Genomic DNA, 280,911 nt, shown 5'->3' on the forward strand with positions numbered 1-280,911 from the left:
TCTCCTCAACCACTAAGGCTGATGTAAGCATGGTCACTACCTGTTTGCCCACCCAGCGTGCGCCAAATGCCCAATGCAGTAACGACAATAAGATGTGGCAGGGGGTGGGGTGCTCAAAGGCTAAGGCTATTTGCTGGGGTCAAATGGCCAAGGCTGACATGATACTCATGCTTCCAGAGCGCAACAAATCATTGAAGCGCTTGCGACACTGTATTCCTGTGTGCCGCACATCGTCATGGGAGCTTACAGCCACTGCCACCTCCTTCCATGCCTCCCTGGTGATGTGGGGGGGCTCTTCTCCTCCCATCCTCTGGATACAAAATATCCCGACGGTTGGATACCTCTTGGAGAAGGACAGAAGACAGGCATCCGAGAACTGAGGGGCACAGTGACCTCCCGCTCACCTATTCTGCAGCCTGGACCCCTCCTCCTCCTCCTGAGCCCTGAAATCAGCATGTCCTTCTCTGTGAGTGGCCATGGTGCACTGCCTCAAGGAGGCTGCCTGGCTACTCTTCATACAGACTGCTGGTTCCCCATTAGAACGGGCAGTCTGAACATGCCTGCTGTCGAATCGATTTTCCCGTTGTACACGGGAGTCGCTAACCCGCTGGGCGGGCCTTAATTGGCCCGCCTGCACAAAATGGGGGTGCGGCCCACTTCGGTGGCAGCAATCGGCTGCCCGCCCACCACCGAGTCGGTCGGGCCCACCTGTCAAGGGAAAAATTCAGCCCCTTATTTTTAAAATGTGCCCCCTAGTTCTAGGTTTCCCCAGTGTGCTCTACAGTTGTTCAAGACTGTCCAACTTTTATAGTCTGCTCCCTTGCAATAAAGGCCAATGTTTCATTTGCCTTCCTAAGTACTTGCGGATAGAAACAAGAGGAATTTCATTACTGCCAGTGTCTTGACGTATCTTGATCACCCTTGTAAGGTTACTGAACTTCTTCCTGCAGAGACTGTTAGCCTTGAGATGAATGAGGTTACATTGACTGCCTTTGCCACCACACTCCACAAAGCTTGCACATCGTCTTATGTGACTTCGTGCTCTCAATTAGGGAAACCATTCTTCAATTGCTGCAATGAAGCAAGCCATGGGGACCATGCGAATCGCCTGTGTTAATGGTATCAATTGAGGTTAAGTACATAGAGGTTGAGGGCATTGATTGGATGGTTACTTAAGCACATATAAAGAAACCCCAGCCGTGTATTCACTATACCCCCTGACCTTCCCCTCTCCGATGCTGAACGTTCAGTGCTCAGCAAAGGACTTAGTTTCATACCCAACCCCAGCCGTGTATTCACTATACCCCCTGACCTTCCCCTCTCCGATGCTGAACGTTCAGTGCTCAGCAAAGGACTTAGTTTCATACCCTTACGCCCTCACCTCAATGAATTTCGGGCTCGGCATGATACTGAACTCTTCTTCCGCCGTCTTCGTCTCCGGGCTCACTTCTTTGGGCAGGAGTCCTCTCCCAGTTCAACGGATCCTTTTACCCATCTTCAATATTCTCCCTCCACCTGGACCCCTCCCTCTGGATTCTTACCTTCTCTCGATCTTTTCATTGAGAACTGTCGGCGCGACATTAGTCGTCTCAATTTCTCTGCTCCTCTCACCCATTCTAACCTGTCTCTCTCTGAACTTACTGCACTCCATTCTCTCAGGTCCAACCCTGACATTGTCATCAAACCCGCTGACAAGGGTGGTGCTGTTGTTGTCTGGCGCACTGACCTCTACCACGCGGAGGCTGAGCGTCAACTCGCAGACACTTCCTCCTACCTCTCCCTGGACCATGACCCCACCACTGAACATCAAGCCATTGTTTCCAGGACTGTCACTGACCTCATCTCCTCTGGGGATCTCCCTCCCACAGCTTCCAACCTGATAGTTGCCCAACCTCGGACGGCCCGCTTCTATCTCCTACCCAAAATCCACAAACAGAACTGCCCCGGTAGACCGATCGTCTCAGCTTGCTCCTGCCCCACAGAACTCATTTCTCGTTATCTTGACTCCCTTCTCTCTCCCCTTGTCCAGTCCCTTCCCACCTACATCCGTGATTCCTCTGACACCTTACGTCACATCAACAATTTCCAGTTCCCTGGCCCCTACCGCTTCCTCTTCACCATGGACGTCCAATCCCTCTACACCTCCATCCCCCACCAGGATGGTCTGAGGGCCCTTAGCTTCTTCCTCGAACAGAGGCCCGAACAATCCCCATCCACCACTACTCTCCTCCGTCTGGCTGAACTTGTTCTCACGCTGAACAATTTCTCCTTCAACTCCTCTCACTTCCTCCAAATAAAAGGTGTGGCTATGGGTACCCGCATGGGCCCCAGCTATGCCTGTCTCTTTATGGGGTATGTGGAACATTCCTTGTTGCAGTCCTACTCCGGCCCCCTTCCACAACTCTTTCTCCGGTACATCGATGATTATTTCGGTGCTGCTTCATGCTCTCGTCAGGACTTGGAAAAATTTATTAATTTTGCTTCCAATCTCCACCCCTCCATCATTTTCACGTGGTCCATCTCTGACACTTCCCTTCCCTTCCTTGACCTCTCTGTCTCAATCTCTGGTGATAGACTGTCCACCAATATCCATTACAAACCCACCGACACCCACAGCTATCTCGACTACAGCTCCTCACACCCCACTTCCTGTAAGGACTCCATCCCATTCTCTCAGTTCCTTCGCCTCCGTCGCATCTGTTCCGATGATGCTACATTCAAAAACAGTTCCTCTGACATGTCCTCCTTCTTCCTTAACCGAGGTTTTCCACCCACGGTCGTTGACAGGGCCCTCAACCGTGTCCGGCCCATCTCCCGCGCATCCGCCCTCACTCCTTCTCCTCCCTCCCAGAAACATGATAGGGTCCCCCTTGTCCTCACTTATCACCCCACCAGCCTCCGCATTCAAAGGATCATCCTCCGCCATTTCCGCCAACTCCAGCATGATGCCACTACCAAACACATCTTCCCTTCACCCCCCTTATCGGCATTCCGTAGGGATCGCTCCCTCCGGGACACCCTGGTCCACTCCTCCATCACCCCCTACTCCTCAACCCCCTCCTATGGCACAACCCCTTGCCCACGCAAAAGATGCAACACCTGCCCCTTCACTTCCTCTCTCCTCACCGTCCAAGGACCCAAACACTCCTTTCAAGTGAAGCAGCATTTCACTTGCATTTCCCCCAACTTAGTCTACTGCATTCGTTGCTCCCAATGTGGTCTCCTCTACATTGGAGAGACCAAACGTAAACTGGGCGACCGCTTTGCAGAACACCTGCGGTCTGTCCGCAAGAATGACCCAAACCTCCCTGTCGCTTGCCATTTTAACACTCCACCCTGCTCTCTTGCCCACATGTCTGTCCTTGGCTTGCTGCATTGTTCCAGTGAAGCCCAACGCAAACTGGAGGAACAACACCTCATCTTCCAACTAGGGACTTTACAGCCTTCCGGACTGAATATTGAATTCAACAACTTTAGGTCGTGAGTCCCCTCCCCCATCCCCACCCCCTTTCTGTTTCCCCCTTCCCTTTTTTTTTTCCCAATAAATTATAAAGATTTTCCTTTTCCCACCTATTTCCATTATATAAAAAAAAACCCACTAGAGCTATACCTTGAGTGCCCTACCATCCATTCTTAATTAGCACATTCGTTTAGATAATATCACCAACTTTAACTTTAACACCTATGTGTTCTATTGTACTATTGTTGTTGACATCTTTTGATGATCTGCTTCTATCACTGCTTGTTTGTCGCTACAACCACACCAACCCCCTCCACCTCTCTGTCTCTCTATCTCTCCGCCCCCCACACACACACCTTAAACCAGCTTATATTTCAGCTCTTTCCTGGACTCGAACTCAAGTTCTGTCGAAGGGTCATGAGGACTCGAAACGTCAACTCTTTTCTTCTCCGCCGATGCTGCCAGACCTGCTGAGTTTTTCCAGGTAATTCTGTTTTTGTAAAGAAACACTTACTGACACAAGAGTGGAGTGGAGACAATAGATATCTACCTGCTATGTTTCATTCTGTGAGTAAATGTATTCCAAGTAAAGAGCAGCTCTAGTTTCTTCCTTCACCAACTGGTAATCAGAAGTATAACAGCTACCCCAGTGATAAATCTAAGTCTGCGTAGCACCACCTTGTGAATAAATTTCTCTCCCCTTTCAGTTAGGCATTTTACATCCTTCTAGGCTCGACATTAAGTTCAATGTTTTCAGATCATAACCACTATTCCCAGGTTTTCAGATAGTGGCTGTAAGGGATGATATTGCTGCTGGCATTTAAGTCTTCTTCAGAACTGTTTTGTGTTTTTTTGGCTGTCCCATTAACACCCCTTTTGCTTTCCACCATCTTCCCTTTTGTCATTTAATCACTCTTGCCTTCTACCCTATCATGGACCTTCTTTTTCATTCTTTGCTTCTCTCTACCATCCCACCTTCTCCCCCTCTGTATTTGTTACATCTGTAACATTTTCCATTTCAGCCAGAAACATTGATTCCAATTTTAACACTGTGCAAGTTACTATGATCCTTGTGGAGATTGGTAACTTTTAAAAAGAAATTCAAACATCGAGTGAATGACTGAGAGGACACACAACAAAATTTCAAGTTTTAAGACTTATGCTGTGACAAACTAAAAGCAAAATTGACTAAAACCATTTCATTGGTCACTTATACTATAAACTACAATACAGAAAAGATCCCCCATTTAACGTTTAAAATGACCAGAAATCTCCCTCCACAGTTATACTTCACTCTGACTCTTAAGTTGACACTTCATTCTCTAGGAACCGGCCCAAAATGATTTCATTTCCAGACAGAGAACTTTTAATCCCCAAACTGACTTTCATGTTGTGTGTTAGCCTAGAGGTCCCTCCCTCTAGCCAAAGCTGGGTGAATCTTCCAGCTTCGTTGAAACCCTCAAGACCTTGGTCTCTTTGAACTGAGCATAAGTTCCCACCAGCACTTTGCACTGTGAATAATAGACTTGCTGACTTGCTGTCTTTATCTCTTTGTGTTCTCCCTTTCACTCATTCTCTCACTCTCTCTCTCTCTCTCAGATTCTTGCAGGCTGACCTTGTCTGTGAGGTTGAGAGATATTTTGAGGAAAACCTGCAACCCAATCTATCAATGGCTTCATTAGGACTCTCCTCCTCTCAAAAGACCCATCTTCATGGCAATATGTATTACATGGGCCTTGTATCCAGGTAGAAATGTGCATTAGTTATCCTCCAGACCCCCAACTTCATTATATCTTAGAATTAAATGGATTAATGTATAACCATTCACAGAACCTGACATTTGGAACATCTCCCAGGGACTTGGAGACTAAATGTCTATCCACCATCAATGCAGCTGCCCAGGCCATTGCGTACAGGTGTGAATATCTTGCACCTTCTTTCTAGCAAAACAACCTGCTTCACCCAACCCCCTCCCTCCCTCCCACCTTTAATCTTTAGCAAACAAGGCACCCAAGGTCATTGTCGGGCAGAATTCAGAACAAAAATAGAAACAGAAAATGCTGGAAAATCTCAGCACATCTGGCAGCTTCTGTGGAGAGAGAATCATAGTTAATGTTTCGAGTCTTCTGAAGAAGAGTCATATTGGGCTCGAAATGTTAACCCTGTTTCTTTCTCCACAGATGCTGCCAGATCTGCTGAACTTTTGCAACATTTTCTGTTTTTATTTCAGATTTCCAGCATCCAGAGTATTTTGCTTTTATTTTAGAATTCAGAATGAGTCACTCGTCATTATTTAAATTCAACAGGCAGTTCCAAACATGGCAATCTTACAAGCTTCATATTTGTAGCAAAGTGAATGGGTTTGAGCTAGTTACAATCTTGCTCCTTAACTCCTGTTTTTTTTCCTCTACACAGATGCTGCCAGATCTGCTGAGCACTTTCAACATTTTCTGCTTTCAGTACCTCCAACTTCTGTTTGAGGTCTAATTTTATTCAATTCCTACAATGTGACATGTAGGTAGGCAGATTCCTTGGGTTAGATTTTACAGGCCACCCACAGGTGAGTGTACCTGTAAAATAGGGCATTGTGCCATTGGCAACGTGCCTGCTGATGGACCTCCCATCCCCACCACAATTTTATGAGTGGCAGAGGAGGCGCAGATGAACTGCCTACCTGTGGCCCAATTGAGGCCCCTAAGTGGACAATCATTACCCACTTACGAGGCTCATCCTGCCACCAGTCATATTTAAAAGGCGGCAGGAGAGCTCTGCGCCCAATATGCATCCCAACAGGTTTGACCCTGCAGGCTGCTGGCTAGTGAAGGTGAGGGGGGTATAGGTGAATGGGGAGGTTGGGAGGGTATGGTGGCTTGCTTCATTTCCAAGTCCCTGGTATCAATCGGAGGCCCATCCCCATAGTTTTATCTCCCTGCAGCCACCCTACCCCCTTGCCCTGATCAGCAGGGCCCCCTGCCTGCTCCCCACCCCAGCCCCAGCCAACCCCCTTGCCGTAGTCTACCAGCTTGGTCCTGCTGAGATTCTGGACTTATCTGGAAGTCTGGTCCATTGCTGAACACCTCCTTGATGTCCTCGGTGCAGTATTGGCAGTGGCCACCTTTCCCGGTGGTGCCCCGGTACTGCAGAGCTGCTGGTGTTTGATTGGCCAACAGCTCTAAGAGACCTTGAATGGAGTGAAAGCCTCACCTCGTAATAATTAAAGATCCATCGGCTGAAAAATCAAAGCGCAGCAGGCTGGCTGAGCAGAGGCAGGCTCGCCCTGGCATTTATGCTGGGGTGTGCAGAGCACGCTGTCAGAGTATAATCCAGCCCCTGATCACATTTCAAAGGTAGTGACTTTGGTTGCCAGTTGTTTCAATGCCTGTTGGTAAGAGAGCATGTCCCCTGGTGGGCTCGAGATTTCTGTAATTGACAGTTTGGTATGCAGAGACTTTATTTCACAGGTTTACAGTAATAGTTCACAGTCTGAAGGAGTCAGTAAGTGTGAAAACTTTGCAGCTAGCAGCCAAGCAGTCTGTCTGTGTTTTAAAAACTTCAATCCTTAGCTATGAATAGTTGAGCTAAAGATGTAGACTTCCAGGATCCATCTATGATAAGAAAAATGCTCCAGGCATACCAGTGATTATTTGATACATTAGAAGGCCAGTCAAAGACTTCGGATACCATGTCTGGAAATATGGAGGAACCCTCTTCCAGCATGGGAACACTACCACCTGGAGGTTCCCCTCCAAGCCACTCACCATCCTAACTTGGAACTATATTGCCATTCCAAAATCCTGGACCTTCCTTCCTAAGAGCACGGTGAGTGTACCTACACTGCATGGACTGCAGTGGTTCAAGAAGGCAGCTCACCACCACCTTCTCAAGGGCAATTAGGAATAGCCAAGAAATGCTGACTTAGCCAACAATGCCCACATCCCATGAATGAATTTTAAAAAATGTACAAAGTTTTGTTGCATGGCAGTTGCACTCTGTAATGTACAGTAGAGCATGTGATGATCTCCAGGGACATTATAGTTAGGCCATCATAGCTGGAGTCTATTTCACCAGCCTTTGTAGCTTTGATAGAAGCTCAGTTAGCTTCCATCCAGATTCTGTTTTGCAACACCTGCACCACCTTGAATAGACTTGTGGGCCACATGGACAGGGGCTTTCAAAAGTGTCACTGAGCTCTTGCATTCTGCTCTCCCTCAGACGGGTGGGAATAATTAACCATATTCACGTGGGACTGATGATGATGCTGGAATGGGCAAGTGTTGTCCTCTCAGGGTGGCAGTCCATCTGCTACCTCACCATCTTCTTAACTAATACTCATTATGGTATCTAAAAACCAGCTGCAACTGTGCTCTTATGAACCTGAGCCCCAGAGGTCAACAACCATGAGCAATAGAATCCCAACATAATCCAGAGAAGCCAGCTCTGCTGAAGTCTCTGGGGGAAAATCTTAGAGAAGTAGCGAGTAAGTAAATCTTCTTTTAAAAAGGATACCATTGTTGACACTTAGGTGGTTAATAATTTGATGCAAGTGTATGTGGTTGTGTGCAAATTGCAATCTTTATCACTTTTGGTACTTTGGCCTGCTATTGACAGGGTGGCTTATGAGTCTGCCTTGTCAGATTATCATGTACAGTATGTAAAAGTTGGCGAAAGGTTATACACTATAAGATTAAGGGAGAGGTGACTGAGATTATCTGGACTATGAATGCAAAGTGGATTGTTTTCAATGCTTATGGCATGGGACTGAGCTGTACTCCTGAACCACTGAATAATTAATACTTCCCTCCATTCTGAACCACAAGATATTGTCACCTGTTTTTCCCTCGCTGTCACCCACCTGTTCCCTTCAGTAGACACTTCCTGCCAATCCACCTCCTTATGTCATGAGGTGTTTTGTGTGTTGCTGGCAAGGCCAGCATTTGTTGCCCTGGACTAGTAATCCAGAGGCCCAGGATAATGTTCTGGGGACCAGGGTTCAAATCCCACCACGACAGATGGTGACATTTGAATTCAATAAAAAATCTGGAATTAAAAGTCTAATGATGACCATGAAACCATTGTCAATTGTTGTAAAAACCCATCTGGTTCACGAGTGTCCTTTAGGGAAGGAAATCTGCCGTCCTTGCCTGGTCTGACCTACATGTGACTCCAGACCCACAGCAATCTAATTGACTCTTAAATGCCGTCTGAAATGGCCTAGCAAGCCACTCAGTTGTATCAAACCACTAAAAAGCTTCAAAGGAATGAAACCAGATTGGCAACCTAACATCAACGTAGGCACCGGAAATGACAATGGCAAACTCAACCCTATCAACCCTGCGAAGTCCTCCTTACAGCCATCTGGAGACGTGCCAAAATTGGGAGAGCTGTCTCACAGACTAGTCAAGCAACAGCCTGACACAGTCATACTCATGGAATCATACTTACAGATCCTGTCCCAGACACCACCATCACCATCCCTGGGTATGTCCTGTCCCATTGACAGGACAGACCTAGCAGAGGTGGCAACACAGTGGCATACAGTCAGGAAGGAGTTGCCCTAGAAGTCCTCAACATCGACTCCAGAAATCATGAAGTATCATGGCACCAGGTCAAACATGGGAAAGGAAACTTACTGCTGATTACTATTTACCACCCACCCACAGCTGATGCATCAGTACTCCTTCATGTTGAACACCACTTGGAGGAAGCACTGAGGGTGGCAAGGGTGCAGAATGTAGGGTGACTTCAATGTCCATCACCAAGAGTGGCTTGGAGGCACCACTACTGACCGAGCTAGTCAGGTGCTAAAGGACATAGCTGCTAGACTGGGTCTGTGGCAGTTGGTGAGGGAACCAACAAGAGAGAAAAACACACTTGACCTCATCCTCTCCAACCTGCTTGCCGCAGGTGTCCATGACCGTATCGGTATGAGTGACCATCACACAGTCATTGTGGAGATAAAGTCCTGCATTCACATTGAGGATACCCTCCATCGTGTTGGGTGGCACTACTGCCATGCTAAATGGGATAGATTTTGAACAGATCTAACAACTCAAGACTGATAAACCATGAGGCGCAATGGGCCATCAGCAGAAGCAGATATGTACTCAACCACAATCTGTAACCGCATGGCCCAGTATATCTTCCACTCTACTATTACCATCAAGCCAGGGGATCAACCCTAGTTCAATGAGGAGTGCAGGAAAGCATGCCAGGAGCAGCACCAGGCATACCTAAAAATGAGGTGTCAACCTGGTGAAGCCACAGTACAGGACTACTTGCATGCCAAACAGCATAAGCAACAAGTGATGGACAGAGCTAAGCGATTCCACCACCAATGGATCAGATCTAAGCTCTGCAGTCCTGCCACATCCAGTCGTGAATGATGGTGGACAATTAAACAACTCACTGGGGGAGGAGTTTCCACAAATATCCCCATGCTCCATGATGGGGGAGCCCAGCATATCAATGCAAAAGATAAGGCTGAAGCATTTGCTACAACCTTCAGCCAGAAATGCCAAGTAATGATCCATCTCAACCTCCTCCAGAGTTCCCCAGCATCGCAGATGCCAGTCTTCAGCCATTTCAACTCACTCCACGTGATATCAAGAAACGGCTGAAGGCACTGGATGTTGCATAGGTTATGGGCCCTGACAAAATTCTGGCAATAGTACTGAAGACTTGTGCTCCAGAAATTGCTACGCCCCTAGCCAAGCTGTTCCAGTACAGCAAAACACTGGCATCTACCTGGCAATGTGGAAAATTGCCCAGGTATGTCCTTTACCCAAAAAGTAGGACAAATCCAACCCAACCAATTACCGCCCTATCTGTCTACTCTCAATCATCAGTAAAGTGATGGGAGAGGTCATCAACAATGCTATCAAGCAGCACTTGCTTAGCAGCAACCTGCTTGCTGATGCTCAGTTTGGATTCCACCAGTGCCACTCAGCTCGTGACCTCTTTACAGCCTTGGTTCAAACATGGACAAAAGAGCTGAACTCCAGAGGTGAAGTGAGAGTGACTGTCCTTGACATCAAGGCAGCATTTGACCAAGTGTGGCATCATGGAAGCCTAGCAAAACTGAAGTCAATGGGAATCAGGGGAAAAACTCTCTGCTGGTTGGAGTCATGCCTAGCAGAAAGGAAGATGGTTGTGCGGTTCCTCAGGGTAGTATCTTAAGCCCAACCATCTTCAGCTGTTTCATCAATAACCTTCCTACCATAATGAGACCAGAAGTGTGCATGTTCGCTGATGATTGCACAATGTTCAGCACCATTTGTGACTCTTCAGGTACTGAAGCAGTGCATGTCCAAATGCAGCAAGACTTGGATAACATCCAGGCTTGGGTTGACAAATGGCAAGTAACATTCACACCACAAAAGTACCAGGCAATGACCATCTCCAACGGGAGAGAATTCAACCATCACCCCTTGATGTTCAATGACATTACCATCACTGAATCCCCCACTATCATCATCCTGGGGTTACCATTGACCAGAAACTGAACTAGACTAGCTCTATAAATACTGTGGCTACAATAGCAGGTCAGAAGCTAGGAATCCTGTGACAAGTAACTCACCTCCTGACTCCCCAAAGCCTGTCTGCAATCTAGAAGGCACAAGTCAGGAGCGTGATGGAAAACTCTCCCCTTGCCTGATGAGTGCAGCTCAAACAACACTCAAGAAGCTTGACACCATGCAAGACTATGCAGCCCACTTGGGTGACACCCATTCTACAAACATTCACTCCCTCCACCACCGATGCACAGTGGCAGCAGTGTGTACCATCTACAAGATGCACTGCAGGAACACTCCAAGGCTTCTTAGACAACACCTTCCAAACCCACAATCAATGCCAACTAGAAGGACAAGGGCAACAGATACATGGGAACACCACACCTGGAAGTTCCCCTCCAAACCACTGACCATCCTGACTTGGAAATATATCGCCGTTCTTTCACTGTTGCTGGGTCAAAATCCTGGAACACCCTCTCAAACAGCACTGTTTTTTTATAATCTTTAGAAAGATTGACCTAAACCGAGTTGGTGTATTTGGTAACCACTTTGGTACCTCTGGATACGGCGGATTTGGCTCGTTCCCCTGGCAGCAGGAGGCAGACGGTGCTCCCTGGCCGAGATGGTGTGGTGCATGTTGTAGCAAATAAGGTGTGAAGCCTCGGAGGTGATGCGCTTGAAAATGTTGACAATGAAGGAATTCATAACACTCATGGTCTTAGACGAGATCCTGGTGGAAGGGTGGACCTGAGTCAGCGCCCTGTACACGTAAGTGGAATAGCTCTGCTTGCGAGATTTTCTCCACTTCTTAGGCGGCTTCTTGGTGACTTTAGTCAGCGACTGTTTCGATGCCTTGTGGGACGCACTGCCCTTCGTTGCAGCCGCCACCACAGGCATTCCACTTGACTTGAACCAATACACAACATGGACTGCAGTAGTTCAAGAAGGCAGCTCGCCACCACCTTCTCAAGGGCAATTAGAGATGGGCAATAAATGTAAGTCTAGACAGTGAAGTCCACATCCCTTGAATGAATAAAACAAAAATCACTAAATGCCCTTGAGAAGATGGTGGTGAACTGCCTTCTTGGACCACTGGAGTCCGCCTGGTGAAGACACAACCACCGTGCTTTTATAAGGAAGTCCAGGATTTTCACCCAGTGACAGAGAAGAAATTATGATATAATTCCAAGCTAAGATGTTGTGTGCCTTCGAGGGGGACTTGAAGGTGGTGGAGTTTCCATGCATCTGATGTCCTTGTCTTTTTAGGTGGCAGAGGTCGCAGGTTTGGAAGATGCTATCGAAGAAACCTTGGTGAGTTGCTTCAATGCATTTTGCATATGGTAGACATTGCTGCCACTGTGTGCCAGTGGTGGAGAGAGAGAATGTTTAAGATGGTGGATGGGGTGGGGATCAAGCAGGTTGCTTTTTTCTGGATTGTGTCAAGCTGCTGAGTGGTGTTGGAGCTGCACTCATTTGGGTAAGTGGAGACCATTCCTTCACACTCCTGGCTTGTGCCTTCACAGGCTTTGGGGAGTCAGGAGGTGAGTTAGTCATTGCAGAATTCCCAGCCTCTGACCTGTTCTTGGAGCCACAATATTTATATGGCAAGTCCAGTTAAGTTTATAGTCAATGGTAAGTCCCAAAATGTTGATGTTGGGATGTCCAATGATGATAATGCCATTGAATGTCAAGGGGAGATGATTAGATTCTCTCTTGTTGGAGATGGTCATTGCCTCGGCACTAGTGCAATGTGAATGTCACTTGTCACTTAACAACCCAAGCCTGGATATTGTCCAAGTCTTGCTGCATTTGGACATGCATTGCTTCAGTATCCAAGGGGTTATGAATGGTACTTAACACTGCAATCATCAGTGAACATCCTCACTTCTGAACTTATGATGGAGGGAGGATCTTTGATGAAGCAGTTTAAGATGGTTTTGCTGAGAACACTACCCTGAGAGACTCCTGCTGTGCTATCGTGGAACTGAGATGATTAGCCTCCAACACCCACAACTATCTTCTTTTGTGTTAGATATGACTCCAACCAGTGTACCATTTCCCCCCTGATTCCCGTTAACTTCAATTTTGCTCAGGCTCCTTGATGCCACTCAGTCAAATGATGCTTTGATGTCAAGGCCAGTTACTCTCATCCCACCTCTTGAATTCAGCTATCTAGTCCATATTTGGACCAAGGCTGTAATGCGGTTTGGAGTCGAGTGGCCCTGGCAGAGCCCAAAATGAACATCGGTGAGCAGTTTATTACTGTGTAAATGCCATTTGGCAACACTGTTGATGACCCCTTCCATCACTTTGCTGATGATCGAGAGTAGACTGATGAAGCAGTAATTGGCTGGCTTGAATTTGTCCTGCTTTTGGTGGACAAGACATACCTATGCAATGTTTCACATTTTCGGGTAGATGCCAGTGTTGTAGTTGGCATTCAATGATCCTCCCTCTACTTCCATTGCACTCTTTATACCTGCTCTGATTTGGTGTGCTGGGTTTGTGAAAGGGCATAATGAGGCAAGGTGGAAAGATGGAGCCAACCATCCAATATTCCCAGTAGGTTGGAAAAGTAAAGGATGTTTGACAGTGACAAGGTGAAAGCATCATGGTAGCTACCTGGGAACTGAGCACAGACTTATCTGATATGGTTGTTATGATTACATGCAAGCTGCAGATTGCTGTTAACAAAGCCTTCTGGCTGCTCCTAAGGTGGTTTAAGGTAACATGAGTATGGGAATAGCAGTCAATCCTGCACTCAAGAGAAGCCAACCAAATGGAATATTGGTCATCTTGATGTTGTTATGATGTGGCAGGTGATGGGTGTCAGGTGACCAAATCCACAAGGGAAACTTGGCCACACTATCACAACAGTTTTGCAATTTGTATTTATTATGAGAAGATTTATGCACTGAATTCAGAAGTTATGAGCCCACTAAACATTTAGTGATTTTAAAAATTAAATTAAAACATTTGTTATCAAAAGAAAAGATTTCAAGCACATACATAAGATTACAGTTGCCTAATACTATAACAAATCACAAAATTCCTAATTAACTGACTCCCAACTACATACCCTCTTTAAGGCAACAGTCCAAAATAAATCTTATAGGCATTCCAGCAAGGTTACTATATGCACCCATTCGACAATGGAATTCCAAAGGCATTTTAACACAACCTTAGTTACTGGACACAGCAGACTTCTGCACAAGTGGCTAGAGGCTTCCTCCAAGTCTGTCACACAGTGTACCTTTCAGGATTTTATAAGGCCACACCCCTACATAGTCTTCCATCCCTCCTTATATATGTTTTCTCTTTCTGTAAATCTGTAAATTCCATTATTCTATACGTCTTTGGAAATTTACTTTTCCCATGATATAAAAATCTTTCATGTTACTAATATGGCCAGTACCTTTGGGAAAAATAAACACATTGTTTGGTCTTGCTTATCTTGTTAGTTGTAAACATCCTATCATCCCTTTGAAACCTAAACAACCCCTCCACTTATCTAAAAATGTAAATTTCCATCACACTCTAAATACAAAGCCTTCATCCATGTTTACTCATTAGCATTTCAAATGCCTTTTACACTTAACTTCTTTTGATAATTTCAACCTTGCAGTCTATCTGACTCCAATTCAATTAAATCGCACAGACAGAACCAGATGCACTCATACTCATAAACCTACTCTACAACAAACCACAATAATATTATGAAAAATATGATAGTTTCATGACAATGTTTTTATTGACTGCTGACTGCAAGATGTGTGAGATGTCTCCAGTAGCACCCCGGAACAATCTTGATGCAGAAAAGTTCAGAGCATTTGTCATTTTAACAACTAACTGAAAAGGCATGGCATGGTTCCCTGCAAGACAAGCAGAAGATCTTCATGCAGAAGGCTGCAAAGGTCAGAAATAACCTACTTCAAGAAACCATGCCTCCTCAGATATTTCAAATGAAGCCTGCATGCTGTGGTGGGTGGGTAAAGCCTCCTGCGAGCAGACGCCTGACCTGCTTTTTTGAAAATCCAACTACAGCTCCTCCTACATGGTGAGGACTCTGCTGCTGCTGTTGTTGCAGCAAATCTTCTTCCTCCTCCTTCACCACCCAATGCTGAGCAACACCTGTCACTGCTGTTGAGGACAACTAACCAGAGGCAGGTATCACAGGTAATCAATCTCCAAAGTCCCAACTCCTTTTGACTCCTACAAAATCAATAACACATTGATGCCAAAGATCTGAGTGGTTGTGGCTGCTGAGCCTTTAAATCAAACAGCACGCTGATACTGAATCACTTCACCTAGTGGTGCAGGTGGGTGGGTAAGACTTCCATTTTTCTGGGATCTTCCCTGCAATATGGGACCCTGATTTGCATTTGATTTATGAGGCTCTCTCCTGTGTATAGCAGGAATGCCTGGCCTCCTAAAAAGTATATTTGTCACTGGGTGGAAATCGAGTGGCATTGTGGTAGTAAGTACATCAACCTGATTTTAACCCCTCACATGCTCAATGTTGGTTGGAATGAGTTAAAATTCCCACTCCTCCCCGCATCAGCTGAACCCATAGGTTAAAAAAGGAGGAAATTAGACATGTCCAATAAAATCTCATCAAGTGTAATTTACTGGCACTGAGTATAAGGGAGTTAGGGACTGAGAGAAAGTAAAGATTGGGGACAAGGAAAGTGAGAAGAACAAAGACAGTGGAAGAAAGAATTAAAAAATTAACATCAGAGAGAATTGGGAGACAACTCTAAGAGCCAGAGTAAGAGCAGGTAGGTAGGAAAGGAAACACAAAAACAAACATACAGAAGTGAAAGTCAAGGGAAATGAAAGTTGAATGGTTTCTATAAAGTGTAGTTGATCCACAACATCAGTGTGCGTTTGTCTTCACATCTCTACAAGACAACAGAGAGGATAAACGCAAACAGCATACTGGAAAATACAGAGAAAAAAAGCTATGATCAGCAGGAAAAGCCTGCATAGATATAGGGAGATATATTAAGGTATAGGAAGAGTGTTCTGATTACTTTTTAAATTCTCATTGTTTAGCTGGAAGATCACACTAAAACATACACCACTTCCCACAAACAATTGAACTAATTGCCTCATCCAAACATATAAATGTAATATCATATAATTACAAGCCTTGATTGAAATTATGTCATGCATATATCACAGTAATCTCACAAGAGAGAACAAGGTTTCAATGATATACCAGAGATTAGAGAAGCCTTGAAATATTTTGGCCTTGAAATTTGATCACACTCAAAAATGGGCAGGCACTACATGCATCCTTAATATTGTCCCAGGCGGTAAGTAATATTGCTGTAGCTGGCTAATCATGATAGCTCAAGCATGCAGCTAGCAATACCTACTCTATTCATTGGCTGCCGGCTGTTTGGAAGGCAGATATCAATCATCTCAGACCCCACTTAAACACAGTGAACACCTTTTAAAAAGAAGGTGCATTCTGGCTACAAGCAACAGGGCAACACTTGGCTGCAGTTAGGGAACAAAAGTTCTTTAATGTTTCCTTGGAACTCCTTTTGCAGGCACTGGATAGGAGGTAGGAGACCCTCTTCCCCCCCAGAGAACAGAAAACCCTCCTGACATCAACTTCACAGAGGAGATCAATGTCAATTGCTTATTTCCAGGGATATGGCTGCAATGCTACAAGAAGTTCAATTGACCTCAGTGGAGTTGTCACACCCCCACCACCAACAGACTCACTATTCACAATACTCCACTCTCCTGCTTCCCTTCATTTACTTACATTCACCATACTATGTTTCACTTAACCTTCTTCTCATCACACTCACAACCTTTCATCCTCCGCTTCTTCACATCTCACATCTGACAAACTGGGCAACTTCATCCCAGAATTGCACTAAGTGTGGTAGCCGGTGGATAAAATGACGTTTTACCCACCAGCCGCAATTACGGCTTTTCATGCAGTATCATCCCAAACCCACCATATTAATTATGCATTCCCAGGAAACAAGCCATTTTCATGGCAAGCAAGCTCTCATTCGCCTGCCACACCATCAACTCGCCGCTTCATCATGCCAAGTGCCATATTTAAAGTCCAACCATGCTCACACCTCTCAGTGCTCCCAGCCAATGACTACTGCAGATAAGACATGGCCCATAAAGGCAAAAAGACTGCAGCCCCCAGGTTCAATGATGTGTCCCTTGAGTGCCTTTTAGACATAGTGGAGGCTTGCCGTGATGTCCTCTACCCCCACTCTGGCTGCAGGATGGGCAGCAACATCACCAATCTGGCTTGGGAGGTGGTGGCAGTGGTGGTCAGTGCCATTGCCCTGCAAAAGAGGACAGCCACCCAGGGCCACTACAGGATGAATGATCTCATCCGTTCCACCCAGCTAATTCACTCTTCTCATCACTCCCAACTCACACACTCACAAACCCATCACATATCCACAGGATCCACACTCACTGCCAGTTCAAGGGACATCACCATTCACTCTCTCAAACACTCCTTGTCCTCATCTCGTCCATGGGACCATTCACCACTCGCACATGACAGGCATACTTATCATCTGAATTACCTGGAAAAACTCAGCAGGTCTGGCAGCATCGGCGGAGAAGAAAAGAGTTGACGTTTCGAGTCCTCATGACCCTTCGACAGAGTTCTGTCGAAGGGTCATGAGGACTCGAAACGTCAACTCTTTTCTTCTCCGCCGATGCTGCCAGACCTGCTGAGTTTTTCCAGGTAATTCTGTTTTTGTTTTTGTTTTGGATTTCCAGCATCCGCAGTTTTTTTGTTTTTATACTTATCATCTGGCCTGGCAGGCATCTTGCTTACACTCTCACCATCTCTATTTATGCAGGACAAGCTGACACATAACAAGGAAGAAAGATCAAGTACCATTGGAGGAATGCCTGAAATCAAGGTCTTCATGGACTTTGAAAACAGAGCCATCCAGCTGGCCGGTGAGATTCTAAACCATTCCTGTGCTGATGGTGAGGTCAGTTGTGCTCTATCAAATGAGGATCCAGCAGTGCAACATCCACCAGACAACCATGCCATGAATGATGTGTCCTGTTTCATTGGCCACTGCCATGCACTAATTATCTTACCTTGCTTTCGCAGGCACATCTGCCAAACAGCCGACAGAGTCCACGACCCAGGACCTCCAACCAAACCCCAAAGAAACATCTGAAGAGGAATCTGAAGACACCTCCTTGAAGTCCCGTCACAGCGCTCACCCACACCCTACCCCAGCGCAGAAATACACACCTTGGTGGGACCTAGCTTTAGAGTAGCCTCGGGATCAAAATCTGGTGAGCACATCACACTTTTTCATCCACAGCAGGCAGTGGCAGAGACTTCCCAGGGGTCTGGCACTTGGAGGACTGTTGGAGGCCAGAAATTTGCTGCATCAGAGTCAGATGACGAGCCTCTGGACTTAGTCATGTCACAGTTGCTGGACCTGCAAAGGCAAACTTGGGAACAGCAGGAAGGGATGTCCATTGCTATCCTCCGATTGCAAGGCACAAGGAGGAGTCATAAGAACATAAGAAATAGGAGAAGGAGTAGGCCATTTGGCCCCTCAAGCCTGCCTGTCATTAAATAAGATCATGGCTGATATGCTCCAGGCCTCAACTCCTCTTTCATGCCAGCTCCTCATAGCCCTCATTTCCCCGATATTTCAAAAATCTATCTACCTCCTCTTTAAATACTTTCATTGATCTAGCATCCACAACTTTCTGGGGTAGAGAATTCCAGACATTTACTCCTTCTGAGAGATGAAATTCTTTTGCATATCAGTTTTAAATCCCCTTATTCTGTAACTATATCCCCTAGATCAAGATGCCTCCACTAGTGGAAACATCTTCTCAACATCTCCCTTGTCAAAAACAAAAACAGAATTACCTGGAAAAACTCAGCAGGTCTGGCAGCATCAGCGGAGAAGAAAGGAGTTGACGTTTCGAGTCCTCATGACCCTTCGACAGAACTTGAGTTCGAGTCCAGGAAAGAGCTGAAATATAAGCTGGTTTAAGGTGTGTGTGTGGGGGGCGGAGAGATAGAGAGACAGAGAGGTGGAGGGGGTTGGTGTGGTTGTAGGGACAAACAAGCAGTGATAGAAGCAGATCATCAAAAGATGTCAGTGACAATAGTACAATAGAACACATAGGTGTTAAAGTTAAAGTTGGTGATATTATCTAAACGAATGTGCTAATTAAGAATGGATGGTAAGGCACTCAAGGTATAGCTCTAGTGGGTTTTTTTTTCATAATGGAAATAGGTGGGAAAAGGAAAATCTTTATAATTTATTGGAAAAAAAAAGAAGGGGGAAACAGAAAGGGGGTGGGGATGGGGGAGGGAGCTCACGACCTAAAGTTGTTGAATTCAATATTCAGTCCGGAAGGCTGTAAAGTCCCTAGTCGGAAGATGAGGTGTTGTTCCTCCAGTTTGCGTTGGGCTTCACTGGAACAATGCAGCAAGCCAAGGACAGACATGTGGGCAAGAGAGCAGGGTGGAGTGTTAAAATGGCAAGCGACAGGGAGGTTTGGGTCATTCTTGCGGACAGACCGCAGGTGTTCTGCAAAGCGGTCGCCCAGCTTACGTTTGGTCTCTCCAATGTAGAGCAGACCACATTGGGAGCAACGAATGCAGTAGACTAAGTTGGGGGAAATGCAAGTGAAATGCTGCTTCACTTGAAAGGAGTGTTTGGGTCCTTGGACGGTGAGGAGAGAGGAAGTGAAGGGGCAGGTGTTGCATCTTGTGCGTGGGCATGGGGTTGTGCCATAGGAGGGGGTTGAGGAGTAGGGGGTGATGGAGGAGTGGACCAGGGTGTCCCGGAGGGAGCGATCCCTATGGAATGCCGATAAGTGGGGTGAAGGGAAGATGTGTTTGGTGGTGGCATCATGCTGGAGTTGGCGGAAATGGCGGAGGATGATCCTTTGAATGCGGAGGCTGGTGGGGTGATAAGTGAGGACAAGGGGGACCCTATCATGTTTCTGGGAGGGAGGAGAAGGAGTGAGGGCGGATGCGTGGGAGATGGGCCGGACACGGTTGAGGGCCCTGTCAACGACCGTGGGTGGAAAACCTCGGTTAAGGAAGAAGGAGGACATGTCAGAGGAACTGTTTTTGAATGTAGCATCATCGGAACAGATGCGACGGAGGCGAAGGAACTGAGAGAATGGGATGGAGTCCTTACAGGAAGTGGGGTGTGAGGAGCTGTAGTCGAGATAGCTGTGGGAGTCGGTGGGTTTGTAATGGATATTGGTGGACAGTCTATCACCAGAGATTGAGACAGAGAGGTCAAGGAAGGGAAGGGAAGTGTCAGAGATGGACCACGTGAAAATGATGGAGGGGTGGAGATTGGAAGCAAAATTAATAAATTTTTCCAAGTCCTGACGAGAGCATGAAGCGGCACCGAAATAATCATCGATGTACCGGAGAAAGAGTTGTGGAAGGGGGCCGGAGTAGGACTGCAACAAGGAATGTTCCACATACCCCAGAAAGAGACAGGCAGAACTGGGGCCCATGCGGGTACCCATAGCCACACCTTTTATTTGGAGGAAGTGAGAGGAGTTGAAGGAGAAATTGTTCAGCATGAGAACAAGTTCAGCCAGACGGAGGAGAGTAGTGGTGGATGGGGATTGTTCGGGCCTCTGTTCGAGGAAGAAGCTAAGGGCCCTCAGGCCATCCTGGTGGGGGATGGAGGTGTAGAGGGATTGGACGTCCATGGTGAAGAGGAAGCGGTAGGGGCCAGGGAACTGGAAATTGTTGATGTGACGTAAGGTGTCAGAGGAATCACGGATGTAGGTGGGAAGGGACTGGACAAGGGGAGAGAGAAGGGAGTCAAGATAACAAGAAATGAGTTCTGTGGGGCAGGAGCAAGCTGAGACGATCGGTCTACCGGGGCAGTTCTGTTTGTGGATTTTGGGTAGGAGATAGAAGCGGGCCGTCCGAGGTTGGGCGACTATCAGGTTGGAAGCTGTGGGAGGGAGATCCCCAGAGGAGATGAGGTCAGTGACAGTCCTGGAAACAGTGGCTTGATGTTCAGTGGTGGGGTCATGGTCCAGGGAGAGGTAGGAGGAAGTGTCTGCGAGTTGACGCTCAGCCCCACCACTGAACATCAAGCCATTGTTTCCAGGACTGTCACTGACCTCATCTCCTCTGGGGATCTCCCTCCCACAGCTTCCAACCTGATAGTCGCCCAACCCTGGACGGCCCGCTTCTATCTCCTACCCAAAATCCACAAACAGAACTGCCCCGGTAGACCGATCGTCTCAGCTTGCTCCTGCCCCACAGAACTCATTTCTTGTTATCTTGACTCCCTTCTCTCTCCCCTTGTCCAGTCCCTTCCCACCTACATCCGTGATTCCTCTGACACCTTACGTCACATCAACAATTTCCAGTTCCCTGGCTTCCTCTTCACCATGGACGTCCAATCCCTCTACACCTCCATCCCCCACCAGGATGGTCTGAGGGCCCTTAGCTTCTTCCTCGAACAGAGGCCCGAACAATCCCCATCCACCACTACTCTCCTCCGTCTGGCTGAACTTGTTCTCATGCTGAACAATTTCTCCTTCAACTCCTCTCACTTCCTCCAAATAAAAGGTGTGGCTATGGGTACCCGCATGGGCCCCAGTTATGCCTGTCTCTTTATGGGGTATGTGGAACATTCCTTGTTGCAGTCCTACTCCGGCCCCCTTCCGCAACTCTTTCTCCGGTACATCGATGATTATTTCGGTGCCGCTTCATGCTCTCGTCAGGACTTGGAAAAATTTATTAATTTTGCTTCCAATCTCCACCCCTCCATCATTTTCACGTGGTCCATCTCTGACACTTCCCTTCCCTTCCTTGACCTCTCTGTCTCAATCTCTGGTGATAGAATGTCCACCAATATCCATTACAAACCCACCGACTCCCACAGCTATCTCGACTACAGCTCCTCACATCCCACTTCCTGTAAGGACTCCATCCCATTCTCTCAGTTCCTTCGCCTCCGTCGCATCTGTTCCGATGATGCTACATTCAAAAACAGTTCCTCTGACATGTCCTCCTTCTTCCTTAACCGAGGTTTTCCACCCACGGTCATTGACAGGGCCCTCAACCGTGTCCGGCCCATCTCCCGCGCATCCGCCCTCACTCCTTCTCCTCCCTCCCAGAAACATGATAGGGTCCCCCTTGTCCTCACTTATCACCCCACCAGCCTCCGCATTCAAAGGATCATCCTCCGCCATTTCCGCCAACTCCAGCATGATGCCACCACCAAACACATCTTCCCTTCACCCCCCTTATCGGCATTCCATAGGGATCGCTCCCTCCGGGACACCCTGGTCCACTCCTCCATCACCCCCTACTCCTCAACCCCCTCCTATGGCACAACCCCATGCCCACGCAAAAGATGCAACACCTGCCCCTTCACTTCCTCTCTCCTCACCGTCCAAGGACCCAAACACTCCTTTCAAGTGAAGCAGCATTTCACTTGCATTTCCCCCAACTTAGTCTACTGCATTCGTTGCTCCCAATGTGGTCTGCTCTACATTGGAGAGACCAAACGTAAGCTGGGCGACCGCTTTGCAGAACACCTGTGGTCTGTCTGCAAGAATGACCCAAACCTCCCTGTCGCTTGCCATTTTAACACTCCACCCTGCTCTCTTGCCCAAATGTCTGTCCTTGGCTTGCTGCATTGTTCCAGTGAAGCCCAACGCAAACTGGAGGAACAACACCTCATCTTCCGACTAGGGACTTTACAGCCTTCCGGACTGAATATTGAATTCAACAACTTTAGGTCGTGAGCTCCCTCCCCCATCCCCACCCCCTTTCTGTTTCCCCCTTCTTTTTTTTTCCAATAAATTATAAAGATTTTCCTTTTCCCACCTATTTCCATTATTAAAAAAAAACCCACTAGAGCTATACCTTGAGTGCCTTACCATCCATTCTTAATTAGCACATTCGTTTAGATAATATCACCAACTTTAACTTTAACACCTATGTGTTCTATTGTACTATTGTCGTTGACATCTTTTGATGATCTGCTTCTATCACTGCTTGTTTGTCCCTACAACCACACCAACCCCCTCCACCTCTCTGTCTATCTCTCCGCCCCCCACACACACACCTTAAACCAGCTTATATTTCAGCTCTTTCCTGGACTCGAACTCAAGTTCTGTCGAAGGGTCATGAGGACTCGAAACGTCAACTCCTTTCTTCTCCGCCGATGCTGCCAGACCTGCTGAGTTTTTCCAGGTAATTCTGTTTTTGTTTTGGATTTCCAGCATCCGCAGTTTTTTTGTTTTTATCTCCCTTGTCAAGCCTGCTCAGAATCTTGTAGATTTCAATAAGATCGCCCCTCATTCTTCTCATTCATAAAAGCCTAACCTGGTTAGCCGTTCTTGATAAGTCAACCCCTTCATCCCAGGAATCAACTCTGTGAATCTCTTTTGAACTGCTTCCAATGCCATCCAGCTGGCCGGTGAGATTCTAAACCATTCCTGTGCTGATGGTGAGGTCGGTGGTGTTCTATCAAGTGAGGGTCCAGCAGTGCAACATCCATCAGACAACCATGCTGTGAGTGATGTGTCCTGTTTCACAGGCCACTGCCATACACTAATTGTCTCCCCTTGCTTTCGCAGACACATCTGCCAAACAGCTGACAGAGTCCATGACCCAGGACCTCCAACCAAACCTTTCTTAAGTACAGGAAACAAAACTGTACTCATTATTCCAGGTGCGGCCTCACCAACACCCTATACAGTTGTAACAAGACTTCCCTATTTTTGAACTCCAACCCCCCAGCAATAAGGCCAAAATTCCATTTGCCTTCCTAATTACTTGCTGCACCTGCATGCAAACTTTTTGTGTTTCATGCACAAGAACACCCAGATTGCTTTGTGCTGAGCTTTTTTGGAGTCTCTCTCCATTTAACTAGTAATCTGCCTTTTGATTCTTCCTGCAAAAGTGCATGACCTCACACTTTCTTACATTAAACTCCATCTGCCCAAGTTTTTGCCCACTCACTCAACCTATCTAAATCCCCTTGCAGGTTTCTTTTGTCCTCATCACAACATGCCCTCCTGTCTATTTTTGTATTGTCAGCGAATTTGGTTACATTAAACTCTGCCCCCTCTTCCAAGTCATTAATATAGGTAGTAAACAATTGAGGCCCTAGGACTGATCCTTCTGGCACCCTACTAGTTACATCTTTCCAACCTGAAAAAGACCCATTAATACTGACCCGCTGTCTTCTGTGTGTTAACCAATTCTCAATCCATGCTAATACATTGCCCCCAATATCATGAGCTCCTATCTTGTGCAATAACCTTTTATGTGGCACCTTGTCAAATGCCTTCTGGAAATCCAAATACACTACAGCTACCGGTTCCCCTTTATCATCGCTGCTAGTTATATCCTCAAAGAACTCTAGCAAATTTGTCAAATATGATTTCCCTTTCACAAAACCATGTTGACTCTATTTAATTGCTTTAAGCTTTTATAAGTGTCCTGCTATTTCTTCCTTAATAATGGACTTTAGCATTTTCCTAATGACAGATGTTAGGCTGACTGGCCTATGGTTTCCTGCTTTACTTCTTGAACAGGGGCATCACATTAACGGTTTTCCAATCCGCTCGGACCCTCCCAGAATCCAGTGAGTTCTGGAATATTTCGACCACTATCCACTATCTCTGCAGCTACTTCCTTTAAAACCCTTGGATGCAGCCCATTAAATCCTGGCGACTTGTTTGCATATAGTTTGTCAAATACTTTGTCCCTCGTGATAGAGACTGTTACAAGATCTTTCCTCCCATTAGCTCTTTGCTTCTCTGATATCTTTGGAATGTTTATAGTGTCCTCCACCGTGAAGACCGATGCAAAATATTGGTTTAAATTATCTACCATTTTCCTGTTCCCCATTATCAATTCTCCAGTCGCATCCTCCAAGGGTCCCACACTCACTTCAGCCACTCTCTTTTTACATATCCATTGAAGCTCTTGCTGTTTGTTTTTATATTTCTTGTCAATATACTTTCATCATCCATTTTCTCACTCTTTATTAGCTTTTTAGTCACCTGCTGCTGGTTCCTAAAAAATTCCCAATCCTCTGGCCTACCACTAGTTTTTGCCACTTTTTATGCCTTAGTTTTTGACTGGATACTTTCCATGACCACCTTTGTGAACCACGGGTGGTTCATGCTTCTCAATGAGTCCTTCTTTTTGATTGGGATAAATTTTTGCCCAGAGTTATGAAATATCTGCTTAAGTGTCTGCATTGCTCATCCACTGACCTTCCCCTTAGTCTATTTTCCCATTCCATTTTAGACTACTCTTTCTTCGTACCTTTGTAATTGCCCTTATTTAAGTTGAGGACACTGGTTTGAGACCAGAGTTGCTCGTCTTCAAACTGAATTTGAAATTCTACTATATTGTGATTGCTACCCCCTAGAGAATCCTTAACTACGATATCTCTTATTAATCCCACCTCATTACACATTACTAGATGTAAAATAGCCTGTTCCTAGGTATTGCTCTAAGAGACAATCCCTGATGCACTCTACAAATTCATCTTCCATGTTACCTCTGCCAATCTGATTGGTCCAGTCAATATTTAGATTAAAATCACCCATGACAATTGTAGCTCCCTTCTTACATGCCTCAATTATTTCCCAATTTATACCTTGTCCTACAGTGAGACAACTCTTTGGGGGCCTACAGACAACTCCCATCCGTGACTTCTTCTCCTTGCTATTCCTTATTTCCACCCAAACTGATTCCACATCACGATCTATTGTGCCTATATCACTACTCACTGCACCGATATCTTCCTTTATTAACAAAACTACCCCACCTCCTTTTCCTTTTTGCCTATTTTTTCTGGAATGTCAAATACCCTTGAACATTGAGTTCCCAGGCTTCATCATCTTGCAACCACATCTGTGTAATAGCTATCAAGCCATATTCATTTATTTCTATTTGTGCCGTCAACTCATGTATCTTGCTACAAGTGCTAAGTGCATTCAGATAAAGAGCCTTAAGTTTTGACTTTTTACCATTATTACTCATTTTGGTTCTAATTTCTGCTGCACTCTTCTGCTTATATTTTCTGCCCCTTCCTGTCACACTTTGATTATCATTTGCCCTGCATCTCTGCTCTCTCATTTATTTTTGATTTTTTAAACTTCCCTTTAATTGAACCCTCCCCTCACTAATTAATTTGAAGTCATATTTACAACCCTAGTTATATGATTCGCCAGGACACTGGTCCCAGCATGTTTCAAATGAAGCCCGTCCCAGTGGGACAGCTCTCTCCTTCCCCTGCACTGGTGCCAGTACCCCACGAATCAGAACCCATTTCTCCCACACCAATCTTTGAGCCACGCATTTACCTCTCTAATCTTATTTACCCTATGCCAATTTGTATGTGGCTAAGGTAGTAATCCAGAGATTATTACCTTTGTGGTTCTGCTTTTTAATTCAGCCCTGAGCTGCTCATAGTCCCTCAGCAGAACCTCTTTCCTTGTCCTGCTTATGTCATTGGTACCTACATGGACCACCACAAATGGATCCTTCCCCTCCCACTCCAAGTTCCTCTCCAGCCCAGAAGAGACGTCCTTAACCTTGGCATCAGGTAGGCAACACAGCCTTTGGGACTCCTTGTCTTTGCTACAGACAACAGTAGCTATTCCCCTAACTATGCTCTCCCCTATTACTACTACATTTCGCTTTTCTCCCCCACCTTGAATGGCATTCTGTACCATGGTGCTGTGGTCAGTTCGCTCATCCTCCATGCAGTCTGTGCCCTCGTCCACATCGGGAGCAAGAACCTCGTACCTATTGGACAAGGACACTGGCTGAGGCTTCTCCAAAGCTACATTCTGGATCCCCATACCTGCCTCACTTACAGTCACACCCTCCTGTCCCTGACCATGGTCCATATTTGATGGAATTAATCTAAGGGGTGTGACTGTCTCCTGAAACAGTGTGCAGGTAATTCTCCCCCTCTCTGATATGTTGCAGTGTCCGCAACTTGGAATCCAGCTCAGCAACTCTGAGCCAAAGTTCCTGAAGCAGCCAACACTTGCTGCAGATATGGTCACCATGAATCACACCAGCATCCACAGATCCCATATACTACACCTGCAACAGATCGCCTGCCCAGCCATCTCTATTATATTTAATTAATTAATTTGGATGTTAAATATGTTAAAAGTGAATTTCTTAACTGTACTCTTCAGCTGTAATAACGTCTCCTGATATAAACTACTTGGCCAATCAAAAGAGACACGGAAGAGATACCCCGGCTCTCCTCGCTGTTTTAATCTGATCTCCCACTCTCTCCTCGCTGTATTAACCTGATCTCCCGGCTCTCCTCGCTGTTTTAAACTGATCTCCCAGCTCTCCTCACTGTTTTAAACTGATCTCCCACTCTCTCCTCACTGTTTTAAACTGATCTCCCGCTCTCTCCTCACTGTTTTAAACTGAACTCCCGGCTCCCCTCACTGTTTTAAACTGATCTCCTGTTCTCTCCTCGCTGTTTTAAACTGAACCCCCGGCTCTCCTCGCTGCTTTAAACTGAACCCCCGGCTCTCCTCATTGTTTTAAACTGAACTCTTGCTCTCTCCTCACTGTTTTAAACTGAACTTCTGGCTCTCCTCACTGTTTGCAACTGAACCCCTGGCTCTCCTCACTGTTTTAAACTGAACGCCCGGCTCTCCTCACTGTTTTAAACTGAACCCCTGGCTCTCCTCACTGTTTTAAACTGAACCCCCGGCTCTCCTCACTGCTTTAAACTGAACTCCCGGCTCTCCTCTCTGTTTTAAACTAAAACCCCGGCTCTACTCACTGTTTTAAACTGAACCCCGGCTCTCCTCACTGTTTTAAACTGAGCCCCCGGCTCTCCTCACTTTTAAACTGATCTCCTGGCTCTCCTCACTGTTTTAAACTGAACCCCCAACTCTCCTCACTGTTTTAAACTGAACTCCCAGCTCTCCTCACTGTTTTAAACTGAACTCCCGGCTCTCCTCATTGTTTTAAACTGAACTCCCGGCTCTCCTCACTGTTTTAAACTGAACCCCCGGCTCTCCTCACTGTTTTAAACTGAACTCCCCGGCTCTCCTCGCTGTTTTAAACTGAACCCCCAGCTCTCCTCACTGTTTTAAACTGAACTCCCGGCTCTCCTCGCTGTTTTAAACTGAACTCCCGGCTCTCCTCGCCGTTTTAAACTGAACCCCCGGCTCTCCTTGCTGTTTTAAACTGAAACCCCAGCTCTACTCGCTGTTTTAAACTGAACCCCCAGCTCTCCTCACTGTTTTAAACTGAACTCCCAGCTCTCCTCGCTGTTTTAAACTGAACCCCCGGCTCTCCTCACTGCTTTAAACTGAACTCCCGGCTCTCCTCGCTGTTTTAAACTAAAACCCTGGCTCTACTCACTGTTTTAAACTGAACCCCTGGCTCTCCTCACTGTTTTAAACTGATCTCCTGCTCTCTCCTCACTGTTTTAAACTCAACTTCCGGCTCTCCTCACTGTTTTAAACTGAACTCCTGGCTCTCCTTGCTGTTTTAAACTGAAACCCTGGCTCTACTCGCTGTTTTAAACTGAACCCCCAGCTCTCCTCACTGTTTTAAACTGAACTCCCGGCTCTCCTCGCTGTTTTAAACTGAACCCCCGGCTCTCCTCACTGTTTTAAACTGAACCCCCAGCTCTCTTCACTTTTAAACTGATCTCCCGACTCTCCTTGTTGTTTTAAACTGAACCCCCGGCTCTCCTCACTGTTTTAAACTGATCTCCCAGCTCTCCTCATTGTTTTAAGCTCCGTCCGCCTTCAGTCTGAGGTGATAACACCAGCATGCCAATGCACTGAGGTCAACACTGTTAGGATGGCAGCCAGTATAGAGACCTCAGTCCGGGATATCATTCCTGCACTGCTGTGTGGGCTGAACTCCATCACTCACGCCATAGTTGGCCTCCAATAGTGTATATGCAAGAGGGTGCTGGGCAGCTCGATCTCATCCCTTCTTCTCAAGGAGTCAGCCAGGAGCCATTGGGCACCCACAGGGAGAAGGATCAACATGTGCACACCCTGGGGCCATCCACCCAGGTGACTCCAGGAATGTCCAGCCCATTCGAATCCTCTCTTCCTGCAACCCCAGCAGCTCCAGTTCCACAGCTCCAGGAGGGTGTCAAAGCCACACAGCAGGTCTCTGAAAGCAGGCCGGGGCCTTCCGGGTCTTGGACCTCCACACGATGACCGTCAAGGTTATCACAGACAGGGGGTAGCAGTCAGCAGGCTGCCTCCGCCGCTGCTGGGGATGTGCAGAGAACACCAAGATGTAGCAGCAGGATTAGGAAGGTTAAGAAGATGTAGTTGCACAGCCTAGGCATGGGTGTTAATCATTTGTACATAACGTTCACTATTGTCAATAACCTCCTGAGAACGTCTCCCTGCCTATGGCTCCTTGGTTCTGATGAGCAGTCATCATGTCACCCAGGTGTGTAACCTTTCTGTACAAGATAATGGCAGGTGTCTCATTCCAGGACCTCTTCCCTGTGCTTTGTTCAGCCCTCAGTCCAAAGTGATGGTCTGGCCTCACACTCTCTGGGTACATTACTCATGCCTGCACCTCAACGGTGCTTATCATCGCTGCCAGAATGTCGTGGGCAGGCAAAACTGAGTCCCATCATTCTCTCTGTGTGCTCTCAGCACCTTTAAGGTGGGGTTGGCTCCCATCTCGTCAATATCTGTGACCAGTGATGCTGTGCTCCTAAAGGGCTCAGGTACTGAAGGTGGACAAAGGATCTGATGCTTTTAAAGTTTCATGGCTGCGTCTCTATAATATGACCCTGATCACAGAGTGCAAGTGAGTTGCCCTTGGCCTGACAGGAGTCAGACATTCTTAGAGGCTATATGAAGATCTATGGAGTGTCCTCGCTGCATGTCATCATCATCCTCCTGCAATTGAGTGGGTATTAGGGCCGCCACTGCATTTCCATGACAGAAGCATTATCACAGAGGGTATATGCGCTGCCATATGCCAGACTGGAGTCAAACATTCATAGATGCGATGTGAGGATCTATGGTGTCTCCTCACTGAATGTTGCCATCATCCTCCACAAATCTAGCAGTAATGACTCGTCTGGCCAGTGCAAGTGCCTCATTACCATCATCTGTGCCTTCAAGGACCTCCTCACACTCATCTCTGTTGATGTCCTCCTCATTGGAGGAAACCTCCAGCTCCTCCTCAGCTAGCTCCTCTCCCTGTTGCAGCACCAGGTTGTAAAGGGTGGAGCAGGCAACGATGATGTGGACTATATTGCAGGGCTCTGTGGACTATATTGCAGGGCTCCACCAGACCGGTCTAGGCACCAGAGCCTCATTTTCAGCATCCTGATGGTTTGCTTCACAAAGTTGCAAGTTGCAGCATAAGCCTCATTATACCTTCGCTCTGCTTCGGTATGAGGCCGCCGCACGGGTGTCATCAGCCATGTCCTCTGCGGGTAGCCCTTGTCCCTGAGAAGCCAACCCTGCAGCTTTTGTGGACCCTGGAAGATGTCAGGGATTTGTAACCAACTGAGAATGTAGGAGTCGTGCAGACCGTCTGGAAACCATGCATGGACCTGCAGGATGCATTTCTGGTAGTCGCACACCAGCTGCAGATTCAGTGAATGGGAGCCCTTGCAGTTGACATGGTTGACTGCTCGTTGCTACGGAGATCTGAGCGCAATGTGAGTGCAGTCGATGGCACCCTGCACCTGTGGAAAACCTGAGATCTGGGCGAATCCAATTGCTCTTGCATCCTGGATCTCCTGGTCCTGGGCAAAATGCACAGCTGTGGGCCCTCTCAAAGATGGCATCTGTGACCTTATCAATGCATTTATGGGTGGAAGCTTGTGATATTCCACAGAGGTCACCTATGGAGCTCTAAAAGGAGCCACTGGCATAGAAATTAAGTGCTGCTGTCACTTTCACGGCTGCTGGCAGTGGATGCCCTCCATGCCCATGTGGCGCCAGATCCTGCAGTAGCTGGCAGATATGACCGACCAGTTCCTTGGACATGTGCAATCTTCGGTGACACTGGTTCTCGTCCATCTGCAGGAATGAAAGGTGGTATCTATAGACTTTGGGTCTAGCTGGGCACCGACCATTGACGGCTCCCTTTGGCTATTCAGTGGTGTGTGCGAGAGCCACAGCTGCCCCTTCTTCCAGAGGATGCTGCTCCTTCCTCTGCGCAACCAGGCACCTCAGTCACTCTCTTCCCCAATATCTTCACACTCTGTACGCCACGAGGCATACAGCTAGTTCACAAGGCTCCATGATCCTGATGTACTCCTCTTGCAGGATGAAAGAGAGAGACGCGTGGGTTAGTATGGGCGTACCAAGAACCTCTCTTGGTTAAGTCGGAAGGCCCCTTAATGCATTCCAGACAGTGCTGGACACCACTTGGATGCCCAGAGATTAGTGCGCTGCATGGATGCCCAAAGCCCCCCTCTCTCCGCCCCACCCCACCTGACCGATTGGCAGCAGCTTTGCCCATTGGACTGCATATTGTGTTCTCAGCTCAGGTACAGGCATTCTCCTAAACCGGACTGCAAAGCTGCGCTGTTAGCTTGAACCATGGGGGAGACTGGTCCAGACTGGGATGATGACGTTGCAAGGGGCTGTGAGCGTCTCCACCACTGACTGCTCCATGGCCAGCTTTAGCAAGGAGATTGTACAACGTGCCCAGTTGTCCAGCTGTTCTGTAGTCCACTAAAATGCTCATTAGCTTCCAGTCTCTGCTTGAGGGGTGAAAAGATTGGAGCACTTTGTGACACTTTGATGAATCTGCATTGCTTGAATGGACAGAGAAAATAGATGCCGCACTCCAAGAAGATCAATGTGACTGCGCCTGAACTGCCTCAGCTGCAGAGGAATGGTCACTTTATATAAGGTGTCCCTAATATGTCGCCACTTCAACTCTTGTGCTACCTTCAACTGCAGGGCAGCCTTTGCACCCCTCCCCCGCCAAAAGTTGCCTCAATTGCAGAGCAGCCTTTGCCACCCCCAGAGCAGCCTCAACTGCAAGGTAGCCTTTGCCTGCCCCCTTTCAACGCACCTCAACCTTGAAGTCCAACAGGCGTCCCTTGCAAGTGCTCCACAACATTACTGTGTACTCACCTCCGAGTTCCTCTCAAAGTGCAGCCCGCCATGTACACACTTTATATGTGCTGTTGTGGAACGTGTCAATGTGCAATTGGGGTGGATGATCCAGCTGGACGCGATGAATCCAGCGGGCTGGCTTGATAATGATATGATGATATATTACAATGAGGTTCCTGATGTCCGATGGTGGGGGATGTGACCTGCCGTTGGCGGGCTGAGCGGATGATCGCAAACTGGTTTCACAACGTTGTGAAACTGATTTTTGGCCCTCTCACCATACTGTCCACTCATGCCATCAAACATGCCCGATGTCAGTGGGCACAGGAAATCCCAGCCACTGAATACCATCTATTCCACCATGATAGGCACCATGATTGTCTAATAATCTCTCAAGCCTGTCATTAACACACTCCTTTCCTGCAAGAGAAGGTTATGCACAACTTGAGAGGCAAAGCTGCTATTGGAGGAGATCAAACCTGCCTTTATGTCTTCTCTGCCCTCAAATGAAACATGCTGGCATTACAGGACGGAATGTGGTGACTAACAATGCTGTAGAAGATGTTGTTCAGCGTTTTTTTTCCCCTTCTTACCTCTATCTCTCCCTACATACTGCATGGCAAACTGAAGATGCTTTCACTAGCCATCTTTCTTTCTTTGATATTCCTTTAAAGATAACATTTGTCTCTCTCATTTATTTCCTATGCTGAAAATGTGGTTGCCCCTCTGCCAGTAGGGAAAAAAAGAGTCAGCATTCCTGAAGATGAAGCATCGTTCAACCTCAGCCTCGCAAGCATAAGCTCAAATACTGACACTATGCGCACCTTAAATCCAAGACTAGAGGAGGGATCTACATGTGGTGAATCACCAGCCACAAAGGATGCAAAAGTTAAGGTAGGAGGATAGGATGCCACAGATGTCAGATAGCTAGAGAGCGAGATTGTACACTAATTCTGCTGCAGAAGACTCATATGCTGACTTTGAGGACCCAATTGACTAAAGAAGGCTGAAGGGAATATACCAAGAAATGCTAGGTGCACTGGGGACCCTGCAAGCCAGCTTGCACACAATGTTGCAGATAACTGAGGAGTCCAGTACAATTTATGTTAAGGCTTTGTGCCAACATAGATCAAGACATCAGCTCCAACACAGTTCAATGAGCTGCTCTGATAGCTCCAGCAGCTAGGGGTCGATGTCTTCCCTGCTCTTCATCCTCTTCGTACTCTTCCTGCTTCTCTTCCTGTTGCATTTCCCGTTGCCCACTTAGTGGTAACGGCTGATCCCTCATGAAGGTAACGTTACGAAACTAGTTCATGAATCTGGATACTCACTCAGGCCATAATGTAAAGTTTCCCCTGGACAGGTCAAGCAGTGAAAGCATTTATTGGGCATGCCAATTGTTTATTCAATTTTATTTCTTGTGGTAACATCGCTTTTGTTGTAGGCCAGATCTGCAGCTGTGATGACCTTCCTGTCAGGAGTTATGAGCCACGTTCAGAGCGTATATCCCTGGTGACAAGTGGTCAGCCTGTAATTTGATGTCCTAGTTGGAATAAAGGAAGCATGGAGCACTGGAAGAGCACCATGGAAGAGCTGAGACTGCTGCTAGCAAACCAGACACAGACCTGCATAATTTGCTGCATGTGGCTGTAAACCAGCTGTTATGTTGAAGCAGCGAAATTTCTTTTGATTGATAAAGATGCCAGGTTGATAATGTCAAGCATTCCAAGCAATGTGGGTACAATCCATGGCACCTTGTGCCTTGGGGAATGCTGCCATGCAGATAAAGCCTAGTACACTCTCATTTTGCTTTGCTTCATTGGGAAAGGGATGTAGGTATTTCTTCTGATGTACAGACTCTTGGTGCCCTCCCTAATGTGGCAGTGGGCTGCAGGCTGTGATATAGTGTTGATGTCACCTGGGAGGGGGGTGATGGCATCGAGATTAAGGACCATGATGGCTTTAACAGCCATAGGCAGTGCTGTCCATGCCCAGAGTGAGGCTCAAATGGCAGGTGACATAGATTGATGGTAGCCTCCTTTGTTAACTGAACACACTTCAGACTTTGCTCCTTAATGAAGTTGTGATAAGAGAAGAGTCTCTCAGATACTGACTATGGGCTGTTAGAATCATATCGCTCAAGACTGAATTTTTCTTTTACAAAATGGTAGGACATGGCATGATCTGGACATTTGGAAGTTAACGTGGGATTTTTTTTAAAGGTCATAAGTTCACCTTGGAACTGTCAGCAAGCAGGCCTCTTCCAAGAAATCACCTGATCTTTATAGTACTTGAAGAAGATCTGGTTGTTTGTTTTGAACAGCAATCACTTTAATTGATGGAGAAGAAAAAATGAAAAGGTTGGTAACTTGCTGGAAATTGCATGGGTGAAAGGAAAAAAACTTAAATTGTGAACCTTCTTGTTTTGAAGGCGGTCTTGTTGGGGAACAAGCTGAGTAAGGAAGGCTACCCTAGCTGGCTCCCTTTCTCTACCTTGCCTAAAGATTGTGTGGCTATCAACCTGTAGCCAGAGAACACTCATCTAAGTGCAACGAGTCTGCATTTGGACCTGCAAAGCTGAGGGCAGTTGGTGAGAACATCCAGACATCCACTGGGACCAGTTTTCACATGAGGTAACTCCAGGTTGATAGCGTCAAGACCCTGTGGACTTTATCCTTTATTTTATAATGCCCATCCTCTAGAACCCATCTCCTCAGAGAAACTCTATCTGTTTGTTCTTTATTTGTCTGTGTGAGTGTCTGTGTGTTTGCTGGGGGAATTCTTTAGGAAGAGATAGATTGTTATACTTATTACAATTGTGTGTTAACTAGCACTTGCAACTTGTTAAAATAAGCTTTGTTTTAAAATAATCAGTCTGAGATTTTTGAAAGAAGCCTGGTTGAAGACTCATTTATCTTGAGCACCAGTAGGGGAAATAGATGGTTGGCCATTTTGGTGAGAAAATTTAAATTTAAATTAATGGTATAGCCTGTGGAGTAGTTGGGCTTGATAATTTGCACGCTCCTCTCATCCCAGTTGTAACAGAATATAGCCTCCAATACAACAGGGTCCTCTTCTTCCCTTTTGTAGCAATTGTTCCTGCTCCAGAGGGCTGTGGAAGCTCAATTATTCAGCATGTTCAAGACAGAAATCAATAGATTTCTAGCCACTAATGGCATCAGGGGATATGAGGATAGTGCAGGAAAGTGGTGTTGAGGTAGAAGATCTAATTGAATGGTAGAGCAGGCCCGACAAGCAGAATGGCCTACTCCTATGTTCCTATATGTTCCTGATCTCTGTTGGCTTCCTTACTTCTCCCCTATCCTCCAATGTCGAAGAAAGCCTTATTGGTCTATGACTGCAGTAAAATTGACCAAAGGGCAAGTAACAATGGTGCAAGACCAGAAATATCTTCTTAGCAGACAAACACGCTTTCTGGAGTCAGAAAGTACACAAAAAAGATGCCAAGAGGTTAACCAGCAACCTAAAATAACTAACCAGCAAGTACTGTATAATCTGTTTGATGAGGTAGCAGAGAGAGTTCATGAGGGTAATGTGATTGAGGTGCTGTACATGGACTTTCAAAAAGCATTTGGAAAGTGCCACATAACAACTTGTCAGCAAAGTATAGCCCATGGAATAAAAGGGACAGTGGCAGCATGAATATGAATTTGGCTGAGTGGCAGGAGACAGAGAGTAGAGGTGAATGGTTGTTTTCCAGACTGGAGGAAGGTATAAAGTGGAGTTTGCCAGGGATCAGTATTAGAATCCCTGCTTTCTTGATATTTCAAATTACTTAGACTTGGGTGTACAGAGCACAACTTCAAAATTTTAGATGTCACAAAATTTGGAATTATTATAAACTGTGAGGAGAATAGTGTTACACATCAAGAGGAATAGATACGCTGGTGGAATAGGCAGACAAATGACAGAAGAAATTCAATGCAGAGAAGTGTGAAGTGGAGGAGATATAAAATAAAAGGTACAATTCCAAAGGGGGTGAAAGAGCAGAGGGACCTGGGTATGTGCACAAATCATTGAAGGTGACAGAGCAGGTTGAGAAAATGGTTCGTGGAACCCTGAGTTTTATAAATAGTGACATAGAGTACAAAAGCAAGGAAGTTATGGTAAGACTGTAGAAAACACTAGTTTTGCCTCAACTGGAGTACTGTGCCAAATCCTGGACACTGCACTTCAGGAAGGATGTGAAGGCATTCGAGAGGGTGCAGGAAAAAAATCATAAGAATGGTTCCAAGGATGAGGAACTTCAGTTACCTGTAAAGGTTGGAGATGCTAGGGCTATTCTTCTAGGAGAAAGTAGATTAAGAGGGGATTTGACAGTGGTATTCAAAATCATGAGGGGACTGTATAGAGTAGATAGGGAGAAACTGTTCCTGTTGATGGAAGGACTGAGAAACAGATGATACCAAATGAAGGTGACTGGCAGAAGAAGTAATGGCAACATGAGGAAAAGTTTATTTATGTAGTGAGTGGTTAGGATCAGGAATGCACGGCCTGAGAGTGTGGTGGAGTAAGATTTAATTGGGGCTTTCAAGAGAATTGGATAATTATGTGAAGAGAAAAAAATTGCAGGGGTACAGGGAAAAGGCAGTAGAGTGGGACTAGCTGAATTGTTTTTGCAGAGATCGGGCACTATTCTATGATTCTATTACTTAAATAGCACTGGCAAAAGATCCTTCCTTACCATTAGCCCAAGTTGCTGGCTCATGTGGTGAGTCAGGCACTGGGCATACCAAAATTGGAAAAGTGCCCTCCAGAACCCCAATGTGAATATGCTATTCATTATACTTCCAGAAGAGGTTCATAGTGCGGAAGAGAACCAAGTTGAACGCAGAAAGTACAAAGGAGAATTACAAAAAGGGGATAAGAGAGGCAGAGAGAGAAGGTGAATAGATTAGTGTATAATATAAAAGGGATCCCAAAAATCTTTTACAAATACAGCAAAAGTACAATGGTAGGCAAAGGAAGAATAGGGTTGATTAGGGGCCAAAAAGGAGATCTGGTTATGAGGGCAAAGAGCATGGCTGAGGTATTAAATGAGTACTTTGCATCTGTCTTCATCAGAGAAGGGGAAGCTGCCAGTGTAGCAGTATAGGAGGAGGCAGTAGCAATATTGGATAGGATAGCAACAGATTAGCAAGAGACACTTAAAGGCTGGCAGTCCAAAATGGAAAAGTCACTTGGTCCAGACAGAATGCATCCTAGATTACAGAGGAAAGTTAGAGTGGAAATCACAGAGGCTCTGGCCACAATTTTCCAATCCTCTTTGGATGTGAGTGCGGTGCCAGAGGACTGGAGGGTTGCAAATATTACACCCCTGTTGAAAAAAGGGGAGAGAGATTAAACAGCGCAGCTAGGGCCAGTCAGTCTAACATGGGTAGTGGGCAAACTTTTAGACAATAATCTTGTACAAAATTAATTGGTGTCAGGAAAAGTATGCATTAATAAATGAAAGTCATAATGGAAATGTGAAAGGCAAATTACATTTGATTAACTTGATTTTTTTAAATGAAGTAACAGAGAGGATTGATGTGAGTAGTGTGATTGATGCTGTGTATATTGGCTTTCAAAAGCTGTTTGATTAAGTGCCACATAATAGACTTGTTAACAAAATTAAACCCCATGGGATTAAAAGGCACAGCATAGATATAACATTGACTAAGAGACAGAAAGCAGACAGTAGTAATGTACAGTAGTTTTTCAGACTGCAGGGAAGTATACAGTGATATTCCCCAGGGCCTGACATTAGAACCACTGCTGTTTTTGATATATATTAATGACTCAGATTTGGGTATACAGGGTATCATTTCCAGGTTCATATATGATACAAAACTCATGTTACGATCCCTGTGGGGGGATCCAGAAACCAAAACAACCAAATTTATTAAAGGACCGCCAAAGAAGAAATGACGAACAAGATTTCACTTTTTGTAACTTTTACTTTAACATGAATCAGAATCAACATAAATTAAATATGAATTAACAAGCGAATGATACTTCAAATAGGCAGGTAAATTTCACTTTAAATAGTTGATACAATTAAGATATGTCTTACACAATCATAAGAACTCGCATCATCCCCTGTACAAATGTGACAGTATATGGCTACCCAGTTCCACAATATGCTGTTCTTTATTCACACAGGGTAGATCAGGAATCTTAATCAACAACAGCTTTCATTTTCGAGTTTCAAGGGTACGATTATCATCAATGAGGCACACTTCTATGAACCCTCTCTCCCCTGGGTCATGGCTGCCATGATAATCTTTTAAATGAAAACCAAATCAACAAAATTGGGATAAATCAGGCACAGCCCCTAATTCAGGTCAGCTGTAAAACCAAGAACAAAGTTTAAAGGAAACTTACAAACTTTAAATCAAAATGTGATTAAAGGGGTCAACAAAACACCCCAGTCCCCGCGGTGTCCAACGAGCACGGAAGGCCTCGAGAGTGCCAGCAGACACCGCGTGCTCCTTCTCCAGGGACATCCGGCAGCGAACGTAGCCACGGAAGAGGGACAAACAATCGGGCGGGACTCCCCCGTCGATCGCCCGCTGCCTGGACCTGTTAATGGCCAACTTGGCCAGGCCCAGGAGCAGGTTCACGAGGAGGTCCTCCTCCTTCCCGACCCCCTTCCGCACCGGGTGCCCATAGATCAGGAGCGTGGGGCTGAAGTGCAAACAAAACATCAATAAAAGGTTTTTCAAATAACTAAAAAGGGAGTGCAGCCTACAACACCCTATGTATACATGGTCCACGGACTCCACAAGACCGCAAAAAGGGCACGTGTCCTGAGAGTCCGTGAACCTATGCATCCTCTTATTATAAGGGACTGCTGCATGCAACACCCTCCAACCCAGGTCCCCGATAGAAAGGGGGAGGACACCTCCGTAGAGGGCCTCCCATCGGGGGCCTCCGCCGCCGGACGGCAACAAGGCACGCCAGGGCGTGTCCGGTCGATGGACAAGGGCGAGAAAATGGAAGGTGTGCAGCAGCAGTCCGTACAAAAAGCCCCTCTTTGCCGTGCCAAAAGGCACAGAGGGCATGTCCCCGAGGCGGCTCATATTGCGGGGCACCAGCACCCGAGGGAGGGTTCGGGGCTTGGGGCCAATGTGGAATTCCGTCCGAACAGGGGAACGCTCAGACGGAAGACCACCGCGCACCTGGGCCACCTCAAGACCCAAAATAACGTCGGGTCCGAGCACGACCGTTCTCAGGTCTTGGATGGCATCGGCTGCGACCTGGACACTCACAGACGCGCGTCGCGCCAACTCCTGCGGGAGCATCCAGCCCAGTCCTCTGCCACCCAGCACGTCCCCGATCCTGGTCACCCCTGCGGCCACAGCCCTCCTCTCCGCCAACCACTGAAAAGGACGGAGGGGCGGATTCCTGAGCAGCGGCTCTCTGACGATAGCCGCTACTCCTGACGGGGGAGAGCTGCGTCGCGAGGCGACCACTTTCCAGACTTTGATCAGGTCCTGGTAAAAGACGGGCAACGCCTGCAAGGAGCCATGGCTGCCATGATGGTGTAGCTTTCCAGAGTACCTTATCAACCGGTCAACCAATAACACCTCAGTTCATGGTTTGGTCACTTCTGGGAAAACACCCAGCTCTTAACCGTCTCCAAGCTATTCACAAAGCTTTCCAGGTTTTGGATGTTTTTAGCCAGTTCGCATGTGACTCCAAGGAATCCTTTCTCCTTTTCAGCCAAACAGAAAAACTGACCTCTTCCAGAGAGAGATTCTTCTCCTCACAAGAACTTGGTGTGTTCCTCTTCCTGTCTTTGTTTGATTTCTCTTTGTGTCTGCATCTATGTACTGATCACCTTCACCTTCCAGCTCTCCTGTTTGTCACTCTCCTTTGTGTCTGCCAGCCATATGGCTTCGGGTGCTAAGTTCTTTCTTGTTGTTACTGCTTCCAGATCAAGGGTTGCCATGTCACATGGATCAGCAGTTCTTATTATCTAAAAAAGGTATGATTGATCACTTTACAATTGATGCAAACTCTTAAAAGTCCTTTTCAAACACTCTTAAAAGCAATTACAGATTCCACAGATTTTAAAGAAGTTACCTTTCTTTGTTACTGCACTGCTTCCGAGTAAAAAGTCGTTACACTTGGAAATGAAGTGAATAATAAGGAAAGAAACAAATTCCAAGAGGACAAAAACAGGCTGGTAAAATGAGCAAACAGATGGCAGATGATACTAAACACAGAGAAGGAATAGATTTTGGTAGGAAAAATTAGGAGAGGCAGTATGAATTAAATCTTAATGATGCAATTTTAAAAGGGGTGCAGGTACAGAGAGTCTTGGGGGTGTATGTACACAAATCTTTGAAAGTAGCAGGACAAGTAGAGAAGGCTGTTCAAAAGCATTTGTTAATAGAACAACAGAGTACAAAAGCAAAGATGTTATGCTAAATATTTATGAAAAAGTGACTGCCTCGGCTAGAATATTCTGCTCAATTCTGGGCACCATATTTTAGGAAGGATGTTCATGTCTTGGAGAGGGTGTTGAGAGTACAGTAGTACTGTAATTACATTACTGGACTAGTAATCCAAAACCTGGACTAATGATCTAGAGAAGTGTTTTTAAATTCTACCACAGCACCTGGGAAATTTAAATATAGTTAATTACATAAATCTGGAACAAAAAGTCAGTATTGATAATGGTGACCAATAAACTGCTGGATTGTTGTAAAAACTCATCTGGTTCACTAATGTCTTTTAGAGAGGGAAATCTACCTTATCCAGTCTGGCCTATATGAGAGCCTAGACCCACAGCCATGTGGTTAACTCATAATTCCCCTATGAAATGGCCTAATAAGTGACTCAGTTATTAAAGACGGTCAACAAAGGCTGGTCTTGCCAATGGTGCCCGTGTCCTGTGTGTGAATAAAGAAAAAGAGATCTACTAGAATGGCTCCATGGATGATGCCCTTCAGTTGTGCGAAGGGACTGGAAAAGTTGGGGTTGTTCTCCTTAGAACAGAGGATGTTAAGAGGAGTTTGATAGATGTGTTCAAAACTATGTATAGTTTTAATAAAATAAATGAGGGGACACTATAGTAAACGGGTCAGTAACAAGGTAGAACTTCAAAATTTGCCAATGACACAAAACCTGAAGGTGTGGCAGACAATGTAGATGATACCAATTGACTGCAACAGGACATAGATAGGCTAGTAGAATGGGCAGACAAATGGCAGGTGGAATTTAATATGGAGGAGTGTGAAGTTTTGGCAGAAGGAATAGAGAGGGGCAATAAAAATTAAATGTCACAATTCCAAAGAGTGTACAGGGACAGAAGAACCTGGGAGTTCATGCCCGTATGTTTTTGAAGATGGTAGGACATGTTGAGAAAGCAGTTAGAAAAGAATATGGAATCTTGGACTTCATAAATAGAGGTATTAAGTACACAAGCATGGAAGTTATGCTGAACCTTTATAAATTCTGGTTGGGCTACGACTAGAATATTGTGTACAGTTCTGCCCACCACACTTTAGGAAGGATGCGCAGGTTCTTGAGAGGGTATGGAGGAGATGTATCAGAATGGTTCCAGGATGGGTGATTTTAGTTACAAGGTTAGGTTGGAGAAACTGGGGGTTAGTCTCCTTGGAGCAAAGGAGATTTGATTGATGTATACAAGATTATGAGAAGTTTAGATAAGGTAGGCAAAGAAAAGCTGTTCCTATTTGATGGTACAAGGAAGACACAGATTTAAAGTTTTGGGCAAGAGGTACAGGGGGAATGTAAGCAAGAACTTTGCTAAGCAGCAAGTGGTAATGACCTGGAACTCACTGCCCATGAGGGTGGTGAAAGTGGAGATGATGGACGATTTCAAAAGAAAATTGGATGGGCACTTGAGGGAAATAAACTTGCAGGGCTATATGGACAGAACTGGGAAATGGGACTAATTTGATTGCTCAACAGGGAGCTGGCATGGGACAAATGGTCTCCTCCGGTGCTTTAATGTCTCTGTGTCTCTGTGAGTCACAAAGATTTCAGATTTTTTTATTCGTTCATGGGATGTGGGCATCACTGGCTGGGTCAGCATTTATTGCCCATCCCTAATTGCCCTTGTTCAGAGGGCATTTAAGAGTCAACCACATTGCTGGGTCTGGAGTCACATGTAGGCCAGACCAGGTAAGGACAGCAGATTTCCTTCTCTAAAGGACATTAGTGAACCAGATGGGTTTTTCTGACAATCAGTAATGGTTTTGCAGTCATCATCAGACTTTTAATTCTAGATTTTTATTGGCAAAAGAACCAAAGCAATGTGGGAAAGCATTATTTTGGCACAGGAAGTTGTTGTGATTTGGAATGCACTGTGTGAAATGGTAGTGAAAGTAGATTCAATACTAAAACTCAAAAGTAAATTAGATAGCTACTTGAAGAGGAAAATTTACATTTTCTCTGGGAAAAGAGCAGAGGTCATTAAATGGAAGGTTCTTCAAAAGAGTGGGTACAGACACAATGGTACAAAAGGCATTCTTCTGTGCTTTGTTATACTTTGCTTGTATGCTTCCCACCTACCATATTGGGAGGCTTCAGCGCCCATGCAGCACCTGATTAAGGCATTGCACATTCAAATTTTCAGGTCATTATATGGTTTGTTGCTGATTCAGAGATTGGCATCACTTCACTTTTAACTGATTGTGAAGTTATAGTTTTGTTACTGGAAGTGATTTGAAACCTGCTTTTTATGTGCGACAGTTGCTAATTTAGCAAAGTTGGAAGATGCAATAAATATGCCTGAACAAAGCATAAAAGGGTGAATAAATGCAAATAAACTTATAAAATCAACTATTTGAAGCTGAAGTTGGGAGTAGAAAAAAATTGAATTATAAAGTTAGTTCTACCTGATATCCATACTTTATTTGGGTTATTGTTACTTTTGTGAGTTGTTCCATTTAATTTGACTCTCATCTGTATTGCAACCTATGCTTTCCATAGCTCAAAACATTGAATACAAACAGTAACATTTTGAAGTTAATTGCAACTTTGTCTTAGCAACTTTTCCCATTCAATGTGGCCATGAATAACAGGTATGATTTAAGGGGTTATTATTTGGAGCAATTGACATAATATGATTCATATAATTGGAAAATACTTCCCTGAAATAAAATTATGAATTTAAAATAATATTGGTGACATGGAAATAAAAATGTTAAACGATTCTCTAACACCCAAAGATCTGGCGCAACAGTACAGGAAGACAGGAACAGGAGTAGGCTATACAGCCCATTGAGCCGAGTCCGCCATTCAATACCCCATCATGGCTGATTATGCACATCAATGCCTTTCCCCCATACCATTCCCATATCCCTTTATGTCTTGGTATTGAGAAAACTATCAATCTCTACGTTAAACATACTCAATGACTGAGCTTCCACAGACCTCTGGGATAGAGAATTCCAAAGATTCACAAGACTGAGTAAAAAAAAAATTCTCTTCATCTGGTTCCTAAGTGGCTTCCCCCTTATTCTGAAATTGTGTTCCCTGGTTCTGGACTCCCCAACCAGGGAAAACATCTTACCTGCATCTAACATGTCCATCCCTTTAAGTATTTTGTATGTTTCAATGACTGCAATGATCTGACTCAAGCGTTGATGTTTGCTATTCAGACAGTAACTGTCGCATTTAATTTGGCCTTTTCCAGGATAAGCAATATGGTTGTAATATTGCCACAGATTTTGTTATATATTAAACAAGTCTATTTAGTAACTGCGTACGCTGCACATCTATCGCTCTCTGGAGCCTCGAGAGTGAAAAAGACACTTCTCTTCACCCTGGGCAAGAAGCGCAGATGAAATAACACGACCTCGCTATTACCGATATAAGCTGGCACTGTTTAACGAAAACTAAAATGTACTAATGGACATCGTCTCGCACCCAAAATAAATTAAAGCCGCTTTTTAAGTAGTTTGCCATATTTGAAGCACAGAAAATCTGGAATGTAAAGATACTAGTTTGGAACATTCTTCATGGCGATTTCTTTTTTCGCGAGTCATTGTATTCATCAGCAAGAACGAATAGAACCTTCAGAGAAAGGCAAGTGAGTGCATATGCATGTGTGTGGTCCGGGGGGCGAGGGGGGGGGGGGGTCAGACCGGTTAAAAATATCTGCGGAGTAACTTCGTAACACATTATATAGATCCAGCAAATAGTCACTATCATATTTAGCTTCACGAATAGTTATTCGCTACAGGGTTTAACTACTAGCGTTTGGATATCAATGAACGTTTCATAGGAATACCAACGCTAGTTAACTGTTTAACTGCCAGCACAAAGTGAATCTTAATCATTCTTGGTTTTCAAGTTTTGCAGTCACGGATTAAGGATTAATTTAGATTCGAAATAGCTCAGTCCCTTGATGTTTGGGAAATCTCGGAAACACAGTTCGTAAGCACTGTTGATTTTGTTGCTTGACAAAATGATTGTGCTCAATTAATTGAGATGCAAATATTTGCATTACAATTCGGAGAAAAGATGGATAATTTCAGCCATTAAACAATGTCATGAAAAATTCCCTTCCCCAACCTCAAATACAATTAAATGCTGTGGGGCAGAGGGAAAAAAATACTTTGTTTATGTTTACATCTTTTTAAAACTTTCAGAAACTCTGTACTTTTATGAGTTAACGTGTATTAAGATTATTTGTTTCTAAAATGTCTTTAACACATTTTTATTATAAGTTTACATAAAATAGTATAAACTATATATTTATTTCTGCAACCACGTTTTAACTGTTCAGTGATCTCTTGTGCCGAGCCGGTGAGCCAAATAAGGGGTTAGGAAAAGGGAGACAGATAAAGCCGTGACCTGATCAAGATGTCATCGACCTTCTACCGGACAACCAACCACATATAATTTCCAAGAGCAAAATACTGTGGATGCTGGAAATCTGAAATAAAGACAGAAAGTGCTGGAAATACTCAACAAGTCCGGCAGCATCGGTGGAGAGAAAGAGTTAACATTTCAGGTCGATGACCTTCCATCAGGACAAATACTTTTAAGTCGTTTCACTATGTTGTGAAAATAACACATTTCTACTTTTCATTTTCGCTTATTCCTATAGTTTCTATAGTTATCTATAGTTTCAAATTATTCCTCAAAAATGGGAAAATTAATTTTTAAATACCTTATCTTTTTTTTTCAACACTTGAAGGGGGCAGGATTTAAGGGAGAAAATCTAGCGCATCCTTTTTCATTTTCGTTTGGCATCCTTTGCGTGGAGCGTGTTGAAATGCTATAATTTACCTTTGCGTGTTGTGCGGCTGATTCATTGCTTCGATGTTCTTTTCCTATCATGGGTGGTGGGGTCCGGACTTTGCTGCTTTGTAATGTTTAACAATGTGCAGTTTAACATTCGCCATACCTTGTGTGACCCGTTTTAAATTCACAGCCGCTCACTGTGGTGCGGAATACCGCCAGAATAAATAGCAGAACCTCCCAGTGCAGCAAACTCTCTCCCCCCACCCAGGACAAACTTTCAGGACGGCCACAGCGGGATGGAAGCGATTCCGATCACAAATGACAGCAGAGGCGGCTGGATGGGGGAGGGGGAGAGAACAGCGACTGAAGCCGATCCAGAATGAACAATATTAACGGCGCCGGGGGCGTTTCGAGGTCGAGAAGGGGGGAGGAAGCAAATAAAAGTTTAAAAACCAACCCCCTCTCTCTCTCCCACCCCCCCCCCCCCCCTCCCAAAATGTGAATGGGCTCCACCCAGGGGACGTCAGTGGTCACGTGAGCAAGCAAAGTTTGAGCTCGAGCACTAAGTTGTGAACTGGCTGCAAACTTTTGGTTGTGTTGTGATTTTTTTTAAAGTAAGAGATTTTTTCCTCGCTATAAAATTATTGCAGTTGGAGTTTGGCGGCGGGACCCATGTCGAGTTGAAAACTTGTTGCCAATCGCTTGATTTAGCGGAGACTTTTTTCCAAACAAGTATTTTTATTAGTTTTTGTGTGTGAGGGGGAATTGGAGAAGTTTGCAGATGGATTCGAATCAGCAGCCACCAGCTCAGCCTCAGTCAGCGCTGCCTCGGGCTGGTCACCAGATCGTGCATGTTCGGGGGGACTCGGAGACCGACCTGGAGGCTCTCTTCAATGCCGTCATGAACCCCAAGAACTCGAACGTGCCGCAGTCTGTCCCCATGCGGCTCCGCAAACTGCCCGACTCGTTCTTCAAGCAGCCTGAGCCCAAGAGCCACTCCCGCCAGGCCAGCACGGACGGGGGGAATGCACAGCCGTCTCCGCCGCTGCAAGCTCAGCATGTGCGGGCTCACTCTTCGCCGGCCTCCCTGCTCAGCGCCGCCGCTGCCGCCGCCGCCGCGGCCGCTTCTTCCTCGTCCGCCCCCTCGACAGGCTCGGCCGGAGCCGGGGTTACTCAGGGAAGCGGCACGGGTCTGGGCGCAGCCCCCGGTCCCGGCTCCTCTCCTCACCTTCGGCAGTCCTCATACGAGTTTCCTGACGACGTACCTTTACCACCCGGCTGGGAAATGGCCAAAACCCCATCGGGCCAGAGATACTACTTAAAGTAAGTGATTTTAGAGGAGAGTTTAGACGGTGATTGTGTGGTTTTTAGCTCCTTATGTTCCCCTAATTTGGAAACCAGCGTGAACTCATCACAGGGATATCGTTAGAAGCCTTTTTTCCTTGCAATTTAATTTTACGAACGCTGCACTAGGTCGAGTTACAAGACTCCTAGTTTTTAATAAACTCGTTAAAGTTCTGTGTAGCATTTCTGCGGCATTTCCCTTGAATTCAGCCCCGAACAATTTATATGGGTGAGTGTATGTAAATATTTTATGTAAACTCACCGCCCTTCATATAAAGAGAAAATCTATATGACGACTGCTAAAGGGGGTGATGTGTAGTACTGATTGGATTTGATTTAAATCGGAGCTCGTGAATCTGACGTGAGCCTGAGATCTTTGTAACAACCTCTTTTAAACTGAAGCATCACTGACCCTCGAATCCGAATGTAAAGAATGTGCTAGTTCTGTTGTACTTGGGTTTTAAGAATCCTCTTTTCAGGGTGAAAACAAGCGACATCGGTTGAAAATTTAAAGGTGGACGTGAGAAACTCCAGGAAACTTTTGCAGAGTTTGCAAAGTTCACGCAGGCGTTCTGCAGCTTTGTATTTCATTGCAAACGTGGGCAGTCCTTAAAACAACGGAAGCGATCTCAAAATAGCTCAAACACTGGACATTAGCCTTCAGGATATTAATTTAATTAGACAAATTCACACTCGAGCTGTCAGTCCATTTGGCTGTTGAGGTGTTTGATCTAAATATTTGGTGTTCTCCCGTTCCAGAAAATTGTAGAGATTGCATATCCAGGTTGTTCGATACATCAATAACTATCAATTTTTATTTGGAGAAACTCCTTTCGCCAACTGACCGCAGACAAAACAGCTACAAACTTTCCGTATTTTGATCTCTTGAATTTGTATCTCACTAGCTCATCCCCAGACTTTAGTCCAACAAATCCTGTAAATGTTTTCAAATGAGCATTTTAGAAGTAGCCGAAGGAGGCTCATCTTTTTTCACCTAGATACTGTTCTTTCCATACGACTTGTGCCGTTATGGTTTTTGAGCTAGTGTATTTAATAAAGGCAGGGCAATCTGAATTTCGATAGTTAGAGCCCCCTCTGTCTTACGCAGTTTCATAAATGGTTTCAGTTTGATGCGAACCTGAGATCTACAGAAAGTTTTCTCTCTTTCTCTCTCTCTCCCCCCCGCCCCCCCCCCCCCCCCCCCCCCCCCCGTGGCCAGTCAGCGAGCCATATCTATTTCAGAGTGTCCGATTACACCGGGAACAATAGCACTCTGTAGGAGCCTGAGACTGCAAAAGTCCACATGTCTGGCAGAAGTCATCTGCATGGGTCCAGCGTTTGTTCCCTTGCAGACAGCAGAGTCAGTTATTGAAACAACGGCGGTGCTGACCAGGATGTTTCTTTAAGCAAACGTGTAACATGGGAAGTGCGGACAAAACCTACTTACAAAGTTATGGCACTTTTTACCCTTCTCTTCCCGCCTCACCCAGAGGGGAGGGGGTCGATACCAGCAGAAGCTGGGCCACAGTTGCTGGGCAGGCTATTCAGTTTTTCCACTTTTAAGCAGTGAAGAATATTTGCATTTCCGGTGGACATCCCAAATGACATTTTCAATTGTTGCTGTAATTTATTCGCTGATCTGGTATTTTAAATTGATTCATCCTTTCGTCCTAAAGAAGTAACCATTTGTGAAGTCTATACGTTTGCGGACATCCTTAGCAGCATGTATACATGTTTTTGAAAGTCTTTTTACTTTGAACTGTTAAACTGTGTTTTGTTCATCCTGATAGCAATTGCATTGACTGCAACTCTCCTTAATCACATCTATCAATTGATTCAGATGCAATAACATCTTAAAATAACCTTCTCAGCCTCTTTAAACTGCCCATTCAAGTCCACGAATCCATTTATTTGAATCATCTGCAGTCTTGGTGATTTTCATAACTTCTGTAAATAGCCTTTCGTTGAATAGATGGAACTGTTTTCGGTTATATTAATGTATTAATTAATATAAGGTGGTAGTCATTTTCCCCAGTTTTTTTTATTTGCAGTGATTGTCTTTTACATAGACATGATGAGTTCGCAGGTTGGCCGTTCAGTTTGTCTTTTAGCTGTAGATTCAGATAGCTGCTATAAATGATCTTGCTTGGGTGTCCTGTGCACTCTCCATTGCGCTGCACTGCTACTTTGAATTTAAAACAAATAAGATCCACCTCACAGAAATGGATCGACTCCTTAAAGTGAAATATAAGGACTCTTTTCAGGTGTCTGACAGCTCTTAGCTTTTTTTTTTGCTAACATGCATGGTGATTCAACCCTCTGAAGATGGCTCTGCCCTAAGAAAGATGCATGATCTCTTTTCAAGGTCTTGGCCCTCTCCTGTTCATTCAGTAATGGAGCTGGAACTTCATTTACACTTCTTCATGGAACAATCTCCTTCTGGCTTGGTAGTCATGTGCCAACCTGCAACATGGGCTTTCCAGCAACCTGTCTGATCTTTTTCAAGTCTATGAACTCTGACCAGAGTGGCGTGCTGTGTTTGTTTGTGAAAATGATAGTTCATTTTTTTGAGTTGGGTTCCTTTCCATCATTTTGTTGGCTGCAGAGGCCCCCCCACCCCCAGGGTGTTTCTCTTAAATTGTCAATAGCATCCTCTTTTGTAGTTCAGTTCCATGATTTCTTGGATTTGTGACAGGCTGGTGACACCCAATGATTGCATTGGGCGCTAGTTTCCTACAGTTGTTCATTTCCCACTGTCCTTCAGATTTCGTGTGAAAGAGCAGCCAAAATATGGAGTCCGAGCCCCGGAAGTCAGGTTGGGTGGCAACAATTGCCTCTTGGATGCTGCCATCTGGAATATCAGCAATCTCATCTCTTCAATGCAAATGCGTTTCAAATCTGCAATTGTGAACCTCAGCTAGATCAGCAGGAAATTTTGAACAGGAACTAACTTGGAATCACAGCCCAAGTCATTCAAAAGTTTTTTTCCATTCAACCACGGAATGTGGGCTTCGCTGGCTGTGCCAGCATTTATTGCTCATCCCTAGTTGCCCGTCAGAAGGTGATGGTGAGCTGCCTTCTTGAAACGCTGCAGACCATGTGGTGTAGGTACACCCATAGTGCTGTTAGGGGGTTCCAGGATTTTGGTTCAGCGACACTGAAGGAATGGCGATATGGATCCAAGTCAGGATGGTGAGTGACTTGGAGGGGAACTTCCAGGTGGTGGTGTTCCCATCTGTATCTGCTGCCTTTGTCCTTCTAGGTGGTATTGGTCATAGGTTTGGAAGGTGCTGTCTAAGGAGCTTTGGTGAATTCCTGCAGTGCACCTTGTAGATGGTACACATTGCTGCTACAGTGTGTCGGTGGTGGAGGGAGTGAATGTTTGTGGATGTGGTGCAAATCAAGTGGACTGCTTTGTCCTGCATGGTGTCAAGCTTCTTGAGTGTTGTGGGAGCTGCACTCATCCAGGCAAGTGGGGAATATTCCATCACACTCCTGACTTGTGCCCTGTAGATGGTGGACAGGCTTTGGGGAGTCAGAAGGTAAGTTACTCGTTGCAGGATTCCTAGCTTTTGTAGCCACAGTATTTATGTGGCTAGTCCAGTTCAGTTTCTGGTCAATGGTAACCCCCAGGATGTTGATAGTGGAGGATTTGGTGATGGTAATGCCATTGAGCATCAAGCGATGATGGTTGGATTCTCTCTTGGAGATGGTCATTGCCTGACACTTGTTACTTGCCAGTTGTCAGCCCAAGCCTGGATATTGTCCAGGTTTTGTTGCATTTGGACCTGGGCTCCTTCAGTATCTGAGTCGTCATGAATGGTGCTGAACATTGTACAATCATCAGCGAACATCCCCACTTAGTAAGCTGTTTTTTTTTTGTCCGTCAGTATTCCCTAAACATCCAAATATGGCAGTGATCAGCTTCTTGATTTAAAAAAATCTAGTTATTGCTGTATGTTAGAAATTTAAACTTCACTTTATAACCCAACCCAATAGATTTTTATTTAGTCTACCAAGGGATTGCATATTCTATTGACCTAAATGATGAGGTGGGTTGTGATGCTGTCTGCAGGAACTACATGCTAGTTTGCAAATAATAAATTAGTGCGTACTGGTTACACCTTGTATGTGCTGCTGTACATACAGAAACCTTGCTGCTGCAAGTACATGATTGTGCCCATATTGAAACCTCAGTTGTTGATTTACCAATACTAACAGATTCTTGACTTATTTAAGATGCCAGTTTTATTAAAGCATTGCTCAATGCATAGTAATCATATGTTTGTACTGTAATATTTTCTATCTGGGCTATTTATGACCTTTGTCCTCAAAGTGAGCTAAATATTTGGAAACAAGACAAAGTAGTGTTACGATGCAGAATGAGTTGCAAGAGCCTGTCATAGGGATAATTAAGAGAAAAAATAGCTATTTCTGAGTACATCTTTCTGAAGCCAATATTAATTTATCATTGTTAGTAATCTTGCAATTGTCCCAAATTGGACCATTGCAGCACAAAATAAGTAGTTCAGCAATTTACAAGTCAAGTAAAGTAAGTTTGTAAGTAAATGGCTTTAATGATGAATTTAGAATGTTGATTGATGGTCATAACATGTCTCAAAAGTTGAGAATTGGGGTGGGGAAGAGGGGAAGCAGTTGTTTATTCCACTAAACGAGTGGAATGTTTGCAACACTAAACCAGATCCTCCAACGTTCCCTATTTAGTGCATGTTGAAAAAATGTAAAGTGTGTTTACATTAAAACCTTTAGTCACTGCAGAGTAGATTTCACTTCACACTGGTCAATTTGCAGTACAAACCTGGTAGCCAGAAATGGCCCAAGTTTGGAAGTATGCTGGAGGATGTAATCCAGCATCAAATGTAGCTACATCGAACAAGATTTTAAAAAGTGTTCAATAGATCCATAGGATTTCCTGAATCTCTTTAGCTACCCTGGATTTTGCATATTTAGATTGGTGCCTACATTTTCCAGAGCACTTTGGACGTGAGAATTGGATTTCCTGCTTGACTAGAACCAGCATAAGTGTCATACAAATTGCACAACAGTAGAATTTGAAACTAAGTTCATAAGATGTCAACTTAAAGAAACATTGTAACAGTCTTCTCTTTAGTAAAGCAATTTATCAGCAGATATGAATCATTAAGTGGCTAAGCGCCGCATGCGCAGTACTATAATGAATAAAAGGAAAGTTGTAGTTAACTACGCTACGGCTTGGTATGAGGATATATAAATATGAATTTTTTTTGTTAGAGCAATACTGCTTATGGGATTATACATTGATTATAAAAAGATGGTACAAGGCACAGGCTGCTTTCAGTAGTTCGGGAGGACAAGAATGGGGGACTATAGATCAAAAAGAAAAGTAACTTGCATTTATATAGTACCTTTTCATGAATGCAGGAAGTCCCAAAGTCTATACAGCTAATAAAATACCTTTTGTAGTGAAGTTGCTGTTGTGCCATAGCAAATACAGCAGTCAGTTTGAACAGAGCAAGTTCTCTCAAACAAGGAATGATAATGATCAGATAGTCTGTTTTTAATATGTTGGTTGAGAAATATTGACCAGGGCACTGGCAAGAATTTCCTGTGCTCCAAAGTTGTGCCATGAGAAAGTTTTTAGGCAGACAGGACTTAGGTTTAACAGTGCATCCGTAGTGCACTAGAGTGGAGTGTCAGCCTAGATTTTCTACTCCGGTCTCTGAGATGGGACTTCGGTCCACAACTTTCTGACTTGTAAGCAAGAATATTACCACTGAGCTATGGCTGACCAGGTTAAATCGAAATTTGAAATAGGAGAAACTTCAGAGTTGTGAGGATGTGGATTTCACCCCCAGAGTTAATGCATGAGGCAGAATCTGTCAACCTTCATTATAAGATTGAATAGCCAGAAGAGAAAAGAGTTGGAATATGGAAACAGGGTGGATAAATGTGATTAGAACAACTGCTCCATCGAGGGTAAAAGCAGACATGAACTGGCTAGACCAAATGGCCTGTTTGTGTTGTAACATTGCCTATTTTAAATAAGAACTTAAAAATACAACATCATTAGAGCTGGAAAAGACAGCAAAACAAACAAAGCTTTACCTGAAATTATTGGATAATGTTATTTTGTTTTTCAGTTACTTCAGTGCTGAACTCTAATTCTCCATATGAAAACACTCTTTTAACTCCACTATCCATCTGAGCAGAAAACATGATTGTTCACTGTAGCTTCAGTAGCAGCTTTTAAAAGAAATAGATTGCCCTTATCAGCCTTGCCAGCAATTCTCTCTCATTTATTGCTCATCCCTAGTTTTAAGTGTGGTTGACTTTTTTCAACTGCTTTGTGAACTTGCTTTCTTCGCATCACAGGTAAGGACTGTTTGTCACTGTGGATAAGATTGCATGTTCATCAAAACCTCACATTCATGAAATTTAAATATGTTTCCAGTTTGAGTGTCTTTGTGCTACCATAGGCAGGCAGTATGAAGCTATTGATGGCTTTTTCTCTGGACTTAACCTGATCCTCGGCAATCGTTATTTTTTTTTATTATTCATTCATGGAATGTGGGCTTCACTGACTGGACCAGCATTTATTGTCCATCCCTAATTTCCCTTGAGAAGGTGGTGGTGAGCTGCCTTCTTGAGCTACAGCAGTTCATATAGTGTAGGTACACCCACAGTGCTGTTAGGAAGTTCCAAGATTTTGACTCTGACAGTGAAGGGATGGCGATATATTTCCATGTCAGGATGGTGAGTGACTTGGAGGGGAACCTCCAGGTGGTGGTGTTCCCATCTATCTGCTGCCGTTGTCCTTCTAGGTGGTTGTGGATTTGGAAGGTGTCGCCGAAGAGAAGCCTTGGTGAATTCCTGCGTGCATCTTGTAGATGGTACACATTGCTGCTACTGTGCATTGGTGATGGAGGGAGGGAATGTTTGTGGATATGGTGCAAATCAAGTGGACTTCTTTATCCTGGATAGTGTCCAGCTTCAGTATTGTACGAGCTACATTCATCCAGGCAAGTGGGGAGTATTCCATCACACTCCTGACTTGAGCCTTGTAGATGGTGGACAGGCTTTGGGGAGTCGGGAGGTGAGTTACTCGTCACAGGATTCCTAGTCTCTGACCTGCTCTTGTAGCCACAGTATTTATACGGCTAGTCCAGTTCAGTTTCTGGTCAATGGTAACCCCCAGGATGTTTGATAGTGGGGGATTCAGTGATGGTAATGCCACTGAATATCATGGGGCGATGGTTGGATTCTCTCTTGTTGGAGATGGTCATTGCCTGACATTTGTGTGGCGCGAATGTTACTTGCCACTTGTCAGCTCAAGCCTGGATATTGCCCAGGTCTTGTTGCATTTGGACGTGGACTGCTTCAGTATCTGAGGAGTCATGAATGGTGCTGAACATTGTACAATCATCAGCGAACATCCCCACTTTTGAATTTATGATGGAAGGACGGTCATTGATGAAGCAGCTGAAGATGGTTGGGCCTAGGATACTACCCTGAGGAACTCCTGCAGTGATGTCCTAGAGCTGAGATGACTGACCTCCAAAAACCAAAACCATCTTCCTTTGAGCTAGGTATGACTCCAACCAGCAGAGACTTTCCCCCCCTGACTCCCATTGACTCCAGTTTTGCTAGGGCTCCTTGATGCCACACTCTGTCAAATGCTGCCTTGATGTCAAGGGCTGTCACCCTCGCCTCACTTCAGGAGCTCAGCTCTTTTGTCCGTATTTAGACCAAGACTATAATGAGGTCAGGAGATGAGTGGCCCTGGCGGAACCCAAACCGGGCATCAGGTGAGCAGGTTATTGCTAAGCAAGTGCCACTTGCTAGCAATGTTGATGACCCCTTCCATGACTTTACTGATGATGGAGAGTAATCTGATGGGGCGGTAATTGGCTGGGTTGGATTTGTCCTGTTTTTATGTACAGGACATACCTGGGCAATTTTCCACATAGCTATGTAGATGCCAGTGTAGCTGTACTGCAATTTCTGGCGCACAAGTCTTAAGTACTAATGCTGGAATATTGTCAGGGCCCATAGCCTTTGCAGCATCCAGTGCCTTCAGCCATGTCTTGATATCACGTGGAGAGAATCGAATTGGCTGAAGACTGACATCTATGATGCTGGGGACCTCCGGAGGAAGCCAAAATGGATCGTCCACTCAGTGCTTCTGGCTGAAGATTATTGCGAATGCTTTAGCCTTATCTTTTGCACTGCTGTGCTGTGCTCCTCCATCATTGAGGATGGGGATATTTGTGGAGCTGCCTCCTTCAATGAGTTGTTTAATTTGTCCACTACCATTCACAACCGGATGTGGCAGGGCTGCAGAGCTTAGACCTGATGCATTGTTTGTGGGATTGCTTAGTTTTGTTTATTACTTGCTGCTTATGCTGTTTGGCATGCAAGCAGTCCTGTGTTATAGCTTCACCAGGTTGACACCTCATTTTTAGATATACCTGTTGCTGCTCCTGGCATGCTCTCCTGCACTCCTCATTGAACCAGTGTTGATCCCCTGGCTTGATGGTGATGGTAGAGTGGGGGATATGCCGGATCAAGAGGTTACAGATTGTGGTTGAATACAATGCTGCAGCTGATGGCCCACAGCGCGTCATGGATGCCCAGTCTTTAGTCACTAGATCTGTTGAAATCTATCCCATTTTGCACAGTGGTAGTGCCATGCAACACGATGGAGGGTATCCTCAGTGTGCAGGCGGGACTTTGTCTCCACAGTGTGTGGTGATCAATCCTACTGATACTGTCATGGAACACTGATTTATGTTATTACCATTAACGTGGGTTTCAGAGCCGCTGCAAAATTTAAAATTCATTTTCCATAATTAAAATCAATTTTCAGACTTTTCATTAGCTTCCCTAATATTTTCACTGGTGACTGAAGAAGGCCATGTTAGCCAGCACTGAACTAAGTGTTAATTTACCTAGTTGTAAAATTATAGGGTAAATGAATTACTTTGGCCTACTTAGGGTGAATTTAGTGAACACTTTTTTAAAAAGTTGATTTAGTGCATTGTTTGTGAAGGATGCATTACAATGCAGCTGTGACATAATGGGTGGCATGCCCGCTTTTGAGTAAGAAGATTGCTAGTTCAAGTTCCATTGCAGAGATTTGAGTGCAAAATCCAGGTTGACTCTCCAGTGCACTGCCAAGGGAATGCTACACTGTTGGGGGTGCCTTCTTTCAAATGAGCGGTTGAATTGAATTGAAGCCTTGTCTACCCTCTGATCAGTTTAATGGATTCCACGTCCACAATTCAGTGTGTTAGGAGAGACATAATAGTAGAAAGACTGACCATGTGGACAAATATGAGCTGTTTTAAAGAACAGCATGGACTTAAGTCATCCCTAATGAATTTAACTCAATTTTTGAGAAGGTAACAAACATGATAGATGAGGAATGTTCCATGTAAATAAATATCATCGACGTTCAGAGGGCCATCATCTTCTGATGGCTGTTCACATAATTGAGGCTCGTGGAATAGGACGGCCAAAGGAGAACCTTGGATGAAAAAAATTAACTTAAGACAGAAAATAGTGAGCCATGGTAAATGGTGGCTTTTCAGATTGGAGGATGTTGGCAGTGGTATTCAGTGCTAGGATTGCTGCTTTTTTGATTATAGATGAAAGTTGTTTATTTATGCGGCAACACTATGGGATGCACTTCCAGCACATGCTCAGTTGTAGTGTCAGTGTTAGAGAATTTGGCCGGCAACATTAAAGCAAACAAGTTGGCTTGATGCAGACTAACAGAGTTCAAGTTAACCATTTTAGGTCTGAGCAGTCCTTAACCATTTGCAAGGCTTTGTATCCGCCTTTCATTTAGTAACAGTAAAACATGCTTCTGACGGTTCAGTAATTGAAGATACATAATCAGGAGATTTTGGAAAGTGAGATTCTGCACTTCCAGTGTGGAGAATTGATTGTAATATTTAGTTTTAAGGACAACTTTTTGGCAAAATAAATAAAATTTAAAAATTCATTACCCATTGTGGGATTTAATGATGACCCTTGGATTAAGTGTCCCATTATTTATCAATTGAGCTACCTGGGCTGCGTAGAAGCTCCAGGCACAAAGGTATAATACATTGGATTTAGCCTATGGAGGGCTTTAACCTCCATTTTGATATCTATCTAGGTCAATCAGTAAGGTTTTAAAGACCCACAGTAAGGTTTTAAAATTAGTGATGCACAAAGTAGATGTGTAGATTGTCTGTCTGTTGTGGCATTACTCTGAATATTTTAAACAAGATCCAAACTCCTGCTGCCAACTAGAAAGGTGTCAACAGTAGATGCACATGCGCTGATGGTCGCAATGTGGGTTGAGTGCGCATATGCAACTATCCTTGCCACATTTCCAGTAATAGCAGGAATTAGTGAAAGATAAATGACTTGAATATTAGACACCAAGTGAAATTCCAAAATTTACTGATATTGAACTTGGAAGTGTGGCAGACAGTGAAGATAATGCCAATTGACTGCAACAGGGCATAGGCTAGCAAAATAGGCAAACAAGTGCCAGGTGGAATTCAATACAGGCAAATGTGAGGTGATGCTTTTTGGCAGAAAAGATAAGAAGACTACATGGCACAGTTGTAAAGAATGTGCAGGAACAGTGTGTATAGATGGATCTTTTGAAGATGGTAGGGCATATTGAGAGAGCAGTTAGCATAGCAAATGGGACCTTGGACTTCATAATAGAAACATTGAGTACAAAAACAGGGAAGTTATGCTGAATCTTCATAAAGCTTTGGTTGTGCTAGAGTATTGTATTCAGTCCTGGTCACTACACTGTCGGAAGGATGTGAGAGTTCTAGGTGAGATTTGCCAAAAGGGTTCCAGGAATGAGGACCTTAACTAGAAGGTTAGGTTGGAGAAGCTGGCACTCTTCTCCTTGGAGCAAATGAGATTGAGGGGAGATTTAATAGAGATGTATAAGATTATGACAGGTGTGGAAAAGGTAGAAAAATTCCTATGGTGCAAAAACTAGGGAGATAGAATTAAGATTTTGGGCAGAGGGAATGTGACAAGAATTTTTTTTACACAGTGAGTGGTAATGGAACTTGCTGCCTTTGAGAGTGGTGGAATCAGAGATGAATGATTTTGAAAGGAAATTGGATAGGTGCTTGAGGGAAATAAGCTTGCAGCACTATGGGGGGGGTGGAGCAGGTTTCTCTTTTGAGAACCTTCAGCATTCTCAGATACATCCACCAGGTCCTGGTGACTTTCCAACAAAATTAAATACAGTTTGCTGTCTCTATCTTTATCCAAGTCAGTTGGGGATGCCAGCAAGCACAGCCTGCCAATTTGAGTGCGTATCCATGATCCCGATCCCTATCTCTATCCATAACCAAGTCAGTTGGTTGCCTCAGAACTTTAACAGTCTATGTGGAATGTTGTTATGGAGATTCATAGTTAAGGTAGTTGGCACAATTGACAGAACAAATGGGAATAGAAACTTGCAAAGTAACATTGAATTCCTTCTATCCATTCAGTAAACAATGTGGGGAAAGTGGAGATCATACACTTTGGACCTTAGAAAATGTTAAGATCTATCTTAAAGATGAAGGAATCCTTAAGGAGCAAGGGAATACAAAAGTGTTTAAGATAATTAAAGGAAAGGATTTGATGGGGTTGAATGAAATACTCTGATGGGAGAGCTGCGAACAGGGGGTCATAACCTTTGTTTAGAGCTAGGCTGCTTTGGGAGGTGATGGTAGCCTTTCACATAGAATAGTGGAAATCTATAATTCTTACCCCACCAAAAAACTGGGGAAAACTCTCCTTTTCCTCTTCAAAAAATAGGATCATTGAAACAGCAGTAGACCATTCAATTGCTCATGGACGTTCTGTATCTTAACTCCGTTTACCTACATTGGTTCTATTATGCTGAACGTTCTTGCCTAACAAAAATCAATCTGTTCTGAAATTTTCAAATTGAGTAGCCTTGAGCTTTTTGGTGGGGAAAGAGTTACAGATTTCCACTATTCTATGTGAAAGGCTAACATCACCCCTAGACAGCCTAGCTCTAAATTAAAGGTTATGCTCCTTGTACTTGGCTTTCCCAGAGTATTTCATTCCACCACATCAAATCCTGTCCTTTTAATCATCTTAAACACGTTTATTAATCTTCTGTATTCGAGGGAATACAAGCCTGGTCTATATAGCCTTCCTCAATTTAACCCTTTCAGCCCAGTACTGTTCTAGCGAATCATCTGTACTGCACTCCCTTTATGTTAATATATGCTTGCTGAGGTGCAGATCCCAGAACTGAATAGTAATAGTGGTAGATTCCTTATTGTTTATGTCCACACTGTAAGCGATTTCAAAGGTCACATTTTTCACAGCTAAACCTACATTAAGGAATTTGATTATTGTGGAATATAGGCATTGCTGGTTAGGCTGGCATTTATTACCCAATGCTAATTGCCCTCAAGAAGGTGGTGGTGAACTGCCTTCTTGAACCGTGGCAGTCCATGTGGTGTAGGTACATCCACAGTGCTGTTAGGGAGTCCAGAATTTTAACTCAGCAACAGTGTAGGAATGGCAATATATTTCCAAGTCAGGATGGTCAGTGGCTTGGTGCTCCCATTCCCATGCATCTGCTGCCCTTGACCTTCTAGATGGTAGTGGTTGTGAGTTTGGAAGGTGCTGCCTAAGGAGCCCGGGTGAGTTCCTGCGGTGTATCTTGTATGTGGTACACACTTCTGCTATTGTTCGTCGGTGATGGAGGGAGTGAATGTTTTTTGAAAGGTGCCAATCAAGCAGGCTGCTTTGTCCTGGATGGTGTCAAGCCTCCTAAGTGTTGGAGCTGCACTCATCCAGGCAAGTGGGGAGTATTCCATTGCACTCTTGACTTGCCTTGTAGATGGTTGACAGACTTTGTGGTGGTGGTGGGGGGGTGGGGGGGTGGGGGGGGGGGTAGTAGTAGTAGTAGTAGTAGTCATCAGGAGGTGAGCTACTCACTACAGGATTCCCAGCATCTAACCGCATGTAGCCAAAGTATTTATATGGCTAGCCCAGTTCTGTTTCTGGTCAATGGTAACTTCCATGATGTTGATAGTGGGGCATTCAGTGATGGTAATGCCATTGAATGTCAAGGGGCGATGGTTAGATTATTTCTTGTTGGAGATGGTCTTGCCTGGCACTTATGTGGCATGAATGTTACTTGCCACTTGTCAGCCCAAGCCTGGACATTGTCCAGGTCTTGCTGCATTTGGACATGGACTGCTTCAATATCTGAGGAGTTGAGTGGTGCTAAACGTTGTGCGAACATCCCCACCTCTGACCTCATGATGGAAGGTTGGTTATTGATGAAACAGCTTTCCTGGTCATTAATGGCATTACTTTATGTGGGACCTTGTTATGTGTAAATTCACTACCATGATTCCCAAATTTCAAAAGGTACTGTTATGACCTGCATGGGAAGAATGTGCATATGATCTAGCCCCACTACTCCGCAGGCCGACCGGTTAATTAAAAGGTTAATTTTCTCACCAAAATAACCAATCGTTTATTTCCCCTACTGGTGCCCAAAATAAAAGTCTTCAACCAGTCATCTTTTAATAAACTCAGAATGATTGTTTATTCTAAAACAAAACTTATTTTGAGCAAGTTGCAAGTACTGGTTAACACACAATTGTAATTGGGAAGTATAACTATCTATTTCTTCCTCAAGAATTCCCACAGACAAACAGCCTCTGCAGAGATGAGCTTTGGAGGCTGGCCGTTATAAAATGAAGAATAAAATTTTCAGGGTCTTGACGCTCTTGACCTGAAGTTCCTTTGTGACCCTGGTGGACATCTGGAAGTTCTCTCAAACTGGTCTCAGCTTTGCAGGTTCAAATGCAGATCAGTTACGTTCACATGAGGGTTCTCTGGTTACAGGTTGATAGCCACATGCACTTTCAGGCAAGGTAGAGAGAGAAACAAAAACAGAATTACCTGGAAAAACTCAGCAGGTCTGGCAGCATCGGCGGAGAAGAAAAGAGTTGACGTTTCGAGTCCTCATGACCCTTCTACAGAACTTGCATTCGAGTCCAAGAAAGAGTTGAAATATAAGCTGGTTTAAACCAGCTTATATTTCAACTCTTTCTTGGACTCGAATGCAAGTTCTGTAGAAGGGTCATGAGGACTCGAAACGTCAACTCTTTTCTTCTCCGCCGATGCTGCCAGACCTGCTGAGTTTTTCCAGGTAATTCTGTTTTTGTTTTGGATTTCCAGCATCCGCAGTTTTTTTGTTTTTATCAAGGTAGAGAGAGAGGTAGCCAACCAGTTAGGGAGCCTTCCTTCCTCAGCTTCTTCCCCAACAAGACTGTCTTCAAAACCAGTAAGATCAAAACTTAGGTTCTCCCCCACCCCCCGTCATGTGATTTCCAGCAAGTTACTAGCCTTTCCTCATCAATTGAAGTGATTGCAGCTCAAAACAAGCAACGAAATCTTCCTCACCTACCATAAAGGTCAGGTGATTTCTTGGAAGAAGCCTGCTTGTTGACAGTTCCGAATGAACTTATGACCTTCTTTAAAAAAAAATCCCAGGTCAGCATCCAACTGTTCAGATAATGCAGAGTCCTTCCATTTTATAAAAGAAAAATTCAGCTTTGAGAAAGATGATTCCAACATTAGCTCATTTGGTTATAAAATGCTTTGGGTCCTCGAGTCTTGAAAGGTGCTTTATAAATGCAAGTCCTTGTTTCCTTAAAGCATGTTCTGGATTTTTAATTTGTGTTAAGGTACTGTATCTGCTACAGGAAAAGATTGTTGTCTTTAATTTAAGAAAAAATGTATTCACTGTCTGTTACTTCCCTGTACTTTGTGCCCTCAAGGTTTGGGATAATCCAGTGCCATGAAGATTGTGTCTTCTCAGGGCAGAGTTAACATACACGTTTAAATGGGGAACAGGAGATGCTTAAATTAAAGAAACGATATTGTGAAACTATAGGAAGCTTAATTAGAGAAATAAGACATGAGACAAATTGTATGTTAACCGCTTGAATAGATCTAGTCAGGTAGATGGAAGGAGAAGAAGCATGCAAGTGCTAGCAAATCAAGCCAGACTCCAATGGTTCAGAGCCATGAGAAAGGGAAAAAAAAGTCACCTTGTATGCAGAACCACAAGGTTCTAACAGTGGTCCCACCCGACAGAGAATAGTTGTGGATGAAGCCATTGCAGCTTTTAATTGACGAGTAAATAAATGTTCTTAGCAGAGGAAGGTATATGACTAATTGTGAGACAGTAGACTTAGTTTAACATCCTGCCTGTGTCAACTTCTTAGCAGAGCAATGAGCCAAATAGTATCTTTGTGGGAGGGAAGGCCCCTTTAATGCCTACACTTGGTCCTGGGAAGGTGGGATGGGCCTTTTTGAACCACTGCAGCCTTTGTGGTGATGGAATTGAATGTTTTGACCTAGTGAAGATGAAGGAGCAGTGATTCATGTCTGAGTCAATGTTGTGTGACTTGGAAGGTGATGTTACCAAAACATTGCTGTTCTTATCCGTCTAGCTGGTAGAAGCCATGGGTCTGGGAGAATGCTCCTATTGTCCTATAAACCTCTATGTAGTTCATTGTGAATGAGTTTCAAAAGGAAATGAAATCGCCCACTATGCTAATGTCACTTGTTATAGTAGCTCAGCAATGGGGAGTGCTACAATTTAAAATGTTTACATGCTAGTCAATGGTTCATTTGTTGCCCCCTTTCTTTTGTTTTCCCTTTTTTCCTGGCCCCAACCAAATGTGCATCTTTCTAAAAGCTGCACATTGTATTTTTAGGGCAATCTTGTATTAACACTCTACTCACAGAATTGTGTTTTTGGGGCATATTCACCCCCCCCCACCCCCCCGCATCTACACTGCCGTTTGTTTTCTTTCAATACTTGATGTTGATTTCAAACAGTTTTCTTATCTTCTGTGATAGGGTGAGCATTTGAGTCTCATTTAAAAAAAAAACGCTGACTGCCTCTTGTGAAGCTGTCATTTTATGACACTATTAGTAAGACAGAAAACACCTGCCTTTATATAGAGCCTTAGCACAGACCTTGGAAACACCCTAACTGAATTCCTTTGTAGTTGTTGTACAAGACCCCAACAGCTATTTTTTATTCATTTATGGGATGTGGGCATCATTAGCTAGGCCAGCATTTATTGCTCATCCCTAATTGTCCTTGAGCAGGTGGTGGCGAGCTGCTGCAGTCCATGTGGTGTAGGTACACCCACAGTGCTGTTAGGAAGGGAGTTTCAGGATTCTGACCGAGCTACAGTGGAGGGACGGCAAAATATTTCCAATTCAGGATGGTGAGTGATTTGAAGGGGAACTTCCAGGTAGTGGTGTTCCTATGTGCCTGCTGCCCTTGTGCTTCTAGATGGTAGTGGCCATGGATTTGGAAGATGCTGTATAAGGAGCCTTGGTGAGTTTCTGCAGTGCATCTTGTAGTTGGTACATACTGCTGCTACTTTGCATCGGTGGTGGAGGGAGTGAATGTTTGTGGAAGGGGTGCCAATCAAGTGGGCTGCTTTGTCCTGGATGATGTCAAGCTTCTTCAGTGTTGTAGGAACTGCACTCATCCAGGCAAGTGGAGAGTATTCCATCACACTCCTGACTTTTGCCTTGCAGATGGTGGACAGACTTTGGGGAGTCAGGAGGCGAATTATTTGCTGCAGGAGTCCTAGCCTCTGACCTGCTCTTGTAACCACAGTAGTTTATATGACTAGACCAGTTCAGTTTCTGGTCAATGGTAACCCCCAGGATCTTGATAGAGGGGCATTCAATGATGGTAATGCCACTGAATGTCAAGGGACAATGGTTAGATTTTTCTCTTGTTGGAGATGGTCATTGCCTGGCACTTATGTAGTGCAAATGTTACTTGACACTTGTCAGCCCAAGCCTGGATATTGTCCAGGTCTTGCTGCATTTGGATATGGACAGCTTCAGTATCTGAAGATTCGCGAATGGTGCTGAATATTGTGCAATCATCAGCGAACATCCCCACTTCTGATCTTATGATGGAAGGAAGGTCATTGATGGGGCAGCTGTTCTACTCTTAACGCTGTCCTACACACAGCAGTGAGATTATTCTTGGTGGTGGCGTTGAGGGAAGAATGTTGGCTAAGACCAGAGCTCCCTGACCGTTGTATAGTTCCATCAGATCTTTATCCACCCAAGCCACTGAAGTAGACTGCTGAGACCTGGATTTGACGTCTCATCTCAAAGACTGCATTCCTGATGATATAGCATTCTCAAAACCCTGTACTGGAGTAGCATCTAGATTATGGTTTGATTTTATTAGGAGTAATGAGTCAATTAATGCTCACCATTGTTATGGAGTAAATCAGATAGCATAACACGTGCAGCTGAACATAGAAATCAGGAAGCTGATGGCTGTTGTAAGGCTTGTGTGGTTGAACATAAACTGTTTGTTAACACAATTATATACATATCTCCCAGTTGTATCCCTGACTAGATACTATCTTCATGCCTACTTCTCCCAGGCTCTCGAAACAAAGTCTACCATCATGTGACTCTCTACATCATAACATGGGCAGTACTGTTCTCCAGTCCCGCATTAACCCTTGCTCTGCTGAACATCCTTATACTACGATATCTAATTTGCACAGCTCCTCCACAGGCTTCGCTACGTTGATTCCTCACTGAGAGACTCTGCTTTCAAACACATGGATGGCAGGAAGATTCTATACTTGTCCACTGAGCATACTAGAAAAGATACGCTTGATCTTTTACAAATGTGGTGTCTCATTCCTTAAGATTTGAATTCCATTGGGTTTTTTAAATTTATTTTACTTTCGTCTTTTAATCCACCATTTTCCTCCTCATCCTTTTTTATGTAGGATTTTACATTGAATTAAATATTGTAATTTGTACTAATTGCATTTGTGCGTGTGTGCCTGACTGCCTAATTTTGCAGTGGTAAGGTGAGAGACTCCTCTTGCAGTTTCATTCACTTCATCAATGTGGGCATTGGTAAGGCTGGTGATTATTGCTCATCCTTAATTGCCTGAAACAACTGAGCTTGCTAGTCTACTTCAGTGGGCAGTTAGCAAGCAAGCAGTTTTTATGACCAGTTAATAGCCACTTTTACCGATATCAGCTCTTTACTTTCAAATTTCTTCAACTGAAACACAATTTTCAAACCTTATGGTGGGATTTGTTTGTTTTTGGATTGCCTGTCTAGTAACTTGACCATTGCCGTGCCTGTTGTAATTTCCACGTATAGCTCTGCTTTCTGTACCAGCTAAGAGAGATACCAAGAGGATATTTTGCTCACATCTCTGCCAGAAGGGAAGAGGGAGGTAAATTAAGGTGGCATAAGTTGATACTGTTTCAAGTGTACCTTCTTTGTTAAAGTAATTTTGGTAAATGCCTCAGTAGGACCAATCTTTTATGGTGACCAGAATAAATCTAATTCTGATTTCAAGTTTTTCTAATTTCTGTTTTTCTAATCATTGAGATTTCCTGTTTATCTGCTTTCATGTTACCTGGGATGTGATTGTTTGTGAAAAGACTTAAGTGGGGAAGAGTTGGGAGAGGCCCAAATAAAACGTAATGCAGCTTACAAATTTTTAATAATGATGTTTAATTACCTAATCAAGTGAAATCTAAACCTCGGAACACTGACAGGCAAATTCACTATAGTGTTCATTTAAAACAATGCCCACATTTAAACTATCACTTTTATATTTTGCAGTCATCTGAATGCTATATAAATCAGTTTAATGGAGGTTTTCATTTCCACCGGCCCTTGACTCCACCTCCAACCCGACCCCACCATCTGCTATTAAAGCTGAAGATGTTCTCCATAATGATTGTTAAAGAATAGAATAAGTGGTGACTTCAAAGTTCTGGAACAAAGTGTATAGCAATCACATCTGAAGACCTACATGCACCATATTTTTCTCAGATGTTAGAAATTCGGAGGAGTTATTTTTAGTGTCCTGCTGGAGGGTACTGTTGGAATCCTGTTTTACAAAGTAGCAAAACAATCTGGATATTGCATGTCAATTTTTATTGATCTTCCTGCCTGCAGGCACTGTGGCATCAGGAGTTGAGACCCACTACTGTTATGTTTTGCCCTTTTATAATTTCCCTTAATTGCTTGTCTTTTGTTTTAGGTGGGGAATGTTAAGCATTTTAGCTGCTACAGTTCAAAGCACAAGAGTTTTGTGTGGAAGCAGTGACACCAGTTGAACAAGTTTGACTGTACTGCAGGTTATACCTCTTGCTTCCTTTCCTTTGAAAAATGAGAAGTTTCTTTGCAAGTTGTTACGAGTCTTTGACAAACCATATGTGGACAAAAATACCATCAAAGTGCAAACATTCACCCAACTCAACATTTGATATTTAATTTATGGAATAGTTGATAGCAATGATCTTTTACCCCTAGTTTGTTTTAAAGCTGGCATTTTTGTGGGTGTCCTGTTCATGACTGTGCCGGATTTCCAACTAGATCATACTTCATCTTGTAGACTCATTTGAAGTAGCTTAGTGGAGACTTGTACATGGGGAAGAGAAGGCAAAGCTGTTTGGGTGGAGTCTTTAATTCTAATGCCCCTCGTGTCAACCATGAAATCCATGAGGCATTTGATGTTCTAGGCCATACTGATTTTCAGAGGATAATGTGGACTTTGAGGGAGAAGAAAAAGAAAAAGGATAAATTGTACAAATAACAATGGAACCTTGTTTCTTTTTGGAGTCTACTTAAAAAATATTGTTCCTCCCTGGATAAGGGTTTTTCAGTTTTTAAATAAAGCCTATTGAAATGTGAATGCAATAACAGTTCACTGCTTTGTTCTACTTAGAATTGTCAACATTTCTAAAATGGCCTGTGATATAGATCTCTGGATATTGTTTGGTTAAACAGTGTAAGGATGTTTTTATTTACGTTTTGGAAGGCTGCTTGCCCTTTCTACTAGTGGGAGGTGAAGAATGTTCCCTGATTCTAGAACAGAGGTTCCCAACTGCTTGATGTGATAGTTTGAGTCATTAATTGTTCAAAAAATTGAATTCTGAAGAATAACATTTTTTTGTGCACTCTGAAATTGGGTGAATAATACTTTTGTTAAACCCCCTCTCCATCTCCCAGACTATTCTTCACCTCCTATTTTTGGCCAGTTTTTTGAATTGTTCTATGGAGCTCATCTCTCACTGCCTGCTTTCATACGCCATGCTATGCAACAAAGATGAAAATAGCAGTCATAAACTCAGCTCCCTTAATTCAACCAGGTTAAACAGACATGATTTGCCTTTAACAAATCTGTGACGACTGTCCCTTTATTAACTCATGTCTCCAAGTACTGATTTCAGTCCCTATGTCTCACTCAATCAGACTGAAACAAACTGTGAGCCCATGGCATTCTGATACTGTCCTGAGTTTTAAAGCACACTTTTCTAATCAACACCACTGATTTTCAGCTATGCAGCATTGCCACCCTCTGCCACTGAAACCCTTATCCATTCTTTGTTACCACTAGACTCAATTATTCTAATGCCCGCCCATCCTTGACAAACTCCCACTTGTCCAAAGCACAGCAACCTGTTGCCTGTTCCATTTTGTCCCATTTGCCCATCCTTAATTTACATGGTCCATTTGTGTCTCGATGTATTAAATTCGAAATACTCATTCTTGTTAAATTCCTTTGTGGCCTTGCTGCACCCTACCTCTTATTGACTACTAAGTCTTTTGATACCTTCAGCATCCTTCAAATGTCCTGAATTTTTAAAAAATGCAACTCATTCCCTTCACCTTGTCAGTGGCTCCTTTGCTGACGTTGGCTCCACTTTCTGTCTAATCTCTTCTTGTATGTTGACCAGTCCCTTTTCCTTTAAAAGTCTTCTTAATTTTGGCCAATTTTTATTCATGCCCTACTAATCTCTCTTCTGTACCTTGCATCTCTTTGCCTGACAACTTCAAGTTGTGAAATTTTTTAATGTGTTTCCTTAAAGGTGCAAAATAAATGCCAGTTTTCTTTGAATTTGTTATTCAGGTTATTTGTTGAGGGGCATCTGTACACATCAATTGGGTTTTTTTCATCAAGTCAATATTTTAAATGTTGGTACCATCATGCACATACATATATAAATATGTAAATGATGCATTTTGTTAATGGAGTGGTAAATAAAGTGTAGATTTTCTGATTCTGAAATAATTGGATCTTTTTTAAGGAAGTATGAAAATTGAGAGTTTATTTTCTTAAATCTGTGAAGTTTCAGCAGAAACCCTGGTCCTACTTTATATACCAGGAGCCCTCAGTTTTCACTCCTCCTGGTACCTTTGGACCAATTGATCCTTCCTTGGAGACACGGGATCTCCCTGAGCTCATGTACTGGAGCAGTTACCCTCTTTCCTCCGCACTGTTCCTCTAAACCCCTCAAGTCTACCTGCAGCCGGAGTACTCCACACACAAGCAACTATGGGTGCTCAACTAGTTGCTTTGTATCTCCAGGTAAAAGGCCATCCTCCTCTCAATGGTGCATTGCTCCAAATGACCTTGCAAGCTTCAAGTGTTTTTGGAGGAAGAGGTGGAGTCCACCCTGGTGACCTCCAACTGCGCTAGGCAACAAAATAGCATGGAGACCTGTCCTCTTGGGGCAAACCCACCAGCCTGTCCCACAATGCATTCCATTTTGTGTTTGCAAGAAAATACCACAGGCAGATCAAATATGCACCAGGAAGCATCCTATTGCCCTTTTTCTTTATACATATGGAATGAAAATTTATATAAATAAAGAAAAAACTGTTAACTTTGTATTAGAAGCTAAACCCATCAATAGACAACTTCTCCCATGTAACCACCACCAACCCCCCCACCTCCAGAGGTGCCTTGTGTATTCCCTAGACTAAGTGTAGCACAGTTTGGAATCCTTTTCTCAAAGAACTGATTTTCACAGAATCTCAGAATTGTTCAGATTGTTTTTGTTACAAACAAATTAAGTACTGGAAAAACTCAGTAGGTCTGGCAGCATTGGTAGAGAGAGAAAGAGTTAACGGCGAGCAGTATGACTTCTTCGGAACTGGAGAGGAGTAATATTGGACTCAATATTAACTCTGTTTCTCTCTCCACAGATGCTGCCAGACCTGTTCAATTTTTTCAGCACTTTGTTTTTATTTCGGATCTCCCAGCATCTGCAGTATTTTGCTTTTAACTTATTTGTAACGTTGTTTCATCCAAGGTGCCCCAAATTCTACATTGGCTTATTCTACTATAATGGAACCTTTTGTGACTGGTAAAACTGCACAGATTATTGGCAGTCTGAGGATTTTATTATATACATAAGTGTAAAGAAACTCTACTGTAATGGAATAAGTTCCCAACTGTATAGAAAGTTGGATCTTGAGGACCCAGTTGGGCCGGTACAGCAGAATGCACCAGCAAAAATAAAACTAGGATTAAAGTTCTGCAGCATACACTAAATTTTGCAGATGATGAGATTGAGGGAAAAAACTGACAGTCCAGATTTGCTCAACTCTTGTCTCCTGCTGTTAGTTGCTTAGTAACATGGGTGGTGATTGTGAATAAATATGCAACACAGACTGTCTCTCCCTGTCAGCAGGATTAATTTATCTATTGTGTTCTAATAGACATCTACTGTGAAGTTGTAGAGAACTGTATTATGTGTAAGATACCTGATGTGGTCTGGAGCGACAGCTAATTTTAAATGTTTCTTTTTCAGTCTGTCTTATAGAAGTTTGATTTTTATCTATTTCACCTATTTCCACTTTCGTAACCATTGCCTGACTTTGCCTCTGCCTTAGCTCATCTGCTAAAACCCTTATTCATGCCTTTGTCACTTTTAGACTTGATTGCCGTATTTCAATGCACTTCTGGTTGGTCTCCCACATTCCACCCTCCGTAAACTTTAGGTCATCCAAAACTGATGCCCATGTCTTGACTTGGAGCAAGTCCCATTCCCCCTATCACCCCTGTGCTCACTGACTTACGTTGGCACCTGGTCAAGTAACGTCTTGATTTTAAAATTCTCATTCTTGTTTTCAAATCGCTCCATAGCCTCGCTGCTCCTAACTATAATCTCCTCCAGCCCCACAACCCTCTGAGATATCTTCGTTCCTCAAATTCTGGCCTCCCCAATTTTAATTTCTCCACTGTTGGTGGCTGTGCCTTCGATTGCTTCTCCCCCAAGCTCTGGAATACTCTCCCTGCACCCTTATCTGTATGGTATCTTGGGTGAGGACAGACTTCGATCTGACTGGTGGTGTTCCACAGTCAGATGATCTGCCAGCGCTTGTTAGCTAATGTAATGCATGAAAGCTAATTGAGTAAAGTAATGCTGACCACTTAGACATGCAGTGTATCCTATTAAGCGGTTGATGTATTCAGGAGAGGAAGATGGATGATAAACTTCCTCATAACATCTGGCTTCATCTGCCTCTTTGCTAGTTGTTGTCATCCTTTCCTCAGATTAGGAGGAAAGGAATGTTTTTTTAAAAAAAAAAAACACTTTTTGTCCTCTTTACCAACAATGTCCCCTCTTCACCTCACCTGAAGTCCTTCCTGGAATACAGTTCCATAGAATTTGGTTGTATCTGACAAACTGTCCATTATTCATTGTGTAATTCCTGCTGGACTTTGCATTAGCTATACAGTTGAGCTTGATCCTGATATCTGATGCCTGTATATGTGTGCTGCAAATTAAGTTTACTGAATGATGTGTAGTGGGAATTATGGGTGTTTATTCTCTACCATCTTGCTCCTCTCCTTCCTACAGGGACTATGAGGTCACTTGTAGTACCAAATTGCTGCCTTGGCTAATTTTAGTTAACTTGGAGACTAAAGTTGAACAGTAGTTTAATTTGGTGATAAATCTTGCTTGAGTTAAAAATGGTCAGAAAATTACTTTAAACAATTTTTGCATCATCTCACTGATTAAAGCAGCTTCTTTGGTACTTAGCTGGCCATTGCTGCTGAAGTACTTTAAGTTGGCTTGGTCTTTCTAAGGTTATATTTTGCATACAATCTGTAAGGGTGATGTAGTTTTCTCTAGAAGTATTCATTTTGAACATTACCTCATGGATGTGCTTGTGTGTACGCAGTGGCACTCCACATTATAGAGAACAATGAGTTAAATCTAGCCCAGTGGACAAATCTTACTGGTATGATTTGAAGTAGTGGCCTTCTGCCAACAGTAGATAGAGTGCTTTCAATGTGTATTACAGCATCAGAATGCATTCAGTTTTTTGGGAAGAATATTGATGTGTTCAATATGACATTACAGTATCAAAAAACTACATAACCTCTATTGCATGCTGAGTTTACAATCAAATCACAACTTGCTGCCTGTGTATTATAATTTGGTACAGTGTCTATGCTGAGCGTTATGTTGGCATCAAAATTGATGTTTAGCGAGGACTATCTGGATTGAATTTCTTCCTATTCAAGTGTTTAAAAAATAATCCCTGTGTAAGGCATGGAAACTTTTTTAATGATTACTGATCTCATTGAGTGTTTAATAATGCCACAAAAGCCCTCAGCATCTCAACCTCCTTTTTTCTTTTCACCTCTGTCCTCTGCCCCCCACCACCACCCAACCCCCAAACCAACCATAAGAGATGTCTGGCATTAACCAGATAACTGATTTTTGAGTGAGAATTCTTTACAGTAAAATAATGCTATTAATTAAACTTGGAATACAAACTCCCTCTTCAGTCAGGCTTAGCAAGTTATTTGATCACAAGAGAGCTTTATCCTCTTTGTTTTATACCACATAGTTGCATAAGCTCTTTCAGTGCTGTAAATACTGTTTGACCCAACAGGCCATACTAGTGTTCATGCTCCATACTTATCCCACCCTATTTCATCTGCCGCCCCGCCCCCCCACCCCCGTTCCATCAACATATCCTTTTTCTTCTCCCCCTCCGTGTGTTTATCTACCATCCCCTTAAATGCATCTATGCTATAGATATGCCTCAAATACTTCTCTTGGCAAGTTCCACATTCTAAGTAGAGAATTTCATTCTGAATTCCCTATTGGATTTATTAATAACTATCTTATACTTGCATTCTCGCTCTCCTCTACACTATCAAAACCTTTCATACTCTTAAGACCCTATGAGATCACCCCTCAGCCTTCCCCTTTCTAAAGAAGAGCTGTAACTATCTTTTCAAGTGGGTATATCATCTCTGTTTTAGTATTATCCAAGAAAATTATTTGCACCTTTGTCTAGGCCCCTCTACCTATTTGAAAGTATGGAAACCTGAACTGCTCACGTTTCTGTGTGACCAAACCAAGATTTTACACAAGTTTCACATAGCTTCATTGCTTTTTCAACTATACCCCCCAGAAATGTAAAAACAGATAGTAAGAGCTTCTTGTATTTTGAAAAGAGAAAGTGTAAGTAAAATGAGTGTTGGTTCTCTAGAGTGTGAAAATGGGGAGTTAATAGATAATAAGGAAATGGCAGGTGAAATGAACAAATTTTGCTTCTGTCTTCACGACAGAGGATACAAAAAACATTCCAGTAATAGCTGAAAATCAAGAGGTGGAAGGGCAAAGGGAACTTGGTGAAATTGCAATCACTAATGAAGCCTTTCTGAGCAAACTGTTGGCTGGAAGAAAACGGAACATGCATAAATGGGTCATTTTCTAATTGGCAGGATGTAACGAGCAGTGTCTTGCAGGGGTCTGTGCTCAGGCTTCAACTTCTTACAATTTATATCAATGACTTATATGAGGGCAATGAAGGGATGGTAGCTAAATTTGCAGATGACACAAAGATGGGTTGTGAAGAGGACACGAGGTTGCAGATGGATATAGATAGGTTGAGCAAGTGTGCAAAAATCTAGCAAATGGAGTATAATGTGTGAAGTTGTTCACTTTGGCAATAAGAATAAAAAAGCAGAGTATTACTTAAATGGAGGATGACTGCAGAATTCCGAGGTGCAGAGGGATCTAGATGTTTCTGTGTATGAGTCACAAAGTTAATGTGCAGGTACAGCAAGTAATTAAAACTAATGGGATGCTATCCTTTATGGGAGGAATTGAACACAAATGTAAGGATGTTATGCTTCAGTTATACAGGGGATTGGTGAGACGACATCTCGAATGCTGTGTGCAGCTTTTGTCTCCTTTGCCTAATGGAGGATGTTAACGCATTAGAGGTGGTTCAGACGAGGTTTACTAGATTGATACCTGGAATGAGTGGTTTGTCTCATGAGGAAAGGTTAGACAGGCTGGACTTATTTCCAAGAGTGAGGGGTGACTTGGTTGAAGTATATAAGATCCTGAATGGTTTTGCCAAGGTGGATGCGGAAATGATGTTTTCCCCTTGTGGGTGAGCCTAAAACTAGGGGCACTGTTTTAAAATTAGGGGGTGCCCTTTTTTAGGACAGATAAGAACATTTTTGAGGTTTGTGTGATTTTGGAACTCTCTCTGCCTTAGAAGGTGGTGAAGGTAAAGTCATTGAATATCTTTAAGACAGAGGTAAATAGATTCTTGTTAGGCAAGGGAATCAAAGGTTATTGGGGATAGATGGGAACGTGGAATTAGTAATACAAACAGATTAGCCATGATTTTATTGAATGGCAGAGCAGGCTCGATGGGCCAAGTGGTCTACTTCTGCTATTTCATATGTTTTTTTAAATGACCTTATTAGCTGGCATGATTTTAACAACCCCACTCACCCTCCCAGAATTTGATGTCATTCACAAATTTTGAAATTGTATTTCGATTCTGGAGTCCAAATTGCTTGTAAGTAGTAAGTAGTGGTCCCAGCATCAATTCTGGTGAAACATCACTTCCCACTTCTTGCCCCTCTTGAGTAAATACCTTTAACCCCAAAACTTTTATGTGCTTTGCAGCCAGCATGCTATTTATTCTACTACTTGTCATCTGATTCCATGTTCTGACTGTAGTCATGAATCTACTATGCAGTATCTTATCTGCAGCTGTTTGAAAATCCAAATGTATCAGGTCTGCTGTTATTCTTGTCAACTTTGTTTTTTCAAAGAATTCAACAAGGTTGGTCAAGCATGATCTTGCCTTTTAAAATCCTTGCTGGTTACCCTTCTTTACATTTTCAGTTGCTAAATGTTTTTCTATTATATCTATCTCCATTTTTCAGTATAGGTTACCTGTCATCTTCTGGCACTATTTCCTTTTCTAATGCATTTGTAGTAGCCCTCTATATCTTTCCTAACCCCTTTATATGCTCAGCTGCAATCCATCTGGACCAGGGGCTTTATCCTCAAGTTTGGTTAAATTATCAATTATCTTCCCTCTATCTGAAATGTCTTTTTTTCAATGCTCTTAGTGTCATTTTCCATGTTAGCCTCCCTGGTCAAGATGCAGGCAAAGTAACTAATATTTCTGCCATTTCACCATAATTTTCTGGGTTTATCATGTGTATCCCTTAGTTGCCCTATCACTATTCTGATTTTTCCATTTGATATTTGTGTTTGTAGAGCAATTTACTATTTCTTTACGTTGCTCCGTAATTTAGTTCTGTGGATTCCTCCTTGCGTTCCTAATCATTTCATTGACTTAATCACCTTTTCATATTCTCTAATGCCATCTCTCCATTGTTATCCATGTACCCACTGATTGCCTTTTTCTTTTTTCTTTTACACATTTGAACTTCTGTTCCATTTATTGTATTCCTATTGTTTAATTTAGATTTTTGATCTCTGGGTGAATCAGGAGAAATGGGGAGTGGATAGGAAAATGGAGTTATGGCAGGTCAGCCATGATCACATTGAATGGCAGAGCAGGCTCGAGGAGGGCCTTATGGTCGTCTGCTGCTTCTATTTCTATGGTTTGTAAAGTGAAGTACTGAATTCACCATTTTAACAATGTAATATACCTCTCTTCGTAAAAGCTAATTTTAGGACTTGTATCACAAAATCTTTTTATAAACAGAGTCATCAACATCTATAGTAAACCTTCTGGATAGATTAATGGAGGCAAACCTATGGAATAATTAAAAAAAACAATTGGATTAAACAGCAAGCAGAAATTGATGCCCATCATGCAGGGATATTTGCCTGGAGACCAGTCCTCAGCAAGATTGTGAAAGGTTGTCATTGTTTTTCATGCAGGAGATGGCCCAAGCTGTAGTCACTTAGCAGTTCAAACACTACAGATTAACCATGCAAAAACACACCCCACAGTACTAATCTTCTTGGGTGTCTTTCTAGACCGAACGCATCACGTTTCTCCAGTCATCATAACTTAGCCCCTTGACACTATAGACAGTTTTTTTTCTGCATTGATTTCTTATTTGAATGGTTTTTTTTATTGATGACTAGGACAAAATACCCAAGGAGCAGGCTGTCCGATTTACTATTTATCATAGTTTGATCATTGCCTCTTCTGACTTGCATCTTCTACTGTTTTGGCTTTGTAGTTCAACATTCTTTTTGACTTCAATTGCTTATCTACATTAGTGGGATTTGTTTTAACGTTGAGTCCACTAAGATTCTTGGGTCTTTTAGGTTTATCTGCCTATTTCAGCACCATTTGTGGAGTACATGTAGTGCCCATTATTTTTTTTCCTTCCCATATGTAGTGCTTTGGATTTTTCTGCATTTAAAGGTTGTTCTATCCATTTGCACATCTTTTCCTATTCATTCTGTAATTTGATTTGTGTCTTTTAATTAAACTTCCCTTCCTAGTTTGGTATCATGTGCAAGTTGACCATTTGACAGAGTTTCTGAATCCAGATCACTTGTGTAGACTGGAAAGGATAATAAGCTTAGGACACCTTAGAGCCTAGGGTGCCTTAAGGTACCCAATTCATGACTTCCTTCAGCCCACCCCACCACCCTTTCCAGCCAAGTCTGGCATAAGTCCTTTTAATGAGTGCTCATTTCACCAGCCAGTTTCTTATCCACTCCTGAGGTTAGTCCTTATTTCCTTTAGCCTTAAGTTGAAATAATATCCTTTCATGTGAAATTTTATCAGAATTTTTTTTTGTGTAACTCAGTTGCATCATGTTATAGGGCTTCCAAACAAGAGTGGATGGCTTGAAAGATTACTTTCTTCCTCCTCTTTACTAGAACATTACTTGCTCCCAAACTAATTACTTCACACTTAAGAACTTAAGAACTAGGAGCGGGAGAGGCAATTCAGCCCTTCGAGCCTGCCCCTCCATTCAATATGATCATGGCTGATCTCATTTCAGCCTCAGCTCCAATTTCCTGCCCTCTCCCCATGACCTTTCAGCCCGTTACTAATTAAAAATCTGTCTATTTCCTCAAATTTAGTCAGCGTCCCGGCATCCACTGCACTCTGAGGTAGTGAATTCCACAGATTCACGACCTTTTGAGAAAAGTAATTCGTCCTCATCTCTGATTTTAAACCTACCACCCCTTAGCCTAAAACTATGGTACCGCATTCTGGAATGCCCCACAAGGGGAAACATCCACTCCAAGTCTATGTTGTCTATCCCCTTTAGCACCTTATATATCTCAATTAGATCTCCTCTCATCCTCCTAAACTCTAGTGAGTATAGACCTAAACTGCTCAATCTCTCCTCATAAGACAAGCCCCGCATCTCCGGAATCAATCTAGGGAACCTCCTCTGAACCATCTCCAATGCACCTACATCCTTCCTCAAGTAGAGGGACCAAAACTGTCCACAGCACTCCAGGTGCAGTCTCACCAATGCCTTGTACAGTTGCAACAACGCTTCCCTATTTTTAAACTTTATTCCTTTAGCAATAAATGCCAAAATTCCATTTATCTTCCTTGTTACCTGCTGTATCTGCATACTAGCTTTCAGCAATTCATGCACGAGGGCACCCAGCTCCCTCTGCACTGAAGCATTCTGAAGTTTCTCTCCATTTAAGTAATAAGTCACCTTTTTATTCTTCCAACCAAAAATGGATAACCACACACTTACCCACGTTCACATCTGCCAGATTTTGGTCCATTCACCTAACCTGTCCATATCCACTTGTAATTTTCTTCTTTCTTCATTGTAACTTACTTTCGCAACTATTTTGGTGTCATCTGCAAATTTAGCTATAGTGCCTTCTATCCCTGAATTCAAGTCATTAATATAAATTGTAAATAGTTGGGGCCCAAGGACCGAACCCTGTGGCACCCCACTAGTTACAGTTTGCCATCCAGAAAAAGACCCATTTATCCCGACGCTCTGCTTTCTGTTGGTTAGCCAATCCTCTATCCAATCTAATATATTACCCCTAACTCCGTGTGATCTTATCTTGTATATGAATCTTTTGTGCGGCATCTTATCAAAGGCTTTCTGGAAGTCCAGATATACTACATCTACAGGATCCCCATTATCCACTTTGCTTGTCACATCTTCAAAGAACTTTAGCAAATTAGTCAAACACAATTTACTCTTCATAAACTACTTATTTGTACTGAATTGCCACTGGTGTCTAATTTGGTCCAGTTACTTAAAAGATCTAAATCCTCTGAATTGGCTTCATTATTTGCATTATCTGTTGCATTCTTTAGTTCCCTTCTCCCCCCCCCCCCCCCCTCCACACCCCCCGCCTCGATTGGAGCAATTTTCTTTCATAATAAATTATCTTTCCATCTTTTATAGATTATTGGGCCCCCAAGCACAGGATTACAACTTTCTTGCTTTAACTTGAGGTTCATTTTCACTTACAAAAGATAGGATTGCAAGGAAGTTGAAGAAATTCAAATAGATTCCTCTCATCCAGTGTATATGTGGAGGTCAGTTATTGACTGGATCAGCCTTTGTTCAGGCACCCTCCATAGTAAAACCCATTGTCTAGACATTCTCTTGAAAGAAGAGCATTTGATCAAGGTACCAAGCACTGTTGGCATCTGAAGAATAAACCCCAACTTCAGACAGCTAGGCCAGGATTTATTGCCCATCTTTCATTGCCCTTGAGAAGGTGGTGCTGAGCCGTTGCCTTGAATCACTAGACTTTGTAGCAGTCTGATGCAACTGAGTAGCTTGCTAGCCCGGTTCAGAGGGCAGTTGAGAGTCAACCACATTACTGTGCGTTTGGAGTCACATGTAGGCCAGACCAGGTAAGGACAGCAGATTTCCTTCCCTTAAAGGGCATTAGTGACCCAGATGGATTTCTATGATAACTGACAATGGCTCCACGATGACCATTAGACCAGTTTTTATTTCCCAGATTTATTAATTGAATTGAAATTGCATCTGCTACCATGGTGGGATTTGACCCAGATCATTAGCCTGGGCTGCTGGATTACTAGCCCAATGACATTACCACTGTGCCACTGCCTCCCCAAATTGTACTTAAGGTTCCTAATTAGTCATGCCAGAAGTGCATGTCCATAATGTGCATGCTGGAATAAATAAGGAAATGACATCTCTGCGCAGACCATGGGCTAACACTTAATCTTAATCTTAACTTAGAAATAATAGTCTCCAAATGGTAGTATTAGAGCATGTATCAGAAGCCAAATGAGCCACTATTTGCTGTTGAACAAGTTTATTTTAAAATGCAAAAAGAGCCCATGTTTAATTTTGTGCATTGATACTCCTCCTCCACCTCCCCCGCATCCCCCATATTATAAAGTTAATTATCTTCTGGGAATTGTTTATTTTCCTTTCATTCCTCTTGGTTTCAAAGGGAAAAATACCCTAAAAATGGCATATCTTTGATTTAAAAAACATTTTCATTAGACTTAAGTTTTCTTGCAGGAGCAAATTTGTTTGGTGGTGGGAGGAAATAGAAAACCCTCCACCAATCATTTTTGAAAGTTCTTAAACTCCAGTATCTTGTCTTTCTCCAGAAACTCACTCAATTAGTCTTTGAATCCATTAGTACTGTCTATTTCAAAAGTCTTGTCTAGTAAATTAATTTACAATTCTGGTGCTCTTTTAGTGAAATCTTTTCGCTTTTCCTTCTTGATGGCACCCTTTTTCCACTGGCCAATTTTAAGTTGTGATAAATATCTTGATATGGAGAACCTCATCAGTAAGTAACTGAGCAAGTCAGACTTATGAATGTTTCGGTTGTAGTCACTTGCGTGTGTTGAGGTAGCTGATCTCAACACATTGCAGATGTAGATGTGCTAACATTCAACTGTGTCCTTTCAAACTGGAATCATGCACTGTAGTGCATTGTTTACTTAGATCAATTTGTCATTTCCTTTCTCAATCTTAAAAGCTTAAACTAGACCACCTTGAAATCGCTTTCCAAAAACAAGCCCCATATTCTTAACCTCTCCTCCCAACTTACATTCCTGCAATGTGCAATCGTTTTTTTATCGGTATCTGTATGTACTTTCTCAAGGGCAATAACAGCTTTGTATGATGAGGCAACCAAAATAACAAGCGCAACATAAAATGGGGTCTGACCAATTCCTTGCACAGCAACAGGAAGATCATGAGAGAGTGCCATTGAGCCTATCGATACTAATGCAACCCTTTAAAAAATTTTTTGTTCTATACTCTACTCATGAAACTGCAGTACCTTTTATTTACCCTACCAGCACCTGAAAGTTTCACATTTATCCAATGAAGCCCCTGCGTTTCTTTTCTGGTCAACATGTTGTACTTTATCTTTTGGTTTCTAGTTTCCATGTTAAGTTTCAGCTGGTATTTATTAGCTCAATTTCTTAAGAGACCTTTTGCAAAATCTCCCATTTTGTTGTTGACAACTTGGGAAGTCTTTAATGTACCTGCTTTCCAACCAGAAAAAAATCCATTTATTTCAGCCTGCTATTTTGTTTTCTGTCTAATGCCATGTTGTGTTCCTTATCCCAGTTATTAACTAGTGATGTGAAACCTTATCAAAGGTTTCCTAAAAGTGTAAATATGTAACATAACCTGCATTTTTCCCATCTACCCCTTTGTAATGTCTCCAAAAACAACTGCAACATGTTGTTAAATGAGACCTTCCTTTCTCTAATCCACCTTTGGAAACTCTGTCCTTCTCTAAGCGTTCATCCATTTAATCCCTCCAAAATTGTTTAAAGATTGTCTTTACAGTTCTATTATGTTAAGAAATAAACCATTACATTAATTTCCCCCAGGATAACTGGCATGTCAATTAGAATATTTTTTTTTTGAAATGTGCTCATATGTTTTGCTGCTGAGTTTTAACTCCCAGTGTCTTTTTTTAAAATTCTGTCCAAGCTGTCCCATGAAATATGGCCACTTCAGTGAGGCATTAAGTTCTAGACCATGGAATTATTGCCCATCATGCGCCACCCTTCCCTTCCCAAGTCAAGGAATGACAATGTCAAAAATTTTAATCGAAGAGGTGTGCTTTAAAGAGCATCTTGCAGAACAAGAAGAGATAGAGAGACAGAGAGAATTCCAGAGCATGAGGAACACTACCACCATTGGTGGAGTAAAATTACGGGGGTGAGTGCACGAGAGTCCGGAGTTGAAGGAGAGAAGGATTATGGGCTCTGAGGTTAGAGAGATGTATAGAAGCAAGTTCATAAATGGATTTAAATGAGGATAAGAGTTATAAATTGGAAGCATTGAACTAGGTAGATCAGCAAGAGCAGGGATGTTGGATGAGAGAGACTTGGTGCATGATAGGCTGTTGATGAGAGAATTTTAATCGAGGTGTGGTGTGGAAGATAGTCAGGGGAGCATTGGTATGGTCTGATGAGGATGACAGAGGAATAAATGAGACTTTAACAGTAAATGGCCTGAAGCCAAAGCACTGCTGCATGATGTTATGGAGGTAGAAGCAGGTGATTTTCCCAATTGATAGGGCATTGGTTGAAAAGATCCTGATGTAAGCAGGCTGATTTAACCTAAGATGGTGGCCAGGAAAGGGTCCTGAATTGGTGGCAGGGGCTGAATTTGAGGTGGTGCCCAAAAGATAATGGATTTGGTTTTCCCAGTGTTTATAGGGATGAAATTGTAGCCCAATTGCTAGGTGTCAGGCAAGCAGACTGAATATTAATACAGTGAAGGGTTTGAGAGAGGTGGTGAGATGGAGGTGGCTGTATTCAGCATGCAAATGGTAGCTGATCTATCTTTGGATGATGTCACCAAAAGCAACACGTGGAAGTGGAGTCAATAGCAAGGAATGATCTTTTGGAGGAATCCAGAGGTAACTGTGCAGGGACAGGAAGTAAGGCTGTTGCTGCAGATGCACTGGGTCCGAATGGCTGTCCAAAAGTTCGAAACAAGTGAGGACTGTTCCACTGAGCTGGACAGTGGAGAAAAATTGTTGGAAATGTAGTCAGCAGTGTGAAAGCTGCAGTGAGGTCAAGCAGGGAAAGGGCACCAGGGTTACAGTAAGAGGATGTTGTTTGTGACTGCTGTTAGGTTTGATTCAGTGCTGTAACAGGACCATAACCTGTTTGGAAAGAGTCAAATGGGGTTGCAGGAAATGTGAACATGGATATGGAGGGTGGGGTTGGGCAGGGGGTGGTGGGGGGGAATGGGGTGCATGTCAATACATTAAGGGATATCAGAAAGGTAAAGGAGAATGGGGATGGGCTAATTGCACAGTCAGGATCTTTAAGGTCTCTATATTTTTACATGAGCCATTTGTGCTGTTTTGTATTTAGGCTACAACAGTACAATATAGTTGATCTAGCATACAAAGCTAGACACACATTGCACAGGCATTTGTTAGTATGTAACTTAAATTCTGTGAAAACTAATTCCTCCATTTACTCTTGAGGAGCAGGAGAGAGTCTTCTCTATTCCATTCCACATCTTGGTTACCATTTTATTGACTACCATTAAGTAGTTTGCATCAGCTCTGTGGAGAGATTAAGTAATGGAAAATAAGTCCTGGTCTTTGAAAGACACAAAGGAAATTCGGTGCCCTTATCACTGAACCATTGTTGTTATTACTTTAAAATGGAATTTGGAAGTGCCAAATATCAAAACTTTTACTTAATAAATCTGAAATGTTGACTTTTAAATCATTATGCAATAAAAAATAGGAATTTCTCTTAATGCTCTTGCAAATTCTGTAACTAAAATGTCAAATTTTACTAATGGTATAGTCTAATGGAAAATATGATCTGTCACAAGCTGCAGAGGAAACGTGATCTCAGAGGGACTTATATTAACCCTCCTTATACCACCAGAATTTTTGTGATTTCCATTGTTGATGGGAATTGTCCAGCCTTTTTCATTTCCTGACTTTGTACAGCAAAGGTCATGGAAACAATAATTAAAACCCTGAACTTAAAATCCATTTGTAATTATGTTGAACAGGGATTTTTCTTTATTTAGATAAATAAAAGTTTGCTATAAACTGGTCAAGTGTAAGGAAAGCTGTGGTTTGATAAATGTCCATAATATAAATTTATTTTATAGCTGTTTTATTGCCAAAGCACAGAAAAAGCTTTATGATAGAGCCTGTACAGTTTAAAATTAATTTTACAAGGCCTTTCCAGCTTTAACTGCAGTAATGCAGTGCTATGTTTTCATAGTTATTGCTGTGTCTTGATTTTAAGCTCTTACGACTTGCTTCTGTGTTTATTTTGGGATAGCATACCTATATTAACATCTAGGGATTTTCTTATGTTGTTGAGGGTCTTCAAAAACAACTCCCTGTACAAATTTGTTCGAAAAACAAAATATCCATGTCTCTCTTAGTTTACTTCAAGTGCTGACTGAAACTATGTAGTCTTTGGTCTCTAAATCTGAATGCTGGTGACTTGATTGTTGAGTGACTGATGCCCTTGAAAATGTTAGAACAGCTTCAGAAGTGAATGGTTTAATTAATAACTTGAGTATAAGGAAATATTTAACTTCTGTTGCAGCCAGAAATCATGCTGAAAGGTTACTTTTTAAAAAAAAATCTTAACCTTGGATACTTTATAAATTAGCAACTGATTTCTCCTCTCTGCATTAAGATGCAGTAACATTTTTAGGCCTTTTGGAAAGGGCAGGAAAGTGGGACAAATGGGTTGGCTCTTTCAAGGAGCCAACATAAGCATGATTGGCTGAATTTCAGTTCAAGTTTCTCGTTTCTAGTGTTTCTGTTCCTCTGTATATACAAAATTCTATTATCCTATTTCAACCAAATGGCATTTTCACCACAGCCCCAGAAATATTTGTGTGCCTCTTGTAAAATAAAACCAAAAGTACAAATAATGCCAAGAAGCATTTACTTCAGATATTTGTTCAATTCTAAATTCCATTTAGGGTGGTTTTTAAAAAAAAATTCTTCAAAGTATCCTTGGTTTTGCTAAACCTTTTATATTCCATAGTTGGCCCTGTTATCCCTACTTGCCACTCATAAAAAGGCCCATATTTAATTACAGTGCAACAAGCTGGCAAGCTCCCGCAAGTATATGGTGATTATAAGTAAAGTAAACAGGAGTTCTGTTTCTACCTTGTGGTATTTTAACACCTATGTAAATATTGGAGTCACCTTTTTGTTGTTTAGCTGAACAAATGTAAAAAATGTCCTGGAAAATGTAGGACATGTAATTGTCAAGTATTAGCCATGGCTCAGCTGCTAACACACTTGTCTCTTGAGTCAGAAGATTGTGGGTTCAAGCCCGTCCCAGAGACTTGAGTGCAAAATTTGGGCTGACACTCCAGTACTGCACTGAAGGAGTGCTGTAGTGTCTGAGGTGCTTTCTTTCAGTGAATTATTAAACTGAAGTCTGTCTAGCCCCTCAGGAAAGTGTAACAGATTCCATGGCTGTTTTTGAAAAAAGGGTCTCCCTGGTGTCCTGGCCAATATTTCAATCAACAAAAACATGTTACCTGAAAACAATCACGTTACTGATTGTGGGAATTTGGTGTGTGCAAATTGGCTGCCTTCTTTCCTACATTAAAGCAGGACTTCATTGGCTGTAAATGTCTTGAGGTAATGAAAGGCACTATATAAATGCTTTATTGTGCTACTGCTAATACTTCAAATATGAATGAACTGTTGGAAACATAGTTAGTTGAGACAAGGTTCAGAAATGTTCTGAAACCAATTTAGTGCAGAAACACTATTATGGAATTTGAATATAAAAAGCCCTTAACCATTTGCCAATAAAGGTATAGGTGAACTTTCAAATTAATTTTAAAAAAAGCATTGGAAACCATATTTCTGGTTTATGGTCTGGTTTGTGTAAGAAATCCATCAATCATCTTGGACCTGAATTGTCTGCTCATGTTCTTTGTTTCCATATATTTGTGTGCTAGAGTTATAATTTATGGATGAAGAGAGTAGTTAATTGGAAGTAGAGAAAAATACTTGTTTAAGGACTGTTGATATTAATCTGTTTAAAATTGCCAATCAGAATAATTTGTTTCATTTATCAAACAAAATAATGGCAAACTTTTGCAGAATTATCAAACCTAATGTGAATATTTTCACCTCCCTGCTTTGATATGCTGACTTTTCTTGTATGCATCTCTGCTCAAGGTCTACAATGTCACACATTTATAATGCAGCAGATATAAATTAAAAATTTGTAGTAGGAATTAGACAAATTTTAGAGTGGATGCAGTTGCAGACTCTTCCTGTCTGGATAGGATTAGGAGTAGGCCATTTGGTCCATCTAGCCTGCTCTGCCATTGAATGAGATCATGAGTGATCTGGTTGTAGCCTTAACTCTACTTCCCTGCCTGCTCCCCATAACCCTTGACTCCGCTGCAGATCAAGAATCTGATTAACCCGGCCTTGAATACATTCAATGACCCAGCCTGCACTGCTGTCTGGGGAAGAGAATTCCAATGACTAAAGACCCTCTGAGAGAAGAAATTGCTTCTCATCTGTCTTAACTGAGAGACCCCTTATTTTATAAAATTGTGCCCCCACAAAAGAAAACATCCTCCCATCATTGATCCTGTTAAGCCCCCTCCAATCTTTTGTTTCAATAAGATCACCTCATTCTTCTAAACTGCAATGAATGTAGGCCAAACCTGTTCAACCTTTCGTCATATGACAACCCCTTCATACCAGGAATTCACCTAGTGAACCTTCTAAACTGCTCCCAGTGCAAATAAGTCCCTCAAGTACAGAGACCAAAACTGTACAAGCTACGCCAGGTGTAGTCGCACCAATGCCCTGTGCAGTTGTAGAAAGGCTTCCCTACTTTTAAACTCCACCCCTCTTGCAATAAAGGCCAGCATTCCATTTGCCTTCCTAATATGCGCTGTACCTGCATGCAACCATTCTGTGCTTCGTGTAGAAGGACAGCCGGATCCTTCTGTAATGCAGCAATCTCTCTCCATTTAAATAATATTCTGCTTTTCTATTCTTCCTACCAAAGTGGACAATCTCACATTTTCCCACAGTATACTCCATCTGCCATTTTTTCCCCTCCTTAACCTATTTGCAACTCTTTGCAGGCTGTGCCTTTCTCACAACTTGGCTTTCCTACCTGTCTTGATATCATCAGTAAATTTAGCTAGGAGACAGTCAGTTCCTTCATCCAAGTCATTTATATAAGATTGTAAATAGTTGAGGCCACAGCACTGAGCCCTGTGGCACTTCGCTCATTACAGTTTGCCAATCTGAAAATGACCCATTTATCCTAACTATTTCCTGTTAATTAGCCAGTCCTCTATCCATGCTAATATATCACTCCTAAAACCATGATCTCTTATCTTGTACATTAACCTTTTTGTGCCACCTTATTAAATGCCTTTTGGAAATCCAAATACATCACATCTACTGGCTTCCCTTTATCCAGCTTGTTTGATACATCCTCAAAGAACTATAATCAGTGAAATATGATTTCCCTTCACAAAACCATGTTGACTCTGTCTCCTTGTGTAATCACAGAATCACATAATAGAGAAGAGGCCCTGCGGCCCATCAAGTCTGCACCGACACGTGAGAAACACCTGACCTACCTACCTAATCCCATTTAACAGCACTTGACCCATTGCCTTGAATATTATGACGTGCTCATCCAGGTACTTTTTAAAGGATGTGAGACACCCTGCCTCCACCCTCCCAGGCAGCGCATTCCAGACCATCACCACCCTCTGGGTAAAAACGTTTTTCCTCATGTCCCTCCTAAACCTCCTGCCCCTCACCTTGAATTTATGCTCCCTTGTGACTGACCCTTCAACTAAGGGGAACAGCTGCTCCCTATCCATCCTGTCCATGCCCCTCATAATCTTGGACACCTCGATCAGGTCGCCCCTCAGTCTTTTCTGCTCCAACGAAAACAGCCCAAGTCTATCCAACCTCTCTTCATAATTTAAATGTTTCATCCCAGGCAACTTCCTGGTGAATCTCCTCTGCACCGCCTCCAGTGCAATCACATCCTTCCTATAATGTGACGACCAGAACTGCACACAGTATTCCAGCTGTGGCCTCACCAAGGACAACTCCAACATGACCTCCCTACTTTTGTAATCTATGCCTCGATTGATAAAGGCAAATGTCCCATATGCCTTTTTCACCACCCCACTAACATGCCCCTCCGCCTTTAGAGATCTATGGACACACACTTCTAGGTCCCTTTGTTCCTCAGAACTTCCTAGTGTCATGCTGGTCATTGAATACTTCCTTGTCAAATTACTCCTTCCAAAGTATATCACCTCTCACTTTTCAGGGTTAAATTCCATCTGCCACTTATCTGCCCATTTCACCATCCCGTCTATATCTTCCTGTAGCCCAAGACACTCAACCTCACTGTTAACCATCCGGCCAATCTTTGTCTCATCTGCAAACTTACTAATCCTACCTCCCACATAGTCATTTATGCCGTTTATATAAATGACGAATAATAGGGGACCCAGCACAGATCCCTGTGATATGCCACTGTACACTGTCTTCGAGTCACTGAAGCAGCCTTCTGTCGCCTACAACTAAGCCAATTTTGAATCCACCTTATCAAATTGCCCTGTATCCCATGTGCATTTGCCTTCTTTATAAGTCTCCCATGTGGGACCTTGTCAAAGGCTTTGCTGAAATCCATGTAAACGACATCAACTGCACTACTCTCATCTACACACCTGGTCACCTCCTCAAAAAATTCAGTCAAATTTGCTAGGCCTCCCTCTGACACAGCCATGCTGACTATCCCTGATTAAACCTTGCCTCTCCAAGTGGAGATATATTCTCTTTCAGAATTTTCTCTAGTAGTTTCCCCACCATTGACTACACGCCTGTAGTTCCCTGGATTATCTCTACAACCCTTCTTAAATAGTGGAACCACATTAGCTGTTCTTCAGTCCTCTGGCACCTCCCCTGTGGCCAGAGAGGAATTAAAAATTTGGTTCAGATCCCCTTCGATCTCCTCCCTTGCCTCCCTCAGCAGTCTGGGACACAAATCATCTGTACCTGGAGATTTGTCCACTTTTTTTTAAGCCTGCCAACGCCTCCAATACCTTGTCACTCCCTATATCAATTTGCTTAAGAACCTCGCAGTGTCCCTCTCTGATTTCGATACCTTCATCCTCATTCTCTTGGGTGAAGATGGCTGTGTAGTATTCATTCAACACTCTAGCGATGTAATCTGGCTCCACCCATAGATTGCCCCCTTGGTCCCTTATGAGCCCTACTCTTACCCTGGTTATCCTCTTCCCATTGATATACTTATACTTATAGAATATCTTGGGATTTCCCCTACTTTTACCAGCCAGAGCTTTCTCATATCCCCTCTTTGCTCTCCTAATTGCTTTTTTAAGCCCCACTTTCTGTTCTCCACTAATGCCTCTGTTGATTTGCTTCCCTTGTACCTGCTAAAAGCCTCTTTTCCTTCTGATCGTAACCTGAATATCTCTGGTCATCCATGGTTCTCTGGGCTTGTTCTTCCAATCACCCTAGAGGGAACATGTTGAGCCTGTACCCTCCCCATTTTCTTTTTGAACCCCCCCAACCCCGCCACTGCTCCTTTGTAGATTTCCCCACAAGTAGCTGTTCCCAGTCTACCTTGGCCAGATCCAGCCTTATTTTACTAAAATCCACTCTCCCCCAATCCAAAACATTCTTTTGCAGCTTGTCTATTTCTTTGTCCATAACAAACTTAACTTGTACCATTTTGTGGTCGCTATCACTAAAATGCCCCCACCACCAGCTCAGCCACCCATCCAGCTTCATCCCCCAGAATTAGGTCCAACACTGCGCCGTCCCTTGTTGGATCCTCTACATATTGACCTAAAATTTCTCCTGTACCGTTTTCACTCCAACCAAGCCCTTAACACTCTGTCTATCCCAATTAATGTTGTAAAAGTTGAAATCACCTAATATAATTAACCTATTGTTATTTTTACACACCTCTACAAATTATGCACTTATTTGCTCCTCAATTCCCGCTGACTATCTCGGGGTCTATAATAAACACCTAACAATGTGGCTGCTCCTTTTTTATTCCTAAGATCGACGCACAAAGCTTTATTTGATGCCCCCTCCAAGATATCATCTCTCCTTACTGCAGTAACTGACCCCTTAACTAATAATGCAATGCCTCCTCCTCTTTTACTGCCTCCCCTGTCTTGCCTGAAGATTCTTTATCCCGGAATGTTGAGCTGCCAATCCTGCCCCTCCCTCAACCACGTCTCAGTGATGGCTACTATATCACAATTCCATGTGTCAATCCTCACCCTTACCTTATCTGTTTTACCTGTAATACTCTTGGCAATAAAGTAGAGGCCATCCAGCCTTGCCTGAGTTGAAACTTAATGCAGCTGTACTCCCTTTGACTTGATTGTTTTACTGTATTATGATGTGCCCCTATTCTGCTAACATTCTGTGTCCCCTCCCCCTGTCAAATTAGTTTAAATTCCTCCCAACAGCACCAGCAAATCTGCCTGCAAGGATGTTAGTCCTGCTTTGGTTCAGATGTAGACCGTCCCGCTTGTACAGGTCTCATCTTCCCCAGAAATAGTCCCAGTGATCCAGGGATCTAAAACTCTCCCTCCTGCACCAACTCTTAAGCCATGTATTCATCTGCACTATTCTCCTATTTCTGAGCTCGCTAGCACATGGCACTGGGAATAATCCAGAGATTACAACCCGAGAGGTCTTGCTTTTTAGTCTACTGCCTAACTCCCTGAATCCTTGATACAAGACCTCATCCCTCTTTCTACCTATGTCATTGGTACCAACATGTACCATGACCTGTGCCTTATCAGCCTCCCCCTTCAGGATGCCCTGCAGCTGTTCAGTGACATCCTGGACCCTGGCACCAGGGAGGCAACACACCACTCTGGAGTCACGTTGATGGCCACAGTTGCGCCTGTCTGTTCCCCTGATTATAGTATCCCCTATCGCTCTTCCTCCTCTCCTGTACAGACAGGCTGCTTGTGGTGCCAGAAGCTTGGCTGTCTGCACTCCCTGGAGGAACCAGCGCCCTCATCAGCCTCCAAAATGGAATACCGATTTGCGAGTGGGACTCGAGGGGCCTCCTGAACTACCTGCCTGTTTCTCTTGGACCGCCTGGTGGTCACCCATTCCCTTCCTCACGTCCCTTCAGCTGCTGTGTGACCACCACTCTAAATGTGCTATCCACGATGCTCTCAGACTCGCGGATGCTCCACAGTGTCCCCAGCCCCCGTCCCAGCTCTGAATCCCGAGCTTCCAGGAGCTGTGGCTGGACGCACTCCCTGCACACATGCTGGTCCCAGGCACTGGAAATGTCCCCGGATTCCCACATGGAGCATGAGGAGCACACCACAGCTTTGAGCGCTTGAGTTATGATTTATTTAAAATGTCCTGTTACCTCCTAAATGGATTCCAGCATTTTCCCAATGATACATATTAGGCTAAATGGCTTTTGGCTTCCTACTTTGTTTCCCTCCTGCCTTGATCTCTAAGCTAGAGAAATTTGGAAGATTATAACCAATGCATCTCTATCTCTGCAACCACTCCTTTTAAATGCTAGGATACAGACCTTCAGGTCCAGGGGACTTGTCAGCCTTTAGTGCCAGTAGTTTTCTCAGTACTTTTTTCTTTTGTGATTGTGATTGTTTTACATTTCTCTGTTTCTCCCTCCCTTCTGCCTCTTGATTTTATATTCTTTGGATGCTTTTTGTGTCTTCTACAGTGAAGACAGGCACAAAATACTTGTTCAAAGTGTCTACCGTTGCTTGTTTCCCATTAATTCCTCCAGCCTTATCCTCTAAGAGTCAACACTCACTTTAGCTATTCTCCCCACCACCACTCAATCCCTCAAAGCTTATGAACAGTAATCGATTGGTTAGCTTATCTCAGTAATTGGAAAACACCTCAAGTGCATTGTTAGAAAGTTTTTGTCAGCCTATGGTAGAAAAAGGGCCACGGTCCTCAAACTGGGTGTCCACAGAGGCTTTGCAGATGGGCAATTGCCCAGCATGCCCTGGTAAAGAATAAGCAAGTGAGCAGCAGCTGGAGGCAGGCTCTAATCTCCTTGCTCTTTTAATGTGCTGTCTGTGCTTCTGCCAAGGGTAGACAACTCTTTAGTGAAAAGCAAGGTGCAAATACACCGCACTCATACCTGTTTTGTAAACAGGTGTTTTCTTAAAAATGCTCTTTATAGCAGCAATTCATATTGTGAATATTAATAATTTAGATTATGTCAGTGATTACTAATCTGTTTGAAAAGGGGTCACAGATGTAGGCATAGGCAGTCAGTCACCTTTTTAAAGAGAAAGTTATGACTGCTTTTGTCAAAGAGATTAGAAATCCTGAAGGGCAATTGGAAGTCATATTTAAGCCAAGTAAAATGACCTATTGATGTAGGAGAATTAGATGTATTTATTTATTCACTGTTGTATAAAGATAAGTCATACTGAATGCAATGAGTCCAATTGTAATTATTTCATAAAAATAAAAAGTGCTGGAAAAAAGATGGCAGCATCTGTGAAGAGAGAAACAATTAGCATTTTGAGTTCAATATGACTTCTTTGGAACTGAAACTTTTATTTTCATGTAATTGTTTCATGTTCAATTTTCTGTGAAATAAAGCAGATTATTCATTTTGTATCAAACCGCTTCGTACAACATGCATATCTCCAACTTGCAATAAAATTCTAGTAATATGGACCAAGCATTCAGCAGTGGCACATTATTACTTAACACCAATTGTCTGCAAAATTGTAATGCTCAGCCCCTTTCAAATGTGAGCATAGGTAGATGGATTGTACTGAGATATTTTGACCAGGAGATGAGGTTCTGCTAGATTTTTTGATTTAACAAAACCATGCTGAGATATTTTTGCCTGCCATCAAGCTCAAAGATAAACCAAATAAACCTTCTAGTTGTAAAATGTTCACTCCTAGAAACTTATGTTGAAATGGCAAATAATTGATGTAAGCTTTGTCATTGTAGATAAAGGCCTGGAAGGTTTACTGAGAAATTAAAGAAGAAGGTAATTTTTATTTTTTTTGTTTGGAGAAAAGGGGTAGAACAATTTGGCTTAAAGATTAGTTGACTAAAACATCACTGCAATTCCTATAATTGCCCCTTTCACACCTGTGGCTGCACAAGCTAATGGACTGCCACATTGCAGCTCTGATTCTAAAGGTATGATATGTACATGCTGAATATTGTGTAAGATATTGTGACCTGTAATTTCCTACATGGTGAGTTTCAAATCTTGGGCTGCCTCAAAGACTTGTTGAATAGGCACAATTTATAATTTAAAGATAATGTAGCTAAGTGCTGAAGGGATGCCATGCTGTCAAACTTATTCTGGATTAACTTGCTGTTTCTAATAGGCTCTTGCAACCCTTTTTGTTCTGTTTGACACAATGTGCCTGTAAATCTAGTCACCTTTTATTGTATATATTTTAAGTTGCGAATATTCATAAATTAGTGCACTGCCTTCAGAATAAGGAGAAATTGGAAGTCGTGAGACAATGCTTTACTTTCGTGCAGGGACGGCGTTGGGGGGAGGAGTCTGAAGTGGAGTAACAAGGCTGTTCTTGCTCAACTGGAAGCTGATAAATCTTCCAAGGCATTGGCCTGAGACCAGGCTGCCAATTTGCCTTGCTAAGTGAGGAAAATTTAAAAGGAGGGACCATATATGACAATAGAAAAGGGACTGCGAGGGATAAAATCAAAGGTCCAGTGCAGTATTGATTTTAAATGAGAAGGTTTGATGACTTTTCGGAAATTTACTTCAGCTTCAATGGAGATAACCCAACAAACAGTACATTGGGCCGGATGTGCTGAAGGAGAACCCTGCTGCTGTCCTGAAAGCTTGTTTCCTTTACTTCAAAAATTGGCTTGGATTCTGATTAGCTAAACCACCACAGAGCCTTATCCTCCCAGTTTATTGGAGAATGCTGGCTGAAAAAGACTGATAATAGTACTGTTTACATCCAGGCTGGAAAATCTGTTTAACTGTTGATTTTCCTGTTTGACTGTAAAGGTTGAAAGTTTTTCCTATGACACATACAGCTGCTGAGTGCATTTTTTAAAAAAAAGCTTGCAGTGCTTTTCGTTTTTGAGTCCATCTGAAGGACTATAATATCGGATTGTCTGAATTATATGTCCTTCAGAGAATGGGAGTTTAATGGAAGTGCCCTTGAGGGCACATTTTCCAGGGTATGTTTTTACATTTTTAAACAAATTATAGATGAGTTAGATTAGCGACTTTTTATAGTTCATAAAGCCATATCGAGCTTATAGCAGTATAACATTGTATGTGTAAATGTCATAGTGAACAAGGACACCTGCTGTAATTTATGCTGGAGTTGATTCTTAGGTATCTAACTAGTGGTATCCACTTGGTATTAAGTAATTTTCTCTGTATTTTCTCTATTCAGTGCCTGAACAAATCTTCGACAAATGGAAACACCACTGTGGCGTAGGTTTTTGTGCTAGTTATGCTCCCTTTCTATCAAGCTATATTGCTAGGCTGATTAAAAATTATAAATAGTACTGGACAAGCATACAGTCAATTGCATGTGAAAGTAATGATTCACAATGTACAATCAAGTAATTAGAAAACTGCTACAACTCAATGTAGCTTTTGTTGGTCTGTCCAGATAAATAGAGCACTCAACTTATTACACACCACCATCTTTGGTTGCCAAAGATTGATGAAAACCATCACTGTGGATATATCTTGGCAGAAGTGTTGTTTGGGGTAAATTGGTATGAATGTTTGTATAATTCTTCTAGATTTGCACTAGTTTGTCCACTGTATACCAGTGTATTAGTTAAGGACAACTGTTCAGTCATCTTAACAAAGTAGGCAGCTTAAACAAGAGGAACTCTGTTCATGCAAATCCATCTAACTTAAGGCACCAAAATGCTGTACATAAAAACATACGTTTCAGTTTTAAGAAAATAAATTTCTGAGCCCAGTTTTTTTTTCTTCTCCTTCCCAATCCCATGCCCTCCCATCAAAACAAATCTTTTATTAGTCTTTCCCCTGAATCCATGCTAATTTGACAATTGGGGATTGAAAGCTCCCACAAACAGCAGTGTGATAATGACCAGATAATCAACATCACTGAACAACAGATTGAGGGATAAATATTGGTCAGACACTGGGGTAACTCCCATCCTTTTCAAAATATTGCCATAGGATCTTTTACGTCCACTTGAGAAGGCAGATAGGGTTTCAGTTTAACTATTTAACTCAGTACTGCACTTGAGTGCCAGCATCAGTTTTTGTGCTCAAGGCTATGGAGTGGGATTTACAGGTACAACCTTCTGTTTTGGGCAATAGTGCTCACCACTGAGCTACCAGGAGCACTCACAAAAGAGAACAATCATGTATGTGCTATTGTGATTAAGTTTTATTGAACAGGATTGCAGATTTATTCCTGTCCTAATTCTACTGGATCTAGTATGCATAATGTAAATTAACATTTCAGAGTAAAGGCAAGTCAAGTGGCTTTGTCCTACCATCTTTCAAGGGTTGCTGATAGTAGGTTGTCATTAAATCATTGTTCCATAATCAGGCCCATTCAGTAAATCAAACAAGTTGAGGAAAGCTGCTGTTCTGAAAACAAAAACAGAGATAGTTAATGAATAAATTTTTTTGATTTATAACGTTGAAAATGGTTAAGTAATCACACATTAATCAGAACTAGGGAATAAGTTACTGGGTCTGATGGTTATTTTGTTGAAATGTTGCAGTTTCTCTTCCACTTTGTTTTATGTACAAGCCCAAACAACTTGTGTTATGGGATAGTTCCCATCTTCACTCCCTTCCCCCTACACATTATGTAGGCACAGGAACATAATTTGCTTCAAGGCACAAATTGAAGAAAGAAATCTTTGGCGTGGGCATGCCTTGGTGAGTCAGCAGTTCGTTCCATAAACCTTATGGAAGATGTGCGAGATTTTAATTATTTAATATAATCCCATTTTGTTAACTTGGGGTGGCTGAAGTTGAGGCCAGCTGAAGGGTTTTAAGTTTTGTCTTGATGCATTCTTCTCAAAGCATGTTTTTAAATGGAGATTTGCTGAAAACATCCAGAGTCCAATTAAATGTTTAATGATGGAGTACCTAGCAGTTACAACACCCTTAACTCCCTGTTTTTAATATCACTGGCAAAACTTCCCTGTATAAAGCTTTTATTCTTTTAGTTTCTATAACCAGCAAACTCCTAGCAGGGCAAGTAAATATGAGGGGATGGGAAGAGAGAAATAGCTGCAGGGAAATAGGCCAATGAAACCACATGAGCAGGCTCTGATTTTGACCTCTGCGACCCTTTCCTGAAGGGGCCCCCATCAAGTTTGAGCTTTTTTTTCCCTGAGACTAATGGTGAAGGGGAAAAGAAAAATTGGCAGCTCTTTGATCAGCAAAGCGAAAACAGTAAGCATGAAAGCAAATGGCCTTTGTTTGTCGGAAATGCTGAGTCAGGGCCTGTCTTCACTGCAAGCTGAGAACAAGACTGGACAGTCACCAAGCGATTACACAAACAAAGCTCTAATGGATTTTTTTTAAAAAGGGAGATTTCTTGTCTTGCGGTTAATATGAACTTGACCACAGTTTCAGTATTTAACTAACAGCGCTTAAGTGTATTTGATAAAGCCATTCTCAGAAAATGAGGCACAGAGGCGTTTTTTGACAAATCCTGCTCTGCTTTTTAAAAAAAACGCTTTTTTGGCTTCATGGATTAATTTATCAGCACAATAGGTGAAGCTCAATTTATGGTCTTGCTGATATGGAATAGAAAATTTCCCTCGTGTCTTGATGCACTTCTGAAAGCCAATAGGATTTTGATTGCTGCCAAACACCTTCAATTGAAACCTTTTTTATAGATGGTATTTATAAGGGCCTGCTTAACATTCCTTTTACAAAATGTGTGTTTGACTCGGTTGGTAGTACTTACCATTTGTTTCACATGCCCACAGCATTAAGCGCATAATCTAGGCTGACTTTCCATTGCTATGCTGAAGGATTGTTGCATTGCTGATGGGCTGCCTTCCATGAACCAATCCGCTGCTGACTTACTGACACATGCTGGTGCATCCTCTTGTGTTTTGTTTTCCTCCTCCTAAACTGTTCACCTGGGTGTAAAAGATCTTGGGGTGATGCTTTCGAGCCAATATTCCTTCCCCAACCAGCACAAAGACCCACTGAACATGTTGGGCGCAAATTGGCTGCTGTACTTCAATTTTGGACACCCTGAACATATGAAAGGTGTGAAAATGCAAGTTATTTCCTGCCTTTAGCAGAATGAATAATAGTCAACATTCCTTTGAAACTAGGCAACAAAAACTCCTCTCCCTACTCTGATTGGGTGGGGATTTACCAGTGCCTGGTGGCCACATATTAATCCAGAATTTGCTGCGGTTACTTTGCATGGTGATGATCCCATTGCAGAGGGAATATGATGGGGTGGGGTTAAGATGCAGAGACATTCAAAACATTTCAAACCTGTCATGATATACACTATTTCCCTCTTGTAGCATATGGGGAGTAAGGAGGAAAGTGAGATTATTCTGTACTTTGGTGGAGGTGGGGGGGGCGGGAAATTTAGTATAGACTTGATGCGCCAACTAGCCTGTTCCTTTGTTAAACCAGGAGTCTGTGGCTCCCTTCGGGTCCCTGAGAGTTTCAAATGGTTTTGCCATTGCCACTATGCTGCGGCTTCTTGGTTGCTGGATCACTCTTTGACTGGTCAGCCATCACACTTGGCGCTACACCAGTCATGTGACCCACTGATCTCTCCTCCATTCTTGTCTGTGCCAGCAACTATTGTACAATAAAAAAACAGAATTACCTGGAAAAACTCAGCAGGTCTGGCAGCATCGGCGGAGAAGAAAAGAGTTGACGTTTCGAGTCCTCACGACCCTTCGACAGAACTTGAGTTCGAGTCCAAGAAAGAGTTGAAATATAAGCTGGTTTAAGGTGTGTGTGTGGGGGGGCGGAGAGATAGAGAGACAGAGAGGTGGAGGGGGGGGTGTGGTTGTAGGGACAAACAAGCAGTGATAGAAGCAGATCATCAAAAGATGTCAACGACAATAGTACAAAGAACACATGGGTGTTAAAGTTAAAGTTGGTGATATTATCTAAACGAATGTGCTAATTAAGAATGGATGGTAGGGCACTCAAGGTATAGCTCTAGTGGGGTTTTTTTTAATTTTTTTATAATGGAAATAGATGGGAAAAGGAAAATCTTTATAATTTATTGGAAAAAAAAAGGGAAGGGGGAAACAGAAAGGGGGTGGGGATGGGGGAGGGAGCTCACGACCTAAAGTTGTTGAATTCAATATTCAGTCCGGATGGCTGTTAAGTGCCTAGTCGGAAGATGAGGTGTTGTTCCTCCAGTTTGCGTTGGGCTTCACTGGAACAATGCAGCAAGCCAAGGACAGACATGTGGGCAAGAGAGCAGGGTGGAGTGTTACAATGGCAAGCGACAGGGAGGTTTGGGTCATTCTTGCGGACAGACCGCAGGTGTTCTGCAAAGCGGTTGCCCAGTTTACGTTTGGTCTCTCCAATGTAGAGGAGACCACATTGGGAGCAACGAATGCAGTAGACTAAGTTGGGGGAAATGCAAGTGAAATGCTGCTTCACTTGAAAGGAGTGTTTGGGTCCTTGGACGGTGAGGAGAGAGGAAGTGAAGGGGCAGGTGTTGCATCTTTTGCGTGGGCATGGGGTGGTGCCATAGGAGGGGGTTGAGGAGTAGGGGGAGATGGAGGAGTGGACCAGGGTGTCCCGGAGGGAGCGATCCCTATGGAATGCCGATAAGGGGGGTGAAGGGAAGATGTGTTTGGTGGTGGCATCATGCTGGAGTTGGTGGAAATGGCGGAGGATGATCCTTTGAATGCGGAGGCTGGTGGGGTGATAAGTGAGGACAAGGGGGACCCTATCATGTTTCTGGGAGGGAGGAGAAGGCGTGAGGGCGGATGCGCGGGAGATGGGCCGGACACGGTTGAGGGCCCTGTCAACGACCGTGGGTGGAAAACCTCGGTTAAGGAAGAAGGAGGACATGTCAGAGGAACTGTTTTTGAATGTAGCATCATCGGAACAGATGCGATGGAGGCGAAGGAACTGAGAGAATGGGATGGAGTCCTTACAGGAAGCGGGGTGTGAGGAGCTGTAGTCGAGATAGCTGTGGGAGTCGGTGGGTTTGTAATGGATATTGGTGGACAGTCTATCACCAGAGATTGAGACAGAGAGGTCAAGGAAGGGAAGGGAAGTGTCAGAGATGGACCACGTGAAAATGATGGAGGGGTGGAGATTGGAAGCAAAATTAATAAATTTTTCCAAGTCCTGACGAGAGCATGAAGCAGCACCGAAGTAATCATCGATGTACCGGAGAAAGAGTTGTGGAAGGGGGCCGGAGTAGGACTGCAACACGGAATGTTCCACATACCCCATAAAGAGACAGGCATAGCTGGGGCCCATGCGGGTACTCATAGCCACACCTTTTATTTGGAGGAAGTGAGAGGAGTTGAAGGAGAAATTGTTCAGCGTGAGAACAAGTTCAGCCAGACGGAGGACAGTAGTGGTGGATGGGGATTGTTCGGGCCTCTGTTCGAGGAAGAAGCTAAGGGCCCTCAGACCATCCTGGTGGGGGATGGAGGTGTAGAGGGATTGGACGTCCATGGTGAAGAGGAAGCGGTTGGGGCCAGGGAACTGGAAATTGTTGATGTGACGTAAGGTGTCAGAGGAATCACGGATGTAGGTGGGAAGGGACTGGACAAGGGGAGAGGGAAGGGAGTCAAGATAACAAGAAATGAGTTCTGTGGGGCAGGAGCAAGCTGAGATGATCGGTCTACTGGGGCAGTTCTGTTTGTGGATTTTGGGTAGGAGATAGAAGCGGGCCGTCCGAGGTTGGGCGACTATCAGGTTGGAAGCTGTGGGAGGAAGATCCCCAGAGGAGATGAGGTCAGTGACAGTCCTGGAAACAATGGCTTGATGTTCAGTGGCGGGGTCATGGTCCAGGGAGGGGTAGGAGGAAGTGTCTGCGAGTTGACGCTCAGCCTCCGCGAGGTAGAGGTCAGTGCGCCAGACAACAACAGCACCACCCTTGTCAGCGGGTTTGATGACAATGTCAGGGTTGGACCTGAGAGAATGGAGTGCAGTAAGTTCAGAGAGAGACAGGTTAGAATGGGTGAGAGGAGCAGAGAAATTGAGACGACTAATGTCGCGCCGACAGTTCACTATTGTACAATGTTCAGTGTTTGCTGCTAGCAATATTTTCAATACATCCAATAATTTATTACGTCCAATAATCTGTTTTATGACTGATGTTTGGTTTATTGGCCATGGAACACAGAATGGGAACATGAATTTACTTGCATAATTTACATTAATAAAGATACCACTGTACCTGAAATTCTTGATCGTACTTATGCGGAGGTTGCACCAAAATTTCCGCTAGATTCTATACTGATCTTGCAGTTAGGAAAGTCTCTTTTAACCACCTTACCCAGCTGCTCTCATCTAGCTCTATGTTAGGCAAATCTTCCAGCCTCTCTTCCCCCATGAACTGTATCTCCAAACTGAGTGCGAGCACCCACCATATTCTGCATTGTAAATAAAGTTAGTGTTTTCTCTGCTCATGTTGCAGCAATGGCTAACATTTATCTCTTTTGCTTCCTAGACTCTGAGCTGCAATTCTCTGTTCCCAAACTGAACTGCTGACTGCCCACATGTCTAATTTTTATCATTAATGGAGTTAACGATCCTCTCTTTGGAATTCTTGGTTCCCCCTGAAGAAATGTCCTTGCTTATAAAGGTGCTTTTAGCATTGTTTTTCTTTATTCGTTCTCTGGCTGTGGCTTCCCTGGTTAGGCCAGCATTTATGGCCCATCCCTAATTGCCCTTGAGATGGTGAGCTGTCTTCATGAACCGCTTCAGGCTATGTGGTGTTGAAACACCCACAGTGCTGTTCAGAAGGGAATCCCAGGATTTTGATCCAGCAACAGTGAAGGAATTATAGTCCCAAGGCAGGATGATGTGTGGCCTGGAGGGAAACTTGTAGGTGGTGGTGTTCCCATGCATCTGCTGCCCTTGTCCATCTATGTGATATAGAGGTTGTGGATTTGGAACATGGTATTGAAGGAGCTTCGGTGAATTGCCACGTGGCATCTTGTAAATGGTACGTACAGCTGCTACTGTGTGTCAGTGGTGGAGGGAGTGAATGCTTAAGGTGGTGGATGGGGTGCTAGTTGAGTGGGCTGCTTTGTCCTGGGTGATCTCGAGCTGCTTGTGCTAATAGAGCTGCACTCATTCGGCAAGTGGAGAGTATTCCTTCTGTACAACTTGTAGATGGTGGACAGGCTTTGGAGATTCAGGAGGTGAGCTACTTGCCACAGAATTCCCAGCATCTGACCTGCTCTTGTAACCACAGTATTTATATGACTAGTCCAGTTCAGTTTCTAGTCAGTGGTAACCCCCAGAATTCAGTGACGGCAATTCCATTAAATGTCAGGGGGAGATGGTTAGATTCTCTCTTGTTGGAGATGGTCACTGCCTGGCATTTAAGTGGCAAGTAAGATTTCATACCACACTTCAGCCCAAACCTGAATGTTGTCCAAATCTTGCAGTATATGGGCATGGACTGTTTCAGTATCTGAAGAGTCGTGAATGGTGCTGATCATTGTGCAATCATCAGCAAACATACCCACTTCTGACCTTTATGATGGAAGTCATTGATGAGGCACTGAAGATGGTTGGGCCTAGACCAGTACCCTGAAGAACTCCTGCAGTGATGACCCAGAACTGAGTTATTAACCTCCAATAACCACAGCCATCTTCCATTGTGCTAGGTATGACTCCAGCCAGCAGAGAGCCCCCCAATTCCCATTGACCCCAGTTTTGCTAGGGCTCCTTGATGGTACACTTGGTCAAATGCTGTCTTGATGTCAAGGGCAGTCACTCTCACCTCACCTCTTGAATTCAGCTCCTTTGTCTCCAGACCAAGGCTGTAATGAGGCCTGAAGCTTGCTGGCCCTGGTGGAACCCAAACGGAGCATGAGTGAGCAGGTTATTGCTGAGTAATTGCCCCTTGATAACACTGTTGACAACCTCTTCCATCACTTTGCTGATGATCGAAGGGAGACTGATGAGGTGGTAATTGGCCAGGTTGGATTTGTCCTGCTTTTTGTGGAACGGATATACATGCGTAATTTTCTACGTTGCTAGGTAGATGCCAGTGTTGTAACTGTACTGGAACAGCTTGGCTTTGGGCACAGCTCGTTCAAGAGCACAGGTCTTCAATACTATTGCTGGAATGCTGTCAGGGCTCGTAGTATTTGCAATATCCAGTGCCTTCAGCCGTTTCTTAATATCACATGGAACTAATGTTATTGGCTGAAGACTGACATCTGTGATGCTGAGGACCTAGGGAGTAGGCAGAGATGAATCATCCACTCAGCACTTCTGGCTGAAGATTATTACAAATGCTTCAGCCTTGCTTTTTTTTTTGATGTGCTTGGCTGTCCCATCATTGAGGATGAGGATATTTGTGGAGTTGCCTCCTCCTGTTAGTTGCGAATGCTGGTGGTCATTTAAACAACAGGATGTGGCAGGACTGCAGAGCCAAGATCTGATCTGTTGGTTGTGGGATTGCTTGGCTCTGTCTATTGCATGCTGCTTCTGCTGTTTAGCATGGAGGTAGTCCTGTATTGTAGCGTTATGCCTGGTGCTGCCCGCTGCATGCTCTCTTGCACCCCTCATTTGAATCTGGGAGATGTATGATTAATCCAAATCCCAAATTCAAAGATGGATCAGCCATTGATTAACTTTTCTCCCTGCTAGCTCTACTCTGATTAAATAAACATCATTGAAACTTTAATTACCCTAGGTCTGTTTGAATGGCACTTATTCAGGGTTATTTATCAGTTTCTCAACCAACAAAGTATTTAAAGAGGGGGTTGATAGATTTTTGAAATATCAGGGAGTTGAGGGCAGTGAGGAGCTGGCATGAAAGAGGAGCTGAGGACTGGGGCAGATCAACCATGATATTGAATGGCAGGGCAGGCTTGAGGGGCCGAACAGCCTACTCTTATTTCTTATGTCCTTATGTAAGTGTTTTCAATTATCTTTCCTTCAACAATTAGAGGTATAACTTTTTATTTTGGGAATTAAAGCAACACGAGAAAACTCCCAATAGTGACTTTGGATTCTGTTACACCTAAAAGTTTGAGGACAAATTTACACTTGTTCAGAATGAGCATAGATAAGATGTATTTACATAGCACCTCTGACAAAATAAAATGACCCAAGGTGTTTCACGGAAACATTTAAAGATAAAATCAAGCCAGATAAGATACTTGACAAGATGATAAAGATTGGTCAAAGAGATGTTTTAAGGTTCGTCTTAGAGGGAAACGAGGTAGAGAGTTGGAGAGGTTTAGGGAAGGTATTCCAGAGCTTGGGGCCCAGGCAGTTGAAAGAGTTGGAGCATAAAATCAGGGATGCTTAGGAGGCCAGAAGCATAGGAGTGGAGATATGAGGTTTAGGCTGGAAGAGATTAGAGATGGAAAGGGTGAGGCCATGGAATACAGGAATCTCATTTTCAAGTCTTTTGCTTAGGGGTGGGACTTTGTTATTGAGCAAAGTGGGGCCTCAGTGTACAAACTCAGGATCTGTGCATAGTTTTGAGGAAATACACATGTAACAATGTTTTGGCATAACTAATTATTTATGCATGAATTTCTGCAGAAAAAAGCAGTGCGTCTCACTCTTGAGCTGCTGTTATGCTCAAATGTTCCAGGAAGTTCTATGCCTACAAACAATATGTACAGATCATTGTAGTTGCAGAAAAACATGGTTCATGTTTGTGACCTTTAGCACTGCCACCTAGCGTTGTTTGAGTAACTGCACAAAGCTGCCTGTGAGTCACAGTGACTGCTGTGAAGAACTTGCATTTATGTAGTATGTCACATCCTCAAAATCCCAAAGTGATTTATAATCAGTGGATTACCCTCTCCTGATGTTGCTTTTAAGTACTGGGCAGAAATCTGTTTTCTGAATTTACTGCTCTTGATGCTTGGATTTCATTCACACTGCCCCTCGTGCCTCCAGTATGTAGCACTAGCCAAAACAAAAACAAAAATACCTGGAAAAACTCAGCAGGTCTGGCAGCATCTGCAGAGAGGAACACAGTTAACGTTTCGAGTCTGAATGACCCTTCAACAGAACTAAGTAAAAATAGAAGGAAGGTGAAATATAAGTTGGTTTAAGGTGGGGAGGGGAGGGGGGGTGGGACAAGTACAGCTGGATAGAGGGCCAGTGATAGTTGAAGATAACCAAAGATGTCACAGACAAAAGGACAGAGAGGTGGTGATATTATCTAAGGAATGTGCTCATTAAAGGTAGAAAGCAGGACAAGCAAGGTACAGATAGCCCTGGTGGGGTGAAGGAATCAAAAAAAGCTAAAAGGTAGAAATAAAACAATGGATGAAAATACATTTAAAAATAACGGAAGTAGGTGGGAAAAGAAAAATCTATATAAATTATTGAGAAAGAAAGGTGGGGGGGAAATCGGAAAGGGGGTGGGGATGGAGGAGAGAGTTCATGATCTAAAATTTGTTGAACTCAATATTCAGTCTGGAAGGCTGTAAAGTGCCTAGTCAGAAGATGAGGTGCTGTTCCTCCAGTTTGTGTTGAGCTTCACTGGAACAATGCAGCAAGCCAAGGACGGACATGTGGGCATGAGAGCAGGGTGGAGTGTTGAAATGGCAAGCGACAGGGAGGTCTGGGTAATGCTTGCGGACAGACCAAAGGTGTTCTGCAAAGCGGTCACCCAGTCTGTATTTGGTCTCTCCAATGTAGAGGAAACCGCATTGGGAGCAACGAATGCAGTAGACTAAATTGAGGCAGAGGCTGAGCGTCAACTCGCAGACACTTCCTCCTACCTCCCCCGGACCATGACCCCACCACCACCAACATCAAGCTATTGTTTCCAGGACTGTTACTGACCTCATCTCCACTGGAGACCTTCCCTCCACAGCTTCCAACCTGATAGTCTCCCAACCTCAGACGGCCCGCTTCTACCTCCTATCCAAAATCCACAAACAGGACTGTCCTGGCAGACCGATCGTGTCAGCCTGTTCCTGCCCCACGGAACTCATTTCTTGGTATCTTGACTCCATTCTCTCCCACCTTGTCCAGTCCCTTCCCACCTACATCTGTGATTCCTCTGACACCCTACATCATATCAACAATTTCCAGTTCCCTGGCCCCAGCCGCTTCCTCTTCACCATGGACATCCAATTCCTCTATACCTGCATCCCCCACCAGGATGCTCTGATGGCTCTCCGCTTCTTCCTCGAACAGAGGCCCGAACAATCCCCATCCACCACTACTGTCCTCCGTCTGGCTGAACTTGTTCTCACACTAAACAATTTCTCCTTAAACTCCTTTCATTTCCTCCAAATAAAAGTGCGGCTATGGGTACCCGTATGGGCCCCAGCTATGCCCGTCTCTTTATGGGGTATGTGGAACATTCCTTGTTCCAGTCTTACTCCGGCCCCCTCCCACAACTCTTTCTCCGGTACATCGATGATTACTTCAATGCCGCTACATGCTCTCGTTTGGACCAGGAAAAATTTATTAATTTTGCTTCTAATTTCCATCCCTCCATCATTTTCACATGGTCTATCTCTGACACTTCCCTTCCCTTCCTTGACCTCTCTGTCTCAATTTCTGGTGATAGACTGTCCGCCAATATCCACTACAAACCTACCAACTCCCACAGCTACCTCGACTACAGCTCCTCATACCCCGCTTCCTGTAAGGACTCCATCCCATTCTCTCAGTTACTTCGCCTCCATCGCATCTGTTCCGATGATGCTACCTTCAAAAACAGTTCCCCTGACATGTCGTCCTCCTTCCTTAACCGAGGTTTTCTCCCCACAGTGGTTGACAGGGCCCTCAACCATGTCCGGCCCATCTCCTGCGCATCCGCCCTCACATCTTCTCCCTCTCAGAAACATGATAAGGTCCCCTTTGTCCTCACTTATCACCCTATCAGTCTCCACAATCAAAGGATCATCCTCCGCCATTTCCGCCAACTCCAGCATGATGCCACCACCAAACACATCTTCCCTGCTCTCACCCTGGCGGCATTCCGCAGGGATCGTTCCCTCCGGGACACTGTGGTCCACTCTCCACCACCCCCTACACCTCAACCCCCTCCCATGGCACCTTCCCATGCAACCGCAGAAGGCGCAACACCTGCCCCTTTACTTCCCCTCGCCTCACTGTCCAAGGGCCCAAACACTCCTTTCAAGTGAAGCAGCATTTCACTTGCACTTCCCTCAATTTAGTCTCCTGCATTTGTTGCTCCCAATGCGGTTTCCTCTACATTGGAGCGACCAAATGGGTGACTGCTTTGCAGAACACCTTTGGTCTGTCCGCAAGCATTACCTAGACCTCCCTGTCGCTTGCCATTTCAACACTCCACCCTGCTCTCATGCCCACATATCCGTCCTTGGCTTGCTGCATTGTTCCAGTGAAGCCCAACGCAAACTGGAGGAACAGCACCTCATCTTCTGACTAGGCACTTCACAGCCTTCCGGACTGAATATTGAGTTCAACAATTTTAGATCATGACCTCTCTCCTCCATCCCCACCCCCTTTCCAATTCCACCCCCCCCCCCTTTTTTCCCCCAATAACTTATATAGATTTTTCTTTTCCCCACCTACTTCCATTATTTTTAAAATGGCCAAGTGGACGTAGCAGGGATTCAGAGAGATCTGTCCCGGTCGTGAACGGAGGACAAGAGGAGATATGATATATTTCAGAAAAAGTCTCAGGGCCTGTAGTGGGGTTAAGTTGATGCATAGACATATAGAGTCAGCTTGAGGCATCGACAAAATAAGTTTGGAGGTAGTTGTCCATTATTGGCCATTATTTCCATCCATTGTTTCATTTCTACCTTTTAGCCTTTTTTGATTCCTTCACCCACCCCACCCCCACTAGGGCTATCTGTACCTTGCTTGTCCTGCTTTCTAACCTTAATTGACACATTCCTTAGATAATATCATCACTTTCCACACCTCTTTGTCCTTTTGTCTATGACATCTTTTGGCTATCTCCACCTATCACTGGCCCTCTATCCAGCTGTAATTGTCCCACCCCCCCCTTAAACCAGCTTATATTTCACCTTTCTTCTATTTTTACTTAGTTCTGTTGAAGGGTCATTCGGACTCGAAACATTAACTGTGCTCCTCTCTGCAACTGCTGCCAGACCTGCTGAGTTTTTCCAAGTATTTTTGTTTTTGTTTTGGATTTCCAGCATCAGCAGTTTTTTGCTTTTACCTTAGTGTAGCACTAGCCTTCTGAGACCACTGTGCATCTCTGCTGCAGCCCTGGATCAAAGTTGACTTTCCATTCTTCCTAACTCTTGTTTTCAGTAGACAATCTTCATTGTATTCATATATACTCTTCTCCCCTCAAACAACTCCTGAATTGACTTTCCACAACTACCTCCAAACTTATTTTGTCGATGCCTCAAGCTGACTCTATGTGCCTATGCATCAACTTAACCCCACTACAGGCCCTGAGACTTTTTCTGAAATATATCATATCTCCTCTTGTCCTCCGTTCACGACCGGGACAGATCTCTCTGAATCCCTGCTATTTTAAAAAATATATTCATGAGATAAGATGCTGGCTAGGACAGCATTTATTGCCCATCCCGAGTTGCCCTTCAGAAGGTGGTGGTGAGCTGCTGCCTTGAACTGCTGCAGTCCATGTGGTTTAAGTACACCCACAGTGCTGTTAGGAAGGGAGTTCCAGAATTTTGACCCAGTGACAGGAAGTGAGTTCCAGGATTTTGACCCAGCGACAGTGAAGGAACAGCAATATATTTTCAAATCAGGATGGCGGGTGACTTGGAGTGGAACTTCCAGGAGGTGGTGTTCCTATCTATCTGCTGCCCTTGTCCTTCTAGATGGTTGTGACCGTGGGTTTGGAAGGTGCTGTCTAAGGAGCCTTGGTGAATTCTGGCAGCGCGTCTTGTATATGGTACAAACTGCTACTATCGTTTGTTGGTGGTGGAGGGAGTGACTATTTCTGGATGTGGTGCAAATCAAGTGGGCTGATTTGGCCTGGATGGTGTGAAGCTTCATGTGTTGTGGGAGCTGCACTCATCCAGGCAAGTGGAGAGTATTCCATCACACTCCTGATTTATGCCTTGTAGATGGTGGGCAGGCTTTGAGGAGTCAGGATATAAGTTACTTCTGCAGGATTCCTAGCCTCTGACCTGCCTTTGTAGCCACAGTATTTATACGGCTAGTCCAGTTCAGTATCTGGTCAATGGTAACCCCCCCCCCGCCCCCCCAGGGTGTCGATGGGGGATTCAACAATGGTAATGCTATTGAACGTCAAGGAGCGATGGGTGTATTTATCTCTTGTTGGAGATGGTCATTACCTGGCACTTCTGTGGCGCAAATGTTACTTGCCACTTGTCAGCCCAAGCCTGGATATTGTCCAGGTCTTGCTGTATTTTGACATGACTCTTCAGATACTGAAGCAGTCCGTGAATGATGCTGAACATCGTGTGAACATCCCCACCTCTGACCTTATGATGGAAGGAAGGTCGCAGCTGAAGATGGTTGGACTGAGGACACTACCCTGAGGAACTCCTGTAGTGATGTCCTGGAGCTGAGATGACTGACCTCCAACAACTGCAGCCATCTTCGTTTGTGCTAGGCATGAACCCAACCAACAGAGATTTTTACCCCAGATTCCCGTTGACTCCAGTTTTGTTAGGGCTCCTTGATGCCACACTGTCAAATGTGGCCTTGATGTCAAGGGCAGTCACGATCTTTGTATGTGCATTTTGGCTGTCACTTTGGAACTAAGCTCAAGACTTCTCTTTCCCCCTATCACCTCCCTCTTTTTGTTTCCTATTGGCCCCACTATGGCCCTCTTTGTTACCTGCCTCTTACCTTTTCTGTAACCTCATTGTACCACTTTACATCTCTCTGCGTCTTGAATAGCCTAAACCCCCCCTTCCCCAAAACCAAAAATCTGTACCATAGCCTGTCACTACATGCCTGCCTTACTGCTACTGCCATTTTGAATCCATCTCAATTCATCACACAGCTACCTGCTGTGCCCCTCTGCATTCTCTGAAGAGCTCATCAAAACCTTCATCATTGCCTCTTCACAAACAGTAATCACCACTGCCTCATGCTGATCATACCGACTTTCCTCACAAGTGGCATGTTGGATGAATCTCACCGATGTATTTCCTGACTTGCACTTATCATTATTCTGTTAGTCTGTCAGTGGATCACAATAATTGGCCTCCTCCGAATTTCCCACCAGAGCACCCATTCACTCACAAACAAAGTGGCTGCAGGTGACTGCACTGATGTCATGACTTTCACTGATGCTTTTTTCATGACTGGGATCACCTTGCTCCTTTAGTGAAGTCTCCCTGGCTGACTATACTTGTCACCAACTGCCCTCTCAAAATGCTGTGATGGCAGTTTGGTCCTTATCAAATTACACTCTGGTGTCTTGTCCTAAATTTTCAGCACCTTTTGCCTTCTTCATGCACCTTGCCTTGTTCCATCTCTCACCTCTTCTTGAAAACCTTCTTTCAGTTATAAGTTTCTCCATCCTATCCTGAATTTCTTGCCAAGCTGGTCTCCTTTATTTTCTCTTGGCTTCTGCACTGACTCCTTATCAATTTCAGTCTCCATCTTGACTTACCTTGACTCCTCTGCCACCTATGCATATTCATAGCCACATCTGCTATTTCACATAGCTTGTATGTTCCTACGATTACAATCACAGAGAAAGCTATTTCCAACCACTTCCTTATATTCCTCACCACCCACATCCCCTAAGGCCTAGACCCTTCTGACGCCACTTCTTTCTGCATCTATCCTTCTCAAGTCATATATAATTGCACTTCAAAGTTGCCAATTGTTAAGCTTAGTCTTTGATCTTCAATTCACTACTATATTCCTGCAGCTGTTGATCTGGTTGTTTGTTCCCTCATCTCCTGTTTTGATGCCCTTGGTACCAGTAAAGTTCATGGCCAAAACAAAAATAAAAATACCTGGAAAAACTCAGCAGGTCTGGCAGCATCTGCAGAGAGGAACACAGTTAATGTTTTGAGTCCATATGACTCTTCAACAGAACAGTTCATGGCCACTTTGGTTCCTGCCTGACCTGTGTCTTGCCTTCATTTCTTTGGGTTAGATGTGCACAGAGATGAGCATATCTAGTGCACGTATGGTTAATTATCAATCACCAGATTTGGTTGGACCACAGAAAGCGCTTTTGTTTTCTTCCTCCTAAAACTGTTCATTACTCCTAGAGTTGTTATGGAGAGTACCTTCAGCTTTTCTCCATTTCCTGAAACCCTTCTATCTTTTCTCCTGTATTCCTCACCTTCAAGTGCGAGGAGCTCACAGGATTATTTATCACCAAGATTACGACCATCCATTCAGTTGTCTTTATTGTTTATTTTCTCTTTGCCTGCCAAGCCTTTCTCCTTGCACACAGTTCTGAACAAGCACCTCTTTGACCAAGCTTTTGTAGTCTCCTAATACCCTCCTTTGAATTGACATTTTTTTTTCTCTCCTGAAGTGCCATGAAATGGAAATGGTGAATGAGTTGGTTGTCATCTTCCAAAATTCTGTAGATTCGCGAACAGTCCTGGCAGATTGGACAGTGGCAAATGTAATCCCATTATTTTAAAAAAAGGAGGGAGAACGAAAACAGCGAATTACAGGCCTGTTAACATAACAGTAGGGAAAATGCTCAAGTCTATTATAAAAGACATGATAACAGGACACTTAGAAAATATCAACAGGATTAGACAAAGTCAACACGGATTTATGAAAGCGAAATCATGTTTGACAAATGTACTGGAGTTTTTTGAGGACTTAAGTAGCAGAATAAATAATGGAGACCCAGGGGATGTGGTGTTTTTCATTTTTCAGAAAGTTTTTGATAAAGTCCCACAAAAGGTTAGTGTGTAAAAGTAAAGCACATTGGATTTAGGGTAATATATTGGCATGGATTGAGAATTGGTAAGCAGACAATCTCACTTTATTGTGAGATTAGTCAAAAAGAAAAGGGAAGCATTCGTAAGGGCTAGAAGGCTGGGAACAAATGAAGCTTGTGGAGAACATAAAGAAAGTAGGAAGAAGCTTAAGCAAGAAGTCAGGAGGGCTAAAAGGGGTCATGAAATGTCATTGGCAACCAGGATTAAGGAAAATCCCAAGACCTTTTATACATATGTAAAAAGCAAGAGGGTAGCCAGGGAAAGGGTAGGCCCACTCAAGGACAAAGGTGGGAATCTGTGTGTGGAGCCAGAAGAAATGGGAGAGATACAAAATGAGTACTTCTCATCAGTATTCACCAAAGAGAAGGAATTAGCGGTCGATGTGTCTAGGGAAGAGTGTGTAGATATCCAGGATCATGTTGAGATCAAAAAAGAGGAAGTGTTAGGCATCTTGAAGGATATTATGGTGGATAAGTCCCCAGGGCCAAATGGGATCTACCCCAGAGTACTGAGTGAGGCAAGGGAGGAGATTGCTGGGGCCTTGACAGAAATCTTTGTACCCTCGCTGGCTATGGGTGAGGTCTCAGAGGACTGGAGAATGGCCAATGTTGTTCCATTGTTTAAGAAGGGTAGCAGGGATAATCCAGGAAATTACAGGCCGGTGAGCCTTACGTCAGTGGTAGGGAAGTTATTGGAGAAGATTCTTCATGACAGGATTTGCTACCATTTGGAAGCAAATCAGCGTATTAGTGAGGGGCGGCATGGTTTTGTGAAGGGGAGGTCGTGTCTCACTAACTTGATCGAGTTTTTTGAGGAAGTGATAAAGATGATCGACAATGGAAGGGCAGTGGATGTTATCTACATGGATTTCAGTAAGGCCTTTGACAAGGTCCCTCATGGCGGACTGGTACAGAAGGTAAAGTCGCACGGGATCAGAGGTGAGCTGGCAAGATGGATACAGAATTGGCTTGGTCATAGAAGACAGAGGATAGCAGCGGAAGGGTGCTTTTCTGAATGGAGAGCTGTGACTAGTGGAGTTCCGCAGGGATCAGTGCTGGGACCTTTGCTGTTTGTAGTATACGTAAATGATTTGGAGGAAAATGTAACTGGGCTAATTAAGTTTGCAGACGACACTAAGGTTGGAGGAGTTGCACATAGTGAAGAGGATTGTCAAAGGATACAACGGGATATAGATCGGTTGGAGACTTGGGCGGAGAAATGGCAGATGGAGTTTAATCCGGACAAATGTGAGGTAATGCATTTTGGAAGGTCTAATACAGGTAGGAATTATACAATAAATGGCAGAACCCTTAACTGCATCAAGAGGCAGAGGGATCTGGGTGTACAGGTCCACAGGTCACTGAAAGTGGCAATGCAGGTGGTTAAGGTAGTCAGGAAGGCGTATGGCATGCTTGCCTGCATTGGCAGGGGTATTGAGTATAAAAGCTAGGAAGTCATGCTGCAGCTGTGTAGAACCTTGGTTGGGCCACACTTGGAATATTGCGTGCAATTCTGGTCACCACATTACCAGAAGGAATTGGAGGCGTTGGAGAGAGTGCAGAGGAGGTTTATCAGGATGCTGCCTGGTCTGGAGGTTATTAGCTATGAGGAGAGCTTGGAGAAACATGGATTGTTCTCACTAGGGCGACGGAGATTGAGCAGCGACTTGATAGAAGTTTACAAAATTGAGTGGTATGGACAGAGTAGATAAAAGTTTTTTCCCAGGGTGGAAGAGTCAATTATTAGGGGACATAGATTTAAGATGAGAGGAGAAAACTTTAGAGGAGATGTGCAAGGCAAGTTTTTTTATGCAGAGGGTAATGAGTGTCTGGAATTCGCTGCCAGAGAAGGTGGTGGAAGCAGGTACGATAGTGGTGTTTCAGAGGCAGCTTGACAAATACATGAATAGGATGGGAATAGAGGGATATGGACCCCGGAAGTGCAAAATGTTTTAGTTTGACAGGCAATATGATTGGCGCAGGCTTGGAGGGCTGAAGGACCTGTTCCTGTGCTGTACTTTTCTTTGTTCTTTGAAACAGTAGGAACAAATGGATCTTTTTTGGAGTGACAGGCAGTGACTAGTGGCGTACTGCAGGGATCAGTGCTTGGGCCCCAGCTATTCACAATTTATATCAATAATTTGGATGAGGGAACCAAACGTATTATTTCCAAGTTTGCTGACAGCAGGAAACTTGGTGGGAATGTGAGTGGTGAGGAGGATGTTGAGGTTTCAAAGTGATTTACAGGCTGAGTGAGTGGGCAAATACATGGCAGATGCAGTATAATGTGGATTTGTGTGAAGTTATCCACTTCGATAGGAGAAACAGAATGGCAAAGTATTATTTAAATGGTGATAGATTGGGAAATGTTGATGTATAAAGGGACCTGCATGTCCCTGTACACCAGTCACTGAAAGCAAGTATGCAGTGCAGCAGGCAATTAAGAAGACAATGGCATATTGGCCTTCATTGCCAGAGGCCTTGAGTACAGGAGAAAGGATGTCTTACTGCAGCTGTACAGGGCCTTGGTGAGACCATGCCTAGAGTATTGTGTGTAGTTTTGTTCTCCTTACCTAAGAAAGGATATACTTTCCTTAGAGGGAGTGCAGTGAATGTTCACCAGACTGATTCCTGAGATGGCAGGATTGTCATATGAAAAGAGATTGGACTGACTAGGCCTGTTTTCACTGCAGTTTAGAATGTGAAGAGATCTCATTGAAACACACAAAATTCTGACAGGGTGGACATCCTGGATGCAAGGATGATTTCTCTGGCTGGGGGGTCTAGAACAAGGGGTCACAGTCTCAGAATACGGGGTAGGCCATTTAGGACTGATGAGGAGAAACCTCTCCACGCACGAGGGTGTTGAACCTGTGGAATTCCCTACCACAGAAGGCTGTAGAGGCTAAGTCACTGAATATATTTAAGAAGGAAATAGGTTTCTGGACTCTAAAGGGTAATAGAAAGAGAGCGGGAGTATGGCGTTGAGATAGTGGATCAGCCATGATCATGTTGAATGGCAGAGCAGGCTCGAAGGGCCAAATGATCTACCCCTTCTATTTTCTATGTTTCAATGTTTTTCTACATTTAAACAGTCATAAACTTTGGTTACCTCTTTTGCAATGAAGTTACATTGCTAATCATGTCCGCAGAATAACTCTCCTCTCCCTAACAAAGTTGTGAATGTGAGAGACACTAATTGTTCAGTGCCTAGGTAAGTACTGAAGGAAAAATTGCAGTTAAATAATTTGGTGCTCTGTGTTTTGGCCAGTCCAAATTTAGATGGGACAGAGGATTTTTTTTTTGAAAAAGCCAATGCTCATGGTTTAAAAATCTAACATTACATGCTTCACACATGCATATATACAACGCACCATTACACATTAAGCAGCATTTATTTAAAAAGACAATTTTTTTGTCCCATTTCTCAAAATCTGGATAGCTATCATTCTGTCAAGATTTGATTTCATTGGCATACTGTGAGTGAATGGAAGCACTTCTACAGTTTGGATTATGAGAGCAACATCCATGTGCCAGCTCTTTCTGTTTACCTAACTTAACACTGGTTCCCTTATCCCATTGCAGAATCTTATAAACTGATTAGCTCATAATATAACATTGTTGCATTTGCGCGTATGTTTTGTTTTCTTTAAAAGTCGAATCATTGATCTCCAAAGCGAATGTTTTCATTTTGCAGGAGGGTAAATAAAAACTGGTTTCACTGTGAGCTTCTTCCAGACCATCAAAAAGGCTATCTGTCTGTTCTGTAGTGTGTGAAAAAGGTGGCTCTGTTCCAGACGGTTTCAATGGGATTAGATGCAGAATTCTGTTGAACAAAATTCTGCAATAAACCTAATTTGGAATGGTTTGTTTTTGGCTGTGGACCAATTCAACCAATTAAATTCTGTTTAGTTCAAATTCATGACCAGTCCACTACTTTTCACCCAATTATTACATAAATTCTTCTCTGCAGGGTGTCATTGCAAGTAAGCTTCATTTTCCTCCGATATACTAGCAATAAATCCCACCATCGGTTGAACATCTGCTATTATGTCAGTGTATGGGGTGTATCCATTTCATAAATCGCCAAATAAATATGAATGAGACAATTTGGCTCATCTAGGAAAACTCTAATCATAGTATTAAATAGTCTCTTAATTGATTCCAGGATTCTTGCTTGTAATATCCTCTGTCTTAGCTTTTTGAGTGTACAGCTTCCAGTATGAATGTCTTTTGGCACTTTATTCCTTTGTGTCCTTGTAGTGCTCTGGATTTACTTTTTACTTCAGTTACAGTGCAGGCTTGTCTGTTCTGTCTTGTGCTAATGTCCTATATTTTGTTTAGGCTGTACTCAGTGAGACTGACATCTGAACTGATTTTATTATCAAGATGGCAAAGTCGTAGATCCAGTAGTGGCTTTACGAGTCTGCCATCCAGATAGATATTGGTGCTAAATGTAACAGTGTTAATGCTAGGAGCCTGCTGATGGATGCTGGATTGAAGAATTTGCCCTGAAATCACTATCTTAAAATTGGCTATTTCATGATCAGCCAAACTTGTGACCTTGGCTCCCTGTGCAATATTTCCAAGACACAAGGCAGAGTATGGGATCAGTTCCTAATTAAATCTACCAATAAGAAGCTTTCCTTTTGCAAAATTGTACTATTTAAACAGGAAAGGTCTGATCTCTCTTTCCCAGAGCCTGATGCGTGATTTGTGACTCAACAAGGAGCAGGAAAGTGTGCATCTTCACATGACATGATGTGCGAATCTGTGTGCTTTTGTTTTTATTTTCCACTTGATATATTATAGAAAGAAGACTCCTTAATCTGCTTGCTATATTGTGTGTCTCAAATGAGCTCATATGTAATCACTTCATGTATAATGAGTTACTTTTTGGAGTGCAGTCATTGATATATAGTCATGCATAGAAATGAGCAGCACTGGAATGAATGACCAGTTAACATGTCATCAGACATGTCTGACTCTTGACTGTCCAGCCTGAAAGCAGTTCAGATCACTTGTGTTGGAGTAACTATTGGTACTCTAGCCAGCCCAACTATCCAATTCATTAGAATCATTTGATCCTGCCTAACTCCTCACTTTATTTTCATGAACCTCCTAGTAATCACTTCAACCATTTATGATGTTCTTTCACCTTATCCTTCTGGTCCAACTTCAGGCTTCGTTCTCTCACTATATCCCTAGCATGACTCTTTTTCTGCCTGGATTGTTTCTCTTCTGACTGTGCTAAAAATGGCTTCAGCAATGAAAACCCTGTTCTTGGCTGTCTAAGAAACCATTCAGCTGGCATTTGGCCAGTAGTAGCATGAGGTGTTACAATAAATAAAATTAAAAAACCACCAGTTTGTGATTCAATGACATCTGATGTTTCTTCCAAGCATTTTCTTAACAAGAGCATGCTTAACAATTTGTACTGAGCATGCTGCTCAATTTGAAGCAGGATGATATGGGAGAACTGTAATGTGTCTTGCTCCGTTCATTCTGATGAAATTTGAAAACTCTTCTGAACAACACTGAGGTCCTCTGTTGGAAGCCATTTCCTCTGGGAACCCATAAGCAGCAAATGGGCTACGCAAAATATCTAAAGTTTTGCTAGCCGTTCAATTCATCGAGAGCCCCTCAACCCGCTTCGAATAGCTATCTATCACAATGAATAGCTGTTACCCTTCAAATTCTGAAAAATCTATGTGCAGCCTCTGCCACATTCTAGCTAGCCATTTTCATGTTACAAAATATTCATAGCAGCATTTGTTCTACTCCTTGACGTACTCCTAAACTGTTTCACTGCGTCTTCTGTGTCCTTACGCAGCGATGCCCACCAATGATAGTTTCTCACTAGACTCTTTGTCAAGCTTATTCCTAAGTGTTGATTGTGAAGATCATATCACAACTCCGATCTGTACCTCTCAGGAATTATAACTCTGGCTCTTCACATAACACAACACAACCTTTTATCACTGGACAATGTGCTCTTACACACACAAAATGGCCTGATTTCTAAATCCAGTATCTTTGTTGGCAACCCATTTGCAATATAGTCATCTGTGACTGGCAGCTCATCTGTGTGTGAAAAGAAAAATATTTCCTCCCTGTGGAGCTTTACCTCTTATGAGGATGGTAATCTAGACATCACCTCGGCATTACAATGACCTTATTGTCTGTACTTGATTTTGTCTGCTCATCAGTATGATATTAACCCCATCTCTGTATTCAGGCTGCAGCAAAAGTGGGTACTGAAGACTTGGTACTACTACTACCATGGGATTAGTCCAAAAGTCAAAATAGCTGTATTGATCCCACCTGATCTTGATATTGGACAAGCCAGATCCCAGAGTGAAACCTAGGTTGATAGATCCTAATTTTTTTTTTTAGAAATGTGGAGTTAGGTTACTGAACAAATTCACAGGAGTCTGCTGCTGAACTTTAAATATTTTATGCCTTGTATCTATTAAATCAAAATGGAACTATATTATACTAGACAAAAAGATTGGCAAGATCTCAATACAAACACAAGATGATGATTCAAATTCCCACTATTATGTTACAATCCTTGGCCAGACCCTGGGATGTTGGGGGGCGGGGGGTAGATCCAGTTAGGGAGCAGTAACACTTTGTTTGTGGTAAAGGTTGAGGTTCGAGACACCTGCTTTTGGAATAAAGCCACAAAATTCCATCGGTTTTGAACAAACAAAAACATAAAGTTTATAATTTCAGGAAGATAAAACAATTTATAATATCTATCTTGTACTCTTAACATGCAGGATAAGTATGAGGTCCATGTGAATTAACCAACAAAATGTGGCCAAATGTGCCACACTACAGAGTAAATGACCGATGCAACCAGTGGATTTTCAAGAACCCAATCAGATATTTGTATTCAGTGAGTTACACAATCTCTTTAAACTCTGCCTTCTTCACAAGGGGCTCCAATTATGTACTTTCACAGCCTCAGAACTCACTCAAAGCTGCTCCGACTTGGACTACCTCAACTACTGTTTACTTCCCAAGGTTTCAATCTCGTCTTCCAAGTCTATATTTCCCTGGATTCCCAAGTCTGTACTCCAACCTTTAATTACTGGTGTAATTTCAGCTCTCCAGGGCTTCTCCCAATCACCCTCTGCCTGGAGCCTGCCAACTCAACTCCTCAGCTAACAACAGCACTTAAGCTGTGTGGAGCTAGCCAGCTAGCCATTTTTTTTTCAATTGCTCTTGGCTAACTCTGACTAAAATTGACTGACCCTTGAACTGCTCTTCGCTGACCTTTTGAACCGATCTGGATGGCCTATCAACACAGTCCCTAGAGTCCCACTTTTGTTATTAGGCAAGAACCAATGTAACAATATTGGATCATACTATACCTTAAACGGTACAATCTCCACAGGGGGTCTCAGATCAGTGGATTTCATAACAGGTCCCAGAGTGAAACCTGGCTTGATAGTTTTTTAGAAACTTGGAGGTAAGTTACTGAACAAATTCTCAGGAGTCTGCTGATGACCTTTTAATATAGAGCATAAAATATTTATTAAAACAAGAAAAATGAACTATATCACATCAGACAAAAAGGCTGGAAAGATTTCAATACTGTTGGGAAAACCATGTCTTCATAAACTGGATCTTTCTTTCAAAATTTGGAAGGACATTGCATTATTTGGACACTTGGATTGTTTTTACAAAAAAGATCATAAGTTTACCTTTAGGCAGGGAGCATCAATGCCTTTTCTAAGAACCTGATATCATAGTACTTAAGTTGGGGGCGGGGGGGTCGGAAAGCGGTGGAAGAGCTATGTGCTTGTTTGCATTGTACTTTAATTGATGGAAGAAAAAAACTAGTTTAAAGACAGAAAGCTAGTGAGCTACTGGAAATCACATGACAGCTGAGCTTTAAGTTTTGGACTTGTGTTTTTGAGTTCAGTTGGGACTGAACTGAGAAAGTAAAAGTTGCCCAGCTCACCACCTCGCCTTGCCTTGCCTGAAATAAAGTTAGTGGTAGTATCCAGCCAAGAATCCTCAGCTCGGTGGAACTTGTCATTTTTTTTTGGAAACCCAAGAAGCTGAGACAAGAGGGATTGACCCAGCTATATTATCTGCCACACCGAAGCTCCATTGGCGAGAGCCTCCTGAAATCCATTGGGACCAGTGGCCCATCTTCACACAAGGGAACTCCAGATCGACAGAGCCAAGGCCCTGTGAACTTCATCCTTTATTTTATAACACCTATTGTTTAAAGCCCATTCTGCAGAAAGAGTCTACCTGTGTCCCCTGTTGTGGTATTTTTAAAAAGGGATAGAGATAGCAATACTTCCAGTGTTAACCAGTTGTTGCAACTTGTTTTTAAAAAAAAGTCATTTTGTAATAAATCAATCATTAAGTTTATTGAAAGAAGCCTTGTTAAAGTCTCTTTTTTATTCTGGGCATAACAGTGGCAACAATAAATAATCAGCCATTTTGGTGAATGAATTAAACTTTTAAACTAATGCTGTAACCTTTGGAGTAGTGGAGCTGGATAAACTGCACACTCCTCCCATCCTGGTCATAATAATACAAACACAAGATGATTCAAATTCCCACTCTTCCTTTACTCCTGGAATATTTTAACAGACACACAAACCAGTGAAGGGTTACCATTAGCTTGACAAGGCTTCTGGCTTGGGACTGTCACAGTTGCAAATGTTTTTCCTCCTGTGAATCCCTGAGCATCTCACCCAATTCGTATCTCTCTGATCCACCCAAAAACCACCATTTAGCTCACTGTTTCTTCAAATGCAGTATAAACAAATTAGTTCCCTAAACTCGGTCTTCCAGTAGCACCTCTGCTAAACTGACCACTTCACTGAGTCCTATAAGTGATTATTTAGTTAGCTACTGTCCCAATAGTCTTGTAGTTTTACTTCTGAGAGCTTAAGCCCCGTCTTCTCTCTAACTCTCACGCTGACCACCCCCCTCACTCCTGTCTTTTCTGTGTCCCTGGATCATTGTTGCTAGGCAACAGTAAAGCTTTTCTACTTTAGTGACTTAGGAAACTAAACACAAGCTTTTAATCCATCTCTAACTTCAGGTTGTAAAACCTCGTTTTTGCCTTAACCTGTGTACAAAGTCAACTTAAAAATATACATTGTTCATAACACCTCATCGCAGAAATAAAATGAAAAAAGACATCTTTAAGAAGTGTTTAATTTTTTATTAAACAATCCCCTCATCACTATCTCTATCTTCATTATACAGACCTTACTCTAGCAATAACATTGTACTTACATCAAATGTACAAGGATACCTCACTTTTCAATACGAGTTATATTTCTCAAGTCCACTCTGATCTTGAAATCCATGTTCCTCCACATTTAAACTTTTGATAAAGCATCTGATATGATATTGTCTCTTCCTGCTACATGAATAATTTTCTAATTTATATGGTTGTAGCATTAAACTCCAGTGAAATAGCCTCAGATTCTTGGTATGAAAATTTGCTAAAAAGGTTTGAGGAAAATGGTCTCTGCAAAGTTGTAACTTTCAAAACGTTGTAGAGCCAACACCAAACTCAGTTTTTTTTCCCCCCCACCAGTTGAATACTTTTGTTGGCAAGAATTCAACTTCCAAGTAAAATAAATAACTGGTTGTTCGATCCCCATCTCATCTTCCTGTAACAAAACTGCACCAACACCTGTTGATATCAGCCTGTTTAAATGGCTTAGCATAATTTAGTGCTGCTAAAACCAGTGTGGTAGTCAGTACATCTTTCACTCCCTACATATTCACTCCCTACTTCATTGACTAAGCTGTCAGAAGCACTTTTAACACTCCTTTGTCCACTCAAATTTCTTGCTCTTCTTTTAAAGAGCTTATCGGGGGGCCACGACAGTGCTTGAACTTCGGAACAAACTTCTGATAGAATCCACTCATGTATATCTACCGCAAAATCTCTTGTTTTGTCTTGGGCACTGGAAAATCCAAAGTAGCCCTTAGTTTTGCTTCTCTGGATGCTACTTGGCCTTCTCCCACAGTGTGGCCCAAATAAGTTGCTTTAGCAAATTCACTTTTTACCAAGTTTATGACCAAATTGGCTCATTTGAATGAATTGTTAGATTGATTAAGGTATTGTAAATATTCCTCTCATATTTGGCTGAACACAATTAAATCATCAATATATACCACTTGGTGGCATAATCCTTCAATGACTTTGTTGGTTAGAAAATTTGCTGGTACATTTTTCTTTCTGAAATGCATGACTTTGCATTGATAAAGTCCACCCAGGGCTACAAAAGCCGATATTTCTTTCACTGTATTGGTTAATGGAATTTGCCAATATCCCTTCTATAAATCAATTTTTGAAATGAACATTGCCTGTCCAATCTTCTCACTACAGTCTTCTAACCTTGGAATTTGATACAAGTCCACCTTTGTTACCACATCAACTTTGCGATAATCTATACATAATTGCTGTGACCCATCCAGTTTTGGCATCATTGCAATAGGTGAACTTCAGCTACTGTGACTTGGTTCAAGAATATTTTCCATCATGAACTTGATCTGTTCCCTCACTTGGGTTAACTTCTGTGGATTTAGCCTCTAAGGAAGTTGCTTTATGGGTAATGCATCCCCTAAATTGACATCATGTACGGCCAAAGATATTTTCCCTGGCCTATTCACACAAAATGATTCATGAGTTTGTAATAGCTTTCATAAGCCACCTCGACAGTTTTCTGGAAGATAGCTTAATAGTCCATCTAAATTTTTAAGCACCTCTGTATTATCCGATCTGATTACTAGAGGATTGACTTTAGAATTTTTGACTTTTGATTCATTCTCAGTGTTCTGATATTTTTATTTCACTCCCTACTTCATTGACTATTGTAAGTACGCTCCTGTCCTGACTATCTTCCCTGTCATAATATTGCTTTAACATGACACACTCGCTGACTCTTTCTTTCCTGTTTGGAGTGCTCACAATATAATTGACATCATTGAGTTTTCTTTTGGATTTGATAAGATCCAATGAACCTTGCTTTTAAAAGTTCACCAGAGATGGGTAATAATTCTAACACCTTGTCTCCAGCGACAGAAGTTCGGGTTTAGGCATTTTTGTCTGCTCTAACTTTCATAGTTTGAGCGATTTTCATATGCTCTGGCCAATTCACCCGCTTTGGTTAATCTCTCCTGGAAATTTGGCACAGAGGTCAAAATTGTAGCCTGAGCTTTGGTTTATAAACTTTTCCTTAATTTAGGGGGTCCTCTCATCTCATGCCCATATATCAGTTCAAAAGGACTGAACCGTGTCGATTCATTTAGGGGCATCCTGAATGGCAAACAGTAAAAATGGATTTCCTTAAAATTATATATTGTTCATAACAGCTGTAGTGGCTTATGATCTGTTTCAATCATGAAACTATGACCATTCCAAAAATCAAAAAGATGATGCTTCATGTTCTACCTGAGCATAATTCCGCCCATGGTCTCTCCTTGCCATTATCCAACACCTGAGAGATCATAGCACCTACTTCATGTGGAGAGGTAACACATGCTAGCATAATCTTTTTGGGCACATCATAATGTATAAGCATTATACCATCTACCTATTTACTTTACACAATTGGAATGCCTTGTTATACTCCCTTGTCCATTTTCAGGGTTTACCCTTCCTTGTTCATTCAGTGGATACAGTCAGGTTGCCAAATATTGTTTTGAATTTACTGTATTAATTCATTAAACCCAAAAAAGGTATGAGCTCAGATATTCTGAGAGTGTAGCACATTTCTTATGCTTGAGCCTTACTCTTGGTAGGATATAACCCATCTTTGTCTGCCTTGTGACCCAAATACTCTAGAGTTTTGAACCATGGGGATTTGTGTACCTCCATCACAACTCCTTGCTTTTCCAAACATTGGAACACTTTTTCAGTCTGCCATCATGGGTCTGTCTGTTTGGAGCCGAAATAACTATATCATTCAAATAGCACAGTATTCACTGAATTCCTTGCATAATATGGTTCATTATCTCTTGGAAAATTCTGGGGTCGGACGAAACACCAAATGAGAGCCTATGATACAGAAATAGACCCATGTGTGTATTAATGGTCAAATATTTAACTCTGGTTCCAGATATGTGTTTGTCAGATCTGACTTTGAAACACCTGGCCTCCTGACAACATTGTGAACAGATCTTCCATATTAGGTGGATTACATTCCAGTACCTGATTTACAGTTACCTTATAATCCCCATATATTCTTAGACTACCATCTGACTTCGGTACAACCACAATGGGAATAGTCCAAATACTGTCCTGGTTCAGAGACGATGTTCTCAGTCTCATGTCGTTTCAGTTCCTGTTGTGCTTTCTACCTTTAGATCATAGGATACTGGATGAGGCTTGCAATAAGCTGGTCTTGCGCTCCTCTGTACCCATACATTGGCCTTATCCTTGAATCTGTTTGCTGGTTTCACTAAACACCTGAGGATACTTTGCAGTTTCGTTGTCTTGCGTTCTGAATTTTGCATCGGAGTGAAAATGTTCCGATTGAACTTAAGTGCATTGACCAGTTTCAAAGAAGCATGAGAAATAGGAGCCACCCAGCCCCCTGTGCATGCCCCACCACCCCACAAGACCACAGCTAACCTTCTACTTCAATACCATTTTCCTGCACTATACTTGCATCCCTTGATGTTTTTAAAATCAATCTGTCTTGAACATACTCAACGACTGAGCCTCCACAGGCCTCTGAGGCAGAGAACTCTGAATGCTCACCATCCCTTCCCTCATCCTGAGTGAAGAAATTACTCCTTGCCTCAGTACCAATGGCCTGCCCCCACATTCTGAGACTGTGTCCCCCAGGTCCAGACCCTTCAGCCAGGGGAAACGTTCCTCCTGCATCTACTCTGCCAAGCCTCGTAAGAATTCCATATGTTCAAATGAGATCTCTCTTCTCTCCTCCCCGTTCTTCCAATCTCCAGAAATAAAGGCCTAGTTTATCCAATCCTTCCCCACAGGTCAATCCCTCCATTCCAGGAATCAGTTTTTTTAATTCTTTCATGGGATGTAGGCATCACTGGCTACACCAGCATCTTAATTGCCCTTGAGAAGGTGGTGTTGAGCTGTCTTCTGGAACCGCTGCAGTCCATGTGTTGTAGGAACAGCCACAGTGCTGTTAAAGAGGGAGTTTCAGGATTTTGACCCAGTGACAGTGAAGGAACAGGAATATGGTTCCAGGTCAGGATGGTGTGTAGCTTGGAGGGGAACTTGTAGGCGGTGGTGTTCCCACGCATCTGCTGCTGTTGTCCTGCTAGGTGGTAGAGGTTGCAGACTTGCAATGTGTAGTTAAAGGAGCCTTGGTGTGTTGCTGCAGTGCATCTTGTAGATGGTCCATACTGCTGCCACTGTGCGTCGGTGGTGTAAACTTTTAAGCATGTGGATGGGGGCCAATCAAGCGGGCTGCTTTGTCCTGGATGGTGTCGAACTTCTTGTTGTTGTAGCTGCACTCATCCAGGCAAGTATTCCAATATACTCCTGACTTGTCTTTGTAGATGGTGGACAAGCTTTGGAGAGTCAGGACGTGAGTCATTCTCTGCAGGATTCCCAGCCTCTGGCCTGCTGTTGTAGCCACAGTATTTATATGGCTAATCCAGTTCCGTTTCTGGTCAATGGTAACCCCCAGGATGTTGATAGTGGGGGATTCAGTGATGGTAATGGCACTAAATGTCATGGGGGGATGGTTGAATTCTCTCTTGTTGATGGTCATTGCCAACACTTGTGTGGTATGAATGTTACTTGCCACTTATCAGCTCAAGCCTGAATGTTGTCCCAGTCTTGTTGCATATGGACACAGGGTGCTTCAAGACATGGACAACAGTTTGGTGAACCTTTGTTGCACTCTCTCAATGGCAAGTATATCCTTTCCCAGGCAAGGAGACCAAAACTGCACATAACACACATGCGTGGCCTCACCAAGGCTGTACACTATTGAAGCAAGACATTTTCATTCCCATACTCAAATCCCCTTGCAATAAAGGCCCTCCCAAGTGCTCGTAGTACCTGCATGTCAGCCTCCAGTGACCCATGAGACACACAAGTGCCCTTGAACATCAACACTCTCAACCTCTCGCCGTTTAAGAAATACCCTGTACTTCTGTTCCTCCTACCAAAGTGGACAGCCTCAGACTTCTCCATGCTGTAATCCATCTGCCAAATTCTTGTCCACTCACTTAGCTTCCCCAAATCCACATGAAGAGTCTTTGCATCCTGCTCCCAACACTCTTCAACCTAGTTTTGTGTCATGTGCAGACTTGGATTTAACATCGAATTTACACCTAATCCCACATCCATATCATTGTTGTAGGTTGTGAATAGCTGGGGCCCAAGCACTTATTCTTGTGATACCCCACTGATCATCGCCTGCCAACCTGAAAATTACCCATTTATTCTTACTCTTTTTTTGCTGTGTGTCAACCACTTCTCAAACCTTGTCAGTATAATTTCTCCCCACTCCCAATCCCACGTGCTCTAATTTTGTTTACTAACCTCTTGTGTGAGACCTTATCAAAAGCTTTCTAAAAATCTAAATATACCACATCTTCTGGTTTCTTCCTTATCTATTCTGCTAGTTACATCCTCAAATAAAAAACTCCAACAGGTTTGTTAAAATGACTTCCCTTTCATAAATCCATGTTAACTCTGCCCAGTCCTAACGTTATTTAAGTATTCTACTATCACATCCTTTTGATTAAATTCTAGTATTTTCCCTACGACTAATGTTCAGCTAACAGGTCCCTAGTTCCCTGTTTTCTCTATCCCTCCTTTCTTAAATAGTGGGGTTTCATTTACCATCTTCCAATCTGCAGGAACCATCCCAGAGTCTATACAATTTTGAAAGATAACCACCAATGCATCTATCCCTGCAGCCTTTTTCTGGGATGTAGATCATCTGGTCCACTGGATTTATCTACTTTAAGTCCCCTTAATTTCTCAAGTACTGTTTTTTTTACTAATATTAATACCTACAGCTCCTTATTTACACCGGTCCCTTGGTTCTCCATTATTTCTAAGATGTTTTTAGTATTTTGCTCCGTAGAGATAGAGGAAGAGTATTTGTTTAGTTTCTCTGCCATTTCCTTATTCCCCATTACAAATTCTCCTGACTGCTTGTAACAGACCCACATTTGTTTTTGATAAGTTTAGCAATGATGGTTTTTCACCTTTCACCACAATGATTAGCAATTTTGCCCATTGCTCCTTGTATGTAACTGGGACCAATTATGGGAATTTTCTTTCCTCCGTAATGTGGTAATCCCATATGTGATTTCTTTAGTCAATGTTGTCACCACTATTCAAGGAATAGCGATCAGGAATCACATGACTAATGCACCCATATCATCTTCCATGTTTGCTGGAGCTCCAGCCAATGATACTTGGGCTGCGATGTCCTGCGAATTTCCACTAGACATCCTTGTGCTTCAGATCATATGGCTCTCAACCAATCCTTCATCAAACTGGTGCTGTATGCAGTGGTTGCCGTTTCATCCTGCCACCATTTTCTCTATTTACGTTCTTTCAGGATGCCTTGGCAAGATGATCCTTCTTGCAGCTGTAGCACACTGCCTTCACAAATGGACAATTCTTTGTGCCCAGTGTTGGTCTAAGCACCCACAACAGGATCTTCTGGTACCTCTGCTACTACTAACTGTTGTCGTTCGGGCCCTCTGCTTATTCAGCTGCCACTTATTTACTTCAGACAACTGGCAGTTCTTAAGCCTGACTTCTCACGAGTCACATTCTGCCATGTGCATGGACAATGCTGTTTGGCAAGCTATGTTGAAAGTTTACTTTGACAATGTCAGCAATTTCCTGCAAATGCATTCACTTTCTAAATGACACATACATCTGTCCTGCAACATACTCTTGAAATTCTCCAAGATTAAAATTGGTGGACAGCTTTTTCAAAGCTATGATAAAGCCTCCTCATTGGGCAACTGACTCCTTGTTCCAAACTGCTAACTTTCAGCAATTGCCAATGGCTTGATACTGTAGTGCCACTCAAGCTTGCACAAAATGTCCGATAGTGGCATATCTTTTGGCTTTACTAGGACGAGGAAATTTTTGAGCGTTTTGTATACTTCTGGGTCTGGTTCCATTTTTTTTTTAAAAAATCATCCTTTTCCTTTCCCCTGCTGCCTGATCACTGTCAGGGTATCAAGGATATATTAGGAGTGAAATAGATCTCTAGCTGAAGGGCACTCTGCCATGACCATTGTCGCCCGGTTGCCCAATAATACCTGTTGATGCAGTCCTCCCGCATAACCTTTTCACAAAGACTGGATTTTTGCAACACTTTCTCATCAAAAAAAAAATCCGTTCCTCTACATGTTTTGCTGGAAGTTTCTCCAACCAAATTTGTTCAGCTAGGGAATCCAAAATCCCATCTTTGTTGCCAGACTGTGGCATCTTTGCATCACATCTTTACACGGCACATGGAGTAAAAGTTCCCAACTGAAAAACTAGTTTATCCCAACTTGACTATGTATACCTACATACACACACTGCCGTAAGAGGGTGCATTTACAAGTAGTCAAACGACCGAAGAGAGGACATATAAACTCAATCTTACAATTTTAAAGAAGGTGCTGGAACAGAGGCACTTGGAGATTTAACGTACAAAAAATCTTTTTGAAGGTGGCAGGACAAGTTGAAGTGGCTGTTTTGCACTTTAAAAATGTAGCATATGGGATCCTGAGCATTATAAAGGCATAAAAGTGTAACAGCAAGCAAGTTATGTACATTTCAGCTGGAGTCATGTGTCCAATTCTAGACACCACACTTCCAGGCTTTGAATTGGGGAGGATGCAAAAGATATTCCCTTGAATGAGGAATTTCAGCTACGTGGAGAGACCAAAAAAGTTAGCATTATTCTCTTTGAGAGCACAGAAGGTTAAGATTTAATTAACGTGTTCAAGATTATGAAGGACTTTGGTAAGAGCAAAATGAGAAAGTGGTTTCATAGGCAGGAGATTCAACAAGGAGGACGCAGATTTAAAATTGTTGCAAGAACCAAGTGGAGATGAGAATTCTGTGTTTATGCAGCAAATTTGTATAATCTGGATTTCATTACCTGAGGGTGGTGGCACCCTTTAGCAATATCCATTTTCAGAAAAAGAATTGAATATATATTTGAAAAAGAAAATACTTGGAGGGCTATAGGGAAAGAGCAGGCAAGTAGGACTAATTGAATAGCCCTTTCAAAGATGTCATACGTACAATGGGCTGAATGTTGATTCTATGGAGGAAATTGACTAATTCAGCAATTTTTCAGAGAGGCAGACTGAGAATACACATACAACGGAGGAGTCAAGTGACATGTTAGTGGTAGAACTGGGTATTGTTTGTGTACATGTAGAAGCTAACTTCATGTCTAGTAGATTGTCACCTAGAGGCAGCATGCAGATCCTTTGAAAAATCAAGATAATTGTGAGGGAAGAAAAACCATTGGAGATGTTCTGGCGAAGAGTGGAATAAAGTACGGGCAATCCAACTGAGCTAGATAACTGAGAAAAAGCATTGGAGGATTGTATGGTTAACAAAGTCTGTACAGAATACAGAGAGGAGAGATGATGCAATCAATGTCTTTCTTTACTTTCATTAAGGCTTTTCGGAAAAGGGCATCCTAATTGGAGAGTTTCAAACATGGAGTGCCAGGAAAGATGGCCACAAATTTAGGAGGTGACAATATGTTGAAGAAATTGTGAGAAGAGGTTGGAGATAGTTATTCATTTGCAAGCAAAGTGGGCTCAAGGGAGGATACAAGCAGATTTGCAGTGTGACAGATAGATAGTTTGAGGAGACCATTTACAATGTCAGCTAGTGTGTGGCCAGAAAGAAAAGTTGGGTCACCAGAAGTTTACTCGAAATTAAGTCAAAGGCACAGGAGGCTTTGCTCATGTGCAAGATGAGTTTGGGGAAGAGATGGGAGGGAAATTGGTCAGAGAGAAGCTTTTGGGGGGGGGGTGGTTGAAGATGGTTTGCTTTGTGGGCAAGGAGCAGGAAACAGCAAAGATTGCTGAACAGATTTAGAAGTCCATGAACTCCTTATACTTGGAAGCGAGGGTGGAATAGTTGGGCAAGAAGTTTAAGGAGATGGTTGTCCCTGGAGCAAAGAAGCTGTGTTGTTTTTAGTCTTCATGATCCTAAAAGAGCAGTTCTGACAGAGAGTGAAGCCTGAAAGCACTGGATGGCTAGCTGAAGCATGTTAGTACCAGTTATGCTCAGTCTCTGCTACTTGAACATGGAGAAAAATGGTATTAAAAAGAAGTGACACCAAGAGTTTGTGGTTGCTATGCAAATTTAAGTTGTATCCCCAAGCAATTAAGCAGTTGGTCTTGGTAATTGAAGACCATCTGTCACCGCTTTGGTAAGGTGTTTGATACCTTTCTTCATTTCAGAAGGAAAGAAGCACAGATAGAGACACGGGAAGTCAAGGTTTTGAAGCAGTTGTGAAGCAGTCTGACAAAGATACACAAGGGTAGAATATAGTTGGAAGTTATTCTGTTTTAGGTTGATGCAAGATGACCCACTCGTGCTGAAGCATAATGACTGTTTTCTTTCGTGCGAGGGCAATTTGTTTTGATTAAGATAAGAGAATCCGATCATGTTGCTTTATATGTTCACCAATTTTAAAAATAAAGCAGTATAACCATCTGTATTTGGCTTCATCCTTTATTTGTTTGGTCTAATTTCAGAGGAATAGAAGCAGCATGCTTACAAAATACACATTTTGATGATGATTGTGTAATGGATATTGGCATTTAGGCCCTGTCCAAAGCAACAGATGCTTGAATGCTGTACAGGGATGATTAGTGCTGTTGTATTTGAGAGAATACAGATGACGAGTAGGAACTTGTGAAAATGGCATTGAATCGTTAATGTTCACATGAATAACAGGATCTACAGGAGGGATCTTGATTCAACATTTTGCCCAGTGCTGCGTTGTAGTGTTGACCAAGATTTTGTGCTGAAGGCCTTGTCTGGAGTTTGATAATAAAACCTTGGGACTCGGGTGAGAATGATATTGGATGAGCTTTATAAAGAATTGTTTTCCATGCTTTTATGTTTCGAGAACATAACTTTGCATCTTAAACTGCCTTTCTATTTGAGAGCGAGGTACTTGTGCTGGTGTAAGCCTGCTTTAAGCTTCTCCAGAGCTATTGGCCAGTAAGACTTTTAATTGGTTCTCATGTTTTAATGCTTGCCACTGGTCTGATTTTGATTACATATGTGTTGCACTGGCATGATTTTATCTGTTTAGGCACCCACTGCCTTCACACAATCACAATTACACCAACACCCCACCCTGGGTGGGGTGCATTTACCCCAGACAATCGCTATCAGTAAATAGTGAGATTGGAATTACAATATAACGGTAAATTTTAGGAGAACAGCACTCTTGGATCTTTCCCTCAAACTGACTTGCAGCATAAAGTTTCACAAGAGAGCTAAGATGCAGAGCAAATTTCACCAACTGGCAGTGATTGTTTATGCAGACTTGTTCTGAATTTAAACTGCTTTAATTGAGGCCCAGGTCTTGTCTGCATGTTTGATGTAGATTCCCTGTGGTGTTTAAGTAGGTGCATGATCGACTGGAATGAAAGATTGGCAAGAAAAACTGCAGCTGAACAATGGGCTATCTTCAAAAAAGAATTGGTTCAGCAACAGTCAAGGTATATTCCATCGAAAGGGAAAGGTAGGGCAAACGAATCCAGAGATAAAAACAAAAAACTGCGGATGCTGGAAATCCAAAACAAAAACAGAATTACCTGGAAAAACTCAGCAGGTCTGGCAGCATCGGCGCAGAAGAAAAAAGTTGACGTTTCGAGTCCTCATGACCCCTCAACAGAACTGAGTGAATATTAGGAGAGGGGTGAACTGCCGATGCTGCCAGACCTGCTGAGTTTTTCCAGGTAATTCTGTTTTTGCAAACGAATCCAGAGCTCCCTGGGTGAAAAAGGAAATAGAAATTAAGATAAAGAAATAATGCGCTTATGACAGGTGTCGAGTGGAAAATACAATTGAGAACCAAGAGGAATACAGGGAAGGTGAAAAAGCATATTAGAGAAACGAAGAAGGATTGATAAAAGACTGGCTGCCAACATAAAAGGGGAATCCCAAAGTCTCCTAAAGGCATATAAATAGTAAAACTGTAGTAAAAGTAGTAGTAGGGCTGATTAGGCATCTAAAAGGGAATTTTCACATAGCTGAGGTATTAGATTAATACTTTGCATTCGTTGTTATGAAGGAGGTAGGTGCTAGTCAGGCCAAGGTGAGAGACGAGGAAACTATGTCACTAGAGGGGTTCAAAATTGATCAGCAATAAGTGTTGAATACTGATGGTAACTAAAGTTGACAAGGCACCGGGCCTGGACGAGATGCACCCAAGGATATTGAAGAAAGTGAGAGTAAAAATTGCAGGGGCACTGGCCAGAATTTTTCAGTCTTCCTTAGACTCGGGAGGTGTCAGAGAGGAGAATTGCAAACATTAGACCCTTGTTCAAAAAAGGTTGAAAGGATAAGCCCAGCAATTACAGACCAGTGAATTTAACTTTAGAAGTGGGCAAGATTCTAGAAACAATTATTCGGGATAGAATTAGTAGTCACATTGAAATAAATGGGTTAATAAGGACTGAAGTATGTGGGTTAATAAGGAAGAGCCAGCATGGATTTCTAAAGGGGAAATGGTGTTTAACTAACTTGCTGGAGTTTTTTTGAAGAGGTAACAGAAAAGGTTGAGGGTAATGCTTGTTGATGTGGTGTACAGGGACTTTTAAAAAGGCATTTGCTACAGTGCCACACAACAGACTTAAGAAAAGTTATTGCTCAAGGAAAAGGGAAAGTAGCAACATGGATACAAAATTGGCTGACAAATAGGAAGCAAAGAGTAATGGTCAATGGATATCCATCAGGCTGGAGGAAAATTTATAGTGGAGTTCCCTGGGGGTCAATATTGGGACCCTTGCTTTTCCTGATTTTTGTTAATGATCCAGATCTTCGTGTGCAGGGGACAATTTCAAAGTTTGCGGATGATATGAAGCTTGGGAGAGTTGTAAACTGCGAGGAGGACAGTGCAGAACTTCAAAAGGACAAGTTGGTGGAGTGGGCAAATAGGTGGCAGATGAAGTTCAATGTGGAGAAGTGTGAGGTGATGCATTTTGGTAGGAAGAATATGGACAATATAAAATAAGGGGTGAAATTTTGAAGGGGGTGCAGGAGCAGAAAGACTTGGGTGTATGTGTGCATGGATCAGTGAAGGTGGCAGGACAGGTGGAGAGAGCAGTAAATAAAGCGTATAGTATCTTGGGCTTTATGAATAGGGGCATAGAGTACAAGAGCAAGGAGGTTATGCTGAATTTATATAAGACACTTGCTGGACCTCAGCTGGAGTATTGTGTACAGTTCTGGGTACCACATTATAGGAAGGATGTGAACACATTAGAGAGAATGCAAAAGAGTTTTCAAGAATGGTTCCAAGGATGAGAAACTTCAGCTATGAGGATAGGTTGGAGAGGTTGGGACTTCTCCTTGGAGAGAAGAATGCTTAGAGGAAATTTGATCGAGATGCTCAAAATCGTGAGGCGGCTGGACAGAGTAGTTAGGGAGAAGCTGTTCCTGCTCGTAAAAGGATCAAGAATGAGAGGGCACAAATTTAAAGTGATTTGCAAAAGAAGCAAATGTGGCATGAGAAACAAGTTTTTCCACTCGAGTGGTTCGGGTCTGGAATGCACTGCCTGGAAGTGTGGTGAAGGTAGCTTCAATCAAGACATTCAAGAGGGCATTAGATGATTATTGAATAGAAACAATTTGCAAGGGTGCAGGGAAAAGGCTAGGCAATGGCACTAGGTCATGATGCTCATTTAGAGGCTCGTGCAGACATGATGGACCGAATGATAGCCTCCTATGCCGTTAAAATTCTGTGATGTTGTTTGGGTGGTACTCAAATCCAAACTAGCTATTCATTCAATGAAATCTAATGCTGTATTTTACATTCTAGTAAACAATATAAATAGATGGTTTAATGCCCACACTGCCAGAGGCACAGCTCCAGAATTAAGTGGAAACTGCTGGATGAAGATTGATAGCAAGAGAACAGATTCTTTTTGGAAATTATATAGCAATGTAATTGAGGACAATTCCATTGCACCAACAGTTCAGATTTATAGAACTAATTGGATTTTAAATGATCCTGCATCACAAGTGAGGTACAAATTGAATAGCTAGCTGCTGCTTGCTGGCCAGTAGAAAATTGTTAGGACAGTATTATTACAGGGTAGCCTCTGTGGAACCATGTATTAATGCTGCTGTTTCTTCCCCCAGATTGGTTGCAGTTAGTAGGAGAAGTCCTTAAAAGCAATAAGCAATTCGGACACCAAGCATCTTTTTCTTAATTCCATCCAGTTTTTTTTTTTGTGTGAATTCAAACCTATTAACAGTTCTCTCCAACCTGCTTTTCAAAGGGGAGGGGGAGTGTGAGTCTTTTCACAAACCTTCCCCCAGACATATCTGGGAGAGCATGATGTCCATGCGCAAATGTAGTGCAACTGTCCACTATAACAATGGATTGATAGTATTTTGAGAGATGAATATATTTGATTCGATGCCAATACCGTCATGTGTAGGGGAGGGGAAATGACGCAAGGTTTTGTTACACAATTGGCTAAATGAAACATGATGCCTGACGTCTGTCCTCTGGTTATATAACTTAGGGTGAAGGGGTTTGTTTTGGATTACAATATTTTGTATACAATCCATTTTGAATTGTAAACTAAACCTATGGACAGATTAAGAGCATTTATCCCAATTGTTAGGATGGAGTGTGCTCAGTATATTCAAAATATTGGCAATTTTCAATACAGTTGATATTTTTCTTACCAAAGCAGTCCAGAATAGAGTCAAAGGGCAGAAATTTCCCATTCTGCCTGCAGCAGGTTTCATGGCAGGTGGGGGAGGAAAATTTGGAGAGAGGCCAAAAATCAGATTCCCACTAGCAGGACAACGGTTTGGATTTCCCCTCAACTCCTTTCGTGGTGAGTCGGGTATCCTGTTGATCAGTGTCAAGGATGTTATTTGCAAGCATTACCATCTCAAGAATGCTCATTAAATACGTATGCTACTCGCTGGAATCACGTTCCCCCTCCCAATCTTGCATCACCCAGCAGGCATTTAGACTGAATGATCTGAAACACGTTTGAAAATGAGTGGCGTGCATCGGTCAGCCTTCACTTCGCTCATGACTTAAGAGGTGCGTGCAACTTTCAAAGCTTCCTTGCAACAGTGCTGCTCCAGTTTCTTAGTGATGGCAGTGGAACACCACACTGGTGAGGGTGTCGGGTTGGTCTGCTCGTGGTGCGTTCTACCGTACTCTCGGAGGGCACCACTGAGCAGTGGTTCTCGGGCTTGGCTGCACACTCAGAGACCAGCATTGTGACCTGGAGTGGGGGAGGGAGGGTGACTGACACGTAGAGGGTAATGGGTTATAGAGGAGTTGGGTGGGGAAGGGAACAATGGCAGGCAGAGGGGCGACAGTGTGCAGAAGCTGGAGCCTGACATGGAAAAGTAGAATGCAGATACACAAGGTGGTGGTTGGGAATCGAACAGTATGAATGAGGGAGGATGTACCCAGACTCCAGAATAGGAAGGGGGGTATTATGTTCGTGTGGCACAAGATGGATGGGTCACACAGATTCATGGAGGGGAGTGGGGGAGTAGAAGGGAAGCTTTGAGACTCTGATCAGTTATGAGGGAACAGGAGCTCATTGTAAGACCATCATATTCCCTGGCCGGGGGCCAATAGTCAGAGTGAGAGATAGGGCAGTCCTGGGGCTCTCTGGACCTCGGTCAGGGTGAGAGATTAAAGGCAGTCCCTCGGGTTTTATGGGCCATTACAGAGCAATGCATGGTATGCCTGTCATACTCCCGCTGCAGGGAGGGAAAACCTGTGTCCTTAATTGGGATAAGGTACAGCTTGGTGTGCAGGGCGTGTTCACTGTCACAAGCAATGGGTTGTCTGGCTCAGTACTGGGCTGCAGATGGGACAGCCATGGTAAGGGGAGGCGCCTATAAATCGGGGAAACGTAATAAAGGTGTGGTACTTTCTCCTAGGGGAGCTCTCCTCTGTAAGTGACAGCGCACACAGCCTCGAGATGGGGAGGGGTGAGGTTCACATGGGGCATAGGCACGTCAACAGTGATGGGTTCAGGGTGGAGGGCTGGAATGTCCACCACAATAACAGTGGGGATCCAGGCTTACTGGGAGAGGCTGGAGTATAACTGGAGGGAGGTCTACCTGCACATCACAAGGTACCAGGAAAATTGAAGGGACCCAAACACTGGGGGAGAGTCAAAATGGTCTGAAAATAAATATGGAGCACCACCATCTTGAACCCACAAAGTAATAGCGCAGTTTGAAATCAAAGCTGAAAAAGAATCTGCTCAGGAGGGGTCAGAGGCAGTCTGGGAGGAGCGCATGGCTGGGTTAAGGGCCACTTTCAGGGGGCACCTTCAAACTTTTTAGAGTCACAACATTGAAATAGAGGCAGAACTGAGAGAAAAGAGGAGGACTTCCTTGAGTAGGTGCCATTGGAGTCAATGTCTTCTGGTGCGCTTCAATGAGAGACTGCAGGAGTCATTGGCTTCACAATATAGTTGCTTAATTTCCGCATTAGAGAGGAATGTTATAAATGGAGAATGCAGACAACCGCTAAGGAACCACAACAGCTGCATATCTGCCAGATCATCAATGAAAGCCTCTAATGTTTTTTCTCCAATTGGCATGGATAACGGGCCTAAGGGCACCCAGTCATTGATCACTTGCAAATTAACTTTAATCAGTATGCCAGATCAGAGATTGCAGGCATGAGATTGGCAAAGTGGCGCATTTCATGAATGTGTCCAAAACTCTTCCAACCTCTGTGAGATTGAGATTTCAAGAATCAGGGTTTGCATTTTGGTCACCTAAATCTGTGAGTTTGCGCCTCAGCTACAAGACTGTATTAGTGACAAGCTGGTAATGCAGATGCAGCTCTAGGGCTTTGTGTTTGAGTGGGAGCTTTACTATATTGGCCCAGAATTCGTTAATCTGTTGCATCTATCAGTCCACAGAGAGAAGGAGGATTGAATAATGGAGCCTGGCCTCAATTCTGCCACCTTCATGTACTGATCCATGGAGGATGAGAAGGACCCGGCGCTGCCTTGCGCAGCTTCAAAAGGAGGCCCCACCTGAGGTCCATGGTCCAGGGTAGCCTCAGCAAGAACCAGAAGATGAGGAAGTTAGACCCATCCCATGGAGGCAACTTGCACGTCGAAGGGTCTACTGAAGAAGACTTCCCCATCTGTAGATGAGTGAAAAACAATGCTGTACATGTCTGCACTTGTCCAGAGATGTGGTGGGTTATATCCTTCTGCAGAATGTGTCCCATGGACAGGAAGTACATGCCCTGCTAGTGGCCTTGAAGTCTCCGTGCTCAGTGGCTTGTTACAGGGGCCCACAAGGGACCTATGCAGCATTTCTCAGTCCTCCTCACATTAATGCATCAAGGTGAAAGATACCCTCCACAGTAAGGCTCATCATATGTGAAGTTCACACTTGATGAAGCTAGCCGAGCTGCAAAATGTCATGGGTTTGCAGTTACTTCGGGCTTCCCTAGAGTACAGGGTGCAATCGATGGCGCACATGTGGCTTTGAGGGCTCCATGGCAACTGTCCCTTATTAGCAGGAAAGGGTTCACTCCCTCGATGTTCAATTAGTGTGTAATCATCAGAAGCACATCATGCACGTTTGTGTCAGGTACCCTGGAAGTTCCTATGACTCCTACATCCTGAGTCACTCCCAGCTGCTCTCATAATTGAAGACCCTCAGTGATTTCAGGGCTGGCTGCTTGAGGATGAGGATAAGGATACCTGCTCAAATGATGACTCATGACACCCATGTGTCTTGAAGAGTGCCTCAGAGGAGAGTTACAATGCGGTGCATAGCTCCACATGATCCATCATTGAGCAGACAGTTGGCATCCTGATGATGCACTTCTGATGTTTGGACTGCTCGGGTGGGACTCTGCAGTACTTCTCACAGAGGGTGTCCCGCATAATCATGGTCTGTTGCACTCTTCACAACCTGCTAAGGGGAGATCCCTTGCCAGAGTGAGACATGGAGGCTGAGAGCTCCTTGAAAGAAGAGGGAGATGAAGTTCAGTTTCCACATGATGGTGCTATTGAAGAAGGATGAAATGGAAGACATGCCCACGATCGCCGCAAGGTTCCAAGAGGAGTAAGGTTGAGGCAACGGGAGACGACCACATTCCCCCTGTCCCTTAGTGCCATACCAGTGAAAGGCCTTTACAGTCAGTGACATTGAGAACAAGTTCAGCATTCGGACTTGCACCCCACCCTCATGATTCTCCAAGCCCTAATCTTTGGAAAGGTCAGCAGTGAACCCTGTATCCATGTGCTCTGGGAAGTGAAAGTCAGCACAACAGCATAAACGCTGCCTCAAAGGACTTGATATAGTCATCGCCACATTAATGAGAAACTTCAGTGCACACTGAGATACAGCTTACGGCTGCAGGTCTTGTGCTTTGGCACAACTAATGAAGAGATACAACTGCAGCTAACCCTCCAAGGCTATTGAGCATGTCTAACTCCATGTTGTCTTGTAAGGAGTAAAGCTTACTAATATTTTGTGCCTGCTTCAGTAAATGGTTTGAGATATCCCCTTGACGTAACAAAAGGATCCAATAACATCCATGAATGTTAGGTTCTCAAAGGCAGGTGATCACTGAGTGCGAGTATGGCTCACCCTCACAATAAGAGGGCACATAGATGCACACGCACAATTCTTTCAAATGACGAGACCATTCTCATGAACAGCAAATATCTTTACAAATGAGCAAGTTATACAAAGTGAAGCCCCATGACTCAGTCAATGTTAATTTTCCTAACTCTACAATTATGCCTGGGTGCAGCCCTGACATCTGCAGCAGAGGTAGAGGTGAGGCAGCTTGCTGACTGCTAGGTGCTGTTGTCCGAGATAACCTTGGTGGATATCCTCTGGAGGGTCAAGGCCTAGAGGGCCCTGGCCTGATAAGGGTCCCCTGCTCAGGAAAATGCACCCTCCTCGATCTGACCTGCCCTAGTAGATGCGGTCACAGGCAGAGCGGATTTAGAGCGCTGGGCACCCATGACGTGTTCTGTGTGAGGACCCTTGGTATCTGGCTGAAGGTCATCCTGTGGGTGCCTGAGGACCTCTATCTGACTCTGAGGAGCAGAGACACCTGGAGAGAGGTAGAGGTGCCCCATCACCCCCAACACCTAGCAACTGTTGGATCCCACCTATCCCTATAGTGATGGAGTGCAGGTGGAGTGCAGGTCCGAGCGCAAATCCAGCAGCACCTGCTGGACCAAAGTCTCCAAGGTAGATGCTACCCATCCCATGGTGACCTTGAGGCGCTTGCATGTCAGAGCCATGACATCAGTCAGAATGTGGATGGACTCCTCCATCATTCGCTCTAGTCCATCAACTGCCTCTTGCAACTCTGCCTGATGCTCCCTGCTTGTCAATGCATCGCCAGCATTATTTCTGTGGCCACTTGCACAGGCTGGTCATCTGACTGTGACTCAGCAGGTGCCTGATCTCCAGCAGTTCTGAGTGCCAGAGACCTGGGCTGTCACTGCTTCTGACTGCTGTAGGGACATCAATGAGGTGTTCTCCAGAAAGTGACCCTGAGCCACCGAGGTCTGTGTCTCTGCACTGGTGGAGGGTGCAGATGAACGCTGTGATGGATTTTCCTTCAATGGCTGTTCAACATCCTCCTGAGGTGGGCTGAGGCTGGGGGCTTATGTTGGCTCTACTCTTCCATCTGGACATGCTGATGCCTGTAAGAGTGAGAAGATAGATTTAGTTCATGAACAGGCTGATTACATTGCATGTCACGCACTGTGAATGTCAGGATGTGATTAACTCATGGAGGGATCATCCATACTGGGTTGATGGGAGAGGCTGATCTCTCCTCTTCCCCACATCACTGTACTCCTCAGTCAGCTTGGTGGCATCCTCCTTGAAGGGAGTGAACTCCTGGATATTGGCCATTCATCCTCCAGCCTGGGATCCTCCTCTCCCTGTTGTGGGCAAGCTTCGCCTGCATGAAGACAAATGGATGGAATGCGACGAGAAGGGATGGAGGAGAAGTTGGGAAGCATGCATGCCTCCTGGTGACCGCTCCCCAGTGAGGGCGAAGGGTGGAGTTAGTGCAGCATGATGGATGAGATGGCAGTGATGTTAAAGTATCTGTGAAACAATCAGGGGTGATGTGGTCCCCCCACTAGTATTGTGTGAGCAGTGTGACCCTTTGAGTGTGTGATGGCATGATGAGTAAGAGAGATTGGCTTAGTTGAAAGTTGACTTATGCTGACAGGGCGGATGATATGGAAAATTCTGCCCAAGGTAACAGTGCAAATGAAGGAACAATAATTGAGAGGGGATCATTGTGATGTACAGCATGGTTACTGATCAGTATTCAAAATACTCTTTCAGCGTAACTTCCTGCAGCCCTAATATGTTGGATATTGTTGCTTCATTATTTTTATTTGCTTTGTTTTGAATAAGGGTTTGAGTTAATTATTGGTGGTTTTATTTTATGGCTGCCCTCCATTTTTGTGAAATTTGGCACAATTCAACTTTCTGGAGTGAATGGTAGCATTAGCTCAATGGCAAAAAAAATGCATGGATCCAAAAATGTTTTTGCATGTTCTGCCTCAAAATTAAATTCAAAAGCATTTTAGTGTCCTTCCTTTGAAAAGAGAAGCAGGAAGAATTTTCTTATGGTATCCAGAGTTTCATACTGAAAGTGCTTGTGTATATTGAGTAAGAGAGGACTACATGCATCATGGTACCCTGTACCGTTGAGCTTCCTGGAGCATGACAGCTTTGCCATAGCGCTACTGGCACTTGTGGAAATGTACTGTGATTTGTGTGAGTAGCTTTTATAAGACCATAAGACATAGGAGCAGAAATTAGGCCATTCGGCCCATCGAGTCTGCTCCGCCATTCAATCATGGCTGATAAGTTTCTCAACCCCATTCTCCCACTTTCTCCCCGTAACCTTTGAATCCCCTTACCAATCAAGAACCTATCTATCTCGGCCTTAAATACACTCAGTGACCTGGCCTCCACAGCCTTCTGTGACAATGAATTCCATAGATTCACCACTCTCTGGCTAAAGAAGTTTCTCCTCATCTCTGTTCTAAAAGGTCTTCCCTTTACTCTGAGGCTGTGCCCTCAGGTCTAGGTCTCTCCTACTAATGGAACCATTTTCCCCACGTCCACTCTATCCAGGCTTTTCAGTATTCTGTAAGTTTCAATCAGATCCCCCCTCATCCTTCTAAACTCCATTGAGTATAGACCCGGAGTCCTCAAACGTTCCTCATATGTTAAGCCTTTCATTCCTGGGATCGTTCTCGTGAACCTCCTCTGGACCCTATCCAGGGCCAGAACATCCTTCCTGAGATACGGGGCCCAAAATTGCTCGCAATATTCTAAATGTGGTCTGACCAGAGCCTTATAAAGCCTCAGCAGCACATCCCTGCTTTTGTTTGAAGGCAAGAAATTGAGAAAGGAAAGAGCCCTTGTGTATAACAGAAGCTGAGATTTGGGTTTTTAAACTCATGGGGGACAAATTAATAGAGAAAATCAAGGAGATGCACCTAGGCCACCATGTAAAGCTCTCAAAAGTCCAACTTGGCCAGCTTTTTCAGCAAAATTAGTGACCTGGCGTGGACTATTAGTGTATATAATACTCAAAAATAAACAGTGTTAAAGTTTTACAAAGATATTAATGACAGAAGAATTGAACAGGCAGTTCAGAACAGTGAATTGGCCATTTTTTAAAAAATAATTTGACCTTTGAACTTGTAGGAAAGGATTTATTTGTTTCATCAAGATTATCAATACTGGGGGCTGAGACACAGGTGGGTGTGGCTTTACAGCATTTTGCATGTCCGCTACTTGTTTGCATTTCATACATATTTGTACAAAACAAAAATCAAGCTACACAATGCTATGATGGTATGAATCAGGCCTCCAAGGATTGAGCTTATAAAAAGGATATGGAGCACTGGAGAGATTTGAGAGAAGATTTACAAGGATGATACTAGAAATATGTGGGTATACATATCAGGGAAAGCATTGACAGGCTGGGTTCCTTTCCTCTTTTAGAACCATAGAACACTACAGCATAAAAAACAGGCCATTCGGCCCTTCTAGTCTGTGCCGAAATATTATTCCGCTAGTCCCATTGACCTGCACCTAGTCCATAACCCTCCAGACCTCTCCCATCCATGTATCTTTCTAAATTATTCTTAAAACTTAAGAGTGAGCCCGCATTTACCACGTCAGATGGTAGCTCGTTCCACACTCTCACCACTCTCTGAGTGAAGAAGTCCCCCCTAAAGTTCCCCCTAAACCTTTCCCCTTTCACCCTAAAGCCACGTCCTCTCGTGTTTATTTCTCCTAATCTAAGCATTTACTCTGTCTATATCCCTCTTAAAAGGAAGGCTGAGGGGTGACTCAATAGAGGTCTTTAAAATTAAAAATGTTTTGATAGACTGGATACAAAGATAATGTTTCCACTTGTGGGGAAGGGCATAACTCAAAGAAATCCAACATATCCAATAGGGAGTTCAGAAGAAGCTTCTTTTCCTAAAGCGTGGTAAGAACCTGGAACACGCCATCACAGGAGCTGGTTAAAGCAAATAGTCTGGATGCATTTAAGCTGCAGCAAGACGAGCATTTGAGAGAGAGGGGGAATAGGTGGTTATGATAAATTTTAGATGGAGGCTCGAGTAGAGCATAATCACCGGTGAACTGATTGGGCTTAATAGCCTGTTTCACTGCCTCTGTCTTATGCAATCCTATATAAAATAAAATTCTTTTTTGTTCGTGACATTTATTGACTGCCTTTATTGCTCATTCTTAATTGCTTTGTGATGGTGGTGATTCTTTTCTTGAACTGCTGGACTCCTTTTGATGGTGTTTGGTAAGGAATTTGAGGAAATGGACCCTGTTATAATAAAATGACAATATATATTCAAATCAAGATGCTGTGTGACTTGGAGGTGATGACATTCTCATGTCTAACTTCACTGATGGATGTTACAGGGAAGAGAGGAGTTGTTGAAGTAACTTTGAGGATTGTTGCAGTACATCCTATAGATAATACATACTGCAGCCACTGTGTGTTGATTTATGGATTGGGAATAGAATTGGAGACTCCTGGATGGCATCAAGCAAATTGCTCTGTCCTGTATGGTGTCAGGCTTCATTGCAGCTCTTCCCATGGGGTGACTGATAATTACATCACACTCTTGACTGAGTCTTTGAGGTCCATATGTTGATCCACTCATCGTGGACTATAAAGCCTTATGCCCTGTTGTAGCTACAATGGCTGGTCCAGTTCAACCTCTAGTGAGAAGTGACCACTAGAATATTGTGAAACTTTGTAAATGGTGGTGGTGAAGGGCAAACGAGACTAGCAGGATTGCATTAGTGAATGGCACACTTTCCACTGAGTCATTAAGTAAAACCTGTATAAGGATGTCATACTAACATTGCATCGCTGCCATCTGCTTCGTTTGCCTATTTAAGCAAATAATGTGACATCACTTACTGCAGTGGGTGTTAGTATTTACCAGCCAAGTTGGGTGGCTTCAAATGCTTGTTATATCATGTGCAGTTGATTTGATAATTGTTCAGGCCAGAAACAACTTTAAAATGATTAAAATATGTAAATGAATAAGCCATGCCACCACTTGCAGTTTGTAATTAGCTTGTATATACCAAGACTCGTGTGAACTCTTTCTTTCCACCCCTCCACCCAGCAGAATGTTATACCTTTCACAATGCTTTGCACCCAAACTTGTTGAGAACAATATAGTCAATTCCATGGATGAGTTGGCTGGTCATGTGTTTAGGTGCTGAAGGAAAGCAATTACCCCTAGCCAATTTTTTTTTGTTGACTTTTTTAAGCTGGGTTACCTTGGGATATAAGTTACTTCCTATAGGAGAACAGTGCAAAAATATCAGCAATTGCAATTACAATGTTGGTGTTTTCATCTGGAGTGCATTCAGACTACCAAACCACAATAATTGAAAGCTATGTTAGAAGCCTTTCTGCACAGCATATTTATCCACTGATACACAATGTTGAACTGAGGCAGGTAGATTAAAGATCAAGGTTTCGCAACTGCTCCATGCTGAGCTTGTGCCTTCTTTCACTGAAGTCCTGACGCTGATAAATGCCCTGTGAAAGAATGTTATTTGTCCTGGCTTTCCAAATTTTCCTACAACAACCTAGTCCTGAGTTGCAGAGAATCCATGGCTGTACAGACCCAAAATTTTTATGGATCTTGCCATTTTCTGTTCTGGTCTGCTAAATGTGCTGAGCCAGTTCAGTGAGTCAGCATACTTGCATCCTGACATGAATGCACACACACTTCTATCTATGTCATGTTCCAGCCTGCCTGCTCTCATTTCTGAATTTTAAATATGTTCAATGTTAAAAGCATACAATCATTTGTGTCTTGGATCCAGGAATTTTAATTCCTTAATTTCAAAGGTATCACTCAACCGTGCTTTGTGCAGTAAAATGTTCTCCAGCTTATGGGTAGACCTTGATGACAACTGTTACTGCATATCAAGTAAGGTAGGATTGTGCATGGAAGTCAATTTAGCATTGACCTGGAATTCACTTTGTAACATAAAAGGTTGATCTCTGCTTCTAGGCTAGCAACAGGGAAACATTAAAAGTGGGTTTTATTTTGTATCACAATTTGGTGATCTGTAACAGAAGTTTAGGTGGATTGTGCACTGGATGAGGTTGTGGTTGAACTTGATTTTGGCCAATTTGACCAAAGAGCTCAGCAATATTCACTCCTATTATATGGTGGAGATACCTAGGTCTTAACCAGAATAGGATATCATCAACAACAACTTTGTATTTGTAGTTATATAACACCTTTTAATGTAATAAAATGCAGCAAAGCACTCCACAGAAATATTAGCAAACAAAGTTTGAAAGAACCGCATAAGCAGATATTAGGACGTGACTAAAAGCTTGAGGTTTTCAGACTAATGTTACCTTTCTCGTGGAAATGATGTTTGTTTTTTTGTAAGCTGGGTGTGTTGGACAGCAGACTCCAATAATAATGTCAACTTGGAAAAGACTGCATAATTACATGACTACAAGCAGTCAGTTGGTAGCACAGACTTGATTTTTTTTCTCAAAAGAAAGACATGTTGCCAAAGCTTTTAGTCTTCCACTCATCAGGACAAAAGCATGGATGCCAAATTTCAAGCGATTGCAACAATCTATATGGCAGGAGAAAAGGATGCTGATTGGTTGGCAGGTCAACCCTAATTAGCTGATGCGTTGCCATGGAGAAAGCAGCAGGGGACTAAAGGCTCCTCCAGCTCCCTGGTACAGTAAGTCATCACTGAGTTGCCCACCTAACGTTGTTTTGTTTTAGCAGTTTATTGTTTAGAATCAGTTTTTTTGATTTTTGTTGCTATTTTTGTTTTTACATCATCTGTGTGCTTTGTTGGAGTTGCAAGTCTGCCATCACCATTGGGAGGTTTGTCTGCAATCTCAGGAGTTGGCTTGGGAACAGTGAATATTGATATGAATCTGGAAATTTGGGCAAAGAATACTGGAAACCCATCTGAAGTTGATTGAAGGGGTGGGTTTGCCATCTGTGACAGATTAAATGTTTTCTTCAAAGGGTGAAGAATGCTCAGGAAAAAATCATTTTGTGCTTAGTTTCCCCAAGGTGCAGAGATAAAAGGAGATGTGAAAATGAAATGCAGCATTTCATGATTGAAAGGTTACCAAAAGATTTTTTTAATGCATTTAGCTGTATGACTGGAAGAGTTGCAGAAGAAAGCACTTGGGAGCTGAGGCTTCTGAATGTTACAGAGGAAAATATGGCCGAGATTTTGTGGCATTCAGGAAAAGGGTTAGAGAACCAGACTTTGGGGGGGTGTGTGTTGGGCCTGTGGAGGAGACCTCTCCTCAGCTTCTAATCATAGAATAATCAAATTATACCGCACAGAAGCCTATCATGCCTGTGCCAACTCTTTGAAATAGCTATCTAACTACTTGTAGCCGCACTTTCTTGCCCTTTCCCCATAGCCCTGCAGTGCTTTCCTTTCAAGTATGGATGCAATTCCCCTTTGAATGTTACTATTGAATCTTCTTCCATCAACGCCTTCCCAAGTAACAACAACTCGCTGAGTTTCAAAATAGGTTTACTCATTTGGTGGTTCTTCCAATGGGCTTAAATCTGTGTCCTCGGGTTTCTGACCCACTGCCTCTGGAAATGGTTTCTCCTTAGCCCAATAAAAGTATTCATGATTTTGAACACCTGTCAAATCTCCTAACCTTCTCGGCCCTAAGGGGACAACCGGGGGTTCTTCAGTCCCTCCGCATGACAGAAGCCCCCATTCCTGGTACCATTTTAATAATTCTCTTTTGCATTGTTTCTATACCTCGACATCCTTCCTAAAGTATGGTGCCTAGAATTTAACACAATACCCCACGCCAACACGCTCAGCATTGAGGTGCTAAATCACTCAAGCCACTTTCACTGAAATGCTTTATGGATGCCCTCAAAGCACCCCTGAAGAGGTCAAATATCTCCAACCCCTGGTGACTGACCAAGATGGAAGAAGGTTCATTTGGGAAGGCACCAAATGTAGAGAGACTTTGTCGAAGCATGCAGAGACTAAATCAAGGCAGGGAGAGAGTCCAAAAGTCTTCAAGCAGCTCATCAAACTGACCCTCCACGCAACATCTGTCCTTGTGTGGCAGAGAATGGGAATTGCACATGGACTTAGTGGCCATCTTGGAACTCAGTCATCTATTTTGCAAGTTATTTCAGCTAGGAATGCACAATGCTGTACATGTATGGTACAGTATTTCAACTTAGATGTTGGTTTCTCTGAGTGAAAAATATCTGAAAGAACCTAATTCCAGCTTTAACATTGACTCTCATGGGAATCCATGATTCACTTAAAGTTGTTTCACTTAAGGTCATGATTTTCAGGAATGCAGCTGTAATTTTTAAGTAAGGACTTATTGTAATTCAAAAATTGTGCAAGGCTTGAAAGTATTTCTTTTGTTTGCAGAGAACACATCTCTGCATTGATGTACGTTGCTTCTAGGAAGCATAAGTGAGCCACATTACAAGCTCAATTGATTATTTTAAATTGGTTGTTAGTGTAGCTATTACTGCACTTGGGATTGTTCAAGTGCTGCCCAATTGCGGAATCACATCTGACAACCACTTTTTTTGAATTGCAAGTATGGTCTATACTCTGCCTGTTATGAGCATTGAAGATATCTGCTGTTTGAATCAATCAGCCAATTGTTGGGATGTGTGGCCTATGTATATGGTATCACACCAGCACTGAAGTTCACACACTATGCTGCTCAATCATCCAGTCTTGCATCAGTGCAGGAAAGCCTACTGGAGAAGATTAATTCTACACTCGATCAACATGTGAATGCAGAATTGCCTAGCATACATGTGGGACAAAATATTTGAGTCATTCACCCAACAGAGGGAACCTTGTTCTCTGCAAAGGTGTCTAAGATTTACAGTGAACCGAGATCATATAAAGTCACAACACCTATTGGAGTGACATTGGGAAGAACAGATGTCATCTAAGGGAAGTGTCCAACTGTCGTACTCCAATAGCATGGGAACACATTTGCGGGTGAGGTCTGAGTGGAATTGTGGCACACCACTAGAAAGACAACCGGCACAGCACTAATTGTAGGATACCCATAGGTCTACATTGACGAGTCAAGAACACTGTAATGATTATTCTAGATCTTAGAAGAGCTTAACTATTTAGGTCAGAGCATATTAGTAAACTATTAATAAGTTTTAGCAATTCCTAAATGATCGATGGCAGTAACTTTTATGTAACTAGTGTTGATGGCAATTCTGTTATGTTACACGTATTTATTCTTGTGTAACGTCCTTTTTAAGGAAAAAGGGAGATGTAGTGATATTGCTTTAATGGAATATGTAAATAGTGAGTGTGCATTATCACAACAGGGAGTGATGTCATGCAGCATGTGACACAGCAGTAGGAGTTCCCTACTAAGATGTGTATGTAGCATTCTCCTGTAACTTGTATATAGTATTGAGTTTTCAATAAAAATAACCCAGAGTATTTATTATCTTTTCATCAGCATGTGATTGGTAAGTTTGTGTGAAGAACTCAGTAACAACTCTGTTCACCCACCAACCCTGTGCTCACTGACCTATATTGAGTCTTGGTGCAGCAACAACCTGATTTTTAAATTTCTTCCTTGCTCTTTCCATTTTTGTGACCTCTTCTCCACTGTACAAACCTCTCAGACAGTTACACTTCTCCAATTCTGGCCTCTTGCTCATCCCCAATTTTAATTGCTTCACAATTGGTTATCCCTTCAGACGCCTAGCCCTGAGCTATGGAATTACCTCCCAAAACCTCTCCACTTCTCTCCTCCCTTAAGACACTCGAAACCAATATTTTTGACAAAAGGCTTTGGTTGTCTGCCCTACTATATCCTAATATAGATTGGCATCAATTATTTTTTTGTGATAACACACCTTGGAATGTTTCACTACATTTACCACATTATTATAAATGAAATGATATAAATGAAATGTGATATGCTGCAGTTTTGTGCTTTTCAGTGTGTGGGGCTCAGTTGTTAAGATGCATGCCACTGGTGTGGTTCATGTTCTGTGGTATGCAAGTAATGGACAAACATTTTGAGCATATCTATTTAAATTTTGTAACGCAGCCACCTTCACCCTCAGCAGTCCTGTGAACTAGTCAGACTACTCATTGAGCAAATTCTACAATTTTTAACTTCCCCAGTGGATTAAACAACTAATTGCACCTGGAGGATAATGGCATGTAGTTAATTTTCAAGAGTTACAGAATGAATGATCAAGTATTCCGCAATGGAGAGTTTTATATTTTTTTTTAAAAATTCAGTAAAGTGTAAACATTAACCTGGCACAAGGTGAGGGTCCATTTGTTTGTAATTTGATTGTGGTGAGCAGATAAAAAGGATGTGGGTATGTTAGATTATACTACAAAATTCATCATTTGACAAAAGCACATCTCTTTCAGACTATAGAGGAGTTCAAGAGAATGAATCACAGCACAGTGCAAGATTTAGTCATCTTAATCAGAACTCATCAAATGCAGTCCTACTCACCCATTGAAATGCTGTATGTTTATTTGTTTTTGGAATGTGGGCAAGGTCACATTTGTTGCCCTGAGGAAATGATAGCCTGCCACTTTGATATGTTGCAGTTCATGCCTCGCTCTGTCCAGCGACAGCAATTCTATTATAACAATAAAAGATCCATAGGATCTGTTCAATTTGGATTTATGTAACTTAGCCCCAGCTAAATTGTGACTGCATGTTTTGAAGAACTGGGCAAGTATTTGTTTAGGGATGAGTATATACTGAGATAATTGCATATTCCATTAGTGCAGTGGCTCCAGTATTGTAGGCCTGGGAAGGGGTTGACAAAAATGATAGCCTGGAGGCTAGCAGGGAAAGCTAAATGGTGAAGTGGCTTGTTAGGTTCGCTTTATTAAAAATGAAGTTTTATGTAAAACAGACACACAGAAGATTATTATGGACTTTAACCACCCATTTAAAGTAAATTTTGTACATGGAAAGTGTGGGATAATCAGGTTCGAGGACCATTTTTTCCTTTTTGTATTTGCATGTGTTCTTGGGTTTATTTTTTATATGGATGTATTCAATCTACCTAAATAAAAGGGAGAAACCAGACTTGGGAGAATGAGAGAAGCAAAATGGATGCAAATATGACAATCATAAAACACACCAAAATTTTGGATTCTTTTTGAGAACATTTAAAATTTTTATAATCAATATTTAAATCTATAATTTAAAAAATCTGGGCAATTCACTATTTTGATCATCCATTTCACATTTCCATTGCTGTCTGTGATGATTTACATTGCTTAAAAAATTTGAAAGTGGTCTGAGACTGGTTTAAAACACAAGATTCACCTTTCTTCAAATATTGTTCTAATTGATATCGTACCTATGGATATGTTCATCTCTATTTGCTGCTTTCTCACCAAAGTTAATATTTAAATATAATTTACTGTAGGCTTCATATAAATAACCTTCTGATCGTGTTGAAAAAGCTTTCTGAGACAAACTCATTAATTGGACATCCGTAGTGTGTATGGAATTTACTGAAAAATTAATTTTTTGTTTTATTCTTGTAAGTGTTTTGGTAGCTCTGGGGCCCACAGAACACAGCTGATTTGACTTTACCAATGTGCTTTTGACAGAACTGCATACTGAGGAGCTCTGGCAATATTTTAGAGCCAGTATTAATTTTAAGATAGAATAGATAACTGTAAACTTGTGTTAGTTAAGCAGAAAAATCATTCCGTTCTGATTTTGAGGTAGGAAATGTCCACATCGAACATTTTGTCTGATTTTTTTTCTCTTTTATTATAGTCACATTGAACAGACGACAACATGGCAAGATCCAAGGAAACCCATGTCTGTGTTAAATTCAACAACTCCTGCCAGCCCAGTGTCTCTGCAGCAGAACTTAATGAACACAACGTCTTCAGGTAAGCAAAGAGAAGCAATGCTGGAAAGAGTGCGGGAGTGGGTGGATAAGGTAATGAATAAGATGGAGGGAGAAGCAACACTTGTAAAACAAGTTCCCAAACTCTTTCCAAATGTATTATTTTGTCTTACTGCAAAGCAAGAGCAGTTGTAGCAACCACTTGACCATTTCATAAGCTCACATGATGAAGGGCTTTTTTTGCCCATTTGATCTCTTTTCAGAATGCCATCCTTCTAATCTTCCTAATTTCGGGAATTAATGCTTGGGAGTGCTACAATGAGAATTTAGCCTATTCACTCTTTAGTTTAATGGTGGATGTAAATTTTAATGTGTCTGTTTGAACAGTTTTTTTTAAAAACACCTAGCAGAACAGTTGTTATACTCCATGTGCTGAATGACTGACAGAAGTATCTAGAGGAAAGTTTCAATACTATTTTGAAATATGGTCACCAGCTTGGTAGTTATAGGTAGAATTTAATTTGGCAAGTATGGCATAAGAAGTGCATTGATAGCATATTAAAGAAGATTGGCTTAAAGGTGCATATGTTTCCCTATAGAGCATTAATAAATACAGAACATGGATTTAATGACTGTACCGTTTTCACTGAAAAAAAAGGACCTTTGCAAGTGCTTTGCATTAACTAAATTTTGAGTTGTCTAGCTTCCTTCCTTTGGCCACAAAATAACTCAACTTTCAACATTGTACAGGTGTCTGTTCTGGGACCATTGTTCAGTGTTCATCAGTGATTATAGATATAGAGCTAGACAGAGTGGTGCTCAAATTTGCAGCCAAAACTATAATAGGAGGGATAGTAAGTAATTCTGAAAGTTAGGAGAGGTCAAGGTGATATTGACAAGATGATGGAATGGCTAAATAAAGGCAGATGGAATTCAGTGTCAGTAAATGTGAGCAGGTACCTTTTTTTTAAAAAAAAATAGTTTTGGGTAGGGAAGGCTGGGTGATGTGGAAGAACGGAGGCGTTTGAGAGTTTGGGTTCACAAGACGTGAAAAGCAGCCTCGGCAGAGAAGAAAAGAGTTGACGTTTCGAGTCCTCATGACCCTTCAACAGAATTGTTGTTCTCAGTTCTTTTGAAGGGTCATGAGGACTCAAAATGTGAACTCTTTTCTTCTCCGCCGATGCTGCCAGACCTGCTGAGTTTTTCCAGGTAATTCTGTTTTTGTTTTGGATTTCCAGCATCCACAGTTTTTTGTTTTTATCTCTTTGTGAAAAGCAGCATGTCAAGTGGATAAGCCCCACCGCCTCCCCACCCCACAAATAAAACTAACTGTATGATGAGTTTTATGACGTGAGGTACAGAATAAGAAAATCAAAATGTAATCTATTTAAAACCATAGCAAGACTAATAGTTGGAGTGCTGTGTGTAATTTTGGACTCCACACTATAGGGAGATGATGATAGGGGTACAGCACAGATTTACTAGGACATGACCTTGTATGAAGGAATACAAATTCAGAAGGACATGAAATATTGGATCTATTTCTGTTGGAGCAGATGAGATTATGGGATGATATCAAAGATACTTAAATTTACGAAGCAATAAAATATATAGAGCCAGATGGTTTCCAGTGATTGAGGGGTCCAGAAGAAATGGATATTGATACACGATTAAATGAAAGAAATTTGGGACAGGGGGCTGTGAAGCTGTACAATGTACTGCCAGACTTGGTGATCAAAGCAGACTCTTGTGTCAGTATTTAAGAATAGGCTAGATAGATGGTTGAAGGAAAAGAGAATTAAAGGATATGGAGAGAGAGGATGATAACTGCTGTTCATGGCAGATAAGCACCAACATGGACTGGTTGTGAGTGGGCTGAATGGTCTGTTTGGATTGTAATTTCAAAGTATTCCATGCAAGTAATTCAGTTTTCATTCAAAAATGTTCTGAGATCTGACTTTGATTTAAGAGAAAATTTTGATGTCAGTTTTCAAAGCAAGGTTGTAGATTCTGTTTACGTCTGAAGTTTGTTTGTACGTGTGGTGCTCTTATATATTTGTCAATGCGTATTGTTATTGACCTTGAAAGAACTAGCACTAATTAACATTTTAAGCATTGGTTTTCTGAATTGATCATCTATAATGTTTTATCTTTTGCACGTGCTCAGTGTACTGCTCATTTTTTTAAAAATTGTATTTGAAGCAATCGACTTTAGTTGCTTTTCTCACAAATGTAATCAGGCAATTTATATCACTATCACTGGCTCAATTCTTGTATTCACTAAAAAAAAACAATTGGAAAGAAAGTCTTTAAATTCAATCTCTTCATTACAGAAAGGTTCACTTAATTTGCAAACACAGGCAACTAATTGAATCCTTGCAAACATTCAATGTTTAAGTAATCATTTTGCTTCAAATACCCACAAAACTGCATATACCATTAAAAAAAATGTTTGCAACAAACATACAAGATTTTATTTACAAAGAGAAAGACATCACTGAATTACCCATGAACTTGCCCATTCTATCTTAACACCCAACAGCATACTCATGAGTGGTCAGATACACTCATTCGCAAGCACTTTTCTGACTACACGTGGGTCACAGGATTTTTCGAAGTCGGTTCCCCCCACCCCACCCACCCCCCTTGCCACCATCCCTTTCGTGCTTTCTCTCTCTCCTTGTTTTTGAGGGGTGTAAGTGGATGAAAAGGTGTAAAAAGTATAAACCTGTCTAAGAGGACATGTAAGTCTGATTTTTAAATTGTAAGTTTGAAGTTTTAAATGACACAGAGCATCAAGAAATGGCAGATAGTGTTACTAGCCACTCTTGATCATTGTCACCTCATAACTTGGTTTGCAGCAAACTGCAAGATATACATTAAGGCTGTAGTGGTGTTCAGGGTTTTAGAATATGGTCACTTATAGATTAGTTCAAAGTTTTCCTAATAAGTTGATTTTCTTCCCTGCTTTGTTTTGGATCCTGCATGTGTTTTTTAATCAATACCACCAATACTGGGACATGATCGGAAATACAGGCTTGTGTTATGAGAATTGTTAGAGAGTGTGGCAGAAAAGGAAATTGGGACATGTAGATATCTATTATCTTATGCAAAATGTAAGAGAACTCTATCAGTTTATAAGTATGAAGGCCAGTAAAGAATCTCAAAATATGAGATCACAATTTTCAATAGCTGCTGCAGGGAAACAACAGTTTTATCATTGCATCATTGGATGGAGCACCACTCACTCACGGCATCATCTACTGTCATGCAATCATCAGAATTTTAAGAGCACTGTGTCTGCGCATGCGTAAGGAGACTGAAGGTATTTCTTCTCGCTTAATAATTGGCTGTTCCATGCCTAAGCTCCCTTAACCCTCAGTCCACAGATCTGAATTTTCCAGCTCTGAAAAAGGGTCAGAGGGACTTGAGATGTCAACTCTGTTTCTCTCTCTACAGATGTTGTCAGACATGCTGAGTTTTTCCAGGATTTTCTGTGTTTGTTTCTGAATTTTCCTTCCCTGTTTCCTTGCAATCTCCTCCAATTTGAATCTTCAACTTTCTTCTTCTCCACTTCTTCGTATAGATTCCATTATCCTCCAACCCTGCATGACTTAAGTCCAATTGGCAATGTTTTCCCACATGCATTGCCAAGTAAAATTGTCTAGTAAAATGGGCTGTTGGGGATATAGAACTCGGATCACTGTATGTTGGAGAGAAGTCACCAAAGAGGGGAAATATAGTAGTGTGTTGGGGGTTGGTAATTGGTATGTAATTGTAATGGGGGGAATGGAACTGGTTGAGATGCTGCGCAGGATTGTACTGCTGTCAAATGAGAGTATGGATTGGAGGTGATGAGATGACAGCTTGAGTTGGAACAGGAAATGTAGTTCATAAATTCTTGGCTTATTGCTCAGATGGGTAGGGGAAATGACTCCTAACTGATAGGAGAAATCAAGAACTTAAATATTAAATGAGAGATGGAAACTTCCATTTTACCTTGCTCAGATGTAGAGACTTAAGTAAGTGTTTCATGGGCTCTTGTTACTCCCCAGCTATAAATTTAGACCAGGAGTGGGATAGAAAAGGAAGGTGGACATGATACTTCGTTGGAAAGAGTAGAGGGAAGTCTATTGTTTGGAAAGTACACATACATTGAAGCAAACTTCCTTCAAGAACATGGGCTCTTTTCAAATCCAGGGTTCTGAGGAAAGGTTGTCAACCTGAAATGTTAACTGTTTATCTTTCCACAAATGCTTTCTGATGATCTGTGTATTCCAGCATTGCCTTTTTTCATTCTTTGTCAAGAACTTGCTAATTTATTTTTAAAAGTGTTATATTCTATCCCCTGTTGACCCCTCTAGATCTGCATCCCATGATCTGAAAGCTTAAATAATTCATTCTAATATATCCCTTAATTCTTGAGCTAATTGTATGTTCACACCACGTTGATCATCAATCAACAAATAGTAGTAGTCATATATCGATCATCTAGCGATCATCTGAAGAGTTTATCTAATGTTGAAATCCTCTGCTTGATTTCTCTTTTCTCCCCCACCCACACCCCCACCCAACTTTTCAGTCCCAGTTGTTGGTGGGGGGTGGTGGTGGTGTTTAAAGACAATTTTGCACAGGGTTGGTGAGGGCTGCTTTGATAGCACACTCTTGGATCTTTCCAAAACTCTAACATTCTTCCTGTAATGAAATTCCCAAAACAGCATGCAATCCCCCCACTGAACCATACAGACTAAATAACACCTCTAATGCATAATGAATTAGTTAATCTTTGTCAGAGCAACACTCTTCATTGCTGTCCAGTGACCTCTCTATGTATGGATGCTTGATGCTTCCACTGGCAGGTGAAAACAGTCCAAGATAATTGGCATAAAACCCCATGGGTAATAAGACTAGTTTAAGCAGAGAGCTGATGAGACCTGGAATACACTACCTGTGCGGGCTTGGCCTAAATAGCCAAGTGGTTATGGCACTGGGTTTGTAACCCCAAGATCAAGAGTTCAAATCTCACAATGGCAAACTATGGAACAATGTGACTTCATCTGAAACAGATGGAAACAGGTTTGTACTCGAAAGAGTATCAAGAGTTCAAATCTCACAATGGCAAAATATGAAACAATGTAACTTCATCTGAAAAACAGATGGAAATGGGTTTGTACTCGAAAGAGTTACTTCTTAAGGCCTAAATGGCCAAGTGGTTATGGTACTGGGTTTGTAACCCCAAGATCAAGAGTTCAAATCTCACAATGGCAAACTATGAAACAATGTAACTTCATCTGAAACAGATGGAAACAGGTTTACTCAAAAAGAGTATCAAGAGTTCAAATCTCACAATGGCAAACTATGAAACAATGTAACTTCATCTGAATAGGAACAGATGGAAACGTGTTTGTACTCAAAAGAGTTACATCTTCTTAGCCCCTCCGTCCTTTTCAGTGGTTGGCGGAGAGGAGGGCTGTGGCCGCAGGGGTGACCAGGATCGGGGACGTGCTGGGTGGCGGAGGATTGGGCTGGATGCTCCCGCAGGAGTTGGCGCGACGCGCGTCTGTGAGTGTCCAGGTCGCAGCCGATGCCATCCAAGACCTGAGAACGGTTGTGCTCGGACCCGACGCTATTTTGGGTCTTGAGGTGGCCCAGGTGCGCGGTGGTCTTCCGTCTGAACGTTCCTCTGTTCAGACAGAATTCCACATTGGCCCCAAGCCCCGAACCCTCCCTCGGGTGCTGGTGCCCCGCAATATGAACCGCCTCAGGGACATGCCCTCCGTGCCTTTTGGCACGGCAAAGAGGGGCTTTTTGTACGGACTGCTGCTGCACACCTTCCATTTTCTCGCCCTTGTCCGTCACCCGGACACACCCTGGCGTGCCTTGTTGCCGTCCGGTGGCGGAGGCCCCCGATGGGAGGCCCTCTACGGAGGTGTCCTCCCCCTTTCTATCGGGGACCTGGGTTGGAGGGTGTTGCACGCAGCAGTCCCCTATAATAAGAGGATGCATAGGTTCACGGACTCTCAGGACATGTGCCCTTTTTGCGGTCTTGTGGAGTCCGTGGACCATGTATACATAGGGTGTTGTAGGCTGCACTCCCTTTTTAGTTATTTGAAAAACCTTTTATTGATGTTTTGTTTGCACTTCAGCCCCACGCTCCTGATCTATGGGCACCCGGTGCGGAAGGGGGTCGGGAAGGAGGAGGACCTCCTCGTGAACCTGCTCCTGGGCCTGGCCAAGTTGGCCATTAACAGGTCCAGGCAGCGGGCGATCGACGGGGGAGTCCCGCCCGATTGTTTGTCCCTCTTCCGCGGCTACGTTCGCTGCCGGATGTCCCTGGAGAGGGAGCACGCGGTGTCTGCTGACACTCTCGAGGCCTTCTGTGCTCGGTGGCCACCGCGGGGACTGGGGTGTTTTGTTGACCCCTTTAACCACATTTTGATTTAAAGTTTGTAAGGTTCCTTTAAACTTTGTCCTTGGTTTTACAGCTGACCTGAATTAGGGGCTGTGCCTGATTTATCCCAATTTTGTTGATTTGGTTTTCATTTAAAAGATTATCAAGAGTTCAAATCTCACTATGAAACAATGTAACTTCATCTGAGAACAGATGGAATCATGTTTGTACTCGAAAGAGTTACATCTTCTTAAATGGTTATGGTACTGGGTTTGTAACCCCAAGATTAAGAGTTCAAATCTCACAATGGCAAACTATGAAACAATGTAATTTTTGTTTTGTTGACCCCTTTAATCACATTTTGATTTAAAGTTTGTAAGTGTCCTTTAAACTTTGTTCTTGGTTTTACAGCTGTCCTGAATTAGGGGCTGTGCCTGATTTATCCCAATTTTGTTGAATTGGTTTTCATTTAAAAGATTATCAAGAGTTCAAATCTCACAATGGCAAACTATGAAACAATGTAACTTCATCTGAAACAGATGGAAACGGGTTTGTACTCGAAAGAGTTATACTACCTGTGCGGGCTTGACCTAAATAGCCAAGTGGTTATGGTACTGGGCTTGTAACCCCAAGATCAAGAGTTCAAATCTCACAATGGCAAACTATGAAACAATGTAACTTCATCTGAAACAGATGGAAACGGGTTTGTACTTGAAAAAGTTACGCTTGGCCTAAATAGCCAAGTGGTTATGTTACTGGGCTTGTAACCCCAAGATCAAGAGTTCAAATCTCACAATGGCAAACTATGAAACAATGTAACTTCATCTGAATAGGAACAGATGGAAACGTGTTTGTACTCGAAAGAATTACACTACCTGTGGGAACTGATCAATAGTAGTTTTCAAAAGGGATACATACTTGAAAAGGCAAAATTTACAGGGCACTGGGGAAAGAATGGGAAGTGGGCCTAATTGGACGGGTCTGATAGTAAGACCTGACGTAGACATGATGAGCTGATAGAAACGCACAGTACAGAGGGAGGTCAATGTCCATTAAAGCCCAATAGTTTGCTGATTCTTACCATTTAAGCTCATGCAAGGAGAATAACCATTTGCGTAAGGTGTGTGAAGTCTGTCATACTCCAGGATGGTTCACTGCCTTTGAGAGATTGGGAGATAATTGGAAAGGGGGTCAAAGCAATTGTTTATATATTTTTTCAAAGATACAAATGAGCATAACGAAATATGTTGACAATGTATTTCTAATGTGTTCCCATTGTTAGAGAATATCATGTGTTAGTGCCTAATAATTGTCTGTGCTTCAACTTCAATTTGAGGCATCATTTAATTGGAAGTAATCCTTCAGCAATGGAATATTAGATATTAGCTTGAAGAATTGAGAGTTTAAGATTTCTGTACAGGAAAGATAGTCTAGCCAGATTTTAAAAAAAAGGTTTAATGGCACATTTTGAGTTGAGATGCAGCATGGTGGTGTTTATAAAACCTGGCATGAAGTGAACCCATGTTTCTACATAGTTTATCTGGCTGTTGCTTTCTATCCACATCATGCATATGATGGTTTTCTCAGAGCAGCAGGCTATAAGTTTATGCTCATTGTATCCCTTACAGGACCTCAACTCTGCTGATAGGAAGAAATAGGTTAGTTCCTCACTGGTTAGACAAGAAAATTGAGATTGACCATGGGCTGTTGTTTTTACAAATCTTATGGGCCAGATTCAGAATGTTGTGTTTCATGAAGCATCTGAAGAGTGGGTCACTTGGAGGTGAAGTTTTTATATCTGGAAATTAAGAACTTGCAGCTATCCCTGTAGTCCTAATGAGTTTATCCGATGAGCAACTCAGCAGAGGATGAGCTGACTGACAGTATTAGAGTTCAAACTGTCTTCACTCTGCTTGGTTAGGATGGACAAATCTGTATTGCTCCTTATTGCTGTCCAGTGGATTCTGTTGCAAAGTGTACATGTAGGCATAAGGTGAGAATATAACTCGCTTAATTGTGAGCCTTACAGTAACATATACATCCAGTCCTCATTATTTAGGCTGATGGTTTTAAAAAAGTAAGAAGCCTTGTATATGTGTAAATGTATAGATATATATGTATCTATAGGTATGCATCTGTATATATCCATTCCCACTGTTTAAAACAGGCAGTCGTTTATCAACCAAAATGCAATAACTATTAGCAATTTATATTTAATACAAAAACAAAATGCTATGGATGCTGAAAATCTGAAATAAAAACAAAATACTGAAAATGCTCAGTTGATCTGGCAGCATCCGTGGAGAGAGAAAGAGAGTTAATGTTTCAGATCTGTGACCTTTCATCAGAACTGATAGAAGTTAGAAATATAATACCCTATGATTAGGTGAGGGATGGTGGTGAGAAGATTAAAAGGGAAAATCATTGTTTTGGTAGAGGGCAGGATATATTAAATGGCAAACAGATTTAATTATGCAAGGTGAAAGTGGATGTTAATGGGACATGTAAAAATACAAAAAAGATGTGGCTAGAGGAGGTGTGAGTAGCAGGACCCTGAATGGCTACTGCCTGAATGCAAAGCATAGAAAATATGAAAAACGAGAGGGGAAAAAAGCCAAACTATCAAAGCCAAATGAAACAAAATGGGGGTAGAAGTGACTATCTAGAATTGTTGAACTCATGTGAATCTAGAGGCCTGTAAATGCCCAGTCAAAAGATGGGATGCTATTCCTCAAGCTTGCATTGCACTACATGGAACATTGCAGCAGGCCAAAGATAGAGGTCAGAGTGGGAGCAAGATGGAGAATTAAATAACAGGTGATTGTAAACTCTGGGTCAGGCTTGCACACAGGAAAAAGATGTTCCACAAAGTGGTCATCCAGTCTGCATTTGGTCTCCCCTATGTAAAGAAGTGTGAATACACTAGATTAGATTGAAAGTACAGGTAGGATAACTAAGGATAGGGTAGGTCCTGTTAGAGGTATACATGCTAACTTGTGTGTTGAAGCTGAAGATATAGGCAGGGTTCTCAATGAGTACTTCATCTCTGTCTTCACTAAGGAGAGGGATGATGCAGACATTCTAGTTAAAGAGGAAGAGTGTGAAATATTAGATACAATAAGCATAATGAGAGAGGAAATACTGGAGGCACTGGCATCCTTGAAGGTGGATAAATCACCAGGGCCGGATGGATTGTATCCCAGGTTATTAAAGGAAGCCAGGGAGGAAGTAGCAGATGTTCTGAGGATAGTTTTCCAGTCCTCACTAGATACAGGCAAGGTACCAGAAGACTGGAGGTCTGCACATATACCATTATTTAAAAAGGATGCGAGGGTTAGGCCAGAAAATTATAGGTCAGTCAGTCAGACTTCAGTGGTGGGCAAATTATTGGAATCAGTTCTGAGCGATGGGATATACTGTCACTTAGAAAGGTATGGATTGCTGAGGGCTAGTCAGTGTGGTTTTGTTAGGGGAAGATAGTGTTTTACTAATTTAATTTTTTGAAGAAGAAAAAGTAACGAGGAAGATCAATGAGGATAGTGCAGTAGATGTCTACATGGGTTTTAGTAAAGCATTTGACAAGGTCCCACATGGCAGATTGGGCAGAAAAGTGAGATCTCATGGGATATAGGAGAAGGTGGTGAGTTGGATCCAAAATTGGCTCAGTGACAGAAAGCAAAAGGTAATGATTGATGAATGTTTTTGTTTTGAAGTTGCATCCAGTGAAGTTCCACAGGGCTCAGTATTGGGGCCCTTGTTGTTTGTCATATATGTTAATGTACTGAAATGTGGGAGACATGATTAGGAAATTTGCAGGTGACACAAAAACTGGCCTTATAGTTGATAGTGAAGAGGATAACTCGTCTCCGGAATTATAAGAATGGTCTGGTTGAGTGGGCAGAAAAGTGGCAAATGGAATTCGATCCAGAGAAGTGAGGTAATTTACAGAGGGCAAAAAAAGCTACGGAATACTCAATGGGAGGATATCGAGAGGGGTAGAGGAAGTAAGACACCTTGGAGTGCATGTCCAAGGGTCTCTGAAAGTAGCAGGACAGGTGGATAAGGTGGTAAAGAAAGCATATGGAATGCTTTCCTTTATTGGATGAGGTATTGAATACAAAAGCAGGGATGTAATGCTGGAGCTGTATAAAATGTTGCTTAGGCCACAGCTGGAATTTTGTGTATGGTTCTGGTCACCACATTATGGAAGGACAATTATTCTGAAGAGAGTGCAGAGGAGATTTACAAGAATGTTGCCAGGGCTTGAAAATTGTAGCTATGAAGAACAATTGGATAGGCTAGAGTTGTTTTCCTTAGGTCACCCCTCAGCCGCCTCTGTTCTAATTGAGGTGTACAAAATCAAGGGGACTAGATAGGGTAGACAGGAAAGACCTGTTTCCCCTAGCTGAAGGGTAATTTACCTGAAGGCATAGATTAAAGGTGATTGGTAGAAGGATTAGAGGAGACATGAGGAAAAACCTTCTCACCCAGAGGGTGGTGGGCATTTGGAATTCACTGTCTAAACTGGTGGTTGAGTCTGAAATGCTCATTTAAAAGGTACCTGGTTATGCATCTGAAGTGCTGTAACCTACAAGGCTATGGACCAGGGTGCTGGAAAGTGGGATTAAAATGAACAGCTAGCTGCTTTTTTCTCTTTTTATGGCTGGCTCAGACATGATGGGCTGAATGGCCTCTGTCTCTGCTGTAACTTTTCTATGGTTCTGTGGTTCTGAATAAATCGCTGTTTCATCTAGGAGTGTTTTGGGCTTCGAACAGTGAGAGGGCAGTAGTTAAAAGGGTGGGCTTTGCATGGAAAGGTACCATTAGAAAGGGTGGAGTTGTTGAGGGTGACCTGAGGAGTAGATCAGGATGTCACAAAGGGAAACGTCCCTTCACAATGCTGAAAGGGGAGAGGGAAGATATGGCATCACGCTGAGGATGGCAAAAATGGTTGAATATGGAGGCTGGGGGAGTGGAAGGTAAGGACAAGGCAGCGGGGGGAAGCCCTGTTGTAGTTCTGGGAGAGAGAGGAAGGAATGAGAGGTGGTGTGTGAAATAGATTGGACATGGTCGAGGACTCTATCAGCCACAGTGGCTGAGGGTGTGTTGGGGTGGAATCCTCTGGGGCAAAAGGAAGGCATGCCTGAAGTGCTATGGTAATACCAATTTCACTGTTTGTTTCTGGTTCTCTCTTTATTTTTGGCCAGAAACAGTTATATAAAGGTTCACTGACAATTTTAAATTTCTACTTCCCTTTTCTCACGGACTATGGTGGAACTCATTTCAATTAAACTCTGTGTCACTGAGCAACACATGATTCCAATATGATCATGCCAGTGGAACTAGTCACTGGTTGTTCCATGTTTACAGCATTTGAACTGCAATTTGCAGACGATCTGCTCCTTGGTGCCTTGAATGTTAGAATAGTTTTTCTCCAGGAGTAATTTAGACTGAGCTACCGAAGTGACCCACTAGAATCTGTTACACAGAAATTGACTCAGACTGACTTGTGGATGTGTGTGTGTTTGGTATAATTCCGTTCACTTTCTGGGGCTAGTATTCCATGAATGGTAAGAAACCCTAAGCCCGCTAGTGTGCGTGATGTGTGTTTTGTTACTTCCAAATTTAGAGGTATTTACACTTCCCCAATTCTTCCTTGTTCTTTTGACACTAGATGCCCTCATGTTTTGTTACTTATTAATGCATGAGGAAAGCTATAGGTCATGGAATAAAAAGGACAGTAGCAACATGGATACAAAATTCACTGAGAGATAGAAAACAGCGTAATGGTTAATGGGTATTTTTCGGTGTGCAAGGGACAATTTCATATTTGCAGATGACAAAACTTGGAAGAATTGTGAACTGTGAGGAGGATAGTGTAGAACTTCAAAAGGACATTGACATATTAGTAGTGTGGGCAGATAGGTGGCAGATGAAGTTCAATGTGGAGAAGTGTGAGGTGATACACTTTGGTACAAAGAACGTGGAGAGACAGTATAAACTAAAGCGTACTATTTTAAAGAGTCTGCAGGAGCAGAGAGACCTGGGTGTATATGTACCTTAAAGGTGGCAGGGCAGTTAGAGTTGTATCTAAAGCATACAATATTCCAGGCTTCATTAATAGGGGCATAGAGTACAAGAGCAGGGAGGTTATGATAACCTTATATAAGACACTGGTTAGACCTCAGCCAGAGTAATATGTCCGGTTCTGGGTGCCATACTGTAGGAAGGATGTGAACACATTGGAGAGAGTGAAGAAGAGGTTTACAAGAATGGTTCCAGAGATGAGACACTTCAGTTATGAGGAAAGATTGGAGAAGTTGGGACTGTTTTCCTTGGAGAGAAGGCCAAGAGGAGACTTGATAGAAGTTTTCAAAATCATGAGGAGTCTGGACGGAGTAGATAGGGAGAAACTGTTCCTGCTCGTAAATGGATTGAGAACCAGAGGGCACAGTTTTAGTGTTTTGCAAATGAAGCAAATGCGTGGTGAGAAAAAGCTTTTTCACATAGCAAGTAGTTAGGGTTTAGAATGCACTGCCTGGAAATGTGGTGGAGGCAGGTTCAATCGACGCCTTCAAGAGTTCATTGGATGATTGCACATTATTTAAGTAGAAACAGGGTTACGGGGAAAAGGCAAGAGATTGGCATTAAGTTAAAATTTTCAGAGAGCTGGTGCAGACATGATGGGCCAAATAGCCGCCTCCTACACTGTAACAATTCTGTGATTCTGTGAAATTGGCAGGTCCAATGGGATATCCTAACTATGTTGAATTTAACTTTTTTTCTATACATCCATACTTCAAGTAGGAGTCATTGGGTGGACATTCATACTCTCCCTCCCTTACCCAGGGGCACAGATCAATTATAGACCTTTATTGCCACTTTGCAATCATCCAGTTTGGTACAGGCCAGTAATTGAATTCTGGTATCTTACTGATTTTGCATAACTCATCTGGATAAACTAACCAACCTTTTGGTCAGAACAACCCTGTATTCTTGCATGTCATTTTTAGGTGCTTTGGTGGAGGGCTAATTGCAACGTTTTTACTTGTTTGAGTGCTGTTTGCTCAAACAATTGCTTCTCATACATAGTCAAGCTAATAACATATGTGTCACTCGACTATTATGACAGTATTAAGAATGGAAGCATTTTACAGCAAAATTTGCATACCTAGTGACATTAACTGCTCAGCAAAGTACACAAGAGCTTAGCTTAAAAATTCTGAGCTGTGAATTTTCTAGTACCAGTAGCATTATTATGCTTGACAAAAATAAAGTTATAACCAATTTCTGATGAACGTTTTCTAAAAAAGAGAAAAAAACTTCAAACCACCTTCCACCCCACCCCACCACCACCACCCCCTGCCTTGCTCTCTCACCTACTTCAATTGCCCACCCTCTCAATTTATGGGATAGCAGGCACCTAACTGACTAGAACAGTTATGGGTGAACAATTCCTTTGTGGGTTCACTTTTCTCCTTTCTCCCCACCAGCCCTACTTCCCAAGTTACGACAAGTCCACCAGTTGGCACCTTATCAGAGAATTCCCCATGTGGGTGAATCAAGTGGGAGGGGACATCTTTGCTAAGCTAGCAGAATGCACTATTGTATTGTGCTTATTAAAAGGTTAACATTTGACACTAAGGTCTTACAGCCATCAGTTTTCTACCCTGTTTAATAACTACACATTTCCTAATGTAGTTATATTTCTTACCCTCAACCTCCCTTTGCTGAATACATGGGGAATATTTGAATCTTAGTTATGTCCGGTCCATTGGGCTCATTTACTGGCTGCATCTGAATAGAATATTGCAAGTCTCAAAACTATATATGAATTAATTCCAGCAAGATTATGCTCTAGTGATTTTCCCTGTACTGTTGCAGGCAAGATCTTTGCAAAAAAACACAAGTTAAAAGATTTATTTAGCAAGAGTTGGTTTCTTTGTTTTGTTTTTTATGTCAAAACAAATTTACTTTCATTTTTTGGGGGGTTTTTTTATATTGTTTTCTGGTAGCCATGTAATTGTTGAGCTTGCAATATTTCACTTTTAGCAGCCCACCATAAATTCCTTTACTTTTCGTTCAGGCCCACTTCCCGATGGCTGGGAGCAAGGCATTACCCCAGATGGGGAGATTTACTACATAAACCACAAAAACAAGACCACCTCTTGGTTGGACCCAAGGCTTGATCCTCGCTATGGTAAGTGAGCTTTGCTGCAGGTAATGCTTGACTTGTTTTTTAGCTGTCCAGCCAAACTTTGTAGTATTCCTTGTGGAAAATTTTTAACTGAGCAGATTGCTGTATTTTGTTGCGCTAGTCTCTGACTGGCGGGAGCTAAATCAAAACAGTGTGCAGATCACTGAGCAGGTCAGGCTGGGAGGACATAAACTCTTTGAAGCTTAACAAGTGTTGACCTAACGACCACTATGGGCCCCAAACTGCAGAGTAGCTTTAACTCTTCCTTTGCCACAGCACTAAGCCTGTAATAATCCATCAGTGTGTTTTTCATCTTACTAATTTGTCTCGCCTTCCCTAGGTAGGTTTATGAACATTACAAGCGAATGAATAAATGCACCAGGTTTAACACTTGGCCGTTGTTTGGCTGCTTTGATTGCAAAACTGAGTGCTTAGTCACTGTTGCTGTCTGTTCCATTGCATGTCGTCACCTTCAGAGGTAATAGCTATAAGGACTCTGGTAGAATATGGTGGAGGAAGAATATCTTCCTGAGAAACGTTCCACATCTGTCGAAGAGCATCTGTTTGCTTTAGGGAACTGTTTATAGCACCTTGGTGTGCCCATGTAAATTTTTATTCCTGCTTTCCCTGTGTGGGCCCACAGCTTGCAAGTCTGCGCGTAGCACTGCCAAAGTATCCCAGACAGGCTTAAGTGTGTGCCAGGACTTTGTTTGCGGTCGGGCACTTAATCTCTTCCAGGCCTTTTGAGTCAAAGAGCTCAAGTGTAACTTAAGGCAACGCGAAGGGGGGATGCATGTGTGCTGGTGCAGACTAGATCTAAAACAAGCCTAAATAGAGACAAGCTGTTAGTTGTATTGAACTTGAAAGAGTTTCCCTCTTGCATGTGAGGTCAGGGACATTATATTGTGGTTTTCATTTATTTTGTTCTGCAAGCCAAAAACATTTTTTTCAAGTTACTGACCTTCGTTGGCAGCCTGAGCCCACTTTGTACAACTAGTGTGTTTTTCTAATATAGCTGGGTTCTTTTTAACTGGCCCATGGTTACTAGGTATATTTTATAATGGCCAGAATTGGGCGAAACAAGTGCCCTGATTCTGTGGGAACACTGCTTACTTTATCATTTTTAATCAGACTGCATGCAGTGATTTTTTTTTTTAGTTGTCTTGTCCATTGTTGGATTTAACAATATTTCTACTTGGCTGAACTAAAACATTGATATCAACCACATTATAGCTTGGGGCACCATATTGAATATGCCAGCTCAGATGGTGGTGATATTTGGCATAAGTTACTAAATTTAGGGATCATGGTATAGAGTTTCCGCTTTGGGCGCAGCAGCGATTCCCCTGCAAATTGCGCCTGTTTTGAAAAGCTTTCTCCACACTCCCCATCCGTCCCTCCCTGGTTCCCACTTAAATATGTTTGCCTATCGCCAAATGCTAGATCTGCCATGAGCTAGTGCAATTGGATAGCATTTGAAGCCAAAATAATTTTTGTTTTAATTTTTTTTCCATCATATCTTTGAGAATGATAACTTAGTGTGATTAAAAGTGCTGAAAATGTGTTTATCACAAAAAATATTTTAATCACAGTCTACCACCTCAGGGCAATCTGTTTTTAAAGCATTGGAAATAAAAACAAAAAATGCTTCAAATACTCAGGTCTGAGAGCTTCCGTTTAGAGAAACCATTAACATTTCAGGTCATGACTGTTCATCAAAAATGTTTAATTATTGGAATTCACTTTTAAAGAATATATAAGATCATTTTCGTGCAGCCAGTTTCTTAGTAAATTGAAACAAAGATTGAATCAGAACCTTGAAAGTATCCTTTGGTGTACTTGCACTTAAAAATAATGCCAGCTTAATTTTTAAAGCCTCCCTTAAGGCCTGCAGGTGAGTGTAATTAGCAGAAACTCCCTATGGTGATTAATTTAGGCAGGAGGTTGGGAGTGGAGACCTGCTTCCAACACAATATTTTTGTAACTAATGCAAATTGTACTTAAAATTCTATGATAATTTTTGGCAAAAATGCACTAAAACTCCAGGCCCAAATGTGAGAGGTGGGGTGGGGGGAGTATTTTCCTGATCTTTGGTGAAGTAAGAAATAAGAACTGTTCTGCTCTGGTTAAGAATTAGAGTGAAGGAATGTCCTGTTTCATGGTTGTCTATACTGACCTGTATTAGCTTTTATTTTAGGTTCCTGGATTTTAAAGCCATGGAAGTGAAACAAACTGCATACTCATGCCTGCTAATTATGAATCCCAGTGATGAAACTAACATAATAGCTTAGTACTCATGGTTTAGTAACTGGTAGTGCACTGCTGTATTAGCAAAAATGTAATATATAGTCCCAACATCACTGAAGTGTTCAGGGTAGGCAAGTGGAGTATGTCGTGGTATTTAAATGGAATAGCTATAGAAATGCTGCACTCCAATTGTTAGCTATAATTTCTGTATTAATTTTAGGGAAAAGGAAAATACTTTGAACTTCTGGCTGACTACTCTGGCAGGTTTGAAAACTGAGTAATTAGTGTTCCAGTGTTGAGTTGATGAGTGAACCATTTGCTCCACACCATTAATAAAACATTATACATAACATAAAGTATCAGATGATGAAGGTGAATGCTCATTCGCAGTTTCATCCACATCTCCAATGAATATTGGTTAAAGTAACAGGCCTGAGCTGGCAAGCTCCACTTGCACTGAAGTGGAGTCAGTATTAAGGTAACAACGTAATGTTGTTAAGCATGTGGTATCTACCTTCCATGATGGGTTACTTGCTGGTTATGTGAATCTTGACACTTCAACCGTTACCTGCTTTTCTGAATAGTTTTGCTTCGTGGTTTGGTGGAATCTCTCTTAGGAATCTATGAATGATGCTATGACCTCAGAGCACACAGTTTCCTTGGTGCTGCTGCAGATTTAACAATCTAACACGAAGATGTGCTTTGCTTTCAACCTTGTTTTTGTACAGTTCATCAGGAAGGTGGTGCACTTTATGCTGCGAAATTAGCATCTTCCTTACCTCAATCGTTGACTATAAATTAGCTTAAATAATAAAAACAAAGTGTGCATGAATGGAGCTCTGACATGGCAAAGGGTCACAAGAATTGTGCTTTTGAGGCCTGGGGTCATTGCTATTCACTGTGCATATAAATGATTTGGAATTGAGACAAGCACTATTAACAAAGTTTGCAAATATCAAATTAAGTTGAGGGTTGTTGGGGCAGGGTGGTTTGGTGGCGGGGTTCAAATGATAGGGAAATGGTGAACCAAACCAAATATCTTCATAAATTGGGAGGACTTTGAGTAACAAGTGGCAATTAATGTGGGCAAACACAGATCTGAGAGACTAAGGAAGTGAATATAAGGCAATTACCTCCAAAATGCGTATCATGACCTGTGAATATTGGTGAATAAATTGCTGAGAGCAACAAAATTTGTGGCAGCAGTAATGATAAGTAGATTTTGGGATGTGTACACAGGAGGCAAAGTCCTAAGCGGTGATGGTAAATCTATATACTTTCCTGAAATGGCAGCACGTTCTGTACTACAGAAAATATATCCATTAGATTTTGGCTCTCGTCACTACGATATGAGTATCAGTCTTGAGCATTCCATGTTTTCTTTGTATTCGGACCAACTTTGGATCAGATTGATTTCATGTATGTTGGTTCATTCTCTCCAGCACAAAGCTATGATTCCTGTACATAAGGACAGCTCTCTAGAGTCCTGTAATTTAACATTCTGTAACAATCCAAAAATTAGGTTTTCCTTGTAGTCTAGTGGGGAAATGTGCCACATGGTATGATGAGCAGCAGTACAGAGCAGAAAATTCCTGGGTTAAAACTGTGCTTTCGATTTGACTGTTCTATAAATATATGAAAACTGAGTTAGCTAAAGCAGACTGGAAAAATAGGTTAAAAGATAAGATGGTAGATGAGCAGTGGTAAGAATTTAAGGAAACATTTTCTTAATTCTCAACAAAAATATATTCCATTGAGAAAGAAAGAATCTACAAGAAGAAAGAACAATCTGTGGCTAACTAAGGAAGTTAAGGATAGTATCAAGCTGAAAGAAAAGATGTACGATGATGTGAAGATTAGCGGTAGGGTAGAAGATTGGGAACCTTTTAGAAACCAGAAAAGGATGCCTAAAATAATAGAGAGGAATTAAAATAAGAGTAATTAGAATAGGAGAGTAAATTAGCAAGACATAAAAATAGCCAGTAAGAGCTTTGCATTTGTATAAAAGGAAAGAGAGTAGCTAAAGTAGATGTTGGTCCCTTGGAGATTGAAGACTAGGAATTAATAATGGGAAATGAGGAAAAATTTTGAACAGGTATTTAGTATCTGTATTGGATAGAAGACATAAAAGCATCCCACAAATGGTAGAAATTCAAGGGGCAATAGGAAGAGGGGAACATAAAATAATCACTGGCATTAGAGAAAAAAAGTACTAAGGAAACAACTGAAACTAAAGACTGACAAGTCCCTGGCCCTCAAGGCATGCATCTAAGGATTTTTTAAAAAGTGACTGCAGAGATGGTGCATGCATTGTTCGTAATCTTCCAAAATTCCCTAGATTCTGTGAAGGTCCCAGCATACTGAAAAACCGCAAACATAATGCTTTTATTCAAGAAAGGAGACAAAGCAGGAAACTATAGGCTAGTTAGCCTAACTTCTGTCATTGGAAAAAGTCTAGAATCAATTAAGGAAGTAGTAGCAGAACATTGAGAAAATAAGAGTACAGCCAAGCATTGATATTTGTGGACTTTGCTAGTGGTGTTTCTGGTCTCAATTCCAAATCATTTCTATGCACTGTGAATAGCATGGTTTTATGAATGGGAAATCTTGTTTGACGAGTTCTTTGGATGTAGCAAGCAGGATGGGCAATGGGGAATCAGTAGATGTGTATTTAGATTTGCAAAAGGCATTTGATAAGGTACCACATTAAAGGTTATTACACAAGATGAGAGATCATGGTGTTGGAGGTGATATATTAGAATGGATAAAGCACTGGTTAACTAACAGGAAACAGAGTTGGGATAAATGAGCCATTTTCAGGTTGGCAAACTAACGAATGGAGCGCCACAGGGATCGGTGCTGGTGCCTCAGCTGTTTACAATCTATATTAATGACTTGGATGAAGGGATAGAGTGCATTGTAGCCAAATTTGCTGCTGATACAAAAATAGGTGGAAAAGCAAGTTGTGAGGAGGACACAGTCTACAAAACAATATAGATAATTTGAGCGGACAAAAATTTGGCAGATGGATTATAATGTGGGAAAATATGAGGTTATTCACTTTGGTAGGAAGATTAAAAAAGCAGACTATTTTAAATGGAGAGGCACTGTGGAATGCTATATTGCAGAGGGACCTGAGGTCCTTGTTCATAAATCACAAAATGTTAGCATTTAGGTACACCAAGTAATTAGGAAGGCCAAAGAATGGAGGCCTTGCAAAGGGGATGTAGTATAAAAGTAAGGGAAAAAGCAAAACAACTGCGGATGCTGGAAATCCAAAATAAAAATACCTGGAAAAACTCAGCAGGTCTGACAGCATCTGTGGAGAGGAATACTGTTAACTTTTCGAGTCCGTATGACTCTTCAACAGAACTAAGGAAAAATACAAGAGAGGTGAAATATAAGCTGGTTTAAGGGGGGGGGTTGGACAGGTAGAGCTGGATAGAGGGCCAGTGATAGGTGAGATTGCCAAAAGATGTCATAGACAAAAGGACAAAGAGGTGTTAACGGTGATGATATTAGCTAAGAAATGTGCTAATAGTTGACATTAAGGGTAGAAAGCAGGACGAGAAAGGTATAGATAGCCCTAGTGGGGGTTGGGTGGGGGAAAGGGATCGAAATAGGCTATAAGGTGGAGATAAAACAATGGATGGAAATACATTTAAAAATAATGGAAATAGCTGGGAAAAGAAAAATATACATAAATTATTGGAAAAGGGAGAGATGGGAAAGGGGGTGGGGATGGAGGAGAGAGTTCATGATCTAAAGTTGCTGAACTCAATATTCAGTCCAGAAGGCTGTAAAGTGCCTAGTTGGAAGATAAGGTGGTGTTGCACACATTCGGTCTGTCCACAAGCATGACCCAGACCTCCCTGTCGCTTGCCATTTCAACACACCACCCTGCTCTCATGCCCACATGTTTGCCCTTGGCCTGCTGCAACGTTCCAGTGAAGCTCAACGCAAACTGGAGGAGCACCACCTCATCTTCCGACTAGGCACTTTACAGCCTTCCAGACTGAATATTGAGCTCAACAACTTTAGATCATGAACTCTCTCCTCCATTCCCCTTTTTTCCAATAATTTATATATATTTTCCTTTTCCCACCTATTTCCATTATTTTTAAATGTATCCATTGTTTTATCTCTACCTTTTAGCCTATTTCGATCCCTTCCCCCCACCTCACCCTCCACAAGGGCTATCTGTGCCTTGCTCGTCCTGCTTTCTACCCTTAATGTCACCTATTAATACATTTCTTAGCTAATATCACCACTGTCAACACCTCTTTGTCCTTTTGTCTATGACATCTTTTGGCAATCTCCACCTATCACTGGCCCTCTATCCAGCTCTACCTGTCCCACCCCCCCTTAAACCAGCTTATATTTCACCTCTCTTCTATTTTTCCTTAGTTCTGTTGAAGAGTCATACAGACTCGAAACATTAACTGTGTTCCTCTCCGCAGATGCTGTTAGACCTGAGTTTTTCCAGGTATTTTTATTTTTGTTTTTGTTATAAAAGTAAAGAAGTTTTGTTACAACTGTGCAGGGTGTTGGTGAGACCACACCTGGAGCACTCTACAGTTTTGGCCCTATTATTTAAGGATGGATATATTTGCATTAGAGGCAGTTGAAAAAAGGTTTTCTGGGCTCATTCTTAGGCTGGAGGGGTTGTCTTATTAACATAGGTTGACCAGGTTGCGCTTATACTCATTGGAGTTTAGAATAATGAGAGGTGATCTAATTCTGAGTGGGGCTTGTCAGGGTAGATGCTGAGGGGATGTTTGCCCTAGCGGGTTGGGGTAATCTAGGACTAGAGGGACACGGTTTCAGAATAAGGTATATCTCATTTAAGGTGGAGATGAGGAATCTCTCCTGACGGTAGTTGATCTTTGGATTTCTGAGGGATAGAGGTTGGGCCATTGAATATATTTTTGATGTACAAGGGAAATGAGGTTAATTGGGGTGGGGCAGGGGGAAAAGAGGTAGGAAAGTGGAATTAAAGCCACGATCAGATCAGCCATGACCTTATTGAATGGCGACAAGCTCTAGGGTTGAATATTCTACTCCTTCTATTTCTTAAGTGCCACCAAGGGTAGTAGTGAGAATTGCAGTTGGCTTCATTGATTTCAGGATTTTTGAATATTCAATAGTCTAGTAATGCCAACACGAGGAATATACAAGGCAGAGAGACACAATTTTGGTCATCTTTGAAAAGTGACATTGGATTTTGTAAATTCATTCAAGAGGGCAGGTGGAGCCTTAGTTAAATGTCTCATTCAAAGAATGATGCTACTTGCAGCACTAAAGTGTCAGTTTAGATTATGTGCTCCAGTTTCTGATGTGGGACAGAAATGCTATCACTGAACCTTGGCTGAAATTAGAGAGTATAAAAAAGGCTCCTTTGCCTCCTTTATCCTCACCTTATTTAATTTTGAGAGGTTTCCTTAATTGATTTAAATTTTTGAACCATTCTCGTTATCCAAAGCAAGGCCATCCTAAAGTTGCATAATTCTTGCACCCTTAGCTTGCTGGATCTATCCTTAATGCCAAATGAGAGAATTCATATCTGACAGATTAATATATTAGCAAGTTTACTGACAGCCCAGTTTAACTTTTATAACTATTTTCAGCCTATCGTCGTACAATGTCTCAAATCATTTAAAAAATACATATCAGTAAACAGCTACCAGATGTTGGTTGTAATGTGAAATGCAAAGTTAGCTCCACAAGCTACAAAAACTATGAGGGAAAAATCAATATTTAGGAGTGGGTTAAGCTGGTCGATTTAACTACTTCAGTAGAAGTACCAGACGTGCACCTGTGTTTCTACTATAGATGGAAGAGAGGAAATTAATTTGCAGTGTTCATACTGCATTTTAAATTTCAACTGACTCGTCTCTACTGAAGTTGGAACATAGGAACAGGTGTGCCCCATTCAGTCCCTCAAGCCCGTTCTGCCATTCGGTTGGATCAGTGTTGTCCAATAAACTGGCCACTCACCACATGAGGTGAGACAAGATGCTGTTTATCTTCTACACAGTACAGTGTTGCATTAAAGTTGCAGTGGTGAGTATGAGGATGAGAGTCACATTATTTGTCATCTGTTCCTAATTGAGCTGCTGTTAGGAATGACGTATTGATCAGGCTGCAACATTTTATCAGAATATAGCTCAGTTGTGGCCACCTCCTCAATGAAACATGAAAAATAGTTGCATTTAGCTGGGAGTTGAAAGCTTTCACAAAACGGTTGACTGCATTGCTGCCAATCAAGGTTGAAATGGGCAATTTTGGTAAGCTGGGGCAGTGCAGCAACATGCAAATGTGTTCAGGCTTCATCTTAATAGGTCTGTTGAAACAAGCGATTGAAAGGAGTGGAGCATTCTTGGTATAAAAGGAGTGATTGCAGGAGATTGGCCATGAGCCAAAGGTCTATTAAATATCCAGGCACTGTGTTCAGAAATAGCAGGTATTAGAGCCAATATGTAGAGATTTGTCTCCCCGAGTCCCCTAATATATCAATTCTGATAAGATCAAGACAGTTTACTCTTGAAATTTCCTGGTTTTTTTTAATAAACTGGAGCACACTGTCATAAAATCAAAATACTGCGGGTGCTGGAAATCTGAGATAAAAAACAGAAAAGGCTGGAAAAACTCAGCAGGTCTGACAGCATCTGTGGAGAGAGAAACCAAGTTAACATTTTGAGTGCGTATGGCTCTTCAGAGCTTGTCACAGTGTCAGTCAGTTAACAGATTGTCACCATCCTTTTGAAAGTAGACAACATGCTTGCTTTGGTGAACAGTTGGATTGTAAAACCCTTTTGAAGCTGTTCTGGCCACCCCAGCGTGTGCACCGATCTTTATTGCTGGTGGTTAACCTCAGATCTATTTTCAAAAGACTGTATATTTGTTTTATTAATACAGGTACAATGCCTCAAACCTGGCTATCTGTAAACTGGACTTTTAAGCCGCCATGTATGAATTTTAATTATTAGTTATGTAAAATAATGTACCACTTGTTTGGCTGGGTGCCGCAATGGTGTGGCTATTGACTTTATGTGCCTGTCTTTTCCTGTGGTCTGAGCGACCCTTGACCCCCAGGTGTGATCCACCTGAGCTGAAGTGTCTGATCTGAAAACCAGCAAGATCCAAAATCTGGCATGGCCTTGGTCCAGAGGTTGCCAGTTTTGAGACAGTGCCCATATTGCATATATTTTGTAGTATGTGGGGGATATGATGACTTGATCATCATAAGTTTGATAAGCATTGAAATCCTATTGGACAACACTGAAGTAGATCGCCTGAACCTCAACTCCATTTATCTGACTTTGTTCTGTAATGTCTCAATAGCCTCATTTAATAAAAATCAAATGACCCCAGTCTAAAGTTTCAGTTGACCTAGCTGGGTCAATTGAAAGGAACACTTCCTGACTCTACTATCCTTAGAGTCAGACCATGCAGGAGTGAAATCGGGAAGCATTTTTGCACACACAGGTTATGCTCCAAAGTTTAAAAAAATGCTGGTTCCAAAATTAGATTTGATTCAAGTAGAAAATAGCTTGTTTTTCTTTCCATCGCAGAAGTTGCTTATTGGTCTGACTGTCAAAGCTTGTCCCGGTCAAGGCACTGGGTAGTAATTTTTTTCCTAAAAGTTGTCGTGACCTGATCTGAATTTTTGGGGTTTTTTTCTATCTGAACTAGATAATGAGAAAAGAACCTTCCAATTGACTATCCTTCAGTGTGCCACAATTTCACTGGAGTATAATTTTTTTTCTTGGGAAGGAGGTGAATGATCCACCCAATGAAATTACATTATCTTAAGCACTAAGATAAAAGCAAAAAACTGCGGATGCTGGAAATCCAAAACAAAAACAGAAACAGAAATACCTGGAAAAACTCAGCAGGTCTGGCAACATCGGCGAAGGAGAGCACAGTTGACGTTTCAAGTCCTCACGACCCTTCAACAGAACTAAGGAAAAATAGGAAAGAGGTGAAATATAAGCTGGTTTAAAGCAGTGTTGGGGGGGTGGTGGGGGGTGGTTTGGGACAAGCAGCCAGTAATAGGTGGATATTTCTCTCCTGGTGTTTGACAAAGTGTTTACTAAAACCCACTTTCACAGCCATATTTCCTTTCTCAGTGACTGTCTCCGTCTCTGACTTAACCCACGTGGATCTGTACCTTATCTGTCCTGTCTTCTACTCTTAATTAGCATGTTCCTTTAGATAATATCACCACCTTCAACACCTCTTTGTTCTTTTGTCTGTGACAGCTTTTGGTTATCTCCACCTATTACTGGTATTTCTGTTTTTGTTTCAGGTAAGTGTAAGACCTTGAGGTTGTCTTAAGGTATAGGTAAGGATTTCAGTGGGATAAGAGTAGGAAGTAAGACTCCAATCTTTGGGAGATGGGAATTAGCGACCTTGGTGAAGTTTCTGTGGCTCAGTCCGAATGAGCAGCTGTGAATGGAAGTAAGATAGGCCCTTAACATATAAAGACTCAGGTGGAAGACAACTTAGATTGCTTCAATCCAGCTGATACGAAATAGAGATGTTTCCAATTCATTCTGCACACTCACATTGAATAGCAGAATATTAATTCTGAAATGAAGGCGGAGGCAGAGGAATAGTATTAAGTTTCATAAATGCTCTAATGAAATGGAATCCATGTTTGCAGATGGTGTGGCTGAGTAAGAGGTCATCTATTTTGGATCAAAATGGGACAGCAAAATGATGCAGATTCACTTTTTTATTTTTTAAAGATGAAAGCTAAGAACGGTGGCAGTCCAGAGAAATCTAAGGGTTCATTGACATCACTAAAATGTGTCTGGTGCATCACTAAAGTAACCTGGTGCAAAAAAATAATCAAATGGTGAATGGAATGTTAGCCTTCACAACTGGAAGGTTGTAGGGAGGAGAGGAAGTTTTGCTATGGCTATAAAAAAGCCCTGGTTAGACAAGTTGCTACACTTGTTCTGGGCAGCATGCTTTAGAAGTGATACATATTCTATCTTGGGAGGAGTGCAGCACAGAGTGTTTATTTTAATTTATTCCTTCTTGGGATGTGGGTGTCACCAGCTAGGCCAGCATTTATTGCCTATCCCTAATTGCCCTTGGGATGGTGAACTGCCTTCTTGAACCACTAAGTTCCGAGTGTTAAATCAAGGAGAGATGACTTAAAAAGTCAGCTTTTATTTCCTGGAATATAGAAGGTTATGGGATGATTTGATTGAGGCTTTAGAATTTTGAATTGAATTGATAGGGAAGACGGAAAAACTTTCCCTGCTGCCAAGGCAGCCTAGGACTGGGGAATGTAACCTTAAAGTCAGAGCAAGGCCATTCTGGAGAGTATGTGAAGGGTAGCTGAAATTTGTAAGTCTTCTCCCACAAAATGTAGCTCATCTGCTGAAACACACGTTCATGCCTCCAGACAACCTATTCAAACTTAGACTTATTTCAAATCCACGAGTATGCCCTCTGCTGACTGAGTTATTATAAACCTTCTATAATCCTGCAAAAGATATTGGCTAACGTTATATTGTTGAGATTCTGGTTCAAACAAAGTTTACTTTTGCTGCACAGCTTAATAAGTAGTTTTGCATCATCATTGGTTAGTTTTCATGTCAGTAGGCAGAGTGGCCTGAAAGTAAAGAAAAAAAAAATCAATAAGTACACTCCTAGCTCACTTCCCACGTTCTATCTCCCATAAACCTGGCCATCCAAAACTTTACTCCCTGTGTCTAAAAGTCTCTCAACTATTGTTTCCCCCATCACCCCTGTACTCACTGACCTATATTGGGTCTTGGTCAAGCAATGCCTTGAATTTAAGACTTGCATCCTTATTTTCAACTTCCTCCATGGCCTTACCCGTCCCTTTCTTTGTAACCCCCTCCACCCCACAACCTTCCGAGATAGCTGCATTCTGCACTTTCATTCTGGCCTCATGCCTTCGGCCCTAATCTCCCCCTACATCTCTCCACCTCCACTTTGCTTTCCTCCTCTATGACACTCCTCAAAACTATCTCTGAAACTATACTTAATATCTAACTTAAACCTATACCTAACTTAATATCTCCTTATTCACTGTAATTTAAATAGGTTAGCTCCATCATTAATTAGTCATAGCTCCTGATTGTCCCATCCTGAGTTATAATAAACAGGCCATTACCTCTGGCTCTCTAGGCCCATGTTTTGGCATCATATCTTGTTTTATAATGCTTCAATTCAATGCTTGTATGTTTTATTACATTATAGACACTATATATAATTTTTTTGTAGATGCTAGCTCAATTAATTATTTAAAATCTGAGATTGATATGTTTTGCTAGCTAAGTATATTAAGTGATATGGAGCCAAGACAGCTGGATGGAAATGGGATACAGATCCAGTGATCTCATTAAAGGGCTGAATGGCTTATTTCTGCTTATATTAAGACTGCGTTTGCCGCTCATGTGGCGCATGCGTTGTTGTACTGTTTTATTCTGTGACGCCCTTGTGAGCAACAGAGATCAGGATCAAAATCAAAAAGTAGTTAAAACAACTTTCCAAAATGTAATAAAAATGCATGCCGTTTAACAGCAATAAGTTATCAAAAAAAAAAGACGCAATGTTTAATGTGTGTCAGAAACTAGGCATGTGTACCTCTTTCACCTTGATTTCCAACTCTGTTCAGTGCAACAGGTTTGGCATAGCAGTTATATACACAGCCTGCATTATTTGAGGCCTTTTTACTTTTTGCTTACGTAATGGGGAAGGGCAAACAATTTCTCTGTTAATATTCCCCTCAATCACAGAAGTTTTTTAAAGACTGGTTTTGCCAGCACTGTCTCTCCGTCCAATGACATCATTGCCCATCGGCACATGCGCAGAAAACCATCAGCGGGCATCTTGCTGTCATCCAGGAGACAATATTATATAAACTGTTTTCTGTTCTTATTGATTTTTCTTCTATTTTCAAGTCACTGTCTACTAACTGGAAACTAGCTATCATGGTGCAAAACTAGTTATTAAGCTGTACAGCAAAAGTAAACTTTGAACCAGAATCTCACCAATATGTTAGCCAAATACACTTCATAGTGTAAAAGCAAAATACTGCAGATGCTGGAAATCTGAAACAAAAACAAAAATACCTGGAGAAACTTAGCAGGTCAGACAGCATCTGTGGAGAGGAATACAGTTGACGTTTCTAATCCGTATGATGAGGAGTCATATGGACTCAAAACATCAAAAGTATTCCTCTCCGCAGATGCTGTCAGACCTGCTGAGTTTTTCCAGGTATTTTTGTTTATACTTCATAGTGTGTCAGATACGCTTCTGTAAGTTGTGATGTTTTATATCCTTTGCAGGATTATAAATGATTTACAATAACTCAGTCACCAGAAGACATACTCCTGGATTTGAAATGAGTCTGAATCTGGATTCAATCTATTAACTGGGCTTCATAAATCATCTAGTAAAGCACAATTAAGACATTGCACTGTGTAATATATTGTGCAACGAGAAAGTTCTTAGAATGCTGCTGTTTGGTGTATTTTGTGTCTAAGGTAAAACCCTTTTATGAGGTGACCAGAACATAGCCAAAAATCTAAATGGCTCTTTTTGAAGATAGCAATAAAGTGATGCATCTCACGGTGGAGCAGAACATTGACTGTTTTCTAAAATGGGCTTTTTATTTAATTAGGAATTTGTTGATGCTGTTTAAGGACTTGGATTGCCACAGTTGGGTCCTTTGTTCTATAGTCTTTAGCTTTGTAAGTTGTGCTAAAAGGCTTGAAAATGGTTATTTAGCATTACATTGATGAAGCAGTCCAAAATAATCACCCATCACCAGATAAGGGACAACCACAAGATTACAGGGAAACAAAGGATTAATGTCATGGATGAAGCAGTTAATAGTGGGTGGGATCATTGATATGTGCCTAGAGAGCCAGAGGTAGTGGCCTGTTTATTATAACTTCGGATGGAACAATCAGCAGCTGTGACTAATTAATGATGGAGTTAATCTATTTAAATTAGTGAATATAAAGCGTGTCATTTGTGAGAAGATTGGTAGAGCCGAGTCCCCAAAAGGCTCAACTATTTGCAGCACAAATGGTTTGGACTAAATTTTTGATTGGTTTCCTTGGAGGCCAGACAGACCATACATTTTTTTGGAATGTGTAATTTGATCCTGCCTGCTGTAGAATAAATCTATAATATGCAATGTGTAATTTGATCCAGTCGTTAAAAAGCAGGCTGCAAGGATCAGACTAGGCACAATGCAAGCATACTGCTTTCATAGAATTGATGGTGTTCATGCCTACTAGGTTAGGAGCCTGTTGAATTCTGAGGAATGCAGGGATTTCAACACAATGAGAATTTTAAAATCAATGTAGGTCATCAAGCACAAAACGATGCGAATGATTAGTGCAGCAGAGTTTTCAATTAGATCAATTTCACTGAGGGTGGACTTCCTCCACAGGGAACAGTTTCTCCCTTTTTGTCCAGACCCCTCATGATTTTGAATACCACTATCAAATTCCCCTCAACCTTCTCGAAGAACAGCCTCAGCTTCTGCAAGTCCCTCATTCCTGTAACCATTCTTGTAAAACTTTTCTGCATCCCCTCTTACATGTAGTACTCAAAAACAATGTTCCAGTTGAGGCTGAACCAATGTTTATGAAGGTTCACCATACCTTACTTTGTTTTGTACTCTGCCTCTATTTATAAAGCCCATTTTCAACCACTTGCTCAGCCTGGCCTGCCACCTTCAGCAATTTGCACACACACACATCCCCAAGTCCCTCTGTTTCTGCATTGTTTGCAACCTTTATATTACCTCTCCTCATTCTTCCTTCCAAAATGTATAATTTCCCACTTCTCTGCATTAAATTTCATCTGTCACAAGCTTGCCTGTCCCACCAGGATAGCTATGGCCTCATAGTCTATCACTATCCACCTCGCAGATCACAATACTTCAGTTTCATATCTGTAAATTTTGAAATTGTGCTCTGCACACTCAAGCAGAGGTTATTAATGTAGATCGAGAAAAGCGGTTGTCCCAATAGTGACCCCAAGGAACCCCATTATATACCTCTCTCCAGTCTAAAAACAACTCTTCACCCCCACTGTTTCCTGTCGCTCAGTCAACTTTGTATCCATGATGCCATTGTTCCTTCCATGCGTTCTAACTTTGCTGTAAAGCCTATTGTGTAGCACTTTATCATACAGCTTTTGGAAATCCATCTACCCCACATCAACCACATTACACTCATCATCCTTTCTCTGTTACTTCATCAAAAAACTCAAGTTAGTTAAACATTACCCTGACTAAACGCATGCTGGCTTTGTTTAATTCATCTGTGTTTGTCCAGGTGACATAGATTATGATAAGGGTATAATATTTTCAATTCTCAATGTTCTGGTGCCACCCCTGTATCTAAGGTGGATTGGAAGCTTATGGCCAGCGTCACTACAGTTTCCACTTACTTTTCTGTCCGCTGCATCTGGTCCAATCCTGCTGACTTATCAGCTTTTAAGTATAGCCAGCCTTTCAAATATTGATTCTATCAATTTTCAGCCCACCCAGTGTCTCAACTACCTCCTCTTTCACTGTGACTTGGGCAGCTGAATCTTCCTTGATAAAGACAGATGTAAAATACTCTACCTCAGTAATGCCCTCTGCTTTCCTGCATAAATCTTGTTTTTGGCCCCTAATCAGCCTCACTCCTTTTTTTATTCAATAGCCTACAGAAGTCTTTCGGGTTCCCTTTTATGTTAGTTGCTAGTCTTTTCTCATATCCTTTCTTTGCGTCTCATATATTCCCTTTCTCACCTCCCCTCTGAATTTTCTATATTCAGCATGGTTCTCACCTGTATTATCAACCTGATGTCTGTTATATGCACCATTTTTCTGCTTTGTTTTACTTTCTATCTCATCCATCATCCCAAGCTCTGGTTTTGTTTTTCATACCTTATCCCTCATAGAAATGTACTTCGACATCTTCTCTTCCTCTTTATAGGCAGCCCATTGTTCCATTACAGTTTTCCCTGCCAATCTTTGGTTCCAGTTTACCAGGGCCAGATCTGCTCTCACTTCATTGGAATTGGCCCATCCCAATTAATTATTTTAGCTCTGGATTGTTCCTTGCCCTTTTTGTACTTTTCTCCATAGCTAACCTATACCTTATGATACTATGATCACTATCCCTTAAATGGTCCTCTACTTGACACTTGATCGACTTGGCACATCACTCCCAGAGCCGTATCCAGCAATGCCTTCCTTGTTGACCTGGAAATTACTAATCCAGAAAATTCTCAAATTTTCTTAGGAACTCTTCTTCCCCTTTTGCCCTGTAGACTGTTATCAGCCCAGTCTGTGGTGGGATAATTCAAGTCCTTTTGTAAGGCCCCTTTGTATAACTACTGTGTAGTTCTTTCACCTCTGTAATTTCCTTGCAAATTTATTCCTCCATCTTTCCCATTAGTTTGTCACCCATAGCATACACCCAGTAGTACAAGGGTACCTCTATTGTTTCTTAGTTCCAACCAAATAGATTATGTCATTACCTCCTCTGGGACATTCTCTGTCTAGCACTATAATATTCTCCTTAATACTACTACACCATATCCTTTCTTTAAATCCTATCTTTCTTGAATACCTTGTATCTAGGCATATTTATTATCCCATTTTTAGTCTGATCTGTTATCATCATGATGTTGTATTCCCACTTGGCTTGAATTACGGAGAAATAACCTGGGCTGTTGGACTAAATTGGTCAGCTTTCAAAGATCTGGCATGGATGTGACTGCATCTGAAGGCCTTTCTCTGGTGCTGTAAGATTGTGATTTCAGTGCTTTTGTAGTCCTGTGTTGTAGTTTCACCGGGTTGCCACCTCATTTTCAGATGCACCTGACATGCTCTTCTATACTCCATTGAACCAGAATTGGTTGCCTGACTTGGTTGTAATGGTAGGGAGAAATATGCTGGGCCAGGAAGTTGCAGATTGTGGTGGAATACAATTCTGCCATTGCTGATCATCCACTAAGCCTCTTGGATGCCCAGATTTGGCAGCTAGACCTGTTCTGAATCTATTCCATTTAGCACAGGGGTAGTGTGTCTCAACAACATGGTGGGTGTTCTTAGTGCAATTATCCAGGTGGCTGGCCAGAGCAGAGAATAGAATGATTATAACACCACAAAATAGCTTTTGATCCATTGTGACAGCTCTTTGCATGATTGTTAAGATTAGACCAATACCCCTGCTCATCCCCATAGCCCAGCAAATGCTTCCCCTTCAAGGCCTGAAATTTTCCCGCGTTGGGTGGGCTTGGTGGATTGGGGGTTGAGGGGAGGAGAGGCAATCGGTCGGTTGCAGAGCCGACTGTCGCCCTTTGCTCCACACTGCCATTTTACATGGATGAGCCGATTAAGGCCCACCCAGCATAATGGGCGAGTGGTAGCACTGTGCGGGCAGGGGGAGGAGGGAGAGTCGGGTTCAGCACTCTTTCACGTGCATGTGAGCAAAGGAGATTGAAGCGCTCTCTGAGGCACAGAGCTGCCTTAGGAAGATTGAAGCACTTTTGAAAAAAAGATAAATGCAATAAAAGTTTAATGAAACATCCCCTCATGTCCCACATGAGATGGGGCATGCTTTATTTTTCAAAAAAAGTTTTTATTCAATTTGTAAAGGCTTTAGGAAACCTCATCCTGCTCATGGATGAGGTTTTCTAAAAAATATAAAGGCCGCTTGGCCTTTTCGCCTGCCCCCCAACCGTTAGGTTGATTGGGCAGCATAAATTGGAAATTGATTAGTTTTTTAATGACCTTAATAGACCTTTTAATTATCGGCAGGCACACAGCCGACTCCGGCGCGCGTCCGCCGAACAAAACAGTGCGATGACATCGGGATGCGTACCTGATGTCATCGCGCGTCATTTTATGTGCCGGCGTGTCAGGCCCGTCCCAGCACACTGACTGTAAAATCCTGGCCCACGTGTTTTACCCATTTCCCTTTTCAAAATATTTTTTGAATTTGCTTGCACTGCCCTTTCTGGCAGTGCATTCCAGATCATCATAACTTGCTGTGTAACTCTACTACACTAAAACTTGTGTCCTCTCATTACTGACCCTTATCTTTAGTCTATCAAAACCATTCATGATTTTGAACACCTGTTAATTCTTAATTTCCTCTACTCAAAGGAGAATGACCCCAGTTTCTCTAATCTGTGCACCCAAGTGAAGTCTGTTCCTGGTACCATTCTAGTTGATTTCCTCCACCTCTCTCGGGTCCTTGACATCTGTGCCCAGAATTGGCTACAGTACTCCAGCTGGGTCATCACCAATGCTTTATCAGGGTTAAGCGTAACTTCCTTGCTTTTGTACTTTCTGCCTCTATATATTTATAAAGCTAAGAATCCTTTTTTTAAACAGCTTCTCTGTTGCCCTGTCACTGTCAAAGAATTGAGCACGAATACCCCAGGTGTCTCCTGTCTGCATCTTAAATTGTATCATTTAATTTGTGTTGCTTCTCATTCTTCCTGCCAAAGCTTTTGATGTCAGGCATTCTGCGTCAAATTTCACCTGCCATGTCTACCCATTACACCGGTATCTCTGGCCTCCCTGAAGTCAGTTGCTATCTTCCTCTGTTTACTACATTTCAGAGTGTTGTCACTCACTAACTTTAAAATGATGCCTTTTATACTCATATCCAGGCCATTAATATATGTCAGAGAGTAGTGGTCCCAACACCAACCCTTGCGTGACACCACTTGTCTGAAAATTGACTTCACCACCAATCTCTGCTTTATGCCCTTTAGCCAGTTTTGTATTCATGCAACCCTTTAATCACCATGAGCTAGCAAGTCTATTATGTGGTATTTATCAAATGCCCTTTGAAAGTCGATACACACTTCAGCCGCATTACCCTCATCAACCCTCTTTGTTACTTCATCAAAGAACTCTATTAAGTTAATCAGACCCAATTTGCCTTTCCCTCGTGCATGTGCTGGCTTTCAACTACCATGGAGAACCATGTAAAAGTTGAAGTTTTTTGAACCAATTTTTAGGGAAAATTTACGGGGTGATTTTTGCGCAAATATTTTTCAGGGGTTGATATGCATGCATAATTTAGGCACTCTCAGCATAAAGCAAAGACCAAAACAAAACCTTGGGTGAAATCCAAAAAAAATCCCCGCTCCGTCAACTTAAAAAATAGGCAGTCGTAAGCTTTCTTTCTGCTGTTAGCAGTCATTATTTTCCTGGTCTGTTGTATAGTAAGATTCCATCAGCACTTTAATTATTTAATGGAATCAAGTAAAAACCAACAAAGTCCAGTAAAAATGACAAAAAAAAACTCCAGCAATTCAAAAATATTGGCAAGCCATATCTCCACACTCACTCTTCGGTCTCAGTGCTCGGCTTCCAAATTTCAGCTTTGGATTGTGTTGTCTGTGACCCATGTTTTTGAGTTGATTGTCACAAATATGATTCTACCTTCAGGCTAAAAAGATAACCAGCATTCCAAATTCTCAAAGGAGAAGATGTTTCAAAAATAAATTGTTATAAAGACTTTGTTTTTCCTCCCTCTCCTTCATCACACGCTGAGTTGCACCTGGACCATTGCCACGAGGCTTGCTGCCCTTGAAAAATAGCACGATGAATTGATATTAATTATCTTGACATTTATTTACAAAGAAATAGCCCGTCCTTTTCCAAAAGAAATGCTCAGGTCAGGCAGCATTTGTGGAGAAAGATAAACAGAATTTAATGTTTCTGTTTGATGACCTTTTGTGGAAACGGGAAGAAATTAGAGATGTAAGTTTTCAGTGAGTACAGAGACAGGAATGGCAGGGAGGAGAGAAAAGGGAAGTTCTGTGATTGGGTGAAAGGCGAGGGAGATTAAATGACAAAAGGAGATAGTAAATGGACAAGTAAAGAAACAAAAGGTCTGGCAGCATCTGCGGAGAGGAAGCCAGTTAACGTTTCGAGTCCGTATGACTCTTCAACAGAACTAATTAAAAATAGAAGAGAGGTGAAATATAAGCTGGTTTAAGGGGGATGGGACAGGTAGGGCTGGATAGAGGGCCAGTGATAGGTGGAGATAGCCGAAAGATGTAATAGACAAAAGGACAAAGAGGTGTTGAAGGTGGTGATATTATCTAAGGAATGTGCTAATTAAGGGTAGAAAGCAGGACGAGCAAGGTACAGATAGCCCTAGTGGGGTTGGGGTGGGGGGAAGGGATCGAAATAGGCTAAAAGGTAGAGATAAAACAATGGACGGAAATACATTTAAAAATAATGGAAATAGGTGGGGAAAGAAAAATCTATATAAATTATTGGGGTATTTTCCCCCCCAATAATTTATATATATTTGTCTTTTCCCACCTATTTCCATTATTTTTAAATGTATTTCCATCCATTGTTTTTTCTCTACCTTTTAGCCAATTTCGATCCCTTCCCCCCACCCCACCCCCACTAGGGCTATCTCTACCTTGCTCGTCCTGCTTTCTACCCTTAATGTCACTTATTAGCACATTCCTTAGGTAATATCACCACCTTCAACACCTCTTTGTCCTTTTGTCTTTGACATATTTTGGCTATCTCCACCTATCACTGGCCCTCTATCCAGCTCTACCTGTCCCACCCACCCCCGCCCGCCCACCCACCTTAACCAGCTTATATTTCACCTCTTTTCTATTTTTCCTTAGTTCTGTTGAAGAGTCATACGGACTCGAAACGTTAACTGTGTTCCTCTCCGCAGATGCTGCCAGTCCTGAGTTTTTCCAGGTATTTTTATTTTTGTTTTGGATTTCCAGCATCCGCAGTTCTTTGCTTTTAAAGAAACACAAGATTGGCTTGGTGGAGGTGTAAATAGGAAAAGCAGGATCATTGACGGCAGTTGCCCATATTTTTAAAAAAATGGGAAGAGTGGTTATGACCTGATGTTTTTGAACTAGTCTGGAAGGCTGTGAAGTGCCAAATTGAAAGAAAAGGTGGTGATCTTATGCTTACGTTGAGTTTCATTAGAGCAATGTTGGAGACTGAGATCAGGGTGGGTGTGGGGCAGAGAATTAAAATGCCTGGCAGCCAGAAACTTGGTCATGCTTGTAGACTGGATATGTTTTGCAAAGTGGTCACCCAACCTCCGATTGGTTTTCTGTGTAGAGGAGATATTATTATGAGCATTGAATACAGTTTTTTGAATTGAAAGTAGGATGAGTTTCACCTGGAAGAAATGTTTGGGGTCTTGGGCATTGGGAAATGAAGAGGTAAAAGCACAGGTGTTGCATCTCCTGCTCTTGCATGTAAGATGCTGTGGAAATGGGAAGATGTGTTGGAGAGGATTGCGGAGTAGAGCCTGGTGTTATCGAGGAAATGATCCTTTAGGAATGCTGAAAGGAGGGAGGGTTAGTTTTTTGGTGGTGGGAATGGTGGAAGATAACCTGTTGAATATGGAGACTGGTGGTTTGGAAGGTGAGGGCAAGGGAAACCCAAATGGGATTTGAGAGGGGGGAAGGGGTGAGAGTAGAAGTGTGGGAAATGGAATGGATGATATGAAGGGCCTTGTTGATCATGGGGTGTCTGGGTGGTGGGGGACACCCTCGGTTGAGGAAAAAGGAAGATATGGAAGGTGACATTGTCAGAATGGATGTAGCAGAGAAACTGGGACAATGGAGCAGTCTTCACAGGACGTAAGGTGGAAGAAAGAGTAGTCAGGGTAGCGATGTGAGTCAGTGGACTTTGTAATAAATATTGTTGTTAGACTATCCCCACAAGTGAAGACAAAAGAAATCAAGGAAGGGAAGGGGAGTCAGACATGGACCGAGGAAAGGTGGAGAAGGGGTGGTAGTTGGAAGAAAAGATGATGAAATTTTTCAGTTCGGGCAAAAGCAGGGAACAGTACCAATTGAGTCGTTTGTGTACTGGAAAAATAGTAAAGGAGGGGATGCAAGTAGAACGAGAACAAATAATATGCCAGCTTTTTCATGGGATATCTAGGTGGGAACCTATGCAGGGTCTCATAGCAATACCATTTATTTGGAGGAAGAGAGAGGAATTAAAGGAGACATTCACTTGGTAGCATAGAACTTGAATATTGTTGAAAAGAGAGATACGTTGCTGAAGCTTTTCATCTTGCACTCATCAGGACAAACAACAAATCTAAGATCAGTTGAGCTCACAAATGTATCTCATTTGCGCTCACTAGAAACGTATACATTCATATGCAGGGACCCATTCTCTGCAAACAAAAGGAATATGTTCAAGCCAATGCCTTTTGAATTGCCTGCGAGCTTGTGGAGTGCGTAGTTTACGATTGCTTTCTCCATAGCAATGCCTCTGCCAGTCAGTCGACTTGCCAACCAAAGAGCACTCTCCTCCTGTAGTATAAATTGTTGTATTTGGAATTCTTGCATTTGTCCTGACAAGTGCAAGATGAAAAGCTTCAGCAACATGTCTCTGTTTTCTGCAATAATCATCGAATAATTTCTACAACATGAGAACATCTTCAACAGTGGAGTATGATGGTGGATGTGGTCTGATTGGACCTCCATTCTTGGAAGAAAAATTGAACCATGTTGTCCAAGCACAGGATAGAGGTGCTGTTTCCCAACAATAGATGTTAGGCAGACTGGCCTTTCAATTGCCGCTTTTGTCCCTTTCCTTTTTTTTTAGAACAGTGCAAAATTAATTCCACTTGTTCATTCCACTTGCAACTGGGAATCGCAAATATCCCATGTGAAGGTGCAGAAGACCCCTGGATCAGAGTTTGTTCCTCCCCAAGCCAAGTTACTACAGCATAGCCTTGCCAATGGCATGTACCTGCTAATGTAGAGGGTCACCCAGAAAAGCAAGATTAGTATTGCCATGATGTACAAGTTGCCCTGTCAGATTCCTCTGAATCAGTAGTTGAGTAATGCAACATTAAAAGGTTGGAAATGCTCAGCAAGTCGGGCAGCATCTGTAAAGTATAAAGTAAAAAGTTAGCATTTCTGATCAGTGACCTTTCATCAGAATGTGAAATGTTAATTCTGCTTCTCTTTCCATAAATCTTGCCTGATTCGAAGTGTGTTTCCAGCATTTCTTATGATATTTACAGCATCTGTATATTTTTTGCATCAAAAGTGTGTTGGTAGGATCCGATAATAGTGCTATTGGGCAACACACCTGCACGACTGAGCTGTTCGCCAGTGCTAAGTTCAAGTTGACCTGCAGACCCCTCCAAGCAACGTGACTCCTTGAATGGGGTCGATGCAAGACCATACGGATTGCTGCTGTTGTTTCTGTGAGGCTGAATTTGACATGTTCACAGCATTGACTATTTCACATAATTAGAGCTGCAATGTTGGTTTTGAGGTGTATTTCATTCACCTGGAGGTGGGAGTGACATCATTGTTAGTGATATCATTAGCAGAGTCGTAGATCTTGTGTTCACTGAGGATGACATCATCGAGTGGCCTGGCTCATGCACTAGGTGATATCAGGTTAACTGGTGATACCCAGTGTCACTAATCACTAGGGAAACATTCTGGGTAGGAGCTGCAGAGCATTGGGTATTGTGTGTGGATGGTATATTGTTAACTGGTTTATTGGGTAGAAATTGTGAGGGTCAGGGAGGGGGGCAGGGAACATCTTTTTCATTACAAAGTGAATAGTGATGTGTTTTAAGTCTAGCGATGTCACAGCGCACATGGCAGACTTTGAGAAATCAGCTCTCTGCCATTCACAGTCAAGATGGTGATCCAGATGTGGAGAGACAGGGTGGGGGTGAAGGAGACGAAGAACATCCTTCAACTTTAAAGTGGTGATGGGGGAGGAGCAATGTAATCCAGATGATAAAGCGTGTGGGAAAAACATGATCCATCTCCCCATCTTCTTTATTATCTATCTCAAACCACCCTCCACCACCTGCCCTTTAAACTTCAATCATGATCTGTTCTTCTCCCTCTCATTCTCCCTCCGCTCCTCCTGTCCCTCTAGCCTCCCCCTTCCACCCTTCCTGCCCTCTGACCTCCCCCTTCCACCCTTCCCATTGTTCCTAGCCCCCACCTGGCTTTGTGTCTCTGCTCCACTGTTGGTGGTGACTTGTCTTTTTGAATATCTGTGATTGTTTTTAAGGTGCTCTCCATTTTAGAAAATCATGCTGCTCTGGAACTGGTTCTATTTCCCGTCCCAAAAAAAGTCTCCTTACTCCACCTCATGATTCACCTCTTACTGCTGCTCCGTTAAATGTAAAAAGTTTACCAATTGCACATCTATGATGGCTTTCAATTTCACAGCAGCCAATGGGGAAAATCCCCACAGTTTGTTTGCAAGTGTGCTTGTTGATGAGGCAGTATATGAATGCACATTAAAAAAAAACATTCTCTGTGCTGTACCTTCTTTCTTGAAGGTATTGACCGCTTGCTAAGCTACAGGGAGTGAGTCAGCATTATTCATGTATGGGTAATGCCAGCCTATTTGATTACAGTTGAGCCTGATCCTTTTCTTACACACTATCTGTACTCTAAATCAGTGCATAACTTGAACCTTTCTAATCAGCTACTCATTGATGGTTTGTTAAATTTAATCAATCATAATTTGTATGACTGGTACTTTTCTTGTTCAAGGTGGGACAAATTGAGGTATAGGCTCAGTGGTGGCACTTTCACCTGATTCAGAAGGTTGTGGGTTCAAGCCCCACTCCAGGGACTTGGGTACAAAGTCTAGGCTGACATTTCAGTGCAGTGCTGAGGGAGTGTTGCATTGTCGGAGGAAACGTTAGATGAAATGTTAAAATGAAGCCCTGTCTGCCCCCTCAGGTAAATGTACAATATACTATTTCAAAGAGGAACAGGCCTAGCTAGTATTTTATCCCTTAACCAACATCACAGAAACATATTGCCTGGCCATTTATTTCATTGCTATTAGTGGGACCTATCCGTGCGCCGTTTGTTGCGTTTCCTACATTACAGTGACTACTTAATTGGCTGTAAAGCACTTTGGGAAGGTCATAAAAAGAGCTATATAAATGCAAGTTTGTTTGATGTTTGTTATTCTCATCTGGATTATTAGGTGTGGAAACCTTTTGTTCCTAAACCAATATTTTCAATGCATTGTGCATGCTGGATATATTATCATATACATGTATAAAGCATTCAGCTCTTTGCTCTTCACTTGGCTAAGGCTGCTTTGTTTAGTACATTCCCTCAGCAAAAAGAAGTTCTTTAAAGACTATGTGTGGGAATCTGTCCTTAAAAGAGCTGTAAATGAAGAGGCATGAATTGAAGCTGACTTTTAAAAAAAAAAATAGTTAGCTGCAGGGGCTTTTTTCACATTTCATCTTTCTGTAACAATTTGATTTCTGAGATGATGGTGAATAACTGGATAGTACTGCTTATGTTTTCATTAGAAGTGTTGGAGTGCCAAGAAAATAGCATGGAATTTGATTTTAAAATTGCTAAATTTTCTGAGCAAAAGAATTGTTGGTATGGAAATTAGAAATACTTAGTCCTGCAGCATTCTGTGGTTGAAGAGAGAGGCTTGTTCGTGTAGCAAGAGCTTTTAATGTGCATCTGGAAGCAAACCTGGGAGCGCTTGCTAATGCTTGATGCTCAAAAGCAATTGTGATATTACAAAAGGTTAAACTAGGAATGCTACTTTAAGATCCCTGGAGCTCATTTGCACCAGTTTTTACAAAATATTCCAGTCAACTACTTTTGCATATGCACGATTACATAGATGATCACTATTTATCAGTCACAGCAAAAACACACAAAGCAAATAGCTCAGGCTGTAATCTGAATAACAGTCTAAACTCTTCATGTGGTCCCTTGTTAGAGGGAAGCAGAAGGTCAGTGGTAACACTTTGATGCTTGGTTTTTTTTTGACCCGACTATACTGATTTCCAAATTGCAAACAATGCTTCATAAGTTGTCAGGCTACAGGAAAGTAAGAAATAGCAGTCTCGAAGTGTTGGCTCAATTACGTTTTCTAAACCAATCATGAATCAAACGACTATTTCAAAATTACTGCAAAATGCCTTAAATGATCGGTGAATTTGATAAATGTAATTTTTAAATTGCAAATGTATATTTTAGTATTGAGTAGGATCCTAGAAAGGGTCCTAAAGAGTCAATGCAGTCTCTTAGAATGAGAGGCTTTGGCTGCTCACCGCCATGATGTTTTTGCGGATTCTGCTGCTTAATGGTCAATAGATTATTCTTGGGTCTAATTTGGAAGTATGAAGGAGAGTTTTGAATTCTAATAATAGGATTATGATACCTAGCGTAGAAAACAGGAGCTGGATTAAGATTAATTTACCCCTCATTTAATGTGAAAAATGGGATACAAGAGCCTATCTAAAATTGCTGAAAGTTTGTGAAACTACAATGTCAGGGAAAATAAGACATACATACCAGGTTCAGTCCATGTCAGTTATCCAACTTCAGTGCGGTTTAGTTTTTCTTATTTGAAGAAATAGCTGCTCAGGTGATTGATATAGCCAGTCTATCTCTGTTCTGTTGCTATTTAGCTGAATAGAAACTGGCATTTTTCTTGATTATAGACACTAACAGCAGTACCTGACTCCAAAAGCAGTACCTGAAACCTAACTTTCTTTAGATCAGCAAAAATAAGAATATTTTCTTAGGGAGAAAAATACTTGGTGACTTTCTTGCCTATCAATTCAGGAAGTAAGTAGTTAGCTATTTGGTTTACATTTTACCAGGCTGATTTAAAACCAGACACCCAACAGATTTTTTTCTTAAAATCTAAGGCGTGCTAAGGACTAAAGTACAAAAACTGTATAAACTATTGCATTGCACTTTTTTTCCATTGGGTTTTTTTTAAAGATACTGCTAGGTAATATTTAGTAGTACTTAGTCCAGTGTTTCACACGTGCTGGAAAAGCTCTAATTTACTCCTTTTTGTGCTTCCTGTTTTAAGTTTGAAAGCACTTGGTTTGGAATTACTTTCCTATATAGTGCTTCTGTTGTCAGTGTGTCCAAATACATGTCTGAATAATTCATAAATGCAGTATAGTAGAATCTTGACATTTGACAGATGTCCACAGCTCTTAAAAATCAATATTTACACAACATTGAAATGATTTGGTACCAAATTTTAATAAGATGAAGATATAAAAGACTCACTGTGGCATGCTCCCATAATCAACTCACTGACTATATATCCAGTATTATCCGGGCCCAGGACACTCCCAAAGCCTTTAATGGAAGTTGGTTGTTGTGGCAGAGAGTTGATTTGCCCAATCAAGATGGCAATTGGAATTTTGAAAGCCAGATATTCTGGGACATTCAGGGGTGTTTAAATTACTGAGTTGCTCAAGTACAGTCCAAAGTTTTTAATAATTTTTTCTGAATTTCTGGCAAATACTTGCATTTAGTTTAAATTGTGAACTACTGGCATGTAAGATTCTCCAGGTTTGCTAGTAACATATAACTCCCAGATATAACCTAGAATATCAAGTTTTTGTAAGATCTGAATGTTTGGATAATATGGTCTCTTATTTTTGACAACAGCAATGGACCAACAAAGACTGACTCAAAGTGCTCCTGTCAAGCCACCTCCATCCATAGGTCCTCATAGTCCTCATAGTCCACAAGGAGGGGCAATATCAGGCTCCAACACACAACAACAGATGAGGCTCCAGCAACTCCAGTTTGAGAAAGAAAGACTTCGACTGAAACATCAAGAGCTCCTACGACAGGTGAGTGCCTGAATTGACACTGGAGTAAACAAACAATTTTGCTGTAGTCATTGACTTTAAGAAACCAAAATGTTCTTGCACTTACAAAGTAGATTGGCATCACCAACAATCGTTATTACAATGTATTTCCTGCTCAGCACATTGAGTCAGATAGGACCATAGGAACAAGAGCCCCCTCAAGCCCCTTCTACTGTTGAATGAGATCAGTGTGACCTATCTCTATATGCCTGCTTTTGCCCCATATCCCATAATGCCCTTGGTTTACAGAAATTATCAATCTCTGATTTAAAATTAATAATTGACCCAATGATACTGTCATTTGTGGAAGAGCATTCCAAACTTTTACTACCCTTTTACATATGAAATGTTCCTAACTTCACTCCTAAAGGCCCTGGCCTCTTTTTTTAGGCTTTGTCCCTTAATCCTAGATTCCCCAACCAGTAGAAATAGTTTCTCTATCTATCCTATCTGTTTCCCCTTAATATCTTAAATCAGCCTTGATCTTCTAAGTTCCAGGGAATGCAACCATTGTAATTTAGCCCTTGGGACCTAGGCATCATTCCAGTAAGACTATGCTTCATTCCCTCCAAGACTAACATATGCCCTTTAGGATTTAGTGTCCAGAACTGAACAATTGCTCCAATTCTGATGAATGGTAATCATAAAATCATTAATTCTGTTTTTTCTCACTACAGATGTTGCCAGAGCTGCTAAGCATGTGCAGCATTTTCAGTTTTAATTACAGTGCTCAAGGTGTGGTCTAACCAGGGCTTTGAATAGCTGAAGATGATTTCTAGAAATCCTCTTGTGTTTTAGTCCTTTAGATATAAAGACCAACATCCCATTAACCTTTTTGATTATTTTCCATACCTGTCCATGCCCTTTTAATCGATGTAAATGAAACTCAGTCCCTTTGGGTCTCCACTGTTCTAGCTTTTCACTATTAGAAATTACTCTGGTCTAATCCTTTTTAGGCCCAAAGTGAATGACCTCACACATGCTTGCATTCGATAAAACTGTGGCAAATGGACTTAATTAACTTAATCTTAGAATTTAAATGTTGGCAGAATACAGATATTATTGTGTCTTGCAATGCAACTAAAGCAGAAGAGATTGCATTAATCTATAAATCTATTAATATCTTTATAATGTTACGTTTCCATCTCCGCTGCTATCAATGCCATCAGCAAATTTGGATATATGGCTGTCTCTCCATCAATTAAATAATTAAAAATAGTGATTTGTTAAGGCCCTAACGCAAGTCCCTATGGGCTGCCTCTAGTCACATCCTGCCAATTAGAGTACATGTGCATTATCTTTACTCTGACAATCTGTTAACCAATAATTTGCCCTCAATTTACATGAACTGCAATTTTAGCTAACAGTTTCCTAAGTGTAGCTTTATCAAATGTCTTCTGAAGTCCATAGAAATAACATCCCTAGGTATTCCCTTATACATTACTCTAGTCACCTCTTCAGGGGAAAAAAAAATCCAGTTCATCAGTGTATGTCCTGACCTTTACAATTCTGTGATGCTCTCTGTGATCAGCTCACATTTTTTTTGAGGTGATTAGCTAGCCTGTCCTTTGATTATAGACTGTAGTAATTTCCCAACAGCAGATGTTAGGCTAACTGGTCCATGATTCCAGGGTTTCTCTCTCACCTTTCTTAAAAACCAGAGCAGGATGCAATTTTCCAGCCTAAAGAAATGATTGAGAGAACTTTTAAAGATCATAGTCGATGTGTCTGCAATGTTCTCATTTACTTCCTTTAGAATCGTGGGAATGGAAACCATTTAGTCCTCAGGATTTGTCAATCTTTCTAACAATGAAAAAGATAGTGGAACTAATTTGTTAATGTTAGTAGTTCCCATCCTTGATGCAATAGTAGTTTCCTTGGGATACTGGGAATGCCATCCTTTTTACCATAAATAGTGGCACAAAGTAATTGTTCGACAGGTCTGTTGTTTCCTTACTTTCAGTGATAGTATCAGTTTTTAAGGGACTCATAGTAACCGCAGACTTTTTTCCTAATATAATTTTTTAATTCTTTTTGTGGTGATTTTGATATCCCTTGCAAATTTCTTTTTGTACTCCTTTTTATAACTCTTACCATCTGTTTTGTCACCCTTTGCTGTTCTTTGGATCTGTGCTTCCCCCCCCCCCCCCCCATTATTGTATGCTTTTAAAAAATTTCGATGTGATCTCTTGCCTCTTTAGTCATCTATGGCTGCTTTTTTGACAAGTACAGCTCTTGCCCTTTAAGGGTATAAATTAGTTCTGCATCATATTCCTTTTTGAACACGAATCATATGTTGTTTTACCCATTTAACAAATTTGCCCAGTTTACTGTGGACAATCTGTCTCATCCCGTTGAAATAGGCTGACAGATTATCATTGCTGGATTCTAATGATGTAGTAATTTTATTACTGGATTGATTGGAATTTGAACTCTTAACTGCTGGGTTGGTAATCCAGTACCAAACTGCTACGCTGTGAGACCTATTGGAAACTCCATATGTTGAGTGAGGATAGAATTTGACTCCACTCTGATTCATTCATGGTTAAATGGCCTGCCAACAATCACTCCCTGGCTCCTGTGGAGAGCAGCCAGCTGAGTGAGGTACCAAAAGATAGCTTGTGAACCCGAAACTGTGACTTACCAAGATTTCATCAGAGGATTGGGAAATGAAATTTGTTAAACTTTATTATTACTTATTTGGTTCACTGATATCTTAATTGTGATCTGAATTGAGTGGCTCTGAATTAATTATGATCATGCTCAACATGCTGAAGCAAAGAAAATCAATCTTTTTGCTGATGCAGCTGCACTCGTTTCAACACAAACCAGAAGATTTTGGGTTATAGAAGGTACATCCCATTACAAATTTAACAGTGATGCACAAGACTGCATGTTATGTAGTTAATTTTTAGCTGGCTCCCACCCAGACTCCATAACTGTCATGTCATCATCCACATATTTATAATATTTGAGGCTAGAAGAAAGAGCATAATCAATGAGGATTAAGAAAAGAATTGGGCCTAGTCAAGTTCCCTGAGGCACTTTTAGTTAGACAACATAGTATCTGGCACACTTGAGTATGTGAGCAGTGAGGAAGTTGGCAATCCATTGGACAAGAATCTCACATAGGTTTAACTTGATATCAACTACCTAGCATCAACTGTACGATCAACCCTCTCAAATGCCTTTGAAAAATCTGTTGTAATAATGGTTGAGGTTGTTTCCAGTTTATTGACATTTTTATCAGAGAAGTTCACGACATCAGCCAAATAGTGGGTTGTTGATTTTCCAGCCCGGTTACCAAACAGTGAAGTTGGGTATTGATGCTCAATAGTAACCACTTAGTTAGGGCTCTGCAACCCTAAAGCTGGGACGTGGTTTGTCCAGTGTTGCTGGTGATTTGTTGCTTCTCTCGGTGACCTCACATACATCTCGTCTGAACTGGGTGACTTTTCCATTTTGAACTATCTTTCTCAAGTGCAACAAGGTGCAAAGCACTCATTTAATACCTCAGCCATGCATTCTACTTCCACAGTAAGATCTACATTTTGGTCACTAATCAGCATTTCTTTGACTACCATTTTACTGTGTATTTCTAAAGAGACTTTTGGTTTATTTTTGTTAACTGCTGATCTATTATCATACGCCCTCTTTGTCTCTCTTGGTTCTTTTTTTTTAGCTTTCTTCTGCTTTCTGTATTCAACTTGGTTCTCTACCATGTTACAAACTTAATATTTGTCATCACCCTTTTATTTCTGTTTCATTTTAAACTCCATCTTTTTAATCATCCGAGAAGTTTTAACTTTGTATGCCTTACCTTGGCACCCCCCTCTTGGAAAATGTGTACTCTGTACACGATTCATCGCCTCTTTAAAGGCCTCACATTGTTCTATGGCTGTTTGGCAGACCAGTTTCTGATTCCAATCCACCTTGGCCCTTTTCAACTTGAAATTAGCCCTCCTCCAGTTGTGTTTTTTATGCTTGAGTGTGGCTGGCCTTGTTTCTAAACCTGGTGCTATTGTGATCACTGTTTCCCAAATGTTCTTTCACAAAAACCTACAACAGTTGACCCATTTTTTTAATAATAAAAGCAAAATACTGCAGATGCTGGAAATCAGAAACAAAAACAAAAATAGCTGGAAAAGCTCAGACGGTCTGACAGCATCTGTGGAGAGGAATACAGAGTTCACATTTTGAGTCCATATGACTCTTCATCAGAACACTGTTGAAGTGTCATACGAACTCAAAACATTAACTCTGTATTCCTCTCCACAGATGCTGTCAGACCTGCTGAGCTTTTCCAGCTATTTTTGTTTTTGACCTTTTTTTTTCTCTGGTATTAGATCAAGTACTCCTTGTTGGACTGAACCTACTGATCAAGAAATTTCCCTTTCAGGAAATTCTTCTTCGTTTTGCCCTTTAGTATCCCAGTGTGTATTAGGATAATTGAAGGCCCTCATCACTACTCTATAGTCCTTTCATCTTCCTTTGTTTTGCTGAAAAACTTGCTGCTTTTTTTCTTTCCCATTATTTGGTGGTCTATTGGTATATACCCAGTAGCATAAGAGCTCCTTTATTGTTCCTTACTTCTAACCAAATAAATTTTATCCTTTCCCCTCACATTAATCATTCATCTTTAGTGCCAGGCTTGTGCTTGCTGCAGACCAACCTTATTTACCATGCTGTGCATTTATGGCCATGCACATGAAACCCCATCTTATATTGATTCACATTTTCCCTGTCTGGTCCTTTCTGAATTTTTTACAATGCTAGTGCTATTTGTCTCTCCCAGTCCTTTGTGTACTTGTTGCATTCCTGGTAACCATCCCACTGCCAAATTAGTTTAAACCTTTTCCCTTGATACTAGTTAACTTCCTGCAAGGACATTGGTCCCCATTCTGTTAAGATGCAAAGCATCCAACCTGAATAGATCCCAATGCTCCAAGAACCTGAAGTCCGTCCTTCCTGCATCATTTCTCCAGCATTCACATTCCATCTCTTAACTGTTCTTTTCCTGTATTCTCCTGATAGTGTTGTCTCACCTTATTTCAGCTAAGTCTTCTGCCTCTAGTCCAACAGCTTCATTAATCATACTCTCCCTCTCTAGTCTCAAACCCATGCTACCTGCACTCCTCCTGCAGCACTAGTATAAATTTTCCACCACTCCTCTATTTGCTCTCTTGGTTCAGATGAGGCTGTTCCTTCAGTTTAGCTTTCCCTTGTTCCAGTGCCTGAGAATGTGAAAACAATCTATCCAATTTTTCAGTCCATAAGCAGTTCAGTGTGTGGCATAGAAAGCATTCCAGTGATTACTATCCTTGGTCTTATTTTTCCCTATTATTTATCTTCCTGAACATTGCATCTGTATCGTTCATTCCCACAGAACCAGGTTGCTGTTCATCTATATCCAGAAATTTCCACCATTTTCATGATATTCTTCACCCTGGCACCAGGAAAGCAACATATCATTCAGGGTTCCCAATCGCAACTGCAGAAATGATTGTCTAATTATAGAGTTCCCCACTACTGTCACTTTTCTTTATAGCTAACCTTTTTCCCACCCTCTTGAGGAGTCCCTTTAGTCGTGGTGCTGTAATATTGGTCAAGACCAGCTCTGAGTAGCTCTATTGTCCATTTCATAATTATGTCCTGTTTGAATAGTTCACATAATGTAGGTTCTTTGCATCAGTGTCCCGTCTCCTTCGGTTGCCCCCTGCAAATGGTTGATCACTTTTCTCTTCCTACGTTAACCATCTGTCCTGAACTGGCCTATACAACCTCTGAGCAGCCATATCTTGGGGAGTACCATTTAGCCAGAAACCCTTCATTAACTCTACTGCAGAGATTGGTCAATTGCTACTCAAGCTTTGAGATCCTTTCCTGAGACTCCATTTCTAACACCAATGCAGAAGTGCTGCCCTTGCTGGTCTAAGGTCCATGAAAGCTACATATCATTCTCCATATGTGAGGAATTCCTGTATCAAATTTCCTTCTAACTGAAAAAGTGTAGGTAGTGTTAGCTTGAACCCCACACTAGCATCAAACTCTCAAGAATGGACCTCCTCTTATTGATTCTACAGTGTTCATTTTACAAAAGAAAAATCCTATCTGAACAACATTACAAAGCTGAGTTTGCCCCACTTCCTACCCAAGTTGTTCTTTTGCCTTTTACATTCTCCACTGGTTTCTGAGTTTGAGATTGAAATGTTGCTACTCAGCTCATTTTTGCATTGGCTTAACTGACAAAATAGTCAAACTGCTGCTAAAAGATATGACCGTTAAGAAAATCAGTAATCGTCCATTTTTTGTAAACTGTTAACTATTGCACCCTTAAATCAGTTGACATTTATGGCATCAAATGAACAACCTTAAACTGCCCCCAGTATCCAACATTTAAAATACAGTAAATTAAAATAAATTCAAACAAAATATAGGAAGGAAATCACTCCTGGAGCTGTATTCCTCCCTCTTCTGGCCCTTAACTTTCCAGTAGCTGCTAGTAACTCAAGATATGATTTGCGTTCCTGGTGCAATCACTTTTATGACTGTGAAAACCCCATCCTCCTCCTTTATCTTCAGCATAATCAACAGTGGATTCCAGTATCCTACGTTATTTTCTCAATGTAGAATGAATGCTACTATATGCACTTAAGACAGAGTGGGCTATTCGGACATCAATGTGAATACAGTGAAGGTATGAATTCACCTAACGGAATAGCCTGTAAAATTTACTTTTTGCTGGACCTTGATTTTGCTTACTATTAAGCAAGCGTGGATTCCCAGTGGTTCACTGGATGAAGAGTTTATATGGATTAAGTGATGAGCATTAATGACTAGAAGTTGTCTGTGTTGAATTACCTGATATTACTGCATTGGCCACAGCTGAACCCAGCCCAACCTCTTTGACTCTCAGGCTGCTGACCTGAAGGAAACAATATGTGATTGAAGTTTCCACTTGAGTATTGTTAATTAATTAAACTTTCAGCATTCCTGGGTCAGGAAACTAAGTTCCAGACTTTTTTAATTCACTCAGGGGATGTGAGCGTTGCTGGCTAGGACAGCATCCATTGTCCATCCCTAATTGCCCTTGAGTAGATGGTGGTGAGCTGCCTTCTTGAACCGCTGCAGTCCATGTGGAGTAGGTTCACCCACTGTGCTGTTAGGGACAATGAAGTGAAGGAAAAGCGATATATTCCTAACTCCAGGATGGTGAGTGGCTTGGAGGGGAACTCCCAGGTGGTGGTGTTCCCATAGAAACATAGAAAATAGGAGCAGGAGTAGGACATTCGGCCCTCCCAGCCTGTTCTGCTATTCAGTATGATCATGGCTGATCCTCTATCTCAACATCGTACTCCTGTGTTCTCCCCATACCCCTTGATGCCTTTAGATTCCAGAAATCTAATTGCTTCTTAAATATATTCAGTGACTTGGCCTCCACAGCTTTCTGTGGTAGAGAATTTCACAGGTTCAACGCCCTCTGAGTGGAGAGGTTTCTTCTCATCTCAGGATGTGGGGTAGGCCATTTAGGACTGAGACTGTGACCCCTTTTTCTAGATTCCCCAGCCAGAGGAAATATCATCCCTGCATCCAGTCTGTCTAGCCCTGTCAGAATTTTATACATTTCAATGAGATCACCTCCCGTTCTTCTAAACTCCAGTGAATACAGGCTGAGCCAACCCAATCTCTCCTCGTACGACAATCCTGCCATCCCAGAAATCAGTCTGGTGAACCTTAGCTGCAGTCTCTTTATGGAAAGTATATCCTTTCCTTGGGTAAGGAGGCCAACACTGCACGCACTACTCTAGATGTGGTTTCACCAAGGCCCTGTACAGCTGCACAGCTGCAGCAAGACATCCTTGCTCCTGTACTCAAGTTCTCTCGCAATGAAGGCCAACAAACCATTTGCCTTCTGAACTGCTTGCTACACCTGCATGCTTGCTTTCAGTGATTGGTTTACAAGGGCACCATGCCCCTTTGTATATCAACATTTCCGAATCTATCACCATTTACTTAATACTCTACCATTCTTTTTTTCCTACCTAAGTGGATAATTTCATATTTATCCATGTCATACTGCATCTGCCATGTGTTTGTCCACTCACTCAACCTATCTATATCACCTTGAAGCCTCTTAACATCCTCCTCCCTACTCACATTCCCACCAAGTCTCATGTTTTCAGTAAACTTGGAGGTATTATATTTGGTTCCCTCATTCAAATCACCTAATATATATTGTGAATAGCTGGGGCCCTAGCATTGATCCCTGTGGTACCCCACATTTTGCACACTGACCTCTTAGGTGGGATTTTATCAAAAGCTTTCTGAAAATCCAACTATACCACGTCCACTGGTTCTCCTTTATCTATTCTGCTTGTTACAAAAAACTCCAGTAGGTTTGTCGAACATGATTTCCCTTTCAAAAATTCTAAATGTTCTGTTATCACATCCTTTATAATAGACTCTAGCATTTTCCCTACTGATGTTAGGCTAACCAGTCTGTAATTCCCTATTTTCTTCCTCTTGCCTTTTTTTAAATAGTGGGGTTACATTTGCCACCCTCCCATCTGCTGGGACTATTCCAGAATCTACAGAATTTTTGAAGATGACAGCCAACACATTGATTATTTCCATGGCCGCCACCTTTGTCCTGGGATGTAGATTTATCAGACGATGGGGATTTATTGACTTTTAGTCGCATTACTTTCTCCAGCACTTTTTTTAGTAATATTAATTTCCTTCAATTCCTCCTCCTCACTAGACTCTTGGTTCCCTAGCATTCCTTGTTGGGCTGCTTTTCCTATTGTGTTGTTGTGCCAGAGAGAAATGTATAACTGTTGCACTGCATACATTTGTTCCTTAAATGTTAGCTATTGCCTGTCCACTGTCCTGCCTTTTAATGAAGTCCCCCAATCTATCTTGGCCAACTCACGCTTGATACCTTCATAGTTTCCTTTGTTTAGATTTAGGACCCTAGTTTCAGATCAGACTACTTCACTTTCCATCCTAATAATGAATTCTATCATGTTATGGTCACTGTTCCCTAAAGGACTCCACTCAACAAGATTATTAATTAACCCCTTCTCATTGCACAATACCAAATCTAGGGTAGCCTGTTTCCTAGTTGGTTCCTCAACATACTGGTCTAAATAGCCATCTTGTACAAACTCCAAGAATTCATCCGCCACAGCATTCTTGTTAATTTGGTTTGCCCAGTCTATATGTAGATTAAAGTCACCCATGATTACTGTTGCATCCTTATTGCATGCATCTCTAATTTACCATTTAATGCTGTCCCCTACCTTACCACTACTATTTGGAAGCCTTTAGACAACTCCCACTAACGTTTTCCATCCCTTGTTGCTTCTTAGCTCCACCCAGACTGATTCTACATCTAGATTTTCTGAGCCAATATCCTCTCTCACTATTGCACTGATTTCATCCTTAACTAACTGCCATCCAACCCCCTCTTTTGCCTGTCCCCTTAAATATAGAGTACCCTTGGATATTCAGTTCCCAGCCTTGATCACCCTGCAGCCATGTGTCCATAATCGCAATTATATCATACCCGTTTACACCTATTTGCACTGTTAATTTGTATACCTTATTGCAAATGCTCCATGCATTCCAATACAGTGCCTTCAGACTTTTTAACATTTTTGCACATCTTTTATCTACAATGGCCCTATTTGCTGCTGGCCCTGGTCTCCTCTGTCTTCCACTTTTGCTTTCTACTTTTCTGTCTTTCATTCCTATCATTGGCTCCCCTCTCTTGTCTCTCTGCTCAGGTTCCCATCCCCCTGCCATCTAATTTAAATCCTCCCCCACAATACTAGCAAAGGGAGATGGACCCAGGGGACTCCTGCACTACCTGCCTAACGTTTTCACTCTGGCAGCCACCCATTCCCTTTCTGCCTGTGTTCTATTTACCTGCAGTGTGACCATCTCACTGTACATGCTATCCACAAAGATCTCATCCTGTGGATGCTCCACAGTACCTGCAGCTGCAGACACTTCCTGCACGTGTGGTTGCCCTGGACATAGAAGTATCTGACTCCCCACATCACACAGGAAGAGCATTCAACATGGCTGAGCTGCCCTGCCATGACTCACCCATAAATTATTCCCTTTACTTGTACTTCCTCTAGTTTAGAGAATATTAAGGACAGTAGAAATACTTCCAGGTCCTACTTGCCAAGGCTGCTGCTCTTCTTTCTGAGGAAATAAAAAGATAATCTTCCCTCTTCACTGACTCCCTCTCCCACCAAACTCCAACTTAAGCACTCTAATGCAGCCCCAAAGCAGCACTCCAGTGCAGACCATATGTCTGCTGCCCTTGTCTTTCTAGATGGTAGTGCTCGTGGGTTTGGAAGGTGCTATCTAAGGAGGCTTGGTGAATTCCTGCAGTGCACGTCGTAGATGGTACACACAGCTGCCACTGTGCATTGGTGTGGAGGCAGTGACTGACACCCCATCTACAATCAAGTGGGCTGCTTTGTCCTGCATGTTGTCAAGCTTCTAGTGGTGTTGGAGCTACACTCACCCAGGCAAGTGGAGAATATTCCACCTCACTCCTGACTTGTGCCTTGTAGGTGGTGGGGTGGACTTTGGGGAGTCAGGAGGTGAGTTACTCGCCACAGGGTTCCTAGCCTCTGCCCTGCTCTTGTAGCCACAATATTTATATGGCTATTCCAAATTCTAGTCAATGGTATCCCCCAGGATGTTGATAGTGGGGATGCCATTGACTCTCGAGGAGCAGTGGTTAGATTCCTGTAATAGCTGGTCATTGCCTGGCACTTGTGTAGCTGAAGACTGGCATCTGATGCTGAGGGCCTCTGGAGGAGGCCGAGGTGGATCGTACACTCTGCATTTCTGGCTGAAGATTGTTGCAAATGCTTCAGCTTTATCATTTACATTGATGCGCTGGGAGCCCCCATCATTAAGGATGGGATATTTGTGGAGCCGTCTCCTCCAATGAGTTGTTTAATCGTCCACCACAATTCACAACTGAATGTGACAGGACTGCAGAGCTTGGATCTGATCCATTGGTTGTGGGATCGCTTAGCCCTGTCTATCACTTGCTCCTTATGCTGTTAGGCACGTAATTAATCCTGCGTTGTAGCTTTGACACCTTTTTAGATATGTCTGGTGCTACTCTGGCATGCCCTCCTGCACTCTTCATTGAACCAGAGTTGATTCCCAAGCTTGGTGGTAATGGTAGAGTTGGAGATATGCCAGATCATGAGGTTAGATTTGAGTACAATGCTGCTGCTGCTGATGGCCCACAGCCTCTCATGGTTACCCAGATTTGCTAGGTTTGTTTGAAATCTATCCCAGTTAGTGTAGTGGTAGTGCCACATAACACGATGGAGGGTGTCATCAATGTGAAAACAGGACTTTGTCTTCACAAGGACTACTCAGTGGTCACTCCTACCAATACTCTCATGGACAGATGCACCTGTGGCAGGCAGGTTGATAAGGACGGGGTGTCGAGTATGTTTTTCCCTCTTCTGGGTTTACCACCTGCCGCAAGCCCAGTCTAGCAGCTATGTCCTTTAGGACTCCGCCAGCTCAGTCAGTAAGTCAGTAATGCTGCTACCAAGCCACTCTTGGTGATGGACATTGAAGTCCCCCCACCCTCCCCCAGAGTGTATTATGTGCTCTTGCCACCCTCAGTGCTTCCTCCAAGTGGTGTTCAACATGGAGTACTGACTCATCAGCTGAATGGGAGGAGGCGGGGGGTGGTTTGGTGATGGTGGTGGGAGCGCTGTATGTGATAATCTGTATATGATAATCAGCAAGTTTCCTTGCACATGTTTGACCTGATGCCATGAAACCATGAGGTCAAGAGTCAATGTAGAGGACTCCCAGGGCAACTTCCTCCCAACTGTATACCACTGTGCTGCCAGCTCAGCTGGGTTTGTCCTGCCAGTGGGACAGGACATACCCTGAGATGGCAACGGTGGTGCCTGGGACATTGTCTGTAAGGAATGATTTTGAGTCTGAATGTGTCAAGCTGTTGCTTAACTAGTCTGTGAGACAGCTCTCCCAATTTTGGCACTAGCCTCCCCGATGTTAGTAAGGAGGACTTTGCAGGGTCAATAGGGCTGAGTTTGCCATTGTAGTTTCCGGTGCCTAGGTCGATGCCAGGTGGGCTGTCCAGTTTCATTCCGTTTAGAACTCTTGGCGGTTTGATACAACTGAGTGACTTACTAGGACATTTGAGGGCATTTGTGGGCCTGGAGTTGCATGTAGGCCAGACTAGGTAAAGAGGGCAGGTTTCCATGGTTTCATGGGCATTCCAGATTTTTATTGAATTCAAATTTCACCATCTGCCATGGCAGGATTCGAACCAGAGCATTACCCTGGGTCTCTGGAATACTCGTCCAGTGACAGTACTACTATGTCACTGCCTCCCCCATAATATTTTCATTGTTATTCAACCTGTAATGTAATTAACATTCATGTAGGTGTCAGATGAGGACAAAATCAGTTGACTTGCTCATTGAGTTCACTTGGATAAGGTACTGGAAGGCAATTGTACACAAGACTGCCCAATAAGTTGGAGTCTTAAGTGAACCATATTGGAAGAAAATCACAGGAAATCTGCTTCATCAATAGATCTAATTTTTGATCTTTCTCCCCCTTTCCCTGTTTCCCCTTAGTTTGGGTTAACCAATTATGTGACTCCAGCTGCAAGCAAATACATGCTTTTTTGGGCCAAATCAGTAAACAATCTTTCATAATTAAAATACTTGAGATTTATTCAGCAAAGCAACTTTGAAAGGAAAAGCAGATGCTACTTTAAACACAATTAACTTCACACAGAGTGTCGAAAGGAACTAATGTGCATCATTAACTGCATCATCAGTGCCTCTTCTGTAGAACTGTAGTAAGCCTTGTTTACATGATGTAAGCAATGTAAGGTCAGTTGAGATATATTGAATTAAATTGGGGTTTATTGGATTCCGTGCTAAACTATTACCATTTGATCATTGTCCTTTCATTTCAAAAAATATATAAGATAGGGTAATGATATATTTTAGAAACAATATGAATGTATTTATTACTAAAGACTTTCCTGTGGTCTTGGGCTTCACTCTTTACACACTGTTCACAGGAAATGGCCTTGCGCAGTCAATTACCAACAATGGAACAAGATGGCAGCCCTCAGAATCCAGTTTCATCATCTGCAATGTCCCAAGATGTAAGGACAATGACTACCAACAGTTCAGATCCATTCCTTAATAGGTGGGTATCAGTCTAAAATTCCTTGTTGGTGCAAACCCGATATAAATATCTACATTAATAAAGTATCCTTGAGATATCAGGCAATTACATCCTTATAGAATGAGACTTGCTCACAGCCTCTGAATAACAGTGCACACTGACAACTGCAAAGTAAAGTCTACCATTTTGAATCTGATACAGGGCATTGATGTTGCAGGTCTGTGCAGACCTTCCATTGATATCATAAATGCAGCTTGAACTAACTGCATTTGCTTGAGATTTGTTAGAGTGGTATTAAAACCACTTTTGGTGAAATTGCACACATGGTGGAATGGGGTGATCAATCAAGACCAGTGCAATTATGGAGCCTTTCCACTGGAGTATTGAATCCATTTGTGAAGTAAAGCTCATGCAGGAGTTGATTGAAATGTCAAATAGTAAGCAAGGGCAGAGTGAATGCTATAATCCAAGTTAGGAGGCTAATTGCAAGGCCATTGAAATATATGGAGTGTGCTATGCTTTCAAGTGAGATGCTTTTAAAATGTACCATTTCAATACAAACTGAGAGACTTGACCTCTCATTAAAAACTGTGGGTGGTTTTGTGCTCCCCCATAGTATAAACACTCATTCCTTGTTGGTGACTGTACAGCATCCAACCTACTGCACTGTTTCAAAGTTACTGTATTCTTGATTTTAATATGGAATCTGCTCCACTCTGTCAGAAGACTTAAAAAGAGGATTACAAAGTGCAAATTTACAGAGCACAATAGAATATTTAATCAATGCAGACCCTTAATTAAATAAAAGCAAAATACTGTGGATGCTGGAAATCTGAAACAAAAACAGAAAATGCCGGAAAATCTCAGCAGGTCTAGCAGCATCTATGGAGAGAGAAACAGAGTTAACATTTCGAACCCTTATGAAGAAGGGTCATGCAGACTCAGTGTTAACTCTGTTTCTCTCTCCACAGATGCTGCTAGAGCTGCTGAATTGTTTCAGCATTTTCTGTTTTTGTTTCCGGCCTTAATTACTTGTGAGTTGCTATAATCTTCACAGCTTTGGGTCTGGCTGATATTTGAAGATCATTTTGTGCTTTGCCGAAGCAATGTCTTGATAGCATGAAATAACAGCATTCTTCTACTCATCGAATGCCTCTATTTGGAAACCCCAAAACCTTGAAGGTTCATCCTGCATTATTCGGCATGTACCCTTGTATTTGGCAGACTGAAGAATGGTGGGTGCTTGGCTACCTGCCCAGAATAGCAGTATTTTTGAAAAGAACAATTTTTTTTTCCTATTAAGATGAAAATGGTCTTTGTAAAAAGTAGGAATGATTAACTTGGCCTTCCAAGTCTTTGTTAGAATCATAAAATGAAATCTTTAGCAAATACTGGCCAGAATTTTCCCATTGACAATTTGGGGGTGCGGCCCGCTCGCCAACGGAAAAATGACATGGGGTGACGTCGGGAGGAAACCCGAGCGTCATCCCTGTCCTTTTAAATTTTCAGGAAGGTGGGCAGACAGCAGCGAAAGCAGCTGCCCGCCCGCCAACCTGTCAATGGCCAATTGAGGCATTGACAGAGTAATTAAAGTAATTAAGGGATCTGCCCGTCCAACCTTAAGGCTGATGGGCAGGCCAGGAGCCCCAACGGGCTTCTGAAAAAACAGGAAACCTCATCCACTGGCGGGATGAGGTTTCATGTTCCTTTTTAAAAACTTTAATAAATGTAATGTGATATGTATTAACATGTCCCATCTCATGTGATATTGTCACATGAGGGGGACATATTAATATTTTTATTTCTCTTTTTTAATTTTTGTATACTCAGTAATCTTCCTGAGACAACACTTTGTCTCAGGGAGCTGTGCGCTCTTCTGCGCACATTGACAGCTGGGGATTCTCTCCCCCGCCCCCGCACAGGAAGCGCATAGCGCTCCCTGTCGGGCAGGCCACTGGGTGGGCCTTAATTGGCTCGCCCACTCAAAACAGTGGCGGGCCCCGTTTCGTTGGCGGGGGTCGGCTGTCCACTCGCCGCCAAGCCAGTGGAGCCTGCACACCATCCGAGGGCAAAATTCTGCCCACTGATGCAGTTTTTTTACGTAAAAGATACATGCATTGCCAATAGATCAGAGCGCATTTCTCTAGAAGTGATCTAAAAGAACTGCTAAATTAATTGGTGGATTGTAAATAATCAGTAAGAATTGAGAAACCTTGAAAGGAAACTAAATCTAGGAATTTATTTGTGCTCTTTGTGATTGGAAAAAAATTGCTGGCCTGCTGCCAAATATCTTAAAACATGTCCATTTGTCCAAGGAGGTGAAGATCTAGTTCACTAAAGCAACCTCTGACCTTGCTTGAACAGCCCTTTTTAAAATATAGATGATCATGGCTATTCACTCTATGAATCTGAATTTGATGCAACTTGTGAAGATATTGTCTTCCCCTTAAACTGCCCTCATGCCTTTCTGGAAAAGAAACACCCTTTCTCCCGCTGCTCTCATAAGCTACTATCTTGAATGTGGTGTTGCTTCCCAAATCTGTTGCTATCTTTCTAACAACTGTAAATCTCTCCAGTCAGGCTTCTTCCTCTGTTGCAGCACCAAAACAGCTCTAATTAAGACCATAAATGACATCAAGTGTGATTTGTAGTATTTTTCTTCTCATCCTCTGCAGTCTTTGATATGGTCGATGGAACCATCCTCATCCAGTGCCCCTCCTTTATCTTGCTTGGTGGGATTACCTTCACTTGGTTCCATCCATATCTAACCAAAGCATCTGTAAGAAAGAGAGAATTTGTTTTAATGATGTTGGTTGAGGGATATATACTGCCCAGGACTTCAGGGAGAACGCTCCTTCTGCCCTTTGCAGCAATGCAATGAAAGGGCAGCCTGAGCCTTAGTTTAACATCTCTTCCAAAAGGTGATATTCCAATGGTATAGCACACACTCAGTCCTGCACTGGACTGTCGGCCAGCATTTTTGCGCTCAAGTCTCTGGAATGGGACATGAACCCACAGCCTTTTGATTCTGAGGGAAGAGTCCTAATACTGAGCCATAGTGAGCACCTGTAACAATGGTTTCTCTTCACAATCGTCTCATCCTTCCAAGGATCTAACATTGGCCCTTTCCTCTTCATCTACATACTACTTCTTGGCAACAGTATCCATAGGCATTGTCTAACTTTCGCTTGTACAGTGGTTGAGTGGCAGTTTCCTTCAGTTAAATATTTGGAAGACTAAAGCAATTATTTTAAATCCCTTCTCAATTTCCTTATTCTTGCAGGTGATCCCGTCCTCCTCAGCTACTGTTTGACCATTGGTATCTTGTTCAATTCGTAGCTGAACTTCAAACCCAATATCCTCTCTCTTGTAATTACTACCTATTTTTAGCTCCATGTATCTCCCTCCTCTGCCTTACCCCAGCCCATCTGCTGAGGGAACTTTCATCTATTCCTTTCCTGGCTGCAGAGTTGACTATTTGAATGTTCTTTCAGCTGGCTTCTCATTTTCTACCAACTGAAAACTATCACTTATCCCAAACTCTACTGCCTGTATGCTATCTTTCATGAAGTTCTGCTCACCTGCAGCCAATGTCCTTGACACAATAGCAAATAGTGTGGATGCTGGGAATACTTAGCAGATATGGCAGCATTATTGAAGAGAAAAACTGAGTTAACATTTCAGGTCAATGATATTTTATCAGAACACAAGCAGTGAAGGAGTTCTGATGACAGGTCACTGACCTGAAACCTGAACTCAGCTTTTCTCTTCATAGATACTGCCAGAACTGTTAAATATTTCCAACATTTTATGGTTTTAACCCCCTGTCCTGGGCCCTGCCTCAACCTACATTAGCACTCAGTGCCCCAGCCACAGTATGAGTGAATCTCAAAGGGAACTGACAAGTACCACCTGGAGCAGCAGAGCCAACACATGACGCATTGTTTCATTTGCCATGGTCTGCCCAACAGCAGAGTACTGCTGCTCAACCTGGCTTAGGAACTGTTACACAAATGTCATGATATCCACCTCCAGAAAACCATGAGAATTATTTATGGGGCATTGAGACCAACACAGCTCAAGTGGCTTCCTAGGCTGGCACATGTCGAACCTCGGCAGGAAAAACATTCTTCAAGAATGCCACTGGCTGACAGCTAATGAAATGCTCCCATTGACACAGGACCTCAAAAAAAACACCAATGTAATCGTCTGAAATCCCACAGCCCCCACTGGAACACACTCCAAGCCCTACAAACCGATGACAGCCCACCTCTCTGGTATGCCTCCTGGTTGACTGCAAAATCACTACCCGCAGCCTAGTAACTGACCCGAGTGGTTAAGTCCAGGTTTCCACCTTGCACAGATAATCTAAAGAACCCTCAACTGCTTGAGGTCAGGCCAGGCAAGATGTGGTCACTTGCTCCACAAGTGGAACATGAACAACTCAAATTGAAATTCTGGCCATCCAAGTCAGACCATGGCCATTACATTCTAAACTTCTGTCATAAAGAGATCCATTCCTGGTGGCATCACAGCCATTCACACTGCATCATCCGCAGTAATTTAAAGGATTGTTAACCTCATCATCAAATTATAAGTGCCTCCCTAGCCATATGAAAAAAGTCCTCCATAAAATTCTCATCCTAAATTTTCCTTCATCAAATGAGGTCTTTGCTCTGGATTTAGGCTACATTAACACTGCATCAGTGCAAAACAAAATCACTTTGCTACAGCTGTGGTGTAAATGGAATCATATCCAGGAGAGCTACACAATCTTTCCTAACAAAATACAAACTAAGTGCAACTAAATTATATCTGTCTATTCTAAATGGTTATTGCTTCTCAAATGCCCAAACTACGACATGTCAAACGTTACCCAAGTTTTTGAGGAATCTTGTTTAGTTGAACTGTATTACTTGATGGTTTTGAAAATCTGCTTACCTATGTTAGTCATTAAATTTCTTAATAGATGTATTGATGCAAAGATTACGTAAATTGTATTCCAAGATTTCTAATGTGTACTTGTAATAGAATTTCAAATTTGAGTTGAGTATTTTCTTCAAAGACTTATTTGCAACTGAATGTCAAGCTCCAGTTTTCAAGTTTAGAACACTATGCCATATTCCTTATTTGAATCAAAAGTTAGGAATAGCATTTTCTTAATGCAAGTTTTCTAAGATGCACATTAATATTCAGTGCTGCAATATTTATATAAACTAATTGGGACCAGTTTCCACAAAGTTAACTGATATGGATAAGCGCAAATGAAAAATAAATAGAGCATGAGGGCACGTGGTTACAAAAAGCAGACACTAAAGCCTCTTGGTTAAAGCTACACAATGAAGTTATTCATACTCTGCATTACCAGTTTCTGCCTACCTATCTGATTTTCTGCTAATTGGCTTGGATTCATGGGGCTGATCAGAAGCTGAAATCCAGAGGATGTTTGGGTATATTTTTCCTGAGGGGAAAGAAGGAGTGTGCATGTAAAAAGAAATGCTTAGATTCTCAATGCATAGCTTTTTCCCCCCCATCTTTCCTCCCAACTGGTTTATTTTTCTTATAGTGGAACATACCATTCCAGGGAGGAGAGTACAGACAGTGGACTCGGCATGAGCAGCTACAGTGTACCCAGAACACCTGACGACTTTCTTAACAGCGTTGAGGAAATGGACACAGGTCTGTTGGGTTCCTGGAACAGGAAACTCCCTTTTGTTTTCTAGTGATTTGATCACCTAAGTTTCTAATGTCAAAAAATGATGAATGGCATTAGGTTAGCCACAGATTTTGATCTGATGTTATGTTGAATAAATTAGTCAGTACTGCAAAATGTAACATTGTCACTTGTTAATAAACTCATTCAACATTTCAGTTTGTCTTGAGTTAGCTGATCTTGGTGACAATGCCAGCTCCTACTATGGCCTCGGTACACCTAGGCTTGGAAGGAGGTGCAGTGGTTTGATTTCTCGTTGATTAGTGATCTCTGCTGCAAAATATAAATGAACCGACATCACACAAAGGTGTAATTGTCAGCTGTGATTCCTTACCTGGTCAAACAACCAGGCAAAACATTACACTAAAGACCATCAGCACATTGGGGAAAAAAAAGCAGCGAAATTTTGGGGAAATGAGTATATAGCAGATGAACAGTGTTAAAGTTTTCTTTTCAGTATTTGAATTTTATTGTGGAGATAGGATGTCTGTTGAGCAATTGAGCTATCCTCAGTTTCTTTTTGATTTGTTTACCTAGGTGAAAACCTTGGCCCAAATAATATTGCCTCTCAGCAAAACCGTTTTCCAGACTACTTGGAAACTATCCCTGGTACTAATGTGGACCTTGGAACACTGGAGGAAGACAGCATGAATGTAGAAGGAGAGGAGTTAATGCCAAGCCTACAGGAGGCACTGAGCTCTGACATTCTCAATGACATGGAGTCTGTCCTTGCTGCCACAAAGATAGATAAGGAGAGCTTCCTGACATGGCTATAGGGCCCTTGGTTCTATCAGACTGCCTTTGATTCTGTGAAGGAAATGAAAACTTGAGACATTTTTATGACTTGTTTTGGACTTAACCGAATTCTGTCTCTTTGATGCAACATTGGATAAACTCTGAATATTTGAAAAGGATTCTGCCATTTAGTATTTCACACATCTCTGAAGTAGTGATTAGTAAAAACTATACAATTTTGACCTGTTTTAATTTGTTAGAATACTGTCTTGCTGTATCCCGTTTAAGTCTTTTCTGACCCATTTCATACGTTTGGAGCAATACCTGTCATTGAGTGTAATCCTTTACTTGTATGAATTGTGCAGTTTTGCAGCAATGATTACGTTTTTTAACTTTCCCAACATTTTTGAGGTTGAAAAATCTCTGTTTTAAGCTAGTATATTAACTCTGAAGTAGGCTTTCACTGTGTTATCAGATTTACTTAACGGCTGCTGAGATGTCAACAGAGAACCTGGTGCCAATTATAAGTGCCTTTGCCCAGCTCCTTTGAAACTCTGTTACATCTTGTATCCAAATATGCTGCCTATCTGCGTCTTCCATTTTTCAGTATACACAGTATCTAATTTGCTTTTGCCTTTAAGCTATTGAAACATAAATTTCAAACAATTGTCCAATTGAGTATGGGAATTGGGTGACTTCAAAGTGAACTCTCAGCTGTTAGTTTAATTTGATCTTATTTAAATATGAAAGATTTGTCAATGCTTTTTAATTACTTGTACATGTTTTTACAGTATATTGGACATGTACATTTTCCTTTAATGTCTTATCAAAATTAGTTTAGATGAGCTTGAAAGTAGGTTTTTTCTTTTGCAATTGATCAAAAGGTTATTTTTAAACCAAAAGACATAAGACATGACAAATAAAGAGGTGCTGGTTATATACATGCTTAAGGAAAAAGCCTTTGAAGTTGTTTTGTAGGTGGTAGAGTGGTTAAATGGCCTGTTTATGTTATATGTTAGATGGCTAGCAGGACAGATAGTGTCAAGAGTCCTATATACAGTAGTGAATTTTAGGTGGAGGTTAATAGTTATAAGGACATATATATGTGTATCATAAAATATTAGATTTAAGAATTGTGACAAATCAGCAGGAGCTTTGTGATCAAAAAGATCTCCAAAGAGTATTCCTTTTTATGCTGAAATTCATAAGCCTATTTTTGCAACATAATTCATTTTCTAATGAGCTGCTGAATATATTATACCTTCTGAAAACCATGTATTTGGGTTTTTACTTGTAAAAATAATGTGGCGTGTGAATTGAGTATATTTTTTAAATAGGTACTGATGGCAAACCCGGAAAACATTTTAAATTTCACTTACTAAATCCTCTTGTTTTCCAATTTCTTGTTCAATCCTTGGAGAGTGCTGCTTTCAGATTCTGTCCAGGTAAAGAAAAATACATGTATTGTACAGCTGCGTCACTGTGGGTAGGCCACGAGCATGTGGTTGTTTCTTGGGCTACGGTTTTTAAAATTTCTTTTATGTCAAGTCTTAGGCAGTGTATTTAATGAAAGTGCTACATTCTAAATCTTGTAGATTGAGCTTGGGGTCTTCCTCTCCTGCCTGAGCTCCCATTTGTCTTAGAGGATTTTAAAAATTGTACACAGGTCAACAATGATTTTGTATGAATTGTATAAATTTGATGATGCATGTGCTATGCAGCTTGTGCTCCAGAGCTGAGCAACAAGAGTGTATACAATCGGTTTGTGGTTGTGTACTCATCTTTGTAACAGTAGTGCTAATTTTGAGAAGCCATGTAGATTCTAAACTTCTCTTTTTAAAACCAAGTCCTAAACTAAGCAAGTCCCACAATTTTCCACCTTTAAAAGGAAGAGGATTCTGTTAGATCATCCTGATTAAACTTAATTACCTTTTTTGAAGTAAACCGTGAAAGAAACATAATCACTGCTTTGCATGGTCATGTACAGGTAGTTATACTAATGAGAGGAAAGGTTGTGTTTTTAATTTCTATGGGTTGGTGACCTATATGGTCCTTGCCTCCTACCAGTTTAACAAATCAGTGTTGGAACTAAAACAATGCAACAAAGTTTTAAATTTACAAAACATTTCCAAATACTTATCTAAGTGTATAGTTTTTTTGTTTTTGCACATGAATAATGAAATCTTAGTGATCATGACCCTAATATCTTTAAATAGCCAGAACGTATGCTTGGCATACATTGAACACTGACATTTGTCTTGTGACAGTTGTTAAACATGTAAAATTATTTTATATTGAGTTCTGATAAATGCACACATACTTCAATATATAATTCAGTACATTAATGTTGATTTTCAGCTGTACCAGCATGCCAGTATATAAATACATACAGTAAATTCTGTTGCATTTTATTTCTGTATGTAATACTTTCCAATGGTTCATGATGATTCATGTGGTATAAAATATATTCTTTGTGGTAAAGAGTTGCTTTGTTTTCTTACATCTATCTTTGGTTTTAGCACTGTGCAACCCTTTGCCTCCTCCCCGCAACACCTGGGATCCTTATTAGAAGAAAATTTGATGTTTTTCCAGTGAATTAGTAGAAGAGTGATCTACAAATTCACAAATCACTTATGGTGTCCTCATTGGTCAGTATTGTATTACTCAAATATTCATTCTATGACAAGTGATGAATTTATTTTTTTTCCTTTTCCACCTGAAGGACACTGTAGTTAATTGTAGCACCTCAACTCTTAGCCAAGCTGCAAAAAGCTTAACTAAGTAAAGACAAATGATCCAACTGGGTCACTGTTCTATGCATCAGTTTAGTTCAGTTGGTTGTGCACGCATCACTGGTTGAGATTGTGCAGAAGAGCCCAACACGGGTTTACCACATACTGAAGTGTAGACCATTTAGCCCCTTGGGCCTGTTCGGCTCTATTTAATGAGATCATGACTGATTTGTGACCTAATTTCATGTCCTGCCTTTGTCACACATCCCTTATACTTTTATCAAACAAGAATCTATAAATCTTATTTAAAATGAACAAATGATCTAGCACCAGCTACTATTTGTGGAAGGGAATTCCAAGCTTCTATTAGCCTTTTGTATGAAGAAATGTTTACTTGTTTCACTCCTGAAATGTCTGGCTCTAATTTTTAGACTGCCCCCTAGCTCTACACTCCCCTAGCAGAAATAATTTCTCCCAATCTCCTCTGTCCTCAATATCTTAAATGTTGATCAGATCATCTCTTAACCTTCTAAACTTCAAGGAATGCAGCTGAGTTTGTTTAACCTCTCCTTGTAGCTTAACCCTGGAACCCAGGGATCATTCTAGTAAATCTACACTGCACTCCCTCCAAGGCTAATATATCCTTCCTAAGGTATCCAGAACTTCCATAGTACTTGAGGTGTTGTCTAGCCAAAGCCTTATATAGCTGAAACATTATTTCTACCTCCTCATATTCTAGCTATAAAAGCCTTTTTTGGTAATTTTTCTGGAACTGTTAGTGACTTTTTAATCTGTGTACTTGGACCTCCACTAGTCTGGCTTTTTTGTTTGTGATGTGGGTATTGCTAGTAAGGCAAGCATTTATCTCCATTTCCTAACTGTCTTTGAAGATGGTGGTGAGCCATCTTCATGAACTGCAGAAGTGCTTGTGGTGTCGATATACTCCCAGTTGTTGGGCAGCCAGTTACAGGAATTTTACTTGGTGATGAAGAAATAGCAATATATTTCCATGTCAGGATGGTGTGTCTTGGAAGAAACCTTGTAGGTGGTGTTGTTCCCATGTGTCTGCTGCCCTTGTTCTTCTAGGCAGTAGTCGTTCTGGATTTTGGAAGTATTGATGAAGGCTTGGTGAGTTGATGCAATGTATTTTGTACATTGTGTACACTGCTGCAGTGCACCTGTACTGGAGGAAGTGGATGTATAAGGTGGTGAATGAGATGCCAATGAAAGACCCCTTTGACTTTGTGTGAAACTGCTTGAGTTTTGTTGGAATGAGCCCTAACCTCCAATCCTGTGCATATTCCATTATGTAGATGATACTTTTGCGATCTTTGAATCTGCAGCCACGTATAAGGATTCCCTTGTTATGGCACAGCCGATAGTAAATGCTGTGTTGTTCAAATCCCAAGGGAAACGTGAAACAACTGCCACAATTTGTTTTGCAATTTGTATAAATTTCGAGATGTGTGCCTTGAATTCAGTAGTAATAAGACCACCAAGTCTTATAGGTTTTTTACAAAGCTGGTTTAAATATTGATTAACAAGAAAAATAATTTTTAAGCACATATATATGTCTACAGATTACTAGTACAATAACTTCTAAATCCCCTAATTAATCTGACTCCCAGTTATACTTTTGTTAAGGCAACAGTAAGGCAGAGATCTTAAAAGACTCAGGCAAAGAAACATGATACCCTGAAAGTGAGTTTTCTTAACTTCAGCTCTTTGAAGCCAGCAGTTTGAGGCATAGATACTGAAGGCTTTTCACACACTTGTAAGATCTTAAAATGTCTTTCCTTACAAGCAGTCTTCTCTTCTTTATACATATTTTCCCCTTTGAATGCAAGTTCCCATTGTTTCATGATGTCTTTGGACTTCATCATTCTGATAATAAAAATCTCTCATAGCACTAAGTTTTACCAGTAATCTTTGGGAAAAACAAACACACTGTTTCTAAACTTCATCTAGCTAGGTGTAATATTTCACGCCCTCTTTGAAAACAATCTAGACTGGTTTATTTAAAAATGCAAATGTCCTTTTACACCTTACATTCTAAGCTTCCCCCATGTTTACATCAAAGCCTTCAAACCAGCTGACTTTAATCCAGTTAAGTCTCTCACACTCACTCACTCTCTCTCTCTCTCTCTCTCTCTCTCTCTCTCTCTCACTCACACACAACTATTTTACAATAAATTCCAATAACACTATTATATCTTCCTGACACACCTTAAATTCCATCCTGCATTCAAATTCCCCTTTGAGCTGGAGTCATCTAACACGCTCCCTTGACATAAAAACAAAAAACTGCGGATGATGGAAATCCAAAACAAAAACAGAAATACCTGGAAAAACTCAGCAGGTCTGGCAGCATCGGCGGAGAAGAACAAAATTGACATTTCGAGTCCTCATGACCCTTCCACAAAACTAAGTAAAAATAAGAGAGGGGTGAAATATAAGCTGGTTTAAGGTGGGGGGAGAGAAGTGGGGGGGGGAGGTGGGTGGGTGGTTGTAGGGACAAGCAAGCAGTGATAGGAAGCGGGGTGTGAGGACCTGTAAGGACTCCATCCCATTCTCTCAGTTCCTTCGCCTCCGTCGCATCTGTTCCGATGATGCTACCTTCAAAAACAGTTCCTCTGACATGTCCTCCTTCTTCCTTAACCGAGATTTTCCACCCATGGTCGTTGACAGGGCCCTCAACCGTGTCCGGCCCATCTCCCGCGCATCCACCCTCACGCCTTCTCCCTCCCAGAAACATGATAGGGTCCCCCTTGTCCTCACTTATCACCCCAACAGCCTCCGCATTCAAAGGATCATCCTCCACCATTTACGCCACCACCAAACATATCTTCCCTTTACCCCCACCCCCGGCAGCATTCCGTAGGGATCGTTCCCTCTGTGACACCCTGGTCCACTCCTCCATCACCCCCTACTCATCAACCCCCACCTACGGTACCTCCCAATGCATATGCAAAATATGCAACACTTCCTCTCTCCTCACCGTCCACGGGCCCAAACACTCCTTTCAAGTGAAGCAGCGTTACACTTGCATTTCCCTCAACTTAGTCTACTGCATTCGTTGCTCCCAATGTGGTCTCCTCTACATTGGAAAGACCAAACACAGACTGGGCGACCGCTTTGCAGAACATCTTTGGTCTATCTGCAATAGTGACCCAGACCTCCCTGTCACTTGCCATTTTAACACTCCACTTTGCTCTCTTGCCCACATGTCTGTCCTTGGCCTGCTGCATTGTTCCAGTGACGCTCACACAAACTGGAGGAACAGCACCTCATCTTCCGACTAGGCACTTCACAGCCTTCCGGACTGAATATTGAATTCAACAACTTTAGATCTTGAACTCCCTCCTCCATCCCCACCCCCTTTCCGTTTCTTCCCTTTTGTTTTTTCCAATAATTTATATAGATTTTTCTTTTCCCACCTATTTCCATTATTTTTAAATCTAAACCTTTTATGCCCTTTTAGTCTTATTTCACCCCACCCCCATTAGAGCTATCTTTACTTTGTGTGTCCTGCATCCATTCTTAATTAGCACATTCTTTTAGATAATATCACCACCTTCAACACCTATTTGTTCTTTTGTCTGTAACATCTTTTGATTATCTGCTCCTATCACTGCTTGCTTGTCCCTACACACCCCCCCCCCCCCCCCCCCCCCCCCACCTTAAACCAGCTTATATTTCACCCCTCTCCTATTTTCACTTAGTTCTGTTGGGGGGGGCGGTCACGAGGACTCGAAATGTCAACTTTGTTCTTCTCCGCCGATGCTGCCAGACCTGCTGAGTTTTTCCAAGTATTTCGTTTTCGCTCCCTTGACATGCTAGTTGAGAAATTGGCTAATGGGCTGTCCACTACAATCTACCACAAGTCTACTTTCACTGGTTAATATGGTCAATATACATGTTGGGATTCGTATAGTTCCACATTGGCCTTGGAAATCGTGTAAATAGGGCCCTAGCCCTTTGCTCACCTTGCAAGATTGATGCAGAAATAGAATGTATCAAAGCTATACTGCAGCACAAAAGCTATCCTGATCAGACCATTGTTCACTGTGTCTCATGTAAACTTGTAAATGGGCCAAAGGCTGCCACTTTCAGACCTGAAAAGTGCTCAATCTACCTCAAATTACCCTGGAAAGGCAAAATTCAAAGATTTTGAGATACAACAGGTTAAGCAAGCTGTTCACCCTGCAACTCTGCAGTGGCTATGTGAGTGGCGTTTTTCACTAATAGGCTGCTGCTATCAGTCCAAAAAGACATTCTGCCTACCACCAAATTGAACAACTTCATGTATGAATTTCAGTGCAGCTGCAAAGCTAGGTACATAGGGCATGTGTCCCAATAATTGAATCAAACAGAATGTTCCTTCTATTGTCCGTAATAGGCAGGGTAGAGACCGTGCTTGACCAGCCCCCACTTGCAAAACCCATACATAAATTTGTATGCAGTGTCTTAATTTCTGCAAACAAAAGGAATATATTCAAGCCTTGCACCTTTTTTGAATTATCTGGGAGCTGGGGGAGCCTATTGTTTCCTGTTGCTTTCTCCATGGCAACACCTCAGCCAATCAAGAGTCCACTTGCCAACCAATTAGCACACCTTTTCCCTGAAGTGTAAATTGTGATCATTTGAAATTTGCCCTGGTAAGTGTATGATGAAAAGCTTTGGCAAAATGTGCCTCTTTCAGCAAAATTCTTGTGATTAAGGAGCTGTACTCATCCAGGGAAGTAGTGCGTGTTCCATCACACTGCTGACTTGCAGATGGTGAACAGACTTTGGGGAGTCAGGTGGTGAGTTCCTGGCTGCAGAATACTGAGCCTCTGACCTTTTGTAGCCACACTATTTATATGGCTGGTCCAGTTCAGTTTCTGGTCAATGACAATGCCCCAAGGTGTTGATGGGAATTCAGTGATAGTAATGCTATTGAATGTCAAGGGGGAAGGTTGTTAGATTCTCTCTCATTGGACGTGGTCACTGCATGGCATTTGTGTGGCACGAATGTTATTTGACACTAGCCTAAGCCTGAATATTGTCCAGCTCTTGTTGCAGGTGCGTGCAGATTGTTTCAATATCTGAGGAGTTGCAAATTGTACAGAATTCAGTTCCATCATCAGCAAACATCCCCACTTTTGACCTTATAATGAAGCAGCTGTAGATGTTGGAACTTGGGGTACTGTTCTGACCAACTCCTATGTCAATGTCCTGGGACTGATAAGATTAGGCTGCAACAACTATAACCATCTTCCTTTGTGCTAGGTATGACTCCAGCTAATGGAGAGCTTTACTTCCTGATTCCCATTGACTTCAATTTTACAAGAGTTCATTGAAGTCGCACTTGGTTAAATGTTGCCTTGATGTCAAGGGCGGTTATTCTTGCCACAACCTCTGGAATTCAGCTCTTGTTCATGTTTGTACCAAGGCTGTAATGAGGTCAGGAGCCAAGTGGTTACGGGGAGAAGGCAGGAGAGTGGGGTTGAGAAAATTATCAGCCATGATTGAATGGCGGAGCAGACTTGATGGGCTGAATGCCTAATTTCTGCTCCTATGTATTATGGTCTTATGGCTGAACCCAAACTGAGCATTATCAACAGTGCAACTTGATGGCACTGTTGATAATACCTTCATTCGCTTTGCTGATGATTGAGTAGTAATTCTGATTAGATTTGCCTTGCATTTTGTGAACAGAACTTATCTGTAATTTCCACAATGTAAAGCTGAGTTTTGAGTGCTGCATTGCCAGAGTTTTCTTTGCATGAGATGTTGAATTGAATGTCCTATTTATTAGCCAATTTGAAGAGCAGCAAGTTCTCCAGACATTCTGGCCAACTTAGCGCCTTCAACCTATAGCATCAAAAATAATTAATAGCTCATTAATTTTTGTGTGATGTTAATGGTATTGAATGGCTGGTGTGTTTATCTCAAAGTCATTGCATTTTACAAGTGTAGTTTTTAATGTGATGAAGTGCAATATAAATGGTTATTGTGTGGTTTTGTTCATCCTTTCTCTAAAAATGGGCACATATAGCGTCTTTATCATTTTTTTTATTTGTCTTGGGAAACCAGCTATTCAAATTATGCCATTACTGTTTTCCCTGAACTTGCAGCTTGTCTGTCTTATTTCATCTGTCATTCTTGGAGTGACTCTGGCATGACTTCTAGTAAATTTGGTTTTAGATTAATTTATAATCTTCAAACTAATTTTTATTGGCTGTGGGCCATAATTTTTGAAAAAAGGGTTCTGGAGAGATTGGTGCTATGCATCTGACTAACCAACAGCCTTTTAAATGTACTGTCTTCTGAGTTTAACTGAGAATGCTGTGCTTAACTGAGCACTAGGTGTTGCTGCAGAGCTTTTATTGTGTTTTTGTCCCCACTCTTCACAGTGCAAAAATGTCTGTTCCCTGGCAACGTGTTCAACAAAAACAAGGTCAGAAAAGGAACATGCGATTACTTATAAATGCATAAGCTGTCATGGACTGTCCTTTTATGCTCTCCTCAAGTACTTCCTTGCCTAGGATAAGTTTAATTTTCACTAAAAATTAAAAATCTACCAATTGTGGTTTCTGAAAATGGTGATAAATTACAAGAATGCCCCACATGCAAATCAACTTCTGAACCACTTTTTCTTAACCACTATGACACATCTTTGCCATTTCTTTTACTGCACCAGTGTAACATCCCCAATCTCCTGATTTTCTCAAGGGTTACTGAGGCACAGGAGTGAGGTGTGCGCACGAGTAAGCCATCGGCACTTGAAGATGTGCTTTAGGTAGTTAGACTTAAAGGTGCCCCTCAGTACTCAAGTGCTGCATCCTGCACAACATTGCACAGCAGAATATTGAAGCTGACTGAGGTACTCATCACTCATATGATAGACATTGAAATGGAGGAGGCTGAGGAGTAATATAAAGATGGGGCATCCATTTCCAGACTAGCTGCTCACATTGGCAATTGGCACCAGGGATGCTAATGGCTTGCAGATTCAGCTAGTGCCTTGGGAAAAATTGAAATCCTCTAGCCCACTTCTCACTCCCCCATTCCAGTCCTTTTATGCAAACAGTCCTGCAAACATTGCTATGAAGGAGATGCCTGCTGCTTTAAATATGATGACAGATACTTTACCTGTGGTTTCACAAGCTGATCTTCAAGCTGCTCTGCTGTAGCAGTGATTTCCCTGCATATAAGATGAGTACAGTGCTTCTGCTCCTCCTCCGTCACCTCCAAACTCACCTGGGTGCAAACAGCATGTTTCTTCCCCCTGAAGTCAAGGAAAGTACTACTTAATTTGGGTGCTGATCTTGCTTATTGTAATCCATGTTAAAAACCTCTGTCTTCTTCCAAAGCCACTTAGCTCCTCCAAATTCCATTTTTGAATTTGCTCTTTAAATAGTTAATGTGAGTGCACATTATGCCCACTGCACAATTTGGAGAAGAGAAACCTGGAAAGAAAATGAGTTGCTTCATTAGAAAACCTGATCTGACCCACGCAAGTTTTTTTTGTTTTTGCACAAGGTAAAATGCCCTAAGTATCTGTACACCAGCCCAATTGCAGTGCTTAATTATATAAATGGGAGAATCCTTTGGGCTGAATAGATGCCAGTGAAGGAACACTTCCAGATGAAAGTTTGCAACATCATGGTAAAGTTTGAAATTCTATTTAAAAGGAAAGAATTTGTAAATGCCAGCTTATTGCTGTCCGATGAAAGAGACTATTGTAGATTGGAGTTAAGTACTCAACGGTAGCCGAATGAGAATTTGCTAGAAGTTTTGTACAGAATTTTAACTTCCAAGAGGAGGCTAGTTTGGTTGCAGGCAAGTTTTGTGGGTGGTTAAAACCTGCAAAGTTGTGATGGGTTGAAATTGAATATGATGCCCCTGCGCCTTTAGGTTTAAGCTGGGCAGGCTTGCAAGCAGAGGTGTTGTGTGAGTAATTAAATTATTCAGAGGCAGTTGCCTGTGATGTAAACCAGCATTCTGGCTTTGAAAGCGAGATCATGGGTTTCTGAAGCTGGGTTGAATTTGGGTTAAAAAGGCAAAAGTATAGACTGGAGTCATTGAACAATCACTGCTTAACAGTACAACAGTTTCAAACAGTGGAATTACAAAACTTGTGACCAGCCTCTGTGGAAAACTTATTCTGCAGGATTTGTTCTGAGGACCTGAATTCACTACTTTTAGGGTAATTTCATATTTTATGGAAGTACTTTCAACTAGTTTGGAGTTTACTTACTTTGATCTCAGCTTCTCTGCAGTCAGCCTTCACTGCTGGATGGGAGCAATTTATGAAACAGTAGTCCAAGAGCATCAGCAATAACAGCAGCTGCCTTTTTCTGCAGCCACATGCTGATCCACATCATATAGGGGATGGACACAGTTCGAAGGCCAAGGAATGCATGCAGAAGGTGAGATTTCCCAACATGTTGGAGTAACAGTTGCGTAGGTCAGATCAGTTCTCTAATGAAGCAATAGGAGGCTCAGCTTTTCACAGCGCAGCACACTGCTCACGCCGGAAGTCGCCTTGATGAAGACGTCCATCATTGGACCAGTTGGTGCTTCCTGGGATTTGCTGGTGATAGTTGCTGCCCAAAAGTGCATCTCAGAGGCCATTACCTTTTTTTCCAAAGTCGCCACTTTTATATGCACTTTAACAGCAATGAGGCCAATTGAACTTAGATGGCTGTTGGCATTGCTACAATGGCTGGGTTCCCACAGGTCCAGGGAGTCATTGACTGCACATGTGCCAATAAAGGGATCCTCATTCACCTGGAGTTAGCAATCACAAGGGATTCCAATTTCTCAATGTTCAGATAATTTGTGACCATAGGAAGGTGATTGTATATGCTGGCTGTGCTCAATATTTAGGGCTTCACTAACATCTACAGGCTTTCACTTCTCCATACAGCATCTTGGATGATGAGGGCTACCCTCTGAGGACCTGGTTGCTGACTCCTTTAAGGAGCCCCACCAGTGAACCAGAGGAGACAGACAACAGGAACTATATCACCACAAGAGTGGTAATAGAACAAGCCATTTGGTTTTAAGATACACTTCTGATGCCTGGACAAATCAAGAGGTGCCCTGCAGTAGATCTAATCTGCATGTGGTCTTCTGTTCGCAACATTGAGCTGTAGGAAGAGGAAAGTGAAGAAGCCCATGATGGAGTTACCCAATCTGTGCACGAGGGCATTTGACAACGTCCCCCAATCCCAAAACAAAATTCATTCCAATAATCCCAGCTATCATATTTCATACCCTTTCATCCTCAAAACCATTATCATTCAGGTTGAATGGGTGTTGTAACAAAGTTGAGACCAGGAAAATAAGGAGTTCAATAAAGTTTCATTAAAGAAAGAAGTGGAACATAACACCATTAACTTTGCTATGCATGCCATGTGATTTCCCCTTGTGCAACCAGTAAGTCTTTTTCATTCCTAATGTTCCTATATGTTACAACTCTCATAGCTTCAACAGAGGTAAAGGCAGGCCTTTCGTTCCCCTGCTCTGACACATGAGAAGCTTCTGGCAGATATACTGTGGATTTTGCAGCCAATGATGACCCTGCCAACAGCTGCAGCGACTGGCACCCTGTCATTGGGGCAGGAGGCAGCATCTATCTGGGTAATGAGAGGGCAAAGAACCATGGCAAGGCCCACTGTCGGAACAAGCGAGTTCCTGACTTGGTACCAAACTCCTCGCTACACATAGGTCGGTTGTGTTACAATGAGTGGAATTGTATGTGTTTAGGGCCTGTAGCATAAAGGAAAACTGCAGGAGTTGTCTCAAGCTCCATGACAGACTGCAGTGCAAAGACGGCTTCCTACACAAATATACACAGATGTAGCTAGTGGACTCTACATTTCTAGCTGTAAATTTTAGGTTGTTTTGTACAGACTCAAATGACTCCAGCAGATGATCATGCTGAGACAGCAAGTGGGCCCTGCAAAGCTCATTCCTAGGGTGTGCAGCTGCAGAAGATGGTAAGATAGATTTATGACCTGACGAGTTTAATCGTCCAGTCTAGATGTTCCTATGTATACACAGTGATACAGGATGCTGAGAGTTGCTGCTTGTTTGTGATAGCCTGCAACAAACTTGCAAAAAAAAAAAGCATTACAATGCTGGTTGCAAATTTTATCATTATGCAAATAAAAGCTTTTACTAAATTATCTCTGTATATTCACCCTACTATGAAATAATTTAACAGATTGAGCCTCAGCTCAACTTGTATTTGCCTGGTCTGACTTTGGAGCTTGGAGAAATTGAAGAAATGCGTATGTGTGTAAAAACAGGCACAGATCATAGGGTTAGATTGTTACGCCCTTGAGTCCCATTATCATGCAGGGTAGTGTGAATCGACTTCAATAAAAGTAAGATGTTTCTCATGCAGGAGCAGTTGAAGACGCTGAACCCAAGAAGGTATCTGCAGGAGACATAAATTTGTAACAGCCTGTGTGACAGTGACTGTTCTGAAGAAGAGTCATACGGACTTGAAACCTTAACTCCTTTTTTCTCTCCACAGATGCTGTTAGACCTGGTGAGTTTTTCCAGCATTTTCTGTTTATGTGACAGTGACTCATGGTGGGCAGATATACTATTAGAAGGATAATACTAGTCATCAACTTGCAGAAAGCTTCCAACTTTATCCTCACCACACTCCTGCATTCTCAATGCGAGTAATGTCAAATATAGTTTGAATCCTGCAGTTATGGCAGTGGAGCAGGACCAGCTCTGAGAAAATTCCTGGCAACTGGCTTCTGTTAAACTTTCTTGATTTATACTTGATTATTCTGTGGCTTTCAGCAATAAATTCTTAGTGCTCAAAAGAACTGGACAGCTCTCTGGCTACTGAGACTGTCAGTACTTCAGCTGATGCTTGCATTGAGCTAGCCAGAAATGGAGCACCAAGCCAAACCAAAGAGAGAAGAAAAAGATAAGGCCAATATACAAAAGAACAGTGTGTACTGTTCATCAAGACACTCCATCATTCAGCATACAGACAATATGCTAAGTAAAGGCAAGGTTTTGGCTAGAACTAAAACAAAAATACCTGGAAAAACTCAGCAGGTCTGACAGCATCTGCGGAGAGGAAGGGCTAGTCTAGGACTGTTTTTCCAGGAGCAAAAGTTAAATCAATTCTTAACAGAATGGAGGTATAATAACATATGAGTGCTGTGGGATGGTGATTGTTTTGCACTTAGCAATAATATTATGGATAAAACATCTGCAGTTTTAGAAAACTGCCACCATTGGCTGATAAACAAATTAAAGAATCAAGGATCCAAGGTTCGTGGGATAAACTTGTTACTTTCTTTAGCGGGTTGCCAGAGAGGAACAACAGGACCGTTAGACTCGATCAATAGTTGGAAGATTTGTGCCGGAAAGGGAGTTGCGTTTATGTGAAGAACTGGAGAACATCCTTTAGTGGAGAGAAACTTTTCAAAGAGATGGCATTTGCTTCAACTGGTTCAAAGCTCTAATACAAAAGTTAAACACAGTGGATGCTGGAAATCTGAAATAAGAGCAAAAGATGCTGGAAAATTTCAAAAGGTCAGGCAGTATCTGTGGTGAGAAACAGTTAGCATTTCAGGTCCATGACCTTTCATTAGAAATGGAAAAAGATAGAAACGTTAAGTGTTTTTAAACTAATGAAAAGGGGGAGGGGGACAGGAAGAACAAAGGAGAAGGTCTGTGATGGGGTGGAGGACAGTTGAGATTAACGAGAGATTTCATGGTGCAACAGCCAAAGAGAGTGGTAATGGATATAATAATGAAACTTAATTTTGTGTCCAAAATGAAGCATAAATTAAAATGATCTGAATGTAACATGAAGGGATCAAGAAAGAAAGAAACTAACCAGACTGACCAAACAAAACAAAAAAAAAAATCAAACAAGATGGAGGCTGAGGCTATGATGGAAAGTTGCTGAACTTAATGTTGAGTCCAGAAGGCTGTAGAATGCCAAGTTGAAAGATAGGGTGCTGTTCCTTGAGCTTGTGTTCAGCTTTATTGGAACACTCTCGCAGCCATGGATAGAAAGCTCAATATAGAAGCAACTGAAAGCTCCGCGTCATGCAGACTGAACAAAGGTATGTTATAAAGTGGTCACCCAGTCTGCATTTGGTCTCCCCAATGCAAATGAGACCACAGTGTGAGCAGTGAATGCAATATACTAAATTGAAAGAATTACAATTAAATTGCTGTTCACTTGGAAAGACTGTTTGGGTCCTTGGACAGTGAAGCAGGAGCAGGTGAAAGGACAGGCGTTGCCTGACAAGGGTGTTCAGGGTGACTGAGAAATGGTCTAGGGTATCACAGAGAAAACTGTCCCTATGGAATGCTGAAGAAGGATGTCAGGGGAAGATGTGTTTGGTTGCACATTGCTGGGGCTGGTGGAAATGGTGGAGGCTGATACTTCCAGGAGTATTTCTCTAGTTGCTTGATGCAATATTCACCTAAACTCATGTTGCCTCTTCTCTGTCTCCTATTCTCACCTAACTTTATGTATAGATAATCTCCCTCACCCACAGCTACAGTTACTAGCTAAACCTTGTGATTTAAACAAGGCCTCACTATTAAACACTGATAGGCCATTTCAAAACATTAACTCATTCTTTTCAGCTTCCACATTTTCCTCCTTTTACTTCTGCAAAATGTCTCCTCCACCTTCATTTCTGTTTTAATCTCATAGTAGTCTGTAATCTCTCCCCATCTCACCACAATTTACAAGGCTCATCTCCATTAAGGCACACCTCCTTTTCCCTTCAATTCCTGAATTCTGAAATACCTTGGCCCAAAGTACTCCAATATCACAAATATCTCCCTGTATTCTGACACTATTAACCTCCCCTTCAAAATTGCTATAAACACCACTCCCCTCAAAAATGTCACTCTCTATCAAGCCATCCTTTCCATTAAATGCCCCATATTAACCTCCCTTTTCTTTCCAAGATTCTTGGATGTGCCCTTGACTCCCTATTCTATTCTCAGCTTTCTGAAAACCTTGTTTTGAATCCTGTCGGTCTGACTGTGACATCAACGAGCCCTTGCAAAACTGGAGTTAATGGCAATCAGGGGGAAAACTCTCCACAGGTTAGAGTCATACCTAGCACAAAGGAAGATGGTTGTGGTTGTTGGAGGTCAATCGTTTCAGTTCCAGGGCATCACTGCAGGAGTTCCTCAGTGTAGTGTCCTAGGCCCAACCACCTTCAGCTGCTTCATCAATGACCTTCCCTCCATCATAAGGTCAGAAGTGGGAGTGTTTGCGCATGTTTGCACAATGTTCACTATTTTTGTCGTCCCAGATAGGATCATGCCCATATGCAACAAGACCTTGACAACATTCAGGTTTGAGCTTATAAATGGCAAGTAACACACAAATGTCAGGCGATGACCATGTTCAATAAGAGACAATCCAGCCATTGCCCCTTGACATTCAATGGCATTACCATCACTAAATTGCCCCGTTATTAACATCCTAGGAGTTACTATTGACCAGAAACTAAACTGGCCCAGCCATATAAATACTGTGGCTACAAGAGCAAGTCAGAGGTTGGTAATTTGCAGAGAATAACTCATTTCCTGACTCCCCAAAGCCTGCCCACCATCTACAAGACACAAGTCAGGAATGTAATGCCATACTCTCCACTTGCCTGGATGCGAGCAGCTCCAGCAACGCTCAAGAAGCTTGACACCATCCAGGAAAAAGCAGCCTGCTTGATTGGCACCCCATCCAATACCTTCAGCATTCACTGTTTCTATCTCTGCCGCACAGTGGCAACAGTGTGTACCATCTACAAGTTACATTGTAGCCACCCAACAAGGCACCTTCCAAACCTGCAGTCTCTACCACCTAGAAGGACAAGGGCAGCAGATGCACAAGCCACACACCATCCTGGCTTGGAAATATATCGCCATTTCTTCACTATCACTGGGTCAAAATCCTGGAACCCCCCCCCCTAACAGCACAGCAGGTGTACTTACACCACAGGGACTGCAGTGGTTCAAGAAGGCGGTTCATCACCTGAAGGGGAATTAGTGATGGGTAATAAAAATGCTGGCCTAGCCGGCTCTGTCTATGCCCCATGAAAGAAAAAAAATTAAGAACTTCTGTTCAAAGTTATTGCAGTCATTCTTGGTGACTGTGACCATGCAGAACATTTCTCTGTCTGCTTTGACCCCTCTCCCAACCCAGAGTTCAGCATTCATGATGAGTTCATCTTCATGCACCATCTCTTTCTTAGTTCCTGATAACCCTGTAAACCAATGTTGGTTGAACTAACAATCAGTGAGAAGCTTACCAGTTCTCCGTTCTATTTTGGTAAACTACATGGTTTTGGCTGATTAAATTTCATGAGCAACAGCACACATTTGGGGGTTCAAAGCCTTGACTCTTGCCAATTTTGCCTGAGGTAAGTGGGATTGTAGACACTACACACAACACATTGGACAAGCAGAAATGTCACAATTTTTCAGTAGCTTTGTTTGGAGAGTTAAGTGTGGTAACTGATGACATTGTGCCCTGGTGAACAAGAGAGCTGTGCCTGTTTTGGGCATTTAGGATTAGAATTCAGATGAACCAATGTCTTAATGACCTGTGCTCTGCAATGTAAAAAAAAGATTGTTACATACAGGTTTATAACTATTATAATGACTCTTAATGTACTTTACCCCAATCTTACTGAGTAGTTTAATATTTTTTACACTAACTCTTGCCAAAGCAAGATGGCCACCAACAGCACTTGTCAGCATACGTGTGGAATCCAATGACGTAATTTGCAGGAGACACAAGTGCATCCTCATAACTGGTGACAGCTTCTTTGGCAGTCTTCAAACTTTTAATAATAAATCTTATTTCACTGCCCATGTTTCCCCAAAATGATTTATACCAGGAAAAAAACATTACACAACCATGTGGCCCATCCCTCTGAATTAATTAAATGGCTGATTGAAAATTTCAAGCAATTCCCACGCTACCTAAGCCCCACAGCAGGCAGGCATTCAGGGCACAGCATTTTCCTATCTCTTTCTCTTTCTTGCATTTCTTTTGATATTTCATCTTCTATTAAATTTCTTAAAAAACACCAATGTGACATGTCATTTTAATTGGGAGTTGGGGGTGAGGATGGGCAACTGAGTGGATCCTATTTGCCACTTGCTCTTTCCAGTCCTGTCTGTGAGGTTTGGGGTGAGCTGTGGATGGGGAGCATTGTTAAAAGTGTTAACCTGATGCTGCCGGCACTGTAATATTTGCAACTCCAGGGCCAGTGATGACCATGCGTGCACTCTGCTGCAGGTCGCACCCGATAAAGACAGCGGCCCCTCATACAATTACGCACACGTGTTGGCAGCAAACATAGCTTTTTGTTTACTACTTATCCTCTCTGCCACATTATGGTCAGCTTCTGATATCAGTCTTGATATCAGTGGCGTTTGTTGAGATTGCCCACTGTTGTTTTGCATAGGGCTCTTGCAGCTAGGAGAGAGAAGAGACTTTCTTGCCACAGTTTGGACTCCATTCAAGCATAGGTCCCAACAGTGAAAGGTTAGCATTACAAATTTTTGTCATTCAATCCATGACCAATATAATTTAATGATAACAGTGTAGTACAGTGATAATGACTGGATAATCTGTTCTTTTACGTGATCTTGAGCAAGGGGTAAATATTGCTCAGGACATCAGGAACAAGTCCTCGACTCTTCTTCAAATAGTTCGCCTGAGAGGGCAGAGGCACTGGGGCAGGGGGAGAGGATGTCTTGATTTAATGTTGCATTCAAATGACAAAATCTCTAACAATGCAGCATTTCTCACTGACATGTCAATCTAGATGTTGTGCACAAGTCTCCAAAGAGTGCTTCGAACCTAAGACCTTCTGAGTCAAAGGTAAGACTTCTCTGACTGAGCCATAGTCGACATAGCATAGAAACTAGGAGCAGGAATAGGCCATTTTGCCCTTTGAACCTGCTCTGCCATTCATTATGATCATGGCTGATTATCCAACTCTATAGCCTGCTCCCACTTTCTCCCCATACCCTTTGATCCCTTTCACCCCAAGAGCTATATCTAACTCCTTCTTGAAAACACACAATGTTTTGGCCTCAACTACTTTCTGAGGTAATGAATTCCACAGGCTCACCACTCTCTGGGTGAAGAAATTTCTCCTCATCTCATTCCTAAACGGTCTACCCAGTATCCTCAGACTGTGACCCCCTGGTTCTGGACTCCCCCACCATTGGGAACAACCTTCCTGCATCTACCCTGTCTAGTCCTGTTAGAATGTTATAGGTTTCTCTGAGATCCCCCCTCATTCTTCTGAACTCCAGCGAATATAATCCAAACCGATTCAATCTCTCCTCATATGTCAGTCTCACCATCCCAGGAATCAGTCTGGTAAACATTCGCTGCACTCCTTCTATCGCAAGAACATCCTTCCTCAGATAAGGAGACCAAAACTGTGCACAATATTCCAGGTGTGGTCTCACCAAGGCCCTGTATAATTGCAGTAAGACATCCCTGCTCCTGTACTCAAATTCTCTCACCATGAAGACCAACACACCATTTGCCTTCTTTACCACCTGCTGCACTTGCATGCTTACCTTCAGCAACTGTTGTACGAGGACACCCAGGTCTCGTTGCACATTCCCCTCTCTCAATTTATAGTCATTCAGATAATAATCTGCTTTCCTCTTTTTGCTATCAAGGTGGATAACCTCACATTCATCCACATTATACTGCATCTGCCATGCATTTGCCCACTCACTCAGCTTGTCCAAATCACACTAAAGTATCTCTGCATCCTCCTCACAGTTCACCCTCCCACCCAGCTTTGTGTCATCAGCAAATTTGGAGATATTACATTTAGTTCCCTCATCTAAATCATTAATATATATTGTGAATAGGCAGGGTCCCAGCATCGATCCCTGCGGCACCCCACCAGTCACTCATTGCCTGTCGTTCGGAAAAAAATCAGTTTATTTCTGCTCTTTGTTTCCTGTCTGCCAACCAGTTTTCTATCCATCTCAAAGCACTACCCCCAATCCTATGCGCTTTAATTTTACACACTAATCTCTTACATGGGACTTTGTCAAAAGCCTTCTGAAAGTCCAAATAAACCATATCCACTGGCTCCCCCTCATCAACTCTACCAGTTAAATCTTCAAAAAATTCCAGTAGATTTGTCAAGCATGATTTCCCTTTCGTAAAATCATGCTGACCCTGTCCAATTCTGCCACTATTTTCCAAGTGCTCAGCTATTATATCTTTTTTAATGGACTCTAGCATTTTCCCCACTACCGATGTCAGGCTGACTGATCTATAATTCCCTGTTTTCTCTCCACCTCCCTTTTTAAATAGTGGGGTTACATTAGCTACCGTCCAATCTGTAGGAACCGTTCCAGAGTCTATAGAATCTTAGAAGATGACCATAGGGCCACTTCCTCAAGTACTCTGGGATGTAGATTATAAGGCCCTGGGGACTTATTGGCCTTCAGTCCCATCAATTTCCTCAACACCATTTCCTTACTAATACTGATTTCTTTCAGTTCCTCCCGCTCACTAAACCCTGTGTTCCCCAACATTTCTGGTATGTTATTTGTGTCCTCCTTTGTGAAGTCAGAAACAAAGTATGTATTTCGTTGGTCAGTCATTTATTTGTTCCCCATTATAAATTCCCCTATTTCTGACTGTAGGGGACCTACATTTGTCTTCACCAATCTTTTTCTCTTCACATACCTCATGAAACTTTTACAGTCATTTTTTATGTTCCCTGCAAGCTTACTGTTGTATTCTATTTTCCCCTTCTTAATCAATCCCTTAGTCCTACTTTGTTGAATTCTAAGCTGCTCGCAATCCTCAGGTCTGTTGTTTTTTCTGGCCAATTTGTATGCCTCTTCCTTGGATCTAATACTATCTCTAATTTCCCTTGTAAGCCATGGTTTGGCCAACTTTCCTGTTTTACTTTTGCACCAGACAGGAATAAATAATTGTTGCAGTTCACCCATGCGCTCTTTGAATGTTTGCCATTGCCTATCCACCATCATCCCTTTAAGTAACATTTCCCAATCCATCATAGCCAACTCATGTCTCATACCATCGTAGTTCCCTTTATTAAGATTCAGGACCCTAGTCTCAGAATCAACTCCGTCACTCTCCATCTTGATGAAAAATTCTATCATATTATGGTCACTCATCCCCAAGGGGCCTCGCACAACTAGATTGTCAATTATTCCTTTCTCATTACACGATACCCAGTCTAGGCTGGACTGTTCTCTAGTTGGTTCCTCAATGTATTGGTCCAGAAAACCATCCCGTATACACTCCAGGAATTCCTCCTCTAAGGTATTGTTACTAATGTGATTTGCCCAATCTATATGCAGATTAAAGTCTCCTATAATTACAGATGTTGCTTTATTGCATGCGTCTCTAATTTTCTATTTAATGCCATTCCCAACATTACCATTACAGTTTGGGGGTCTATATACAACCCCCACTAACGTTTTTTGCCCCTTAGTGTTTCTCAGCTCTTCCCATACAGATTCCACATCATTGGAGCTAATATCTTTCCTCACTATTGCATTAATTTCCTCTTTAACCAGCAATGTAACTCCACCGCCTATTCCTTTTTGTCTGTCCTTCCTAAATACTGAATATCCCTGGATGTTCAGTTCCCATCCCTGGTCACCATGTCTCCATAATCCCAACTATATCATACCTGTTTACATGTATTTGCACGATTAATTCATCCATTTTATTGCGAATGCTCCTCGTGTTAAGGCACAAAGCCTTAAGGCCTGTCTTTTTAACATTACTTGTCCCGTTCCCACTATTGTTCACTGAGGACCTGTTTGATTCTTCCCCTTGATTTCTCTGCCTATCACTTTTCTTATTCCCCTTTCTGTCTTTTATTCTTGCCCTTGATTCTCCCTCCTCTGACTCCTTGCATAGGTTCCCATCCCCCCGCCATTTCAGTTTAAACCCTCCCCAACCACTCTAGCAAATATTCCCCCTAGGACATCAGTCCCGGTCCTGTCCAGGTGTAACCCGTCCAGTTTGAACTGGTCCCACCTCCCCCAGAACCAGTCCCAATATCCCAGGAATCTGAAACCCACCCCCTCACACCATCTCTTCAGCCACTTATTCATCTGATATGTTCTACTATTTCTACACTGACTAGCGTGTGGCACTGGTAATAATCCTGAGATCACTACCTTTGAGGTCCTACTTTTCAACTGAGTTCCTAACTCCTATATTCTGCTTCTAGGACCTCATCCCTTTATTTTTACCTATGTCATTTGTACCAATGTGTACCATGACCACTGGCTGTTCACCCTCCCCCTTCAGAATATCCTGTAGCCGCTCTGAGACATCCTTGACCCTAGCACCAGGGAGGCAACATGCCACCCTGGAGTCTCGTTGGTAGCCACAGAAATGCCTATCTATTCCCCTTATAATTGAATCCCCTATAACTATTGCATTCCCACATTTTTACTCCTCCCCTGTGCAGCAGAGCCAACTGTGGTGCAATGAATTTGGCTGTTGCTGTTTTCCCCTGAGAGGCCATTTCTCTCAACAGTATCCAAAGTGGTATATCTGTTTTGCAGGGGAATAGCCACAGAAGATTCCTGCACTGCCTGCCTAGTGGTCACCCATTCTCTTCCTGCCTGTGGACTCTTAGCCTGTGGTGTGACCACCTCACTATACGTGCTATCCATGATACTCTCTGCCTTGTGGATGCTCCACAGTGTTCCCAGTCACCGCTCCAGCTCTGAAACCCGGGCATCCAGGAGCTGCAGCTAGAGGCACTTCCTGCACACATGCTGTCCCCGGACACTGGAAATGTTCCCAGCTTCCCACATAGAGCAGGAGGATCACACCATGGCTCTGAGCTCTCTTGCCATGATTTACCCCTTTAAATTAAATTAAACCTTTTGGAAGATACTTAATATCAAATAATATCAATTACTCTAGGGCCCTTCTTCCCTGCTCTTCTTTGTTACAGAATATAGCCCTTACAAATGATGAACCACAAAATAAGACCTTAAAACTATAAGCAATATAAGTAGTAAATATTTACCCAACTATACTCACAGTACTCAAAGGATCACCTTGTTCCCTCCTCACTGAACTCGCTCAGTCACCAAGCTACAACTTAAACAGCACTCCAGTGCAGACAAAGTCAGCACTGTAAGATGGTCTGTTTTTATACTCTCTGAATCTAGCCTCTGAAATCCTGTTTACCCAGTTATCTAATTAACTAGTTGTAGCTGTAAGCAGAGCCTGTATAAACCCTGTTTTAAAGCTGGCCTAAAACTCACCTTCTTCCAACCCAAACAGCAACTTTTAGTTAATTATTAAATTAAAGAAAGACTAGACTTTAGATAGAAATTAACCTTTAAAATCTCTGAGTCACCAAACTCCAACTTAAGCTCTCTACTGCAGCACAAAGCAGGACTCCATTGCAGACAACTATAAGTTTGAAGTAGATCACAAATCCCTTATCTTAGTGAAATATTAATGGAACATAGCTGAGATCTAAATGAGGGAAAGAAAGTAATTACCTCCCCCAATATGCTGTGGAACTTTGGCTGCAAGCCTGTTCTGCTGATACAGGAATTCATGCAAACCATGATTTAAATCTGTTACAGTTGCAATTTGAAAGCTGCAAGTCAAAGTAATTCTTTCTGATTTGTATGAATGTTTTCCAAGTTGACAGATGTGCAGACTGATTTCAAATCTCTAATATCTGACTGGAAATGAGGAAGCATATAAGAAAGTCCTTTGTTTCACAAGCGTGGTGATCACATCAGAACTTATAGTTGTCATGGTTTGACGCAATGGTTTACTCAGTGTGTAACCATGTAGGGATTTTGTAAGTAGGAAATGACTGGTAATTACTAATTATAAGTCTTTGTAAATGTCTAATAACTTCTGGAACAATTCTACCACTGAAGTTTTTAGTATTATTGTAGTTTTTTAGTTTAAGTGGACATTTGTAATCAATTACCCCCAAAAATAGAATGGGCAATTCTCAAAGACAGTAAAATTTACACAAATCTGATATAGACCATATGCACATATTCAAATATTTTTTGGAATGTCTGCACCCAGAAAGTTCAAATACTGAGACAGCTTTTGTACCCTGCTAAAAATTACTGCTAGTGGTGAGAGATGTGTCATCTGTTAGGGATACACCCATCCCTCTTCCCCATACCATAAGAGATCAGAGACACACACAAGCCCATTACCCATCAAACCACCAATCCAGCAAGAGAGAATTGATGTAGGAAAGAAGTCATTGCTGAGAGTAGTTTCCAGGTCCATTAACATTAGCTACACTGTTGACCAGAGTATACATCAAGAAATAATGGGAACTTGTAAAGAAACTGCAATAATTAGGGGAATTTTAATCTTCATAGGGATTTGTTGAATCAAATTGGCAAAGGTAGCATTGAGGATGAGGTGTGCATTTGGGTGTATTTGGAACAGTCTCTTAGAACAATATGTTCTGATACCAAATGGAAAACAGGCAATTTTATTCCTGGCAATGTGTAATGAGGAATGATTAATTAATAATCTCATAGTAAAGGATCCTATAGGCAACAGTGATCATAAGATAATAGAGTTTTATATTCAATTTAAGGGTGAGAAATATGGGTCTGAAACTAGTGTATTAAACTTAAATAAAGGCTATTACGAAGGTATGAAGTCAAAATTGGCAACATTGAACTGGGAAAATAGGTGAAAAAGTAAGACAGTAGAGAAGCAGTGGCAGACATTTAAGGATATATTTCATAGCTTTTAAGATATATTCCATTGAGAAAGAAAGATTCTGCAAGGTGAATGCAGCATCTGTCACTACCTAAGCAAGTTAAGGATGATATCAAATTGAAAGGCAAGGTGCACAATACTGCAAAGATTCATGTTAGGCCAGAAGGTTGAGAAATCTTTAGTAAGCAGCAAAGGATGAATAATAAAAAATGAAGTGTGGAAAATTAGAATTTGTGAGTAAACTAGCAAGAAATATAAAAACAGAAAGTAAGAGATTCTACATGTACATGAAAATGAAGAAAGTAGCTAAAGTAAACATTGGTCTCTTTGTTACGATTCTTGGCCAGACCGAAGGATGTGGGGCAGGTCCGGTTAGGGACCAATAATGTTTTGTTTAAAGTAGATGAAGTTTGAGATTCGAGACACCTGCTTTTGGAATAAAGCCACAAGATTCCATAGGCTTTGAACAAACAAAAACAAACTCTACCACAAGTTTAGATAGATAAAACAATTTACAACATGTATCTTTCTTACCCTGAATGTTAGAGTGTAAGATGTACATGTCAATTAACAGACAAACTGGGTCGAGTAAATGACTGATGCAACCAAGACAGAGTCCATAGACTTCTCAAGAAATCACCCAGAAGATAGTCCCACTGTGGGTCAACCAATCTCACTGAAACATCATCATTCTCATGTGGGTTTCCAATCCCCACCTTTGAAGATCCTGCCTTGGAATTCTTCCAAACATCTCTCCCACTCAGATGGCTTTAACAATGGCCCACCCCTCAGTTTCAATTTCACCTTCTAAGTTTCCTTTTCCTTGGACTCCTGAGTGACTCAACATTAGCTTACAATCAAACTTTCAGATCTATGGCCATGTCAAGCAGAATACCACTGCCCAATAGCGCACAGTACGGAGTCAGTCGGCTAACTGCGGCCCTTTCTCTTTGCTCCCTTCTTTTAATTTACTTAACAGGACATATTCCTGTCCTTGTGTTTGTGATACTTCTTGGCCAGCAAATTACCTCAAACTGGTTCTGTGAAAAGAGTTGTTCACTGTTCTGGGAACCTATCAAAACACTCCCAGAGTGTTTCACCCTTGTTATTAGGCAGGAACCAATGTGACCAGAATTGAAACATCCTGTACCTTTGAATGTTACAATCTCCACCGATTATTGAGTTTCATCCCACCTCAGAGGTTGAAACTGGGGAGCTAATAATGGGATACAAGGAAATGGCAGAGAGTTTGAACAAGTATTTTGTATTGTCTTCATGGCAGTGATGCTAGGCCTGCCACCTGCCTGCCCTATGGGTATTTGATTGATCAGTAGCTCTCGGAGGTGGGACCTCCTCTCTGATGGGGACAGAATGCCTGCCTCAAGCCAATTAAAGGTCCAGCAATCATTAAATAGCTGCAGGGTGAACTGGTCAATTGCAGGCTGGTTTGCCCTTGACTTTTCACTGCAGCAGGGATTCTGCCCCTCACATAAAAGTGTGTGTGTGTAGGGTTAATTAAACAAGGGAGAGGTTACTAAAGACAGTCTGTGAAGGCTAAGAGATGAAAGGTTAAAGGTGTTAGTTTGATGCATTTGTAATGAGAGGCTATGGTAAGGTTGAGTTGCAAGTAAATAGGGTGGATTTAAAATTTGCATTTTGAGATAAGTTGGAAACTTGGTTTTTCAGCTGTTGAATTTCAAAAGGGTTTTCAGAGGTGGAGAGGAATATTTGCTTCTTACAAAGGCTTCATCAATAAACAGGGAAGATATATTAAATTTTATTGACACAAAAGTAGAGACAAATTAGAAAACATGAAAAAATTTTATATGTGGAGAAGTTGAGTTCAAAGAGATGTTTGAAGACAATGGAATCTGAGATGAAACAGGGAAAAAGATATTTAAGGAAGGACGTTGAACTGAGGTGTAATGGCTGTGGGAGAAAAGCCCTGAAGACCAGCTCTTGGTGTGTGAGCCATTGAAAAAGCTGTGAAACTTTTGAATTGGAGGCAGCCATCCAATGTTGAGTCAAGAAAGTCTATTTGAGAAGTCATGAGGTGTACTTTTATTAATATGATAAATATTCCCTGATTTGGGTACCATTACTGGATTTTTATGGTTAAAATCTAGTAGGGATTTGTTACCAAGAAGGTAGTTTACTTGTGTACTTTTGACCAAGCAGGTTTTTTGGAGAGTGTGTTCTGTAAGACTGTTTTAAGTGTGTAACTAATCTTGTGTGCTTAAGATTTTATCTATTTAATAAATCATTTAATTTTTAAAACTCTAGAGGTGCTATTGGAGTTTCTATGCTTTTGATGTCAGTAACTTTTCCTCCTTGTTTTCATAATAAAAAAAACTTTATAACTTTATGATCAGTGAGACAGACTTCACTTTAGGGTATGGCTTGCTCAGCAATAAAGGGAGGCAATGACATAGTGGTATTATCACTGGACTAATAATCCAGAGACCCAGGGTAATGCTCTTCAGACCTGGGTTTGAATCCCGCCACAGCAGATGGTGAAATTTGAATTCAATAAAAATCAGAAATTGAAAGTCAAATGATGACAATGGAACCATTGTTGATTATTGGAAAAACCCATCTGGTTCACTAATGCCTCTTTAGGGAAGGAAATCTGTCATCCTGACCTGACCTGGCCTGGCTTACATGTGACTCCAGACCCACAATAATATGGTCGACTCTTACATGACCGCTGAAATAGCCTAACAAGCCACTCAGTTGTAACAAGTCACAAAAAAGGAATGAAACCGGACGAACAACCTGGCATTGACCTAGGCACAGGAAACGACAAAGGCAAATTCAGCCCTGCTGGCTCTGCAAAGTCCTCCTTACTAACATCGGGGGGCTGGTGCCTGTCTTGCAGACTAGTCAGGCAACAGCCTGACATGGTCATTTTCATGGAATCATACCTGACAGATAATGTCCCAGACACCACCATCACTATCCCCTGGGTATGTCCTGTTCGAACAGCAGAGTGGCTGTACAGTCAGGTGGGAACTGCCCTGGGAGCCCTCAACATCGACTCTGGACCCCATGAAGTCTCATGGCATCAGGTCAAACAAGGGCAAAGAAGCGTCCTGCTGGTTACCACGTACTGCTCTCCCTCAGCTGATGAATCAGTGCTCTTCCATGTTGAATGCCACTTGGAGGAAGCACTAAGAGTGGCAAGGGCCTAGAGTGTACTCTGGTTGGGGGGATTTCAATGTCCATCACCAAGAGTGGCTTGGTAGCACCACTACTGACCGAGCTAGTTGAGTCTCAAAGGACAAAGCTGCTAGACTGGGTCTGTGGAGAGGTGATGGAACCAACAAGAGGGAAAAACATACTTGACTTTATCCTCACCAACCTGCCTGCTGCAGATGCATCTGTCCATGACAGTATCGGTAGGAGTGACCACCGCACAGTCATTGCAGAGACAAAGTCCCGCCTTCACACTGAGGATACCCTCCATGGTGTAGTGCGGCACTACTGCCATGCTGAATGGGATAGATTTAAAGCAGATCTATCAACTCAAGATTGGGCATCCAGGAGGCACTGTGGGCCATCAGCAGCAACAGAATTTTACTCGAACATAATTTGTAACCTCATGGCCCTGCATATACCCCACTCTGCCATCACCATCATACAAGGGGATAAACCCTGGTTCAATGAAGAGTGCAGGAGGGCATGCCAGGAGCAGCACCAGGCATACCTAAAATGAGGTGTCAACCTAATGAAGCTATAACACAGGACTATTTACAAACCAAACAGCATAAGCAGCAAGTGATAGATAGGGCTAAGTGATCCCACAACCAACGGATCAGATCTAAGCTCTGCAGTCCTGCCACATCCAGTTGTGAACGTTGGTGGATAATTAAACAACTCACTGGAGGAGGAGGCCCCAAATATCCCATCCTCAATGATGGAAGAGCCCAGCACAGCAGTGCTGAAGATAAGGCTGAAGCATTTGCTACAATCTTCAGCCAGGAGTGCTGAGTGGTTGATCCATCTTGGCCTCCTCTGGAGGTCCCCAGCATCTTAGATGCCAGCCTTCAGCCAATTCGATTCACTCCATGTGATACCAAGAAACGGCTGAAGGCACTGGATACTGCAAAGGCTATGGGCCCTGACAATATTCCTGCAATAGTGCTGAAGACTTGTGCTCCAGAACTTGCCACACCCCTAGCTAAGCTGTTCCAGTACAATTACAACACTGGCATCTACCCGGCTATGTGGAAAACTGCTCAGGTATGTCCTGTACACTAAAAGCAGGACAAATCCCACCTGGCCAATTACCGCCCCATCAGTCTACTCTCCTTCATCAGTAAAGCAATGGAAGGGGGTCATCAAAAGTACTATCAAGCTGCACTTGCTTAGCAACAATCTGCTCACTGGTGCCCAGTTTAGGTTTCACCAGGGCTATTCATCTCCTGACCTTGTTACAGACTTGGTTCAAACATGCACAAAAGAGCTGAACTCCCGAGGTGAGGTGAGACTGACTGCCCTTGACATCAAGGCCACATTTGACAGAGTGTGGCATCAAGGAGCCCTAGCAAAACTGGAGCCAATGGAAATCAGGATGGAAACTCTCCACTGGTTGGAGTCATGCCTAGCACAAAGGAAGATGGCTGTGGTTATTGGAGATCAGTCATCTCAGCTCCAGGACATCACTGCAGGAGTTTCTCACGATAGTGTCCTCAGCCGAGCCATCTTCAGTTGCTTCATCAATGACCTTCCTTCCATCATAAGGTCAAAGGTGGGGATGTTTGCTGATGATTGCACAATATTCAGCACCATTCGCAACTCCTTAGATACTGAAGCAGTCCATGTCCAAATGCAGCAAGACCTGGGCAATATCCAGGCTTGGGTTGACAAGTGGCAAGTAACATTTGCACCACCTGTGTCAGGCAATGACCATCTCCAACAAGAGAGAATCCAACCATCGCCCCTTGATGTTCAATAGCATTACCATTACTGAATCCCCCACTATCAACATCTTGGGGGTTACCATTGACCAGAAACTGAACAGGACTTGTCATACAAATAATGTGGCTACAAGAGCAGGCCAGAGGCTGCATGCGACAAGTAACTCACCTCTTGACTCCACCATCTACAAAGCACAAGTCAGGAGTGTGATGGAATACTCCCCACTTGCCTGGATGAGTGCAGCTCCCATAACACTCATGAAGTTTGACACCGTCCAGGACAAAGCAGCCCACTTGATTGGCACAACATCCACAAACATTCACTCCCTCCACCATCGATGCACAGTGTCAGCAATGTGTGCCATCTACAAGATACACTGCAGGAATTCACCAAGGCTCCTTCGACAGCAACTTCCAAACCCACGACCTCTACCATCTAGAAGGACAAATGCAACAGATAGATGGGAACACCACCACCTGGAAGTTCCCCACCAATTCACTCACCATCCTGACTTGGAAATATATCGCCATTCCTTCGCTGTTGCTGTGTCAAAATCCCTTCCTAACAACACTGTGGGTGCACCTACACCACATGGACTGCAGCGGTGCAAGAAGACAGATCACCACCACTTTCTCAGGGGCAAGTAGGTGTGGGCAATAAATGCTGGCCCAGCCAGCGAAGCTCAGATCCCATGAATGAATAAAATAAATAAATAACATCTGCTGTGATCATAATACTAAGAGATTGGAGTGCAAAAATTAAGAGGTTTTGCTACAATTGTACATGGCTTCAGTGAGACCACATCTGGAGTACTCTGTACAGTTTTGGTTTCCATATTTAAGGAAGGTTATACATGAATTGGAGGTGGTACAGCAAATATTCACTAGATTGGTCTCTGGGATGGTCTTATGATGGAAGACTGCATAAGTTGGGTGTATGTTCTGTCATGAATCTATTAATGTATATTATAGTTTGGAAAATATTTTTCTTTTAAAATAGAGATTTAGTCTGTGGGTGTGTCTTAATTGGATTAAAGCCAGCTAGTCTGGGTGCTTTGATGGGTACTAGTTTTGATATGTAAGAGAGATAGAGTGTATTTGCAATTTTTGAATAGAGAATTCAAGAAGTAGGGTGAAAACTGATGTCTTTCTACCAGCTATCAAGCAAAATGTTTATATTACTAATAAAGTTGGAACTATGAAAGGGGTTTTATTGTTAGAGATGTTTATTTCATCTCTGTTGACTTAATGAGAATTAACAATGAGGTATAACCTCTGTGGTTTTTGTGTGTGCAGAGCAGAGGCAATGTGAGATCAAAAGGCAGCTGTAAGCCTCCAACTGACTCCACAGGAACCAAATTGAAAGAACCTTATTTTGAATGCTTAAGGTGAAAATGCTTTGTCTGGTATTTGATTAAGTCTATGGGTTGCTGTTGCCTTAATAGAAATTAGTGTGGAAATTTGTTAAAAATTATTATAGTAGTAATTTGTAGCCATGTGGGGCTGATGGTCTGATTCCTGAGTTTAGAGTCACATCTCAAACATAACACTTTAAACAATTGTCATAACCTACATTTTAAGTTTCCCTCTGGGATTTTTAAATAACTCAGCTTTTACCAACTGTATCAGTCATGACAATTCTCTTGTGTTTAGAAGAATAAGAGATGATTTAAACACACATGATTCTGAAGGGGTTTGGCAGGGTAAATACTGAGAGGCTGTTTCCACTTGATGGGGAATGCAGCCTTGCAAAGGCTGTCAAACATAGCCAGCAGAAGGGCTCCCCAGAGCGCTGCTGGTAAGCAGGCCAGGTAGGAAGGTAGGGCAGGAGGCCTCTGTGCCCCTTGTTTCTCAGATCATTGCCTTGCTGCCCTCCTCGAGGAGGCGATAGCACGGCAGGATGTCCTTGTTCCGAGGGACAGGAGGAGGAGGCCCCCCCACGTGACCAAACGTGCCTGGGAGGAGATGGTGGATGTGGTGAGCTCCTGCAATGTGTTGTAATGCACCTGGGTCCAGTGTCGCAAGTGCTTTAATGGCCTTTTGCGCTCTGGAAGGGTAAGTACCATGTAGGCATTGGTCAGTGAACCTAGCTTGTGCCTCCTTGCTCTGCAAGGTTGGACCGTGTGGTGCCAAATGTGATGTAGGCTGCATTTGGCCGGGTGGGGGTGGGGGACAAGCCTGGCATCTTTGTGTGTGTGTATGGCAGCTGCGGGGTGAGGAGGCACTGGAGACCTGCAATGTCCCACTCTGTTTGGGTGGGATGGCAGCGAAGAGATTCCTGGTACAAGTTGCACTAATCAAAGCTCTTTTCTCTTTTTCAGGAGAAGAATGCTCATAATGCTGCCAAATGGGCGAGGACTGGTGGGGGGCCGGTCCGGCTAGCCATCATTACTAGGCTCGAGCAGAAGACCCTTGATCTAGAGAGGCACCATGTGCCCAGGTCCACCGGTGTCGGTGAGGCTGGGGTGCCATGGGCTGGTATGTTTGCCCAGCAGTGAAGTCACCATTGTTCTCCCAGCAGTCATGGCAGTGCTGAATGTTCAGTGATTGAAGTTTGCAACATAGCTTGACCATTGCTTATGGAAGGATGAGAGCATAATGATCCAGGGGACAGGCATGCACATTGACATTGTCTCCACGTTAACTAATCAAATGACCTTGTTCTTCCTTTCAGCATCACCGGAGCAGGGCCAGGAGGAGGAGGCACAGGGCCCCCCACTCATACCTGAGGGTCCTGAAGTTCCTGACTCACCCAGCGTCACACCATCTCTGCCAGGCAGGCACCAGCGCAGACACTAGCACCTTGGCAGGAATTAGATCATTGGCTAGTGTCCCGGGGCACAGTGGTGAGGGCACTTCACAGTCGCTGGAGGAGATGGTGGAGACAGAATGTGCCCATGGCGCTAGCAGTCGGAGGACTGCAAGGGACCAGGAACATGCTCAGTCGGTGGCTGATGATGTGCACCTGGAGTTGTCCATGAAGCAGCAAACACTGGAAGTCCAGCGGGAGGATCTGGCAGAGATACATGAGGCTATGCTTGGCTTGGTCTCTCTGGTGGAGGAGTCCACGCAGAGTATTGCCGATGCAATGAGCCTCATGACAGTGCGCCATGTGCCCTCCATGGAGAGAGTGGCGACTCTCGTGGAGAGGCTCCTCCAGGAGACCAGTCAGAGCAAGCCCTCATATCGACATTGACCTCAGCTGTTCAGTGCCCGTGTGAGAGATGGTCTGGGCACCAAGTTTCCCAGCTCAGTGCCCATCCATCTATAGTGAGTAGGGAGGTCTGAACTGACCTCACATCGGCACAGCAAGTGCCTGTCATCTCTGCGGGTTCCTCTCAGGGCACTCTGGATGAGGGCAGCAACTCCTCCGCCCCTCTGCCATGACCGTGGCATCTGATGAGGCTGTGATGACTGGGGAGATGCCAGCTGTGGAACTGACTGCTCCCTTCCAGGCAGGGCCAGCACAGGCTCCATGGGCCAATGGACATCCGCCAAGGTCATCGAGGCCAACAGGACAGCACAGTGAGCAAGCTGTCTCAGATGCCAGTGCCAGCGAGGGGACAACACTTAGACATAGCACCCAAAAACATAAACATAAGGCACCTTAAGCACACCACGGGTTTCTCACTGGGGCTTTTGTGTTGCCCCGAGATGAGGTTGTGATTAGTTGGTGTGTTCTTCGACACCTTTATCATTTTATTTACTTAAGATCATTTTGTTATATCATTAAATTTAGACATGTGACCATGACTGAAGGTGTTTCTTTTCCTCTGCAGGTGGATGGTTACTCATGATGTTATGAGTGGGTTGTGTCACATTGAGCTTTATTGACTTGGCCCCCAGTTAATGTTCCTATCCAGGCAGATGTAGCACCCAGGTGTTGAGTATGGAGCCTGCAGCACAGGCTTTTGTTGAAGGTCCATCTGTGTCGGGCTAGAGGAAAGTTGTTTGGATTAAAGCCTCCCAGGTGTCCCTTCCTCCCTGGAGTATGCCCGGGTCAGTGTCTACCCCCTCAGCGTTCTTCTGTGTGTGCTCATCCTCCGACTCACTACTGGATTCATCGTGTGCAGCCGCAGCCACTGCGTTTACGTCTTCATCGTCCACTGCTTCGCCCCTTTCCTGCGCCAGATTGTGTAGAGTGCAGCATGCAACCACTATCAGCAACGTGATCTGGGGGGTACTGGAGTGCACCCCCTGAACAGTCCAGGCATCAGAAGTGCATCTTGAGAAGGCCGATGGTTCTCTCAACCACAGCCTTGTGGAGACATAGCTCTTCTTGTACTGCTGTTCAGCTTCTGTTCTTGGATGGTGGAGAGGCGTCATGAGCCACTTTTTGAGGGGATAGCTCTTGTAACCCAGCAGCTAACCACCCAGATGGGCTGGAGCACTGAAGAGCCCCAGCACCTGAGAGTGTCTCAGGATGTATGCATCATGGGAGCTGCCTGGATACCTTGCACAGACTTGTAGAATCAGCATCCTGTGGTCACACACTATCTGCACGTTCATGGAGTGGAAGTCCTTCCTGTTGACGAAGGCACCGGGCTCATCTGCTGGTGCCTTGATGGCCACATGTGTACAGTCTATTGCACCCTGGACGCGGGGGAAGCCAGCAATGGCTGCAAAGCCTCTGGCTCGCTGTATCTGGCTTGCCTGATCCCAACGGTAGTGAATGAATGTCAATGCCCGTCTGAACAGCGCGTCTGTAACCTGCTTGACACCAGTGTGGACATCTTATTGGGAGACACCGCAAAGATCACCCACCAACGCCTGGAAAGAGCCAGAGGCAGAAAAGTTGAGGGCAGATGTGACCTTTAGAGCCACTGGCATGGGATGTCCACCCACACAGTTAGCAGAGAACTCAGGGCCTATCATCTAACGGATAGAGTTGACTGCCTCCCTTGAGAGATGGAGCCTCCTTCAGCACTGTACCTCAGACATACAGCTGCCCGTAAACCCTGGCAGCAGGATAGTGGCTTCTTCTGCGGCCCCTTCCGCCTTGGACTTCCTCTTGGCCTTGCGCCCCTTCTCCCAAAGGTCGCTCCTCCAGAGGCTGAATGTGCTCTTCTGGCCTCCTCCCCCTCTGGCCCACCCTTCCTCCTCAGAGGAGGTGCCTAGCTTAACCCCAAGCTAAGGGAAGGCTTCCTGAAACCTGCTCTCAAAAAGGAGCTGCTCGTAAAGATATAGCAATCTCTGTGGATTTCAGCTTTCCCAACATTAATTTGAATCCAGCGCCAGCCAATTGATGCATAGCAAAATCCCTCAAACAGCAATTCAATAGTGACTGGATAATCTGATTTAATCGTGTTAGTTGATGGATAATTATTAACCTGCATACTAGGAGAATCCCTTGCTCCTCCTCAAGAGAGTGCCATGTGATCTTTTAAACCTATCTCAGAAGGCTTAAAGCTAGAACTGTCAAGAGTACAGTATACCTTCAGTACTGCACTGCAATGTCAGCCTAGATTACATGCTCGAGTCTCTGAAATGGAAAGCAGTCCACAATCTTCTGAATCAGCAGCAAAAGTACTCCCAACTGAGTCACGACTAACACTTAGGAACATGAAACTGACAGTCTACCTTCATTGTGCTGGAGTATTGCTTATATTTTGGCTTACGCTACAAGGTATTCATAAACCATTGTCTGATCTGGTTTAGATCAAAGATGAAAATTGTAAAGCAGATTCATCAAAAACAAATCTGACACAAAATAGAGAAAACACAAGTTAATTTGAAATACAATTGAGAAAGAATTGGAAGTGGAATAGTAAAATACACTGTGGGAAGAACAGATATTTGAGGGGGCAAAAATGATCATCGACAAAAGAGTTTTGAAATCTTGGGAGGGAGGGAGAGAAAGAATTTTGCAGAGTTAAGGAAAGAAGGTTCAGTAAGGCAGCCTGTAAAATGGATTGTACTTTTACCGAAAAGGCAACCTGCAATGAATGGAGAAGGTCATTCTTTAATAATTCATTTGGTATGTTTATAGTGCAGACAATCTAAACCATGAAGGTCCAGGAACTTTGGTTTTTTATGAGTTATTTAATCTCAGTCGGGTGGAGCAATAAAATTGACGAATGTCACTAGAAATTGAGGTAAATCAGTTACAGTTCTAGTGCTGGTTGCGATTCAGAAACCCTGCTAGAAGTTGACATTTGTGCTGCCCTGAGAGAGAATGGCATAAGGATATGATGAGCCTAAATTAAATGCTTCTGTGGTTAAGTAGCCTTGTAACTTTGTAATAGCTTTAGCTATTAGTCTTCATCCATCATTCAGACCTGAAATGTTAACTCTGTATCTCTCCACAGCTGCTGCCTGACCTGTTGCGTATTGCCAGCGTTTTATGTCTTTATTTCATATTTCCAGCATCTGCAGTATTTTGCTTTTCTGTTGCTTGCATGAAGAATGGTCATTTGAAGAGGCACTAACTTGTATCAATTGCTCTGGTGCTGCCAATTTATAATTCCTCCTGCCACAGTACTCTATGGACTTTCCTCTAGAAGTTCCCCAGAACCAGATCCTCGCAAGAAAAAAATGCCTTGAGATCTGGTGCAGGAAATAATAAAAAAAAAACCCAAAAAGTCAGAATTAAAATTGACATCACAGGTATGTCACTTGATGGTAGATTTTCCAATCAAGAGTACCAGATTTTCAGGTGTAAAATAAGTGGTTTTGATTGGAAAATTAGTTGATCAAATAGATCACTGCCCATTTTTCATCCATTCTGATTTTCCAATTGGAATTTAATTGGTGCAGGAAACTATTAGCAATTTGTGGCTAGACCTGCAAATAAGCACAAAATACCTTGACAGACAGCAGTGTGCAGTGTGAATGATATAGTGAAGTCCACTTGTCTGAGAAGTAATGCCTGTAAATGTATTGATTTACCAGACAAACCGTGATGGAGTTTTGTAAAATTTCACACGTCAGGTACTGCCAGTGGCTTTAAAAGTCAAAACTACAAAACAGTTAAATATCATGTTTGTTTCAAATTACTACATAAATTATAAATATAAGCCAATTATCTGTGCAAAGATGTGCGAAACGAGTCTCAGATGTCTTTCAGTTTCATTTTATTCTTCGGCTCATCCGACGCCTCAGCAAGAAACTTTTTCTCTTTCTCTCAAGTGCTAAGGAACGCAAGCTCCAACAACTCATCGACACCAACACCCATCTAGGACCCTCCACCCCTGCCTGTCCCTCCGTCCCCATCCCATCTTCCAATCCCAGCCCCAGCCGTGTATTCACTATACCCCCTGACCTTCCCCTCTCCGATGCTGAACGTTCAGTGCTCTGCAAAGGACTTAGTTTCATACCCATACGCCCTCACCTCAATGAATTTCGGGCTCGGCATGATGCTGAACTCTTCTTCCGCCGTCTTCGTCTCCAGGCTCACTTCTTTGGGCAGGAGTCCTCTCCCCATTCAATGGATCCTTTCACCCACCTCCAATATTCTCCCTCTACCTGGACCCCTCCCTCTGGATTCTTACCTTCTCTTGATCTTTTTATTGAGAACTGTCGGCGCGACATTAGTCGTCTCAATTTCTCTGCTCCTCTCACCCATTCTAACCTGTCTCTCTCTGAACTTACTGCACTCAATTCTCTCAGGTCCAACCCTGACATTGTCATCAAACCCGCTGACAAGGGTGGTGCTGTTGTTGTCTGGCGCACTGACCTCTACCTCGTGGAGGCTGAGCGTCGACTCGCAGACACTTCCTCCTACCTCTTCCTGGACGATGACCCCACCACTGAACATCAAGCCATTGTTTCCAGGACTGTCACTGACCTCATCTCCTCTGGGGATCTTCCTCCCACAGCTTCCAACCTGATAGTCACCCAACCTCGGACGGCCCGCTTCTATCTCCTACCCAAAATCCACAAACAGAACTGCCCCGGTAGACCAATCATCTCAGCTTGCTCCTGCCCCACAGAACTCATTTCTCGTTATCTTGACTCCCTTCTCTCTCCCCTTGTCCAGTCCCTTCCCACCTACATCCGTGATTCCTCTGACACCTTACGTCACATCAACAATTTCCAGTTCCCTGGCCCCAACCGCTTCCTCTTCACCATGGACGTCCAATCCCTCTACACCTCCATCCCCCACCAGGATGGTCTGAGGGCCCTTAGCTTCTTCCTTGAACAGAGGCCCGAACAATCCCCATCCACCACTACTCTCCTCCGTCTGGCTGAACTTGTTCTCACGCTGAACAATTTCTCCTTCAACTCCTCTCACTTCCTCCAAATAAAAGGTGTGGCTATGGGTACCCGCATGGGCCCCAGCTATGCCTGTCTCTTTATGGGGTATGTGGAACATTCCTTGTTCCAGTCCTACTCCGGCCCCCTTCCACAACTCTTTCTCCGGTACATCAATGATTACTTTGGTGCTGCTTCATGCTCTCGTCGGGACTTGGAAAAATTTATTAATTTTGCTTCCAATCTCCACCCCTCCATCATTTTCACGTGGTCCATCTCTGACACTTCCCTTCCCTTCCTTGACCTCTCTGTCTCAATCTCTGGTGATAGACTGTCCACCAATATCCATTACAAACCCACCGACTCCCACAGCTACCTCGACTACAGCTCCTCACACCCCGCTTCCTGTAAGGACTCCATCCCATTCTCTCAGTTCCTTCGCCTCCGTCGCATCTGTTCTGATGATGCTACCTTCAAAAACAGTTCCTCTGACATGTCCTCCTTCTTCCTTAACCGAGGTGTTCCACCCACGGTCGTTGAAAGGGCCCTCAACCGTGTCCGGCCCATCTCCCGCGCATCTGCCCTCATGCCTTCTCCTCCCTCCCAAAAACATGATAGGGTCCCCCTTGTCCTCACTTATCACCCCACCAGCCTCCGCATTCAAAGGATCAACCTCCACCATTTCCGCCAACTCCAGCATGATGCCACCACCAAACACATCTTCCATTCACCCCCCCCTATCGGCATTCCATAGGGATCGCTTCCTCCGGGACACCCTGGTCCACTCCTCCATCACCCCCTACTCCTCAACCCCCTCCTATGTCACCACCTCATGCCCACGCAAAAGATGCAACACCTGCCCCTTCACTTCCTCTCTCCTCACCGTCCAAGGGCCCAAACACTCCTTTCAAGTGAAGCAGCATTTCACTTGCATTTCCCCCAACTTAGTCTACTGCATTCGTTGTTCCCAATGTGGTCTCCTCTACATTGGAGAGACCAAACGTAAACTGGGCGACCGCTTTGCAGAACACCTGCGGTCTGTCCGCAAGAATGACCCAAACCTCCCTGTCGCTTGCCATTTTAACACTCCACCCTGCTCTCTTGCCCACATGTCTGTCCTTGGCTTGCTGCATTGTTCCAGTGAAGCCCAACGCAAACTGGAGGAACAACACCTCATCTTCCGACTAGGCACTTTACAGCCTTCCGGACTGAATATTGAATTCAACAACTTTAGGTCTTGAGCTCCCTCCTCCATCCCCACCCCCTTTCTGTTTCCCCCTTCCTTTTGTTTTTTTTCCAATAAATTATATAGATTTTTCTTTTCCCACCTATTTCCATTATTTTTAAATATTTTAAAATCTTTTATGCTCTCCCCACCCCCACTAGAGCTATACCTTGAGTGCCCTACCATCCATTCTTAATTAGCACATTCGTTTAGATAATATCACCAACTTTAACACCTATGTGTTCTTTTGTTCTATTGTTGGTGACATCTTTTGATGATCTGCTTCTATCACTGCTTGTTTGTCCCTACAACCACACCAACCCCCTCCACTTCTCTCTCTCTCTCTCTGTCTCCACACCCCCCCACCACACACCTTAAACCAGCTTATATTTCAACTCTTTCTTGGACTCGAACTCAAGTTCTGTCGAAGGCTCATGAGGACTTGAAATGTCAACTCTTTTCTTCTCCACCGATGCTGCCAGACCTGCTGAGTTTTTCCAGGTAATTCTGTTTTTGTCTCAGATGTCTTGTTGGTTCTATCAACACAGGTTATTTCCTACACCATGGAAAACCAACAGAATGAGTAGGCTGTGCAAAGTCAAAGGGATAGAGATTGTACTCATATGGCACTAGATTCACCATTATATGATGTTGCTATGTACATGGAGAGAAAAGGATTCTACTCTCTCAATGTGCAACTCAGTTGTGACCATTTGCTGCAAGTAGTTTTTTTTATTCATTCAAGGGATGTGGACATCACTAGCTAGGCCAGCATTTATTGAACATTTATTGCCATCGAGAAGGTGGTGGTGAGCTGCCTCCTTGAACCGCTGCAGTCCATGTGGTGTAGGTACACCCACAGTGCTGTTAGGGAGGGAGTTTCAGGATTTTGACACTGACAGTGAAGGAACAGCAATATATTTTCACGTTACGATGGTGAGTGGCTTGGAGGGCAACTTGCAGGTGGTGGTGTTCCCATGTGCCTGCTGCCCTTGGCCTTTTAGATGGTAGCGGTCGTGGGTTAGAAAGGTGCTGACGAGGGAGCCTTGGTAAATATAAATGAGTGTACACTTCTCAGGAAGGTGACACAGTGGGGGCCATTTTGACTTTGTACTATAGTGTAAAATGTACAATAATGTAAAAATCAGTAAGCCATCCATTTAATATCTCTCCTGATTTTAATCTCCATTGACCTCCATGGAAATGAAAATCACAAGAGATGTGGACAAGCAGCTGATTCAATATTGACAGCTTTCCACTGTCGCTCAATGTCTAAATGAGCCCCAATGCCCTCATTTTAATGCAGTCCATCAAACCACAGCTCTTCTACCCACTGAGGCAAGTCCTGATGGTACATGGATGATCAAGGATACCCATGGTTCATGTCCCGGGATACTGCATAGCGTCACCAATTGAGCATAAGGGCGTACTAGCAAATGCCATATTAATCAACCACACTAAAAGCATGTTGAAGCAGAATTTCAAAGCCTCATTGAACTCACAGAATCCTGTAACACAGTTTCTCAACAAGGATTTTTGCTCAATGTTGCACAATTTCATCTCACAAAACATACCATGATGAAAGCCCTGGAGCTGGAAGAACCCAGACACAGCAACAGAAACTAAAGCAACCATTTCTGATTTACCACCCTAGGATTTAATGATACCTAAATTTGGCTCAATGAAATAACACTAACCAGTTTGACTTATATTAGCATACACTGGAATCTCCCAATAAGGTCCGCACAAGCCACTGAATGAGTTACCTGTTTCTCACCAGTTATCTATGAAGCCAGACAACACGTTGTCAACTAACTATTGTTTATTAATGAAAAAAGAGAGATGCTGTTGAAGCTTTTTATCATGCACTCACCTGGTGAGATGCAAGAATTCCAAATTTCAAAGGGAACAACAATTTATACTGCATGAGAATAGGGTTCTGATTGGTTGTCATATGGACTCTGATTGGTCAAGGCATTGCCAAGGAGAATGCACCAGGAAGCAGTTGCCCCAAGCTTTTGCTTAAGTTCAAAAAAGGCAAGTAGATTCTTGTTATGGACTTGATTTTCCGGACAGATTTCTCATTAGAAACATCAAACTTTATTTATAGGCTGCAGCAATAGTTACCTGCTTCCATCAAGCTCCACAATTAGAAGAAGAATTCTAAGGTTCCTCGCACTTACAGCTGATTTGTTCACACTGTCACACAATACTATACAACACAATAAGTCTTAAAGCTACAGTCACTACATTCCTCCTCATTTAAATTTTTTGTATAGTTTGTATTTACAAGAACATTACAAATATATGACATGACATTACAAATATATACATGAGTCGTGGAATTATAAGTTCAGTCTCTCAGGTGGTTTCCTGATCTGGGTGGAACATTGTAGCTCCACGACTTTTGAACCTCTTCCAGGATCCACATTTTCTGGAAGCACAGCAGCATCAGGTACCTCTTTAGGCACAGGCAGTTCAGTGTTACCTACTCTGACAGAGACATCTGGTATATCTATCCTTGGTTGAACAATTTCAACAGGGACTACAGGTTCTACAATGGTTATGGGTGGAACATCGTTTTGTTGGAGTTTCTCCCTTCTTCTCAAATGATCCACGTGTTTGAGGGTGATCCGGCCCTCCACTTCTACATGGTTTGACAAGGGTCTGGTCACAGAAACTATTGCACCAGGTAGCCACTCGTATCTTGGAAAGTTATACAACTTTTCCTTTCAATGCCTCTTTAGCTTCATTCAGCTGATTCTTCAGCTCTTCACTCAATAGCTCGCTTCTCTAAACTCCTGTCTCCTGGCTGTATCCAGTTATATTCAATTCCCAGGGCTTCCCCTGAGTTCTCTCCAATTACCAGTGCTTCCCTTGAGACCTCTTTGATCACCAGGGCTTTCCTTGAGTCTTCGTTGATCACCAGGGCTTCCTTTGAGCCCCCAGTGAGTTTCTTTTGCTGCGCTTCCATTCTACTGTTTAAGACAATCTTCATTTACTCATGTTGCTGAATGGTTACACATTCCTTGCACATTTGATCTTGAAGGACAATCAACTGTTCTTTCAACTGTTTATTTTCTTTTTGCCCTCCCTCTTGGGCCTCCTGTTGCCCTTCGCAGAGCTGCACTCTCTCTAAGGTCTCTTGTTCCCCTTGGCAGAGCTGCCCTCTCTCTGGGGTCCTTTCTAATTTTCTGTCCATAGCCATTTTCCTTGTATTTACTACTTTAAAGTATTGCTGCTTTAACAGCAGTCACAGTTTTTTTTACTCGGATGTCTCTGTAGCTGTCAGCTTTTCTGTGCTGTATTTTGTGTTTCCCATGTTTTAAGTGTTTTGGTGGGCTCACTGGCAAGTGTGGCTGCTTTTTTTTTAACTTTGTAAAACTTTGTTCCTGTTCGAGAAAAACACAGCAGCGATTTATTCTCCCTTTTCTGGGTGATTCTACCGGTTTTTTGATGTTGGATGTCCTGCACTTCAGGAGACCCAGTGGCCTCGTGGTCCAATCAGGGCCATGTTTTTCTTCTTTAAATTTAAAGCTGCAGCACTGCTTTCTGCTCTGATTGCCCCCCCTTTTTTTGACTTTTACCTCTGCAGGTCCTGTTTTTTTAAAATGTCAACAGCACTCCGGGAGATTTCTCAGCCAATTGGATTGGGGCCTAGTTTTTCCTTCACTTAAAATGACAGCACCTCTGTTTCTTCTGTTTGAACTCTGCAGCATATCTGATGAGAATATTTCCTTTTCCTCTGTTTAAACAAGAATTCACAGTTACTGGGTGAGGGATAATGCCGGACCCGATCTCACCCTTGTCATCAGTTTGTTATGGACTTGATTTTCTAGACTGGTTTCTCATTCAAAACATCGAACTTTATTTATAGTTTACAGCAGCAGTTACATGCTTCATCAAGCTCCACAACCACAAGAAGAACTCCCACTCTAAGATTCCCCATGCTTAATGTCAGGAAGTTATAATAATTTTCATAATGTTATTGGATTTTATTGTAAAGTAGAGTAATAGTGGGGTCTGTGTCTATCTGTGTTGGTGGGCGGTGGGGGGGGGGTGCGGGGGAATTAATTGAATTAAAGCCAGCTGTTGTAAAGGTTTTGTTGTATCAGATGATAAGCTAGGTTTCAAATGTTAAGGAGGTAAATATGAGGGAGGATTTAGAATGTAAGGTGTAAAGGGAACATTTGCATTTTTAAATAAAGCAGACTAGGATTAATTCAAAAAAGGGGGGGTGACATGTTTCACCTTCCCAGGAAAAGTTAAGAAACAGTGTGTTTATTTTTCCCAAGATTATGGTAAAATTGGTACCTTGCTGTATTTTTATTATTAGAGAGGTTAAAGTCCAAAGACATAGTGAAATAATCAGAATTTGCATTCAAAGGAGAAAATATGTATAAAGGAGATAAGGCTGTGTAAGGGCAAACATTCTAAGATTTAACACAAGTGAGAAAAGCCTCCAGCATCTAAGCCTCAAGCCGCTGTCTACAAGAAACTGAAGCTGAGAAAAACTCATTTTGAATTCGACTGCTCAGGGTATTGTGTGTTAGTTTGCCTGGGTCTTTTAAATCTATGTGTCTCACTGTTGCCTTAACGGAGGTGTAACTGTAGTTTAGGTTAATTAGGAGATTTAGAAGTTATCACAGTAGTAATTTGTAGATCTACATATGTGCTTAAAATCATTTCTTCTATTAATAAAGGTTTAATTTAGTTTTGTAAGAAACCTACATGACTTGGTGGCCTTCTTTTTACTGAATTCAAAACCCGCACCTCAAAATATATATAAATTGCAAATAGCTGTGGCAGTTGTTTCACATTTCCCTTTGGGTTTGAGCAGCTCAGCATTTACCACCGTCTGTGCCACAACATTAGAGCTGATTCGTTCACACTGTCACGTGATACTATACAACACAATAAATCCCAAAGAGATGACAAAAAGATAGGTAGGAAAGTAATTTGTGAAGAGGACATAAAGACGCTACAAAATGACAGGTAGGTTAAGTGAATGGGTAAAGATCTGGCAAATGGAGTATAATGTGGGCAAATGCGATATTATTCATTTTGGCAGGAAGAATTAAAAAGAAGCTTATTATCTAAATGGTGAGAGATTGCAGAGTTCTGAGATCCAGAGGGATATGGGTGTCCCAGTGCATAAATCACAAAAGGTTAATATGCACCTACAGCAGGTAATTAAGAAAGCTAATAGAATGTTATCACTTATTGTGAGGGGAATTGATTACAAAAGTAGGGAGCTTACGCTTCAGTTGTACAGGGCATTGATGAGACCATTTCCGGAGTATTATGTACTGTACTGGTCTCCTTATTTAAAGAAAGATGTAAATGTATTAGAAGTAGTTCAGAGAAAGTTTACTAGACTAACACAGGGAATGGGCGAACAAAAATAAGAATATCTGGAAAAACTCAGCAGGTCTGACAGCATCTGCGGAAAGGAACTCATTTAACGTTTCGAGTCTGTATGACTCTTCATCAGAACTAAGGAAAAATAGAAAAGAGGTTAAATATAAGCTGGTTTAAGGGGGCGGTGGGGGGGGGGCGGTGGAGGTGGGACAGGTAGAGCTGGATAGAGGGCCAGTGATAGGTGGAGATAACCAAAAGATGTCATAGACAAAAGAACAAAGAGGTGTTGACGGTGGTGATATTATCTAAGAAACGTGCTAATGGGGGCATTAAGGGTAAAAAGCAGGATGAACAAGGTACAGATAGCCCTAGTGGGGGTGGGGGGAGGGGGGATCAAAATAGGCTAAAAGGTAGAGATGAAACAATGGATGGAAATACATTTAAAAATAATGGAAATAGGTGGGAAAAGAAAAATCTATATAAATTATTGGGAAAAGGGGGGATTGGAAAGGGGGATGGGATGGAGGAGAGAGGTCATGATGGGTGGGTTGTCTTATGAGGAAAGGCTGGATGGGTTAGGTGTGGTGGTTTCCTCTACATTGGAGAGACCAAACGCAGACTGGGTGACTGCTTTGTGGAACACCTTTGGTCTGTCCACAAGCATGACCCAGACCTCCCTGTCACTTGCCATTTCAACACTCCACCCTGCTCTCATGCCCATATGTCCGTCCTTGGCCTGCTGCAATGTTCCAGTGAAGTTCAACGCAAACTGGAGGAACAGCACCTCATCTTCTGACTAGGCACTTTACAGCCTGCCAGACTGAATACTGAGTTCAACAATTTTAGATCATGAACTCTCTCTTCCATCCCCACCCCCTTTCTGATCCCCCTTTTTTCCAATATTTTATATAGATTTTTCTTTTCCCACCTATTTCTATTATTTTTAATGTATTTCCATCCATTGTTTTATCTCTACCTTTTAACCTATTTCGATCCCTTCCCCACCCCACCCCCACTAGGGCTATCTGTACCTTGCTCATCCTGCTTTCTGCCCTTAATGTTACCTGTTAGCACATTCCTTAGGTAATATCACCACCTTCAACACCTCTTTGTCCTTTTGTCTATGACATCTTTTGGCTACCTCCACCTATCACTGGCCCTCTATCCAACTCTACTTGTTCCACACCCCCTTAAACCAGCTTATATTTCACCTCTTTTCTATTTTTCCTTAGTTCTGTTGAAGAGTCATTCGGACTCAAAATGTTAACTGTGTTCCTCTCCACAGATGCTGTCAAACCTGCTGAGTTTTTCCAGGTATTTTCATTTTATTTTTGCTTTTAATTCAATTGAGAAATCTGATTGCCCAATACAATGGCACAAAGGAAATAGTATCAATACAATACACTCAAGGAATTATACACCACAGACAGTAGTACTGGAAGAGGGTCATTCAAACTCTCATTAACTTTGGAGCCAGGTGCTGTTACTGTGCTGTTTCTGTGCCACCTCAATCAGCAGGAGAATTGCTCATACAATGAGAACTGATAATATTCGTCTGGGTGCATTTTCCATGGAAAACCCCTGTATTGCTTCAACCAGCAAGAACTGATGGCATTTGTCTGGACTTTGCATGGAATCAACTAAATGGACATTGGAACAGCAGGAAATATGTTTTGACATGTCTGAGTTAAATTATTATAAAAGAAGAGCAGTATCTGGGCTGCAGTTTGAAGGAGTCTCAGGGCTGGTCACATTAACTCAGGCCTCACTTCTCGGCCTTTTGGCTAAGATCAAGTGTAATCATGAAGCGATGGCTATAACCAGTCGAGCCCCAAACCATGGGGTATGTAATACTGTTAAGGTGGCAGCGAAGGACGAGCACCCATGGATCGTGCCTTCTTCATCAAGCAGATCCTGTTGCAGTCATGTGGATTTGAAGCTGTAGAGATCTACTGTCTGCAAGACTTCCCCAGCGCTGGATATTTCGACGTGACCTTTAGGATTGTGGCTGCTTGCGTCCAGTTCCCGAAGGTGTTCAAGGAGAAGAGAGACCAGCCGGAGATGAAGATCCTGACGGTGGAGTGCCTCTTTGCTCTGCCATTGCAATGGGACCGTGTGGTGACTGTGCATCTCTACAACCCCTACGTCCCTGTCGCCGATGTGCTCACTTTCCTCGCCAAGGTTGGGAGCTGCACCGAGGTTAAAGACACCTTCAGGATTTCGACAAGCATATGCCAGGTCAAGGTCACACTCAAGGCCGATGTTAAGGGAGTCATCCTCCAACCTCCTTCAAGCTTCACTATCGGAGGAAGCCGTTGCTACCTTGTCTACGCTGGGAAGCCCAAACTTTGTCGCTCATGCGGCAAGTCTGGTCGTGTGGCGGCCAACTGCAGCACCGTCCTCTGCAAGAACTGCAAGCAGGAAGGGCACCAGACAAAGGACTGTAAACAGACTAAGTGCTACAACCTGTGTGGCGAGGCAGGCCATCTCTACAAGACCTGCCCCAAACTCTGCCTCACTTATGCACAGGCAGCCAAAGCCAATGAGGGGGAAGCAGATGAAATGCTTCATGTCACTACTGCCAAGGACACTTGCAACCCTCCAACCACCAAGGCCCCCAATGAGAACAATAGGACAAAGGAGGACATGGAGAGAGACAAGGTGGAGGAAAAGATTGAGGCAGCAGACAGCCAATCAACTGCACTGCACCATGAACCTCCCACTCCTCAAGAGAGCGAATCAATGGAGGAGGAAGTAGCAGAAAATCAGCAGGGGGAGTGGCAGCTGTTAAAGAGAGCCAAAAAGAAGAATGGGCTAAGAAGGGACCAAGCCGCTTCCCAGACAAATGGCAAGAGGCGTTTCCTATCCAATACGGATGACAAAGGCAGCTGCTCTTTGGATGAAGAAGGGCAAGGGCCGCACCAACAGAAAAAGCAGCAAAGCTTTAGGGAGTTGGAAGACGAGACACCCGAGCTCCAGAACATTGGAGACAATGAGGAGAGCAGCGCACCCCAACTTTGCCCACAATCCGAAGAGGCCAGCGCACCCCAGCCCCAGGAATCTGGGAGCAGTGAGGTGCTCAGCGCACCCCAGCCCCAGGAATCTGGGAGCAGTGAGGCGCTCAGCGCACCCCAGCTCCGGGAAGCCGGGAGCAACAATGCCCCAGAAGAGGAGAGGATCAGAGAGACTTCTCAAACAGAGAACAATTCAAAACTTGTTCCTGGCATGAACCCCCAGATGCCACCTGAGTGGAACATCTCCAATGGGGAGGTTCAGGACTGTTTCCTCAGCCCATCCAAAGTGAGACAATTTGTGAACACTATGGGTATGCAGGAGCCATAGTGCACTGAGGGGCTGGGAATTGTTCAGAGCCCTCGAGCTGTACAGATCACAATGAATGTATGCATTGAATTCTAGTTGTATTATAATTGTATTGAAGCACTCAGAGTGCAACATGATGTATGCTGATAACTCCAATACCATTGTCTGTCTGTAATGACCATATTGAAATTATTGTAATATTCATTGATTGTATTGAAGCACCTCGTGATCCATGTGTAAAAGTTGAATCTGATTGCACTTTTTGAGATGGCAATTTAGAAAAGTTTTGTAATGTTCTTCCAGATAGTTTATGAATAAAGTATTTTTTAAAAAAAAACTCAGGCCTACATTCTACACCGGACAGACCAGCCATGTTGGGGATTGAAAGTGTTTTCAGCCATATCTTGGTGATGTTGGCCTGAACGTTTTGAGCTGCAGTCGAAAAAAGGGTCGAGTTTTGTCACCTTGACTCAGGCCTACAATCAACACTGGACAGACCAGCTGTGTTGGGAGTTGCAAGTTTCAGCCAAATCGTAGTGACATTGCTCTGAGGGTTTTGTGAAGGTTTGGAGCGAAAACTTGTTTTTTGCTGGCACTTTATAACTTGTTTCAGCCATATCTTGGTGATATTAGCCTGAGGATTTTTCTTAAGCTTTCAAGACAAGGTGTGGTGTTTGCCTGTGTTTTTGTAAGTTTAAACTGAGTTGTGGGGACTTTGTGTGGGGTTAGCGTTTTTGTAAGTCTAAGCCCAAATCGTGGTGACTTTGTGTTGGGTACTGGGAATGGGTTGTTTTAAATTTTGGGGTTTTGTACTATGGGGTTGTGGGTGATTCAATAAAGCAATTGTGAAATAACAGATGAAACTTGTCTTGCTGGTCATTCTGTTCAAGCCATACACTTGTAAATCTGGTGTCACGCACTTGAATGTGGGGAGGTTCTCAGAGGGAAAAGGGAAACCCCTACAAGACAGAGATGAGGAGAATTTTTTCTCAGAGGGTTATGAGTCTTTGAAACTCTCTTCCTCAAATGGCAGTCAAAGCAGAGTCTTTGAATATTTTTAGTCAGAGCTTGATGGGATTCTTGATTAACAAGGGGATAAAAGGTTATCGGCGTAGGCAGAAATGTGGGGTTGAGGTTACATTCAGATCTTCCATGATCTTATTGAATGGCAGAGCAGACTTGAGGGGGTGAGTGGCCTATTCTTGTTCCTAATTCTTATGTTTGTATGTCAGTTGATGTTGAGGACCCCAAGGGCAACTCCCTCCCATCTATATAACACTGTGCGTGCACGTTCTCTTCCTTCCCAAAAATCCCACTCCCATCCACATTCACCTCCCCAACCTCCTTTTTCCAACCTCAGGGTCCGTGTCTGCCTCCAAGTCCCCACCAACCACCCTCATTATTCCTTCTATCGCTACCGTTGAACTCTCACCCTCACACCCTACCACCTCACTCTGCCCTTGGTCATTCTCACCATTCCGTCATACCACGTCCACCCTCAGTTGGCTCCCCAAGAGGCAGTCATGGACCCATCAGACCCCACCCCTTGCACGTTCACCTGGACATCTTCATCATCGGACCCCTTCCCCACCAGAACCCCTTCCCCCCTCCAGACTCCTTTCTCCCCAGAACCGCTTTTCCCCTCTGAATTTCTTTCCTTACACCTACCACTCCACTTTCACCTATCTCCCCAGTTGCCATATTCTCCCCCGTTACCCCCTCCTCCCCCCATACTCCCTTCCCCACCAACACCTTCATTCCCCTCTTCCCAAGCTCACTCCCCGACACTTTAATTTCTCCCCTCCCAATCTCACCACCCCCCCCACACCTCTTCTTCACCCAGTCGATCCTAGCCCTCCTTCTCGACCATCATCCATTGTGAGCATCAATGATGACTCTCCAACTTCCGTGAGCTGCTTTGCAGAAGAACCATGTCCATGAGAATCCACCCAACATGCCATGGACATTCCTCCTGGATCCGGTAGCTGTCAGGCTCCAGCATCCTCTGCTCCTTGGATGTCCATGATGTGAGCAAGGCCCTGGCAGTAAGTCCCAATTTCTGCACAACACACTTCTCAAGACATGTTCTGCACCAGCGTGTTTTCCTGCCAACGTGGGCATTCAATCCAGCAGGGCGAGTATAAATCCAGCAGGCTGGCCTTATAATGATATGCTGATATATTACAATGAGGTTCCCGATGTCCAATGGTAGGGAATGCAGCCCGCCATCGATGGGCTCAGGAGATGATTGCAAACCGGTTTCACGACGTTGTGAAACCGATTTTTTGCCTTCTCCCCATATTGTCTGCTCTCGCCGCCGAACACACCGATGCCAGTGGGCACAGAAAATTCTGCCCATTATCTATAAGGTACGATTCCATGAGTATGACTATGTCAAACTATTGCTTGACTAGTCTGTGGGACAGCTCTCCTAATTTTGGCACAAGCCCCCAAATGTTAGTAAGGAGGGTTGTGCAGGATCAACAGGGCTGCATTTGACATTGTCATTTCCAGTGCCTAAGTCGATGCCGAGTGATCCGTCCAGTTTCATTCCTTCTAGACTTTCTAGCGGTTTGATACAACTGAGTGACTTGCTAGGCCATTTTAGAGGGCATTTTAGAGTCAACCACATCGCTGTGGGTCTGGGGTCAAAGGATGGCAGATCTTCTTCCTGAAAGGACATTAGTGAACCAGATAGATTTTTACGGCAATTGACAATGGTTTCATGGTCATCACTAGATTTTCAAATCCAGATTTTTTTAATGATTGATTGAATTCAAATTCCATCATCTGCTGTGGTGGGATGAGAACCTTGGTCCCCAGAGCAGTACCCCAGGTCTCTAGATTATTAGTCCAGTGACAATGCCACTACGCCCACCACCTCCCACAGTTGGTCAAGGCATTGCCATGGGAAATGCATCAGGGACGAGTTGTTTAATTGATAAAGGGTGCAATGCCTAGACATATTCTTTATGTTTGCAGAATCTTAAGCGATTAATTAATTTGTATATTTTGCTGCCTGCTCAACCATTCAGTTGGCGGGCAAGCGAATAGGCCAGGTGGCCTTTGCATTTTTTACAAAACCTCATCCACAGGCTGGGTGAGGTTTCCAACGGTTACTAAAAAAAACACATTTTTAACATCATTTTTTACATGTCCCTCTTCATGTGGCTGAATCAAATGTGGGAACATGTTCATATCATTTGGAAAATGTTTATTTTTGTATTTAAAATTTTTTAGCTCCCTGAGGGAGCACTGTGCCTTCAGGGAGCTTTCAGTGCGCGGTCCCGGCGCATGCGCAAACTTCAGCACTCGTGCTCCTCCTGCCCCCACCCCTGGCCATTAATTGGCCAGCCAGCATGAAATTGCAGTCGGAGCCCGATCATGGGCGGCGGTCAATCTCGCAGTCATTCCCGGGCCTGCCCGCCGCGCCATCCCAACAAGGAGGAAATCCTGCCCATAGCTACAAATGCTTAAACATTGAGCATGCAAGTAATTAGCAGATTGAGTTTTTGAAATCAATGAAAGTTAGGTGTAGATTAATTTCAAGCTGATTATTGTGATCAATGTCTGAGATTGATACAAATTGATGACATTATTTTAGCATTAAACTCCCTTAGTAACTGACAAGTTAACTGCATCAGAGAGCCAGTCTACTGAATAAATTAAAGTCAAAATGCTCGTAGTTAGCAATATTTTCGAATTTATTACAGAATCTTTTTAAAATTAAGTCAGTAGTTTAACCTAGGACTGGGAAACTATAAAGCACTGTAGTAAATTTATAGCTGAACTAGTTAAACCAATTAATAAACTCTCAATCAGGGTAACTGTAATAGTGGAATTGTTTTTAAGAGCATTAGCACAGAGCAGATATAGATGCATTAATTAAAATCAATAGCCTAAACAAGGTATTAACAAGATTCTAAAAGAGGGCATAGAGGTGTTTTATTAGATAATGGATAGGCAGCTGAGACCGGTTGCTTACAATTCCTGCATCAGGCACGAACTTAATGACCCTGTTAATCACATTTTGGTTTCATGTTTGCAAGTTTCCTTTAAACATTGTAAAAAAAAACTCCAGGACACTGCACTGGAGGGGATGCAAAGGAGATTCACCAGGATGTTGCCTGGGATGAAATATTTAAGTTATGAAGAGAGGTTGGATGGACTTGGGTTGGAGCAGAGAAGACTGAGAGGCAACCTGATCAAGGTGTACAAGATTATGAGGGGCATGGACAGGGTGGGTAGGGAGCAGCTGTTCCCCTTAATTGAGGGGTCACTCATGAGGGGACACAGGTTCAAGGTGAGGGGCAGGAGGTTTGGGGGGATATGAGAAAAAACTTTTTTACCCATAGGGTGGTGATGGTCTGGAATGCACTGCCTGGGAGGGTAGTAGAGGCGGATTGCCTCACATCCTTTAAAAAGTACCTGGATGAGCACTTGGCACGTCATAACGTTCAAGGCTATGGGGCAAGTGCTGGTAAATGGGATTAGGTAGGTAGGTCAGGTGTTTCTCACATGTCGGTGCAGACTCGATGGGCTGAAGGGCCTCTTTTGCACTGTGTGATTCTGTGATTCTGTGGCGCTGCACGTTGTCTTGGGGGACCATGTGTGTAGGAATTGCATCCACTCCTTGAGCTCAAACTCAGGATTTCAGAGTTTAAGTGGAATCACTGCAGAGCATGAAGGAGGATAAGAGTTTCCTGAATTGTGTATTCCAGGAGGTGATCACCCCACAGGTGGTGAGATTTCAGGATAGTATATGGGTGGCCAACCAGAAGATTTAGAAGTGATGAGACATGCAGGAGTATTCTGGATGTGTGTGACTCTCAATCTGGTACTCAGCTTTGGAGGCTGCTGAGAGTGACAACACCTTGAAAGTGTGCGGTCCATTATGGCACCAATGGGCAAGCGATTGTACAGGAAGGAATAGCAAAGAATAGAAATGTAATTGTTTTCAGAGATTTCATAGTTAGAGGGGCAGACAGGCATTTCTATAACCGTTATTATGAGTTCTGCATGGTGTTTTGCATCTTTAGTGCCAAGGTAAAGGACATCACAGAGAGGATGCAGAATATCCTGCAACAGGAAGGGAGTGAGGCAGGAGTTATGGTACATGTCTGTATCAACAACATAGAAGAAGCAGGTATTGAGCTCCAAAGATCAGATTGTCAGGAACTGGGAAGGAAGTTAACAAAGTTGGACCTTGAAGGAGGTAATCTCTGGCTTACTCACAATGCTACCTACTACCAAGAGTAGAAATAGGAAGATATGGATGCATAGACTTGAGACATATTACAGGAGGGAGAGTTTCAGATTCTTAGGACGTTGGGACCAGTTCTGGGACAAGAAGCACCTATTAAAAAGGGACGAGTTGCAACAGGACTGGAACTAGGATCCTCCTGGGGTGGTTCACTAATGTGTTTGGGGAGGGTTTAAACTAAATTGGCAGGCAGTTGGGCATCAACATATGTAAGTAGAAAAGAGGAATAATGCTCAAGAAGTTGTGGGAGTGTTGGATAGCATTAGGGAAGTAAGTAGGACCAAAATAGAGAGAAGCAGACCAAGAAGGACTACAAGGAATACAAAGCATGTCTACAATGCGTGTATGGAAATGTGCAACAAGTGGTGAATAAGGTTGGTGATCTACAAGCACTAACAGACCTGTAGGAATATGATGTAGTGGCAATAACAGAAATGTAGCTTACAAATTGTGAGGACAGGCATTTAATGTTCTAGGATAGAAACTGTTCAGAAAAGATAGGGAAGGAACATGAGGACGTGAGTCAGCAGTACTGATTAGGGAAGACACTGTTTTTAGAAAGGGCGGGAGTCCTTGATGGGGTAAAACAGAATCTATTTAGTTAGAGTTGAGAAGCAAAAAGGGTATAGGCGCACTACTTGAGGGTGTTCTATAGGCCTCCAAATTGTGAGAGAGAAGCAAATCTGCAGGGGAGTCATAGAGATCAGCAAGAACTATAGAATATACTGGGGGACTTTTAAATATTGATTGAGGTCTCCCTTTTAAGACATATATGAGGAGAATCTTTTCTTTCAGAAGGTTGTTATTCTGAAGAATTCTTTCCCAAGAAAGCCGAGGAGGCTGGGTCATTGAAATTATTCAAAGCTGGGTTAGGTAGATTTTTGATAGACAAGGAAGTCAAGGGTTATGGGGGATAGTGAGGAAAGTGGAGTTGAGACCACAATCCCCAGATCTTCCATGATCTTATCGAATGGTGGCGAATCAGGCTTGAAGGGCTGAATGACCTACTCCTGCTCCCAAGTCCTATGTTCCTATTATTGGGATATTGTTAGAGTTAAGGGTAAGCAGGGGAGGAATTTCTGAAATGTTTCCTGACAAGTAAGTTCAAGGTCCAACTAGAAAGGGAGCATTGCTAGATCTGATGTTGAGGATTGAGGTAAGCCAAGTGGACCAAGTGGCCTGTGGAAGAACACTTAGGTAAGAGTGATCATTGTTTCATTAGGTTTAGATTAATAATGAAGAAGAGCAAGGCACAATCTAATATTGAACATCTACTTTGGAAGTGAACTAACTTCAATGGGACGAGAGGGTATCTAACCAGGGTAAAATGGAAGCAAAAATTCCAGGAAAAAATAATGGAACAATGGGTAATTTTTAAGGAGGAGATGTTTCATATACAGCCTAGGTACACCTCAGCAACGATGAGCTGAAAAGGCTGGCTAGGCTTAGAGTGGCCTAGTCCAGATGGCTTGCATCCCAGATTGCTAAAGGAAGTGAAAGTTGTGATAGTGGAAGGGCTTGGCTTTATCTTCCAATCTTCCCTAGGTATGGGGATGGTGCCAGAGATTTGGGGGGGGGGGGGGGTGGAAAATGTGACATTCAAGAAACATCAGGGTAAGGTTTTAGAAAGGATAATCAAGGGATAAATCAGTAGGCATTTGGAGAGGTTTGAGTTAGTTAAGGAGAGCCAGCACAGATTTGCAAAAGACAAATTGTGTTTGACTAATCTAGATTATTTTTTTGAAGGAGTAACAAAGAAGGTTGATGAAGAGAAAGCAATGGATGTTGTCTATATGGATTTTAAGAAAGTGTTGAACAGAATACCACATAAAAGCCTGGTTAACAAAATTGAGATTCGCTGAATTGGAGGGTCAGTTTTAACTTGGTTGAAAAGTTGACTAGGGTCAGAAAGTAGTTAATTGTGGTAAATGCTTGTATTTCAGATTGGATGATAGTAGACAGTGGTGTTCCCCAAGGGTCAATGCCAGGACCCCGCTTTTTTGAATTGCAGGAGATAGCTGCTTCTACTCAGTTGTGCTATGTGCCTCAGTGCACTTGACCGTGGTTCACTCACTACCTCCCTGGGATGGGTGTCTCTAAAAACAGAGTAATGATGCATGCTGTGATGTGCTGGCAATGTCAGATGGGTTGGACGTTGGCTTTTTGTCCCTTTACACATCGAGAGAAAGAGAAGAGGATAATAAATTAAAATAGTGTCTTAATAAGCAGTCTACACATATCTTGCAGTAGAACATGCAGTATAAAGGGTTAACAGATGGGATAAGCTAATATATAACATAGATGATGATGTATCACTAACAGCAGTCAGTCATCTGTTAGACTTGAGAGAGAGAGGTTGTAACACCATGCTCAGGAGCGACATGCCTACTCCGTAACCTGTTTAGGTGTAGTACTAATAAACAAGTACCAAAGTATAACCACAGTCTAGTAATCAAGTACTACACCTAGAGTCCATAGGTAAGAAGGTCTGTCACAGAACATGGTGGCAGCAGTGGAGACATCAGCTTTATCGAAAGAATCACAGAGTGAAGAAACCGTGATAGCAGCTCGTACTTGTCAATTGGAGGAAGGGTGGGAAAACTGGAGAGGGGTAACGATAACCATACTTGGTGAGCTGTCTCTGCAAATACACTGCTTGTTTGACTGTCTCGAGGGCCTGTGGAAAGGCCAGCAGTGGGAGTTATAGAAATGCCATTTCCTTTGATATCGTGCATCATCAGGCCTTCACACTAAAGAGCAGAAGCATCAAGTCAGTTCCTTCCTTTATACAGTAGGTCCCGTAGCAGATGACATTCTCCTGAGGCAGGGAGTGGAGGAATCCATCGTGGAATTTGAGAACATTCTCAAAGCCTTTGACTTTTAGCTTGAAGTGAAACTTAATTATAGAACAAGCACGTTTTAACTAAAGATCGCAACGACCTGGGGAATTGATTGAATTATTTCTCACTGACCTATATTGTGGACACGGGTGCTGAAGAAGGAGTTAATCCATGATCACATAGCCCTGGGCGTCTGAAATGAAAATCTCCCTGACTTTCTGCAGACCAAAGATGACTTTACTTTAGATTAAGCATGTATGCGAGGCAGGCTGAACTTATAGACAATTTAATTGGGCTGTAATTCAGCATGACTCTGAGGGTTCACATGACTCTGCTGAATGGGTAGGCCCACAGGCAGTGGCCCACTTATAAGAATGCCCATCAAACTGGGCAAAAGAGCAGGAAACCACACCAGCAGCCGTTTTGGGATGCTTGCATTGTGGCACGAGGAACCAAGATAGATGCCAGAGCTGCCTGGCAGGGGGTGCGGGATGCTTCCAGTGTGGCAGAACTGGATATTTCAAGCACTTCTACAAATCCAACAACTTCAATCGAGGCAGAAGACAAGAAATATTTTGAAACACACTCCATCTAAGAAATTGGAGATCAAGGTAAAGATGAAATTACAGAGTTCCTAGGGGAAACGAATAGTTTTAGCCCAGACAATTGGAAAGTTACAGTGTAAGTTAAAGGCTTCGATACCACCTTTAAGGTTGATACTGGAGCTGCTGTTATCGTTCTAGCAGATAATTTTGGCTGGTTTCAGCCAACATCCCTTCATCCATCAAACATCAAATTACAAGGTCTAGGCGGTACAGATCTTCCATTTAAAGGCAGGAGTATTGTTCCTCTTCGTTACAAGGGGTGATGGATTGTTGAATCTATGTTGTCCACAATCAACACCCATTCTTATTGAGTGGCAAAGTTGGCATGCTTCTAGGAATCCTTGGAAAACCGGATGATGCCCAGGGTTTGCATGACTCAATGTCGTACAGGGAACAATCTTCAACATTTGATTTAGAATCAGTGGAACATCAGCCTATAGCAGCTGCGGAGGTTTATTCAATCAGCAGCAAGTTCCTCTCTTTTGCAGAGACACCATCCTCTAGACCTCAGACGGAGATTGAAGTTATGAATCTCTCAGTTCTTCATGAAGTTAGGCCAGAGGTGGCAGATAGAGAAGGCACTGCGGCAGATGATGACTATCCACATGAATACCTGCTGGACCTGTATTGGCTTTTTCCAGAAGAAAGTGATGAGGAAGAAGCTGTGGCAGTACTGACTGATCCACCGGGGGATGATATCCTACAGGTTGGTCTGTCTTTCCAATCAATAGATGCACCGTGTTGTCTTTTTTGAGGAGTCAGCTGTGTTTCTAGCAGCTAAGCAGCATTCAGCTCTTTGTTTTGAACATACCACTGTGTTACCTAGTCTATCTCTCATTATGCATGAAGAATCTTCCAGACAGAATGCCTCGCCTGATTCTGTGTCAGAGTGCAGAGTTCATACTGCCAAAGAGCTGGTTGTTTCCAGGGGTAAAAGTCAAGTGAAACCCATACTTCAGTCCCAGCTGAAAATCTACAGGAAATTTGTCTTCATTTTGTTGTTGAAATTCATCCCATTACAGAACATGGTGTGCTTTGTCTCCATATCCTCATCAATTTTTCCCATTGCCCAGAGTGGAGTAGTCTCATGTAGAGAGAAGCATGCCTCTCTCACCACTGCCTATAGAATGTAGACAGTCCTTCTGAAGTAGCATCGTGAAATCATCTCTTCATCTTTTCCTGAAAGACTTACAGGAACTTTGTCATTTCCTTTTCTTTGTCATTTATAATTCATTAAAGTCTCAGATCTTCAATACCTTTTCAATCTTCAATGCAGTAGTGAATGATATGGCTGTGAAAGTCTTCCCTGGAGTTGAAGATCATTCCTCTTCTGGAGTCTTTCCCTGTGTGCTTCGAGGAAGAAACGAGTTCTTCAAAGAGTCCTGAGTTTTTCTTTTCTAGTCCCAGAGAGTCAAAATGTTGATGCTCTTCAGACTTCTCTCTTGGATCAGTCCTTCATTGAAAAGTTTTTGTTATCCTTGCAGTTCAGAGGTTCTGCAACCTATACTCTGCGTTCCAGCAATGCTGCTAAATTGCTGTCCCAATCTGATGATGATGATGATGTCCTCTGAGGCCAAAAAGCAATTCCTCACATCTCCAAGACATCTTCAAGGGCCAATAATACTGTGAGAGACTGAATCTCTCTGGACTGTGACTTGAAGAGGGAGAAATCGGGCAGAAGCGGTAGTTATAAAAAGGGAGTTAAAGAGGTGCAATATAAATAGTTAAAGATATAGTTTCATATTGTTTGAAAATTGAGTAATATAAGTGGGGGAGGTGTAGTATAAAAGTTTAATAAATTGGACATGCTGATGTATGATGTAGATTTTGATGTATCACTGACATCAGTCAGTTATATGTTAGACTCTTGAAAGGGAGGTTGAAACAACATGCTTAGGAGGAACATGCCTAATCTGTAACCTGTTTAGATGTAGTACTAATAAGCAAGTGTTAAGCAAATACCAGTGTATAACTACAGTCTGTCTAGTAATTAAGTACTATTCCCAGAGTCCACAGATAAGGAGGACAGTCTCAGAACAGAACAGGCGACATGACTTATTGCTTCAGTCCATCCCCTTTTCCTCCTACAGTACCTCATCAAGACTACAGAAAAAAATTAAAACCTGCAACAACCTCCTCAGTAAACTGCTGGTACCTCATGGGGATCATATGCCAAGACACTAAAAATCTCTGCTTTTGCTATCACATACTCAACTGCAGAATACTGCCTCCCAGTATGGAACCAATCTGCCCTCATGAAACTTAACTCAACTCAACACAACCCAACTCAACAATGTGCATCATCACAGGTACTCTCTGATCAACTCACCTCCCTGGCTCCCAGTCCTCAGCAAAATTGCCCTCCACATCAGGAGGGAAATTGAAACAGGAAAGCTATTGGAGAAGGTCTACTCCAACCCAAGCCTGGCCTTATTCAATGCCCTCCTCAACCCACCAGCAGCACACCTTTCCTCACCCATATGGCTAAACCCACAAGGCCGAGGAGTAACAACTGAGACCTATGGCAGGAGGATTTGCAGGATAAACATCCACCAGAAACCATTCTTATCTCACTACTCATTCATCACACCTTGATCTTCCACAATGACAGTGGGCCCTTTTAAACAATTTCTGAACTGGCCAAGGCCTCTGGAGCCACCCAACATCAGTGGGGTCACCAAGACCATGCAGCTGTCGTGCAGCCCAAACAATGACTGATATTGCTGAGGAGCGTCTGCTAACTAAATTTCAAGGCTGGCTTAAAATCCATCTAGCCACTGACAAGACTATTGCTTGGCTCTGTGACTGTACACACACTAAATAAAATAAATAAGTCTATCCCTCCTTAACAGCTAGCAAAGAATGGAATAGCATGAGAAAGGACAGCAATAAAATCTATTAATAAATCCTAAATTACTAGGTTTATCTTCCCTACATCTGACACCCTTTGAGACTTGCTTTCCTTTATAAGGTATCAAGCTTTTGGGAGGCTGATAGCTGCCTCTGCTTGCTTTGTTGTTAAGGGGTTTCTTCTCCTCCAACGGGAGTGAAAGAATTGAGAGGTTGCAGTTCTTATGATGGCATGTAGTAATATCCAAATACCAACATGCAACCCAAAGTGGGTGTGATGACATGCATGTGCAACAGTCAGCTATGTTAGATAAGTGGATTCTCCTGGGTTGATTTCAGGTAGGGATATATATAATGGAACCTGTCCCAATAGAGGCATTAATAGTAAAGTTTTAAAGTGCTAAAAGTCAGTGTGATGGAGAGATAATTAATTGTGTCAGACATGTTTACTATACTGCACTATTGAAAGGTTGTAATGGATTCTCATGTCATGATCTGGTGAGATCACTAAGATTCATCTAGCATTTGTTCCATGTGTACGAAGGGTGGAGATGGCCATGACAAATGTGACCATTTACTTCCTTCTTTGCCCTCCTGCACTCATTCAAACATGATATCAAGCTAACTGTTTTTCAATGTCCAAAATTTCATAATAATTGTCCCTTTAATCTGCTTAAGGAATATAAATCCTGTAATATCATGCAATTTCCCCTCCTCCCAGTGGATGATATTCCAATCACAGGTATCTTGTATGACTAGAGCTTTCCTCTAGTTGTATAACTAGACTGATTGCATAGATTTGACAGAGGACACTGCTTGGCATGCCAAGTATTCATGAAATGAACTCTGTCTAACTTTTGGTCGGGCTCATTTCCAGTCAAAAAATCTAGGCTCAAGTTTCAGCTTAAACATGCTATAATTTTAAACTCTAGCAACAGGGGTCATTGAATAAAAGGCATCAAGAGAGAATCCAGGTTAATGTATACCCTCCCTCGTTGAAAAGCTCTGAGACCAATTATAACTGCTCTGGCTGGGAATCAAACAAGGGACATTTTGATTTCTGTGGTCATGCCTTTAACCATCGACTCATCCGTATAAAAACTTCTAATCAAAACATGCAGCACATTCATTGGGAAGGTACTTTCAATCACCTCCTGCTTTAAAAAAAATTATCTAGTCCATGGAAGTTGAGCTTTCAGACTTTATTTAATGTCAGTTAACATTAATAAAGTCAGTTACAATACACCTATAAGTAAGGAAATAATTGCAGTCTATTTTTATTGGGTGACAAATAGAATTTATCGATGGAACATTTCATCAAAGATTCCATCCACTTTAAAGTGCTAAAGGTTAAGCTTTCAGATCTGGCCTCTGCAGCAGATGAGAAATTAAACCTGAGATTACCCTGATTTACAGAAATAGCAATGAAACAAATGAGCATAAGCCTTACTTCTAAGTAAATTAGAGACATATTTGCTAAGAAACCACATATTTTAACTAAAATAAAAGAACATTACAGAACAGCTCTTAATATCTGGAGGTGAAGACTAATGTAGTAAGAGCATGAAATGTGAAGAAGATATAATATTTATTTATTTATTTATTTTTATTCATTCATGGGATGTGAGCTCTGCTGGCTAGGCCAGCATCTATTGTCCATCCTCAGTTGCCCTTGAGAAGAAGGTGGTGAGCTGCCTTCTTGAACTGCTGCAATCCATGTGGTATAGAAACACCTACAGTGCTGTTAGGAAGGGAGTTCCAGGATTTTGACCCATCGACAGTGAAGGAACAACGATATATTTCCAAGTCAGGATGGTGGGTGACTTGGAGGGGAACTTCCAGGTGATGGTGTTCCCATCTATCTGCTTGTTTGTCCTTCTAGATGGTAGTGGTCATGCCATTTGGAAGGTGCTGTCGAAGGAGCCTTGGTGAATCCTTACAGTGCATCTTGTAGATGGTACACACTGCTGCTACTGTGCATCAGTGGTGGAGGGAATGAATGTTTGTGGATGTGGTGCTAATCAAGTGGGCTGCTTTGTACTGGATGGTATCAAGCTTCTTGAGTGTTGTGGGAGCTGCACTCATCCAGACAAGTGGGGAATATTCCATAATACTCCTGACTTGTGCCTTGTAGATGGTGGACTGGCTTTGGGGAGTTAAGGGGTAAGTTACTCGTCACACAATTCCTAGCCTCTGACCTGCTCTTGTAGCCACATTACTTATATGGCAAGTCCAGTTCAGTTTCTGGTCAAAGGTGACGTCAAGGATGTTAATAGTGGGGGATTCAGTGACGGTAATACCATTGAACATCAAGGGGTGATGGTTGGAGTCTCTGTTGTTGGAGATGGTCATTGCGTGACACTTGTGTGGTGTGAATATTACTTGCTACTTGTTAGTCCAAGCCTGGATATTGTCTAGGTCTTGCTGGATTTGGACATGGACTGCTTCAGTGTCTGAGGAGTTGCGAATGGTGCTGAACATTGTGCAATCATCAGTGAACATCCCCACTTCTGATCTTATGATGGAAGGAATATCATTGATGAAGCAGCTGAAGATGGTTGGGCTGAGGACACTACCCCAAGGAACTCCTGCAGTGATGTCCTGGAGCTGAGATAACTGACCTCCAACAACCACAACCATCTTCCTTTGTGCTAGGTATGACTTCAACTGGCGGAGAGTTTTCCCCCTGATTCCCATTGACTACAGTTTTCCTAGGGCCCCTTGATGATACATTCGGTCAAATTCGGCCTTGATGTCAAGGCCAGTTACTCTCACCTCAATTTAGGAGTTCAGCTCTTTTGTCCATGTTTGAACCAAGGCTTTAATAAGGTCAGGAGCTGAGTGGTCCTGGCGGAACCCAAACTGGGTGTCAGTGAACAGGTTATTGCTAAGCCAGTGCTGCTTGATAGCACTGTTGATGACCTCTTCCATTACTTTATTGATGATTGAGAGTAGACTGATGGGGCTGTAACTGACTAGGTTGGATTTGTCCTGCTTTTTGTGTACAGGATATAACTGGGCAATTTTCCACATAGCCGGGTAGATGCCAGTGTTGTAGCTGCACTGGAACAGCTTGGCTAGGGGCGCAGCAAGTTCTGGAGCACAAGTCTTCAGTACTATTGCTGGAATATTGTCAGGGCCCATAGCCTTTGCAGTATCCAGTATTTTCAGCTGTTTCTTGATATCACGTGGAGTGAATCGAATTAGCTGAAGACTGGCATCTATGATGCTGGGGACCTTCGGAGGAGGCTGAGATGGATCATCCACTAGACACTTCTGGCTGAAGATTGTTGTGAATGCTTCAGTCTTATCTTTTGCGCTAATGTGCTGGGCTCCTCCATCATTGAGGATGGAAGTATTTGTGGAGCCTCCTCTTCCAGTGAGTTATTTAATTGTCCACTGCCATTCATGGCTGGGTGTGGCAGGATTGCAGAGCTTAGATCTGATCTGTTGGTTGTGGGATTGCTTAGCTCTGTCTATCACTTGCCGCTTATGCTGTTTAGTACACAAGTAGTCCTGTGTTATAGCTTCACCAGGTTGACACCTCATTTTTAGGTATGCCTGTTGCTGCTCCTGGCATGTCCTCCTGCACTCTTCATTGAACCAGTATTGATCCCCTGGCTTGATAGTAATGGTAGAGCGGGGGATATGCTGGACCAAGAGGTTACAGATTGTGTTCGAGTACAATTCTGCTGCTGCTGATGGCCCACAGTGTCTCATGGATGCCCAGTCTTGAGTTGCTATATCTGTTCAAAATCTATCCCATTTAGCACGGTGGTAGTGCCACACAACATGATGGAGAATATCCTCAATGTGAAAGCGGGACTTCATCTCCACAACGACTGTGCAATGGTCACTCCTACCAATACTATAATGGACAGATGCATCTGTGGAGAGCAGATTGCTGAAGATGAGGTCAAATGTATTTTTCCCTCTTGTTGGTTCCCTCACCACCTGCCGCAGACCCAGTCTAGCAGCTATGTCATTTAGGATTCGGCCAGCTTAGTTGGCAGTGGTGCCCCGAGCCACTCTTGGTGATGGACATTGAAGTCCCTCACCCAGACTGCATTCTTCGCCCTTGCTACCCTCAGTGTTTCCTCCAAATGATGTTCAACAAGGAGGAGAACTGATTCATCGGCTGAGGGAGGGTGGTATGTGGTAATCAGTAGGAGGTTTCCTTGCTCATGTTTGGCCTGACACCATGAGACTTCATTGGGTCTGGAGTCGATGTTGAGGAGTCCCAGGGTAACTCACTCCCGACTGTATACCACTGTGCTGGGTCTGTCCTACCGGTGGGACAGGAATACCCAGGGATGGTGATGGTGGTGTCTGGGACAGAGGGTAGGTGATGGTGTTGTGATATTGTTGCTGAACTAGTAAGCCAGAGACCCAGTGTAATGTTCTGGGGACCTGGGTTTGAATCCTGCCACGAATTTGAATTTGAAATCAATTAAAGTCTGGAATTAAAAATCTAACAAAGACCATGGAATAAAAACCCATCTTGTTCACTAATGTCCTTTAGGGAAGGAAATCTTCTATTCTTACCCGGTCTGGCCTACATGTGACTCCTGACCCACAGCAATGTGGTTGACTCTTTAAATGGCCTAGCAAGCCACTCAATTGTAACAGACTGCTACAAAGTCACGAAAAAGGAATTAAACAGGACAGACCACCGACATTTACCTAGGCACTGGAAACAACAATGGTAATCGCAGCCTTGTTGCCCCTGCAAAGTCCTCTTTACTAACATCTGGGGACTAGTGCCAAAATTGGGAGAGCTGTCTCACAGACTAGTCAAGCAATAGCCTGACATAATTTTCCTCACAGAATCATACCTTATAGATAATGTCCCAGACACCATCATATTATTTTAAATTATTTTAATACTTGCTGTCCAGAGCTGTATACAATATTCCAGCTGAGGTCTAACAAGCATCTTATATAAATTCAGCATAAATTGACTAGTGGGGTCTGTGTCTATGTGTGTGCCTGTGTATGTCATAATAGGGTTAAAGACAGCTAGTCTGGGTGCTTTGATGGATAGTAGTTTTAAGATGTTAATTTGATAAATGTAAGAAGGATAGAAGGTAAAGTGTAAATTTGCATTTGTTTAATGCAATCATTCAAGACTGCAGGTGAAATCTTACACCAAGCTAGAAGACACCAAGCAATATGTTTATTTTTTCAGTTTACATCTAAAATTGGTGGGATGAAAGGATGTTATTATTAGAAGAGGCAAAGTTAAAAGCCGAGTGATACAATGGAATATTTACATTCAAGAAGAAAGGTATGTATGAAGGAGAAAGGAGATTGTGTGTAAGGTAGAGGCATTTTAAGATCCAACAAGTATGAGAAGCCTCCAGCCTGTCAGCCTCAAGCTGCTGTCTGCAAAGACCCAGAGCTGAAAGAAATTCATTTTGAATGTGAATGTTCAGGGTATGCTTTGCCAGGTGTCTCTTTAAATCTATGAGATCTACTGTTGCCATAGCGGGGGTGTAACTGAGAGTCAGATTAATTAGGGGATTCTTGTAGTTATTATAGTAGTAATTTTGTAGACTTATATATGTGCTTACAATATTTCTTGCATTAATAAATGTTTAATTTAGTTTTATAAAACCTATTAAGATTCGGTGGTCTTATTACTACTGAATTCAAAGCCTGCATCTTGAAACATACAAGTTGCAAAAAATGAGTTATGACAGTTGTTTCAAGTTTCCCTCTGGGATTTGAACAACTCAGCCTTTACCATCAGCTGTGTCATAATAGAGAACAGATCAGCACTCAAAAAGGCAATTTATGCTGAATTTACATAAGACACTGGCTAGACCTCAGCTGGAATATTGTGTACAGTTCTGGGCACCATATTATAGGAAGGATGTGAACACATTGGAGAGAGTGTGGAAGAGGTTTATAAGAATGGTTCCAGGAATGAGAAAATTCAGATATGAGGATAGATCGGAGAGGTTGGGACTGTTCAGCTTGGAGAGAAGAAGGCTGAGAGGAGATTTGATAGAGATGTTCAAAATCATTAGGGGGCTGGACAGAGTAGGTAGGGAGAAGCTGTTCCCACTCATAAAAGGATCAAGAACGAGGGGGCACAGATTTAAAAAGACTTACAAAAGAAGCAAGTGTGACATGAGAAAAAACTTTTTCACATGATGAGTGGTTTGGGTCTGGAATGCACTGCCTGGAAGTGTAGTGGAGGCAAATTCAACTGAGACATTCAAGAGGACATTAGATGATTATTTGAATAGAAGCAATGTGCAAGGGTACAGGGAAAAGGCAGGGCAATGGCACCAGGCTATAATGCTCATTTGGAGGGCTGGTGCAGACATGATGTGCCGTTAAGATTCTGTGATTCTGTGATTTCATGGACCTTTGACTTATATAAAAATTGTGCAGCAATTCGCAATTTCCTGATTTCCCATTTCAGCAAATTAGATTCAGAGTGCTTTTTAAGTTAAAATTCTTACACATGACGGTGATTGTACTATACAAGAATTGTCATGAAGAGCAATACATAAAGCTTCTATTTTAATGCCCATCTTGTAAAGCTATCAAGCCAATGTATTCAAATTCATTAGCTCTGTTCTGCTTTTATATTTGCATAATGCAGCTGGGTTTGAGCAAGATACCACCTGTATAATTCACCATTGTTTCATAAACAAATATTTGACATATTACCTTAGAATACAAATTCCCCATTTTACTGATCGTTTCTACTTTAACAAATCAAACAAAGTTGAAGGACAAATTTTCCATTAGCTTCATGATAGGGGTTGCCATATTAGAAAACAATTAGTCTCCACTGAAATGTTCATGGGGAAATTGCACATACTAAAATTCTTAATTTTAGTACTGTGGGTTTTAAATCTTGAAACATGTCATATTGCTCAGGGAGATGCTGGGAAGTAATTAACTAACCCAGAGTATTACTACTAAAAAAATTCACCCAGTTACAGTGAATGCAATGATCTTGAGAAAAAAAATCTTAACTCTTTTAAATAAAAAACCCTGATGGCTCATTTTTCATACACAAAGTATTGTAATGAGTCATGAGGGGGTTTTATTCAAAGAAGATCACAAGTTTGCACTGTGGTGAGTTAGATCAGTCTCAGTCAGGGTATTGGTGTCCATGCTATAATCAATGTATCCTCGATAAGTAATGGAAAAGTAGGCTAAAGTTCTCATTTCCTATTACTGCTCAGTAAAGTGAAATATATACCTGTAATATTCACCTGGCTTTTCCCTTTTTGGATGCTGAATATTCTGAATATTTCAAGCAGGTTCAAGCAAACGATCAACATTTGCAGCTGTTTTCTTCTTTTACCCTTGAAAAATGTTGTTCTTGTGCATCCCTGCAACCCGCCCTGCCCCCACCAAACCCTTAGTTTTCAAACTAAGAATGAGAATTACGGTAATCAGTAAAAATTCACCCTAGATTAATAATAATTCTGCATCAGTGTTAAGATACCTTCTGTATCTACTACTAAGTGTGATCTGGTAAACGCTGTGAGGCTGTCATTTTCCAGTTTTATTGCTTGCAGAATACAGTCCCGGTTTAAATAATAATTTGACTTGAGGAGTTGCATAAAGGGAGCTGCAAAGTATGATTCAATCTTTTTACAGATATGCTGAGGGTTGTTGAATCTCCTAGAAACTGCTTTTCAAAGCTCAGGAGGATGGCATAGGCCCCACATTTCCTGTGGTTGGAAGCAGTAGCCGCAGCAGTAAATGGTGAGCTGCCATCAATAAGAAGGTGACTAAAACTTGGGGACCTTCTCTCTCTAGTAGTGTTCTTGTTGTCTGATGGTTGCTATTTATAGCTCTCCACACATTTCTATGCCATGATATCACAACTGGGCAAGGAGAAGAGCACCCTCAGCTGGTATGGGAACTGAACCCATGCTGTCAGTGTTATTAAGCAGCACACTGTAGTCAACCGAGCTAAGTGGTCCTGAGTAAATAGTGAAAGATTGTTTCTACTAGTGGCCAAATGAGGAACAGGGTCATGGAGGGTGAGGATTCTCAGTATGGATCAGTACACCTTTTACATCACAAGTATCAATTCATGGGGTAGTGCAATGTAGGTTGACAGAGCAGGTTGACTGGTAGCTGCCCACAGTAGTGCTGAAAAGCTGGGAGGAGCGCTCATCATTTTCCACGGTTCACAGGAGAGGATGTGAAAAAACAATTCCTATCATTTCTTCTGTGTGACCTTTAAGCAACACTGAGTAAGTTGCTGTAGAATTGGATAAATTAGCCAGAGCTTGCAAGGCACAGACCCCAACTAGCATTTTGTAAAACGATTCTAAAACAGACACAGAACCCTTTTTTAATTATTTAAATTGAGTTTAATTGAGTTCAGGAAGGTGCCACAGATGCATGAAAATAGTGAGGACAAATATGGTAGCAGCCACACTGACACAGATAAGATGCAGGACCACATGTTCAGAAATTGGTACGTCTTGTGTCCATTTTACCCTCAAAAAATAAGTAGAACACAGACCAATTTCTATCCCAGTATGTCCAAATAACTTTTGCTGAATGTAGCTCGTACCAATATGTCAGATCAGGCTCAACATAGAAACTGAATTTAACACCTGGTGCAATGTTTACATCCCAAAGACCATCATAACCAGTAAATTGCAGTTGAAGTGTAGTCACTGTTGTTACATAGGAAAATGCTCTCCGCTAATTTGATTTTGCAAAGTACCACAGCTGCCAAATTAAGTGACTTATCAGATGTTATTGAATGCAACTGTTTGGTTGAGCCACAGGGAGAACTTCCTTTTATTCTTTGAGAAATACCATGGAATTTATCATTAATTAGTAGAACAAGCACACAGTTTTTAATTTTAACATTTCACCCAGCACTTCTGTTAAGACATGATTCCCCTCTGCACTGTGATAAGTCCCCTTCTTGAACCATTGTCATCCCTGTGGTGAAGGTACTCCTACAGTGCTGTTAGGCAGGGTATTCCAGGATTTTGACCCAGTGACAATGGAGGGATGGCGATTTATGTCTAATTTAGGATGGTGTGTCTTGGTGGGGAGCTTGGAGGTGATGGCATTCCCATGTTCCAGGTGGTAGAAGTTATGGGATTAGGAAGTGCTGTGGACGAAGACTCGGTGAGTTGCTGCAATGCATACTATGAATTCAGTAATGTACTTGGCACATTGAGGCATCTCACCATTTACAATTACAAGTTATATTTATAACTGACATTTAACTTCATGCCAAAGGTTCTCTGGTGCATGCTGCCTCAGGAGTCTTACATGGGTTCAGCCCCCAGTAAAGTGAAAAAAAGAACAAAAGGTTAAAGTTTGTTATAGGGCAAAAAATAGGAGTGATCAGCTTACAGGAATTACTGATGCAGGGAGACAAGTAAAGAAATGTGTCTTGAAGATTGTGTGAATGGTAGAATAATGAACAGCTACCGTGGGAAAGCAAACACCAGGGAGAGGAGGAGTAAAAATGGACCTGCAAAGAAAAAAGGAAACAAATTGAGGACAGATTATTTCAGATTTTTAGCATTTGCAGTATTTTGCTTTTGTTTTGAATTAAGGTATTGTTAATTTTGAAAATCCCACAAATGTGAGATGCACGGTCCCCACAGGTATGACAATACTGAGTTGATGTGTTGAGTGAACAGAGCAAACCTCTATTCCATCTCACGGTTCCAAACATCAGTTTAATATATGTTCCTTGGATAAGGGATGTATCAGATATTAAACTGATGCTTTAATCACAAAGTTTACAAAAGTATCATAACTTAACAGTTATAGGGGGAGGCGGTACCACTGGGGCATTGTCAGTGTACTAATAATCTAGAGACTCAGGGTAATGCTCTGGGCACTCTGGTTCAAATCCCACCATGGCAGATGATGGAATTTGATATGAATTGAACTGAATTGAATTCAATCAATAAAAATCTGGAATTAAAAAGTCAAATGATGACCATGAAATCATTGTCAATTGTTGTAAAAAACCCATCTGGTTCACAAATGCCCTTTAGGGAAGGAAATCTGCTGTCCTTACCTGGTGGCAAACTTAGACTTGTCGAAACTGCAAAACCCTTCTTACTAGCATCTGGGGGCTTGTGCAAAAATGGGGAGACCTGACCAACAGACTAGTTAAGCAACAGCCTGACATAGCCATACTCATAGTATCATACAGTACAGATAATTTCCCACACACCATCATCACCATCTCTGGGTATGTCCTGTTCCACCAGCAGACAGACTCAGCAGAGGTGGCAACATGGTGGTATGCAGTCAGGAGGGAGCTGCCTTGGGAGTCCTCAACATTGACTCTGGACCCCATGAAGTCTCATGGTACCAGATCAAATGTGGGCTAGGAAACCACCTACTGTTTACAATGTACTGCCCGCCCTCAGATGATGAATCGGTACTGCTCCATGTTGAATATCACTGGAGCAAGCACTGAGGTGGCAAGGGTGCAGAATGCACTCTGGGTGGGGACTTCAATGTCCATCACCAAGAGTGGCTTGGTAGCACCACTACTGACTAAACTGGCCGAGTCCTAAAGGACATAGCTGCTAGACTGGGTCTGTGGCAGGTGGTGAGGGAACCAACAAGAGGGAAAAACATACTTGACATCCTCACCATCCTGCCTGTTGTAGATACATCTGTTCTTGACAGTATCAATACGAATGGCTACTGCAGAGACCTTGTGGAGATGAATTCCTGTCTTCACATTGAAAATACCCTCCATTGTGTTGTGTGGCACCACCACCGTGGTAAATGGTATAGATGTCAAACAGATCTAGAAACACAAGACTGGGCATCCATGAGGCAATGTGGGCCATCAGCAGCAGTAGAATTGTTCTCAACCATAATCTGTAATCTCATGGCCTGGCATATGCCCCACTCTACCATTACCACCAAGCCAGGGTTCCAACTTGTGGTTGTTGGAGGTCAATCATCTCAGTTCCAGGACATCACTGCAGGAGTTCCTCAGGGTAGTGTCCTCAGCCCATCCACCTTCAGCTGCTTCATCCTTGACCTTCCTTCCATCATAAGGGCAGAAGTGGGAATGTTCGCTGATGATTGCACAATGTTCAGCACCATTCACGACTTCTCAAAACAGTCTATGTCCAAATCCAGCAAGACCTGGACAATATCCAGGCTTGGGCTGACAAATGGCAAGTAACATTTGCGCCACAAGGCCTGGCAATGACCATCTCCAACAAGAGAGAATCTAACAATCACCTCTTGACATTCAATGCCATTACTGTCACTGCATCCCCCACTATCAACATCTTGGGGGTTAACATTGACCAGAAAGTGAACTAGACTAGCCTTATAAGTACTGTGGCTACAAGAGCAGGTCGGAGGTTAGGAATCCCAAGATGAGTAACTCACCTCCTGACTCCTCAAAGCACATCCACCATCTACAAGGCAGACGAGAGGAGTGTGATGGAATACTCTCCACTTGACGGATGAGTGCACCTCCAATAACACTCAAGAAGCTCAATACCATCCAGAACAAAGCAGCTGGCTTGATTGGTGCTCCATCCACCAACATTCACTCACTGCACCACCATTGCAGAGTGGCAGCAGCGTGTACCATTTACAAGATGCACTGCAAGAGCTCACCAAGGCTCCTTCGATAGCACCTTCCCAGCCCACAACCGCTACCATCTAGAAGGACAAGGGCAACAGATAAAAGGGAGCACCACCACCTAAAAGTGCTGCTCCAAGCCACTCACTATCCTGACTTGGAAATATATTGCAGTTCCTTCAATGTTGCTGGGTCACAATCCTGAAACTCCTTCCCTAACAGCACTGTGGGTGTCCTACACCACAGGAACTGCAGCAGTTCAAAAGGGTGGCTCACCACTACCTTCTCAAGGGCAACTAGGGATGGGCAATAAATGCTGGCCTAGCCAGTGACGCCCACGTCCCATGAATGAATTAAAAAAACTTCAAATATTTAGCATTATATATAGTGCAATTCCAGTTCAATTTCTTTCACAACACTGTGTGGTACACTTAAAT

The 280,911-nt window shown here is 42.5% G+C and overlaps 1 protein-coding gene across 6 annotated transcripts; it reads left to right on the top strand.

The window, feature by feature from the left end:
• Positions 1 to 43,963: 43,963 nt before the first annotated feature.
• On the top strand, positions 43,964 to 212,281 carry yap1 (Yes1 associated transcriptional regulator). 6 transcript variants are annotated; one of them, XM_041199405.1, is made up of 7 exons: positions 43,964 to 44,164; positions 147,518 to 147,636; positions 162,071 to 162,184; positions 189,917 to 190,104; positions 203,243 to 203,373; positions 208,919 to 209,031; positions 209,603 to 212,281. In XM_041199405.1, the coding sequence occupies exons 1-7, from the start codon at positions 44,094 to 44,096 to the stop codon at positions 209,839 to 209,841; spliced, it is 975 nt and encodes a 324-aa protein (XP_041055339.1). In that variant the 5' UTR covers positions 43,964 to 44,093; the 3' UTR covers positions 209,842 to 212,281. The 6 variants fall into 6 exon arrangements, with proteins under 6 accessions (XP_041055339.1, XP_041055338.1, XP_041055337.1 ...); XM_041199403.1 differs by lacking the exon at positions 43,964 to 44,164 and adding an exon at positions 45,861 to 46,647; XM_041199406.1 differs by lacking the exon at positions 43,964 to 44,164 and adding an exon at positions 48,223 to 48,310.
• The last annotated feature ends 68,630 nt before the right edge of the window (positions 212,282 to 280,911 follow it).

The sequence above is a fragment of the Carcharodon carcharias genome, chromosome 11 (genome assembly GCF_017639515.1).
Source record: "Carcharodon carcharias isolate sCarCar2 chromosome 11, sCarCar2.pri, whole genome shotgun sequence".
In the NCBI taxonomy this organism is placed as follows: domain Eukaryota; kingdom Metazoa; phylum Chordata; class Chondrichthyes; order Lamniformes; family Lamnidae; genus Carcharodon; species Carcharodon carcharias.

Bases quoted from the DNA above. Each gene is read 5' to 3' on its own strand.
- yap1 (XM_041199403.1), top strand. From the start codon at position 46,106: ATGGATTCGAATCAGCAGCCACCAGCTCAGCCTCAGTCAGCGCTGCCT. The intron at 147,637-162,070 runs GTAAGCAAAGAG...CTTTTCGTTCAG, and splicing joins AATGAACACAACGTCTTCAG to GCCCACTTCCCGATGGCTGG. The intron at 190,105-203,242 runs GTGAGTGCCTGA...CACTGTTCACAG, and splicing joins ATCAAGAGCTCCTACGACAG to GAAATGGCCTTGCGCAGTCA.